Source organism: Phyllostomus discolor, chromosome X (genome assembly GCF_004126475.2).
Source record: "Phyllostomus discolor isolate MPI-MPIP mPhyDis1 chromosome X, mPhyDis1.pri.v3, whole genome shotgun sequence".
NCBI classification, from domain to species: domain Eukaryota; kingdom Metazoa; phylum Chordata; class Mammalia; order Chiroptera; family Phyllostomidae; genus Phyllostomus; species Phyllostomus discolor.
Window position 1 is genome coordinate 30,791,283 of NC_050198.1, and position 240,614 is coordinate 31,031,896.

Here is a 240,614-nt window from a genome sequence, read left to right on the forward strand (position 1 = left end):
AAGAACTGTATACCAAGAAATTTGAAAACGTAGGTGAAATGGACAAATTTCTAGAAAAATATAATCTTCCAAAACTCAATGAAGAAGAAGCAGACAGCCTGAACAGACCAATAACAGCAGATGAAATGGAAGCAGTAATCAAAAAACTCCCAACACACAAAAGCCCTGGAGCTGATGGTTTCACAGGAGAACTCTACAAAGCATTTAAGGAAGAGCTAACCTCTGTTCTTCACAGACTATTCCAAAAAATCCAAAAAGATAGGAGACTCCTAAACTCTTTTTATGAGGCCAACATCATCCTAATTCCAAAACCAGATAAAGACACAACAAAGTAAGAAAACTTCAGGCCAATATCACTGATGAACATTGATGCTAAAATCCTCAACAAAATACTGGCAAACCGCATCCAACAATACATTTAAAAGATCACACACCATGACCAAGTGGGATTCATTCCAGGGATGCAAGGATGGTACAATATTCACAAATCAGTAAATGTAATACATCACATAAACAAAAGCAAAGACAAAAACCACATGATCATATCAATACATGCAGAAAAAGCATTTGATAAGGTACAGTACCCATTTATGATAAAAACACTCAGCAAAGTGGGAATAGAGGGAGCATTCCTCAACATAATAAAGGCCATAGATGAGAGGCCTACAACCAACATCATACTCAATGGGCAAAAATTAAAATCTTTTCTACTGAGATCAGGAACAAGACAAGGCTGTCCACTTTCACCACTTCTATTCAATATAGTACTGGAAGTTTTAGCCACAGTGATCAGACAAGAAAAAGAAATGAAAGGCATCCAAATCGGAAAGGAGGAAACAAAACTGTCACTGTTTGCAGATGACATGATAGTGTACATAGAAAATCCTATAGACTCCACAAAAAAACTGCTTGACCTAATAAATGAATTTGGCAAAACAGCGGGATACAAAGTCAATGTCCGGAAATCAAAGGCATTTCTGTACACCAACAATGAAACAGCAGAAGCATATAACAAGGAAAAAATCCCATTTGAAATAGCAAAAAGAAAAATAAAATATCTAGGAATAAACCTAACCAAAGAGGTAAAAGACCTGTATTTAGAAAAGTACATAACACTCAGGAAAGAAATCAAGGAAGACACAAACAAATGGAAACATATACTGTGTTCATGGATTGGAAGAATTAATATCATCAAAATGTCCATACTTCCCAAAGCAATTTGCACATTCAATGCAATACCTATTAAAGTACCAATGGCATATTTCACAGGTATAGAACAAACACTTCAAAAATTTATATGGAATCATAAACGACCCTGAATAGCTGCTGCACTTTTGAGAAAGAAGAGTAAAGTAGGAGGGATCACAATACCTGACACTAAACTATACTACAAGGCCATTGTAATCAAAACAGCCTGGTACTAGCATAAAAACAGACACATAGACCAATGGAACAGAACAGAGAGCCCAGAAATAAACTCAAGTCTCTATGGTCAATTAATATTTGACAAAGGAGGCAGCAACATAAAATGGAGTAACAATAGCCTCTTCAACAAATGGTGTTGGGAGAACTGGACAGCCACATGCAAAAAAATGAAACTCGAGCACCAACTTACACCATATACAAAAATAAATTCAAAGTGGATAAAAGACTTAAATATAAAACGTGATACCATTAAAGTCCTAGAGGAGAATTTTGGTAGGAAAATCTCAGATATTTCACACAGAAACTTTTTTACTGACTTGTCCCCTAGAGCAAGGGACATAAAGGAAAGAATAAACAAATGGGACCTCATCAAAATTAAAAGCTTTTGCACAGCTAAAGAAAACAGTATCAAAATTGAAAGAGAACCAACTGTATGGGAAAACATATTTCCCAATGATACCTCAGACAAGGGTTTAATCTCCAAAATATATAAAGAACTTACATGACTCCACTCTAAGAAGACAAGGAACCCAATTAAAAAATGGGCAAAGGACTTGAACAGACACTTCTCCAAGGAGGACATACAGAAAATCCAAAGACACATGAAACAATGTTCAATATCGCTAGCTATCAGAGAGATGCAAATTAAAACCACAATGAGATACCACTTCACACCAGACAGAATGGCCATCATAAACAAAGCAACAAACAACAAGTGTTGGAGAGGTTGTGGAGAAAGGGGGTCCCTAGTGCACTGTTGGTTGGACTGCAGACTGGTACAACCACTATGGAAAGCAGTATGGAACTTCCTCAGAAAACTAAAAATGGATCTTCCTTTTGACCCAGCAATTCCACTGCTGGGACTCTATCCTGAGAATACTAAAACACCAATCCAAAAGAACCTATGCATCCCAATGTTCATAGCAGCACAATTTACAATAGCTAGATGCTGGAAGCAACCAAGATGCCCATCAGTAAATGAATGGATCAAAAAACTATGGTACATTTACACAATGGAATTCTATGCAGCAGAAAGAAAGAAGGAGCTCCTACCCTTTGCAACAGCATGGATGGAGCTGGAAAGCATTATGCTAAGCGAAACAAGCCAGGCAGTAAAAGACAAATACCATATGATCTCAGCTTTAACAGGAACCTAAACAACAAAACAAAGAAACAAGCAAAATATAACCAAAGACACTGAAATAGAGGATAGGCTGACAGTGACCACGGGGGAGAGAAGAGGGAATTTCAGGGGATATTGGGAAGGGTTTATGGGAACAAATTTAAAGGGCACATGGACAAAAACTAGGGGGAGGGTGGTAATGGAAGGGAAGTGGGGAGGGTTGGGAGGGTGGGCTGGATTGGGAGTAAAAGGGAGAAAACTGTACTTGAACAATGATTAATATAAAATTAAGAAAAAAGAATTTTACCAACAACAGTAAATAGTATACCCTATGCTAAAAGCAGTCAGAAGAATATACTGTGTTATTGAATAAACTGATTACACACAATTTTTGATGCTTTTGAAAATAATTGGGACTGGTCAATAAGAGGGTGAAAGAAAATTAGTAAGAACTACTTAAGCTAAAGTATGAGAAGACATGTTGGCTCAAAAATCTATTACAAGAAAAAGGCTACCTGCCTGTACAATTTTTTGACCTTCCAATTCTCTTCTTGAGTACATATGTAGTACTATAGACAGAATTAACTCCTGCTGTGGTAACCAGCCTTGAGATGATACCCTAAAGTTCTGCATCTTCCAGTATTCATTTCTTTGTTTAGTCCCCTCCCTTAGTGAATCAGGGCCAGCCCTGTGTGACTAATAGAATCCAGTAGAAGTGATGTTGTGTGACTTCTAAGACTACACCATAAAAATCCCTGCAGCTTCTCTCCTGGCCTCCTGGAACACTCATTTTTGAAGCCCTTAGCACAGTATGTGAAGTCCTACTACCCTAAGACCACCTTTATGGAGAGATCACATGGAGAGGTCCTGAGATTTCATATAGAATCATTTCTGGCCAATTTCCCAACCATTTGAGTCATCCCAGCTGAGGCTCTGGATACAGCATGGAACAGAGTTGTCCCCACTGAGCTCTGCCAAAATTGCTGATTCATGAGCAAAGTAAAGAATCATCATTTTAAACCATTAAGTTTCTTTTTTTATTGCTGTTCAATTACAGTGGTCTCGATATTTCCCCCCAATGCTCTCCCCTGTCCCGCCCACACTCCCTCCCTCAGTCAATCCCCATCCTCTTGTCCACTACCACCCGTCCTTTATACATGTTTCTTGACTTGACCCTTCCCCCTCCCCTCTGGTCACTGTCCATGTGTTCCTTGTAAGCCATTAAGCTTCAAGTGATTTGTTATGCAGCAATACATAATGGAAATGCTCCTCCTTTCTCTTTTTCTTCACTTATAAAGTGTTTCCTTAGGTGAGTGCAAGTGAGCAAGTATGTGTCAGGTCAACTCAAGAATAGGGATATTTTTCCATCTGTTGTTGCTGAGAAATTGACTTATTCATTCTGTGTAGACATACCTCTTCAGCATTTCCTTCTAAGAGGTAACTTTGTCACTTTTGTGGTCAAGAGACACAAGGGGATCCAATCCATCTCTGGGGTTTGTGGCCAGGTGCACACCCACAATGGAACTGTTTAATATACACGAATATATCTATCAAGCTGAACATAAGAGGCAGCTTTGTATAGAAAAAAAGTCACAAAAGTATCAGCAGCAAGAGAGGCATAGGCAGAAGGAGCAACCAATATCTGTCTGGACTCTGCAGAGTTAGAGTTGTCAACACACGTTCCCTTTTCAGGACCTTCTCCCCACCTGTGTTTGTAATACGGAACTCATCCCTGCAGCTAAAGGGGTGTACACTTGACCGATGGGCGGCCATTCTATTATTGATTAGCCAGGAATTTATCTGGTTATCTCCCTTGAAAATATGAGCTAGAATATAAAGAGATTGTAGCATGCACCTGGACAGACAGACCATAAGGAATCAGGGTAGCATGACTATTAGCCATGTATATGCCAATGAGTACATAAAGAGAGCTGATTGGCAGGAAAAAAAAAAGTGCTGGTGAGAATCAATTAGGGAGAAGGAAAGAGAAGGAAGGAAGGAAGGAAGGAAGGAAGGAAGGAAGGAAGGAAGGAAGGAAGGAAGGAAGGAAGGGGAAAAGAAAGCAAGAAGAAAAGAAAGAAAGAAAGAAAGGAAGGAGGGAAGGGAGAAGGGAGGAGGGAGGGAGGGGGGAGGAAATAACGAGCATGAGAGAGCTCTAGCACTAGCTCTGTTCATTGGCTTTCTACTTCCCAGTTTTTAATACTTAATTTAATTTAATTTTTCTTTGCTTTATTTTTGGTCAGGCAGGGGTGATGGTGGGATGGCATTTAACAGAAAAAGGACTTTATATTCACTTTTGTTTGAGGGTCCCTGGGGAGATCACTGTTAGAACCTCCCAGTCCTCCCCTGTACTACTACGTGTTGGTCACAATTTTATTATTCTATGAATATAAAATAGTATCTAAGGATATTAACCAAAACATCCTCACATAGACCTTTCATCTCACTTGGAAGGAGAAAAAGTATGCACCAGGTAAAGACCCTACTGCTAAGAACTGCAACTTAGATTTGCAGTAATTTCTAATACTTAAGAACATGCACTTTTCTTCCTGATTGTGCAAAAAAGGACAGGAAGTGAAAAAGGGAACATTCTTAATGCTCAAGTTAAGTCAGAGGTTCATATAAGATATACACTAGATGTGAATAAGTGTGGGAGAGTAAAATGATCATCAAACTGGCACCTGAACTGATTTGCATTTGATATCTGACCACGATGTCAAAATACTGTGTTCAGAGAGTTAAACCAACTCACCTTTTCTATTACATAAGCAATACATGTATATTATAGTAAATTCAGCCCAAGTATAACTAATATTAATAGTTAGTGTATATATTTCTATGTCCATACTACCCAAAGCAATCTATAGATTCAACATAATCCCTGTCAAAATACCAGTGACATATTTCACCAATATAGAACAAATATTTCAAAAACTTATATGGAACCATAAATGACCCCAAATAGCCTCAGAAAGTTTGAGAAAGAACAAAGTAGGAGGGATCACAATGCCTCATATCAAACTGCATTACAAGTCCACTGTAATCAAAACAGCCTGGTATTGGCATAAGAACAGACACAGACCAATGGAGCAGAATAAAGAGCCCAGCAATAAACCCATGTCAATGCGGTCAGTAACATTTGACAAAGGGGGCAGGAGCATAAAATGGAGTAAAAGTAGCCTCTTCAACAAATGGTGTTGGGAGATCTGGACAAGTACATGCAAAAAAAAAAAATGAAACTAAACCACCAACTTACACCACCCACAAAAATAAACTTAAGATTGGATAAAAGACTTAAATATAAGTCATGACACCATAAAAGTCCTAGAGGAAAACATAGGCAGGAAAATTTCAGATATCCCATGCAGCAATATTTTCACCAATACATCCCATAGGGCAAGGAATATAGAAGAAAGAATAGACAAGTGGGACTACATTAAACTAAAATGCTTCTTCACAGCTAAAGAAAGAATCAACAAAATGGAAAGGGAACCAACCATAGGGAAAATGTGTTTGCCAATGATACTTTGGACAAGGGTTTGATTTCCAAAATATGTGAATAACTCATGACTCCACACCAGGAAGACAAACAATCCAATTTAAAAATGAGCTAAGGACATGAACAGACCCTTCTTCAAGAACATACAAAGAGTCCACAGGCAAATGAAAGGATGCTCAGCATCACTAGCCATCAGAGAGATGCAAATTAAAACCACAATGAGATACCACTTTACACTGGTCAGAATGGCTATCATAAACAAATGAACAAACAAGTGCTGGAGAGGTTGTGGAGGGAAGGGACACCAGTATACTATTGGTGGGAATGCAGACTAGTGCAGCCACTGTGGAAAAGAGTATGGAATTTCCTCAAAAAACAAACATTGAAGTACCTTTTGATTCCACTGCTAGGATTATACCCCAAGAATCTTTAAACAGCAATTTAAAAGAACCTATGCACCCCAGTGTTCATAGCAGCGTTACATTAGGGATCCCTCCCTTACCTCCAGCTTAGAAACTGAGAACCAATGGCAAAAAAACTGTGTGAGGGACCCAAGACTCCCAACAGCTAGAGAGTCTCACTGAGTCTTAGGAGCGCTGGGCTGAGTTGGGGGCAGGGCAGGACGGCAGGGTAGGGCCAGAGCAGGCTGGGCCCAGCCTGCCCCCGGGTGGCTGGCGCAGGAGTCCAGCGTTGCTTAGCTATGTGCGTGGATCAACCTCTTGTGATAGGCCGCGAAGGGCTGCTCCTACGGCTTTGATTGGCTCACCCGGCTCAGGGCGGACGTATCTGGTGGCGGGTCGTCTGGGCGACTGAGGAAAAAAAAAAAGAAAAAAAAGGAAGGGGTGGTTGGCCTCCCGGGCAAACCCGGACTGCGGGCCGCTGGGCGGTTACGTGGGGCGGTGTCCCGAGAGCTGCGGAGCCCGGTCGCTAGTGGTTCACGCCACACTCCAAGAGGTTCCTGAGCCAGGCGTCTGGCAAAGAGAAACGGCCGGGACACCCACGAGCCAGGACCATGGGCTGCTGCTTCTCCAAGAGGCGGAATTCTGAGAAAGAGTCGCAGCCCGAGGGCGAGGAGGAGCGACGGAAGCAGTACAGCTGGGACCAGCGCGAGAAGGTAACCCGAGTCTTGTAGCCAATAGTCTCAGTTCCCCCAAGTCGCTCTGCCAGTGTGTCGCTTGTGGCCCAGGAGGGCTGAGGGGACAAACCCAACAGCTGCCCCTCTGGTTCGCCCTTCCCCTCCTGCTCTCTCCAGCTCTAGCCAACTCTCTCCCTCCTTTTCTGTCTCGCTGGCTCTCTCCCTCCCCCTCCTTTCCCTACTCTCCTTCCCCTTCTCCCTCTTTCCTTCTCTCTCCGTCTTCCTCTGTCCTTCCCCCCCTCCCGCTCGTATTTGAAGTTGGAGTGAATGACTTTTGGGGGAGCCAGGAAATAAAGCGCTAAAGAGGGCGCTAACGGGGACTGTGAAGCGCTAGAAGGGCCCTTACACATTGTCCGGTTCGATGCCCATGTTAAATCCCTGGTGGCTTTCCCTCCGCTCCACACTCAGTTTTAGTCCCAGGATGGACTTGACAGAAGGAAGGAGAGCCGGCAATGCCCTGAATCTTAAATCTGCTCATTTCTGCAGCTACTCGGAGCTGAGTTTTGTCCAGTCCTCCAGTTACACTTGGGACTGATTCTTATCTGTTTCATGGCTTATGTTCTTTCTGGGGCTGTTTTCTCTTTTGTCTGCTTGAGCCAGTAAATCTCTTTGGTACCTAATGGTATACTACACTGCTGAATTTTCTCACAGAAGTGGACTATTCGACGTACAGCTTTGCTTCCCCCTCTTCCAAAGGAATAATGAAAATCGAATGCGTTTTGGAATGTATATTAAGGCTGTATGGTGAAAATAACCAGCATATACCAGGCAGTGTTTACTATTGCTTTAAATGAATGAAAACGCTCTATTTTTTTTTTTACTTTTATATATAGCCAGAAACGAGAGCTTTGAAAATGTCCACTACTCTTGCACAAAACACATAGTCATAAATTTCATAATGCTTCCTCTTTCTACATAGTTCTCCGTTTATATTTAGTAAAATACTTTGATAGATTTATCAATTTTTTTCTTCCAAACAAAAAGATATTTTTAAAGGGGGAGTTATTAACTCCTTGGTTAATGTAATATATCTTTATCTATTAATGCTTTATAGTAGATTTCTTGTTAATGTTTTTATTTCATAGACCTGACTCTGTGATTTTTCAATCCCCAGAAGAATTATTCATGTGAACTCAGTGCTCCAATTTTGAGATTTAAGAAAGTGGATGCTTTTTGCAGACTTCTCAGTCCCATCTTTCTGCCTGTTTCTCAGATCATTCCCTACTTGTAGCAGTGTTTTATAATGTAGGAATGGAAAGTATGCCTTCTGTCATACAAGAAGACTATATCTCTTCTAAAATTATTCGATGGGCCCTTTTAAATTTTTTTAATTTTAGTTGTTGTTCAAGTACAGTCTTCTTTTACTCCCATCCCATCCCTTGGTGGGCCCATTTTTAAAAGACTCATTTAGTCAGCCTTAGTATTTTTAACAGTGATGTTTATGCTTCAACTGTATGCCATAGAGAAAGTTGTGTATTTACTTTTATTGTAGTTTTTTGTCTTGAAATCATAGGCCAAAATTAAAGTGCTTTTGTTTTTTATTTAGAGTAATCTTGGTTGCCCTCAGAGTCATTACTTCATAATAAATTGTTTTACAATTAACTTTCATTAACATGATGTTTGGGTTAGTTGGAATCTCACATGTTAATCTTGCTCCTATTAGATAAATGGGTATGTTCTGTGATTTTTATTTCATTTGCTCCTTGGCTAAGTAAATAAACTCACTGAAAAATAGAAGAGTGGACACCAACATCTAAGCTTTTCCCCTCAAATGAGCATAGTGTAAACCTTCATTTGTAGACATTATTTTGAACTTACAAGAAACATTCTTTGGGACCAGTACTAGGTACTTTAGTTGTAGAGATATATAAGAGATGTTACCGGGTATATAAAATAAGCTTATGCTTAGGGGTATGTGTATAATAAAAGTTAAAACCTTGATAAACTCAACTAATCAGAATTTTTGTAAATGAGCATTACATTCTGAAAACAGCCCATTTGGACCATTAGAAAAAGAGAATTACCACCTTACATTTCAAGACAATGGTGACACCACATTTCTCATCAGTGCTTTTTCTTTTGGGTATTTTTTTTTCTTTTGGAATTACTAGGAATTCACTCTAGGGTGCCTCATTTATGATAGCCTGCTAAATTTTATGTGATTTAGAGGGGTTTTTTTCTAGTTTCTTTCTTCACAAGGCCAATTTGGGCTAGTGTACAATTGTTCTGTATCAGTTTAATGATGCCTTTTAAAGTTAACATGGTCTTCCTTGCTCTCAGATTTTAACTGTATCTTAAAAGCAACAGAATGCAAATACAGCCCACAGAACATAAATGAGATTCGTTGCATGTATATTAGCAGAGTAGTTTGTATTAAAAGGCTTCTATAATGTGATTGTGGAGTATAGTATGTACAATTTTAAAGTTGTATCAGACAGTTACTATTCAGCTTGCAAGACTTTAGGTATAAAAACAAAATGCGTTGCCTGAAGTTTCCTCGTAACTTGAAAAAATCATGTTTAAATTTTTCCTTAGGTTGTGTAATCAGAGTATCCTTTTTGAGAGGCACCCTCTGGGTTTTGGGTTTTGAGTTGTGTAATTGGGTCAGTCTTCAGGGACCAGAGCTAGGAGAAACTATCTCAATTAGAAAGAATATTTGGAGACTAAACATTGTAATGGCAACTGATACTGTAATCCAAAGTGTAAGAAGTTCATTTTTCATTGCTGCTGACTTTGAAAAAGAAAAAAAAACCTTCCTGTACAATTATTACATTGACATGATGAAAAATATTTTTGGACTGTAAGATCTGTGTTTAAATCATTGGGAAAGAAATGCTTTTATCCTTGTTATCTGTATCTTGCCTCCCATAGCAAAGCAAATTATTCAATATGTGTATGTACTAAAATACCAAAGAAAAGTCAGAATAAGAATTTTCCCTGCCCTTGAAGAGCTGAGTAGCTTTTTTGAGTTGAAATATTTTAAGTACAAACAGAGGGAAGATGAGTGGAATGGTACAGAAAAGTAGTTTTCCTTTTCCAGGTAGTGATACCAACGCACCTCCTAGATGATAGAAATGATGGTGAGTATGAAAATTGTGATTTTGAGTATGGACAGCGTATCTTGTATCCATTAAATTGGTCTCATATTCAGTAGGAAAAATACTAAACAAAAGCCTTAGCAGAGAATCAAGTGACTGCATTTTATTCAGTGTCTGCTGTGGAACTTTGAATAAAGCAACCAATTTGTGCATTTCACGTTCCTCAGCTATAACATGGGACTGTGCTAAAGATTTCTCTACTGTCTAATAACCTAAAGGACTGTCCTGAGGAAGAGGGATTAGATAGTAATGGTCATCTCTGAGGACAGAACATGGATCAGAGTTTGGGAAGGACAGAATTGGTCTTAACATAAGGCAGATCATAATTCTCACAGTTGTTCATCAGTGCAAGTGTGGCTTTGTGAGGAACTGATCTCCATGTTAGTGGAAACATTCAGACTAGAAGTGTCTGCATTAAGTAGGAAGCTAGTTGCTGTTTTTAGGCCTTTAAGTATGTAAGGTACTCTGGTTATCCATTGCTGCATACCAAACCACCTCAGAACTTGATGGCTTAGAATAATGGCAAGTACTTATTTTTTTTCACAACTCTGCAGTTTGTGAAGGGCTTTGCAGGGTTGGCTCTCTGCTCTATGTGGCATTAGCTGAGATAGCGTGACTAGGGGCTGGAGGATCTGCTTTCAATATGGCTTAGTCACAAAACTGGCAGGCAAGTTGATGCTGGCTTTCAGCTGGGACCCCGGCCTGGGCTGAAGACCAGGGGCCTCTTCAGGTACCCCAGGCTTCCACACAGCATGATGGTTGGGTTTCAAGACCAAGTGTCCCAAAAGAAAATAGTGGAAGCTGCATGGCTTTGTCTTATTAGTCTCTTCAGTGATGTAGCATTACTTCTGACATTTTGTTGGCTGAGGTAGTCACAAATGTCCACCCATGTCCAACGGGAGGGGACTTCTTGATGGGAGGAATGTCAGATAATTTGCCAACATATTTTAAATCCTTTACTTAAAGTTGTTTTTAAAGGAAATAAGTATTTCTTTGTTTATTTATTTAAAAATTGCTTTATTGATACATATGTGTATATATATATATATATATATATAATTCATATGCCATACATTAAAGTTCACTCATTAAAGTGTACAATTCAATAGTTTTAATAAGTTCACAGGGTTATGTTAGCATCACAATGATCTAATTTTAGAACATTTTTATTCCCCACAAAAGAAATTTATACACACTCCCCCATTCTCCAGGCCCTGGACACCACCCTTTTACTTTCTATCTCTTTCCATTCCATTTTACTGCTGAGTAGTATTCCACTGTATAGATGGTACCACATTTGTTTATCCATTCACCAGTTGAAGGACATTTGGGTTGTTTCCAATTTTGGTAATTATAATTAAAGTTATCATAAACCTTTGCATACAGGTTTTTGAGTAAACCTGTTTTCATTTTACTGGGTGAATACCTAGAAGTGGGATTGCTGAGTCATACGGAACTTACATATTAAACTTTTTTTAATCTTTCTTTTTTTAATATATTTTATTGATTATACTATTACAGTTGTCCCATTTCCCCCCTTCTCTCCCCTCCACCCTGTACCCCCCTCCCACCCACATTTCCCCCTTTAGCTCATGTCCATGTGTCATACATATGAGTTCTTTAGTTTCTACATTTCCCGTTCTGGGTCTTGCCCTCCCCCTATCTATTTTCAACCTACATTATATGCTACTTATTCTCTATACCTTTTCCCCCTCTCTCCTCCTCCCACCCCCCTGCTGCTAACCCTCCATGTGCCCTCCATTTCTGTGGTTCTGTTCCTGTTCTAATTGTTTACTTAGTTTCTTTTGGTTTTGCTTTAGGTGTGGTTGTTAATATTTGTGAGTTTGCTGTCCTTTTACTATACATGTCTTTTCTTTATCTTCTTTTCTTAGATAAGTCCCTTTAGCATTTCATAAAATAAGGGCTTGGTGATGATGAACTCCTTTAACTTGACCTTATCTGAGAAGCACTTTATCTGCCCTTCCATTCTAAATGAGAGCTTTGCTGGATAGAGCAATCTGGGATGTAGGTCCTTGTCTTTCATGACTTGGAATATTTCTTTCCAGCCCCTTCTTGCCTGTAAGGTCTCTTTTGAGAAATCAGCTGACAGTCTGATGGGAACTCCTTTGTAGGTTACTGTCCCCTTACCTCTTGCTGCTTCTAGGATTCTCTCCTTCATTTTCATTTTTACCTTGGCTAATGTAATGATGATGTGCCTTGGTGTGTTTCTTCTTGGGTCCAACTTCTTTGGGGCTCTCTGAGCTTCTTGGATTTCTTGGAAGACTGTTCCCTTTGCCAGATTGGGGAAGTTCTCCTTTATTATTTGTTCAAATATGTGCTCAATCTGTTGCTTTTCCCCTTCCGATTCTGGTACCCCTATGATTCAGATATTGGAACGTTTAAAGGTGTCTTGGATGCTCTTAATCTTTTCTTCAATTTTTTGGATTCTTATTTCATCATGCTTTCCTGCTTGGTTGATTCTATCTTCCTCCTGGTCCACTGTATTGTTTTGAGACTCATATTCCTTCCTTTCACTATTGGCTCTCCTCCGCGTGTCTTCCTGCATCTGTTTTATGGTAATCTGCATTCTTTCATCTAAATTTCGTCCAAAATCCACCAGTTCTGTGAGCTTTCTGATCACCAGTGTTTTGAACTGCGCATCTGATAGATTGGCTAATTCTTGGTCGCTCAAAAGGATGAGTCCTGGGGGACTGATCTGCTCTGTTGAAAACATACTTTTTTTTCCCCTGTCTCTCCTTTTTTTTTTTTTTTCCGGTCTGGTTGCTCTTGTTACGGTGGGGGGCAGAGCCTTAGGTGCTCACCGGGGCTGGGCACCCCAGTCGCTAGATTGTGACGTTATATGTGGGGGCGGGGCAGGAGTGGGAGCGGGGCTGGAGAAAACAATGGCGGTAGTTCTGTTCCCCTGGACTCAGACCCTTGTCTGGGCTTCTGGGCTGCAAGTTCTGCCCTGGTCCACAATCGCTGCCCCTCTGGGTCTGCCAGCCGCAGCTTGTGTACTCAGGGATCACCGCTGCCTTCTTGCGCGCCCGATGGCTTTTGCGCCGATTTCGCGCCAAACCTTCCCCCGACCTCCGCGCTCCGCCGACCCGAGCCAGCCCCGCGCCCGCCCGGCTCGTCTTCTCCGACCAGTCCGGATGAACGTGTCTACTTCAACTTCTTGGCTGCCCGACTTCCATTCAGATAAATCCTCTGCCGGATCTGGGTGTTATTCTGATAGTAAATTATTGTTGTAAATTATTGGTTTTCTAATCTTGGTTGTACGAGGAGGAACCGTGCGTCCACCTATTCCTCCGTCTTGCCGGAAGACACATATTAAACTTTTATAAGAAACCGCCAAACTATTTTCCAAAGTGGCTGTGTCATTTTGCACTCCCACCAGTAATGTATGAGTGTCCCAGTTGCTCTTCATCCTCATCAGCACTTGGTACGATCAGTTTTTTAAAAAACTTTTAGCTATTCTAATAGGAGTATAATGGTTATTTCACTGTGGTTTCAATTTGCATTTCCTAATGACCAGTGATGTTGAGAATTTTTTCCATGTACTTACTTGCCATGTGTGTATTTCCTTTGGTGAAGTCTTTATTAAAATCTTTTCAGTATTTTTACTGGGTTATTTGTTCTCTTACTGAATTTTGAGAGTTCTTTATATCATAGGTACAAGTCCCTTGTCATATATGTTTTCCAAAAATTTTTTCCCAATTAAGACTTCTGTCTAAAAACAGTGTCTTTTGAAGAACATAAATTTTCAATTTTTATGAAAGTCCAATTTTCAATTTTTTACTTTTTGGATTGTGTTTTTGGTTTCCCATCTGGGAAACCTTTCCCTAAGGTTACAAATTTTTTTTTCTCCTGTTCTAGAAGATTTACACTTTTGGGTTTTATATATAGGTACTATGATCTATTTTTGAGGTAATTGTTATATATGGGGCAAGTTATGGGAGATTCTTTTTATTTTTTACATATTTATGTCTAAGTTGTTCCAGTATCACTTGTTGAAAAGACTGTCCTTTCCATATCGAATTGCCTTTGTACCTTTGTCAATATATATGTAAGTCAATTTTTGAACTCTCTATTCTGTTCCCTTGATTTATGCATCTAGTAAACAATGATTTCTGTTTGAATATGGTTGTGTACTTAGGAGCCAGACTGCCGAGGTCTGAGACTGAGCTCAAGCACTTACCCCATGACCTTGGGCAAGTTATTTAGCCTTTGAGGGCCTCATTTTCTCATCTGTAAAACAGAGACAATTATGGTACACAACCCTCATAGGGGTTTTTATGAGGACTGAGTGAATAAATATAAAGCATTTAGAATGGTAGCTGGTACCCACATAATGCTTCTTATATTCCTGAGTCTTATTTTGAACTTCTATCCAGAATGAATTTCCATTGAAATTAGCAAATCCCATTATTTCTTCTTTTAAAGGTTTTATTTATTTATTTTTAGACAATAGAAGGAATGGAGAAAGAGAGGGAGAGAAACAATCAACATGTGGTTGTCTCTTGTGGTCACCTACTGGGGACCTGGCCCACAACTCAGGCATGTGCCCTCACTGGGAATTGAACCGGCAACCCTTTGGTTTCCAGGCTGGCACTCAATCCACTGAGCAACACCAGGCAGTGCACAAATCCCATTATTTCATTGCAGATTATCATTATGGAAGATTAACTATAGGGACAAAAAAATTTAAAACACTTTATTTTTAGAGCGAGGGGGAGAGAGGAAGAGAGGGAGAGAAACATCAATACGCAAGATATACATTGATCTGTTGCCTCTCACACGCCCCCAACTGGGGACCTGACTGGCAACCCAGGCATGTGCCCTGACAGAGAATTGAACCAGTGACCTTTTGATTTGCAGGTCAGTGCTAAATCCACTGAGCCACATCAGCCAGGGCCTATGGGGATGGCTTTTAGTGAAAATTTTGCATCAGTGCTCAATAAAAGAATAAGATGTTCACTTTTGTTTTCTGTTAGGAAAATAATGTTAAACTTAGTTTAGTAGTTCTATCAGGTGAATTAAAACTCCCAAAACATTTCTTAGATTTTTCAAGGTATATTCACCACCTATTACAGATTGTAGTAAGAAATATAGCCTAAACTAAGCTCACTTCGTATGTGGCTCTTGTGAAAAAGGTTATTTAAAACAATATCTCACCTTTAACAGGAACCTAATCAACAAAACAAACAAGCAAAATGTAACCAAAGACACTGAAATAGAGAACAGGCTGACAGTGACCAGAGGGGAGAGGGGAGGGAATTTCAGGAGAAAAGGGGAAGGGTTTACAGGAACAAGTATAAATTACACATGGACAATAACGGAGGGGGGGGTGGAAACGGGAGAAGTGGTGAGGGCTGGAGGTGGGCTACAATGGGAGTAAAAGACAGAAAACTGTACTCGAACAACGATTAAAATTTTAAAAAAATAAAATAAAACATGACCTTTCCATCCATGATTGTGATTTTAGGCACTTTATTTGAGGACTAGTAATGTTTACAAAATTATTATGGCCCTAAGCTTCAGGTTATTATTTTTGTTTTAAAGAACTTTGAGGAATTGTTCAGAAAATACAACATAAATCCTAGGTTTCTTCTTTATATACCATATTGACAGTCCAGATAATTTTATACTACAGAATTCTTTAGGCATGGGATTAATTTCCCCACATGAACTATGAGAACTGAGGGGTCCAGAGAAAATACTTAAGAGAATAGTAAATGACAGTGAACTCCTCAGCATTGAAGATGTTGTGGACTGAATGTTTGTGCCCCCACCCCCAAACTCATCCGGTGTGTGGAGTTGAGGAAGTAATTAAGGTTAAATGAGGTCCTAAGGGTGGGGATCTGATAGGATTAGGGTCCTTATCAAAATAGATAATAGAGAACTTGCCCTGTACCCACCAAGGAAAAGCCATGTGAGGACATAGCAAGAAGGCAATCATCTTCAAGCCAGGAAGAGAGTCCTCACCAGAAACCAACCCTGGTGGTTGCTATGGCAAACAGTCTTGGGGGCTTGGGCTACTAAAACAAAATAAAATAGACTGGGTGGCTTAAACAACAGAAATGTATTTCTCACAGTTCTAGAGGCTAGGAAGTCTAGAATCAAGATGCCAGTAGATTGAATGTCTGGTGTCAAAGATTATATACACCCAGACATTAGTTAAAGTGGTGAAAACATTTTATTCAGTAACTACTGATAATGGGGGAAGGAGCTGAGCTTCGTTCCAATTTGGGGGACTTGACGGGAGAATGTAATGGGAGCAGGAGGGAAAGCAGAGGCTCAATAGAGCCAGAGAAGTGAAAATTACAAAGTTGGTCAGTGTAAATATGATTAGACCAGATGTGTTTGTTAACTGGTCTTTATCAAAGTTAGGATTCTATCCTCCCACAGAGCCTGGTAGGCAGAGGCCCTATCCTTCTAGATAATTATATTTCAAAAGAATGGCTCTCAGATCCTTGAAAAAGATATTTCTGAGTTGTAAGGGGTACAGATTCACAATTGTAAGCCCTGTTTAGGAGTCAGGAGCCTGTCTTCAGGTATTGGCTACAATAAGTAGTAAATTATCCTGGCAGGGTTGAGAGCTTACTTTTTACTTTTTTTAAATAAATATTGAAATTTTTTTTAAGATTTTATTTATTTATTTTTAGAGAGGGAAGGGAGGGAGAAAGAGAGAGAGAGAGAAAGATCAATGTGCGGTTGGCCTGCAACCCAGGCATGTGCCCTGACTGGGAATCGAACCTGCGATGCTTTGGTTTGAAACCCACGCTCAATCCACTGAGCTACGCCAGCCAGGGCAGGGTTGAGCTTTCTTAAGCAGGCATTTAATGGGAGTCTGGGGTCATCCTAAGGACATGGTTTTGTGCTGGTAGAAGCTATGCTACAGTTTGGTCAAGTCTCTTAGTGTAGGGCTTTGTATGGAGTTGCCATGTGCCAAGAGTTCTGCACTTCTCACAGGTAAAGGTCCACTTTCTGTAGTTAGTCACTTTCTTGCTGTGTGCCCACATGGCTTTTACTAGGTGCTTGCACAGAGAGAGAAGGGGAGAAGGAGGGAGAATCTTCTTTCTCCTCATGAGGCTCCCACCTTCATGACCCCATAGAAACCTAATGACCTCCAAAAGACCCCATGTGCAAATACTATCACATTGTGGGACTGGGACTTCAACATACACATTTTGAGAGGACACAGACATTCAGTCCATAACACAGCCCAAGCAGACTCAGTAATTTTAAAGTTAAGAATAAATTTTATTTCTGTATTTGCAACAACTCTTAACTACAACTACTAATATTGTACTAACTATAATATAATCAATATGGTTGAAATTTCTGTTAAATATTACAAATCTTATAATATTCAAAAATCATTTCCCATGCAAAGAAATAGCTAAGTTCCTTGACGTAACAGGTTTTAGCTGTTTTATTTTTTTACCCAAATTGGGTTTATTACCTACTTAATTTCCATAAATAGTCTTGTAAATGTTTGAACTTACCTGGGCCTTAGGCAAGGATGATTTGGCCAGAATCTTGAACCCCATATCAACTTCCCAGGAAAATCCGCACAAAACTTTACATAAACATTTTAAGGAGTTTCTGGTACAGTGAAGTAAACCATAAACTGAAGCTTAAATATTCCTCTAGCTCATTGAGTTTGAGGCCTTGGTGGAGACAAGCCAACTCCTGAACTCCTTTTCCCCACACCTATTGGCGGCACTTTTGAGCTTCTTGCCCCCACCGTAGGAGGTGGATTGGTGCCAAGAAAACAAGCAAAGAAGACCACAGAATGTTTTTACCCTCCTTGAGGTCTAAATCAGGGTTCACTCAAACCACTCTTGCATGTTCCCTTTTCTCACTTTAAGACCTGGACTAGATCAAGATCCCATTAGACTGCTCCATGTCCATCTTCCCATCCCCTTCCACTGGCTCTTCCAAGTAGAAGGCAACCTCACCTTCCTTTTGCTACAGGAATGGGAGAGAAGAGAATGTAAACAGGAGAGATCCGGGATTGACATTAAAAGGAATTCCTCTGCTGGGCTTTGTGTATAATTATCTTATCTTCCTACTAAGAAGTCAGCTAACTTGAACAGTGACCTAAGTGAATGTCACAAAGAATACCATGTTGTTCTTGATTAGTATCAGAGTCTCTCTTCTTTGGTGATGGAATGGAAAATGGCCTGTGGAGAAGTGGGTGATTATCAAACTCAGTTACCCTCCACTTTTGTTTATTCAAGAGACACCTGGAGACTACCTACCTCAGGTTACACTATGAGGTAATGAAGATTAAGTAATTAAAATGGATTCAACAAAGATGTGCGGAGTGCCTCTGTGGTATCAAGCACTGTTCTAAGTGTGTGTGTGTAGGGGGTGGTGGATAGGTAAACAAAACAGATAATCCCTTCACTCATGGAGTTTATGTTCTAATGGAGGGCAGGGGGAAGAGAAAAAAATATATAATTCACATGTGTGTTAAAAGGAAGCTAAGTGTTTTGGAGAAAAATAAAGATGGGTAAAAAGGTAGTATTGGAGGAGATGTTTCAGTTTTAAATAGATTGGTTACAGGATTCCAGCCCACAGCTTACATACAATGTAGTAGGGGACATGGACTGGTTTTTAATATAATGTAGATGCTTAGAAAAGGAGTGCAGGCTTCTGGTTGAGAGAACTGAAAAGCTTCACAGAAAAAGTTGAACACGTGGGCAGATAGAACTAGGAGAGAGCCTCCCGGACAAAGGAGAACCAGAGAGCATAGACATGTTACAGCAAGTGCTTCAGATCTACTGAATAAAATTCCCATAGGAGGGTGATAAGAGTTAGGACTAAAAGTAAGTTTATATCACATAGTGGTGACTTACAATGAAAGATTTTCCAATACTGAACCATTTTCACACAACCTGGGATAAATCAATTCAATTTGATTGAGGTACTTTCTCTTTTTATAGGGTTGGTTTAATTTGCACTTTTTTTTTACATCTATAAGCATGAGTGAAATGGACCTATGCTTTTCTTCTATTGTTATATCTTTGACTTTCTTAGTAGAGTCTTCCTGGACAGGCTAGTAGTTTGAGTTAGGACTGTTCCTTCTTTTTCTATTGACTTTAAGGAGAAGCCCATAAAACTGGGGTGAATAAAATGGAATCTGCTTATAAAACCATCAGGGCCTGGTGTTTTCTTTGTGGGAATACTTTGCCCACTGCTATATCTTTAGTAGTAGCTTTTTATTTCAGTTTTTAACTCCTTGACTTAGTTGTGGTAAGTTTTTTAAGAGATTTGTTCATTCCCTACACAAAATATTTTTAAACTTGTTGGTATATAGTTGTTGATATTATTTTCTTTTTAACTTCTACTTTATTTACAGTTATATTAACCTTTTCATTTGTAGTTTCTCTGTTTTTGTTCGTGAACATTTTTGCCAGAAGTTTGCCTACTTTTTAGTTTTTTCTTCCAAAAAGCCATTTTTGGCTTTTCTTATGTTTTCTGTCATATATTCTATTTCCAAATCATTAATCTCTGTGGTTATTTTCATATTTTTCCTTCCTCTTTTTATAGGTTGATTCTGTTTATTGTCAAATTTCTTAAGATGGACATTTAATTTATTAATTTTGAGAGTTTTTATTGTAGTTTTTTACAATTATAGAACTCCCTCAAAGTTCCATTTTTACTGCATCCCATACGTGGTGTTGAATATTTAATTCTAAATATTTCTAGATTTTTATTATAATTTCCTTAACCAATGAGTTATTTAGCAGTGTGTTTTTAATTTTTCAAATAGGCACAGATTTTTAAAAAGTATCTTTTGTTATTGAGCCCTGGCTGCTGTGGCTCAGTGGATTGAGTGCCGACCTGTGAACCGATTCGATTCACTGGTAATTGGTTCGATTCCCAGTCAAGGCTCATGGCTGGGTTGTAAGCCAGGTCCCCAGTTGGGGGCATGCAAGAGGCAACAGATTGATGTATCTCTTGCATTGATGTTTCTCTCCCCCTCTTCTCCCTGTTTTCCTTCTCTCTCTAAAAATAAATAAAATATTTTTAAAAATTTAAAAAGTATCTTTTATTAACTTCTAACTTAATTGAATGTTGGTTCCATATCATGGCCTGTAATTATCTATTATTTGTTGAGACTTCTTTATTATCTAGTACATGATTTAAAAAAAAATCTTTAATGTGTGCCTAAGAAAAATGTGAGTATACTACTTTTGGTTACAGAACTCAAGTTTATTCAAGTGTGGTACAGATCTTCTGTATTCTTGTTAATCTTATTTTTTTCAATCTACTTGACCAATAAATAATTGAGACAAGCAGAATTAGAAGACATGTCTTAGATTTTATTTCACCAGTTCTGAGGGTTTGGAGAGGTCCTGAATGACTGTCAAAGTTAGTACTGACCTGTTTTAGCTCTTCACCAGCACAGGGTTTCTATTCTGCCCTGAAGTTACTCTGAAGGAAGTCTGGACCAGAGGTCTGAATCCCAAGGGGTGTGGGGGATACACTATTGTCTCAAGATTTGGGAGGGGGAAAAGTAAGAACAAAAATTGCAGTGGTTCCTTTTCTATTTTATCCTACCACACACTGCCACAAGGGTTTCTCATAGTTTTCCCTTTTCTTACTTAGCCCCTTTGGGGTTGATCTTTGGCAATGGGGAGCCAGCAACTATCCCAGTTCAGTATCTTGGTAGATACCAAAATGGAACACTGTACTTTTATATACATGTATGTCACCTCTTAAATCCTAGAAATGGAATTGCTTGAACACCTCTTCCCACATTAAACCTGTGTTGCCTCTTATATTACTTTTTTTGTTTGTGTATAGCACTACCAATATCCAATCACACAAACCAGAACAGTATTTTTTCAAACCTGTGAGTAGGATAATAGAAAATAATAGGGGGTTTAATACAAAATAAGGGTAAGTAGTATTTTGTAAAACCTTTACAGTTCATTGGTATGTGTGCATGCATAAATACTTGTAAGTACACTGAGCTGTGATGAAGAATGTACTAATGTGGTTTGTAGTAAAAAAAAAATTGAAAAACAAAGTGATATTTTTAACCCATCTTTCTGCCTTACCTCCTGTAGCCATATATTATGAAAATCTGCTGATTCTACTTCCTCAGTATTTCTCAAATTTGTCCCATCTTGCTCTTCCCTAGTAACCATTGCTGTAGTTACAGCCCTTTCTGGATTACTGCAACAGCCTCTGAGATTCATGTTCCACATTTCCTTATTCTTACCCAATAAGGTTTCCAAAATGTAAATTTTGCTTATTTAAATCCTTCTGTGGTACTCTAATGCCCGTGGATAATTTCTAAGCTTTATAATATAGTCCCTGCCTCCTTCTCTAGCTTCATCTGCTTCAATTCCAGTATCACTGGTAACTCTAAACCCTTTTCAGTTTTCCTCACACTCTCTGAAGGATTTGGTTTTATTATTCTTTCTCATTTTCACCTGGTGTGAAGGGAGGATCCTTTATGCCAACTCCTTTTATTTACCTGGTGAACTGCAGCTTATTCATTCTCACTTTGTACAAGAAGTCTTACACCCTGCCCCACGTGTTATTCCTCTGTGCTTTCAGAATATTCTGGGCGTTTATCATTTATACAGTCAGGTAGGTTTCAAATAATCTGTTTAGGCTAGTGTATATTTCTTTTATGGAAAGAGCTGGTCATACTCATTTTAGTGCCTAAAACAATGTCTGGCTCATAGTAGGTGTTCAATGGTTGAATAAATAACTGAAGATATAGAAAATTAAAGTGCCTTTTTCAAGGACATGTGGCCCTTAGGTGACAAAATTGAGACTGGAAAATAAGTGACTCTTTTGTTGCCTCATGCTACAGACCAGTGCCCCTTCTATTACATATGTAAAACCAAGGAAGTACCATATTTATTGTGCAGTATTGAGGAAGTGACTTTAACCTAGTTTGCTGATAATTAAGATGATTAAATTATTTAATTTTTACATACTGTATCTATGGGAGTCTGTTTCTGGTACATGAATAGTTTTACATAAAATTTATATACCCACAAAGAGGTAAAACAGTGCAAGTAGATTCAGAAGTAACTTGGAAAAATCAAAATGGCCTTTTAGTGACTATATTTTGATAGGTCAGTTAAAATTTTAAAAAGTAATCTGACAGATTCTAGGCACAGTTTTAAAAATTATTTGAGCTTTAGTTTAGAATATCTAAGGATGAAAATGGTGAATTTTGAAAAATTGCATTGTAAGAATAGTTCAATAATACTTGTACATGTAAGTTCTGACATACTGTGATTCTTGTACCTTCAGGTTGTTCCATTTTCTGAAGCATATCATAGAAATCAGTTAGGGTTTTAAAAACTAAGACCCATTCATCAATTTATGGGTGTGTTTCCAATTTCAGAAATTTTTAAAGAAGTTTTAAAAGTGAAGCATCAGAAAAAGGGTCAGAGCTGAAGTATTTCTTAAAATCATCCAGTATTCTGTGTGTATGTGTGAGAATTTCCCCAATTATTAAAAAAAAAGTATTTTTACAGTTGGCATGTTGAAACAAGATCCAAACAATGGCCACATTGTTTGGTTGATATATCCTTGAGTCTTCCTTTATCTGTAACAGTTTCCTCTCCCGTTTTCCCCTCATGCCTTTTATTTATTGGGGAAAAAATTGTCCTATTCATATTTTAACTATATGGCAAAGTCAGTGAGAGTAGAAATGTATTATTTCAGCACTAAGAATTGTGCCTGACATTCAATGGATATTTGTTGAATAATGTTAATAGTACTCAAGATCTGTGTTTTGTCCCTGCAGGTTGATCCGAAAGACTACATGTTCAGTGGACTGAAAAGTGAAACAGTGGGTCGTTTACCTGGGACAGTGGCAGGACAACAATTTCTCATTCAAGACTGTGAAAACTGTAACATCTATATTTTTGATCATTCTGCTACCATTACTATTGATGACTGTACTAACTGCATCATTTTTCTGGGACCCGTGAAAGGCAGTGTGTTTTTCAGGAATTGCAGAGATTGCAAGTGTGCACTTGCCTGCCAACAGTTTCGTGTGCGGGATTGTAGAAAGCTGGAAGTCTTTTTGTGCTGTGCCACTCAGCCCATTATTGAGTCCTCCACAAATATCAAGTTTGGCTGTTTCCAATGGTACTACCCTGAATTAGCTTTCCAGTTCAAAGATGCAGGGCTAAGTATCTTCAATAATAACTGGAGTAATATCCATGATTTTACACCTGTGTCAGGAGAACTCAACTGGAGCCTTCTTCCAGAAAATGCTGTTGTTCACCACCATGTTCCTCTACCTACTACCAAAGAGCTCCAAGCTGTTCGCATTTCCACAGAAGCCAATAGAAGTATTGTTCCTGTAACCCAGGGTCAAAGACAGAAGAGCAGTGATGAATCATGTTTAGTGGTATTATTTGCTGGTGATTATACTATTGCAAATGCCATGAAACTAATTGATGAGGTAAGGAGAGACAGAGAAGAGAAACAGACATACACCTGAGTAGAAACACACCAGTTTTCAAGAGAACTTCCATTCTTTTCAAATTGGCTATTAAAAATACAGACAATTATTAAATTATAGTCCTTTGTCCCCTATAGATTATCTGTAAGCTGGTTGCTTAGGCTTCAAAATACTTTCCCAAAGAAATTTTTTAAAAATATAATTTGATTCAGTAAGTATTTATTAACCAGTTATGAGCAAGTTACTCCACTACCATGTTCCATTGATTATAGGATACACATTTGTTTTTGTACATTTTTGTTATCTGAAATACATCTTACAATTGATGGCAACTTAGAGGTATTTAAACTGGGGTTGGATATACATTGACAAAATTCTCCACCCTCAAAGAATTTCTGTCTTTATAATAAATGATTTCCATACAAGTTCACAAAAGTGTGGTGCTGCACTTAGAACCTTTTTATAATTATTTAGTAGGAAAATTTATTTGGAGTTTTAATTGGTTAGGGGGTAGGAAAGACATTTATGAATACAACTTTTGGACCCTGTTGTGACCATGAGAGCAACCTTCTCATTACCTTCCTCTTGTCCTTTGCCTTATTGCCATGAAGGGGAGATTGGTACAAAAGAAAGAGGTGGGAGCTGGGACAGCAGAGGCCATGGACTTATGAGCAGGGGCTTTTGGTGAGTTTGGTTAGCAGCTTACAGTTGAAAATAACTGGGGGTGTAGAGGTTAGGGGTTCCAGAAGCAGATGTTCCTGTATGGATGAGTACTCCAGTGGTGAGGCAGCAGTAGGATATCTGATTATCCATTAATCAGATGTTCTTCAGGAAGAGTTTGAATTTTAAGATAAAACTTCCAGAAATGGAGAAGTGAATGGAAAACTCAGGAAGTCTATTTTGAGTGGATTTTTAAAGTATTGTAACAGTTCTGTCAAGAGGAACAATTTTAGGCAGGGAGGAGGAACCTTGCTACCTCTCTGTAGCAAGGCTGTAGGTGGCACAGTCTGTAGTGTAGGAAACCGATGTCTGAATTCTACAAAGTATGTCTGATGTCTAGTTTTCAAAACAACAGAAGCCAAAGTATAATTTTAAGACTTTGGCATTTTCTTTGTTTTAATTATACCAAGGTGATGGAAACATGCTGTGAATCTGGTAAGATACAGAAAAAGTGTAGAAACAGCCTTTGAGCTACGTAAAAATATGTTAATCCAACACCTGAGGGAAAAATATTTTCATTATATTCTACAGTGATTTTTAAAAATCTATGAAACAGTTTTTAAAAGATAAAATTTTTCAGGTTAAACTCTTTCTTGGTAGGTAATGAGGGGTGGACATAAAGAATATATGGTATGTTTAAAGAAAAAAGCCATCAAAACAAGTACTTGTCCTCATGAGTCATCATATGCTCTTAACCTTTTAACCTTTGGTATCTAATGTGTACAATGACTGTTGTTTGCCCTTTAGAGCACTGTGACCAGGAAGAGGGAAGTTCTTTAGATGTCCTTCTGGAATACAAAATAATTTAAAACAAACACAAACCTAAAAATAATGGTAATAGCTAACATTTATATAGTATTTTATGTATACCAGGCACTGTCATAAGGGATTTAACTCAACTCAGAATAACCTATGAAATAGGTGTCATTGTTCCTCTTATTACATATAAGGGAAATAAGCCACAGAGAGGGTAAGTAACTTGCAAAAGGTCACTCAGCTGGTAAACATAAAGCCATGACTTAAATCCAGGCAGTGTGGCTTTGTAGGCTGCATCTTTTTTTGAAAGTTTTTTTTCTTTATTTTTTATTGTTTATGCTATTACAGTTGTCCCACTGTTTTCCCCTTTGTCTGCCTTCACCCAGCCCCTGCCCCCACCCTCTGGCCATAACCACTCTATTGTCTGTGTCTATGAATTATGCATATATATTATTTGACTAACCCCTTCACCTTCTTTCATCCAGTCCCCTCTCCCTCTTCCCTCTCACAGCTGTCAGTCTGTTCTGTGTGTCCATGCCTCTGTTCCTATTTTGTTTGTCAGTTTGTTTGGTTCACTAGATTCCACATATAAGTGAAATCATATGGTATTTGTCTTTCTCTGACTGGCTTATTTCACTTAGCATAATAACCTTGAGGTCTATCCATGCTGTTGCAAAAGGTAAGATTCCCTTCTTTTCTATGGCTGCGTAGTATTCCATTGTAAAAATGTACCACGGATTTTTTATCCATTCATCTATTGATGGGCACTTGGGCTATTTCCAGATCTTGTCTGTTGTAAATAGTGCTGCTATGAACATAGGGGTGCATATATTCTTTTGAATTGGTGTTTTGGTATTCTTAAGATATATTCCCAGAAGTGGGATTGCTGGGTCAAGAGGCAGTTCCATTTTTAATTTTTTGAGGAAACTCCTTACTGTTTTCCACAATGTAGGCTACATCCTAATCCTTAAGCCTGACACTGCTATGCTGCCTCAGTGTTAAAGTTGCTAAATGCCTTGTGGAACAGGAATGTGATAAAAAAAAGTGAATGGAGTTAAGACAGATACTATCATTCAGCCTAGAAGGAAAAACCCTGGGACTTTTTCGCTAGTTGTCCTACATAAATCTAAAATCATAAAATTAAGGTATGAAAAGAGATCAAAAAGAAGAAAATGCCAAGTACATGCAAAGAGGATATCAAAATATGCTGAAAACCAGTGACTTACATATTAAGAGAGGGACTGCATTAAAAAAAAAATGAAGCTCAAGATCCTAGGAAAATATATGTAGAAACTAGTTAATTCTGAGGGGGGGAAATAAAACTTGAGTCTTTCTTGTATTATAACACAAGTAGCTTAGACTATTGTTACACTGGAACTGTGATCGCTAACTCTGGTTTTATCACAGAATTTTGTTTCACTTATTTCTATAAATTAAACATATCCTAATGGTTTTTTAAGATAGGAAGTATAAAACTCAGGAGGGTAGAAAGTCCAGAAAATCTGGGTAAAAGCAAAAAGCACATTCTGTAGGTAGTTGAAAAATTATTGGGCTTTAGTTTTCTCACCTAAAAATCAGATTTCTAGCTGGCTCTTACTTAGATCACAGATATACACAGGATAAATTAGACTAAAAGCAGTAGTTTGAATTGTTTAGAACTATTGCATAATTCAAGTTGGGTATTACCATTATTTTCAAGTCTTTAAAAAGTAGAAGAGGAGTTCCAGCCAAGATGGAGGCATAGGTAGAAATGCTTTGCTTCCTTGCACAACCAAAAGAAGGATAACAACCAATCTAAAAAAAAATAAACCAGAAGTGCCAGAAGGTCAAACTGCATGAAACTCCAGCAACCAAGGAGTTAAACATTCACCTAGACCAGTAGGAGATGGGCAGCAAGGTGGAGAGGACGCTCGGCGAGGTGGCAGATTACGTGAGTAAGACAGGGCTGGCCAAATGGGAAACAAGACTCCAAGCTAGCTGTAAAATACTGTCAGGGTTACCACAGCATGAGAAACTCCCAGTCTCACACAAGAGATGGTTGGAAAGTGGATCTAGAGCAGAGCAAGCAAGCCATGTTGTTCCCTCTCTGACCTCATCCCCCCCAAAAAGCACCACAATGCAGCAAAGAGGGTTGCCTGGCCCTAGTGAATACCTAAAGCTCCACCACTTACAATGTGACAGGTACACCAAGACAAAGAAATATGGCCCAAATGAAAGAACAGATCAAAACTCCAAGGGAAAGAGCTAAGTGAAGAGGAGATAGCCAACCTATCTGGTGCAGAGTTCAAAACACTGGTAATCAGGATGCTCACAGAACTGATTGAGCTCAGCTGCAAAATGAAGGAAGAAATGAAGGCTACCCAAAGTAAAATAAAGCAAAATATACAGGGAACCAACAGTGAAGGGAAGGAAACCGGGACTCAAATCAAGAATTTGGAACAAAAGGAAGAAATAAACATCCAACCAGAACAGAATGAAGAAACAAGAATTCAAAAAAATGAGGAGAGGCTTAGGAAACTCTGGGGCAACTTTAAGCAACCTAATATCAGAATCATAGGGGTGCCAGAAGGAGAAGAACAAGAGCAATAAGTTGAAAATTTATTTGAGCAAATAATGAATGAAAACTTGCCCAATTTGGCGAAGGAAATAGACTTCCAGGCTACAAAAATGAGTGTGGCTGTACTCCAAATAAAACCTCACACCACAAAGCCCAGAGAGTACCAAAGAAACTGGACACAAACAGGAACACATCAAGGCACATCAACATTAAGTTACCCAAGATTAAAGATAAAGAGAGAATCTGAAAAGCAGCAAGAGGAAAGGAGAGAGTTACCTACAAAGGAGGGCCTATAAGACTATCAGCTGATTTCTCAAAAGAAACCTTATAGGCAAGAAGGGGCTGGAAAGAAGTATTTGAAGTCATGAAAGGAAAGGATTTACATCCAAGATGACTCTATCCAGCAAAGCTATCATTTAGAATGGAAGGGCAGAGAAAGTGCTTCCCAGGTAAGGTCAAGTTAAAGGAGTTCATCACCACCAGGCCCTTATTATATGAAATGTTAAAGGGACTTACCTAAGAAAAAGAAGATTCAAAACTGTGAACAGTAAAATGAAAACAAACTCACAACTATCAACACCTGAACCTAAAAAAAAAAAGAAAACAAAAAGCTAAGCAAGCACCTAGAACAGGAACCAGAATCAGAGGAATGGAGATCACATGGAGGGTTTTCAGTGGGGAGGGGGAAGAATGAGGGGAGGTACAGGGAATAAGAAGCATAATTGGTAAGCATAAAATAGATGGGGAGAAGTTAAGAATGGTATTGGAAATAGAAGTCAGAGAACTTATATGTACGACCCATGGACATGAACTAAGGGGGGGAATGCTGGAGGGTTGGGGGGTGCACGGCAGAGGGGGGATAAAGGAGAAAAAATGGGACAACTGTAGTAAATTACGCTTTAGAAAGAACAAATAATTTTCATGAAAAAGTCTCTTCAAATATTTATAGTAAAATAGCAAAATAAAGTTTCATAGTTCATTATTTATTACTGGATAACAGTATTTTTAATTAATCATCTTGCTTTCCTCAGTTTATGTGTCTGACTCTAAAGTGAGAGGTAAGGAGCAGTCTAGAAAATTAGAAACAGATGTAGGATTGTTTCTAATTTAAGTAACTTTGTAGTCATCTGGCAGTGATGAACATGTAATATCCTGCTACTTTTTAATTTATGTTTTTTTTTTCTGAGTTAGCTTTGAGGGCTGTGAAAAGGAATTTGAGTTTGAATTCAATTTGATGGAATAGTAAGGAATAATGTATTAATAGAATGAAATACTATCAACAAATTAAAACTGATTTTATAATAGAGTATCTAGAAAATGTTCACAGTGAAATAAACAGTTATGGTTAATCTTAGGAAATGAATTAAGAGAAGGGTATTCTTTTCTTTTTTGTAGTTTTATGGAGTTTACAATCAACATGTATTATTTCTGTAATGGGGGAAAGTAAACTGGAAGAGTAGACGGAAGTATACCTATATGACAGAGGCATCTTTGAGTGTTAGCATCTTGGTTAATATTTCTTCTATTTTTGTTTTTCAAATCTTTTGTATTGAGCATATATATTACTTTTATATTAAAAACAGTAGGCTTTGCTAAAAATTAAGTGTTTGAATGACTATTTTTAAAAACTAATAATTATAACAATATGTACTTGTAGTAAACTATAAAAGTAAAGAAGAGTAGAAATAAGTTTTAAAATCATATTGTACTGTACTTTGAATAGTCTTTTTAGGAATAATTTTTAATTTGTTTAGTATAATTAGATTAATTGGGTATTATTTTTATTGTATTTTATTGATTATGCTATTACACTTGTCCGAATTTTTCACCCTTTGCCCCCCTGCACTCAGCACCCCTACTCCCTTAGGCAATCCTCCCACAGTTGTTCATGTCCATGGGTCATGCATATAAGTTCTTTGGTTACTCCATTTCCTAAACTCTATTTTACATCCCTATGGCTATTCTATAACTACCTATTTGTACTTCTTAATCCCCTCACCTCTTCACCCATTCTCCCCCACCCCCTCCCATCTAGCAACAATCAAAACGCTCTATGTATCCATGATTCTGTCTCTGTTCTTAATTGCTTAGTTTGATTTTTAGATTCAAATTTGTTGATAGATATATATGTTTGTCATTTTATTGTTCATAGTTTGATCTTTTTCTTAAATAAGTCCCTTTAACATTTTATATAATAATAGTTTGGTGATGATGAACTCCTTTAGTTTTTTCTTGTCTGGAAAGCTCTTTATCTGTCCTTTGATTCTAAACAATAGCTTTTCTGGGCAGAGCAATCTTGACTATAGGTCCCTGCTTTTCATGACTTTGACTATTTCTTGCCTATCCCTTCTAGCCTGCAAAGTTTCTTTTGAGAAATCAGCCAACAGTCTTATGGGAACTCCCCTGTAGGAAACTAACTGGTTTTCTCTTGCTGCTTTTAAGATTCTCTCTTTATCTTTAACCATCAGCATATTAAATATGATGTGTCTTGGAGTGGGCCTCTTTGCATCCATCTTGTTTGGAATTCTTTGTGCTTCCAGGACTTGCATGTCTGTTTCCTTCACCAACTCAGGGAAGTTTTCTTTCACTACTTTTTCAACTAGATTTCCAATTTCTTGCTCTTTCTCTTTTCCTGGCACCCTTATGGTGTGAATGTTGGAACCCTCAAATTGTCCCACAGGCTGCTTATACTCTCCTCATTTTTTTTTGGATTCTTTTTTCTTCTTGTTCTGATGGATTGTTTTTTGCTTCCTTATGTTCCAAATCATTGAAGTGATTTTTGGCTTCCTCCATTCCATTGTTTTTTTTCTCTGTAAATTGTTTATTTCAATTAGCATATCCTTCATTTCTGACTGGGTCTTTTTTTGTGTGCTGCTGATGCCCTTGCTATGTTCGTTGAGCATCCTTAAACCAGTGTTTTGAACTCTGTATCTGACAGATTGTTTCTCTCTTTTTCATTTAGCACTTTTTTCTGGAGTTTTGATCTGTTCTTTCATTTGAGCCATGTTTCTTCATCTCCTCATCTTGGCAGCCTCCCTCTGTTTGTTTCTATGTATTAGGTATAGCTGCTTTGATTCCATGTCTTGGTAGCATGGCCTAATGTAGTAGGTCCTATAGGGTCCAATGGCACGGCCTCCCCTATCACCCAAGCTGGGTACTCAAGGTGTGCCCATCATGTGAGCTGAGTACACCCTCCTCTTGTAGTTGAGCCTTGGCTGCTGTTGGCAGATTAATGGGAAGGACTTACCCAGGCCAGTCAGCTGCAAGGACTGGCTGTGACTACTGACCACCAACTTCTGCCCTCCATAGAAGATGAGCTCTGCAGGTGCAGGGTGGTGGTGCTCCAGTGTGGCCTGTAGCTGTCCACTGGGTGCACTGGCCCTGGGATTTTCCAGGTGGTGCAAGCCAAGGTCAGCCCCCACCTGTGTTTTGCCCAGGTCACCCTGCCTGAGCTATAAAGCAATCTGAGATGGCTGATACTTGTACAGGGCTGGAGATTCCCAGGGGAAGCCAAGATGGGAATCTAAGCTGGCTGCTGATAGTGCCTGGCCTGGGGGCTCACTGAAGCCCACTGTTGCTTATTTGAGAGGGTTTAGAAGTTGTGAAGCAGGAGCCAGGATTAGCCATGGATATGGAAAAGCCAATTGGATGGGCCAAGAAGTTGGGTGGGGCAGAGTCTTTAGGGATCTCCAAGGTGGGTCAAACAGTATTAGCCAGGTTGATGGAGTCTCAGATATGAAACCAGCTTACTGGGTCTGTGGCAGACAAGTTTGGCAAAGGACAATGACCTCTGCTGTTTTTGATACCAGACATTTCAGTTTCTCCCTGTATACCATTGGTGCCTTTCAAGCTGCTACCCCAGTGCTGGATTTCAGAGGGAGTAAGCCTGAGTAGTGAGTCCATGTGTGGGTTCTTTAAGAGGAACTGCTGGGAACTCCAAGCAGTTTCTTCCAGACTCAGTCCCCATCAGTTTTTGCTGCCAGAAGTTATGGGACTTATCTTCTTGGTACTGGAACCCTGGGCTAGGTGTCCTGATATGGAGCTGGGATTCCTTGCTCCCGAGATATCCCTCCCAAATTTTTATTCACCACACATGGGTGTGGGACCAGCCCATTCCACATCTGCACCCCTCCTATCAGTCCAGATGAATGTGGTTTCTTTAATTCTGTAGTTGTCAGACTTTCATTCAACTTGATATCTGATGGTTGTAGCGATGGTTGTTGTATATTTTAGTTGTAATTTTGATGTGGTTGTGTGAAGAGGTGGGCCATGTCTGACTACTCCACTATATTGACCAGAGGTCAATTAATTGGGTTTTAATCACAACTCTTAATAATTGTGTGGCTTTGGGCAGGTTTCTTAACCACTCAAGGCCTCAGTTTTCTTATCAGTAAAATGAGAATAATAGTATCTACCTCATGAGCTGGTTAAGTGTATTTTACATCTAAAGTGCTTAAAAGTGCCTGGTGCAAAGTGAGTACTCCATAAATGTAATCTATAATTATTGTGCTGTACTCTATAAATTTGTATCATGCTTTTAAAAATTAATGGTGTTACATAACCTTTCCCCCATTTTACTATTTGTTATGTTGAATGAACTACGATATTTTATGTCAGAGTGCCATAATTTACTTAACAATTCTCCTCTCATTAGAAATTTTGTAGTATTACCAAAGTTTCCATTTGTTAGTTTCAGTCAAAAGATTTTTTAAATCTTTTTTTAAGATTTTATTTATTTATTTTTAGAGAGGGAAGGGGGGGGGAGAGAGAGAGAGAGAGAGAGAAACATCAATGTGTGGTTGCTGGGGGTTATGACCTGCAACCCAGGAATGTACCCTGGCTGGGAATCGAACCTGGGACACTTTGGTTCCCAGCCCGTGCTCAATCCACTGAGCTACGCCAACCAGGGCTAGTTTCAGTCAAAAGATTTTTAATTATATTTAAAAATTTGAGGGATCATTCACATTTGTATGACCCTTAATCTTATCAGTAGGCATTGTGGTATTAGTTCTTAACCAGAGGCATGCATCTGGAAGAAAAACTCTTGTATATATGAAAACTTGTTACAGCAAACACTCTGAATTAGAGTTATGACTAAAACAAAAATCAGCAAGCTGTGTCACATTTTATACAGAACAATACTAGGAAATATTGTTTTAATCTCAGAAGGCGATTTTAAAATCTAAGGAAGTTTTATTTTTCACAGATGATTCATGCAGGCTTTTTCCTGATTCAGACAAAGGAAGTGTCCATGAAACCTGAGGATGCTCAAAGAGTTTTTCAGGAAAAGGCACCTGAATTCCTCAATCTTCTGAACAAAGGTACCTTCTGAATGATTGGTATACTTTTGTGGTTATCCTTTTGACATGCTGATTTCACTTACTCTGGCTTTTAGCTTTTCTCTTACATTGCCTTTTCTTTTTTTTTAAGATTTTATTTATTTATTTTTAGAGAGAGGGGAAGGGAGGGAGAAAGAGAGGGAGAGAAACATCAATGTGTGGTTGCCTCTCTTATGCCCCCTACTGGGGACCTGGCCCGCAATCCAGGCATGTGCCCTGACTGGTAATCAAATTGACAATCTTTTGGTTCACAGGCTGGCTGGCGCTCAGTCCACTGAGCCACACCAGCCAGAGCTGCATTGCCTTTTCTTTCTCATTTGTTTTATGTTTTTTCCTATTATTATTCAGAACTGTCAAAGTTTCACATTTTAAAAAAGGCTATATAACTAATCAGAAATCAGAGATTGAGTTTTTTTCCTATTCTATTGTCTTAGTAGTTGAAAGTCACATTATGTGTTTTATTGTTTTTATTTTATTTTTGTTATATTATTGTACTATAGTGAATGATCATTTCATTCTCCCTACCCAGAATTACAAAGCACTTTATAAGGATTCTTTCTGCCTTCAGTGTGCTTTGATCATACTAGAATAGTAAGAAATATAAATAAAATGGTATACTATTTTATATATTTAATATGATTGATTAACTTCTCATTCATAATTAGGATTGTTTTTCCCAGCAGGCAAATGCTACCAGTAAATTTCAGATACTGGATATATGTCTGCAAACAGAGGAACTATAGTTACTGTGCCCTTCTGGAGGGTTCCTTTCTGCCTATATATATTGAAGGTGTGCTGATTCTATAGGACAGGGTGCTGTTTCTTCGTGAGTCAGGGACATTGTTTGCTTAAGACTCACAGGCTTTTCTTGACTGAGCTGAGCAAATATATATAGTAATATGTAGTGCTGATTGGGTATACCCCAGGAAGAAGTCACATCTGCATTTACATGTCCTTTATGTATAAATAAGTTATAATAAACTACAAAAACTTGTATGAAAATGTTGGAGGATTGTTAGGATAATTTTAATAACTAATGTTGGGTGTGACTCAGGCTTAAGTGTTAGCAGAATATTTCATATGCCTTTGTGGTTACTGTAGTAGTATCAAGAACTTTCTCCAAGCCAGAGTGTGAATCTGTCCCAAGTTACTTGTAAGAAATTAAGACCTGACTCCTTTGATGCAACCCTTTTTGACATGGCGACATTCTGATAGAACCTTGAAAATGAACCTTTAAAATCACAGTAGCTTTCAGAAATTTAATCAAGTATTACATGTAATAGGCTTCCTAAAATGTGAGTATTAGGGATGAAGTGAGCATATGTATAGGTCTAAATTAATTATTTATATGCTCATGTATAATGTTGGTAAAGTGGTTTCATGGAATTGCTCTAACCAAAATATAATGTCTGTGTTTAAGTAATACAACATTCCACATGGAAAAAGTACAATGTTCTGTTCCTGCAAAAAGTAGAACTAAAACCAGTGGGCAGATGTTATAGGGATTTCAGCAAATAAACATCATATGTACAGCTTTTAAATCCAGAGGTGCCCATAGGAAGTAGTCAGATACTAATGAAATCACGTCAAAAGGTCACAGAAGGCAGCTTGAAGGAGTTTCCACTGACCAAATTTGGGACAACTTGAGCATTAAAAGGAATAATGAAGGGAACTGATTTAACAACAGAAATACATGCATCCATAGTGGTTGTAAAAAGGGGGGAAAGAGGAATAAAGGAAAACTCTCCTGCTTTTTACAAAATACCGTGAGCTAATTGTAGAAGAAATGATAGATTTTAGAAATTACCATTTTCCAACTGCTGGTATAATGATTAATTCAGACAAAGATTATCAGTGGATTCTGACACTATTGGATAAAAGTTTATAAGAAATAGGATATTTATACATTTTAATTCAAAGCAGAAGTATACCTTTATAGCAGAGATTTGGTGTTCACATTAAGCCAGTGAACAAACTTACCATCACTGATGGTAGGGCAGCTTGACATTGTATTTTTCCTGATGTGATGCAGTAAAAATATAAAGCACTACCCATGAAGTATTCTCATCAAAAATATTTAACCTGAATCTTATCGAGCCAAGACTTAACTTGTAGTTTATAGGAAGGAAAGGAAACCTAGGGAAATGTTAAATGACACCATGAGGAAACAGTGAGACACATCCAAAGTAGAAGACATTCTACAAGACAACTGGCTGAGATTCTTCAGACAGTGTCCTGGGAAACAAAAATGATGGAGGACTTCTGTATTAAAAGAAACATAACAGCTAAATTCAAGGAATGAACTTTGATTGGTTCTTGGATTGGGGTGGGATGAGCTAGCTGTAAAGCTGTACGAGACATTTTTGGGATAACTGGGGAAATGTGAAGACGACATTATGGAATTATTGTCAGTACCCTTAAGTATGATGATGGTATTGTGGTTATGTAGGAGATGTATGCTGAAATGTCATGATATGTGCTGTTTTAAAATGCCTCAGCAAAACAAAAACGAAGTGTGTGTGTGCTCATTTGTACACATGATAAAGAAAATCAATTGCCCTGGCTGGTGTGACTCAATGGATTTAAGTGCTGGCCTATGAATCAAAGAATCGCTGGTTCGATTCCTATGCCTGGGTTGCAGGCCAGGTCTCTGGTAGGGGGCACATGAGGGGCAACCACACATTGATGTTTCTCTCCCTTTCTTTCTCCCTCCCACCCACTCTCTATAAATAAATAAAATCTTTAAAAAAAAGAAAAACAAGAAAATCAATATATAACCTTGTTTTATGTATGTCTATTTAAACACACCTTTTTAGTATATATTATTAATTCATTAATACTGGACTTAGAGCCAACAGCACTGTAACTCATGCCTGAATGAAGCTTACCTAACAGATATTTTCTCTGTAAGGAATATCACAGCCTTCCTAAACTCAGGAATATTATACAGCACTTGAGTACTACATTTGTGGGCCATTTAAAAAAATATTTTATTTATTTATTTTTAGACAGAGGGGAGAGAGGGAGAAAGAAGGGGGGAGAGAGACACTGATGTGTGAGAGAAACATCGACTGGTTGCCTCTCACACACCCCCAACTGGGGACCTGGCCCACAACCCAGGTATATGCCCTGGCAGGGAATGGAACCCATGACCTTTTGGTTCACAGGCTGATGATCAGTCACTGAGCCACACCAGCCATGGCCATTTGTGAGCCTCTTTAAAGAGTAAAATCACTACCAAAAAGTACAAAGTGTGGAAAATGTGGCACTAAATAGACTGTGAAAAGGACACTTGTTTAGAGGATGAATGCCAAAACAAGAATGCAGAGCATCACTTTGTTCAACTTCACCTGAGAACATGCATGTCAGACAACTCAAATTTTTTGCCACTCTGTGTGTGTCCATGAATGACCATGAAAAACTGCAAGTATTGATTTTGGGGTTACAAGTAAATTTTATAAAATAGGCAAATACACAAATCCGCAAATAATACGGATCAACTATATATGTATTTGATGTTAAAATTTTTCCTTTAAACATCCTGCAAATTTTGATATATGTTTTCATTTAACTCTGGGCTTAGTAAAATATGGCCTACTCTATGTTTTGTAAGTGAAGTTGTTGTTTTTTATACTTTATTTTTATTGTTGACACTATTACAGATATCCCCATTTCCTCCTTTTTGCCCACCTTCACCCAGTGCCCCCTGTCCTCTGGTTATCACTACTCTGTTGTCTGTGTCTATGACTTATGCATATATCTTTTTGGCTAATCCCTTCACCTTCTTTCATCCAGCCCCTCCTCCCTCTTCCCCTCTGACAGCTGCAAGTATGTTCCGTGTGTCCACGCCTGTGTTTCTATTTTGTTTGGTTTGGTTTGTTTGGTTCATTAGATTCTACATATAAGTGAGATCATATGGTATTTATCTTTCTCTTACTGGCTTATTTCACTTAGCATAGTAATCTCTAGGTCTATCCTTGCTGTTGCAAAAGGTAAGAGTTCCTTCTTTTCTATGGCTGTGTAGTATTCCATTGTGTAACATACCACAGCTTTTTTATTCACTCATCTTACTGATGGGCACTTGGGCTGTTTCCAGATCTTGGCTATTGTACATAACACTGTTGTGAACATAAGGGTGCATATATTCTTTTGAATTGGTGTTTTGGTATTCTTAAGATACATTCCCAGAAGTGGGATTGCTGGGTCAAGAGGCAGTTCCATTTTTAATTTTTTGAGGAAACTCCATACTGTTTTCCACAGTGGCTGCACCAGTCTGCATTCCCACCAACAGTGCACTAGGGTTCCCTTTTCTACACATTCTTGCCAGCACTTGTTGTTTGCTGATTTATTGATGGTAGCATTCTGACAGGTGTGAGGTTGTATTTGGAGTACAGCCACACTCATTTTTGTATCTATTGTTTTGCTGATTTCCTATCTGGCCCTATACAGAAAAAGTATGTTTTATGACCCCTATGTAGTTCATAGTATCTTTTAGTTTCCCTGGAGACTTTTCACTTGATCCATGGATTATTTAGAAGTATATTGTTTAATTTCCAAACATTTGGAGATTGTCCAGATGTGTTTCTGGAATATATTTGTAGATTAATGCTATTATGGTCTGAAAACACACATTGTGTAGTTTCTGTTTTCCTTATTTAAGGTTTCTTTTGTGGCACAGAATGTAGGGTATCTTGGTGAATATTTTATATGCATGTGAGAAGAAGAATGTATAATCTACTTTTGTTTGGTAGAATGTTCTATAAATGCCCACTAGGTCAATTTAGTTGATAGTGCTATTCAGGTCATCTATATTCTTACTGATTTCCTGCCTACTTGTTCTATGAATTAAAGAGAGAAGGGTGTCAAAGTCCCCAACTATAATAGTGGATTTGTCTATTTCTGTTTTCATATCTTATCAGCTTTTGGTTCGTGAATTTTGAAACTTTGTTGTTAGATGCATATACATTTAGGATTGGTATGTCTTCTTGAAGAGTCCTTTACAATTACATAATGTTCCTTTTTGTCTCTGATAATCTTGTTTGTTCTGAAATCTACCTTGATATATAGCTATTCCAGGTTTTCTTTGATTGTTGCTGTTTCATCATATATCTTTACCCCTTTTCTTTTAACTTTGCAAAGTCTATATATATACCTAAAGTGAATTTTTTGTAGACAGTGGACAGTTGGTTCTTGCTTTTAAATCCTATCTGACAATATCTTTTTTAAAGTATCTTTAATTGATTATGCTATTAGTTTTCCCAATTTTTCTCTCCCCTCTGCTCGGCAGCCCCCAAACCTCTAGCATCCCCTACCCTTAATTCATGTCCACGGGTTGTACATATAAGTTTTTTTTTTACTTCTCTGTTTCCTATACCATTCCTAACCTCTCCCCATCTATTTTATGCCTACCAATTATGCTTCTTCCTCCCTGTAGCTTCCCCCCCATTCTTCCTCTCTTCCTCCCCACTGAAAACCCTCTATGTGATCTCCATTCCTCTGATTCTGTTCCTGTTCTAGGTGCTTGCTTAGCTTTTTGTTTTCTTTTTTTTTTTTTTTTTTAGGTTCAGGTGTTGATAGTTGTGAGTTTGTTTTCATTTTACTGTTCATAGTTTTGAATCTTCTTTTTCTTAGGTAAGTCCCTTTAACATTTCATATAATAAGGGCTTGGTGGTGATGAACTCCTTTAACTTGACCTTACCTGGGAAGCACTTTCTCTGCCCTTCCATTCTAAATGATAGCTTTGCTGGATAGAGTCATCTTGGATGTAAATCCTTTCCTTTCATGACTTCAAATACTTCTTTCCAGCCCCTTCTTGCCTATAAGGTTTCTTTTGAGAAATCAGCTGATAGTCTTATAGGCCCTCCTTTGTAGGTAACTCTCTCCTTTCCTCTTGCTGCTTTTCAGATTCTCTCTTTATCTTTAATCTTGGGTAACTTAATGTTGATGTGCCTTGATGTGTTCCTGTTTGTGTCCAGTTTCTTTGGTACTCTCTGGGCTTTGTGGTGTGAGGTTTTATTTGGAGTACAGCCACACTCATTTTTGTAGCCTGGAAGTCTATTTCCTTCACCAAATTGGGCAAGTTTTCATTCATTATTTGCTCAAATAAATTTTCAACTTATTGCTCTTGTTCTTCTCCTTCTGGCACCCCTATGATTCTGATATTAGGTTGCTTAAAGTTGCCCCAGAGTTTCCTAAGCCTCTCCTCATTTTTTTGAATTCTTGTTTCTTCATTCTGTTCTGGTTGGATGTTTATTTCTTCCTTTTGTTCCAAATTCTTGATTTGAGTCCCGGTTTCCTTCCCTTCACTGTTGGTTCCCTGTATATTTTGCTTTATTTTACTTTGGGTAGCCTTCATTTCTTCCTTCATTTTGCAGCTGAGCTCAATCAGTTCTGTGAGCATCCTGATTACCAGTGTTTTGAACTCTGCACCAGATAGGTTGGCTATCTCCTCTTCACTTAGCTCTTTCCCTTGGAGTTTTGATCTGTTCTTTCATTTGGGCCATATTTCTTTGTCTTGGCACACCTGTTATGTTGTAAGGGGGTGGGGCCTTAGTTATTTGCCAGAGCGGGCAACCCATGTTGCTGAGTTGTGGCACTGTCTGTGGGAGAGGGGTCAGAGAGGGAATAATGTGTCTCTCTTGCTCTGTGCTAGCCCCTTTCCAAGGAGCTCTCTCCTGTGAGACTAGGAGCTTCTGCTGCTGTGGCAACCCCCACAGTATTTTACAGCTAGCTTTGAGTCTTTAGTTTCCCATTCAGCCAGCCCCGCCTCCCTTGTGCAGTCTACTGCCTTGCCAGGGGTCCTCTGTGCTCAGCTGCCAGTCTCCCCTCTCAGTCCCTCCTACCAGTCTGGGTGAGTGTTTCTTTAACTCCTTGGTTGTAGGAGGGCCATGAAGTTTTGGCACTTCTGGTTGTTTATTGTTTTTAGATTTGTTGTTATCCTTCTATTGGTTGTGCAAGGAAGCAAAGCATTTCTACCTGCACATCCATCTTGCTCAGAACTCCAATGTCTGTCTTTTAACTGGTGTGTTTAGACTATGGTAAAAGGGATTGGTGTAATTGGATCAACACCTACTCTCTTGCTACCTGTTTTCTGTTCCTTTTTTGTTGTTGTTGTTGTTTATTGTTACCTCTTTTTGTTTAACTGGTATTTTTTATTCCATTTTATCTGCTCCATTGAGTTACTGTTTATACCTCTTATTTAATGGTTGCCTTAGCTTTTATAGCATACGTATTTAAATCACTTTAGTCCACCTTATAGTAATATTAACCACTTCACCTATAATATATAAGGTCCTAATAATATTATATACTCAAATCTCAGCCCTGTGTCATTATTATATATTTTACTGTTGCATATGCTGTAAATATCTAACACACTGTTAATATTATTGCTTTAAACTGTTGGTTATTTTTAGAATAATTAAAAATTATAAAAATATAGATAATATTTTACTGGAGGCTGTGACTTTTATTGTCCTGGTTATTCTAAGTGGGAAGCAGAGAGACCATCTGGGAGGTTGTTGCTGTAATCTAATAGAGACGTGATAATGGCTTGCTCTAAGGTCATGTTAGGTTACACAGAAGAGTTTATTAGACAGGACATTCAGGAATCTTTTTGTTTACTTCAAGGTCTCACAGTCTTTTATGATAGTTCAAATATTTAGATTCAAAGCTACTGCAAACTAATAAGATGTTCACATTAAAACAATAAAAATATACCTAGTGATCCTTGTTGACCTCATAGTTCAGTTTGAAATAATCACAATAGTTGTAGTCATCATTATTAGATAGAAGAACAAATAGGACTGTTTACAAAGTGCATTGTCAGCATTGTATTTTTTAAAATTTAGGATTATTCATACATGTTAATCAAAACTGATGCACTGTTCTACCTTTTTTGTTGGTGTTTCTTTGTTGGCAAATTATTAGGTCACTTATCAGAAGTTCACAATATTCTATTCAAAAAATATCTACCTAGCCCTGGCTGGTGTAGCTCAGTGGATTGAGCGCCAGCTTGCAAACCAAAGGGTCGCTGGTTCAATTTCCAGTTAGGGCACATGCCTGGGTTGCAAGTCAGGTCCCCAGTTGGGGACGTGCAAGAGGCAACCACACATTAATGTTTTTCTCCCTCTATCCCTCCCTTCCCTTCTCTGGAAATAAATAAATAAAATCTTTAAAACATATATCAACCAAGTTACATACCTGGGTGATTCTACCAAAATTGGATTTCTTAATTTTAATTACATTGTCTTTCTAGAACACAAGAACTTTCAGTAATAAATGTCTGACTTTAAAAACTATATCTATTGCATATCTTTGCACTGATTCTGAATAAAAACATACCCTGTTCTACTTAATTCAAACGTTCCACTTACTGCAAAAGTAGAAACCCTACCAGTGTAATTTATTATCAAATTTTTCTTTCTAGTTTGGTGTTTATTAGGTTTAAAATACTTCCTAAGATTGAGCACGGGCTGTGAACAAGTGTCGTAGGTTCGATTCCCAATCAGGGTACATGCTTGAGTTGCAGGCCATGACCCCCAGCAACCACACATTGATGTTTTTTTCTCTCTCTCTCTTTCTCCCTCCCTTCCCTCTCTAAAAATAAATAAATAAAATCTTTAAAAAATACTTTTTAAACCTTTTGCAAATTTCCAAATGTATTATCTGTATTCAGAAGTACAGAGTACAATGACCCTATGTGTATCCATCCCCCAGTTTTATCAAGTTTCTGCCATACTTTAAAAATAATTTAATGTCTTGTTATTTCCCCCCTAAATATTACAGGATGCATCTTAAAAAAATTAATAAATAAAAACTATGTTTTCTTAGGTAACCACAATATATTATCACATCTATCATGATTAACAATTCTTTAATCTCATCTGATACCCAGTCCATATTCAAATTTCCCTAATTGTCTAAAAGCATTTTTTATATATTTCTGCAGTTAATTTGATCCAGATCTAAAATTTTCCTACTCACTGTGTATCATTGATTTGTATCTTATATCTCCCTTGACCAGAAAAAAGTCTGCCCCCGCTTTTTGTTTCACGCCTTTGTCTTGTAAAAGAAACCTGGTCAGTTGTCCTGTAGTAGGCATGGGTTTGTTTGTTTTTTCCCTTTTTATTGAATTTTTTGGGGTGACACTGTTAACAAAATTATACAGGTTTCAGCTGTGCAATTCCACAACACATCATCTGTACACTGTATTTTGTGTTCACCACCCCAAGTCAGGTCTTCCTCCATCACTATTTAGCCCCCCTCTGCCCTCCTCCACCTCCCTGTAATCCCCCTGCCTCTGGCAATCACCACACTGTTATCCATGTCCATGACTTTTTTCTTTTTCCTTTTGTTTTTAGGTCAATCTCTCCAACCCTCAACCCTCTACAGTTCTTGTAGACTAGAAGTTAGATCAAAGCCTTTACACTCACATTTAGGATTTTTTTGGCAAGAATATTTCATGAGTGGTACTGTTCCTATATCATTACATGAAAGGGCACATAACAATTGATTATTTCACTTTTCGTGATACTAAGATGGATTGTTAAGTTCAGATGGTTACAGTCTTCTTATTGAAGTTTCCTATTAGTCTTCCCTGTGGGATGCTAAAAGCATTGATTATTGTTGCTTGATCCAAATATTTTATTAGGAGTTGCAAAATGATCGTTTTCTAATTGTATCACTACCTCTGTATTTATTAATGGATGTTAACAGAACTTCTTGTATACCAGAACTGTTTGCTTAATTTGAAATATGCTTATATCAGAAAAGCAGAATAAATAAGGGCAAATAATTAAGCATCACTTTTCAGAGTAATGATTTGGTGCCCTACCAAGCTACAGTGGTGTCCAGTGAATTTTGTTTGTTTTTCTCTTTTCTAAATATCATTAGGAGCTCCTGGATTTTTATATATTTAGTATGTTTTAGTTAATTTTAATCATATTCCTTCTGCTCTCACTGTGTCTCATCTTTGGCCATTGGGAGCTCCTTCAAGCTGGCTCCTGTGTCCTTTTGATACAACCCCCTTCAGCCTTTGAAAGCCTCACTGCTTTTTGGCTCAGAAAGATATTCCAGGTTGATCTTACCTATTTCTTGTCTCAGATATAGAATCATCCATTTTTCTGAGGAAAGGTTCCCTAATTACCTTTTTCTTTACTCAACACCTGTCTTGATCTACACACTTGATGCTGAAAAACTCACTTTAATTTGTTCTCTATATTTAATTGTATAACTGAATTTTGATATATCCTCCCTTTTCTGTATTTGTTGCCTGTATTAAATCACAAACCCTCAGTTATTTTGGTGCCCAGTGTAGTGTGATCTTTTCTTTCATTGTTGTACCTTGCTATGTGGCACATGACTACATTCCTCTTAGTATTCCACTACTTACTACTTCATCATTCTCTGTGTTCTGTATTTATTTAGTGGGTTTATGTCTTTTTCCAAGAAATTTGTAATTTTATGGGGGTCAGGACTTCTCCATTATTATAGGATATACAAAGCAAAACTATTAAGAATATAGTGATAGCTGAATAAACATTAATGGAATTGAAGGGCTTATTGGGTTGGCCAAAATGTTCATTTAGTTTTTTCTGTGAAAAAAAGAGACACATTTTTCATTATCACCAATAACTTTCTTGATTTGGATATTCTGAGTATGTTGGCTATCTCCCGCTATTGGCTTCTAGTGGGTAGAGGCCAGGGGTGCTGCTAAACATCTTCTAATGCATAAGACAGCTCCACAGCAAAGAGTTATTTGGCCAAAATGTCAGTAATACCAAGAAACTTTGCAAACCACTTTTGACACATTTGCTTAGTCAGAGGACCTTCTCCACACACTATACAAATCTTTTGTTGCATTTCATTTGCACTTTTACCTTTCTTGAAATAATAAAGCATAATACACTAAAAATGTTACATATTTTCTTTCATCTTCAGTATTAAAATGGCTGCACAGAAATTCACCAATTTTGATAGTTTTTTAAATGTGTGCTGATATGACAGCTGTCACAATACAATATAACAAAATTATTTCAAATGAAGTTAAAGATGACCAAGCATTACAGCCATCATACAGAAAAACCTAAATGAACTTTTGGCCAACCCAATATTTTGCCTGGCTTACTTATGGCCATGTCTGCACACAATTTGACACTGGTAGTGCCAATGCTACATTTAGATCCAGAATTTAATGTGCAGGTGATTTAAAAGTATACAAATTAATGTATGGGAAAGGAAGCATAAATATTTTATTCAGAGACTGAAAAAAATAAACACTCGGTCACTGGATTTAGAATGTAGGGGTTTTTTGTTTGTTTGTTTTTGTTTTTTGCCCTGGTTGGTATTGCTCAGTGGATTGAGTGCCAGCCTGCAAACCAAAGGGTAACCATTGGGCCAGGTCCCTGGTGGGTGGCGCATGAGAGGCAACCACACCCTGATATTTCTCTCCCTCCCTTTCTCCCTCTTTTCCCCTCTGTCTAAACATAAATAAATATAATCTTTTTTTAAAAGAAGGTAGTTTTTTAAGGCACACTCAAGAAAAAAGATTTCACATGGTCATTACTTTGGGTGCGTGGCCTCAATTCCTACTTGGCTTTGCTTCATTATTGGTGGCTCAGAACTTGACTGGTAAGTAGGAAATTTGGAAGCAAAGCTGGCTGTCTAGCAAAACCTACTTATGTTGACTTGAATTGCTTTTTTATTTTTTCATTTTTGTCAACTATTTTTTGTACTGGTAAATGGGTGGGCTTTTATGGTTTTTATAGATGGATGAAAGCCAGACTATTTACAACTCTTAAAAATGTGATAGTCTTATAGTATTAACAGCACTGAAGTTACTCATCATGTAATGAGACTATCTGTTAATTTGTTTTATGATTAGAGTAGGAAGAAGTAGCTGATGTGTCCCATCTATCTACTTTCTTCTTCCTTTTCTCTTACCTCCAAAAAAATAAAGCTAGAGATTCTTAAAGGAAGAATAAAAAGATTAATTTTAGAATAGATTTGTATTCTTGATAAGCCAACACTTCTTCTGTTTCCTTATAGGTCCTATTATTGCCTTGGAATTTAATGGAGATGGTGTTGTAGAAGAATGTCAAATTGTTGTTAACAAGATATTTGGGGAGACCAAGGTACACGATTTCATTGACTATATTTTTTTAGGTTCTTCCTGAGCTGAGTTCAGCATGACTCAGCATTGCTGCTCTCCTGGTCACTGGTCCATACACCCCTTGAAGACCCCAGATACTAACCTGGCCCTGCATTCTACTGGTCAGGGGCCACCCTGCCTGGGCTACTTGGAGGGGCTCTACTGCAAAACAAGCCAACCTCTCCCCTGCCACTCCAACCTGCTGGCAGCCTCCATTAGGGCACTTACATAGGGTCAAGTTCCTGCCCCCCCCACCCCACAATAACACCCCAGTTCTCCTTGAAGGCTGAGTCCTGGTTTGAGCCAGCTGCATTTCCTGAATCCCAGCCTGGACCTGGCACACTTTAAAATGTACTTTGGTTGAAAACAGATATCCCATCCACAGGTCCCCAGAATCCAGGGCTTCTCTTTGTGACCTACAAGGAGCAGGTATCAGTCAAGGCAGGGATAGCTTCAGAGAGACTGCTTCAGAGCCAGAGTCAATTTCTAGCATCTCTGGCTACTTTCAAATCAGTATCCAGGAAATTCATCCTCAAAGAGATCCCAAAGCTCACCTCTTCCAATATCAGCTACCAGAAAAACAGTAGACCCCTGAAATAGCCACAAGGTATTTCAAGGGTCCCAGAGTCTTTGTCAAGGTTTTCTCCAAGACTTCTTACCTCTGAGAAAAAGCTCCTAGTAGACTTCTAGGAACATGCCTCTGCCCCACTCCAAGGGGTGAACCCCTAAGGGTCTGGGTCCTTTTAATCTTGCATATCAATTCAAGGGCCTAAAGATCTCCCCCAGGAAGTTTTCAGAAAAATAGGGACCTCCATTGTGAACATTAAGGCAACAGAAATGCCCCCACCTCTGAGCAAACCCCAGGGCTCCCCTCTAACCCATCTTCCAGAGACATCCCCAGGGTTCCAGAAAGATGTCATTGTTTTCCAAACTTACCAATGATCTAGGAACCCCTCATCTCCCAAAGCAAACCCCAGTAATCTAGAGGCCTGTGCACCTCAGAGGAACCCCCAGGGCTTCAGAAAAGTCCATGCTTTCAGAGACAACCTCAGAATCCAACCTATTCCTGAGACATCTCCAGGACCCCAGGATCATCAACTTCTAGGGCTCCCAGTATCCCCATTAATCTTCCACCTACTATAGAGACCTCTAGAATTCCTTGACTACCCAGGATCAGCCCTAGAACCTTTATCCTCTGAAACCCCCACCTCCTAATACTCCATTTCACAACAGCCTGGAACTACAGGCTAGACTTCGCTACCCCCTGTGGGGGTGGGGTCTGAGATCCACTATATTTCAGTCAAACCTTTTCATTTCCTTTCCCCTATAATCAAATAGTACTTTTTAGTCCTAGAGTTGCATGGAATTTTTAAAAAGATCATGATTTTTAGAACCTATGGTAAATAATTGGGAGTTAAGTTTTGGTTTTTCCTTGCCGAACTAAAATATTAATTGCTTAAAAATTTTCAAAATTAAGAATGTACTTATTAAAACATTCAATAATACTTGTTTCTAAAGTAAAAAGTCTCATCATGTGTATTCAAGGCCCTCCTTTTAAAAAAGTAGAGAATGAGATATTGAAACAATAGAGAATGATGTATTGAATGATATACTGATGGTTTGACTTAATGATTTTTCCACTTTAAGTGATAGGCATTCAGTAGGAACCATACTTCTGATATGCTGTAGCTTACTCTCTCATAAACTGGGCAGCTACAAGGAGCCACAGCTCTCAGTCAGGTCTGATATCACAAGGGTATAAACAACCACTCTTCTACAGTATATTCATTGTGTTAGGTGATTGTGCCCAGCTATAGGCGAATATAGGTGTTTTGAGCACATTTATGGTAGGCTAGGCTAAGCTATGATGTTCAGTAGGGTAGGTGTTATTAAATGCATTTTCAATGTATGATATTTTAAATTTATGATGGGTTTATTGGAACATAATCCCATTATAAGTCAAGGAGCATCTGTATTTCTAACATTATGTACTTCAGACAGATTCCCATTGCCTAGTGTTAATTTTTATTTGTTTCAGTAATGCTTCCTCAAAAATTGAACTTGTGCTTTATCTAAAAATCATCACGTACAGCTATTTTTTAGGTACATTGATGAGATTGCTATATTTAAGAATTTCAGACTTAATATAATGCAAACATATAAGAGGGTTAATCAGTATATATATAACTACTTATTTTTTGATAAATATATGAGAGGGAATTTTTGGTTTTATACTCTGATTTTGCTTGTGGTTCCTTGAATTTGCCTAATTTAAAATATTTTATCTTTTATCTCATTTTATCATCATGTAAGGGTGAGGCCAAATATAATCAGATTGAATAGAAAAGGAAACAGAGAAAGTGGTATATAATATGATCTGGTGTTTTTTAGATCTGAATAAATTAAGATTACCTAATCCAACTTTCTCATTTTACAGATGTAGAAATTGAGCCCAGAGAGGTTTATTAAATTTTTAGCATCATACAGCTAATTTATGATAAGGCTCAAATAGAACTCAGGTCTCCTCTATTTCCTGGCTGACATTTGTAAAAGCTAATTTTGAAGTGTTCTATTGAGTATTGCTTTATTGTTGTTCAGAAAATAGTTCATTTTAAATTAGTAATATGTCTTGAGAGCTTTAAAATAAGATAATCTCAAGATTTGCTTCTCAGCCTACTGAGACTGTTTCTAGAAAATAGAAGAAACTAAGAGTTCTTTAAATAAACTTCTTTATTCATTAGCTTTCATAATATTGACTGTTGTATATTGAAAAACTGTAAAATTCCAAGTATAATAAAAGTGAAGTATTATGAAAGCAAAGACTTTCTTTTCATCTTAAGTGCTTTTAAAGGAACTCCATTTACATTACAAAATCTATACATTAAATACTATAAATGATATACATGAATTTCTTTTAATAGCAAGCTTATGACTTTGTTTTGTGGTGAACATGGGCTTTGGAATTTGGGGATTACTAGTATTTATTTTTGTTTCTTTTATATTTAAAATAGACGTTTGTATCAGAAAACAGGGAGACAGCATCTAGAGATGTAGAAAACTTCTATAACTTTGCTGATATACAGATGGGAATCTGAAGTGCATCGTGGAACCGGGGACTTGGTATTAAGCCCTTTTCAATTTGTGTATTAGCAATGGCTTTTACTAAAGCTAAAATTGTTAAAGCTGATTCTTCAATATATTGTTGAATACTGCATCATTTACTTAAGGTTCAAAAATAGTTCATTTTAAATTAAGTATTTAATCAGCATAAAACTATTTAACCTACTTTGATAAGCTTGTAGTTTTGATTCTCTGCATATGATAGTTACTAGAAAACAGAAGTGGCTAGCAGTTTTTGATTTTAATCCTAATTAAACATTCTTTCAAATCTCTAATAATTTAAACTTTCCTCAGTGTTCGATGATATTTGTTTAAGAATGCATACCATTACTTATTTTCTAATTTAGAGGGATTTGTTACTAGCTGATCAATTAGAATGAACTTCTGTACGTTTTTTCATGTATACATATCTAGTTAAAGAATTGCTTCCTATTTGCATAATATGGAAAATGACATTTTGTACACAGACTTGACAGTACTTTGTAAATTGAATTTTTTAATTAATAGGTATTTGATAACTGATTTTGCAAGTAACTCTACTAACTGATGTTGGTATAGCTGTTTAAAGACTGCTTTTTGAGTAGTATGATTATTTGAGTAATTTCCCCCCTGTTTAGTTTTTTAATACAATTGCTAGATGACTCTTGTGCTTCCTGGTAAGAAAAGGCATATTCAGCAAAGGCATATGCATAAAAGCCCATTACCAGCAGTTTTCAAGAAGGTTATTATTTAAGTTTTATCAGCTCTTGTGGGATATTAGGAGAATCAGAGCAAAACCTTGTGATATTTAGGTTAAGAAGTACTTAGGAATGGTAAGTTATACAGATTAAAAAGCTAGATAAATTTGATTTTTATTAGATACACTACTCTTATCAAGTAATGTTCAAGCAAGACAAAATTATTTTATTGCTTTAAAACATTATTTTCCAAATCAACCTACCATAATAATTTACCAGGAGGCAGGGGACAGCTACTTGTTTAAAAGTCCAATTCTTGGACTCAATCTGCAGGTGTGCTAATTCAGTATCCAGGGAAAACTCTGTTTTAAGGGGTTTGTTATAATCTGAAGTAATCAGTTCAGAAGATTTTGAGAGGTTGATCTTGTGTAAAGTGACTGAACCCATTTACGTCACATATAATAGGAAATTAGCTTTTATAGATCTATTTTTTAAAAACTTCAATAATATTTTGATGAAACTAAGATGGAAAATAACCACTTGTAAAAATTCCTGTTATGATTATTGTTACTAAAAATGTATTTTCATGTTTAAACTGCTCTTTGGATATTTTCATATTAATTTATAACTACTACATTGAGTTGTGTGTTGATGTCCAGAAATAATACATTAAAAGACTTTTCACTTTAAATTAGTAATATTGACCACTTATCCTGTGCCTGGCTTTGTGCTTATCATTAGCATGAGTACTTTATATATACTACATAGTCAACCTCTCCTTTGAATCAAAACAATTTTATAAGATGCAAAGAAAAATTGGTAACAGGTTTAATATAATTTTTATCATAATTTACAAATGAGCTTTGCAAGTAGTGGTCAGAGGGCATTAATTTTTCCCATAGTTAACCTAATTTAAACATATTCCTTCTAGTTATGATTATATTATTAAACCCCTTTATTCACACTTAATCACAGTACTTTTTGTTTTTATGCAAAGCTATAAATTCGGCTCTTTTATTTTATCTATGGTATTTTGGCAAAAACTCAGGAATATAATATATAAGGGAGATGTTAATTTAATTTCAGTTTCCACTAAATTTAGTATCAAGCAAAGCCTCAAATTTTATAATCTTCAGTTAGATAAGAGCTTTTACCCAAACCAAATTTGTCTTTAATGATAGTCATTTGGCTTCTGAATGTTTGAAAAGATTTTTAAAAATAAGTAGTGCTATGGTTATTGTTTCTATAATTCTAAACATTGATAGGAATTATAGTATACTATATTTCATTTCTGAATAGCTTTTGAATTCATGAAAAATTAGTAATTTTGAAGTTATACATGTATAAGCATTATATTAGCTTATTTCTCTTGTGTTGATATGTTTTAGTACTGTTTTTGCTTCTGTATATTTATGTGCAGTTTTTGTATGTAATTTATCTAATGTTTATAAAATATGATTTGTAATAAATGTTAAAATGAAAATGGCTTAGCACTAATTTTTTAAGATAATTTCTATAACATACATGATCATGACACAAGTTTTTAATGCTAAAAGTAAAATGAAATGTTCTAATGTCTTAGGTTGATGAGAAGTGAGCTGAGTGTGTATGTGTACGTACACAAAGCACTGGAGAAATGCAAAGGAAGTAGAAAACCTGTTTGAATCTAGGGAGTTATGATTGAATACTTACTAAGATTAGACATCTTTCTCTTCCATATTTAAGAAAACAATAAATTGTTTGTGATATGCTTTTTTTTTAAAAGCATTATGTATTTATCACCCCAAGTCTTCCGTCACCATTTATCCCCCCTTTACACTCTGTCACCACCTCCTGTGATATACTTCCTTTCAGGTTTATACAAATGGACTTTATTTTCAAATTACTACCAAATTTACCAGGCTTTTATAACCAACTTCTCCCTCTCTTAGTTCATAAATCAGAAGTGTTGAAACTGCAGATTGGTTAGTTTTAAAATAACATTTATTATCATTATTTCTATGTCTAAAGCTTCTACATTTATTATCATTATTTTTATGTCTAAAGCTTCTACATATACATGTAGAGCGTTTTTGGGAAAAACTTTAGCACAAGACAATAGCTAAAAATATTTTGTATTTATTGGATAATTGTTGCTGTTCGGAGTTTAAAATTTGCTTTTCTCATTTAAAAGGGGTACATTTAACTCTGTTCTCTATAGGAAGAGAAGATATTGTGATTAGGGTGTGATTACTCATTCAAAGTCCATTCTAGAAAAGACTTTATCCTTTAAAAGTATAAGACTAAAAGTGCCAAACTTCATTTGAACTTTAGTAATGAAAACCTTTTTGTGTGTGTGAAAATGGAGTCATTCACTGTTGACTTGGGTTTTTTTTTTGTTTTGTTTTGTTTTGTTTTGTTTTGGTAAATACAGGCATACCTGGGGGATATTGCAGGTTTGGTTCCAGACCACTATAATAAAGCAAGTATCACAATAAAGTGAGTCATAACCTTTTTGCTGGCAGAGGATCTTGCCTTCATTTTGTAGAAAATGCAACACTTATGAAGCGCTGTAAAGCAAAGTGGAATAAATATCTGCCTGTAGAGTGTTGAGGGTGGTGGCAATTAGTCCTACTTAGGTGGGAATACAAGAAGCCATTATACAACTTCATCTCTCCTTTGACGTATTGGCTTTTAGTGGCAAACACCAGCAAGATGTTCAGAAATAGCAGTTTCTTCCTTTTCTAGTGTTTTGGTGTTTTCTGGTGAGAATGGGTTCCCACCTGTAAATAGAGGGTGAGGGAACTGGAGCACAGGTAGCAGAGAGTCCTGGCATTCTCATCTCTCCTCTTACCCTCCCTCTAGGGCCTGCCTTCCCCATTTCAGTTTAATCTGGTCCATTTGTAATGGGACTAATGAAAAGTCACTCACAAGTGGATGTGACAAGTAATTAACCGATATTTGTAAATTACCTTGAAGATGAAAAGTACTTTATGAATGTTAAGTATTATTGTGCCGAGTGAAGTAAGTACAGTGTTCTCTTGAAGTAATTCAACTGTGAAGCCATACACCACCTACAAATAGGCTACTGAATAGAAGGAAACAACTATAGGCTGTTAAGATTTGTGCTTTGTTTTCTTACTGATGTATTGTACTTTCATTTGTCAAATGTAGGCCAGCTTGTTAGGTTCAGTGATAAAACCTTTTATACTCTTCCACCCTAACTTCTAAACAATTTATATATTAAGTGATTTTAAAATTTATCTCAGAGTTTATCGACTTTTAGGACTTTGAAGGGTCTGGACCTTTTCAATCCTTTATTTTACAGATGTGAAAATTGAGGCTCAGAAAGTTAAGATGGACTGTCCAACTCACACCATAATCATTATACTATAATGTAGACCTCTTGACTTTACCCCCTTCCCCCCTGCCATCACCCTGAGAACAACACTCAGCTCATCCAGCTCCTCCTATATAAAGCCTTTTCTAACACTAAGGTAGAATGCTGCATTTCCTCCTTGGTGCTCACACAATACTTTGTAGATTTCCGAGTACCTGTAACCCTTTATTCCATTTCTTTATCCATGCTGCCCTTGTGACTTAAAGTGTTATCTGTGTACTGTGCATCACCTACATCTCATTAGAATCTCAGGCCTCACTCCAGATCTGTTAAATAATCTACAACTTAACAAGGTAGGGGATTCATATGCACATTAGAGTGTGAGAACCTCGATCATTAGTTCCTCAAGCACTATAATCAAAGCTTAGAAATCTTTTTATTCCTAGAGAGTGGCTTAGGGCCCAGTAATTTGATCTATATTTAATATATGTTTTTGGTTGAATGACATTCTCTAGTGCTTCTTTCCACTCTAGTCGATTTTTGTCTTTTCTGTAATTGTTTTCTTCATGTACTCTCCTTGATTGGTTTTGGAATAAAAAACATTCTACAGTGTTTATTCCCCCCCTCTCCTGTTTTGTGTTGAAATAGTAACAGCAGTCTCTGCCCACTGAAGGTTCTCCCAGGGAGCTTTAAGAATATCAATATTCACTGGAAAGAGAAAAGAGCATAGCAGTTTCTGACTTAAATTTTCTTCTGATGTGTTTTCATATTCAAGTGTGTTTTATTCAATTAGGAAACATTACATAAAGCCACAGTGGTGATTTGATGCTGGGGCTGAGTTAAAATTAAAGAGCAGTCAGCTGCTTATTTTGGGCTTGTGGGGAATGTTAGTCACTTAGTCATTCTCAGGTCTGTTATCCTCCCTCGTATTTATTTATTTTAAAAAATTTTATTGAATTTATTGGGATGACATTGGTTAATAAAATTATATAGGTTTTGTCACAGGTGGACACAGGTAACAGGTTCTTGGTGATCATGGACAAAGAATTGAACCAAACACACAGAGTGTATAACATAAAGAGAGAGAGCAGATTTGTTAAGCAATACTACACTCCACAGAACACGTGAGCGGGGCCAACTCCCAGCAGAGATTGACCTCAGGGCCTGAAGGGATTCTATTCTTATAGGGTGGATCTTTCTTGGTTAGTTTTGGTGGGCTTTTTTTTTTAATTTTTTTTTTATTTTTAATCATTGTTCAAGTACAGTTTTCTCCCCCCTACTCCCATTTGGTGGGCTTTTATTGCGAGTGTACAAGTAAAATTACTTTAAAGCTACTGTGCATGTGGTCTCCCATGATTTTCTTTGATTGGCCACTGGAGAAGGGGGTTGAACAATGTTAATTTATTATAATCCTATTATAATGAGGTAAGGGTCATGCAGCATCTTCTGTGGAAGTGTATTCATGACTCACCATGATCCATTGCTTTTCCAGAAAACAGGAACAACTGGTCTTAGAACAGGGTCTCTGTCCTGTATCAATGTCCTTTCTTAGCCCTGGGGCACCTCCGGAGTTTCCACCTTCCTATCTCCTGCCTCGGTTTCAGGAATACAGTTCTATAACACATCATCTGTACACTGTATTGTGTGTTCATCACCCAAGTCAAGTATCCTTCCACCACCGTGTACCCTCTTTACCCTCCTCCACCTCCTTCCATTCCCATTTCCATCTGATAATCAACACATCGTCCTCTGTGTCTATGAGATTGCCTTATTCCTTGTTTATCCTCCCTCTTTATCTCTTGACATCTTCCCACTTCTAGTGTTCAGGGGTGAGCTTGGCTGTCATCAATAAACATGTGCAGGATTGTCCAGGGAAGTGTTGCGTTGCTCCACATTTTGGGGGGAATGTGGTGACAATGGCTTTTATTTCTTTCCTGGAACAAAGACTTAATTGTAAATTTAACATATGAAAGAAAAGTAAAATCCTAAATGCACACTCTACCCTTTATTTATTTTAAATAGTTTTTCCTTCAGTTTCCTCGGTATAAATATATTGAGGTCTTCATATTAGACTTAATTGTAATTTCTTACTTAAAAGGTACTTCTTTGCCTTCTAAGTAGTAATAATGGTAGCACTAAACCAGAATTCAGGTGGCATATGATCACTCCCTTTCCATTATTGTTTAATGGTAACAACAGGAAAAAAAGACAAAAATGTGTATAAATACGGCACTTTGGTTTTAAAAATGAGACATTTCTGACTTGAATCCAGGCTCAGCTTCTTGAAATTAAAAAGATGCTGATCTCCTTAACATATCTTTATTCAACTATATAGTATTCCAAACCCTTTGGTGCTAATGTGTACTTGTAAAACAAACTAAATGACCAAAGGCTATGGCAATAGATTGGGCAGCATTTGAGGCCTATATTGTGTTCTTCATCTACCCTGTTCAATTTTAAATGAATGCATTTTTATGGGAATATGTTCCATTCCTCCCTCCAACTCTCAAAAGAGGTACTGTAAAACTCATTTGAAATGGCAGAAACCATTTAAGTGTAGTTGGGTTTGGGTTTTTTAATGCTGTTACATAGAGCAGCTACTTATACATCAGGCTCTGTGTTAAGCACTTTACATATACAATCTTACTTGGTCCTCTTAGCAACCCTAAGAGAGAAGCACTGCTGTCATCCCTATGTTATGATTGAGAAAATTTGAAGCTTACAGACTTTAGCTAATTTACTTATGTCCAAACAGATACTAAATGCAGAGTCTGGACCCCAGGCTAAGAGTGGTTTGACTCCAAGATCTATGCTCTTAACCACTACACTATACTGCTCAGCAATAATAATAATAATAATAATAATAATAATAATAATAGCAACAGTGTATTGATCCCCTGCTTTAATAGGCATTATGTTAAATACTTTGCATACTTTAAGCCAGGGGTGTCCAACCTGCAGTTCAGAATGGCTATGAATGTGGCCCAACACAAAATCACAAATTTACTTAAAACATTATGAGGCCTTTTTGTGATTTCATATTGCATCATATTTAATGTGTGGCCCAAGACAACTCTTCTTCCAGTGTGGTGCAGAGATGCCCAAAGGTTGGACACCCTTACAGCCATTTAACGTTCACATCAAATGTATGAAGATCGTATCATTGTTCCCATTTTACCAGATGAAGAAATTGAAACTTAAATCTAGTAACTCCTTTGTTTAGGGTCACATTGAAACCAGAAAAGTCGATGTTTGTGCTGCCTGTTACTACCAGAATCAATAAGTAGAGAAAATGATTGAATCTTTACAGGCACTTTATTCAGATGGCCAGTGATCTGAGAAGACGGTGGGTTATGTACCTTTAAGACCGTCTTACATCTCATCTCAAGCTGACCTTTTTATAAGGAGAAGAAGAGAATAGGTAAGGGTTTGGAATTCAGGAGAAAAGCAGGCAAGGGGTTTGGAATTCAGAGGAAAAGGTTAATCAGATAAAAGTTGCAGTACTGTGATTTTCATCTGCTAACCCGTGATTCTTCATCTGTCTCCTAGTCAGCAGATGTTCCCTCCCTGAAACACAATGGCTCAGATTCCATCTTGATCGCCTGTGGTCCTCACAGGGCACAAAGGTTGAACTACTTATGGTCTCCTGGAGTCAGGGTGGGTTCGGCCACAACATTCCAGTTCCTGAACAATAGCTTTCTACATGCATTGACCAGGCCTATGAACTATATAACTACAGCTAAAAATTTTGAACTCTTGAGTTCCCCCATCATTCCTCACTGTTAGTCTAAACTATCTTATTTCTGTGAGATTCGTTTCATATGGAGTACTCATTTTGCTGTTGAGCATATATCTTAGCAGTAGAAAGTCTCATAAGGGCTTTAGGAATACACTTAATTGCAGATCCACATAAGGGAACACATTGTGTATAACAACAAGCTATGATACTGAAAAAGATAAAAAGAATGAAAACAACAAGTGCCTCTAGGCATTTAATACTAGGTCATTAAAACTAGGCAGCCAGGAGCTTCCTCCTGCAAGACAAAAGTCAGAGATATTCAGACCTTTTTTTGCTAAATATACCCAAATATTTTCATCTTGTTTGAAAGGAGTAAGTTCTCCATAACATGGGGGTTGAACAAAAATAAAATAATGTATGTCATTATTTTCTAACAATGACTTTCAGATGTTACTTATGATTTGGTGGTCCATTGTTCTGGAGCTCTCTTTACTCTGGTGTGATGAATCCAAGGCTTTATTCCTACCAGTTTCACCATGGTGGAGGTGGTGAGGAGTATGTCCCAAGGTCCAGTCCACTTTCCTTCTTGTTGGCTTTCTGGGGATCCATCCTGTCTTCCAAGTCTCAAGGAGCACCTTATCTCCAGGCTCAAAGGAATGCAGCAAATCTGTGGGAGAGAGGTCTGTAATACTAGCAAGGCCCTTAATTACAGCTAAAATCTGACTTAAATGTTGTACACAGTTCTTTACCTTCCCTTGTTGATCTACATACATATCTCCCACCCCAATCATAGCCTGAAATGGTCACCTGCGCACAATTTCATAAAGACTCAGTTGAATCCCACCTCAAGGAACCACCCTTATCCTGAGCAGGGCAATAGGTAAAACTTGAACCCAAAGGAGATGAGTTTCTTGACAGTTTGGTTATATTTTTCTTCAATGTGTGATTCATCTCTACCTTCCCAGAAGCCTGAGGTCTCCATGCCATGTGGAGTCTCCACTTGATTCTTAAAGATTTACTAACTTTCTGTGTAATTTCTGAAACAAAAGCAGGTCCATTATCACTCTGGATGCTGCCGGGAAGACCAAAGCAAAGAATTATTTCCTTCAATAAGGCTTTCACTACCTCCGAGGGTTTCTCAGTTCTAGTGGGACAGGCTTCTACCCATCCACCAAAGGTGTCAACCAGGTCAACAGATATTGGGTTGGCCAAAGAGTCCGTATGGTCTTTTTCTGTAAAATAAAAGACATGTTTTTCATTTTCACCAATAACTTTATTGATTTGGGTATTTTGAGTATGTCAGCTACCTCCTGCTTGGTATAACGTTGATTGTTCTCAAAGTCTTGATTTGATTGCTATCAACTTCAACTGGTCTACCTGACCATGGAGCATTGTCCAGCAAGAAATTTCCAGCACGAAACTTTACAAACCACTTTTGACATGTTCAATCAGCCACAGCACCTTCTCCATATACTGCACAAATCTTTTTTTGTGTGTTCAGTTGTTTTTATCTTTCTTGAAATAATAAAACATAATATGCCAAAAATGTGTATTTTCTTTCATCTTCAATATTAAAATGGCTACACAAAAATTCACCAATTTTGATGCTTTTTTAAAATGCACAGATATGACAGTTGCTGCAATACAATCTAACAAAATTGTTTCAAATGAACTTAAAGAAAACTAAGTGCTACTAATGCCACTGTATGTAAAAAAACAAACAAACTTTTTGGCCAACCCAGTATTTCCATCCTCAGAACTTTGACATCTGGGTAAAGTCTGTTTGCCAGTCCTAAAATGGGAACTGTCCTTGATATTGTTTCCCTTCTTTCTTTTGATGGGGATCTATCTTGGGGTTGTTCTTCTGACACACAACACATCTTGTTATTATATTTTGTATGACTTTAGAAATTCCAGGACCTGTGAGCCACAGTTTAATATAGATGGTTAGTGAGTCCCTACCACAGTGTGCAGTCTCATGAAAATACTTCATGACTGGCTCTACTAAATGTTCAGGAAGCAGTAATTCCTTTCTCATGCTTTCACCATCTACTATCAGGATCTTCTTCATAAAAAATCCAGCTCTTACTTTCTCTCAGTCTGCAGTCAAATATTCAGGATTGAACTGTGACAAGTCTAGAACAGGTACCAAAGGCATTAAGACGTTCTTTTAGCAGCCTCTTTTGCTACTCAATCAGCCAGATTATTTCCTCTAGCCACTTCAGTGTCCTTTTTCTGATACCCCAGCCAGTGCATAACTGCCACCTCTAAGGTACCTGGACAGCTGTTAATAGTTTTACAATTTCTGCTGCATGTTTAACTTCCTTTTTATTGGAGGTTTATGGTTCTTTTTCCTTCCAGCTGGGACCATATGATTGCAAAATTAGGAAAACTTACCTCAAGTCAGTATATACATTCACTCTCTCTTTGTGTGACAATTCCAGTGCCCTCATCAATGCAATCAGTTCAGATTTATGAGCAGAGATTCCCAGCAGTAAGGTCTTGGTCTCTACTAGTCCTTTAAGAGCCACAACTGCATATCCAGCCTTTCTGTTTCCTTTGCATAGAGAGCCCAGTCTTCCTCTTCTAAAAGATGGTCCTGTAAATCAATTTTGCTAGAATACACAATTATTTCAGCACAGTCATGCATTAGTACAGCTGAGCCAAGCTCCAGAAGGGAGGCAGGATTTAACTTACAGTTTTCAGGGAGACATTAGGATTGTTGAGAGGACTTGCTTGGTACCTGCCCATTCTTCCAGCAATGAGCCACAAATTTCCTTTTTGCTCTAGCAGGCTCAGCACTTGGTGGGGTGCATAAATGGTGATAGGCTGTCCCAAGAAAAACTTTACAGCTTCCTGAAAAGCTTTCAGGTGGCTGCCACAGCTCTCAAGCAGACTGGCCACCCCTGGACAGTGTGATTTAGTTTCTCTGACAAGTATATGATGGGTTGCAGAATGTCACTAAGCATTTGGGTGAGGACTCCTAGGGCAACACCCTGCCTTTCCTGAACATACAATGAAAAGGGCTTTAGTAGATCTGGAAGCCCAAAGGCTGGTGTAGAAGGCAGTTGCAGAAGCCAGGTGTACCTTCAGGGACCCAAAAGCCTGAGTGCATTTCTTTGCCCATTCTGAAGGGCTATATTCTGGCCCTTTAAGAGCTTCATACCGTGGTTTAGCAATGAGCCCAAAGTTTGGAGTCCAAATGTGGCTGTAGCCCGCCATTCCCAGGAACCCTCCTATTTCATGGTATTGGGAACTTTCGTTTGAATTACGATTTCTTTTCTGTTTGCAATAAGATTCCTTTTGCCAAGTTCAAGCAGGAACTAAAGAAACCTTTGCTTGTTGGCAAATCTGGGCCTTCTGTACTGATACTTTAAGCCACAAGATGCCAGATGGTTCAAGGTAGCTATAGTATTAGTTAAACATTGATGAAATGACTTCCCGGTAATTAAGAGGTCATCTACATACAGGTCCAGCACAAATAATGTGCTTTTAAAAATATATTTTTTTATTTTTAAAAATTTTAAAAATATCATATTTAGTCATTCTTAGAGAAAGGAGAAGGAAGGGAGAAAGAGAGGGAGAACAACATCAATGTGTGGTTGCCTCACACACACCCTACTGGGGACCTGGCCCACAACCCAGGCATGTGCCCTGACTTGGAATTGAACCAGCAACCCTTTGGTTTGCAGGCTGACACTGAAACCACTGAGTCACCAGCCAGGGAAAATAACACCCTATTTATTACAAAATCAAGTTCCTCCTTCTAGTTTTAGGTCCTTAAAGTTCTGGCTCAGGATCTCCCTAAAAATTATGGAGGAGTTCTTGAACCCTTGTGGTAAGATTGTCCAGCAGTACTGATTCTTGACCCAAGATTCCGGGTCCCACCATTCAAAAGCAAACAATGGTTGAAAGTCTTGATCAACTGGAATGCAAAAAAAGGCATCTTTTAAGTCCAATACTGAATACCAGAGGCTATGCCCAGGTATACTGTTCATGAAATTATAAAGACTTGGGACATTGGGGTAAATGTCCTGTATAATGTCATTTATGGCCCTTAAATCCTGTACAAACTGATACTCATTTGAGTGAAGTACCTTAACAGGCAATATGGGTATACTGTATGGGGAGCAGGGCCAAATAAGTCCATATTCCTGAAACTTCTGAATTATTAGGTGTATTCTTTTTAGGGTCTCTTTCCACAAGGGATACTACCTCTTATTGGGAGTTCCCACCTCTGGTTTGAGGTTAATTTTAACAGGGGAGGCTTGCTTAGTCTTCTCTTGCTGTCCAGCAGCCCACACAATTGGGGTGTACCTGATTCTTAATTTCTTCTGGCTACGGTTGCTTTTCTTCCTCCAATGATTTCGTAAGGAACTGCCAAACATGCTCTGGAGGGACCTGTAGGTGGAGCTGTTGTTCTTCTGGAGAGAAAGTATTCTAATCACTAATTTTGGACAGCAGTTCCCCTCCTAGAAGAGGATTTGAACACTCAGGAATATATATAAAAAATTATGAGTTAAAACCATATGTCCCATAGCACATTCTAATGGCTTCAAGAAAAACTGGCTTTCAGAGCTTCCAGAAATTCCCGTTACAGTTACAGCCTGCCGCAAAGACTCAGAGCTCTACTGACCATGGAATATGTTGCTGTGGTATCAATCAAAAAGTCTACAGTTCCCCCCCACCACCAACTGTTAGTTTTACCCAAGGTTCCTAGGGGGTGACTTTAGTAAGTTGTTGTAATAAATGTTATTCATCGTCAGAGCTATTTCCCTTCCCCAGCATAACTCTTGAGTTCTCAGACTCTGACCCTCTTTTCTCTCACTTGGGACACTCATTTTTCCAGTGCCCCTCTCCTTTGCAATACACCCAATGATCGGTGACAGGTGTTTTAGATGGAGGTTGGGTGCCCCTTGCTCATGGATGTCATTGCTCTGAGGACAGTTCCAAGGAAATAGTGACAGCTTGGGCCATTTTCTATTCTAAATTTTTGAAAGCAATGTCTACTAAGGATTGGAAGGATTCATGCCCATTCTTCCCTCTAACTTCTGAAGTTTCTTTCTTATGGCAGGTGCACTTTGGGAGATAATGGTCATATTCACCATTCTAATATTTTCAGGGGCTTATGGATCCAAATCAGTATATTTTCTATAGGCCTGGCAGATTCTTTCAAGAAATTTAGAGGGATTCCCTGTGGGCTTTTATTGTACTGCCTCTATCATATTCACACTTTTCTTCAGTCCCTTAAAGATGCACCTCTCACATTGTTTTAAGAGAGGAAGGCCATTCTCATTAAGGTCCCTGTTGGGCTTGCTTAAAGGTATTGCCTTAGTAGGGTCAGAAGCCTCATCTGGATTTTCTTGGTACAGTCTTCAAGCTGCTTCATTTGCCTTATCCAATGCCAGCCTCTGCTCATCCCTAATAGGCAAAATATTCAGTAAGGCTTGTATGCCTACCCAAACTCCAGTATACCACTGCAAGGAGTGAGGCTGGCTTATAGCAATTTTGCTATGCTAAATAGGCCTGAGGCTCTCAAAGCTCACATTCTAGGCATGGCTCCTTTTTTGCTGTGATAAAGCCCCCTATGTAGGTGTGCTAGACAGAAGGACATACCATTTGTCTTGGTGCCTGGGAGCCTCTGCCCCTAGGACATGGCTGCTGCAAAGGGAAAGGTGAGCAAAACCACACTAACAAAATATGGAGACAACCTGTAAAAACCACTTACCTCTTTAAAGACTCCTCTGAAAATGCCATCCACTGTGACTGTGTTTCAACCTACTGCCCTGGAATCGTCCCAATCCAAATCAGCACTCCTTTTGAGGGGTGGATGTGAAGAAGACTAACCCTGAGTTCCTTTTACCTAAAGACCAGCATTACCATAGCAGGTAATGGTACAGCTTAGATTTAAACTGATGTCTATCTCTTAACCACTATTCCTGAGGGAGGAACATATCAAAATTCATTGTGCATATTTTTCAAAATATATATGCGATGTGTCCATAATGTATTTAGCCATGTAATAGAAAAATAGAGACATTTATTGAAGAAGATATGAGATACAAGAAACATTGTACATAGGACAATGATGCCTCAGTCCCCTTCGAGTAAGCACCTTGGGACCTCGCACAGTTCTCCCAGCCACTCTTCCACTGTTCAAAATCCTCTGCAAAATCCTTTGTTGGAATCGCCATCAGCTGCCCCACTGCATTTTCCTGAATCTCATGGACGGTCTTAAATCTCTTCCCTTTCAAACATGACTTTAGTTTTGGGAAAAGCCAGACGTTGTGGGCACCAAATTTGGGCTGTATAGAGGCTGAGTCACCTGAGCAATTTGATGTTTCGCAAAAAAAAACACAAAAAAACCCCTCTGCGTGAGAGGTGATGCATCAACAGGTGCATTGTCATGATAAAGCTACTCATCACCAGTTGCCCATAGCTGTAGGCTTCTGAATCATCCAAATAGTTTCTGCGGAGGAATGTTCAGACATAACACAAAATTTGATGCAGATTTGTTGCTTTACTCAGTCATTTTTAGTGCAACAGCCACACGGTACACATACTCAACAGCATCTACTGCCCCCACTGACTAGTACAGTGAAGTCATTGTCCACACATGTGCATTCCAGTCCACCCTCCTTGGCTGCCAGGTCACACTGATGTTGCCCAAACCATTCTCGGTATATCAACAATGGCTGGACTTTTTCTGGACAGACCTCATATACCCCTCCAGGCAGTCAGAAAGCCTAAACAAGGTAACTGTACAAAGCACTAAAGGTGGGGAGGGAAGATCACAGATGGGCAGAGAAATATTTAAATAGCATGAAGTAAAAACAAACAAAAAAATGATCTTTAATGTACTGATAAAGAGAAATGTTACTTTTTGGTTACAAAACCAAGGTCTAGAACACTGTCCCACTGTTATCTATGTATAAGAAAAGGGGAGATAATAAGCGTGTGTATGCATGCTTAATTTTGCATAAAGGACCACTGAAAGGACAAAAACCAATAAAAGATACCCATAGGAGACAAGAAGAAAGAGGGGGGTGGCACATCTTTTATTACTGTTTATGTGCATTATACCTCCTTTTTCCTAATAAGAATGCTATCAATGCCCTGGCTGGTGTGGCTCAATGGATTGAGTGCTGTCCTGAAAACCAAAGGGTCGCCAGTTCCATTCCCAGTCTAGGTCACATTGGGTTGCAGGCCAGGTCCCCAGTAAGGGGCGTGCGAGAGGCAACCACACATTTGTGTCTCTCTCCCTCTCTTCTCTCTCCCTCCCCCTCTCTAAAAATAAGTAAATAAAATCTTTTTTAAAAAGAATACTATCAGAGGCAATACCACTAACATTTCATAGGAGCATGTCTAAATCTTCTTGTCAGGATCCACTGGTTATTTTTTCTTTCTTTTTCTCACTTTTTTAAAAATTTTCTTAATCACACTTTTTTCCCTGTAGCACTTTTCTCTGATAATCACTCCTTTGTTCTTTAAAATTTCTCCCACCTTGGTTCCTGTGATAATGAATACAGTTATCCATGATCCATGAATTCACTGAGCACTGCTTGGGTCAGGCATGGCGCTAGAATCTCTTTCCTACTTCTTTGAGACTTAGTCTCTTTAGCTAGCTCATTACTTTCTTTTTCTGCTCTTCCTTTTCCATCTTCCACTTTAACTGTCATCATGGTACAAGGTTCAGTCTTGAGTTCTCTGCTTTATTCCTACGTTCTTTCCTTTAGGTATGAACTTTTTTCACAGCTTCAAATAGTACCACTAAGCACAGCCATTCATCTGACTGCCCTTCCTCAAGCTTCAACTCTACCAAATATGTTCACTTGAACAGTTAAAATAATTGTTCTCCTGGTCTCACCATGTATTAAACTGAACTCATCACATTCCACCTTTCCAGATGGCCCCCTGTTCTGGCATCCTCATTTACACTATGACATGCAATTATCTCAGTTATACCATTGACACTTCAGGGTCATCCTAGACTATTCTTTTTTTCACTTCCACTAGGCAGCACTTAACCAGCCCTGTTGTTGAAGTGTTTCTCTTTTCCATCCTCTCTTCTCATGCCCATCCCCACCAACCTAATGTGTGTCCTTGGTGCCATGGTTACCACATCAGCCTCTTCTTGGGAGCCCCTACTTAAGATCTCTGCTTGCTTCCTTCCATGTATCACATACACTGCAGGGCAAATGAGCTTAGTAAGTAGCTCAGAGCATACAGTCTTTGAGGGTGGTTTGGTTATTATTAGTCTCATATTATGAAACTTTCTATTTTAGAACTTGTAAATAATTTCACCCTCTCATAATCTAAATTGTCAGCTTTTTGAGTAATTGATAAGAACCTTTGTTTTGAAGACTGGGAGAACTTTCTTAAAGAAGAAAAACAACATCAAAAACTGAGCAGCAACTACATGCCAGGTATTTTCACAAAATTAACCTTGGTATATCCCACAGTGGCTATCACGGGAAGTTAAGTCAAGAGACACTTATTTGTTTGAAGAACTCAATTATCTGTTTTAGCAATCTTTTGAAGTCCTGACTATTGAATAGGGCATGGTCAATGAAAACTGCTCTTTGCTTACATTCCTCTCCATGCCTGGAATCCCTTTCCCCAAAGCTTCATATTTTGCCCTTCCTTCAGGAATGGTCCAAGTTGTATATCTTCCAGTAAGCCACTGACCCTCAATCATTTGGATTGGTCATGTCAGAGCTGCAAACAACAAGTGTGGATTTGAGAACCATCAGACCTGGGTCTGATTTACCTTCTGCTACATACAGCCTGTGTAAATCTCCACAAGCTATGTTATGTCTTCAGTTTTCTCATCTGTAAAATGAGAATTATGCCTGCTTTGCAAGTTATTTTGAGTATTCAGTGAAATAAAGTAGGTGAAACTACTCGCTTCAGTGTTAGTTCTTCTTCTTTAATCAAACAAAACCTTGAAATATTACTTTTCTTGTCTCTTGTATTTCCAAAATGGCACAAAACTCCCTGTGGAAAGACACCAAGACTTTTGTACCTGCTCTCTCTTTGTCTCAGGAAACAAAATACTGCCTAAAGCAAATAAAAGTCGATTGAATGAACACCAATATGAACAAGATTGGAGAGGCTCTAGTACTCTAATACCACTCAATCAGCAACTTTTATTGACTTCCTGTGACTATTGAACCTATGAGCTGAACACTTTAGGATAGGGGTAAGAGGGTAGAGGAAACTGTTAGCAGAGTATGAAGGAGGAGGATATGGAAGAGAGAAAGAGGAGGGGAGTGTGAGGGGAAAGAGAATAATAACAAGAAGGAAAATGAGAAGAACAAGAAGAAAAAAGAACGAGAACAATGCTGGGTCTCATGTAACAAAGTCTTGAGGCAGGAAGAAGGCAACACGGTAACTCCATAATGTCTCTAAGGTCCTAGGCTCTTTCCATCTCCCTGATCTGCCATCCTAAACATGTAGCTTTCTCTACACTGGTATTATGGCTCTCATAACTGTAAATATTATGACTGCATTCTTTGTAGAAACAATTGAGAGGTGAATGGCAAAGGAGCAGCTAAGTCCCTTATTGTCAGCAAAACAATAACTTTCCCAGCAGCCTCACTCAGTGGACTTCTACTTATATCTCATTTGCCAGAGTTGGATTATATGGCCATCCTACCTTCTAGGCTGGGGAGATAAGTATTATTATTAAGCACATTGTATCCCAGAAAAATTGAGGTTCTAACAGTAAAACTGATAACAACAGATATTAGGGAAGCAATTATCAGTATTTGCCACAAAAAGCTTACAATCTGTTTAGTTTAGAAATCATAACCGGATGGGAGGGAAAGAATTTAAGAACAAATGGAGCCCAAAAGTTTCTTCGGAGTGATAAAGAATGGAATAAGACCTTTTTTGCGTAAAGTCTCCCCAAAAAGTAAAAAAGTCTCAAGAAATTTGTGAAGCACACCAAGGACAAAATTGTTGCTATTGTGATTAAACAAATAACTGGTTCTTGTACCCAATGCTGCAGAATTTATACATGGGCTTGGATAGAGCCTAGAAGGCCTGGAACAGTTTTCTTAGGCTTCTGTCCCATAAGGTTGTGGTACTTCTAACTTCAGAAAGCTGAATACAGAGACTTTTGAGAACTCGCTTAGATGATGGTTCCCAAGAAAAAACACTCTCTCTTAAGCCAAACATGGTGCAGTTTACTTCTAATATGGAAAATGGTGGTTAGTTTCTAAAGCTGAGAATTCTCTGGACTCAGACATGTTCTTAATCCCTTTTGAAAGTTGAGATTTAGAAAAATTCAATCTAGAAAAAATAAAGTTCAGGGAAATTTAATTTTTTCTTAAGTGCATATTGATTCTGGATTTATATATAAAAGTAAAGGCAGTGAGAGTATCATTCAGGATTCCCCTAGAGAAATAGATTCATTAAGAGATACACACACACACACACACACAGGGTGGGCAAAAATAGGTTTACAGTTTTAATACAAATAATACAAGGATAAACTCTGTTTCAGGTAATCACCACTGTAAACCTACTTGTCCAACTCATATATATGAGTTTCATTGTAATGAATTGGCTTAGGTGAGTGTGGGGGCTGGCTAGACAAGTTCAAAATCTGAAATCTGTAGAGCAGAGAATCAGGAAAAGCAAGCTGGGATTCTTAGATATAAGTTGATGCTTCCATCCACAGGTGGAATTTCTTCTTCAGGGAAGCCTCAGCTGTGCTCTTAAGGTCTTCAACTGATTGAACTAGGCCCACCTAGATTATATAGGATACTCTTCCTTACCTAAAGTCAACTGATTATAGATTTGAATCACATGTACAAAACACCCCAACTTAAATTCATGTTTGATTGAATAACTGGGGACTATAACCATGATGACACATAAAACGAACCATTATAGCAATGGTTGGTGTTTTGTTTCTAATTTCTATAAGTGAACATTTTGTTCCTCGTGAAAATAAATCACAAGCTCAGACAGGTTTCAAGAGAGAGAGTTGATATTATCAAACTGTTCCTTCAGCATTAAAAATACTGGGTGGAGTAAAAGTAGGTTTACAGTTGAGAGTACATAAAACACAGAGCTTATTCTTGTGTTACCATCGATTAATCATTATATTATTTCCATACAGACAACTGTAACCTACTTTGTCTCTCTCCCTGTATTTGGTCTATGAATGTCATTAACCATCTGGTAAAAGGAAGGGAATCTTCATTGCTTTCAACACATCATTGGGTGTAAGCTATTGCCTGATTCCACTGAACTGTTTTCAGTTTATTGGTAAGAAAATTAGTTATCCAGCTTAATTTATTTTAAAAAAGGAAGTATTTCAAGAAACAAGTGTGTATTTCTTAATTTGTAAATCACTTCCTCATGGCACAAATGTTTAATGAGTACTGGGATATGTCAGTTGGCTATTTTCACTGTCCCTTGGGATAAAAATGGTGGATGCTTTTTTAAACATTGAAACCTACAAAAAAAGTAGAAAACTTTGTGTTTTAAGTGTACCTGCTATCTACTAATGATAAGAAAAACGTTTTATTCTCTCTGAGCCTCAGTTTGCTTACATATAAAATGGGAATAATGATTACTATCTTGAGGATTTGGTGAGAAAATATAAGTTAAATATTTGGAACACAGCACATGCTCCACAAATATTGATTTTCTGCCCCATTCCATGAATATAGATTTCACAAGTCTTATAAATTAAAAGTTCTCTCCACCATGTTCATGGATGGGAAGCATTAATATTATTAAAATGTCCATATTACCCAAAGCAAGCTATAGATTCAATGCAATTCCGATCAAAATTCCAAAGGTGTATTTTATGGAACTAGAATAATCTAAAAATTTATATGAAACCACAAAAGACCCTGAATATCCTCAGCAATCTTGATAAAGAAGAACAAAGTTGGAAGAATCACACTTCCTGATATCAATCTATACAACAAGGCCATAATAATCAAAACAGCATGGGACTGGCATAAAAAACAGAAACAGATATCAATGGAACAGAATAGAGCCCAGAAATAAACCCACACCTATATGTTCAATTAAAATTTGACAAAGAAGGCAAGAATATACAATGGGGTAAACACAGCTTATTCAGTCTTGGCTGGTGTGGCTCAGTAGATTGAGCACTGACCTGTGAACCAAAGGGTTGCTGGTTCGATTCCAGGTCAGGGCACATGCCTGGGTTGCAGGCTGGACCCCAAATTGGGGACCTGCAAGAGGCAACCAATCAATGTATCTCTCACGCATCAGTATTTCTCTTCCCCTCTTTCTCCCTCCCCTCCCCTCTCACTAAATAAATAAAATCTTTAAAAAAAGACAGTTTATTCAATAAATGGTGCTGGGAAAATTGGACAGATACATGCAAAAACTGAAACTAGACCACATTCTTACAACATATACAAGAATAAACTCAAAAAGTATTAAAGATTAAATGTAAGACTCAAAACTATAAAACTCCTAGAAGAGAAAACAAAGGCAGTAAAATCTCTGACATTTTCCTTAGCAATATTTTGGTCTAATACACAGGGTCCGGCATAAGTAATGCCGAGTGTGGTTGGAGGGTAATAATATGAGTGTAATAATTTATAGTTTTAATTTGAATATTTCAGCTAAAATGTCATATGGTGTGCTTGAGTGTGATATTGTTATGTTACATAATTACATGCTTATGATTTTGTAATAAAAGATTTCATAATAAAAAAGGGGCATTGTTTGTGCTGGACCCTGTATATCCTTGGGCAAGGGAAACAAAAGAAAAAAGAAACAAATTAACATCAAACTAAAAAGTTTTGCACAGCAAAGGACACCACCAACAAAGCAAAAAGAAAACCTACTGAATGGGAGAAGATATTTGCCAGTGATATATCTAATAAGCAGTTAATACCCAAAATTTACCAAAAAAAAAGAAGGAAGGAAGGAAGGAAAGAAAGAAAGAAAGAAAGAAAGAAAGAAAGAAAGAAAGAAAGAAAGAAAGAAAGAAAGAAAGAAAGAAAGAAAGAAACTCATACTACTAAACACCAAAAAAAAAAAATCCAGTTTAAAAATAGGCAGAGGACCTGAATAGACACTCCTATAAAGAAAACATACAGGGACTTCCAGCCAAGATGGAGACATAGGTGGGCACACTTTGCCTCCACGCACAGCCAAGATAGGGACAACAACAATTTAGAAACAGAATAACATCCAGAGCTGACGGAAAATTGATCTGAATGGAAGTCAGACAACCAACAAGTTGAAATAGACCCGTTCATCCAGACCGGTAGGAGGCGCGGAGAGCAGAGAGAATTGGGACCAGGCCCGTAAGGCATCTGGGAGCAAGTAAGGTATCTGGGGCACGCAAGACTGCAGGAGGTAGACCCTGAGGATGCAGGCGGCAACTGGCAGACCCCAGCCCAGGGGTGGCAACCAGCAGACCCAGTGAGGCAGCGATTGTAAAGCAAGGCAGTGCACACAACCCAGGATCTCAGCGCTGGGAAATAGAGCCTTGGGACACTGATTGAGGACACCTGTGGGAGTTGATGCAAACAGAGAAACACCCAGCCTCACAGCAGAGGTCCTTGGAGGGTCCTATGGCATGCACATGCCCACCTACACGGGAATTGGCACCAGAGCGGCCCAGTTTGCTCAGGGGAAGCAGCAGAAGGGACTGAGGTCCCTCGGAGAACAGAGCAAGCGCCATTGTTCCCTCTCGACCCCGCCTCCACATACAACATCACAACCCAGCAACTGGGGTACCCACCCCTGGTGAACACCTAAGGCTCCGCCCCTTACTGTAACAGACATGACCAAACCCCCCAAAAAAGAGAGACAGAGGTGGTTCAAACAGAAGAACAAATCAAAGCCTCAGAACCCATCCTTTTAAGTGACTGAGAGATAGCCAACCTATCAGACGCACAGTTCAAAACACTGGTGATCAGGAAGCTCACAGAATTGGTTGATTTTGGTTGCAAATTAGATGAACAAATGCAGGTTACCATAAAAGAGATGAAGGAAAATGCACAGGGAACCAATAATGATGGGAAGGAAACTGAGACTCAAAACAATAGAGTGGACCAGAAGGAAGAAAGAAACAACCAAACAGGAAAGAAGGGAGAAATAAGAATTCAAAAAAACAAGGAGAAGCTTAGGAACCTCCAGGACATCTTTAAATGTTCCAACATCTGAATTATAGGGGTACCAGAAGGGGAAGAGGTAGAGCAACAGATTGAACACGTATTTGAACAAATAATAAAGGAGAACTTCCCCATTCTGACAAAGGAAATGGACTTCCAGGAAGTACAGGAAGCTCAGAGAGTCCCAAAGAACTTGGACCCAAGAAGAAACACACCAAGGCACATTATAATTACATTAGCCAAGGTAAAAATGAAAATGAAGGAGAGAATCCTAGAAGCAGCAAGAGATAAGGGGACAGTAACCTACAAAGGAGTTCCCATCAGACTGTCAGCTGATTTCTCAAAAGAGACCTTACAGGCAAGAAGGGGCTGGACAGAAGTATTCCAAGTCATGAAAGGCAAGGACCTATATCCATGGTTCTCTATCCAGCAAAGCTTTCATTTAGAATGGAAGGGCAGATAAAGTGCTTCTCAGATAAGGTCAAGTTAAAGGAGTTCATCATCACCAAGCCCTTATTTTAGGAAATGTTAAAGGGACTTATCTAAGAAAAGAAGATAAAGAAAAAACATGTATAGTAAAAGGACAGCAAACTCACAATTATTAACAACCACACCAAAAACAAAACCAAAAGAAACTAAGCAAACAACTAGAACAGGAACAGAACCACAGAAATGGAGATCACATGGAGGGTTAGCAACAGGGGAGTGGGAGGAGGAGAGAGGGGGAAAAGGTACAGAGAATAAGTAGCATAGACTGTAGGTAGGAAATAGACAGGGGAAGGGTAAGAATAGTATGAGAAATGTAGAAGCTGAAGAACTTACAAGTAGGACACACGGCCATGAACAAAAGGGGGGAGTGGGTGGGAGAGGGTGTACAGGGTGCAGAGGAGTAAAGGGGGGAAATGGATCAACTGTAATAGCATAATCAATAAAGTATATTTTAAAAAAAGAAGACAGAACCCTAGTGCACTGTTGGTGAGAATGCAGATTGGTGCAGCTACTATGGAAAACAGTATGGAGTTTCCTCAAAAAATTAAAAAGGGAACTGCCTTATGCCCCAGCAATTCCACTTCTGGGTATTTATCCAAAGAAATCAAAAACATTAATTTGAAAGAGTATGTGCACCCCTATCTACAATAGCCAAGATATGGAAGCAACCCAAATGCTCATCAATAGACAAGTGGATAAAAAAACTGTGGTGTGTATATATATAATGGAATATTAATTGGCTTTAAAAAGAATGAAATTTTAACACTTGCAACAGCATGGATTGACCTAGAGGGTATTATGCTCAGTGAAATAAGTCAGAGAAAGACAAATACCATATCCTTCCATTTATATGTGAAATCTAAAGAACAAAATTAAAATACAAACAAAATGAAACAGACTCATAGACACAGAGAACAGACTGGTGGTTGCCAGAGGGGAGGGGGCTTCAGGGACTGGGTGAAAGAGGTGAAGGGACTAAGTACAGATTGACAGTAACAAAATAGTCATGGGGATGTAAAGTACAGCATTAGAAATATAGTCAATAACACTGTAATAACTATGTATGGTACCAGATGGGTACTAGAAATATCAGGGGGAATATTTTGTAAAGTATATGATTGTTTAACCACTATACTGTATACCTGAAACCAGTACAAAATAATGACTATAAACTGTAATTGAAAAATAATTTTTTAATTTAAAAAATAAATAAAAGTAACAAATAAATATTTTAAAAAGTGAAAAAACTAGAAATAAATTTTAAAACATTCTTTCCAATATATTTGCACATTGCCTCTATTTGATAGCATTATTTTGGAGGTCAATATGTAGCAAAGCATCAACTGAGTTTATCAGTTCCCATGACCTTATCACACTGACTATACTCCCTTACTGCAGTTTCCTTTGTATTTACTTATGTGCACTTTTACATGTTATCATTTCAACCATGAGTGCAGATAAAACTGCCACATGTCTACAATTGGTCTTTTGTTTTGAAAAATCAGAAAAATTTCCAAATTTCATGTGAAAATGTTCCTGTGAGTCAGTGAACAATGTTTGATATCACCAGATTTGACAAGTTTGAAATAATTCTGACTGAGGAAAAAGGGAGGTTATCTTAAATTCTCTTCACTATTAAACTTTCTCACGGCTTGGCAGGTGCACAGGTTCTTTTGCATCATTATTAATTATTAATTACACAAATAATACCATTTTATTTCCCCTGAAAAAAACTGGAGATAAATCTAAAATCCTGTTTGATCCCTATTCCCTATTGGTAACTACAATTATAAATTTTATCTGTATCCTTCCAGACCATTTATGGATTTAAATATACATTACAGTACAGACAGATGAACTATTTTACTTATCTATGGAAAATGGGGCCCATTATTTTTTATCATGTGAAATCTGGTGTGATGGGTAAGAGAGGGATTGGGAAGAAAAGATAAGAAAGAAGGGAATTCTTACCAAGACTGCTCACTTATTTCTCTGTATTTCTTTGGCCTGTTTTAACTTTGGCCACTTGAACCTTTTGCTGCCAAGTTACCCCACCGTTGTGTCTGCACAATAGCACAAGCAGTTCAAAGATCCTGCTTCCAGTTTCATCAATGGGTAGCTCAACAAAGACAGATACACAGTCCCCTATGCCTGCTGAAAGAATCCCCCCAAATCCAAGCATCATCAGTTCCATTTTACAAATAAACAAACACAAGAAAAAAGAAAGATATTAAAAGAATAGTTTTAGCTTTCAAATGCAAACTGAAGTCATGACTCCCGATGTCAAATTCTTTGTTTTACAACTAAACAAAAATCTCTTCATTAATAATTTCATTAATTTCTTTTTTATTGTTGATTTCTTTTAACACATGAGATGACTTCAAGTTCCAGACAATATGTCATAGACTCATTTCTCCTTGCTTGTCCCTGCCAACTAAAACAAAAATCCCTAGAAATAATACTGAAGTGCATCATAAAGAGATTCTGGTGGTAGAAAGCAGAATGTGGGTTTGCTGGGGCCCTCAGGACTTGAGGAAACAAAGCAGCAAGCTGCCTGGTTCTTCAATATCCCAGACTAGATGCTGGAGAAACCTGTAACCTAGAATCTCCAACCGGAGCAGACAAAAAACACCACCAAAGAAAAACCTGTTGTTCCTGGCCAATGGATCCGGGAGAGAGAGGAACCCAGTCCAGTAGGAAAGAAACCTTTTGACAACACTCACCCTACTGAAACCGTGAGTACTCATGACTTTGATTAACTTTAGTTTTAAAACCTACCTCTAGCCCTGGCTGGTGTGGCTCAGTGGATTGAAGGCTGGCTTGAGAAACAAAAAGTCACTGGTTTGATTTCCAGTCAGAGCACATGTCTGGGTTTCGCACCAGGCCTCCACAACCAATCGATGTTTCTCTCCTTCTTTCTCCCTCCCTTCTCCTCTCTCTAAAAATAGATAAATAAAATCTTTTAAAAAATAAAACAAAGCCCTAGAAATCATTCATCCTCTCTCTCTCTCCCTCTCCCTCTCTCTCTCTCTCTCCCTTCTTCCTAATAATTAGTAACCCCTAAGGCAGCAGAAGACAGTAGCTTGGACCTGACTAGTGATCACAAGGTCTGGATCTCTGGCAGACTAAAGATAACATCTTGACCTAAGTTACATTTCAGCTCCTGAGCCCTAAAGTCAATAATCCCCAGCTACTGTACCATGAAACCTGACAGAGAGACACCTGGAACAGACCTCAGAACCATTCTCAAGACCTGAAGAAATTATTTATTACCCTTACCTCGCCTCTGACCAATCAGCTCCTAGCATGAGCTCAACTCCTAACCCATGGTATCTTGTGATTTTGCCCTATATAATCTGTAACCTACACACCACACAGGAATCCAGGCTTTTGAATACTAGCTTCTTGTTCTCTTGGGTGGCACTATTCATAATAAAATAGTCAATATTTCTCCACCACAATTCTTGGTGTTTAGTGTTAGGCTCTACTAGATCTGGGTGGACAGACTCTTTCTATTTGATAACACTACACTTGCCAGTGGTGTCAGCAGAGACTTAAGTTTCCCATTCAGTTCCTCTCCCTCCTAGAGCACAAGCCAAGATTGAATGGGAGTTGCTCTCAATCAGGGGAGGAAGCATTTCCCTCCCCTTCTGTAGAGAGCTTGTGGGAGCCCAACCACACCAGGCAGCCAGTAGCATGGTCTGCCCCAGCTGGCAGAATCAGTGGATACCCAGCAGGGAATCCACACTGCTATGTCCCACCCAGCAGCAGCAGCAGCTACCCAGGGCTAGGACTTTTAGCTTCAGCAAACCTATCATCATTCAAACCCCACCTGGGGACATCAGATGCCCTAGAAGGCACAGGATCTCCTGACCCCCACCAAGTAGCATGTGTCTGGGAAGGCACTTTAGTCTCCTAACAGTGGTGGCAACTAAGAGCTCCTGGGGGAGTCTGGACATCTGCCACTCTCCTGCCACCCAGCATCAGCAGAGAATCCAGAGACGTTTCCCCTACCCAGTGTTGCCATGTCAGTGGAGACAGAGTGAGGAGTCTGGACTTTCACCATGATTTACCAGTGGCAGCCGGTGGCCCTTAGCATCCCAATTAGAGAGTGAAGGGAGGATCTCAAAGAGAGAGCTAGAGAAAGGGATTCTTTTTTTGCACAGTTTACTTTCAATTATGTTTTGTATTGGTTTCAGGTGTACAGCTTAGTGGTTAGCACACCGCTGTGTTCAATGCATCATTATTTACACTAGCCAAGATATGGAAGCAACCCAAATGCCCATCAATAGATGAATGGATAAAAAAGCTGTGGGGTGTGTGTGTGTCTATACATACACATTATGTGTGTGTATGTCTATACATACACATTATGTGTGTGTATGTCTATACATACACATTATGTGTGTGTATGTCTATACATACACATTATGTGTGTGTATGTCTATACATACACATACAATGAAACATTACTAAGCCATGAAAAGAATGAAATCTTACCATTTGCAACAACATGGATGGCCCTAGAAGATATTATGCTCTGGGAAATTCAGTCAGTCAAAGACAAATACCATATGATCTCACTTTCTGTGGAATCTAATAAAGAAACAAACAATTTAAACAGACTCATAGACACAGAGAGCAGACTGGTGGTTGCCAGAGGGGAGGGAATTGAGGGACTGAGAGAAAGAGGTGAAGGGATTAAGAAGTGCAAATTGGTAGTTACAAAATAGTCATGGGGATTTGAGTAGAGCATAGGGAATATAGTCAATAATACTGTAATAACTATGTATGGTGCCAGGGGGGTACTGGAAATATCCAGGGGAACACTTTGTAAAGTATACGAAAAGTGATTCTTTCAATCTGCATATGGTGCTAGCCAGTTGGTTGAGTACTGTCTCATACACCAAAAGGTTGGGGATTTGATTATACCAGTCAGGGTACATACCTAGGTTGTGGGTTCAATCCCCAGTTGGGATGCCTATGGGAGGCAACCAATCAATGTTTCTCTCTCACATCAATGTTTCCCCCCCCCCTTCCTCTTTCTCAAGTCAATAAACATATTTTTTAAAATTTTAAATAAATCTACATATGAAGTCTTGGGCAAGATGCCTGAATGACCCAAAGGTAAAACTGACTAAATCAACATGTGTGAAGGTATGAGAACTGATCTACAGGGTTGAATACCACCTAAGTTTACAAGGTGGCTTCAAATAGCACACAAACAAAGCAGAGCAGAATAGCACCACAAAGGTTCTAAATACAAAATTGTCATTACAACCACAGCCCACAAAAATAGGCCAGGACCTGTACACTAAACCTAAATAGCATAATTGTGTGTTAAAATAGAAAATTTAAGTAGGATCTATAGTCTCCTAACATCCAAAATATCTAGGAGACAATGGAAAAGTGCTCATCATCCCAGAGCTAGTAAAATCACAACTTGAATAAGAAAAGACAATTAACAGACATACCACTGAGATAAGTAGATGTTGGAATTGTCTTACAAGGACTTTAGAACAGCCATCGTTTAAAAAATGCTTCAGTGAACAATTATAAATTCTTTTGAAACAAATGGAGAAAAATCATGAAATTTCAGCAAATAGAAGTTACAAAAAAGAACCAATTAGAAATCACAGACATGAAAAATGCAATATCAATGTTAAACACTCAAAAGATGGGCTCAAAAGTATGAAAATAACAGAGGATAGAATGAGTGAACTTCAGGACAGAACAATAGAATTTCTTCAATATGAACAAAAGAAAATAGATGAGGGAAAATTTTCCCAGTGTCTCAGGGACCTGTTGGACAATAACAAAAGTGCTAATATCCATATCATTGAAGTCCCTAAAGGAGAGGAGAGAGTGGGACTGAAAATAAATTCCAAGAAATAATGGCTGAAAATGTCCCAAATTTGGCAAAATACATAAACCTACAGATTCAAGAAGTTCAATAAGACCCAAATAAGAAAACCCAAAAATATCCACACCAAGACACATTATAAATGACTTATAAAAACTAAAGAGAAAGAAAAAAATCTTGAAAGCAGCTACAAGGAAAAAATGCATTACCTAGAGAGAATCAGTGATTCAGATGACAGAGAATTTCTCATCTGAAAGCATAAAGGCTGGAGGGAAGTGGTACATTTTTCAAATGATGAAAGAAAAGAATTTCTAACTTTGAATTCCATGTTCCACAAAAATGTCCTTCAGGAATGAAGGGGAAATAAAGACATTCTCAAATGACAGAAAACTTACAAAATTTTCACTAGGAGACTTACCATTTATGAATTGCCAAAGGAAGTTCTCCAAACAGAATGGAAATGGTAATAGAAGGAAGCTTAGAGCATCAGAAAGGAAGGAAAACAATGAAATGTGTAAAAATAGGGATAAATATATCTTCATGAGTTTTTAAAATCGTGATGGCTTGATGAAGCAAAAAAATATCACACAATCTGATATTGGGTTCAAAGTATGTAGTGGAAATAGGTAATAAAATAATATTTTTAAATTGTTTAAATACATGAATTAAAATACAGAGAGTCATAGATAGCTTTAAAGAATAACCCAACTGTGTGCTGTCTATTAGAAACTCACTTCAAATATAACATAGGTAGGTAGAAAGTAAAAGGGTAGAAAAAGATATACTACTTGAACATTAATTTATAAAAGCAGGAATGGTTATATAATACAAGATATCAAAATTACCAGGGACAAAGAGGGACATTACATAATGATAAAAGGGTCAATTCACCACAAAAACATAGCAATTCAAAATGCGTATACACCAAATAACAGAGCTTCAAAATACATGAAGCAAAATCTGAGAATTTTAATAAAATTTGTATTTATTTATTTATTTATCTTTTAAAATTAATGTTTGAATACATTTGTCTCCATTTACCCACCACCATTTCCCCCCCTGCCCCACCCACTCCCACCTCCCACCCTCAGTCCTACCCCACTTTGGCTTTTTGTCCATGAGTCCTTTATACATGTTCATTGATGACCCTTTCCCTTCTTTCCCTGTTATTTCCCTGCCCCCACCCCATTACTATCACTTTATTCCATATTTCCATGTCTCTGGTTCTATTTTGCTTGCTTGTTTTGTTAACTAGGTTCCATTTATAAGTGAGGTCATATGGTATTTGTCTTTCACCGCCTAGCTTGCTTCACTTAGCATAATGCTCTCCAGTTCCATCCATACTGTAGCAAAGGGGAGGAGCTCCTTCTTTCTTTCTACTGAAAATTTTAATATTTTTTTAAAAGAATGCTGCCCTGGTTGGTATGGTTCAGTGGATTGAGTGCCAGCTAGCAAATCAAAGGGTCACAGGTTGGATTCCCAGTCAGGGCACAGGACTGGGTTGCAGGCTGGGTCCCCAGTAGAGGGTGCAAAAGAGGCAACCACACATTAATGTTTCTCTCCCTCTCTTTCTCCCTCCCTTCCCCTCTCTCTAAAAATAAATAAATAAAATCTTTAGATTTTATAAATCTAAAGATTTATTTAGATTTATAAATAAGATTTATTTAGATTTATAATCTTTTAGATTTTATAAATCTAAAGATTTATTTAGATTTATAAAATCTTTAGATTTTATTTATTTATTTTTTTAGAGAGGGGAAGGGAGGGAGGGAGAGACAGAGAGAGACAGAGAGAGGCATCAATGTGCGGTTGCTGGGAGTTATGGCCTGCAACCCAGGCATGTACCCTGGCTGGGAATCGAACCTGGGACACTTTGGTTCCCAGCCCACGCTCAATCCACTGAGCTATGCCAGCCAGGGCAAATAAATAAAATCTTAAAAAAGAAAAAAGAGAGAAGACACAAATCACTAATATCACAAAAGAAATAGGAATCTTACTACATACAGATCCTCCAGACACTGAATGGAAACTAAAGTTCTCAACCCACATTCTTTGGAAGAAAGATTCTATGTGAATGTCTGTCCATAGCAAATATATAGTCAATCCATGAACAAAGTGTTCATAAAATCTGTTACTATTTGGAAAATAAACTTGTAAATTATTAAATTTCTTTGATATTAGGGACCCCCCCGAAAAAGGACTACCATGTGATCCAGCAATCATACTTCTTGGGTATATATCCTAGGGAAACAACTTATCTCAAAGTGCTACCTGTACCCCCAGGTTCACTGTAGCATTATTCGCAATAGCCAATTTATGGGAGAAGATAGATAGATGATAGATGATAGATAGATAGATAGATAGATAAATAGATAAATAGATAGATAATAGATAGATCATTTAACCTTAAAAAAGAAGGAACTTGGTTGAACCTGAAAGGCATTATGCTAAGTGAAATAAGCCATGAAGACAAAGGTACATACTCTATGGTATCTCTTATATGTGGAATCTTAAGAAATAGAGTTGAATTAAAAGAAACAGAGTAGAATAGTTTTCCAGGAACTGGGAGGTAGGGGAAATAGAGAGGTTGGTAAAAGGGTACAGACTTTTAGCTATAAGATGAACAAGGTCTGAGGAGTTACTGTATATAACATGATGACTACAATTGGTAATACCATATTGTATAATTGAAATTTACTAAGAGTAGTCCTTAAATGTTCCCACCAAAGAGGGGGGGTATAAAAATATGTGGGATGATGCATGTGTGTAATAAAATGGAATACTATGAAAAACCCTATATGCATAAATGGACAAATTGCCTGAAAACCACAAACTACCAAAACTCAACCAATATGGAATTTATAATCTGAATAGATCAATAACAATTAAAGAAATTAGATTTGTAATTTAAAAGATCTGAAAAAGGAAAGCTCAGATCCATATAGTTTCATTGGAGAATTCAACCAAACATTTAAAGAATTAACACCAATTTTAAACACTGTCTTCCAGAATACCAACAGGAGGGAACACTTCTGTTCCCAAGTTTGATGATTCACTAGGAACTCAGTATACAGTCAGATTCATGGCTATGCTATATTACAGTAAGAGAATACAGAGCAAAATCAGCAAAGAGAAAAGGCACGTGGGTTGGAATCTAAAAAAAAAAAACAAAAAACAAATACAAGCTTGCAAGAGTCCTCTCCCAGTGGAGTCACACAGGATGTATTTAAGTTCTCCAGCAAAGAGTTATGACAACACATGTGAAATGTCTTCTATCAGGGAAGCTCATTAGAAACTCAGTTCCCAGGGCATTTATTGGGGGTTGGTCATGTAGGCACCCCTCCCTAACACCGAAATTCCAGACTTGCAGAAGGAAAGCAGATGTTCAATACAAACCATACTGTTTATACAAACAGTTTAGGCACAGTGATCCACTCTTATCAGTACTGTGAATGGTGGGAACTCACCCTAAATCCAAGTTTCCAGATGCCATCCAAGGGCCTGCTATGTTAACTCTTTTCTGCACAACTTTCCAACTCATTTTATGGAGCCAGCATTATGCTAAAACCAGACAAAGTATGAAAAAAAAACTCTAAAAATTCTCTCATGGATACTGACACCAAAATCTAACAAAATATTAGTGATATAGAATCCAGAAAGATATAAAAGAATTATACCACAGTCAAGTGGGACTTATTCCAACTATATTAGGTTAGTTCAAAAATCGATATTCATATACTCTGGTTTCTCTTCAGATTGTATAAATCTTTCACCTTTTACAAAAATCAATATTCAATCAGTATAATCTACTATAGCCACAGGCTAAAGGAGAAAACTCAGATGATTATGTCAACTGATGCAGAAAAAGCATTTGACAAAATTCGGCACTCATGATAAAAACTCTCAGAAACTAGAAATAGAAGAGTATGTTTTCAACTTGGTAGGTAAAGAGCATCTTTTTAAACACAGGAAATAGTTTTCTTAATGATGAAAGATGGAATGCTTCCCCCTAGAAAGGGAACAGGGAAGGATGTCCACTCACACCACTCTTATCTGACATACTGAAAGTTCTAGACTGAACAAAACGGAAAGAAAAGAAAAGGCATACAGATTGAAAAGAAAGAAATGAAACTGTCTATGTTTATAGATGATATGATTGTCTATGTAGAAAATTCCAAAGAATCTACAAAAAAAACTCCTAGAAATAATAATTGGGTTCAGGAAAGTCAAAGAATACCAGATCAACACACAAAAAATAATTGCATTTCTACGTACTAATAAGGAACAATGAATGAGGAAGCTGAAATATAAAACACAACACTATTTATGATCACTCCAAAGAAAATAAAATATGGTATACAGTTAATAAAACATACAGGATCTATATGCTGAAAATCCCAAAATGCTGATGAAAGAAAACAAAGAAGATCTAAATAAATGGACAGATACACATAGAGTGTTCATGGATTGGAACACTCAATATAGTAAAGATGTCAATTTTCCCTAAATTGATCTACAGGTTTAACACAATTCCTATAAAAATACCATCAAGGTTTTTGTAGATAGAGACAAGCTCATTACAAAATAATATGGAAAGGCAAATGACCCTGAATGGGTAAAAAACAATTTTAAAGAAGAGTGTAGTGGGAGGAATCACTCTACCCAATGTTAAGGCTTACTATATAGCTCTAATAATCAAGACTTTGGTATTCATAAAAGGATAGGCACATAGAGTAGAACAAAATAGAGAACCCAGAAATAGCCCCATACAAATAGCCCAACACAAATATGCCCAACTCATTTTGACAAAGGGGCAAAAGCAATAAGTGGAAGAAAGTCATTTTTAACAAATTAAGCCATCAGACATCCATAGAAAAAAATATGAACCTCGACCTTAAATTTACATTTTATACAAAAATTAATTTAAAATGAATCATGGATTTAAATGTAAAATATGAAACTTTTAGAAGGAAATATATGAGAAAATTTGTGGAACTCAGGGCTGGGTGACACCAAAAGGACACTATATAAGTGCAGACATTGATAAGTTGGAGTTCATCAAAATTGAAAATTTTGGTCTGCAAAATCTATTAAGAGGGTGAAAAAACGATCTACAGACTGAGAAAAACATTTGTAGACCATCTATCTGACAGAAAACTTATATCTAGAATATATTTTAAAATTCTCAAAGTTTAACAGTAAGAAGCAAATACAGTTAGAAAATGGGCAAAAGACATGAACTGACATTTCACCAAAAAAAAAGATACACAGAAAACAAGCACATGAAAAGACTTTCAACATCATTAGCTGTTAAGAAAATGCAATTTAAAACAGATACATCACTATACAACTATTAGAATGTCTACAATAAAAATATAGTGACGATACCAAATGCCAGCAAAAATGTGGAGAAACTGGATGTTTCTCATACATTGCTGGTGGGAATGTAAAATGACACAGATAGTCTGGAAAATTCTGGCAGTTTCTTATAACAGTAAATTTACACTTACTATCTAACTCAGAAATTGCACTCGTGGGCATTTGTCACAGAGAAATGAAAATGTATGTTTACACACAAAAAATTATACATAAATGTTCATAGCAGTCTTATTCTTAATAGGCAAAAGTTGGAAACAACCCCAATGTCCTTCAATGGATGAATAAACTGTAGTATATCCATACTATAGCAATATTACTAATCAGCAATAAAAAGGAATGAACTATTGATTGTGCTTCCATCATAACTTGGGTGGATCTCGAGAAAATTCTGCTGAGTGTAGAAAAGCCAATTTCAAAAAGTATGATTCCATTTACATAATATTCTTAAAGTAATAAAAATAACAGAGATGGAAAACATGTTAGGGTTTGCCAGGGGTTGGGTTAGAGTAGAAGGAGATGAAAGTAACTGTATTGGGTAGCAGAAAGAATCTTTGTGGTAAAGGAACAGTTAAATGTGGTGATTACCCAAATCTACACATGATGACATTGCACAGTACTATATATAAAGGCACAGAAACGAGTGCATGTAAAACTGGTGAAAACTGAATAAAGTCTGTGGATTGTACCAAAGTCAATATCTTGTTTATGTAAGGATACTACCTATGGGGGACTGAAAAGTATATGGGACTGCTCTGTAATATTTTTACAGAGCCTGTGATTCAATAATTATTTCAGAGTAAGAATAATAAAATGAGGTAAGTCTGAAGGATTATGAATATTTTAGAACTCACATATTTGCATATTAAAAGATAGAATTATATCTTTAATATGGAAAACATACAAAATATAAAAGAGCATACACTTGTGTTTAGCCTAGAAATGTAAATGAAAATGACAATATGAGTTCATGGTAATTGCACATGGTACATAGCCAAACCCTGATAGGTAAATGAAAAAGGGGTTTGTTTTTTTTTTTTGCTTAAGCAGCTGTATGAGTCAGGATTCTACCAGAGAAGCACACAAATAGGACATTATATCCATATCTATCTATATAATTTATTCATTCATTTATTGGAAGATATTGGCTTACACAATTGTGAGGCTGGCTAAACAAATACAAAATCTGTAGCACACACAGTCAGAAAGGATCATCTCTTTTACTTTAAGTCAATTGATCTGGAGCTTTAATTCTATCTTCACGGCAACACATAGATTAATGTTTGATTGCTGGGGGCTGTAGCCTAACCAAGTTGACACATCAAAAAGCCACATATCACAAATCATTTGTGCTTTCAACTAAGTGCATTCTGTTAATAGCCACCCTGGCTTTATCATTATAGGTAATCCAAGCACAAAACGATTTAAGTCAATAGTGGCTGACAAGTTTTCTACGTGAAGGTCCACTTATAGAACTTTGGAATTGTAAGGGGCCATGAAAAGCTTAGTTTGTATTTGAATACAGGCGAGGCACCTTCCCGAGACCCTCCCTGGCACTTGGCCTCAGATGCGCGGTGGAACCCACCTGGAGTACAGCGCCGCGAGTGCGGGAGCACAAAGTGGGCGGAGCCTTGAGGCGCGCGTGTGGTGGCGACGGCGCCCAGCCCGCCAGAAGAGCTCGCGGCTGGCGGACAGCGGGGAGCCAGTCCGGTAGGGCGAGCGCGGCCGCTGGTGGGAGTGGGGGGTGCGGGAGAGTGAGGAAGGAAGGGGAAGAGGCGGAGCGTGGGAGCGCACAGTGTCAGGAATACAATAGTGCTCCGCGCTGCTTCAGCCGCCGCTGCGCTGCTGCCGCCCAACTGCCTGCCCGGCGCTGAGGCCTGACGGGCCCGGCTAGCGAGGGCCGAGGGCGGGAGCTGAGGCGCAGGGGGCGGCCCCGGGGATCCGGCGGCTAGGCGGGGGGCGGGGGAGGGGAGGAGATTAGGGGGCAGGTGCGAGGGAGGGGAGAGAAGAAAGCGAGCAGTTCGTGGGGCGGTTACCACTCCTACCAGACTCGCTGGGCACTGCCGGACCCGAGCGTGGAGCCCGGAGGGAGCCGCGACTGGCTGCGCCAAGGTAGGCGCCACTAAAGCCGGACGCGGCGCAAGCGGGTTGAGGGGCGGTGCGCTGGGTGGGCACGGGAGGGGCGGTTTCGGGGAGCTGGAGCTGGCAGCGTGGGGCGCAGCGTCCCGGCCCCAGCCTCGAGGCACTCCGGCGCCCGGGGCTGAGAGCGTGTGCTCGCTGAGGTAAAGTGGCCGGCTGTGGCCGGCGCGGGGGTCGGGAGCGGGCGCGGGCGCTGGCGCCTGAGCTTCGCTGCAGCCACAGTCGGGCAGGCTTGGAGCGCCATAACTGTTGCAGCGGTTCCCTCCGGTTCCTCCTCCCGACGCCCCCTCGTTCCCTATCCTCTGCCTGATCTCCGGGCTCACGGGGTCAAACCCTCAGGAGGACCTGCTCTGCGGGCTGCCTGGGACCAGATGCTCTGGGAGCGGGGGCGCGCCCCAGCTATTTCTATGTTGGGAGGCAGGAAGAACAGAGTGCCGGGAGAGGGGGACGGGTGGTGCGGGGAGCAGCGAGGCACCCGGTGAGCCCGGGCGGTCCGCGGGCTTGCGAACTTTCCCTCCCCCTCACGTTATTGTTTGGGCGACGCCGATCTGGAACTGCGGTCGGTCACTGAGCGCCAGGCAGTCCTAGGGGTGGGAAAAGCGGGAGGGCTTTGCGAGTCTTCTGGGGAAATTTTCCCACCGCTGGGTTCAGCAAAGTTAACTTTTCTCCAGCAATCGAGTTGGCTTTATTCCCTCCGCCATGGGGCAATCGCTTAAAAGAAAAAAAAAAAAGATAGCTTGCCTTTAGTCTTATTCTCTCGCTTTTCAGAACCACTGCTTCGAAGAAATTGGGCTTTAAATTGCAGAGGGCAACCTGCGTTTCTTATTTGGAAGGAGGGAAGAGGGGCAGGATCCTAAGTTAGTGACCATAATGGTGGTATGTGAAGGCATGTTAAAAGTTGTTATCATTCTGTAGCTCTGGGACATATGTGGCTTCTAGGCATTTGGCAAGAAACTTGTTTGGCCACTTTTCTGACTTTCTAAGTTGCAAGGAAATCGATGGCCTCAGATGTGCACGAGATGTTTTTGATGTGAGTTCTGTTTAACTGTGAAGCTGAGGAGGAGGTGCCGGCGCCCCCCCCCCACCCCCACACTCCTTCCGCCGTCTGATTGTACAAGAAATCAGAACTGTGTTTCCAGTGGCCTGGAGGGAAAAACGACCTCATTCCCTGTATTCAGCCTGGTAAAGATAACTGCCTGCTTCTTTCTAACTCTAAAATAATTTAGGTAGAGACTGCACATCTTGGCTTACTTTAAGCAACCCAGAATCCATTTTTCCAGAGTAATTCTCTTAAATACCTTCCCTGCAGCCACTTCTTAGCTTGGGGGAGAGGGGTGTGTATGGGAAAGGAGTCAGTCGACCTGAACAAAGCATTGTGTTTTTATTTATTTTAATAATTTCATAATATCTGTAAATAATGAGAATGTGAATGTCAGCCTCTGTACCCTTTGAATACTGTGGTTCTCATGCTTTTAGCACATCATATAATTACTCTCCAGAGAAGTGGAAATAAATGTTTTATTTTTTTTTAGTTTATCCTAGGAGTATTCTACCTTCATAACATTTTTTTTACATTTAAAGTGAACTCTGAGCTTAAATAATTGAACTGCAAAAGGATGATACCTCTTTTCAAGGGGTGAAGGAATTACATGAGATCTTTGGTAAGTGCTTCTCAGTTAGTGTGAACTACCATCATTACCACCTTTTCTTTAAGCATGCTCTTCTCTGCACTTTTGTTTGCTAGAAAAGAGCTCTTAACCTAATATTGTTGTCTGGAAACAACAATTCTTTGTCCAGACAATACAGGTCTGGTTCTAGAACCCATACTTTCTGTCTACCTGTTTTCTGAGCCATATTGCTACTCCTTAGCCTCCTCAACTGTACAAGCCTATGAATCTTGGTTACAGGTAAGGGAAAGTGAAGAAAGGCCTCCCATTCCTTCCTGAAGTATTTGTAATCAACTGGGAGTGACTTGGAAGCAGCTTAGGGGTACCTGTGACCCACCATATGGCCTGTAGAGGAGGTTCTCAGGAATAGGACAGGTGATGGTACAGGGCTCTCAGACTTGAAACATATGTGTTAACAAAAGTTAAAGAACAAAGCATATTGAAGGCTTGTAGGTTGGAGATGATCCTTTGATAATGCTTGTCTTTTACCTTCCTGGTGTTCCAATAGCCATAGCAACCCATTTCTCCCCTAAGCTACACAAAGCCTTTCTTCTTTTTCCTACTACTTTGATGTCTGGCTGGAACTAGGCAAGTATCTGGGGGAAACTTGGGGAAGCAGGAGGCATCAGGAAGCAGGAGGTATTTCTGAAGACATGTCATTACAGAGGGTTCTTATAAGCCTTGATCAGGGACAGAGGTTGAACATTATCTTAGGACATAATGCACCTACCTCTTGTGGAGCTTACACAAAACAGGAGCTGAGGAAGGTAGACATCATATGTTGGCTTACATATGATCTTTATTTACTTACTTCTTATAGTTAGGGGGTGGGTGTTGGGTAACACCCATCTGGCACTCTCCTAAGATGGCTAACATGGGGACACTTGAGTGGTTTACAAGTTTCTGCCTATTGTGTTCCAGTTACAATGGCTGGCAAAGCTGAAGCATTTTGGTTTGTGGGGTGGTTAGAGGCTAGGATGAATGGGTAGAAGTAATGAACGAATAAAAGTGTGCTAGTAAGTGGTCATCACAGACCAAGTAACTACTCCTTTGAGTTTTCTGTTTTCTGGATTGTTTGTGACTCCCTATGGTTATTTTTGTCTCCTCCCTATAGGTTTCTCCACAGACAATAGCAGCAAAGCTCTTACCATCAGAACTGTCTCAGTGCTCTCTTAGGGGACAGCAAGAAGAAAGGGTCCTGGGGAGAATTTGCCTGACCCCATAGCTAAGTTTGGGAAAAGGAAAGTAAGAACTCAGAGGGCAGCCAACTAAAGTAGGGGGCTTAGTGTGGGGAAATAGTACTGGTGCTTTGACCAATAGGAGGTACCAAAGCATTTATTAATACACTTCAAGCAGTAAATAAGTTAATCTCTTGTCACAACCCAGAAACCATGGCTGAGCCCTGCTACCCAAGGAGCTCCTTGTCCCTTGATATCGGCTGATAGGCAAGGAAACTCAAGCCTAGAGTGTGGTTTTTGGGAATAGTTGGCAAGAGAATTTGGGACCAACAAGGCCAATACAGTAGGCCTTGTGTGTTAGAATCTCCTGTGAAATTGTTTTTTTTTTAATTTTAAAAACTTATTTTTCGATCATAATTATAAAAAGTTGCAAGAATAGTACAAAGAACTCCTATATTCCTTTTACCCAAGGTTGCCAGTTATTAACAGTTTGTTCCCATTTGCTTTATCATCTGTCCTTTCTGTTTCTTTTTATGAACAATTCAAGAGTAACCATTGAGAGACTGGTATTTGTCAAGGACATCCTGTCATGAAGAGTAGCTCACGTGCAGCCACGGGGTACAGTAGAATATCGATGGTGATATAGGACCCCAGAGATGGAGTGAAGTCTACATACAGCCATGAAACACACATTTGTAAATCACCTGGAATCTCTGGTGCTGGATATAGAAATCAGTATCAGTTGTAAAATGGTTAAGATAAATTCTTTTGTTATCATTTATGTCATTTGTTCCTAACTATGCCAAATTTAAATATTGTTATGAAAATACACTCTCTCACCCCCTCAACTTTGCAGCCATATATATTCTCCAACATTTTAAATTCAGTCGGCAAACATGTATTGCATGCCTCCTATTTGCTGTGAGCATAAAGAGGTGAAAGATATTCATCCCCTTAAGAGCTCAACATCCAGTGGAAAGGAAATAAGGAAAACTACCATCACAGTCAGGGAAAGAGTGTTCTACTGAAGGAGTTTACAGGGGATGATTGTAACTCCAGGCCCATTAAGGATCTGAAGAGTAGATACCTGGGAGTCGTTTGGGATATATGTGAATGTGAAGATCCATCTTGTCTGAGATTTGCTGCTCTTAGGTGACAAAGTTCATTAGTTAGGGAAGCTTTTGGTGTTAGTGCACCCAGCACAGGCTATGGATGGAATGAGGCCAATTTGGATTCTAGTCTAACACTTGATCTTGGCTTCAGTTTCTACATCTGCCAAACCACATCTCTGAGGTAATAATTAATTGAGATAACAATTGCTCTGTAAACATTCATTTCATCTTCCCCTCCAAAAATATAGTATGTGGGGAAATAGCATGAAAGGTATTAGGTAGTAAGGTGTAATGGGGGGTTCTATTTTTTCTACAAATAAATAATTATAAATTGTACTAAGTGCTATGATGGAGTTTGCTTTATATGAGATAACAGTGAATAGCAGTGATGACTTGTTGACCATTTCCTGTGTGCTGAGCACTGTGCTTAACTTAGGATATCTCTCTGAGGTGTGAGGCTCAAAGAGGAGAAGCAATGGTAACTTCCCCAGGTCACACAGCAAGTAAGAGACAGAACGCTTCTGTGAGGGAGACCAGCAAGGTGCCCTGGGCCCTGTAGGATGAGCAGGAATAAGCAAGGTACAAGTCAGAGAGAGTAGATTGCCAGTAAGAAGGAACATCAGGTGTTGTGAGGGCACTGAGGTGGGAGAGAGATGTGGAAAGGATCCTCAGAGGTTTGGCTAGGACCCGGAGAAAGAGAGATGAAGTAGGCTGGGGAAGATTTACAGAGCCTTATGGGACCTTATTAAGGAGCTTGTGTTTTATTCCAAGGGCAATGGGAAGCTGCTGGAAGGTGTTTTTCACTTTTTCTGAGGGGGCGGGGAGAGGGAGGAGGAGAGGGGGAGAAAGAGAGAGAGTTTTTAATCCAGAAAAGCATCTAGTGAGACCTAAACAAAAGTGGTTTAATAAAGTCATTTCCACTTCAGTGTCCCACTTTGTGATCTAATACAGGCAATGTTTCTAACCTGGGTATATAGATCTTAAACAGTTTTTACTTCCCATCATTAACATAGCTAAAAGGAGTTGCCGCATTGCTAGAAGCTAGTCCTGCAGACTGCTTCTAGAAGGAGGTTTAACTAGTCTCATATATCTGATACTTTTTAGGCTGCATTAAGGAACTCTTTCAGCTTTCACCAGGCCTTGTCAAATGGGGTAAAAATGTAGAATTGGGAGAAAAATTCCTGGAAACCTGAGTTGTTGTTCAGTGTTACAAATGGAACTGTTGAGTATAAGACTTTGATTTAAATATATCATGACAAAGATGGTTCAGTGACTAAATGGAAATTTTTTATGGTTTTTGTTTTTTTGGTATGTGCCATCTGTGATGGCAGACAGCACATTTGTGAGACTCTGGGAAGACTTAGGCATTTTTCAATACTTACATATTTATTTATTCTAATCCAGGTACTGGAGGTTTTTCTGTTTGAAGCTATTTCTTTTTTTTTAAGATTTTATTTATTTATTTTTAGGGAGGGAATGGGGGAGAGAGAGAGGGAGAGAGAGAGAAGAGAAGAGAAGAGAAGAGAAGAGAAGAGAAGAGAAGAGAAGAGAAGAGAAAACATCAATGTGCAGTTGCTGGGGGTTATGGCCTGCAACCCAGGAATGTACCCTAGCTGGGAATCGAACCTGGGACACTTTGGTTCCCAGCCCATGTTCAATCCACTGAGCTATGCCAGCCAGGGCTGAAGCTATTTCTTATATGCAAACTAAACTTCATGGGGAAAACCATTGTGCTGTTCCCTTTTCCATGTGTATCAGGTGACAAACATATTTACTTCGAAATAGCTTGTGTCAGTTAGGTTTGGGTGTGGGTGATCTGGTGGTTGGCAGACTGGTTGATCTAGGAGAACCTAAGCTAGGGTGGCTCATCTCCTCCAGCTGTCTAGTCTGGACTTCCTAACATGGTGGTCTCAAAGATACAAACAGCAGCAAGCAAGAGCAATCATCAGTGCCAAAGCAGTTCTCAAGTGTCTTCTTGTGTCACATCTGATATTGTTCTGTCAGCCAAAGCATAGGAGTGCCTTCATGGTCAAGCCCGGAGTCATAATGGGAGGGGACCATCCAAAGATATGCATATGAGGAGATATGAAAAATTTGGGGGGGCATTACTGTCGTAATGCATAATAATTATTAATGAATGTAACCTCTTTTCCTTTGATAAATCTAAATGTAGTGTGTTCTTAAGACTAAATAATGATTGTGTTACCTTCCTTCTATCTACTCTTTTAGTGAACGTGGAGCTGAATGATGGTTTTTCCATGAGGAAACCAAAGGGAGACAATGTGGCTCTGGACATAGATATTCTTGTAAGTGGCTTGATTGCTCACTGATCTTGTGTGGCTGTTATGAAAGGAGCCCCACCCCTGGGTTTCCTCAGCCTCCTGTTCAAACTTTTTATTCTTTCAATTTATTTTGTATTGGTTTCAGGTGTACAACTTAGTGGTTAGACAATCATATACTTTATATAGTGTTCCCCTCAATATTTCCAGTACCCCAATGGCACCATAGTTACTGCAATACTACAGGCTATATTCTCTATGCTTTTCTTATGTCCCCATGACTATTTTGTAACTACCAATTTGTGCTTCTTAATTCCTTCATGTTTTCACCCAGTCCCTGAACACTCCTCCCCTTTGGCAACCACCAGTTCACTTTGTGTCTGTGAGTCTGTTTCAGTTTTGTTTGTTCATTCATTTTGTTCTTTAGATTCCACATATAAGTTAAATCATGTGGTATTTGTCTCTGTCTGACTGTTCAAGCTTATGACAAAAATTGTAGTGTACTAGGCTATACTAGAGTTTGTAGTCAAGAAAAAGACAGTTGGGAATCCATCACTACCTGAAAAATGAGAGAAACTTTTGCACCCTTTCCTCATAACCTTTATTATATGATTTATAGTTTTTACCTAAGAGAAGAAATCCTTATGTGGGCATTGTAACAAGGACAAAGGATTCTCTGCAGATGTTTTACTTGCTCGACATTTAAAAATCTCCTTGTGATTGCAGGGAAGTATCCAATACTGTGCTGTGAAGTGAGTGGCCAGCAGCCAGCAATTTGGCCTTGTGATTGTGAAGATTTCAGAAGTAACACCTTTGATATAACTAAAATGGGCTTTATAACCAGCTTGTGGCCTGAAATGTATTGCATGAAAATGCAACCGGATCCTAGGAAGTATGTGTGGGAAACTTAAGAGTGTACATTCTAAGGCTCACATTGTACATCTTATAGAGTGTACATTACTCCAGAAAATTGCCTGGTGATAGAATCTCAGCTTCCCTTCTTTTCACCTAGGATAAAAGTTAAAAATGAAAAATCTCTGACATTTTCAAAGTCAGTGACTTGGAACTATATAAAAATTAAATCAAAATTATAAATGCACATGTCATTTGACCCAGCAAACACTTATAGGAATTCAACAAATATTTGTATGTTACTTGGAGTATTGATTGCTTATAATAGCAAAAGACCCATAATATCCAAAGTATCAATCGAGGCTTGATTGTACATTAGAATATTACACTGATATTGTATGATCTCCAAGATCTACAAAATGAAAAAAAGCAAGAAACAGAATGGTGTGTAGTATATGCTACCATTTGTGTAAAATAGATAGTGGGAGCAATAATACATGCAAGCACATTTTTGCATACATAGACATAAAATATTTCTGGAAGGATATTCAAGACACTGATAATTTGGAGTCATACATGGCTGGGGTAGAGGGATGGAGGGAGACTTTTCACTGCATATAATTTTTATATACTTTTTGAATTTTAAGCCATGTGCACATACTACCCTATTTTAAAAATTAAATACATTGATTTAAAGAGAGATAGTGTATGGTGATGGTGATGTGAACTTCCATGGACTCCCACCTAAGCTGACCTTGCCAGAGCTATCTCTATTTATATATATCTATACACACACACACACACACACACAGATTAAATATAAATATAAATATAAATATAGATATATCCTGTCAGTTTTGTTTCCTAGAAGTGCCTCAAAATAGTGTACTTCTGAATTTTTTACTATAGTCCTGCCTTTTCCAAAATGTCATGTGAGTGGACTCATACAATATGTACTTTTTTTGGTCTGGCTTCTTTTCAGTGATCCCCAACCTTTTTGGCACCGAGTTCTGTGGAAGAAAATTTTTCCACAGATGGGGTGGGTGGTGGGGTGGGAGACAAGAGGCAGAGCTCATAGTGCCACTGGTGTCCACAGGTGGGGAGGAGGGAGGTTGAGGACCCCTGTTTTACTTGACTCATTCATATTATATGAATTAATAGCCTGTTCCTTTTATCACTGACTAACATTCCATTGTATGGATGTAGCACCATTTGTTCAATTCACTGGTTGAAGGACAATTTGGCTGCTTCTAGTTCTTGGCAATTATGAATAAAGCTGCAGTTAACATTAGCATACAAGTTTTTGTGTAAATGTAAGTTTTCACTTCATTTGGGTAAGTACCTAGGAGTGAGATTGCTGAATTTTTATAAGAAACAGCCAAACTGTCTTCCAAATGCAGTTATACCATTTTGCATTCCCACCAGTCATGCATGTGAGCTGTATGTCAAGGTTCATTTTCCTGCAAATGCTAGTCCTGTAGCTCAAGAATCACTTGTTGAGAAGACTTTCTCCATTAAATTGTTTTTGCACCTGTGTCAAAAATATGACTGTGCTTGTGTGGGTCTATTCCTAGGCTCTCTGTTATGTTGCATTGATCTGTGTCTATCATTTTGCCATTATCACAAAGTCTTGATTAGTGTAGCTTTATAGTAAGTCTTGAAATCAGGTAATATGAGTGCTCTTACTTTTTTCTTTTTTTTTAAACTTCTTTTTTTTTTTTTAGAGAGGGAAGGGAGGGAGACAGAGAAAGAGAGAGAGAGAAACATCAATGTGCGGTTGCTGGGGGTCATGGCCTGTAACCTAGGCATGTACCCTGACTGGGAATCGAACCTGCGACACTTTGGTTCGCAGCCCGAGCTCAATCCACTGAGCTACACCAGCCAGGGCTAAACTTCTTTTTTTTTAAGATTTTTAAATTTATTTTTAGAGAGGGAAGGGAGGGAGGGGGAGAGAGAGACAGACAGACAGACAGACAGACATCAATGTGTGGTTGCTGGGGGTTATGTCCTGCAACCCAGGCATGTACTCTGGCTAGGAATCGAACCTAGGACACTTTGGTTCCCAGCCCGCGCTCAATCCATTGAGCTACGCCAGCCAGGGCACACTTTTTTTCTTTTTTAACAGAATTGTAGTGGTGAGAGAAAACATGCTTAACTTGTTCCAATCTTGGAAGGCATTCTCTCTCTCATCACTAAGTATGATCTAGGGACTTCCGGCAAGATGGAGGAATAGGTGGTCGCACCGTACCTCCCTCGTACAACCAAGATTAGAAAACCAATAATTTACAACAATAATTTACTATCAGAATAACACCCAGATCCGGCAGAGGATTTATCTGAATGGAAGTCGGGCAGCCAAGAAGTTGAAGTAGACGCGTTCATCCGGACTGGTAGGAGAAGACGAGCCGGCGGGCGCAGGGCTGGCTCGGGTCGGCGGCGCGCGGAGGTTGGGGGAAGGTTTGGCGCGAAATCGGCACAAAAGACATCGGGCGCGCAAGAAGGCAGCGGTGATCCCTGAGTACGCAAGCTGTGGCTGGCAGACCCAGAGGGGTAGCGATTGTGGACCAGGGCAGAGCTCGCAGCCAGAAACCCAGACAAGGGTCTGAGTCCAGGGGAACGGAACTACCGCCATTGTTTTCTCCCGTCCCGCTCCTGCTCCCGCCCCACCCCCACGTATAACGTCACAATCTAGTGACGGGTGCCCAGCCCCGGTGAGCACCTAAGGCTCCGCCCCCCCACCGTAACAAGAGCAACCAGGCCGGAAAAAAGAAAAAAAAAAAAAAAGGAGAGAAAGGGGGAAAAAACAAAAACAAAAACAACCATGTTTCCAACAGAGCAAATCAGTCCCCCAGGACTCATCCTTTTGAGCGACCAAGAATTAGCCAATCTATCAGATGCGCAGTTCAAAACACTGGTGATCAGAAAGCTCACGGAACTGGTGGATTTTGGACGAAATTTAGATGAAAGAATGCAGAGTACCATAAAACAAATGCAGGAAGACACACGGAGGAGAGCCAATAGTGAAAGGAAGGAATATGAGTCTCAAAACAATACAGTGGACCAGAAGGAAGATAGAATCAACCAAGCAGGAAAGCATGATGAAATAAGAATTCAAAAAATTGAGGAAAAGATTAAGAGCATCCAAGACACCTTTAAACGTTCCAATATCCGAATTATAGGGGTGCCAGAATCGGAAGGGGAAAAGCAACAGATTGAGCACATATTTGAACAAATAATAAAGGAGAACTTCCCCAATCTGGCAAAGGGAACAGTCTTCCAAGAAATCCAAGAAGCTCAGAGAGCCCCAAAGAAGTTGGACCCAAGAAGAAACACACCAAGGCACATCATAATTACATTAGCCAAGGTAAAAACGAAGGAGAGAATCCTAGAAGCAGCAAGAGGTAAGGGGACAGTCACCTACAAAGGAGTTCCCATCAGACTGTCAGCTGATTTCTCCAAACAGACCTTACAGGCAAGAAGGGGCTGGAAAGAAATATTCCAAGTCATGAAAGACAAGGACCTACATCCCAGATTGCTCTATCCAGCAAAGCTCTCATTTAGAATGGAAGGGCAGATAAAGTGCTTCTCAGATAAGGTCAAGTTAAAGGAGTTCATCATCACCAAGCCCTTATTTTATGAAATGCTAAAGGGACTTATCTAAGAAAAGAAGATAAAGAAAAGACATGTATAGTAAAAGGACAGCAAACTCACAAATATCAACAACCACACCTAAAGCAAAACCAAAAGAAACTAAGTAAACAATTAGAACAGGAACAGAACCACAGAAATGGAGGGCACATGGAGGGTTAGCAGCAGGGGGGTGGGAGGAGGAGAGAGGGGGAAAAGGTATAGAGAATAAGTAGCATAGAATGTAGGTTGAAATTAGATAGGGGGAGGGCAAGAATAGTACGGGAAATGTAGAAACTAAAGAACTCATAAATATGACACATGGACATGAACTATAGGGGGAAATGTGGGTGGGAGGGGGTACAGGGGGGAGGGGAGAGAAGGGGGGAAATGGGACAACTGTAATAGCATAATCAATAAAATAAAAAAAATAAAAAAGTATGATCTAAGCTGTAGGTTTTTAAAAAGATATACTCTTTTGTGCTGAAAAGAGTAAACAGTAGACGTGAGGCTGTTTGCTGTCTTTAGGAGGCCTGCTTGCAAGATTGGCCCTTGGTTAATGTCTGGGAAATTGGCTTTTCAAACATTTTGAAAATAAAATATTCTACCATAATTTATTCTTTTTCTAATGCTCATTTCTTTATGCTAATCCAAGTTTTCACCTTAATCATAATGTTTCTACCTAAAGAATTTTCCTTTAACATTTTTTTTATTGCCAGCTCTGCTGGCAGTAAATTTTTTTGTTTTGTTTTGTTTGTCTGAGAAAGCCTTCATTTTTTTTCTTCACTTTTGAAGGATATTTTCATGGGATATGGAATTGAGTTGACAATTGTTTTCCCTCTTTCAACATATAACTCCACCGTTGCTTTGTTTATGTGGTTTTTGATAAGTTTGCTGTAATTCTTACCCATGTTCCTCTGTAGTTAACATGTCTCTTTTCCTATGGATGCCTTCAAAGTCTGTCTTTGCCTTGGTGTGGCTCTTTTATTTCTTTTCTGTTTATCCTGGTTGGTGTTCTTTTCTGTTTATCCTGGTTGGTGTATCTATGGTTTGTTGTCTATCAAGAATTTTGGAAATGTACTCAGCCATTATTTCTTCAAATAATTCTTGTGCCCCATTTCCCCCCTTCTCCTTCTGGGATTCTAATTGCAAGTATGCTAGGCTGTTTGATATTGAACCCGTTTTCGTATGCAATGTTCTGTTTTTTTCACTCTTTCATCTCTTTTTGTTTTAATTTAATTTTTAAAAAGATTTTATTTATTTATTTTTAGAGAGAGGGGAAAGGAGGGAGAAAAAGAGGGGTGAAACATCAATGTGTGATTGCCTCTCTTACACACCCTGTACTGGGGGACCTGGCCTGCAACCCAGGCATATGCCCTGACTGGGAATCAAACCGGCAACGCTTTGGTTCACAGGCTTGCACTCAGTCCACTGAACCACACCAGCCAGGGTGTGTTTTAATATTGTTGACCTGATCAATAAACTTGACCTTCATTCTCACTGATTCTTTCTTTGGCTATGTCAATTTGCTGTTTAGCATTTTTTTCCCTGTGTTTCTTTTTTTACTTCTAGCATTTCCCGCTGATTCCTTCTTATAGTTTTTATTTCTCTGAAATTGTTCATTTGTTTTGCATTTATCTCCTTTTTCCACTAGAGTCTTTACATATTAATCATAATTTTAATTTTCATTTCTGATAGCCCCAACATCTGTGTCATACTGAGTCTGGATCTGATGATTGCTTTGTCACTTGGAATATTACCTCGCCTTTCATTATGCCTCATAAATATGTTGAAAACTGAATGTGGGCAGGAAATACTGAGGTAAATAATTGATATTTTTGGAGAAGAACACAGGTTTCCTTTCCACTAGGCCTTTAGTGTGGGTACTTGAGTTAACCTAGGCAGGGGGAGTTGGGTTATATTTGATGTTTGTTTTTGCAATGGGCATCAGAGATTTCTGATTCCTCTAGTGATACCTTTTTATGCCTCCTACTTGGCTTTGGGTTTTTCCTTTGTGCTGTTTCCCAAGAGTTGTCCCTTACAGCCCTCCCAGTTGTATTCCACTGTTACTAACCATGTAGCTGATATGCCAGGTGGTGGTTGGTGGGGGGGGTAAGGAGTTCTCTGATGATTTGATTAAGCCTAAAACTTAGGCAGGTACTGGAACCTGGGTCTTGAGTGTGTCCTTTACAAGATCTCCTGCCCCTCCTCCAGGAGTGAGCTCCTTTTCCTTTTTTGCCTGTTCCTTTTCTCCTGCTGCAGTGAAGACACCAGTGTCTTTAAGCCATGGGTTTTAAGCCCTTCCCCCTTCAGTTTAAGGCTTTTGTTCTGTACTGGAGATAAAGGAAAGGGGCCTGGGTAAATTTCACAATGGGTGCTGTTTTTCTCAGCCAACCAGCATAATGATGAAAAGCTTTCTCTGGGATTTTTCCCAACCTCCCTGTAAAAATCTAGTGGGGTTCCTGTAGGAAAAATTTGTAAAAAGATGAAAATACCTGCCCTCACCCATGTGTAGCCCAGGAGTTTTGTACTTTTATGACATCCTATACTTTGGCTTTCAATAATTTATCAGAATTTCTAGTTTAATCTTCCTACCAGTTTATTTGCTCAGACGATGTGTGCAGGCACCTGGCTCTTCAGATATGGAGATGGTGGTTTGCCCTGTAACCTTGCTTCTCAGATAGGTCAAAGAGTTTTTCTAGCTTTTTTTCTTGGAAGGGTGGGAATGGGCTTCCCAGTGCTTCACATATCAGAGCTGAAACCTGAGTCCTAATATAAATTCTAATCTACATGAATGTCTAATGCAATGCAAAACACATAAAACTCAGTACAGGTTGGTTTTCTCCTTATTTTTTTTCTCACCCTTTTGAATATTATAGTTTTATGGCCAGAGAGGCAGGGATAATTGATTCTGGTTTGGGTCCTGCCTATTTTAGGCTTTAAAATCTTGCCTGGCTGGTGTAGCTCAGTGGATTGAGTGTGGGCTCAGTGGTGAACCAAAAGGTCGCCAGTTTGATTCCCAGTCAAGGCACATGCCTGGGTTGTGGGCCAGGTCTCCAGTGGGGGCTATGTGAGAGGCAACCACACATTGATATTTCTCACCCTCTCTTTCTCCCTCCCTTCCTCTCTCTCTAAAAATAAATACATAAATATAATCTTTTTTAAAATATTTTATTTTTTAATTTATTTTTAGAGAGGGAAGGGAGGGAGATAGAGAGAGAGGGAGAAACATCAATGTGCGGTTGCAGGGGGTCATGGCCTGCAACCCAGGCATGTACCCTGGCTGGGAATCAAACCTGCGACACTTTGGTTTGCAGCCTGCGCTCAATCCACTGAGCTATGCCAGCCAGGGCATCTTTTTAAAAAATCTTGTACACCACTGGCGGTATGTTATGTTTGCCTTGCTCACTCCCAACATTTTATGTATGCCTTTGTAATTACTGAGCACATTGTTAGCACTCAGTAATAATTTGCCTTATTCAAAATTAGAATATGATTTAGACTTTCTAGATTATAGGTTTTGTTAGTAGCCACGTGTTTGTCACTTCTATTCCTCACATTTCCAGATGCGATTCAGTTTAGCAAATACTCGTTGAGTGCCCATTGTACTATGTGTGAGGCACTAGGTATTGAGTAGAATACAAGCTTGACCTCATAATGGAATAACCAAGGGGTTCCCAAAGACAATGGAAGCCCTGTGGATGGAAGGATATTGCAACTTGGGAAATATCTTCATTTCAACCTAGAAGGATTTTTTTAATTATTTTTTATTTTTATTTATTTTGTTTTTTTATTTTAATCATTGTTCAAATAGTTTTCTCCTTTTTACTCCCAATCCAGTCCCCCCTCCCACCTCTCCCCACTTCCCTCCCATTACCACCCTCCCCCTAGTTTATGACCATGTATCCTTTAAGTTTGTTCCTGTGAACCCTTCCCACTGTCCCCTTAAATTCCCTCTACTCTCTTCTGTGGGCACTGTCAGCCTGGCCTCTATGTCAGTGTCTTTGGTTATATTTTGCTTGTTTCTTTGTTTTGTTATTTAGGTTCCTGTTAAAGCTGAGATCATATGGTATTTGTCTTTCACTGCCTGGCTTGTTTCGCTTAGCATAATGTTTTCCAGCTCCATCCACGCTGTTGCAAAGGGTAGGAGCTCCTTCTTTCTTTCTGCTGCATAGAATTCCACTGTGTAAATGTACCATAGTTTTTTGATCCATTCATTTACTGATGGGCATCTTGGTTGCTTCCAGCATTTAGCTATTGTAAATTGTGCTGCTATGAACATTGGGATGCATAGGTTCTTTTGGATTGGTGTTTTAGTTTTCTTAGGATAGAGTCCCAGCAGTGGAATTGCAGGGTCAAAAGGCAGATCCATTTTTAGTTTTCTGAGGATGTTCCATACTGCTTTCCATAGTGGTTGTACCAGTCTGCAGTCCCACCAGCAGTGCACTAGGGTCCCCTTTTCTCCACAACCTCTCAAACAATTGTTGTTTGTTGCTTTGTTTATGATGGCCATTCTGTCTGGTGTGAAGTGGTATCTCATTGTGGTTTTAATTTGCATCTCTCTGATAGCTAGCGATATTGAACATTGTTTCATGTGTCCTTGGATTTTCTGTATGTCCTCCTTGGAGAAGTGTCTGTTCAAGTCCTTTGCCCACTTTTTAATTGGATTCCTTGTCTTCTTAGAGTGCAGTCTTGTAAGTTCTTTATATATTTTGGAGATTAAACCCTTGTCTGAGGTATCATTGGCAAATATGTTCTCCCATACAGTTGATTCTCTTTTAATTTTGATACTGTTTTCTTTAGCTGTGCAGAAGCTTTTAATTTTGATGAGGTCCCATTTGTTTATTCTTTTCTTTATGTCCCTTGCTCTAAGGGACAAGTCAGTAAAAAAGTTTCTTCGTGAAATATCTGAGATTTAAATTATTTTTTAAATTATATTTTTAATTATACTGGAGATACATGAATGTGTTCTAGTAAAAATTGAAAAGTTGTAGAAAAGAACCATGGTTGTCTGTATCATTCTTATGAAATCCTTGTTCCATCACATTCTTAATCCCAGGATTAATTCTGATTTCTTATTTTTATTATGCAAATTGCTATATCAAATATCATGCTATCTAATAGTTTGCAAAAATACTTTTGTTTTTCAGAGGATAAGCACCCAAATTCATTTAACTTTTAAGGGTTATTTATTTGTGTATTTATTTTCTCATTAAACTTTTGTTTTAATGGGTCTCAAAAGTCTGTGATAGATTTTTGATCAAGTTGTTTCTATTAAAGTGTACTGGTTTGATGCCCTGACCAGTGTGGCTCAGTTGGTTGGGTGTGGTCCTATAAAGCAAAATGTCACCAGTTCAATTGGGGGCACATGCCTAGGTTGTGGGCTTGGTACCTGGTCAGGGTGCATGTGAGAGGCAATTGATCAATGTTTCTCTCTCACATCGATGTTCCTCTCCCACTTTCTCCCTCCCTTCCCCTCTCTCTTAAAAAAAAACTATTTTAAAAAAGTACTAGTTTTAAAAACTAATAACTTAAAAACTGTCACGCACACACACAAAAAAAACAAATGGTCTAAAAACATTCTCTTTTCCTTTCAAAGGCTTTATATGGCATGATAACCATTAACCAGTCTTGTTACTGTTAAACTTAAATGGCCAATTGAGAGAAACAGCTCTGAGACCATTCTTCCACCACTGATTAAGACTAGGGTGGTGATATTGGGAGTAATATTTATTTAGCCTTCTGAGTCGCTGGGCAGGATTGATGACTTTGCCAGCTCCAGCTGCCTTCTTGTCCACTGCTTTGATGTCACCCACAGCAAATGTCTATATCATATCACAAATAGCAAAACAGCCCAGAGGAGGATAGTCAGAGAAACTCTCAACATGCATGGGCTTGCCAGGAACCATATTAATGATGGCAGCATCGCCAGATTTCAGAAACTTCAGGCTCTCTTCCAACTTTTTCCCAAAATGACAGTGTCGTCCTCTTTACCTCAGAAAATTTGCAAGCAATGTGAGCTAGATGACAGTCCAACACAGGTACATATCGGCACTCATTTGGCCTCCATGGTTCAGGATAATCACCTGAGCCGGGAAGCCAGCTGCTTCTATTGGTGGGCCATTATTGCTGTCACCAACCACATTGCCATGACAACCATTTTTTGATAGACACATTCTTGACATTAAAGCCCACATTGTCTCCAGGAAGAGCTTCATTCAAAACCTCATGGTGCATTTCAACAGCCTTCAGTTATAACACTAACTGGAGCAAAGGTGACCACCATGCAGGGTTTGAGAACACCAATCCCCACTTAACCCACAAAGACAGTACCAATACCACCAATTTTGCAGAAGTCCTGGAAGGGCAGATGCAGGGCTTGTCAGTTAGAGGAGTTGGTGACAGGATGCAATCCAGAGCTTCAAGCATGTGGTTCCACTGACATTACCATCCTTATGGGTGACTATTAATCTCTTGAACCTAAGCATGTTAGCACATGGCCCCAGCCTGTTGTCAACATTCCAACCAGAAACTGGCACAAATGCTGCTCTGTCAAGGTTGTAGCCAATTTTCTTAATGTAGGTGCTGACTTTCTTAATGATTTCCTCATATCTCTTGTGGCTGTAGGGTGGTTCAGTGGTGTGTAAGCTAGAAGGGCATGCTCACAGGTCTCATTCTTGAAGATACCCACTTCAGATTCAGCAACACCAGCAGCAACAATCAGGACAGCACAGTCAGCTTGAGATATGCCTATAATCATGGTTTTGATAAAGTTTCTGTGTCCTGGGGCACCGGTGATTGTCACATAATACTTGCTGGTCTCTATTTCCCACAGGGAGATACCAGTGGTGATACCACGCTCACATTCACCTTTCAGTCTATTGAAGACTCAGGCATATTTGAAGGAGCACTTTCCCAGTTCAGGAGCCTCCTTCTCAATTTTTTTAGTGATTCTTTTGTCAATCCCACCAGTAGTGGTAGACTTGGCTGAATCTACATGTCCAATGACGATGTTGATGAGTTTTTTCCTTTCCCATTTTGACTTAGATTTAGTGGTGGTTTTCACAACACCTGTGTTCTGGCAGCAAGCTCATTGTGGAAAAAGGTAAGGAGTGTTTTTTTAAAGAGAACTGTTGGCCCTGGCTGATGTGGCTCAGTTGGAGTATCGTCTCATAGCCAGAAGGTTCTTTCTCCCATTGATGTTTCTCTCTCTCCCTTCTCTCTCTCTAAAAGCAATAAAAAAAAATGTCCTTGAGTGAGGATAAAAAAGAGATAACTATCATCATTGAGTTTGGGTATATAGCCTGATAATGGCTTTTGCTTCACATTATAGTGAAAATTATAATTTTTAAATCTGAAAACTTGTTAGTAGTAGGTAGAACTATAAAAGTCTACTATAACTGGAAAATACAGAAATTGATACTGAAAAGAAGATGAAATATTGCCTCTTTTTAAAAATTATTATACAGTAAAATTGACTATTGGAGGATGTATATAGTTTTGTGGATTTTGACACATTTATCGGTCAGTGTAACCATCACCACAGTTGCAGTACAAAACACTTCTATCACCCCAATAAAACTCCTCTGTGCTACCTCTAGTCACATTCTCCGCCCCCCCCCCACAAAACCTTGGCAGTCACTGATCTGTGCTCCATAAGTATAGTTTTGTCACTTTGTGGATGTCACATAAATGGAGTCAGACTGTATAATCTTTTGAGTCTTGCTTTTTTTTCACTCAGCATAATGGTTTTGAGATTCATCCAAGTAGTATATATCAATAGTTTGTACCCTTTTTATTGTTGAGTTGTATTCCACTGTATAAACATACCACATTTGGGTTGTTATCAGTTTTTGTTAATTATAAATAGAACTGCTATAAAAATTTACATGATAGTATACATAAATTTGCATCCCTAGAGTAAAAACCTGAGAGTGAGATTGCTAGAATTATATACTAGCATTTATGGTAAGACTAGTTAGCTGGAGTTTGAATGCTAGAATGGACAGAGTGGCAAAGACCCAAGTTGCTTGCATCCTACTTCTGCTTCTTACTTGCCATGCAACCCTGGTGAGTTTAACCTCTTTGGCCTCAGTTTCCTCATTTGTAGAATGAAGATAATAATACTAACCACTGGGATTGTTGTGTCAAGTTAATATATTAAGGATATATTATATCCTTAATATAATATATTAAGGATGAAATGCTGGGCAATCTGTAGAATACCAAATATACTATTATTATCTCATGTTTAACAGAACCCTTTTCTTGTCAGAAACATTTGCCCTTGATTAATTAAAATAAAGAAATTAAGTGATCCATAATATGGTGTGTTTGGTAGGCAAGCCTTCAAAGCATGCTATACATGGGGGAAATCTCTGTTGTCCTCAGGTGAAAAAGTTTAGGGACATAGATGTATGGGAGTCCTATATAACATCTAAAGGATGGATCAGGTTTCCAATTTTGATGGTTTTACTTGCCATCCCAATGTTAAAGAATCATGCTCACCAAAAGTTAATATATTGCTATCTTGTATAAACAAACTGCAAAAAGTAGCTCAGAATTAACTAACACTCATTGAGTGCTTGCTCCATACCAGGCAGCAGGCTTGGCACTCCTCAAATGTGGTAGCCCGAGTACCTTACCCCAAAGAAAGTAATTTGGATATCACTCAATATTATTTTTATACTTTTAAAAAGGTAACTGTTGAGGACACTTGATGAGGCATGATTTTTTGGAGCTCCCATGATGTGAACCATCTACAATTTCTCAGATCCTACAATATCTTACTTAAAACACATCTTTTTACAGGAAACTTTCCCTAGTATTGAGGAGAGAATTGCAAAAGTTTGGTATGACCATTCAAATCTCTCCCTAGAGTACTGTGTCATTAGAAAATGCAATGAAGGCCCCTTGCTTGCATAACTGCTGTATAGTATGGTCTACCTCAGTCTGAGCAATTATCAAGGGATGTGTTTTCCCCTGGAGAATGTCTCCTTATCCTATGAGGTATGCACAAAGGGCTAACTATTCACTTACTAGACAATGGATGAAACACAGTATGTGGAAAGAGGAACTTAAATGTCCGTTACTTCAATTGTTTTGTAATGTTTTCACGTGACACAATCCATCAACTGAGGACAATTCTTCACCTGGGATTCCAGGGGAAACTGGGTGGAACAAGAAGTCTTGAGCACACAATCTGGTATGTCATCTCTGAACTGTTTCCTTACTGTCTCATCTCCCCCCAGTACCACCAACATTCCAACACTCAGGTTTACCTGGAGCCTTTCCTCACAATTGGAACATCCTTCTTGTTCTGCTAATCCTACTGGAATCAATTCTTGCAAATCCTTGCAAATTCTAGCTCAGTAAGAGTCTCCTCTCCTCCCAAACCTCCACTCATTTGGATGCCATTCCCTACTCCATATGCCCTCGTTAAGTCCTGTCTTTTCCAGTCAACTTTGGCACCTACTGCTATACTTCCTCACTCTGTGACCTATTTTGTATACACATGGCCTGAAGGTTTACAACTAGACTGCCACTCCCTGATTAATAGGGAACTCTCAAATTGTTTACATCCTGTCTCCCACAAATACCTGAAAGAATTGCTGCCTGATGTTTAATTAACTACACATAAATTCTGATTTTGTGTTTAAAAATAACATGATATGTTCTAATGGCCAGATAAGTCCTATGGAAAGTCATAGTTTGGAAAAGAAATATGCATTTTGCATACTATCAAAAGAAAACTGATATTTTGCCATGCTGCTGCTGTGAAGTGTGGCTATGCAGTCTGCCTGAGCAGAACGTGGCATCACAGTGTAGATTACAGTCAAAGCTGCAGGCAGATTTTCCCTGGCTCCATCATGGTTTCTAGCATTCCCCCTTAGTCCTTGCCCATTTAAATGTTAAAGAGCACTAGGAATTTTTTCTTTTCAAATACAGACAAACTTTGACTATAAACAGTTGTATCCTACATGTCTCATGAAATTCCCATCTTATACAGGAGGGGTATGTGTGTGCATGTGCATGTGTGTGAGAGAGAGAGAGAGAGAGGGAGGGAGGAACCGAAATTGAGCTCTGTGTAGGATAACCAATTTAAATGCAGAATAAACATTTTTTGTACTTCTAAATAAACCTGTCTGTAAAAGCTCCAATTATGTCCTTTAGAAGAATCCATGTAGTCACTTGCCTTTAGGGAAACTATCTCTAGACTGCTATCTTGCAGTGATCTGTGTGCCACTACAGGTCAGGTCCAGCTCAACTTCATTTCAGACTGTTGTCCATAATGACACAGGCTCTAAAGGCCTCTTCTGTATACCATCTCCACTCCTGCCACTAGGCCACCAATGACCCTTATGCACTCACTATTCAGTAATTGGTATCTGTACTCCTGAGAGCCTAGCAGTTAATGTCCCCTACACCCAATCATAACCTTTCTCACCATTTTTACCTTTTACTTCTTAAATCTTCTTTTCTATCCACTCCACACAAGTGTGCATTTACTGCAGTTTAAATGTAATAAGCCATCCTGCTGCTCTGTCTGTACTTCCTCTGCCTGAAGTTCTCCACATTCCCCTGGGTTGTTGCATCCTGCACATTCACCAGGACTCACTCCTGAAAAGTTTTTTTTTTTTTTCACCTCAATGGTTCATTCCATCTGTGAAGGCCCACAGGTCTAAATAAGCTCAACACTCATTTTTTCCCAAATAGGATGGTGTGATAGAGTGCTTGATGGCCACAAAGTCCTTTCATCTCTGTACGTACAATATATCCCTTTAACAGTGTGACGTTGCAGCTCTTCCTGTCAAGAGGTAGAGTCTCTTTCTCTATTCCTTTAATTTGGGCTGTACTTATAACTTGCTTTGGCCAATAAAATGCATCATGAGTAATTCTGGGTGACTTCTGAACCTAGGTCTCAAGAAGTCTTGTAGCTTTCTTGTTCCCTGGGAACTCTGAAGCACCCATGGGAAGAAGCCCCAGCTAGCCTGCTGGAGGAAGAGAGATGATGTGGAGAGAGAGGCCAGTCAATAGCCAATCATCAGACATGTGAATGAGGCCATCTTAAAATATTCAGCCTCAGTCACATTCCCAGCTGACTTTGTAAACACATGAAGGACTGTAGGAAAGACTAGCAGAAGAACTGCTGAGCTCATTGTAGCTCAAATTGATGACCCACAGAATTATGAGCAAATAAAATGACTGCTACTTATAAATAAATATGTATTGGTTAATTGACATTTTAAAAGCAGTTATGCTTGGAACTGTTCCGTATCTTGTTTGTGGTGGTAATTATATTCATACACATCCATCAGAATTTGAATTGTACATTAAAAGGTAAATGTACTGTGTATACATTTTTAAATTAAGGTATGATTTGGGGCAATTTTGCTAAAATCCATTTATTTGATAAATGGCTAAAAGTATAGGTAGCATGTTACTGTAAGAAAAGAAATTTGACTCTTTAAAAACAAATTTGCACATAATTGGCATTCAGTAATGTTAATTTCCTTCCTCTGTAATCACCTGTTAAGGCTGCTGAAGAAAGCATTTATACTCTAGGACAGGGGTGTCAAACTCATTTTCACCCAGGGTCACATCAGCCTCACAGTTGCCTTCAAAGGGCTGAAATAATTTTAGGACTGTATAAATGTAACTACTCCTTAACTGTTAAGGAGTTGAAATTACATTCAGCCCTTTAAAGGCAACCATGAGGCTGATGTGGCCCCCAGTGAAAATGAGTTTGACACCCCTGCCCTAGGAGATGGCTGGATCTCAGATGACTTCTAAGATGCTATGATTGGTGTGAAAGATAAATGACTGTTTTAGAATGCTTGTGTAAAGTAAAATATATAAATGCTACCACGCTATTCTAAAGACTGGCCCCCTAGAACCTTCATTTTACTTCCAAGGACTTAGACTTAGGCATAAATAAGCCATTAACCCTCTTATTAATAGAAATTATTTAAAACTTTAATGCAAAAGGATGATCGAAGGTCCTTTCATTGTCATTGACTGGGAGGCCCACCCAAGGGTTATTTAGTTCCCTAGGGGAATGAGTCTTTGCTTGGCTCAGTATTTACTAATGATTAGGGTCCAGACTTATTTATTTGTTTGTTTATTTATATTGTTGACACTATTACAGCTGTCCCCATTTTCTCCCCCTTGCCCACTTCCACCCATTTCCTGCCCTCACCCTGCCCCCTGGCCATCACCACTTTGTTGTCTGTGTCTGTGAGTTATGCATGTATGTTCTTTGGCTACTTCCTTCACCTTGTTTCATCCCGTCACCCACTACTACCTCCCCTCTGACAACTGCTTGTTCCATGTATCTATGCCTCTGTTTCTGTTTTGTTCATTAGTTTATTTTGTTCATTAGATTCCACATATAAGCGAGATCATACACTATTTCTCTTTCTCTGGCTGGCTTATTTCACTTAGCATAATAATCTCCAGATCAATCCATGCCGTTGCAAAAGGTAAGGTTTCCTTCTTTTCTACCGCCACATAGTATGCCATTGTGTAAATATGGAAAAAAAAACAGATTTTTTATCCACTGATCTATTGATGGGCACATGGGCTATTTCCAGATCTTGGCTATTGTACATAACACTGCTATGAACATAGGGGTGCATATATTCTTTTGAACTGGTGTTTCAGGATCCTTAGACTATATTCCCAGAGTAGGGTCCAGACTTCTTGAAGTGACATGTTAAGTTACATGTCTTTGGTAAAGTTGTAAAAATTTCTGTTTGGTAGAAGAAGTAATTCCAGAGATTTAGATTAACTATCCTACAGGGTATTAACCACTTTTCTATCTAATTTAACTATCCTAGCATTTTTACTTTTAGTTCCTATATATACCGAATCTCTCAAATATTCTTTGAAGCAGCTTTACATCCTGCTGCTTCCCTCACTGATAAATTGGTCTTTGCCATTTGTTCTTTTGGTATTTGTGAGTCATGTTTTTATTTTGAAAATTGTATATTGATACCCCACACACCCTACAACATTGCCTGTGGATTATGCCCCATCCTACACAAAGTCCTTGAAATCCACTACTAATTTCTGGTTTTAATGTTGTATCAGCACCTTGAAATACCTTTGTGACCATACTGGTACTTGAAGAGGTCTTCACAGGAAAAAAAACTGGATACCTCTTCAGGTGGGTAAGTGCTCAAGAATCCTACAGAAAGACTTCCTAGAACTACTCTCACAAAATGAGAAATTGATGTTCCTTCTATCATGTTACTGTTCTTTCTATAAGAATAACATTAAAAACCTTTGTTTTAGGGGATCAAGAGCAGACAGACTCATACTGGGCCCTTCTTTTCTGTCAGACACTATTTCTATAATCCACTTTTGCTAGTAATGGCCATAAAATAACTATATTGGAGCAATAAAAATGGATAAACTACCAACTGCCTCAAAAATCTAATAGCTTTGACAAATATACTGCAGCTCATTGTAATACAGCCTCCTTTCCCCTAATATGTTTTATTTTAACACTTGCCTTTTTACATTAGTGAACAGCATAATCAAATCAACAAATTCAGCAAATGGGCAATGTGTTTCAGGCCCTAGGCATTGTTCAGCCCTAACCCCTTACCCAGTAGTACCCCAAGCAGGCTCCTTTGGAACTCAATATTTGTCCTTCATTTGCAGTTGTCCAGAATGAAAATGGAGAATAGAGTCCAAATGTGGGGTCACAGTCTGCCCTGTCAGCACTCAAAGAATTTAAAATGGAGTCAAGCAAGAGTGAATCTTTTTTACATCCCAAGAAATAGGAAGGACAGGTTAAAACTTGGTTCACTAACAACTGGTATTTATAAGTATTCTGAATCAGCTTGACAACTTTATTGAAAGAAGCATAAGACAAGTATCTTGCAATGAAAACTCAAACTCAGAAATAATCTAGGTATGGTGCCCATTCATAAAAAAAAAGTGCCAACTGCCCATGCAGTATAGGGGATCCTCTGCAGAGAAAGTCTGAACTAAAATTCTAAAACACCAGAGAGGAGCGAGTAGAGTGGGTTGAGGATATAGAACAGAAGTAGAGGGACATTTTTCAACCAACATTTTTCCTAGTAATTATTAAAACAAAATTCTTTAATATTTCACTATAAAGTGTTTTTGGAAAAATAATCAATTGGGCCAGCTTCTGCCCTGAGATGTAGGGAGCTGAAAGGAGCATTACTTCCACCTTTACAATTTTAATAATGCCAGGCTGACTTCACATTCATGACTTTAATAAAAAGTATTTTTTTCTTAAAAAAAACAAGTATTTTTTTAAATTTATTTATGTTTAGACAGAGGAGAGGAGAGGGAAACATCAATGTGTTGTTGCCTCTTGCACGCCCCCTACTGGGGACCTAGCCTGCAACCCAGGCATGCGCCCTGACTGGGAACTGAACCTGCAACCATTTGGTTCACAGGCCAGTGCTCAATCAGCTGAGCCACACCAGCTATGGGGGGAGGGGAAGAAAGTACTTTGCCTCAAGTATTTGTTGAGAGGCATATTTGTTTAAGTATTTTACTCATTCTTAAATTTGGTAGTTTTCTTACAATTGAGTTTTGAGTTTTAAAATGTATTCTGGATAAAAATCCTTCGTTGGTTATGTGATTTATCAATAAATATTTTCTCTGTGGCTTGGCTTTTTGTTCTCTTAACAGTCTCTTGTTTTTCTGTTTCATTCACCAAGCAAGATTTTAATTTTGGTGAAATCGAACATCATTTTTTAAAGGATTCATTTCTAAAAAGTCTTTTTATTAACTGTAGGTCATGAAGATTTTCTCCTATCTTCTAAAAGTTTCATAGTTACAGTTTTACATTTAGGTCTATGCCCATTTTGAGTTCATCTTTGTATATGATATGAGCTTTACATGCAGATCTTTTTCTTTTCCTTTTGCTTATGGATGTCTAATTGTTCCAGCACCATTTATCCAAAAGACTGTCCTTCCACTTTTACATTGTTTTTGCACCCTTGTCAAAAATCAGTTGCCTATGTTTATGTGGATCAATATATCTGGACTATCTTGTTCCATTGGTCTGTTTTCATCACTTCACCAATGCCACTGTCTTGATTATGGTAGCTTTATAATAAGCCATAAATTAGTGTGATTTCTCCAACTTTATTTTTCTTTTTAAAATTTGTTTTAGCTATTCTAGATCTTCTGCTGTTCTTTATAAATTTTAGAATCAGCTTGTCTATATTTACAAAACCTGGGATTTTTATTGGAATTAGATTAAATCTAATGATGAATTTCATCAATTTAGGGATAATTGACATCTGTAATATGCTGAACCTTCCACCACCATATGATTATAGTATAGCTCTCCAATTATTTAGATTTTCTTTGACTTCTTCCAGTGTTTTGTAGTTTTTAGCATATAGATCTGCACATTTTGATAGATTTACACCTAAGCATTTCATTTCTTTTGCATTATTATAAATGATACTGTTTTTAAAAATTCAGTTTCCAATGGTTTATTGCTACCATATAGAAATATGATTTGGGGGTGTTTTTTTTTAGATTTTATTTTTTAATTTTTAGGGAAAGGAGAAGGAAGAGAGAAAGAGAGAGAAACATCAATGTGTGGCTGCCCCTCACATGCCCCCCCACTGGGGACCTGGCCTGCAACCCAGGCTTGTGACCTGACTAGGAATTGAACCTACGACCTTTTGCTTCTTGGTCCAATGCCCAGTCCATTGAGCCACACCAACGAGGGCTGATTGGTTTTTATATTGACCTTATATCTTCCTCCCTTGCTAAGCTAACAGTAAACAGGGCTTTTATTTTAAAAAATTGATTCCCCAATATATTCTAATCAAATAATCATGTTGTTGAGAAGTAGGAAGAATTTAATTTCTTTCTTTCAATCTATATGCCTTTTTATGTCCCTTATTGCACAGGCTGAGACTTCTAGTGTTGTATGATGTTTAATGGGAGTGGTGAGAAAGGACACTTTTTTCTTGTTTCACCTTTGTCTTTCATCTCTAAGTTATTTTTATCAAATAAGTTCCCTTCTATTCCTAGTTTGTTGTTAAGAATTTCTGTCATGAAAACATGCTGAATTTTGGCAAATGCTTTTGTTGTCATCAGCTGATATGATCATGTTTTTTTTCTTTTTTAAACTTAATACGCTTGATTGATTTTGAACATCGAACCTGCCTTGCATTCCTGGGATAAACCTGACTTGGTTCTGAGATTTTATATATACTGTTAGATTTGCTAATATTTTGTTGGGAATGTTTGCTTCTGTATTCATGAGAGATATTGGTCTATAGTTTTCTTTTTGTACTGCATTTGTCTGAGTTTGGAATTGGGGCTTGGTAAAATGAATTGGGAAGGATTCACTCTTCTGTTTTCTGGAAGAAATCTTATGGGATTGGTGTCAAAGACTTTTTAGCTGTGAATTTCATTTCTTTGATAGATATGGCATTATTCAGGTTATTTTCCAATGAGTTTTGATAGTTTGTGGTTTTTGAGCAATATCTCCATTTTCTTTAAGGTGTCTGATTTATGTGTGTAGAGTTACTCATAGTTATCATCTTATTATCCTTTTGGTATCTGAGGAGTGTATAGTGATAATCCCCTTTCATTCCTGCCTGATATCAGTAATTTGAGCATTCTTTTTTTCCTTCTCAGTCATGCTAGAGGTTTATCAATTTTATTGATGTTTTCAAAGAACCAGTTTTGTTTTCATTGATTTTTTTCTTGTTTTTCTGTTTCTCTGTTGTTTTTCAGCTTCATTGATTTCTGCTCTATTTATTTCCTTTTTCTGTTTGCTTTGGATATATTTTGCTCTTCCGTTTTCAGGCCCCTAAAGCGGAGTGTAGATTATTTATTTGAGACATTGTTTCCCCAAAAGAGTATGTAATGCTGTAAATTTCCCTCTAAGCACTGCTTCAGGTGCAGCCCACAAGTCGAGTTGTGCTGTATTTATTTTTCATTAATTCAGAATATTTTCTAATTTCTATTAGAAGTTTGTCTTTGATTCATGGATTATTTAGATGTATGTTATCTAAAATCCAAGTGTTTGGAGCTTTTCCTCTTATCTCTCTGCTTTGATTTCTATTTTCATTCCTTTATGGTCAGGAAATATGTTCTTTATGATTTCGGTACTTTTATATTTGAGGTTTGTTTTTGATCCAGGATATGGTCTGTCTTGCTCCTCTCAGGTATAGCGTTCTATCTATGTCAGCTAATTCCACTAAGTTGATAATGGTGTTCAGTTCTTATATATTCTTGCTGATTTTCTGTCTAGTGTTGAAGCCTCCGACTATAATTGTGGATTTTTCTATGTCTAATTTTAGGTCTGACAGTATTTGCGTCACAGATTTTGAAGCATTGTTGTTAGGTATTTACACATTTAGAATTGTTAAGTCTTTGGGGTGAGCTAATAACCTTTTTAGCGTTGTGTCATGACCCCTATATCCCACTTTGTCCTTGTAATTTTCTTTGCTCTAAATTCTTTCTTTTAATCAGTGTATCTCATATTTGTTTTTATCCTTTCATTTTTTACCTCTATCTATATAATATTTGAAGTTATTTTCTTACAGACTGTAGTTGGGTCATGTTTTCAAAATCTGTTCTGATAGACCACTAGACTTAATATAATTATTGATGTGCTCAGTTTAGGCCTACCATTTTATTATTTCTTTCTGTTACTTCTGTTATTATTCCCTCTTTTATCCACTTTCCTGCCTTCTTTTGGGTTAGTTGAACTTTCTTTAATGATCCATTTTGATTCATCTACTGTGATTTATTTTTAGTTTGTCACTGCATATTTTTGTGGTTGCTGTAGCTACTATAATATACATGTTTAGCATTGCACAGTCTACTTAAAATCAATACTTTGCCACTTCAAGAGGAATGCAGAAACCTTTCCACCCTATAGATCCCTTTACCCTCCCCTCTTTTTGTTATAGTTGGCTTACATATTACATGTACACCTATTCTAAATCCCTACACACATCGTTATCATTTTTGTTGTTAGCTGCCAAATATAAAGAACTCAGGAGAACGCTAGTATATTATTTTTACCCAAATATTTAGCATTTATGTTGCTGTTCCTCCATTCTTAATGTTATAAATTTCCTTCTGCTATAATTTCCCAACAATCTGAAGAACTTCCTGTAGCAATTCTTTTAGAGCAGGTTGTTGGCTGTAAATTCTCATTCCCAAAGGATATTTTTGCCAGATACAGAATTATGTGTTGATAGTTTTTTTCCTTCACACTTCCAATATGTTGTTCCATTGCCTTCTGACCTCCTTGGTTTCCAATGAAAAATCCACTGTAATTTAAATTGTTGTGTCCCTGTAAGGTAATGTATTGTTTTTCTGTGGCTGCTTTCAAGATATTTTTCTTTGTCATGATGTTCAACACTTTGATTTGGATATGTGTGGACATGGATTTCTTTGGGTTTATCCTGTTTGGGGTTTTTCTTTGCTCAAGCTATGCAAAGTATCATAAGTAGGCTTTAGATTTCAGAATAGACTGATAGAATAATGACAAAAGACTTTTGAAAGTGTCTTTGCTTCATGGCGACCTGCACACAGTAGAAATAGAAATGTTTGCCATATATCCCAGGCAGAATTTAACGGTAGTAAAATTATAGTTGTAACTCCTGCTCCCTTTCAGTGATGTGGAAGATTACTGCAAATGGACTAGAATGGAGGAAATTGAACCCCAGAGAGAATGAGTGTTTTGCAGTTTCATACACCTATTAAGTTGCAGGTCTGTAAGTTAGTTTTCAAGTTCTGTTTCCACTATAATGTGTTGCTGTGCACTTACAGAATTTGCCCCTCCCCCAAGCTAAAACATTAACATAAGTTTATGGTAAGATGCTGATTTGAAATTTCTACTTTTTTATCAGGAAAAGTCTGAAATTTTCATTCTTTCAGGGAGGCATCAATTCTTGGTTTGAGCAAGAATTGGTATACCACCTGTTTTTGTACAGCCCACAAGCTAAGAATGGATTTTTTTGGTTTTTAAATGGTTGAAAAAATCAAAAGAAGAATAATATATTTCATGACATGTGAAAATTATATGAAATTCAAATTTAAGTGTTCATAAGTGAAATTTTATTGGAACACAACCATGTCCATTTGTTTACATATTATCTATGTTTTCTTTTATGCTGCCATGACAGAGTTGAATAGTTAACACAGACACTGGCATGCAAAGCAAAACATTTAGTGTCTGGCCCTTTACAGAAAAAGTTTGCTAACTCCTTTAGAATAACATTCAGTGAATTGAGTTAGAATGTCAGTGATCTGAACTGTGTAAAAAGGGTAGCTAGAATTCAAACTTTACAGTACTAGTCTATTAACATGTTTAAATATTTTCAATTCTGCAGCAATATTCCACATTATCTCTACTTCTAAAATTATCCCTTCAGGAAATCTTGCTATTTGTGACAACATGGATGAACCTGGAAGGTATTATGCTAGGTTAAATAAGCCAAACAGAGAAAGACAAATAAATACTGCATGGTATCACTAATATGTTGAATCTTAAAAAAAAAAGGCAAACTCATAGAAACAGTGTAGAATGCTGGTTATCAGGGACTAGGAATGAGGAAATAGGGAGAGGTTGGTAAAAGAGTATGAACTTTTAATTATTAGATGAATAAGTTTTGGGGATATAACCATAGTGACTATAGTTAGCAATACTGTATTGTATACTTAAAAGTTGCTAAGAGAAGACATCTTAAATGTTCTCACCACACGAAGAAAAAGGATGTCAGGTGACGGATGTGTTAATTCAGTGGTGGGAATCCTTTCATAATGTATATATATATCAAATCTTTACATTGTATACTTTAAATATATTACATTTTTATTTGTCAGTTATACCTCAATAAAGCTGATGAAAAATTAAATGAATAAATAAAGGGCAATAAATAAATAAAATTTGCCCTTTGGTTCAGGAGAAATTGAATGGATAAAAAGTCAGAACTGTTACCTAGTTATTTGATAAAGATTGTCAATAGGAGGTACTTGACACCCAAGTGTGAGGGGCTTAGTGAACTTTACCTGGCTAGAAGGGATAAAGGCCCTTATTTAAATTTTGTTTTCCTGCTTCTGAGTTGGCTTTTTACAGGTCTAATTACCTAATTGACTTTCTATCAATAGGCTTCTATTGTGAGGCTGTTTCTCTGTGACTAGTGAGAGGAAATAGCTGGTCATTTTTAAATAAGGAAAGCCTAACTCTTCCAGGAACTGAGCCTGCCATTGCCCTCATCCCTATCCATGTAGTGGGCCTTTCATCAGGTCTTAGGAACCTTCCTTGCCTGTTGGCATCAGAAATCCTCCATCTCAAGGACCAAATGAGCCACATCTGTACTATTTATGCATTTAAGGATGTCTTCAGCCCTCAGTTAATTTCTCCTACTCATTGAAATTTAAGCTTCTTAAGTGGGTTGCCAATCAGAGTTTCTAGAAACAGCCAATTTTAAATGCACAATATACATTAATCTTTAGGGTAAAAAATTACTCTCTTGCTTTGGAAACTCCCTTATGGGTCAGGAAGACAAATCTCTTTGTACTATGCATACATATGCATATTCTGTATATGTGTGATTATATATATATATATTACCATCATGAAATATAGCTGTCCTAAATGCTCTGGGCCATACCATCCTGGATTAGAAACCAGGGTCTTGATGATAACAGTCACTCATAGACTTCTGCTAGTTCTATTATGGTTCCACGGTAGTCTTCAAACATACCCACTTTACCTAGGAAGTATCTGCTATGTTTTCCGGAATAGGTACTTGAGAGCTCTAAGTGTCATCTTCCTCCTCTCCTCTTTCCTCTTAGCACCTTTGGTGACCTTGGAAACAGGGTCCTTGCTAGGCTGTTAGTGCTTTTAGCCCTTGGAGGCTTCTCTTCTGTGTTTGCAAAGCTCCCAATGCTGCTAATACCACTGACATGCCTCATTCTACCCATGGGGGTGACCCTCTCAACCCATTCCCAGTTAAGGGTGCTGGCATCTGTGTTAAGTCTCTTGACTCTCTTGGGGTCAAGTCTCTTGACCCTTCTGCTGTAGCTGGAGCTCCTGAGGCTGTGGGGGTTGCATGCTAGCTTGCTTAGGTTTCTGTGGAAAGCTCTTCTCTTACTGGGATTCTGAACCAAGACCCTGAAAGCTGAGCCTTTAGGTAAACCTGCGTAACACACTTCACAGCATTTTTTGGATCATATGTTGGAGTATTGACCCTAGATCCAGTTGATCAGTTACTATCTTCTCTTGGGACCCCCTTCTTTACTAGGATATTCCTAGAAACATAGGTTACTCCTGAGAGGTGAGAAAATCACCTGCTCAAGTGGGTCCCCTCTGTAGGTTTAATGTGTTTGTACAGTCAGTCACCATGTAATGTCCTTTTGACTAACAATGGACTACATATAGGACAGTGGTTCCATAAGATTATAATGAAGCTGAAAATTTCCTATCACCTAGTAACATCATAGCCATCTTAATGTAGTAGTGCAGTGCATTACTCACATGCCTATGGTGACGCTGGTGTAAACAGACTTGCACTGCCAGTCATACAAAAGTATACCACATACAGTAATGTACAATACATAATACTTAATAATGATAAAATATGACTGTTACTGGTTTATATACTTACTATACTGTTTTCTATCATTATTTTAGAGTGTACTTTTTCTGCTTATAAAAAAGTTTGCTGTAAAACAGTATGCTGTGTTATACTAGCAGCAGCCTCATACATTTTTGTGTACTACTGTGTCTCTTGATCACATCATTTTCTCTTGTGATTGATTTAATCTTGCGTTTCATACAGTAACATGTTGTACAGGCTTGTAGCCTGGGAGTAATAGGCTATACCATATAGCCTAGGTAGTAGGCTATATAATCTAGGTTTTTGAGGCTATATAATCAAGGTTTGTGTAAGTACACTCTATGATATTCAAACAACCATGGATCATATTATGGCACATTTCTCAGAACACAGCCCAGTCATTAAGGGCACATGTTTATATTGCTAATATATGCCCTAACGTGCATATATTCCTGTTCCTCTGTCTACTTGATGAGATTTTAAAGCTGGTCAGCTGCTATAGGAAGCCCAGAGCTTAATTTCTGCCTTTACTAGGCCACGTGCATTTCCTCTGCAATGTAGTCATTAATTTGGTCTTCTCTCTGCCCAAATATTCTGTCATGTACCACCTGTGCCTACTTTAGGCCTAAGTAGTTGACTTACCTGTCCAGTGTTGCTACTTCATAGAAGTTGACCTTTATTCTTCCCAAACCCTTATCTACTTTTTAAAAATTGGTTTTAGAGAGAGGGAGAAACATCAGTTTGTTGTTCCACTGATTTATGCATTCATTGGTTGCTTCTTGTATGTGCCCTGACTGGGCATCAACCATAACCTTGGTATATTGGGATGACACTAACCAACTGAACTACCTGGCCAGGGCCAAACCTTTATCTGCTTTTGTATCCTATTCCAAATATTGTTATATTCCTTCTTGTTGTTTTTTGAGGTAGGTAGGAGCTTAGATTATGGACTCAAGAATTTCTTATGTAAGTATTTAGAGCTATAAAATCACCCTGGCTGGTGTGGCTCACTGGATTAAGCACCAGCTTGCAAACCAAAGGGTCGCCACTTCGATTTTCAGTCAGTGCAGGTACCTAGGTTGCAGACCAGGTCCCCAGCGGGGGGCATGAAAGGCAACCGCACATTGATGTTTTTCTCCTTCTTTCTCCCTCCCTTCCCCCTGTCTAAAAATAAATTAATTAATTAATTCTTTTAGAAAAGTTGTTCACAGCACTGCTTTAACCTGTCATCCATAAATTTTGATATGTTGTATGTATTTTCATTTTCATTCAGTTCAATGTTGTTTTTTAATTTCCCTTGAGACATCTTCTTTGACCCATGGCTTATTTAAAAGTATGTTATTTAGTTTCCAAATGTTGGGAAATTTTCCTTATTTTTCTGCTATTGACTTCTGCTTTGTTTCCATTGTGATCAGAGAATGCATATTCTGTATGATTTCAATCATTTTAAATTTGTTTAAGCTTGTTTTATGGCTGGTGTATCCTGGTATATTTTCAGTGGATGCTTGAAAAGAATGTAGTCTGCTCTTGTTAGATGCAGTGTTCTACAAGTGTTGACTAAGTCTTATCCATTGATTATATTGAGTTTTTTATATCTTTGCTGATTTTCTCTCTGTTGGCTCTATCAGTTGCTGAGAGAAGAAGGTTGAAGTCTCCAATTGCGGATTTTGTCTATTTCTCCTTTTAGTTCAGTCAGTTTTTGCTTCACATATTTTGCCGCACTGGTTTGTTGTGGGGGACGTATTTGTTTTTGGTGTCTACACATTTACTATTGCTATATCTTGGTATACTGACCCTTCTATCATTATTTAATGTTTATTTCTATCCATGGTAATTTTCTTTTTATTGATACTAATATAACCATGCCTGCTTTCTCTTTTTAAAATGTTTGTTTATGTTTAGAGATGGGAAAGGGAGGGAGAAAGAGATGGAGAGAAACATTGATGTGAGAGAGAAAACATCAATTGGTTGCCTCTCATACTTGCCCCGAACCTGCAACCTAGGCATGTGCTCTGACCAGAAATCGAACTAATGACCTTTTGCTTGTGAATGATGCCCAACCAACTGAGCCACACTGGTCAGGGTTACTCCTGTCTTGTTTTAAGTAATGTTTGTACCATACTTCTTTCTCCATTATGTTTTACTTTCAAACTACTTACATCTTTATATTTGAAGTGAGTTGTGGTAAACAGTATAGATGGATCATATTTTTTAACCCATTTTGCCAATCTGTCTTTTAATTGGTTCATTTAGATATTTACATTTTCTGGTCCTTCAAATATCAATAAAATATCTTTCCATACAATATATTTTCTAGATTTGTGTCAGGCTTCTTAATCAGTGACTCTTTAAATACATGATATAATGGAAAGCATCTAGATAAAAAATCAAATGCTCTCGTGCCTAGGCCTTCTTTTCTCTTTTAGCAGTTCTGTATCATTGGGCAAATGATACCACTTAGTTCCATTAAAAAAGGCTCACTGAGCTCTTTTTGGACACCAAGTACTGGACTAGGTACCAGAGACATCAAGATAGAACATGACCACTCATTGCCTTCCAGGAATTTAGAATACATTTGGGGGCATGTACAAGTAATCAAATAATTACAGGGGGTACATATTATGGTAGAGGTTAGTAGGGGCATTTTACCTAGCTTGGGAGTGGGAGGGAAGTTTAAGTAAGGCTTCCAACAGGAGGTGATGGTTTAGCATAATTGAAAAAAATTAAATTTTTAGCCCTGGCTAGCACAGTTCAGTGGATTGAGCGCAGACTGTGAACTCAAGGGTCACAGGTTTGATTCCCAGTCTGGGCACATGCCTAGGTTGCAGGCCAGGTCCCCAGTGGGGGCCACTTGAGAGGCAACCACACATTGATGTTTCTCTCTGTTTCTCTCTCCCTTCCCCTCTCTAAAAAAATAAATAAATAAAATCTCTTAAAAAAGAAAATGAATAAATTTTCAGTAGAGGTCATAAAGATTAGAAAGGAAAAAAAAAAAAAACAACAAGAGATGGCTGAGCAGAATTTTACATGACCATTAGAGGTTAACCAGGTTAAAGAGAACACAGAAAGAAAATTTTTGAACACTTCTAAATTTTTGTTTCCTTGTGTGAAAAAGAGATTGGCAGTCCAATCAAGAAAAATATCCAGCCTCCCCCCCAGAAACATATGATTAATATTGTACAATCTAGATATTTTCAGGCCTTGGTATCTTATGGGTATGTTTATACCCATATTTCATGGTTCCACATTTCACTGGCTCCTGCTGGACTTTCAGCTTCCAGTAAAGTATTCGTGGTTAGGTCTATAAGTCGTCATGGGGTATCTCAAATGTTTTTATAAGTCAATGTCAATTATAGTCACCCTTCTCCTATGCAAATTATTTATACAATAGATGCTTAGGATAGGCAGTAGGGAAGGGGATAGGCTTCAGGAGACTGTTAAATTTATACTTGATTTTTGTCACATTTGTAATTCCTGTATTTACACTAATGGTGTCTTTTGCCTAAGTTTTATAGTATTTGTTTCCATCTTCCTCAAACCATGTTTGTATTCAATAATAAGGGTTATATAATTTTATAAAGTTTTTTAACCAACTTAATCATTCTTATTAACTTCTCATTTATTTTTTATTGTATTACTTTTTTCATTACCGTTTTGTCCTGTTATACCCCCCTCGCCCCCCACAATCACCACGTTGTTGTCCATGTCCATGAGTCCTTTTTCCTTTTTGCTTAATCCTTCTACCCCCTACCCTCCCCCTCTTAGCTGACATCCTGCCCTCTATGAGTCTGTCTCTATTTTGCTTGTTAGTTAAGTTTGTTCATTAGACTGCACATGTGAGTGAAATCATATGATATTTATATGTCACTTAGTATAATGTTCTCCAGGTCCATCCATACTGTCGCAAAGGTTAAAACTTTCTTTTTTTTTTTTTTTGCGGCCAAGTAGTATTCCATTATGTAAATGTCCCATAGTTGTTTTATCCACTCATCTACTGATGGACACATGGGCCACTTCCATATCTTGGTAATTGCAAATAACACTGCACTGAACATGGGGTCCTTATATTCTTTTGAATTAGTGTTTTGGGTTCCTTCAGATATATTCACAGAAGTGGGATCACTGGGTCACAAGGCAGATCTGTGTTTAATTTTTTGAGGTAATTATATTGCTTTCCACAGTGGCTGCAAAAATCTGTATTTTCACCAACAATGCAAAAGGGTTCCCCTTTCTCCACATACTCACAAGCACTTGTTTTTTGATTTCTTCATGACAGCTATTCTGTCAAGTGTGAGATAACTTATTGTGGTTTAATTTGCACTTCTCTGATGATTAGTTATGTTGAGCAACTTTTCATATATCTATTGTCCATCTGTATGTCCAGTTTAGAGAAGTATCCAAGTCTTTTGCCTGTATTTAATTGGGTTGTTTGTTTTTTTTTGGTTTTGAGTTCTGTAAGTTCTATATCAATTTTGGATATTAATCCCTTATTAGATGTATCAGCGAATATGTTCTGCCACTCTGCAGGCCATCTTTTTATTTTGTTGATGTTTTCCTTTGCTGTGCAAAAGATTTTAGTTCGATGATGTCCCATTTGTTTATTGTTTCTCTTGTTTCCCTTGCCTTGGGAGATAATATCTGATAAAATATTGCTATGACCAATGTCCGAGATTTTGCTGCCTATGTTTTCTTCTAGGATTTTTATGATTTCAGGTCTAACATGTAAGAAGTCATTGATCCATTTTGAATTTATTCTTGCATGTGGTATAAGAAGGTAGTCTAGTATCATTTTTCTGCACATATCTGTCCAATTTTCCCAAGAGCATTTATTGAATAAACTATTTTCAGCCCATTGTATGAGTATGTGCTTGCTTCCGCTGTTGAATATTAATTGACTATAAAGGTGTGGGTTTATGTCTGGGCTGTCTATTCTGTTCCATTGATCTGTGTGTCTGTCAGTACCATGCTGTTTTGATTATTATGGCCTTATAGTTTGATATCACTTAGCGTGATTGCTCCAACTTTGTTCTTCTCAGGATTACTTGCTATGCAGGGCCTTTTGTGGTTCCATATACATTTTTTAAATATTTGTTTTATTTTTTGAAATACATCATTGGAATATTGATAGGAATTGCATTGAATCTGTAGATTGCTTGGGTAATATGAACATTTAAATGATACTATTTCTTCCTGTGCATGAGCACAGGATGTGCTTCCACTTATTTGTATCTTCTTCAGTTTCTTTCCTCAGAATCTTATAATTTTTCAAGTACAGGTCTTTTACATCTTTTGTTAGGTTTATTCTTAGGTATTTTATTCTTTTTGAAGCAATTGTGAATGGTATTGTTTTCTTAATTTCCTTTTCTGTTGGTTCATTATTGGCAAATAAAAATGCAACTGATTTCTGCTGAATTCATTTATCAGTTCTAGTAGCTTCTTGGTAGAATCTTTGGAGTTCTCTATATGGAGTATCATGTCATCTGCAAATAAAGACAGTTTTTCTTTTTCCTTTCCAGTGTGGATGCCTTTTATTTCTTCTTGCCTGATTGCTGTGGCTAGGACTTCCAGTACTATGTTGGATAAGAGAGGTGAAAGTGGACATCCCTGTCTTGTTCCCAATTTTAGAGGAACACTCGTAGTTTTTGCCCATTCAGTATGATGCTCATAATGGGTTTGTCATAGATGACCTTTATTATGTTTAGATATGTTCTCTCTATTCCCACTCTGCTGAGAGTTTTATCATAAATGGGTGCTGAATTTTATCAAAAGCTTTTTCTGCATCTGTTGATATGATTGTGTGGTTTTTATTTTTCATTTTGTTTATGTGGCAGATCACACTGTTGATTTGCTAATGTTGTGCCAACCTTGCATTCCCCGAATAAATCTCACTTGATCATGGTGTATGATCTTTTTGATGCATTTCTGTATTGTTTGCTAATATTTTATTGAGGATTTTAGCATCTCTGGTCATTGAGTATATTGGCCTATGTTTTTGTTTTTTTCTAGTGTCTCTATTTGGTTTTGGAATTAGGATAATGATAGCCTTGTGAAATGAGCTTGGGAGCATTGCCTCTTCTTGAATTTTATGAAATAGTTTGAGAAGGAGAGGTATTAGTTATTCTTAGAATGTTTGCTAAAATTCACCTGTGAAGCCATCCATTCCAGGGCTTTTGTTTGTTGGGAGTTTTTTAATTACTGCTTCAATTTCAGTAGGTATAACCTGTCTATTCAGACTGATTCTTCCTGATTTAGTTTTGGAAGATTGTATGTTTCTAGGAATTATTTTAATATTTTTAAGATTTTATTTATTTATTTTTAGAGAAAGGGGAAGGGAGGGAGAAAGAGAGGGAGAGAAATATCAGCGTGTGGTTGCTTCTCACGTGCTCCCCACTGGGGACCTGGCCCACAACCAAGGCATGTGCCCTGACTGGGAATTGAACCAGTGACCCTTTGCTTCACAGTCCAGTGCTCAATCCACTGAGCCATACAAGCCAGGGCATGTTTCTAGGAATTTATCCATTTTTCCAGGTCGCCCATTTTGTTGGCATATAGTTGTTCATAATATTTTCTTATACTTCTTTATATTTCTTTGATGTCAGTTCTTACTTCTCTTTCTTTTCTGATTTTATGTATTTGGGTCCTCCCTCTCTCTTTTTTTCTTTTTTGGATGAGTTTGTGAAGATTTCTCAATCTCATTTCTTTACAAAGAACCAGCTCTTGGATTCCTTGATCTTTTGTATCTTTTTTTTTGGGGGGGGGGGCTTTGTTTTGTTTATTTCTGTTCTGATCCTTATTATTTCTTTCCTTTACTTTGGGCTCGTTTGTTGTTCTTTTTGAAGTTCCTTTAAGTGTACAATACACTGTTTGACGTTTTTTGTTGTTTTTTTTTTTTTTTTTTGACATGGCCTGTAATACTATGAACTTGCCACTTAAGAGTGCTTTTCCAATGTTCCACAGACTTTGGATTGTTGCATCCTCATTTTCATTTGTTTCAAGGGATATTTTGATTTCTTCCTTGATCTCATCGCTGACCCATTCATTGTTTAATAACATGTTATTTATCTTCCATGTCTTTGTGTGTTTTCCAGTATTCTTCTTGTGATTGATTTCCAGTTTAATAGCCTGGTCAGAGAAGATCTTGCTTGATAGGATTTCAATCTTCCTAAATTTACTGAGACTTGCTTTCTGTCCTAACATGTGGTCTATGCTACAAAATGTTCCATGTGCACTGAAAAGTATGCATATTCAGCTGCTTTGGGGTGAGATGCTCTGAAGATACCAATTAAATCTTTTTTATTCTAATGTGTAATTTAAGGCTGCTATCTCCTTATTGATTTTCTATCTGGAAGATCTATCCATTGAAGTCGACTGGTTGTTAAAATTCATGACTATGACTGTATTTCTGTCCGTCTCTCCCTTTATGTTCGTCAGAATTTTCTTTACATATTTAGGTGCTCCAATGTTGGGTGTGTAAAGGTTTGTTACAGTTATATCCTCTTGTTGGATTATTGTTCCCTTTATTGTTATTTAGAGTCCTTCTTTGTCTCTTACTACAGCCTTGGTTTTAAAGTCTATTTTGTTAGATATAAGTATTGCTACCCCGGCTTTTTATTCCTTTCCATTTGCATAAAATATCTTTTTCTGTCCTTTTACTTTTATTCTGTGTGTATCTTTCAATCTGAGGTGGGTCTCTTGGAGGCAGCATATATATATGGGTCTTGTTTTCTTATCCATTTAGCTACCCTGTGACTTTTGGTTGGAGCATTTAAGCCATTTACATTTAAAGTGATTATTGATAGATACATATTCAGTGCCCTTTTATTGTTAGATTGTTTTCCTCTGTTTTTTTTTTTTCCTTTCTATTTTCTTCTTTTTCTTCTTTTTCTTCTCTTGGTGGTGGTTCTTCTCCTTCCTTCCTTCCTTCCTTCCTTCCTTCCTTCCTCCCTCCCTCCCTCCCTCCCTCCCTCCCTCTCTCCTTCCCTCCCTCTCTCCTTCCCTCCCTCCCTCTCTCCTTCCCTCTTCCTTTTCCTCCTCCCCCTCCTCTTCTCCTTCTTCTCCTCCTCCTTCTTCCTTTCTTCTCCTTCCTCTTCTTTCTTCTTTAGACCTTCTTCCTCTTCTTTCTTCTTTCATTCTTCTTTCTTCTTCTCCTTCTTCTTCCTTCTCTCTTCTTCTTCTCCCTTTCACATTTGCTGCAATACTGGTTTGGTGTTAACAAACTCCCTTAGTTTTCCTTGTCTTGGAACCTCCTTATTTCTCCTTCGACTTTAAATGATAACCTTGCTGGGTAGAGTAGCCTTGGTTGTAGGTCCTTGATTTTCATTACCTTGAATATTTCATGCCACTCCCTTGTGGCCTGAAATGTTTCTGTTGAGAAATCAGATGACAGTCTAATGGAAGCTGTCTTGTAGGTAACTGAGTGCTTTTCTCTTGCAAACATGAAGATTATTCTAGTTCTTCTTTTGGAGAATTATCTTGTTCTTTCATTTGGGGCCTGTTTCTTTGTCTTCCCATTTTGGCTGCTTCTTTGTGTTTGTTTCTATCTATTAAGTAGATCTGCAAATACTCTGGTGTAGGCCTATGTCAAACTGCCTGTGACTGGCCCTGGGCAACCTGTTTGGAGCTATCAGTGATCCACAGTGTATGGTTCCCTCTGCTGGACCTGTTTCATTTTTTTAATTTCTTTTTAGAAAGAGGAAGGGAGGGAGAAAGAGAGGGAGAGAAACATCACTCTGTGGTTGCCTCTTGTATGCCCTCTACTGGGAATCTGGCCTGCAACCCAGGCATGTACCATGACTGGGAATTGATCCGGCTACCCATTGGTTTGCTGGCCAGCACTCAATCCACTGAGCATACCAACCAGGTGTGGACCTGTTTCTGTGCATAAAGAACCAGGCTGTGCACCAGGGCCAGTTTTAACCAGCACTGGGCTCAGGAGAGGGTCAACTAAAGTCTCAGAGTTATCCAGAGCTCCACCTCTGTCTGCAGGCTTTCTGTTTGACTTAAAGAGTGAAAGTCTTCCAGCTGTACTCCTCAGCAGCAGGGCTTAAGTACCATAGGGTAAGGCTAAATAACTCCTGTGGGCAGGAGAGCTTCCCTCAGGCTGATGCCTCTTGGAAAGGAGTGCTCTGCCTGAGAAAAAATGGCCTTGGCAGTATGCAGAATGATTCAGCACAGCGATCCTGGTGACTGACCATTTAGTTCTCTTCCCACAGCTACCAGCCCCAGACAGTCCTCACGTGTGTGTAGTCCACTCTGACCTCCCTCTGCTGGCACTCAGGGTAAGTGGCTGCAAACGAGATTTTGTGCATTGGCCCTTTACAAAGCTCTCTGCATCTCCAGCCATCTCCTTGGTGAATAGAAAACCCACTGCTTTCCACAGCTGTATGTTACCTGGATTTCTTTCACAGTCTGATGGTATAGGCTAGGGAGCCCAGTTTGGGGTTTAGACCTCACAGTTTGCAGGGAGAACCTTCCAGCCACTGAAATATCCTTCCAGAACTTTCAGGTGCCACCCATGGGAGCCCAGCCAGCTCTCTCATGCCTCCCCCTCATTCTCTGCCAGTCTCAATATGGTTAAGTGGCTTCTTCTATGTGCCTGTGATTATAAGGCTTTTCTCCAGCTAGTATTCAGTTGGTTATTTAGGATGATTTCTCTACAGTTTAGTTGTAAACTCCAGATTGGTCCTGGGAGGAGGTTAGTGTAGGTTCTAATGACTACTCCACCATCTTGGGTCTTCTACCACCTTAATCATTCTTACTACATTTTTGAGAATTACTTTGCCATTGTCTATACTTTTTCTAATAATTGAATGAATACATGATGGTACAGAATACAGGAGCTACTGGGTAACCTCCTCCAGGAGGTTAATGGTCTTTACCAGTAGGTATGCTTTTTAGAAGAGTGCCTGGCTTGGTAAAACATGGAAGATGGTAAAGAACTGGAAAGCAAGACTTCAAAATAGCAGGTAAATGATTTATAATAGTTAATTCTGCAAAAGAGAAGATTAATAGGGTACCCCTTCATTACATGGGCCATTTAAAACTAAATTTGGTATTGGCCAGTTACAGTTATGAGTACTAAAAATAAGGTGAGGACTTTATTGCTATGAGGGGTTTAGGAAAAGAAGGAAGTAATTCTACCAACTGTTGAAATGGGTCCCAAAGGGATATAGAATTCCCTAGCTAAGCCTGAGGGGGAAAAAGTGTCATCATCTCCCTTTTGGGGGTTCAGGTAAATGTAGGAGAACTTAAGTGGCAGTGGGCAGGATTAGGGAGGAGACATTCTTGCAGTATCATTCAGCCCTCCCATGAAAGTAGTATGATGTAGTAGGGAAATGTGGCTTTGTGAATTAGTCCATCAGTTCAAATCCTAGCTCCCTGATCTCTTCACTGAGACTCTTTTGTAAAAATGGATAACATCATGTCATAGGTTTGAGTAAAAGAATTAAAGTATGTGAAGTATCTATGATAGGAAAGGGTGCCCCATGAGTATGGTCTCCCATATCCCTCTTTACAGTTTGTCCCTAGCTTGAATCCCCAATTCACTGCTTATCAATCTCTCATACCACTCCATAGTCTAAATCATACAGAATTATGTACAGGTGTGTTTTTTTTGTCTGTTCATTTTATTTTGTTTTAAGTGAGTTATTTCTTCCCATGCTGTCATGTGTGTAATGCCCTCACTTTAGTCCAGGGCTAACCTTTCACTTGGTGGATTCGGAAACCCAGTCATGTTCATACCAAGGATAAAACCCTACTCAAAGATCAACCCCTACTTAAAGATGGACTTCAAGACACATTGTTCTTCAAATCTAATTTGTATAAGCTAAGACGGAAATTTTTGATATATAGTGAAAAGTCACTTGATTGCATTTTCATGTGAGTTAGCCACCTCACACCAGATTGCAAGAGCCACTTTCAAACTCCATGGCAATGATAGCATCTTAATTCCTTAAAGCTGACCATGAAAGAGTATCTACAACACAGAAATGCAAACTACAAATAAGAGCCCCCCTCATTGAGAGCCTGATGTTGAACAGTGATCAGCATACCACTAATGATACAATCTTTTTGTCTCTGGGTGAGTTGCATGGGAGGTCAAGGAATCTTCACAAGATTATATCATGTGTGTAGACTTGGACAAGGGCCTTCAGTGATGTGATTCTCATGTTTCATGTTAGCATGAGAGCTCCTTTTGGTCCTCTTGGTCCTTTTCTGAAACTGTGTTATTCCTGTCCTTCAGCTAATGTTCTAAATTGTAATAATATCCCAATCCTATTTCCCTGGAATGAGGTCAAACACTTTTTTTCAACTGTGCTACTCCCTGATGTTACACACACACACACACACACACACACACACACACACACGAGGTCTACCTGGGAAAAGTCCATCCACTGTTAATATAACGAGAGCAGTTTATGTGGCATTGATGTAACCTGGCAGCCAAGGAGGGTGGACTGGATACACATGTGTGAACAATGATGACTTCACTGTACTAGTCAGTAGGGGTGATAGATGCCATTGAGTGAGCATGTGTACTGTGTGGGCATCACATTCAAAATGACCGAGTGAGTAGAGCAACAAATCTGCATCAGATTTTGCTTTAAGCTTGAACATTCCTCTGTGGAAACTATTCAGATGATTCAGAAGGCCACAGCTATGGGCACCTGGTGATTGGCAGCTTCATCAAAAGAACATGCCGACTCATGCATCATGTCTTATGCAAAGTTTTTTTGCAAAACATCAAATCACGCAGGTGACTCAACCCCGCTGCAGCCTAGATTTTGTGTTCTCTGCAACTTCTGGCTTTTCCCAAAACTAAAATCACCTTTGAAAGGAAAGAGATTGCAGACCATCAATGAGATTCAGGAAAATAGAACGGGACAGCTGATGGCAATTGGAAGAACTGTGTGAGGTCCCAAGGTGCCTACTTTGAAGGGGACTGAGGTGTTATTATCCTGTGTACAATGTCTATCCAGTTATCTTCTTCAATAACTGTCTCTATTTTTCATATTACATGGCTGGATACCTTCTGAACAGACCTCATATATAACAGCAATTAATAAATGATAATAAAAGAATAAATTCTATGTATCATGTACTCACAACTGTCAACTTACTTTTGATCCACCCTGTGTTCTTGTGTCTGGCTTGCTTGTGTCTGTTTTGGCTTATTTTTGTGTCTTATTCTTGTGTCTGTTTTGGCTTATTTTGCTCAACATGTTTCTCAGATTCATCCATGATGATGTATATATCAGTAGTCCATCCTCTTTTATTGCTGAGTTATCTCATTGTATGAATGTACCAAAATTCGTTTACCTGATCTCCTGTTGAGGGACATTTTGAGGGTTTGGGGAAGTCTTATTGTGGTTTTAATTTATATTTGTCTGGTAACTAATATTAATGAACATCTCTTCATAATTTATTGCCATTTGAATACCTTCTTCTGAAAAGCCTGTTCAAGACTATTGCCATTTATTTGTAAGAAATAAACATACAAGTCAAGGAAGCACAGAGAATCCCAAACAAGATGAACTGAAAGAGGCCCACACCAAGACACATCATAATTAAAATGCCAGAGTTTAAAGACAGAGAGAATCTTACAAGCCTCAGAAGAAAAGCAGTTAGTTACCAACAAGGGAGCTCCCATAGACTGTCAGCTGATTTCTCAAAAGAAAGTTTGCAGGCCAGAAGGATTGGCACAGAATATTCAAAGTAATGAAAAGCAAAGACCTGCAATCAAGATTATTCTATCCAGCAAGGCTATCATTTAAAATTGAAGGACAGATAAAGACCTTCCCAGAGAAGAAAAAGCTGAAGGAGTCCATCGTCATCTAACTGGTATAACAAAAATGTTAAAAGTCTCTTTAAGAAGACAAAAAATGCAAATAATAAAATGGTAATAACTACATACCTATCAATAATTACTTTAAATGTAAATGAATTAAATGCTCTAATCGAAAGGCACAGGGTGGCTGAATAGATAACAAAACAAGAGCCATACATATGCTACCTACAAGAGACCTACTTCAGGTTAAAAAACACACAAACTGAAAGCAAAGAGATAGAAAAAGACATTTCATGCAAATGGAGATGAAAAAAGCTGGTATAGCAGTACTTATCAGACCAAATAGACATTAAAACAAAGGTTATAACCAAAGGTGAAGGGCCCAGCAATTTCATGTCTGGGTATATATCCAGAGGAATCCAAACCACTAATTTGAAAAGACATATGCTTCCCTATGCTCATTACAGCATTATTTACAATAACCAAAATATGGATGCAACCTAAGTGTCCAACAACAGACAGATGGGTAAAGAAGTACATACATTCAATGGAATATTACTCAGCCATGAAAAGAATGAAATCTTGCCTTTTGTGAAAACATGGATGGACCTAGAGGGTATTATGGTAAATAAAATAAGCCAGACAGAGAAAGACAACTGCCATATGATTTCATTTATATGTGGAATCTGAAAAAAAAATAGTAAACAAACAAATAAAAACACATGGATACAGAGAAAAAATCCAGTTAGGAGGGGGTGTGGAGGAATGGGTGAAACAAAGGGAAGTGATTAAGATGTACAGATTGCCAGTTATAAAAGCAGCCATGGGAATATAAAGTATAGCATGGGAATATAGTCAATAATGTTGTAATAACTAGGTGTGGTGTCAGATGGGTACTAGACTTATCAGGGTGATCACTTTGTAAATTACATAAATGTCTAGTCACTATGTTGTATACTTGAAACTAATATTGTATGTCAGTGGTAATTGAAAAATAAAACTTTTTTAAAAAACACTTTGCCCATTTTTATATTGAGTTGCTTTTCTTATTATTAGTGCATTTAATTATATTTTACTGATTATGCTGTTACAGTTATTCCAATTGTTTCCCCTTAGTTCTCCTCCACCCAGCACCCCCCACACACACTTGCTCAGGCAATCCCCATACCATTATTCATGTCCATGGCTCATGCATTTAAGACAATACCTTTGCTGGGTAGAGCAATCTTAGCTATAGGTCCCTGCTTTTCACAACTTTGAATATTTCTTGCCAATCTTTTCTAGCCTGCAAAGTTTTTCTTGAGAAGTCAGCTGACAGTCTTATGGGAACTCTGCTATAGGTAACTAACTTCTTTTCTCTTGCTGCTTATAAGTTTCTCTCTTTCTTTATCTTTAACTTTTGGCATCATAATTGGGATGTGTCTTAGAGTGGGCCTCTTTGCATCCATCTTGTTTGGGACTCTGTGCTTCTTGAACTTACATGTCTGTTTCCTTCACCAAAGTTTTCTTTCATTGTTTTTTCAAATATATTTCCAATTTCTTGCTCAATTTCTTCTCTTTGTGGCACCTCTATGATGTGAGTGTTGGAATACTTGTCCTAGAGGCTCCTTACTTATACTATCCTTGGAGTTTTTTAAATTCTTCTCTCTTCTTACTGTTCTCATTGGTTGTTTTGCTTCCTTATGTTCCAAATCATTGATTTGATTGTCAGCTTCATCCACTCTATTGTTATTTCCCTGTAAATTGTTCTTTATTTCAATTAGTATATCCTTTGTTTCTGACTGGATGGTTTTTGTGCTGTTGAGGTCCTCACTAAGTTCCTTGAGCATCCTTATAACCAGTGTTTTGAACTCAGCATCTGATAGCTTGCTTATCTCCATTTTGTTAGGTTCTTTTTTCTGGAGTTTTGACCTGTTCTTTCATATGGGCCATGTTTCTTTGTCTCCTCATTTTGGCAGCCTCCCTGTGTTTATTTCTATATATTAGGTAGAGCTGCTATGACTCCATGTCTTGGTAGTGTGGCCTAATGTAGTAGGTGTCCTATGGGGTCGAGTGGTACAGCCTCCCCTATCATTCTAGCTGAGCACATGAGGTACACCCTTCATGTGGGCTGAGTATGCCTTCCTCTTGTAGTTGAACCTTGATTGCTGTTGGCAGGTTAGTGGGAGGGTTTTACCCAGGTCAGTCAGCTGCAAGGACTGGCTGTGACCATTGACCACCAACCTCAGCCCTCTTTGGAGGATCAGTTGTGCCAGGGAAGAGTGGTAGTGCTACAGTATTGTCTGTAGCTGTCCACTGGGTATGCTGGCCCTGGGGTTTCCTAAGTGGTGCAGGGCAAGGTCTGCCCTACCTGTATTCTGCCCAGGATCACCCTGCATGAGCTACACAGAACAATCTTCAGATGGCTGCTATTTGTGCTGGGCTTCTAGGTTCCCAGGTGAAGCCAAGCTGTGAACCTAGGCTGGCTGCTGGTAGTGCTGTGCCTTGGACCACTTAGCAAGAGGTATAGTGTGGGGAGGGGGCATCTGGGGACCACTGAAGCCCACTGTTGCTTGTTTGAGAGGATTTAAGAAGTTGTGAAGCATGAGCCAAGACCATCCATTCATGTGGAAAAGCCACTGTTAACAGCTTGAGTGGACCCATAAGTTGGGTGGGGCAGAGCCTTAGGAGATCTCCAGGGCAGGACAAACAGTATTAGCCAGGTTGGTGAAGTTTCTGGTATGGTACCCACCTGCTGGCTCTGTGGCTCTGTGGGAGAAGGGTTTTAGAAAAGAAACAATGGCCTCTGCTTACCTTTCTGTCTTGGACAAAGCTGTCCCCCAGCTGTCACCTTGATGCCAGACACTCCATTTTCTCCCCATATGCCAGTGGTGGTGCCCTTCAAGCTGCTACCCTGATGCTGGAGTTCAGAGGGAGTGAGTCTGAATAAGTTCATGTGTGTGTTCTTTAAGAGGGACTGCTTGGGACTCCAGAAGTTTCTTCCACTGACTCAATCCCTGCTGGTTTTTGCAGGAAGAATTTATGGGAACTTACATATCTTCTTGTTACTGGAACCCTGGGTTGGGTGTTCTGGCATGGAGCTAGGACTTCTCATTCCTGAGCTATCCCTCCTGAATTTTCATCTACTACACGTGTGTGCAACCAGCCCATTCCATCTCTCCACATCTCCGTCCCTCCTACCAGTCTGGCTGGATGTGGTTTCTTTAATTCTGTAGTTGGACTTCCTTTCAGCTTGATTTCTAATGATTCTGAGTGATGGTTGTTCTATAGTTTAGTTTTAATTTTGATGTGGTTGTGCAAGAAGGCGAGCTGTGTTTACCTACTCCTCCATCTTGTTATTAGTGTTCTTTGTATAGCCAGGATATAAGTCCTTTCTTGTCTGAGAGTCCATTTTCACTCTTCAGAGTATGCTTCACACACAAAAAACAGTTCAGAAATGTTAATAGACGCTTTATTTTTAATAATCAATGTTGGAAACAGCCCAAATGTTCTTCAGTGGATGAATGGTCAAGCAAACTGTGGTACATCCATGTAATGGAATAAAAGGAATGAACTACTGATACATGGAACAATTTGGATGGCTCTCAGGAGCATTTCTGCTGAATGAAAAAGAACCAGTCTCAAAACTTTATATATTTATGATTTCAGTTATATAATATTATTAGTGTGACAAATTTATTGAGGTATAATTTACATACCACAAAATTCACATATTTAAATACACAATTCACTGCTTTTTAGTAAATTTACCAAGTTAATATAACCCTCTCCATAATTGAGTTTTAAAGTATTTCCATCTCTCCATTAAAATTCTTTGTGCCCATTTGCCATCATCACTCCATCCCTTCCCACTCCACCCTAGCCCTTGGCAACCACTAAACTATTTTGTGTCTCTATAGATTTGTATTTTGTGGACATTTCATATAAATAAAATCATACACTATATGGTCTTCTATGTCTTGCTTCTTTCATGTAGCATAATGTTTTTGAGGTCCATCTGTGGTTGTATCATGAGTCAATAATTCATTCTTTTTAATTATTGATAGTGAGTTATACCTACATACCACATTATGCTAATCTGTTTGCTGTGGATGGACATTTGGGGTGTTTTTCGTTTTCATAAATAATGCTGTGAGCATTCAAGTACATGTCCTTTTGTAAACATATGTTTTCATTTCTCTTGGGTAGATTCCTAGAAGCACAATTGCTAGGTTGTATGGTAAATTTATGCTTAACTTTTTAAAGAAACTGTCCGTCTGTTTTCTAAGATGGCTGAACCATTTTTTTAAAGATTTTATTTATTTTTAGAGAGATAGGAAGGGAGGGAGAAAGAGAAGGACAGAAACATCAATGTGTGGTTGCCTCTCACATAGCTCCCACTGGGGACATGGCCCACAACCCAGGCATGTTCCCTGACTAGGAATCAAACTGGCAACACTTTGGTTCACAGCCTGTGCTAAATCCACTGAACTACACTAGCCAGGGCTGGCTGAAACATTTTTATACTCCCACCAGCAATTCCTGGACAATGTGCCATGTGTACTTGAAAAGTATGTGTGTGTTGCTCATCTTGTCAGAAATGCTTTATAAATGCCAGGTAGGTCCACTTTGGCTTGGTGCTGTGTAAGTTTTCTATATTATTGTTGCTTTTCTTTCTAGATGTTCCATCTATTATCAAGAGTGGGATGCGGAACTCTTTGTTAGTGTTTCTTTGTCTTTAGTTTTCAACAGTTTGATTATGATGTGCATGAATGTGGTTTTCTTTGTATTTGTTGTGTTCGGTGTTTTCAGCTTCTTGATGATTTTCACCTGTTTTTCTTCAAATATTTATTAGTATGACACTTTTTCTTATCTGTATTGCATTCCAGTTACACAAATATTAGATCCTTTATAGTTATCCTGCAGGTCCCGGAGGCTTCGTTCTTTGTATCCCCAAGTGTTTTTTCTTTTTATTATTTAGTTGGGCTAGTTTGTTTATCTCTTTTCAAGTTTACTGCCTCCTCCATTGTACTATGGCATTCTTTGTGTGAACTTTTAATTTTGGGTATTTTATTATTCAGTTCTAAAGTTTCAATTTGATTATCTTTCATATATTCTCTTTACTTTGCCAATACTTTCTATTTTAACTTTAAGAGTATTCAAGTTTGGTGATTACTTTTTTTAAAGTATATTTTATTGACTATGCTATTACAGTTATCCCATTTTTTCTCCCCTTTATTCCCCTCCACCCTGCACTACCCCTCCCACCAGCATTCATCCCCCCCTTAAATCATGTCCATGGGTCGTACATATAACTTCTTTGCCTTCTCCAATTCCTAAACTATTCTTAACTTCCCCCTATTTTGTACTTACAGCTTATGCTTCTTATTCCCTGTACATTTTCCCCCATTCTCCCTCCTGCCACTCCCCACTGATAACCTTCTATGTGATCTCCTTTTCTGTGTTTCTGTTCCTGTTCTAGTTGTTTTCTTAGTTTGTTTTTGTTTTTGATTTTGTGTTTTAGATTCAGTTGTTGATAGTTATGAGTTTGTTGTCACTTTACTGTTCGTATTTTTTAACATCTTTTTCTTAGATAAGTCCCTTTAACATTTTATGTAATAAGGTCTTGGTGATGATGAACTCCTTTGACTTGACCTTATCTGGGAAATACTTTATCTGCCATTCCATTCTAAATGATAACATTACTGGATAGAGTAATCTTGGATGTAGGTCCTTGCCTTTCATGACTTCCAATACTTCTTGCCAGCCCCTTCTTGCTTGCAAGGTTTCTATTGAGAAATCAGCTGCTAGTCTTATGGGAACTCCTTTGTAGGGAACTGTCTCCTTTTCTCTTGCTGCTTTTAAGATTCTCTCCTTCTCTTTCATCTTGGGTAATGTAATTATGATGTGCCTTGGTGTGTACTTTCTTGGGTCCAACCTCTTTGGGACTCTCTGAGCTTCCTGGACTTCCTGGAAGTCTATTGCCTTTGCCAGATTGGGGAAGTTCTCCTTCATTATGTTTTCAAATAAGTTTTCAATTTCTTGCTCTTCCTCTTCTCCTTCTGGCACCCCTATGATTGGGATGTTGGAATGTTTAAAGTTGTTCTGGAGGTTCCTAAGCCTCTCACTTTTTTGAATTCTTGTTTCTTTATTCTTTTCTGATTGCATGTTTATTTCTTCTTTCTGCTCCAAATCATTGATTTGAGTCCCAGTTTCCTCCCCTTCACTGTTGGATCCCTGTACATTTTTCTTTATTTCATTTTAGAGAGCCTTCACTTTTTCCTCTATTTTGTGACCATACTCACCCAAGTCTGTGAGCATCCTGATTATCAATGTTTTGAACTCTGCATATGATAGGTTGGCTATCTGTTTGTTACTTAGTTCTGTTTTTGGAGTTTTGATCTGTTCTTTCATTTGGGCCATGTTTCTTTGTCTCTGAGAACCTGCTACTAGCCTTAGGTATTTGCCAGATTTGGGCAACCCAAGTTGCTATATTGTGGTGCTGTCTGTGGGGGAGGGGTCAGAGGGAACAATGCTGCTTACTTAGCTCTCATAGAGTTTTCAGTCACTTCTCCCACCATTCTCACACAAAATGGGCCCTTCTGGTGCTGATTCCTGGTTGGGTGGGTTTGCGTACGTTTTAGGACCCTGTGCATGTCTCCAACTAACTCTACTCCGAAGCTGGAACTTTCTTCTGCCACTGCAACCCCCACAGATTTTTACAGCCAGAGGTTTTGAGGCTTTCTTTTCCCATGCTGGATCCCTGAGTTGTGCAATCTGTCTTGCTCCCCAGTTGTTCTCCTGGTTCATCTGCACTCACATATGGAACCACTCAGGTCTGCTAGCCATTGCGTTGCCATTCATCCTCTCCATCCCTCCTACCAGTCTGAATGAATATTTCCTCAACAACTTGGTTTTTGGATTTCCATACAGTTCAGTTTTTGGCAGTTTATTTTTTGTTTTTAAATTTGTTGTTGTCCTTCTTTTGGTTGTGCAAGGAGGCAAAGTATATCTACCTATGCCTCCATCTTGGCCAGAAGTGTTGGTGATTACTCTTTTAAGCATTTTTATAATAGCCACTTTAACACATTTGTTAGATAATTTCAACATTTGTGTTATCTCATTGTTGGCATCTGTTGATTGTCTTCTCCCATGTGAGTTGGTGTTTTTGTGCTTCTTTGTATACTGAGTAATTTTGGGTTTTATCCTGGACATTTTGAATATTTGTGTTATTAGACTCTGAATCTTGTGTAAATTTAATGGAGAAGTTATATTTGTTTTAGCAGTCAGTTGACCTGGTTAGGCTCGGACTGCAAATTCCAACTCTCTTTCTGTGGGCTATAGTTCCAATGTCAGTTCAGTATTCATTACTTTTGCAGTGCTTTTTGGATCTGCCCCATGTATGACACCCACTGGTCAGTATGGGACCTGAGTGTTAGTCTGTTAGCTTAGTCCTCAAAGTCTTTGACATGCTTATTAGGATCAAATCCATACATGCACAGGAGGAAGGTGATCCAAGTTGTTCATAAGCAGCTTTATAGGTTTGCTTTCCTGAGCTCTTCCCTTTTTGTTATTTTCATGATACTTTCTGGTTTCCTAGAGCTTTCCTTTTCAGTCTTACAGTCAAAAACAATTCACTTTCACAGTACACTACCTCTGGAGCACATGGGGCAGGCAAAGAGAGAAAGTAAGGAAAAATATACAGTGGGGTTTGGATTTGCCCTTTTGGAGCTATAGCTCTGCCTAATAGAATGAAAGTTCCTCTCCCTGGAGAGTTAGTCTCCCTCTGCCAGTCAATTTTATTGCTGCTGCTACAGCCTCTATCATAGGATTTTCTGGGCATAAGAAAGGGGAGAAAAATGAGAGAAAAACCCAGGGGATTCCCCCCACCCCTTCTCTTTGAGTTTTAGTAGTTCCTGTTTCCAAAAACAGCATCTTCAGCCAGAACATGTGCTCTAACCACAGTGCTTTCAGGTTTTGTTGTGTTGAGTTCAGGCCAGAAAATACAAGAGGAAAAAACGTAGTAAAGTCATCACCAGTTAGCTATATTTGGCATTTTGGTATTCTTCCCTGACCCACCTGCTGATATATACTTTAAACATTTTTCTAATAGCTGCTCATTCATCTTGTACAGATTTTGTAGTTGCATTCAGTGGACAGAAAGGTTAGTATGTGTATTGCCTCTTACCTGGACCAGAACTCTTAAGTACCTAGAACCAGAAGTGTTAACTAATATTTTAAGTGATGTTTTGGATTCTCCCCCTACCTAAAGTTTTTATATCTCAGAAATAATAGTTTCAGAGATGCAGTGTTCGTTGTTAAGTGGACATAAGTTTTTAAGGGTAAGCATAGGAGCTACACTATTGGCAGAATATATAATGACCTCCTGAAAAACAAAGACACTTTTCTTAAGGCATGGGTGGTAATCCCATCCAGAAGCACAGTTCTTTGTCCTTATGCAGCATACTGTTGACCTTGTTATTTTCCTTGGCCCTGTCTCTTGCTCTCTCTGTGTCACATTCTCTTAACTTCTGTCCTGCTGTTTTCCAATAACCTTTGCCCTCCAGGACTTTGTCCTCCTCCCTTCTCTTTTTGTTTGTGGTTTCCTCCACCTTTGTCCTTCCTAACATTGCAGTCTTGCATTTTATCACCAGACTCTGTCTTCCAAGGATAAATACACTGCCCTGTGACATCTTAGGATTTACATGCTTGCATTTGGAGGATGGAGAAGCTAGACTGGAGAAGTTGGGGGTGAGTAATCAGCTTCTGCTCTTAGATTAGGGCCAGACCTGAGTCTCTACAAGTCATTGTGGTGGTCTAGCTGGTTGTTTTTCCAGGATATTAGGGCTTTTTCTGTCATACAGCATTTCTGGTGATTGTGGGGCCAGACCAGATGAAGCTCCAGCATAGCTAGGAATATAGGTCTAGAAAGAAAGTAGCATTCAAGCCACACTAACCTCATTAACTTGGGAGTATATCAGAGCCTTCTAAGCTGTTTTTTGGTTTCATTATATTTGGTTTTGTTTGTTAATCATGAAATTTAATAGGAAGAAACTACTAAATAACAGTTACTTTTTGCAGGTATTTCCTATCATTAGTTACATGGTACAGAATCACTGCTGGAAGGAAGTCCTAAATGGGCAAAAACACGTGGACAGAGCACATGTTTTTATGTTGCAGCATGTTTTTACTCTTTTTTATGGTGGAAACATACATTCCTTAAAAATCACAGTGGGTTTCCCAGGTGTCTGTTCAGATCCATGAGGTTCCAGGCACATAAAGACTGCTTAACTCATAATTGTCTGGACATATAGCTATGTACAGATAAATACCTGTTGGTACAAAAGATATGGTACCTTTGGAAAGAAAGTCCTCAGGTACAGTATGTTGTCTCTTAACTACCACTGAAATCCATTATTTTCTTGGCTGGCAGCAGGACAGCAACAGGGAGCTGCCTGAGTTCTGACCCCACAGTTTTTATGTCAGACTGGCCCTCCTCACACAAGGACAGGTTAATGATACTTGTTTTCCACTGCTAAGACTTTTTTTTTCTTCTGGCAGTAGCCAGAATGACTTGTTAAAAAGAAAACACACTCATTATTCTCACTCTTTCATTTTAAAAAGTAATCTTCATTTCAGTGGGATGCTTCTGTGGAGATCTCTTTAGCTATGAGAGCAATTTGACTTTGGTATTGGGAGAATAACAAGTCACAGAAATAGTGATTAAATAGGCAACAGTTCTACAAATAATACTGATTTAATTATGTGCACACGTTCGACCAAAGCTTGAGAATTAGAGCTAACTTTATTCAAGGTCAGTATAATGCTTGTAAACCCCTGGCTTTAATAATTTTGAGGCCCAATTAAATGAATTATTCCTTATTGATTGTGAAATATTCCCAGGTAACACCATTAAAGGCTGTGTCAAATTCAGATTGTTGCATATTTTTAAAAACTTGTCTTGGGATAATTGTTGCATTTTCCAGAACCTGTGAGCTCTAAACTGAGAGGCTCTGATCCAAGGTTGATGGAACCTGAGAATTGAACCCTGGAAATCACAAAATCTACATATTTTCCCTGTGCAGAAATCTTCTTCACAATATTTTGTCAGACAGGCAGTTGTCTGACTCTTGACCACTTTTCCCCCCAAATAATTTTTTTTCATCCACACATTTTTGAGGCTGCTCACTCATCTTTTCATCATAGGTCACTCCTTATTCCCAAGCCAATATCTGGCCTTCCTGGAATTCTCACCACTGTTCCCAGCTCCCCCGTCCACAGCCACACAGAGTAATTCTCCTTTGTCCAAAATAGTTAAAGCCATCTACTTTCCTACTTTTCATTCCCCATTCTCCCATCTGTTGTCTTCTCAAGCTAAGAAATTCCTGGTTCTTTAAACAGCTTATTTCAATGATTTTAATAGAAAAATTCAAAGAGTAATGTAATGAACACTCAGATTCTTCCCTAGCCAGGATTATCAACAATTAAGAATTTGTCATATTTTTCTTAAAGGAATTAAAACATTACAGAAATGGTTATTTCCCCTCTTGATCACCTCTTGTGGTGTCATCTTCCTCCCTCCTCAATTTCATGCTTATGTGGATATATATAAACAACATACAGATTTGTTTTCAATCTGTGTTTTAACATATATAAATGGTGGCATTATGAATGTGTATACATATTTTGTACACACAGCAAAATGTCTTAGATCTTTTCATGTTTTATATTAATCTTTCCATACTATAATATTGTATTAGTCATTATATCAATATATAACTAATATTGTTGGCTGTTTGCTATCTGGGTATATGGTTGGATTGTACCTAGTCCCTTCCCCTTTTGAAGTTAGGTATGGCCATGTGACTTGCTTTGTTCACTGAAATGTCAACAAAAGTAATAGTTGTACTTCCAAATGGAATTTTTAAGAGCCAGCCTGAGGTTTACCCCATTTTGTTCCTCTGGCAAATAGAGATGGGATCTCTGTCAGCCTGGATATCAAAATAAGTACACTGGGCTTTTGTACCAACTCACTTTAAACATGTAACATAAGGAATAAATAGACTTTGATTGTTAAGCCACTGAAATTTTAGGTTCCTTTTGTTACTTTGGCAAACTTAGCCCATTCTGATTGATAAGTAGACCTATATTATTGTTTTCACTGCTGCAAAGTATCCCAGAGTGTAAATAGACCTTATTCTGCCTAGCCATTCTCCTATTTACAAGAGCCTAAGTACTTCACAAATTTTGATTGAAGAAAAGATTTTTATTATGCATGGGCTTGGATTTATGGCAGGCCCATCCCCCTGGGTCTCTCATAGTGCCCCATGCCAGAGCACTGTGACTCGGTACCATTGCCTGGCCTCTGCTTGTGGGCTGCAGGCACTGAAGCAGGCTGAACAGTGGGGAAAAAAAGATTTTTATTTATTTATTTTTAGAGAGGGGGAGGGAGGAAGAAAGAGAAGGAGCTAAACATCAATGTGTTGTTGCCTCTTGTGTGCCCCGTACTTGGGGACCTGGCCTACAACCCAGGCATGTGCCCTGACTGGGAATTGAACCAGCAGTCCTTTGGTTCACAGGCCTGTGCTCAATTCACTGAGCTACACCAGCCAGGGCCAAATTTTGATTTTATAAACAGTTCTATTTTGGTAATTGTGTGAATTTGTGAGAATTTCTCCAAAATATATATCTAGGAATAGGATTGCTAGGTCACAGGGTATGGTTGTTTTCAGTTTTGTAGGATTCTGTCTTTACTATCCAAAGTTGCTATACCAAATTTCATTCTTACCCTTTCAACTGTCATTTGTGTGGCATGATTCCCCAACCTTTTTCTAATCTGGGTTCCCTCCCTGGGTTCCCTTTTGTTGGTCATTGTTTCTCAGTACTCAGGTTGGAACTTGGTTTTGTCCAGTTGTCCAATTGAGGTAAATATGTTTCCAAATTCAGCCCAAGTCACTCTATCACCCTGTGGTATTTGTTGGCATCAAAAACTCAACTTCTCTCATCCTTTATTTAGGAAATGGTTTTAAAAATTGCAGGGGCTTTACATATGTTCTAGCTAAATTTAACTCTGTTTTTGCTTATCATATTAGCTTTTGAACTCTCCCCTTTTCTCTGATGAATGTTACTCCTAGGTAATAACCCTAAGTTTTGATCAGCACAGGGCCAAGGGCATAGCTCTGTGCCCCATCACAATATACCTTTCAGGTTTATCTTCCTGAAGCCTGATTCTTCATCTTATCAACTGGAAAATCCTTAAAGCCTTTGTCACCTGCCTCCACATATACTGTACCAGTAAAGAATTATCTCAATAAGTGATTCAAGTGACTGTAACAGAAAGGAATCTGGGGTAAGTTGGGTGTGATTTTGGAGAGCCTGTGCTGGCTGCTAGTGACTATTTTTTCTTTTTCAAGTGCTTATCCAATCAATGCTTTATTAATCTGGTCTAGAATTTAGTTTGGAGAGCCAAACTCTTCATTTGTAATTATTTTAATCTATGTGTTTGAAAATAAGGGAGATTTTTGCCTTTCTCCAGTCTGTTGGGAGGTCTGGTTCCTAAGAGTTTTCATAGATGAGATGTAGTGATTCTGCTCTTATAGATGCAGATAGCCTTTTAGCCCTGAGGAGGGGAACAAGGTGGTTTCTAGAATTATGACCCGCCATAATGCCTGTGCTGTCCTCCCAGCCAGGGTATCTTTTCTCCCTGCACCAGACCAAACCTGTTCATGGTTCCAGAAACTGTAAGGACTCCCTAGGCCAGTAGCTTAGGTCTTTACAAGTTCAGCTTGCTAATGGTCTTTCTGTTGTTCTTTGGGACCAACTACATGTCTAATTCCAGTTACTATTTTTGTATTTGGATTCTTAGTTACCTGTGTCAGGGCCCCAATTCTAATTAATCTGAAAAAATAAAAAGAAAGTATACTGGTAAATTAATATCCCAAGGACTGCTACCTTTAGGAATAGCTACATCCTCACACACACTGCAGCCCTAAATCTCCTTCTCTCATCTTTGCTTTCGTTCAAGTTAGTTTTGCTCTCAGGCAGGATATCTGCAGCAGATGCAGTGCCTCTTTTTCAGTAATTCTGTCAAAATCCTTGGTTGACTAGCCTAGGTCATGTGCCTTAGACCCAGATGTGTGTATGTGTTGGGGAGGCAGAGATTGCCCTCATCCAGACCACATGGACTGAGAGTGAGCCCTCATTCATTCTTCTCTTAATGCATTTACTGAGTGCTTACTATGTGACAGGTACCATGTTAGGCTCAGGGGTTATCACATGAACAACACAGGCACAGCTGTTGCCTTCTTAAAAATGTGTATGAAAAATGGACTTTAATATGCTCACAGTAATAAAGGAAAAGTTACTGATGCTAGAAAGTAAATGACAGGGGTTCTGAGCTACTCTGGGGAAGGTGTGGGAAGGCTGCCCTGAGGAGGTGTTGTTTGAATTGAAATCTGACATGAGTAGGAGTTAGCTATGTGAAGTAGGAAGAGTGATGATGAGCAATCAAGAGTGGAGATGGAGGTGGAATAATATTGTAAATATTGTACAGAGGCTTAGAGGTAGAAAGGAATATATTCCAGGCACTGAAAAAAAGACCAGGATGGTTGGATCACAGAGACTGAAATGGCATAGAGGCACAGGTGGGGCTGGAGAAGTAGATGCCAACCTACTTTACTAGCAAGGCCACGTGCCTGTGAAAGGTTTAGGAGCCATACAGGAATCAAAGTGATTAATAGCCCTGGTCCATGTGGGTAACTCACTTCCTGAGATATAGTTTAGTCTAGTTAATTATGTTGCCAAGATCACCACTCAGTTGGGATTTAAATATAGGCATCACAATATCTGTCTCATGTTCAGACCTGGCTCAGGCATTGCCTCTCTCCCAAGAAGCAGTCTTCATGGCCCCTTTCTCCTACCACTGGGAGAAGGTGGGTGTTTCTTCATTCCTGCTCCCTTACTACCCTACTCAGAACTCTCATGATTTTGTTTATCCCATCCAGATCTGAGCAGGACTAGTTGGTGCCCAGCCAGCCTAATGATTGGTATCTGTGCAAAAAAGTGTTAGCATAGCAAGCCTGACTATGTTTTTTTGTTGTTGTTTTTTTATTCATTTGTGTATTTATTTACTGATCAAGTATTTTTTTATTTTAATTGTTGTTCAAGTACAGTTTTCTGCCTTTTACCCCCATCCCAGCCCATCCCCCAGCCCTCCCCACCTCCCTCCCTTTTCCACTCCACCCCCTTGTTATTGTCCAAGTGTCCTTTACACTTGTTCCTCCAAACCCTTTCCCTTTTCCCCTGAAATTCCCTCCCCTCTCCCCTCTGGTCACTGTCAAGCAGGCCTGACTTTGAAAGGCCTGCTTACAAGGTTGCCCCTTGGCTGGCATCTGGGAAATTCATTTTCAAGAGGGTTCCCACCATTCCCAGAACTGATAATGGTGGGTCATTGTGCCTGAACTGTTTATACAAACAATATGCTTTCTACTAAACACCTGCTTTTCTTCTTGGAATCTAGAATTTTGGTATTTGCCAATCAGAGGGTACCTGTATGACCAGAATCCAATAAAAAATAGTGGGCACTGAGTCTCTAATGAGTTTCCCTAGGAGACCACATTTCGCATGTGTTGTCACAACTCGTTGCTAGGTAAATTAAGTGCATCATGTGTAACTCCACTGGGAGAGGTCTTTTGGAAGCTTGTGCCTGGTCTCCCTGTATTTCATCCCATGTTCCTTTTCCCTTTGCTGATTTTGATTTGTATCTTTTTACTATAATAAATCATAGCCATGAATATGAGTATATGCTGAGTTCTGTGAGTTCTAGTGAATCACAGAACTTGGAGTGGTCTTGGGGACCTCTGTCACAGCACCCTTGCGTAACCATTGTTAAATATTTGTTCAACACTTACTCAAAGGAAAGCATGAACCTGGTGAGGAACCAGGGCAGAGAAAGAGACTTTGGTGGTACACTGACCCTCCTCTACTTTTGAGTAGTCAGCTTTTGCCCTAAACTGTACTCTGTACTCTACTAAAATACAGTCCTACAGGGACCCACAAGGGAATCTGTGAGCACTGGGAAGCAATGGAAGGGTTTTACACTAAGGAGTATCACAATCAGAAAAAAACTTTAAAAAATTGTGGGGAGACTTTGCTTTACCAGATTCAAATTTACTACAAAGCCATGATAATAAAAATAGTATGGTGGGACAACTGTAATAGCATAATCAGTAAAATATATTTTTTTAAAAATAGTGTGGTAACAGACTAATAATTTGATCTAACTCCCAGGTTTTCCGAACTCCAGCCCAGGTTCCTTCATGAAATCTTTATTATTGAGTTCTTCCATGGGTCCAGTAAGAGTGAATATGTGAGACTCAGTTCCTTTTTAGCGTTACCTCTGATACAAGTTATGCAAAAGCATGCATCACTTATACTATCTGCAGTAGAATCCTCACAGTTATTTCTACATGGTTGTAATGTTGTCGACTGTCAAAGTAGGAATGTGGGGTTCTGAATTCAGAACCCAGGAAAAACAGTAAATACACAGAAAACTTTTTACCAGTTTCTTATGGATTGCTCGTATTTCAAATCACTGCATATTAATAGCTTAAGGGTAATTTTTGTACTTTTAGTTTTTATAGTTTTTCATTTTGTAAAAATGAAATATTCCTACTTCTACAATCTGCCATCAGTTTGTCTTTCTTTGTATGTCAAGATTGATGTTTCCTAAGGGAAAACTTAATTAAACCCTTCAATAGTCTTCTTGAGGAAAAGAAAAAAATCGATTATTTAAAATACACTGGACAAAAGGTCTTATTTACAAAACCTTTGAAAGAGAAAATTATCCATATTGAGGCAAGAGAGGTGGGATGATAGAGTTTTGCTGTCACCGTTTTTGCATTTCTAACAGTGAACTTGAAAGCACAGGATCTCCTGACCATTGAAGCTGAAATTATGTATTCAGTGTTTCTCATGAAATAACATTTACCATAAAAAAGATTACATTTATACTTGTCTTGGATAATTCTTAAAATTTTATGCAGAAAATTCTAAATATTTTAATGCAGAAAACTTACCAATTCAAGACCCATATGAGCACACAAAAGCATTACATTGATTACATGTCTGTATATTGGCTGATTCCTGAAATGGTGTCTCAGATGGATTAAAATTGAGCCTCTGTTCTAAGCACGTGGTGTTGACTATGGCCTGGGAGTGTGCCAGTTAATCGCAGCACCTGTGTCTCCTCTTTGGGTCTTGTTGAGGCTGCACAGGAAGACAGAGGGAAACTGCCTTACCACTCCAGCCACAGATGCAGGATTAGAAATCCTGTCTATGAGATTTCTCCTGTGTGGACCAACAAGAGACCTAGAGATGATAGTCTAGCCAGTTGGCTGCAACTCTGGGGCAGGAAAAACAGAGGAAGTAAGAATAAAATCAAGCCCCGCCCCCCACCAAAACCAAGCCCATGCTGATCATAATGTTCATCAGACACCTCTTTGTCAAGAGCCTCTTCTTGTATTAAACAACATTCAGGAATCCTAGGTGTGATGGCCTATTTGCAGTGTGCAAATGGAACATGGGCAGAGGGTGCTCAGATCTGACCTAGAAATTTGAGATGTAGGTGGAGAGATCTAATACCCCCCACTGGGAGACTCACAGGACAATTACCTTGAGTCTAGTGAGTGGAATACAACTCCTAAAGGAAACTAGGTGTTTTGAACTAAGAAATAATGTATGTAGGGGTAAGGCTTTGTGTCTTTCTTTATTTTAAGTCTTCAAAAGCATATAGGAATTAAGGTTTTCCAGAGTGTGTGAGGGCTTTGGAAACAAAGGGAAAGAAGCAAAGGATTTTGTTTACCAGCAAAATCCTGCAGTATTAGGTTGAACCATATGAAATTGCTGCTGCTCAAATATTTTGACCTGCAACAATGGCAATTTCATATGGTTTAACCTAATGTGAACTAATTTTACCATACACATGCTTTGAAAATATTCTGTTTACTATTGTATTGAGCTAAACTTCATCAGCAGGTGAAGGATATCTTTAGTTCTTAGGAAGTATTTTTTTAAAGATTTTATTTATTTTAGACAGAGGGGAAGGGAGGGAGAGAAAATCAATGTGTGGTTACCTCTGGCACACCCCCTACTGGAGACCTGACCTGGCCCACAACCCAGGCATGTGCCCTAACTGGGAATTAATCTCGTGACCCTTTGGTTCGTAGGCCACCACTCAATCCACTGAGTCATACTAGCCAGAGCAAAAGTCTTTATTCTTTATAATAATTTATTATATGTATACATCACTTACCATACTGGTGTGTTTTTAGCAGCTCTATTGAGATACACAAAAACCACACATACTCAATGTATATATTTTTTTTCAGTTTGGACATATGGATATACCTGTGAAACCATCACCACAATCAAGGTTATAGATATATCTATTACCTCCAAAAGTTTCCTATGCCTCTTTTTTGTGGTAAGAACACCTAACATGAGCTCTACCCTCTTACATTTTTAAGTGCACACTACAGTATCATTAATAGGCAGTATGTTGTACAACAGATTTCTAGAATGTATTCATCTTGTATAACTAAAATTTTATATACTTATTGAATGAAAATTCCCTATTTTCTTCTTTCCAGCCCCTGGCAACCACCATTCTTCTCTATGCTTCTATGAGTTTGACTATTTTAGATACTTCATATAAGTGGAATTATGCAGTATTTGTCCTTGAGATAATCCTGGAGGACATTATGCAGCATAATGTCCTCCAGGATTACAGTTTTTAGGTCTGAGTAACATTCCATTGTATATGTATACCACATTTTATTTATTCATCCATTTGTCAATGCACATTTGAGTTTCCATATCTTTTTTATTGTATTTTTCCATCACTATTTAATACCCTTATATCCCCCTCCCCCTGTAATCACCACAGTGTTGTCCGTGTCCATGAGTCCTTTTTCCTTTTTGCTCAGTCCCTCTACCCCCTAACCTCCCCCCACCCCACCTTAGCTGCCATCCTCAAGATCCTAACTTCAGTTCTTTTGGCGGGGTGTGTGTGTGTAAAATTGCCAACAGATATATACAAAGGTGTTCAACATCACTAATCATCAGGGAAATGCAAACCAAAACCACAATGAAATACCACCTCATGCCTGTTAGGATGGCTGTTATATGTGTAAAATAAAAAAAAAGGTAAGTGTTGGTGAGAATGTGGAGAAATTAGTAATCTTGTACACTGTTGGTAGAAATGTAAAATGATATGGCCACCGTAGAAAACAGTATGGAGATTCTCAAAAAAAATTCAAAACAAAATTACCATATGATCCAGCAATCTCACTTCTAAGTATGTATCTAAAAGTAGTATTTGTTTTTAACTTGGACATTCTTGAGAGAGAATTCCAATGAAATCCAAACCCTAAGCCCTGCTATCTTACATACAATCGCATTGTGCCCTGGCCAGGTTGCTCAGTTGGTTGGAGCATTGTCACAAAAGGTTGTGGGTTTGATCCCTGGTCAGAGTACATGCCTAGGTTGCAGATTTGATCCCTGGTTGGGTTGTGTACAGAAGAAGGCAACCAACTGATGTTTCTCTCTCCCATCGATGTTTCTCTCTCCCTTCCTCTCTCTAAAATAATTTACACACACACACAAAAACTTCCTTGGGTGAGGATTAAAAAAGGTAAAAAATAAATACAATGACATCTGTGCCATTGTGATCTATGGTCTGATTAGACGAGTTACTTGGAATTTTTAGTTTATTCCAGCTCAGTACCTGATTCACTAGATTTTCTTTCCTTTTTTTATTGTTGTTCAAGTACAGTTGTCTCCATTTTCCCCCTACCACTCCCCCCAACCCCGGATATCCCCACCTCCCACCCTCAATCCTACCCCCCTTTGGTTTTATCCATGTGTCCTTTATACGTGTTCCTGAAAGCCCCTCTCCCCTTTCCCCACTTTCTCCCCTCCCAACTCCCCTCTGGTTACTGTCAGTTTGTTCTTAATTTCACTGTCTTTTGTTATATTGTGCTTGCTTGTTTGTTTTGTTGATTAGGTTCCACTTATAGGTGAGATCATATGGTATTTGTTTTCTTAGGGAGTCTTTAGGTATGGCTACAAATTAGTTGCTGTTCCAGCATTTCATAACTTCATCCTCAAAATGCATTTTAGAAACTAGCTACTTATTTCCTTGCTCAGAATGTTTTTGGAGCTCTCATATTTGAAATTACCTTCAGAACTATTTTATAAGCCACTGGAGGAATTGATTATTCACTTCATCATTCATTCAATAAGTATTTGAGTCATGTACAGTTTGGGGCACTGTATTGGGTACAGAGACAGATGACATGGGCATAAAGGGCACTCAAGGGGAGGAGTGTGAACAGATGCATGCATGCAAGAAAGTCAGTAGGAAACAATGAGGGACTCAGCTTCCCTAGAGAAGAGACTATGCAAGGGGACTAAGACTGAAAATGTGAGCTGTGGATACTAGGTCTACGAGTTTAGAATTTGTGCTGTCAACAGTAGGGAGCCATTGAAGGATTTTGTGCTTTTAGAGTTTTAACCTGCCAGCTAATGACAGTAGACTAGGAATTATAAATCAGCTTTGTAATTTATTTTCCCAGCTTATTACTGATTAAAACTGGTTTTACACATCTCAACTGCATTCACTTGAATGGACTTTTAGTAACATTTGATTGTTTCCAAAAATTAAATTGACTCTCAAAGGAAAAAATGGCTTCCATTGACCATATCAAAGAAATATGATATGCCAAGGTAACAGGAAAAATTCAAACAAAAAATGTTGAGTATTTTGAGAAATTACATTGTTCAAAAACATTTCCTACCTCAGCATGTCTCTTTGAAATCATAATTAGATTTGTGAATTCTAGGGTGTGTGTGTGTGTGTGTTTTAATTACTTCATAGTTACATGTATGTAATTAATCTTTTGAGTTGGTATCTGATCTGTATTTACTGGAGTATACTGAAGGGTAACAATGGTATAAATAAAGAGGTTGGGGGTTATAACTAAATGAATAGGGATTCTAATAGCAATGTTAAATTCCATTCAGGTGAGGTTTCAGGGGTGTGGGATGTGTTATTCTAACATTCTAATTAACTAGCTAACCTCTGATTAACAGGTGCCACTCACCTCTCCTCTAAGGAGGTACCTACAGCTGCCTTGGCATCAGGTAGGATGAGAAACTTGGAGAGTGACATTAGCTATCTGTATGGCTGCTATTACAGTTTTCCTCTTTGAAATCAGGTATTTGACTCCCTCTGTGACCTTGCCATTAAGTAGAGTGTTCTCTCAGTGGAGCCCAGCAGTACTGCCTGCTTTGGAGAATTATTCAGTCTCTAAAGTGATTCAGTGTAGTAGGACTGAAGTGTGTGATGAAATTTCCATTCTGTAGTTAAAAACTGACTTCTAAATTCTATCAGCTAATTATTGCCATATATTTTAGCCACTTCAAAAGTTATTGTCTCAACAGCATGGATGGAGCTGGAAAGCATTATGCTAAGCGAAACAAGCCAGGCAGTGAAAGACAAATACCACATGATATCACCTTTAACAGGAATCTAAACAACAAAACAAAACAAAACAAAAAACTAGCAAAATAGAACCAAAGACACTGAAATAGGGGATAGTCTGACAGTAACCAGAGGGGAGAGAAGAGGGAATTTCAGGGGGGAATGGGTAGGGTTTACAGGAACAAATTCGGAGGACACATGGACAAAAACTAGGGGTGGGGGGTAATGGGGGGGGAAGGGCGGAGGGTTGGGTAGGTGGGCTGGAATGGGAGTAGGGGGGAGAAAACTGTACTTGAAACAATGATTAAAATTAAAAAAAATTTTAAAAAGTTATTGTCTCAAAATAATAATTATTTATTGGTTATTCTGCAAGTCTACCATTTGGGCTAGGTTCAGCTGAGTGGTTCTGCTCTTCTTAGCTGGTCTTCCTTATTGCCTATGACCAACTACAGGTCAGCAGAGAGCTCTGCTTTTGAAGTTGACTGGCTATCAGCTGGGGCAGTGGTAAGGATAAGGAGCACTGGGCTATACATCTCATACCCTGCAGCAGACTAGTCCAGGCTTTTTTTCATGGTAGCTTAGCAGGTTTCTAAGACTGAGTAGAAGTAGCAAGGCCCCTTGAGTCCTAGGCTCAGAAATGTGTGAATATACCATCACCTCTGCTACATTCTGTTGCCCTAAGCAAGTCACAAAGCCAGTCCAGATCTATGGAGTGGGAAGGGGCTTCAACATCACCTTGAAAGGGCATAAAGAAAGGGTGAAGAATTAGGGTCAGTTTTACTATCTATTATACAGACATAGATTACTCTTCTTAAAGGCTTTGGTTACTCCTTTAACATTTAAAAACGCATGCGTTCTGTAGGTTCAGAGTCAAAGACTGCTCAGAAACAAATAGGAAAGTACTAAAATTGTTCATAAATCGGGGCCTTGATGGCATTCCTTTTGTGAAGCTGAATTTCTTTAGAATTGGTATACTCTGATATCAGCTAGTAACTCCAGATCCTTGCTACTAAATGATGTGAAGCATATAAATGGAAATTTAAAATGTAGCTGTAGATTCTTTTACACTATTTTCATCAGGAGGTAGGGTGCATGTCTCCTTCCAGTTAAATCTGGGTGGGCTTGTGACTATATCAACCAATGCAATAGAAACATGACTTCTGAGGCTAAGTCCTAAAAGGCAGTGCAACTTCTGCATTGCTCATTAGAACATTCATGCTAGAGCCCCTGGGCTGCTATGTAAGAAGTCTGACTATGCTGAGGCCACCTGGGCTAAAGAGGCCTCATGTGGGCCTTCCAGAGATGGTCTCTGCTAAGCCAGGTCATCCCTGTCAAAGGTGCCAGATAAATGAAGAAGCCTCCAGATAATTCCAGCTGTTCTTTCCAGCTGAGGTCCCAGATATCTGGGAGTAAAAAACAACCAATCCTTGACATGCTTTATCTGAATTCCTGTCCAAAAGAATCTGTGAGATGATAAAAAATGGTGGTTGCTTTATGCCACTATGTTTTACAGTGGTTTGTTATATGACAGTTGATATCTGGAACAGCTTAAATTAATACACATGGCTATATTCTAATAAAACTATAGACAAATAAGAATTTTATGTAATTTTACATGTGAGAAAAATATTATTCTTTTGATTTGTTTCAACTACTTACAAATGTAAAAGCCATTCTTAACTCATGAGCTATACCAAAAACAAGCAGTGAGCTACATTTGGCCTAGGGGCCATAGTTTATTGACCTCTGATCTAAAAGATTGTATAGTACTTGTAAAATTTAAACCTAAAGGCTTCTAAGTCAAGATGGCTCTAATTTCATACTTTAAACTTATGTCTCCTTTCTAAACAAAGTGATAATTGATAAAATTAAAAATTAGACATATCTGTGATCAAGAAAAACAAATCTCTGAACCAGAAACAGATCAAACAGTAAGTGGAGAATTTTAGTCATGGGCCTCTAGTTACTGTTGTGCTGGGATCTACAGCCAGAAAAAGGTAGGAATGGCTGGGAATTATATTTCTGTAGATAATGAGGATCAAAACACTCAGTAAATAGAGGAGATGAGCCCTGGCAGCATGAAGTCAAGGATTGCCCATGAACAGAGACAGAAGAAGATATTACTCCTATTCAGAATGGCAAGCAGGAGAGCAGACAGAGAGATTTAGGGCCAGAGACAAAGGTATTATTGACTTACTGTCTGAATCTAAACTTTTCTCCCTATTGATGGGATGGGACTGAGAATCCTGGGAGGAAGCAGCTCTCAATAGAGAGGGTGAATGAAAAGAAAAGGAAATTAATTTTCTCCAAGGTTATCCTGCAGACAAAAATTTCAAAGTGATGACAGTTGTCCAAATTAACAACCAGAAAATTAATGCGCCTCCAATGAGAATCATTTTACAATGTTCTTAAAGCTTAAAGATTTCAAACAGTAAGAGTAACATCCATTACAATTTTTAAAAAAAAATCTAGAGCATATCTGTTAGTAACTCATATTTGTGGGCGCAAGAGACCACACACTGATGTTTCTCTCTCTCTCTTCTCCCTCATTTCCCATATCTCTAAAAATAAATAAAATCTTTAAAAACAAAAAGAGGTTTTTCCAGATTTTATGACTGCATAGAGGAGAGTGCCAACTGAGTAGTAGAAGGGAGGAGGAACCAGTGGAGAAGAGAAGATAATGGCCTTGGTGTTGATCATCCTCCAAGTTAATGTATCTGGTTGACTGGGGGTGGGGGAGGTGGATATTTTTCTTTTATTTTCTCTCCCCTATCTTTCCCCCCTCACTTTCTATGTCCCTCTATTCTGGGGGCCATAAACCTGTGTAGTGTAGTAAGGCACTTTGAAGAAATACCATCACTTATAAGATGGTTAGAGGAAGAAAAAGATACTAGAGAGCAAAACAGGAAATCCAGAAAAAGCCTTTGGAAACCCAGGCAGTTGTTTGAAAAGGGATAGTGGGAGGGAGTGATAAGCATATCATGTGTAGCATAGAGGTATTTAGAGATGAGAGTTGGGAAATATGCACAAACTGGTGACTTTTTCCATAATTCTGGTGTGGTAGAAGCCAGTTGAGGAGCGACTGAGAACAAGAAAAGGAAGATAGACTATAGACTATTTCTTTTTTAATATATATTTTTAAAGATTTTGTTTGTTTGTTTATAGAGAAGGAGAAAGAGAGGGGGAGGAATATCAGTGTGTGGTTGCCCCTCACATGTCCCCAACTGGGGACCTGGCCTGCAACCCAGGCATGTGCCCTGACTGGGAATCAAACCACTGACCCTTTGGTTATCAGGCCCGTACTCAATCTGCTGAGCTACACCAGCCAGGGCTAGAGACTATTTCTTGAGTTTAGAAGAGAAGGGAAAGAAACAGATTAGGTATTAAATATAGAATAAGAATGTGGAGTCAAGAAATAGTTTGTGAATAAAGGTAGGGAGAGATTTGAACATGTTAATAGATACAAATCTAGTATACAGGCAGAATTAGGAAGTTAAAAGGCAGATTTTTTTTCTGTTCATAGAAAATTATTTGTTCAAACCCAAAACACTGATTCAAAAGAATATATGCACACCTATGTTTATTACAACATTATTTGCAGTGGCCAAGATAGGGAAGCAACCCAAGTGCCCATCAACAGATGAGTCAGTAAGCAAGCTATGGTACATATATACAATGGAATATTACTCAGCCATAAAATGAAATTTTACCATTTACAACAACCTGGATGGGTCTAGAGGATATTATGCTAAGTGAAATAGGGCAGAGAAAGACAAATACTATATTATTTCACTTACATGTGTAATCTAAAGAACAATATAAATGAGCAAACAAAACAGAAATAGATTCATAGATACAGAGAACAGACTGATGGTTGCCAGAGGGGAACAGGGTTGGGGGGCTGGGTGAAAAAGGTGAAGGGTTTGAGAAGTACAGATATGTAGTTACAATATAGTCGTGGGGATATAAAATACAGCATAGGCCACATAGTCAATAATACTGTATTAACTATGTATGGTGCCACTTGGGTACTGGAAATATCAGGGGGAACACTTTGTAAAGTATATGATTGTCTAACGAATATGCCATAAACCTGAAACTAATGCAAAATAATATTCAAAGTAAACTGCAATTGAAAAAATGTAAATTGTAAAAAAGAATTAGAGGGAAAAATACATGTCAATAAAAAAGGAAGAAAGAAAAATGAAGATAGCACAAAAAGTATTTTTGAAAAAGAAAAATAAAGTTATTTCTACGTTTAGAGCTGTCTAAAAATTGGAATGGAATGCCATGTTAGATAATGAGCTCCCTATCACTGTCAAGTGGAGTTTAGCTGTTTTCTGGTCAGTTGTGTAGAAAGGTGTATTGGTGAGTGTCTTTGAGTGTTTTAGTTTCTGTTCAGTTCTCAACAGTTTGCCCACTGTTGTTTTAAGCATTATAAATGAATGTTATTCTGTGGAACTGATCTGCCTTGCCTGGCAGCTCTCTGTAGTTTCATCAAATCAGTGGGCCAAGTTAATTTATGTGTTTGATTTTGAAAGCTGAATTTAAACTGTAGGTTCTCAAATAAGAAAATACTGAGGCTTAGTGTCCAGGAAATGTTCATCACTGTAACAATCAACCATGATCTGGGTTCACAGGTATTTTTGACAAGGTAGTCACTTTCCACACAAAGCAACAACAAGTACTTCAGATTTTAGAGAGTTTTATTTTTATCTGTCCATCATTTTTGTAAAACACTGTTTCTTGGAATAATTAAAATAGCACTAAGATGATAGGAGAAATGGATTGAGAAGAAAAATGTTTTCTTTATTCTGATTCATATTCCCATAGGGATGCTTTTAGTTTACATAGAAGTTTGGTCTCAGGCCAAGAGAAGATAATTAGTTTCCATCTATGCTCTCTAGTCCTCATCTTAGATCTTCCAGTGATCCCTTCGATTAGCATTTAAAACAATTCAGGGGTAACCTTTTGTTGTTTTGTCTCAAATGACTACTTGTCTGTATCCAAGTCTGGCTTCCCTGGGTCACTGACGCATGAACAGTACAAGTGACTGAACTCAACTAATTCTGAGAAAGCCACATTTTAGTCAGTACTTTCCAACTTTCTTACCCTAATTTCTTTTACAGAACTGACAAGTGGCATAACTAATTAGTTTTATTCCTACTCAAGTTATACATTTTAAATTCTCTCTGTTAACCTTTTGAAAATGCTAATAAATAGTAAAATAGCTAAAATTGAGACAGGGAAAATGCAAGTATATTGGAAAAACAGCTACCCACTCAAAGAAAAAGCAGAAGCACCAGGTATCACAATACTTACCTTTTAAGGAAAAATAGATACATCCTTGTGACCAACTGACTTTCCTTCTGATGGCCCACAGGTGGGGGGGTGGGTCAGCCTCCCAATTACCCCCCAGACCTGTAAGTTTTACCTATTTCTTAGCCTATTTGTTTCCTTAATCTGGGATAGTGCAGTAAGTGAACATCTCACAAGTCTACAAGTTGATCTTTTTCTTTTCTCAATTTAATACTTTCCAGATATGTTAGGAACATGAATTTAATGTTCTTTTTTATCATATGCTTTTTAAGTTAATTGTTTTAAGATAATTTTTTTATTTTGAAATAGATTTTAGAGAGGAATTACAAAAATAGAGCAGACTTCCTGTTCCAGACAAGATGTAGTAGACAAATTTCTGATGTAATAAAAGTAAATGGGTGGGAAAAGGTATACCATGCAAATGTCAAAAGAAAGCTGAGTGGCTATACTAATGTGAGATAAATTAGACATCAGAGCAAAGAAAATTATGCAGAAGACAAAATAATCTCAAATGTATATGCACCAAATAACAGCTTCAGAGTACCTAAGGTAAAACTCAACATAACTGAGTTGAGAGATAGACAAGCCCACAATTTATCTTTGGGGACTTTAATGCCCCTCTTTCAGTAATTGATAGAAGCAGTAAACAGAAAATTGGCAAGGATATAGAAGAAGTACCACCACTAGTCAACTGATCTAATTGACATATAGAATGCTCCACTCAACATCATATTATATTACTTTTCAAGTACACATGTAACATTAACAAAGGTAGACCATATCCCAGGCCATAAAAAGAAACCTCAACAAATACAAAAGAATTGAAAGCATACAGTGTATATTCTCTGATCATAATGAAATAAAAAACAGACTGCAGGAAAGTCTCCAAACACTTGGAAACTGAATAACATACTTTTCATTAGTCCATGGATCAAGGAGGAAGCCTTAAGGGAAATAAAAAAGAAATATGTTGACCTGAATGAAAATGAAAATACAGCTCATCAAAACTTGCAGGATGTAGCTAAATCAGTGCTGAGTAGAAAATTTATAGCACTAAATGATTATATGAGGAATAAATGAAAGGTCTCAAATGAATAATCTAAGCTTTTACCTCAAGAAAATAGAAAAAAGAGTAAAACTCAGGGCCAGCTGGAAGAAGGAAATAATAAAGAGAAGTTAATGTAACTGAAAACAAAAACAATAGAGAAAAACAGTAAATTCAAAAGCTGGTTCTTTGAAAAGAGAGATTCTAACTTAATTAGTAATGGGTGTAGTTTGGGCGTTGGGATTTTCACAAGTTTCTAGATGATTCCAATGTGTAATAGTGATTGAGAACCACCATTCTCTGCTGGAGTAGCTAGATACATTTTTGAGGGTTTAACCTGTAGTGGCCTAGCCCTCTTCATTTTTCCCTATGAAAATTTGTAGCTATTTCATTTTCTCTCTTTTTGTTGTCCTCAAAGTCAGTACTATTTCCCTTTGTGTGTTAGCTTTCATGTCTGACTCTTTGTTTGCCATAGGCATTGCTCTGACTAGAGGTGAGCCTTTAACAGCAATCCCCCTCCACTTTACATCCACACCACCTTGATTGATTTTGGAATTAACTCTGAAACTCCCCTCTATTGGTTTGCAACACATCATTGGTTACCAGTTTTAGGCTGTGATCACCCAAGCCATAGAGACAACGTGTCTAGTACACCTGGTCCTGTGACCCTGGCTCTGTGGGAGGGAGCCAAAGGGAGGACTTGATTTCTCAGTTCTGGTGGCCAGTGCAGTGCCTGCTCTCTCTTTGTTAGCACAGTATTAACAGTTGGTGTGCAGTGGATTTGAACTTGCTCAGTAAGTTTGGGATTGTTTCTGTTTGTTTGACCTTATATGTCAGGCTTACATGCCTGTTATTGTTCCTAAAACCGGGGGTGAGGTTATTTTTTTCTCCTAATAAACTGATGATCATTTTAAATCATGTGAGTAAATATTTCACTGTGGAAGCAACTCATAGCAACAGATAAATTTGTTTCTATTGTAGAAAGAATTATATGTTTTATAGTAAAAACTATTCCTGTTGATTTACTTTCTTCTTAAGAGGTCTTATTTGCAAATGGTATTTTATCTTAAAAAGCCTTTATGTTTTGTACATGTCTCTTTTTATTCTTAACACACCAAGCCTATTTATATATCTGGATAGTTGAAATTGTTGACTATACATACATAAACTAAAAAGAATATGTACTGCCAATTTTTACACTTTTTTTAATTTGAATATGTGTATTTTTATGTTTTTCAATTACAGTTTCCTTTTAATATTACTTTGTATTAGTTTCAGATGTACATTTCACAAAGTGTTCCCCCTGATATTTTCAGTACACACCTAGCACCATGCATAGTTATTACAATATTATTGACTATATACCTAGACTGTACTTTTACATCCCAGTGACTATTCTGTAACTACCAATCAGTACTTATTAATCCCTTCACCTCTTTCAGCCAGTCTCCCAATCCTCCTCCCCTCTGGCAACCCCCCAGTCTGCTCTCTATGTCTATGAGTCTGAATTTTGTTCATTTATTTTGTTCTTTAGATTCCACATGTAAGTTAAATCATATGGCACTTGTGTTTCTCTGACTGACTTATTTCACTTATGTACTGCTAATTTTTAAAAAGTTATTGGAACTGGGGTCTTTTTCCTTAAAAGGCATAGAACAGATTTTAGTTTAGAAGGGGCTAAAATCTGTCAAGATAACATCTTGAATAGGCTACCCAGACTGAAACCTTATAGTGGGGTCTGTATGAGCCAAACAGTGGGCCCAGAGACTGGAAAAGGAAGGGGTGGTGTTAGGAGAGTGGTAATTCATTTGTATGCTCTTCTTTTTTCATTGTAAAAAAGGTTTCTTACAGTTTAGACCAGAGGTTTATAAGCTATGGCCTGTGAACCAAATCTAACCTGCCACCTGTTTGTTTATGACCTTCAAACTAAGAATGGTTTTACATTTTTAAATGGTAAATGAAGAGTAATATTTTGTGATATGTAAAAATTACATAAAATTCAAATTTCATTTTAATAAAGTTTTATTGGAACAGGGCCATGCTAATTCATTTGTTTATGCACTATTTATGGCTGTTTTCATGCTACAACAGCAGATTTGAATCATTGCAACAGAGATTGTATGGCTCTCAAAGCCAAAAATATTTGCTATCTGGTCTTCTACAGAAAAGTTTACCAAACCCTGATTTAAATTCACTTCCCAGCCTGGTCTTCTCATATAAGGTAACTTCTCCTCAAAGGGTTTGAAATTCCCAAATAATTTGTTAATAAGTCTGTATATTAAAGGGGATAAACCTACTTCCTGGCAACAGGCATAACTGTGGTTGACATAGAAATACTTGTCTGAGTGGCAGGAACCTACCTAAGTAAATTCTTCTTTTCTTCTTTTTTCTTAAATGCTCCTTAAGGGCTTTTAGAGAAGAGTTGACCTCCATACTCATTTTGTCACAGGGAGCTGATGACTCATATAATGTGTTTTAATTTTAAAAAACTTTAAAATGACTGAGGTGAAGGTATTCTTTTAGAAAGTACAGAAAAGTGTATCTACTCCAACTTCTGGTATCTCTTCTTTTTTAAAAACAAATATTGGTTGGGAGTGAAGAAAGGCAGTAAAATGTGTATGTTTTCTTTTTCTTCTGATTATTTTTTGTTTACTCAGTCTCTAGGTAAATATTTATGACTTTAGTCACTGAGCTACTGAAATATGGTAGTGATGAAAGATATCCAAGGCCAACAGGCTTGAAGGGAAGTTTTGTTTCTATAATATTAAAGCAGTGATAGATTGAATTGTTTTGTAGAGAGAGGTGAATTCTGAATTAAAGCATAGGCAGTGGGCTGAAATGGTCTCAGTGTGGAAAGGGTTAGTATTGTTCACCCCAAAGCAGAGGTATTAGTTAAAGAAACTTTTATAGTATTCATGATTTCTGAGAGTTTTGTGGGGTTGTTTTTTTTGTTTGTTTGTTTGTTTGTTGTGTTTTTTTTGTCCATATGGTGAGAATTGACCTTTAAGGATATAAGAAGTGGCTTATATCTCTGGTCTGACAACATCTGTCTCAGTGGCTCTGAAGGATATTTTCCTGAAAGCCTAAGGGAGCTGGACTTTAAGATACTTACTTAAGGATTACTTCTAAATACCTTCATGGATTTATCCTCCCTGATTTTATCTTAGTCCTTCAAAAACCTGTTTACATTTTCATTCTGTTCCACTTCTTAAGCTGATGAGTTCTCTAAGGTCCCTAGGCATTGCTCAAAGTCCTGCTTTCTTTTTGATAAAATTGCCTTTAGGTTTCAGGAAGTGCTTCTTTGTTACTTTAACACTGATTGGATGACTAAACTCAAGTTAGTCATTTCTGTACTCTTGATTCTTATCAGTTTCTGCTTCATTCTTTTAGAACAAGATTTCTCAACCTTGGCAGTAATAACATTTTGGGCCACATAAGTCTGTGTGTAGTAGGTACTGTCTTGTGCCTTGTAGGATGTTTATCAGCCTCCCTGGCCTCTACCCCTTAGATGCCAGTAACAGGCCCCTTTCCAGTCATAAGAATGAAAAATGACTCCAGATAGTGCCACATGTCTCCTGGGGTTGCCTTTAGTTGAGAACCACTGTTTTAGATTTTTGTCTTTTTCTAACTGCAAATTTTGTGCTTTTTTGGACTATCCTTATAAATATGAAGTCTTCTCTATCCAACTGATTGTACTGCACTTCTCTGGGTTTTTTTTTCAGCTCTCATGAATGCCCATCTTGAATGACAGTGACATCTACTCTTACAGTTTCACATTTTGGTGTCAACTGCATCATTTGTGGGTGCTTAGGGGAACAGATACCTCAAAACCTTAAGAAGTATTTTTTCTAATTGTAAATGCCCTATATGTATACTGTAAAAATGTGGAGGATGGAAAAAAATTGGAGAATGTTTTCATCACCCATACATCTATCACTTCAGTGTTAGTAATGTAACTGATGTTAAATTGATTTATGGCCTTCATCAATTTTCTATATATTTTATTTCATAGATGTAATCACACTATAAAGTCAGTTTTATACTGTTTTTCCACTTAACATTTTAACATAAATGTTTCCCTGTATACCACATTTAAATGATTGAATGAAATACTATAATATTAATATATACTTTAATCCTCTTTTGTTTGATAGCTAGGTTTCATTTATTATTTTTATTATGAGTTCTAATGGACATTTTTATTACTAAATCATTTTCTAAGTTTTGGATTTATTTTCAAAGATGAATGTTGGAAGTAGAATTCTTGGGCCAAACAATATAAATGTGTTTAAAATAGAGCCTTAAATTATTTGTAAGCTTCTGCATGGCCCCATAGAGAACAGTGAATAGGGGCTCTTGCACTGACCATGCATTTCAGAAGTATGTCTCATGTGCATATAGAAGGAAAGGAAAGGGCCATGTTGGAATTAATCACTCTTCCTTGCCTGCCTGGTCTTCTGTGGGAATATTAATGGAGAGTCAAGTAGCCACCAAAGCACAGATTTAGATTGCACTTCCAAATAATCTCATTAGGTTGACTTCCAGACAGGACTCCTTTAAATGAGAGTTTCAGCCAGAGAAGGTACTCAATTTATACATTTGTATTTTTCCTGGCTTACAGTCACTGTTAAAATTAATCAGCCTGCTGTTAATCATTTCGGTTGAGATTATAGTAGGAATAAGATATGAAAACTGCCATCAAATTTACTGTTCCCAAGAGAGCAAGGTGAGGGCTGATGCACATTTCATTTCTGCCAAAACAAAGAAGTACTCATTGTGGGAGGTAAGGAAGAAAACAATACCTTTATAAAGTCTGTACCCTGAATAGAGAACTAGAAAATAAACAGCTGAATAATATTGTATATCCAGATGTAAGGCATCAAGGCACATCATGAAGTTACCCCAAGTTTACACTGTACTTATTTATGATTTTACCTAAAAATTTTATTCTAAAGTACTTTTTGAAATGTACCACTTACTGAAGATTCACATATTGTGTTAAGTAAGGGTGCCTAGTAGGAGAACTTCAGGCAGTATTTGAAGGTACATGATATATTGAGGAAGTGCTCTCTGGAGAAACCTATAAGGAAGTGAGTACAAGAGGGTAGGGAAGAGGAAGGAGCTAAAGTAAGGATATGGTCTTAGGAAAGTTTAACCTTAGCCTGTTTGGTTTGGGTGGGAGGTATAGAACAATTATTGGCTTCTGGCTGCCCCTGGGAAGGAGGCAGGGAGAATATAATCTCCCTGGCAGGACTCCAGCTCTTAGGGATAGGGAGAGCTGTGAGCCATTAGCATCCAACAGGTAGTAGCTGGGAGATGAATGTGCAACCCAGATAAATGAGACTTAGGTGGGGCACCAATGCATCTATTACTCTTTTTGTCACTTACTCTATGCAGGACACTGTGCTAAGACCTGGAGGTAAGAGATGAATGTGACATAGTCCCTGCTTTCAAGAAGTTTGTGGTCTAGTGACATGGCTGACCACGTCAAGAATATTTACAGTGAAAGTCAGGTGCTTTTTACATGGACAGAGACTTCGGTAGAAAGCAAAAGAGTAAATGAATGTGTAAGAGGGGTATCTAGGAGCTTCACTGAGGAGACCCCACAAATTGGTAAGACCAGGTTGGGCAGAAATACTGTCCAGAATAAACAGGGAGGGAACCATAGATGGGGAAGAACTCTGTGCCAAGGCCAGCAAGTATAAAACAAGATGATGTATTCATGGAATCACATAGGGCAGACCATGTGCAGGAAGCAGGGGAGTAGCAGCTGATGAAGCATGACAGATTGCAGCTGGAATAATGTGTTCCTGGAAGGTCATGCAGGGGAAGCTGGGCTTAGAAGAGGCAACATTCCTGCTGTCATCCCTCCAGTCTGCCTCAGGGCTCAAGGTCAACTTGGAGTGCCCATTCCTGATATACCTGCCAGCTCTGCCCTCTGGTGTACCATGTGGCTCTAAGTGTGCCACTGAAACATTTCTGAGCCCCAATTTCCTCATCTGTAAAATGGCTGGTGATGATGACATTTATAGGACTGTTGTAGTGATCAGAAATAATAAAGACAGTCTGAAGATTTACCATCATACAATCATTCTGCTGGTATTTACTGTTCTTTGTCATTTTCCTACAGTAAATAAAACAGCAGTGCTGTCACAGAAATAGACAGATCAATGGACTGTAACAGCCCAAACTGAGAAATTTCCTTGCTTTGTTTTCTTTCCTAAAAATCATTAGCAACCCAGTTGCTTATTTTCCAGGGCTGGTATTACTGGTATTATATGTGTTTCCTAAGCTCTTTATTGATGATAATACAATATTTCTTGTTGCCATGTATAATAAAAAATGATTGTTACTATAATAGTTTTAAAAACACCAAATTTCACAGATTCTTCAAAATCTACACTAAAGATGAAAATACAATATTATAGAAAATGGAGGTACTTTTAGCCACAGTTCATAAGACCAGAACTTCAGATAAGAAGGAGTACCTACCTATTCACCAGGAGTCTTGGGTCTCCTAAAACTTTTTTTTTTTTAATCCTCACCTGGGGACTTTTTTTTCCATCACTTTTTTTAGAGAGGGGGTTGGAGAGAGAAACATCAATTGGTTGCCTCCCATACACACCTGGACCAGGGATCATGCACACTCTCACCCAGGATCATATGCACCTGGACCAGGGAATGAACCTACAACCTAGGGATGTGCCCTAAATGGGAATCAAACCCTCAACCTTTGGGTTACAAGGCCATGCTCTAACCAACTGAGCCACACTGTCCAGGGCAGGGTCTCTTGAAACTTTTCAGAGAATTGAGGAGAGAGGGTCCATACTCAGTTCACTTTCTAAACTGAAAGTTTTTAGAAGATAAAAGTATTTCCTCTGTGGCATTTGCTGCCTTTGATCCCAGTATGTTATTCATATGGAGGTTATATTCAGTAGGCACAGAATTTTTCTGTTGCTGCTCTTCTTAAACTTTGCTATTAAATTACTCATTGGTAAAATGTTACAATAATTTAAAAAGTTTTTAAGCTTTGTTGAGGTATAATTTACAATAATATAAAATTCATTCTGCACACACAGTTTAGTGGGTTTAAATATATTTACAGGGTTTTGCACCCATCACTACTATCCAATTATAGGACATTTATCACCCCAAAAGAAGTTTTGTGCCCATTTGCATTCAGTTTGTATTTCTACTCCCAACCATAGGCAACCACTAATCTACTTTCTGTCTCTATAGATATGCCTACTCTGGACATTGCATATAAATGGAATCATCAAAAAGTGATCTTGTGTTTATGACTTCTTTCACTAAGCATATTTTTGCTAAGTTTTTTACGTGTTTTATATTTGTTTTGCATGTTGTAATATATATCAGTACTTTGTTCCTTTTTATTGCTGAGAAGTAGTCCATGGTATAGATAACCACAGATGGTTTAGCCATTCACCTGTTGAAAGGCTTTTGTGGTGTTTTCAGTTTTTGGCTGTTATGAATAAAGCTGCTATAAACATTTATATATAGGTTTTTGTATGAACATAAATTTTCATTTCATTGGGATAAATGCCCAGGAGTACAATTGTAGTTGCATGTTTAATTTTTAAAGAAATAGTCAAATAGTTTTCTACAATAGCTATACCATTTTATATTTCCACCGGCTATGTATGAGTGATATAGTTTCTTCACATCTCCATCATTGAATTTTCACTATTATTTCAGGCATTATGGTTTTATTTTGCATTTTCCCAATGGCAAATGATATCAAACATTTTTTTCATGTACTTATTTGCCTTGGTGTTGCTTTTTGATGAAACATCTGTTCAAGTCTTTTTCCTACTTTTCCTACTTTTAATTGAATCATCTGCTTCCTTACTGTTGAGTTTTGTAGTTCTTTACATGTTCTGGATACATATCTGTTGCTGTATATGTGATTTGTAAATGCAGGGTGGGGCAAAATAGGTTTATACTTGTTAATATGTAAATATAATAATTAATAAATAATGTGAGAATAAACTGTTCTGTGTACTCACTATTGTAACCCTACTTTTGCCCAACCTGTATTTTGTCTCATTCTGTAGGATTTCTTGAAACTTTTTAAAAATATTCTATTATTGACACTATCACAGATATACCCTATCCTCCTCCTTTTTTCCTCTTAAGTATGGTATTTATTTATTTATTTTTATTGTTGTTCAAGTACAGTTGTCTGCATTTTCTCCCCACCCCTTCTCTCCATCCCAGCCATCCCCACCTTCCTCCCCTGATCCCACCCCACCTTGGTTTTGTCCATGTGTCCTTTATAGATGTTCCTGAAAACCCTTCCCCCTTTCCCCCCATTATTCCCCTCCCACCTCCCCTCTGGTTGCTGTCAAATTGTTCTTAATTTCAATGTCTCTGGTTATATTTTGCTTGCTTGCTTGTTTTGTTGATTAGGTTCCACTTAAAGGTAAGATCATATGGTATTTGTCTTTCACTGCCTGGCTTATTTCACTTAGCATAATGTTCTCCAGTTCCATCTGTGGTGTTGTAAAGGGTAGGAGCTCCTTCTTTCCTTCTGCTTCATAGTATTCCATCGTGTAAATCTACCATAGTTTTTTGACCCGTTCATTTACTGATGGGTGCTTAGGTTGCTTCTAGCACTTGGCTATTGTAAATTATACTGCTATGAACATTGGGGTACATAGGTTCTTTTGGATTGGTGTTTCAGGGTTCTTAGGATATAATCCTAGCAGTGGAATTGGTGGGTCAAAAGGCAGATCCATTTTTAGTTCTCTGAGGAAATTCCATATTGTTTTCCACAGTGACTGCACCAGTCTGCGTTCCTACCAACAGTGCACTAGAGTTACCTTTTCTCCACATCCTCTCTAACACATGTTGTCTGTTGATTTGTTGATGATAGCCATTTGCACTGGTGTGAAGTGGTATCTCATTGTGGTTTTAACTTACATCTCTCTGATGGCTAGTGATGCTGAGCATCTTTTCAAATATCTCTGGGCCCTGTGTATGTCCTCCTTGGTGAATTGTCTGTTCAGCTTTTTTGCCCATGTTTTAATTGGGTTGTTTGTCTTCCTGGAGTGGAGTTGTGTGAGTTCTTTATGTATTTTGGAGATCAAACCCTTGTCTGAGGTATCATTGGCAAATATGTTTTCCCATACAGTTGGTTCTCTTTTCATTTTATTGCTGTTTTCTTTATCCATGCAAAAGCTTTTTATTTTGATTAGATCCCATTTGTTTATTCCTTCCTTTATGTCCCTTGTTGTACGGGACATATGGGTGAAAATATTGGGGTGTGAAATATCTGAGATTTTCTTGCCTACGTTTTCCTCTAGGACATTTATGGTGTCACAATCTACATTTAAGTCTTTTATCCACCTTGAATTTATTTTTGTGTATGGTGTAAGTTGGTGATCAAGTTTCATTTTTTTACATGTACCTGTCCAGATCTCCCAACACCATTTGTTGAGGAGGCTATTTTTATTCCATTTTATGTTTCTGCCCCCTTTGTCAAATATTAAATTGACCATAGAGACTTGGGTTTATTTCTGGGCTCTCTAATCTGTTCCATTGGTCTCTATGTCTGTTCTTATGCCAGTACCAGTCTGTTTTGATTACAGTGGCCTTGTAATACAGTTTGATATCAGGTATTGTGATCCATCCTACTTTGTTCTTCTTTCTCAAAATTTCTGCAACTATTTGGGGTTGTTTACAGTTCCATATACATTTTTGAAATGTTTGTCCTCTATCTGTGAAACATGTCATTGGTACTTTAATAGGAATTGTGTTGAATCTATAAATTGCTTTGGGTAGTATGGACGTTTTGATGATGTTAATTCTTCCAATCCATGAACAAATGCTTCCATTTGTTTGTCTTCCTTAATTTCTTTCTTCAGTGTTGTGTAGTTTTCTGAGTACAGGTCTTTTACCTCTTGGTTAGCTTTATTCCTAGGTAATTTATTATTCTTGTTGCTATATCATGTGGGATTTTTTTTTCTGATTTCTGTTTCTGATATTTCATTTTTGGTATACAAAAATGCCTTCGATGTCTGAATATTGACTTTATATCCCATTGTTTTGCCAAATTCACTTATTAGGTTGAATAGTTTTTTGGTGGAGTCTATAGGATTTTCTATGTACAATATCATGTCATCTGCAAACAATGACAGTTTTGCTTCCACCTTTTCAATTTGGGTGCCTTTTATTTCTTTTTCTTGTCTGATTGCTGTGGCTAGGACTTCCAATACTATGTTGAATAGGAGTGGTGAAAGTGGGCATCCTTGTCTTATTCCTGATCTTAGTGGGGAAGCTTTTAGTTTTTACCCTTTGAGTATGATGTTGTCTGTAGGTCTTTCGTATATGGCCTTTATTATGTTGAGGAATGCTGCCTCTGTTCCCACTTTGATGAGTGTTTTTATCATAAATGGGTGCTGTACCTTATCAAATGTTTTTCCACATGTATTGATATGATCATGTGGTTTTTGTCTTTCCTTTTGTTCATGTGATGTATTACATTTATTGATTTGTGAATATTGTACCATCCTTTTGTCCCATCCTCCTCCTTTACTCTTTTCCATCCAGCCACCCCACCCTGGCTTTCACTACAAAAAAAAATCTTCTTAACAGAACCTTTTGCAGAGCATGTTTTTCATTTTGATGAAGGTGATTTTTTTCTCTGACAGATCATGCTTTTTGTATCAAGTTTAAGAAATCTTTGCTTAGCCATAGATCCTGAAGGTTTTTCCTTTGTTTTTTAACAGTATTACAGGCTTACATTTAAGTCCATGATCCATTTTGTATTAACTTATAAGGTATGAAACTTGGGTTGAAGTTCATTTTTTTTTTTTACTATTGCTCCAGTACCATTTGCTGAAAAGGATATCTTTCCTCCATTGAAGTACTTTTCTACCATTGTCAAAAATCTGTTGGGCATATTTGTGTAGGACTATATTCACTTTTAATAATTCAAAAATATACTGTGTTGTGGCAGAGAGAATAATGGGCCTCCAAATATGTCTATACCCTAGTATCTGGAACCTGTGAATATGTTAGATTACATGGCAAAGGAGAATTAGGGTTTTTAATCAGCTGACTTGAAAATAGAGTCTACAGCCATCCACCTTGTATGCACCCGATCTCATCTAAAATAGGGATATTATCCTGGATTATCCAGGTGAGTATGATGTAATCCCAAGGGTCCTTAAAAGTTGAAGAGGGGAAGCAGAAGGATCAGATAATGAGATGTGATGATAGAAGCAGGGTCAGACAGATACAGTGTTGCCACCTTTGAAGGTTGAGGATGATGGTCAGGATCCAAGGAATGTGAGTAGCCTCTACAAAATGGACAGGTAAGGAAATGAATCCTCTTCTTAGATTTATCCCAGTAATACCTATATCAGAATTCTGACCCACTGTAATGTAACATAATAAATTTGTTTGGTTTTAAGCCCCTGAGTTTGTTACCACACCAATGGTAATAAATAGATATTTTAGAAAAGTTCCCATTGATAATAGGATTTTAGATATTTGGGCACACCATGTGACTGGAAAGTTTACATATATGAAATATTCAAATAATACCAGACAGACAAAGTTCTACTCTATGTAGATTTGTGCATTCAACAGGAAATAATTAGGAAATACATATTATTTTTATTTTTGCAGACCGGGTCCCCAGTTGGAAGCATGCAAGTGGCAACTGATCAGTGTTTCTCCCTCACCTTGATGTTTCTCTCCCTGTCTTTCTCCCTCCCTTCCCCTCTCTAAAAATAAATAAATAAAATATTTAAAAAATAAAAAATAAATTACACATACTTTTTGATAAGAAATCTTTTGTTATTGTTCTTTTGTTTGCATTTCAGAAATGTAAATGTCTTAAGTTTTGCACCAGGGAGCCAAATGTAGCCCCAAAAATTTATATGATAGGAAGTTAACATTTTATTTAAAGAAATATACTTCATTTTGCAATATATACAAGTACTGAATTATTATGTTGTATACCTGAAACTAATACAGTGTCATACGTCAATTATATCTCAGTTTTTCCTGTTTCAATCCTTTTTTATTAAATTTATTGTGGCAACAACGGTTAATAAAATTATATTGGTTTCAAGTGTACAGTTCTGTATATTGCATTGTGTGTTTACTACCCAGTGTCAAATCTCCTTCTGTCACCATATATTTAACCCCTTTACTCCCCCGATATATGATTGACTTCAACAGTAGGACAAATAGACCTTTGGTTAGTATTTTTGATACTTGTGCTAATCCTGTTAGTTTTTTAGATATATTTTATTGATTATGCTATTACAGACATCCCATTGTCCCCCTTTATTCCCCTCTGCCAAGTACCCCATTCCCACCAACATTCCCCCACCCTTAGTTCATATCCATGGGTCAACATATAAGTTCTTTATTCTTAACCTCCCCCTGTCTTTTTTGTACCTACCATTTATGCTTCGTATTACCTGTACATTTTCCCCCATTCTCCCTCCTCCCCCTCCCCACTGATAACCCTCCATGTGATTTCCATTTCTGTGATTCTGTTCCTGTTCTAGTTGTTTGTTTAGTTTGCTTTTGTTTTTGTTTTTAGATTCTATTGTTGATAGTTGTGAGTTTGTTGTCATTTTATTGTTCATATTTTTTATCATCATCTTTTTCTTAGATAAGTCCCTTTAACATTTCATATAATAAGGACTCGGTGATGTTGAACTCCTTTAACTTGGCCTTATCTGGGAAGCACTTTATCTGCCCTCCATTCTAAATGAAAGCTTTGCTGGATAGAGTAATCTTGGATGTAGGTCTTTGCCTTTCATGACTTCCAATACTTCTTGCCAGCCCTTTCTTGCTTGTAGGGTTTCTTTTGAGAAATCAGCTGATAGTCTTAAGGGAACTCCTTTGTAGGTAACTGTCTCCTTTTCTCTTACTACTTTTAAGATTCTCTCCTTCTCTTTCATCTTAGCTAATGTAATTATGATGTGCCTTGGTGTGTGCTTCCTTGGGTCCAACTTCTTTGGGACTCTGAGCTTCCTGAACTTCCTGGAAGTCTATTTCTTTTGCCAGATTAGGGAAGTTCTCCTTCATTATGTTTTCAAATAAGTTTTCAATTTCTTGCTCTTTCTCTTCTTCTGGCACCCCTATGATTGGGATGTTGGAATGTTTAAAGTTTCTTGGAGGTTCCTAAGCCTTTCCTCATTTTTTGAATTCTTGTTTTTCATTCTGTTCTGGTTGACTGTTTATTTCTTCCTTCTGTTCCAAATCATTGATTTGAATCCCAGTTTCCTTCCCTTCACTCTTAGTTCCCTGTATATTTTTGTTTATTTCACTTTTCATAGCCTTCATTTTTTCATCTAATTTGTGACCAATTCAACCAATTCTGTGAGCATCCTTATTACCAGTGTTTTGAACTCTCCATGTGATAGTTTGACTATCTCTTCATTGCTTAGTTGTATTTTTTCTGGAGCTTTGATCTGTTCCTTCATTTCAGCCTTTTTTTTTTTTTTGTCTCAGCATGCCTGTTACATAGGAAGGGATGGAACCTTAGATGTTCCCCAGGGTGGAACAACCCAAGTTGCTGCATTGTGGCTCTATCAGGAAGGGGTCTGAGAGGGAATAATGCCATTTGCTTGGCTCTCTGCTGGCTCTCAGTCACTTCCTCCACTACCCACAAACAAATTGGGCCCTTTTGGTGCTGATTCCCTGGGGGGTTGGGGCGTTGTGTACATACTAGGTCCCTGTGGGTCTCTCCATCAAACTCTCCTGTAAGGCTGGGAATTTCTCCTGCTGCCATAACCCCCAAAGGTTTTTTCAGTCTGAGATTTTGAGGGTATATTTCTCTGCTCAGGAACCCTAGTTGTGCAGTCTGTCTCACTCCCCATTTGTTCCTCCCAGTTTATCTGCACGCAAATGTGGGGTCTCCTGGTCTACCAGCCATCACTGGTCCTCCAGCTGCTGCATTGCTGTGAGTCCTCTCTGCTGGAGCTGCTGGTCTCTGCCCCTCTTCCGGTCTGGATGAATGTTTTCTCTTTAACTCCTTGGTTGTTGGACTTCCATACAGTTCGATTTTCTGGCAGTTCTGGTTGTTTTTTGTTTTAAATTTTCTTGTCGTCCTTTTGGTTGTGCAAGGAGGCACAGTGTATCTACCTATGCCTCCATCTTGGTCAGAAGTCTCCTGTAAGTTTTTAAAATAGCTTTATTGTGATATAATGTACATACCATACATTTTACCCTTTGAAAGCATACAAGTCCATGTTTCTTAATATATTCACTATGTGCAAACATTACTACAGAGCACTTTGAATATCTTATCTCATTGCTTCCTGACTTCCATTGTTTCTAATGAGAAGATAGCTATTAATCTTATTGGGGTTCCATTTTAAATAAGGAGTCATTTTTCCCTTGCTTCTTTCAAGATTTTCTCCTTGTCTGGCTTTCAGCAATTTTACCATAATGTATCTGTGGATCTCTTTGCAGGTGGTGGTGGTACTATAAACTACTTGGAGTTTGTCAATCTTCCTGGATGTGAAAATTAATGTTTTTCAGTGAATTTGGGAATCTTTCAGCCATTTTTTTCCTGCTTTTTTTTTCTCCTTTCCTTTTGGTGCTCCCATTACATATATGTTGGAGCACTTAATGGTGCCCCACATTTCTGTGAAGCTTTGTTTATCTTTCTTCATCTTTTCCCTCTCTGTTTTTTTTTTGCTTCCGTAGTTTATATTGATCTATTTCAAGTTCACTAATTCTTTCTTCTGCCAGGTCAAATCTACTGTTGAACCCCTCTAGTAAAGTTTTTATTTTAGTTATTGTACTTTTCAATGCCAAAGTTACCATTTGGTTCTTTTTAATACTTTCTCTTTATGGATATTCTTACCTCCCTTTCCTTTTTTTTTTTTTTTTTTTTTTTTTTTTTGGAGAGAGAGAGAAATATCAGTTGCTTATTCCATTTTTAATGCATTCATTGGTTGATTTCTTGTATATGCCCTGACCAAGAATCAAACCCACAACCTTGGCGTATAGGGATGGCACTCTAGGCAACTGAACTACTTGGCTAGGGTCTCCTTTGCCTCTTTAACCATGGTTTTCTTTAGTTCTGTAACATATTTACATGGCTAACTTGAAATCTTTGCCCATTAAATCTGACATCTGGTTGTTCTCATAAGCAGTTTCTGTCACTTGCTTTTTGGGTAGCATATAGGTCATACTTCCCTATTTGCATATCTCATATTTTTTGTTGGAAACTGGACATTTTAGGTAATATAATGCAGTAACTCTGGGTATAGGCATCCCCACCTCAGGCTCTTTATTGTTATTTCCTTCTTTAACATAGTGACTGTCTGGATTATTTTATTGAAGTCTATTTACTCCCTGCTTTTGCCCTGCAGTGTGAAGTCTTGATGTTGCTTCTTAGGGGTTCAGCCTTTGGTATGCCCACAGTCACCCTGGGATGATAGTGGTTTTGTCAAGTTTCCACAAATTGCTGGCTGATTGCTCTGTTGTTTTTAATAATGCACTAGGGGCATAAATTGCTCCACAGACTGATCCTATCACATTAGGGCTCCTTTGAAGGGATAGTTCCTAAGATTGGTATTTGAGATTTCTGAACCCAGAATGATTTCTCCCAGCTGTCTGTTTCCCTGATTCTCTTTAGCATGTGAGCCAGCCTAGGCATGAATAACTTTTCCACACTGTGTTGCAAATGGAATCATTTCCACTGAGGAAAGATTTGGAGTCTTCTATTCTATAACCTACTTATCCCACTAGGCTAAATCTCTGAGCCACGGCTTTAGTACAGGGGATGGGGACATTGATGTGCTTCTCTCTGAGTAGAGTCTCCATCTCTCCTAGGTTTACCTCTGCTGTTGTAGAACTCCCATTCTAAGTGCTGGGGCCAGAGTATTTGGAGCCTCAGTGTTCTTGGTGGCACCACACCCAAGGCATAGCCTCTATCCCAGGAGTGGGGGCCGCTGGGTAGAAGAAGGGAGCCCTCACCTCTCAGCCACACTTTTCTGGAACTTAGCCTCAGCAACAGGTAGCTGTGGACAGGATGAGAAATGCTGTTTCCTGACCCTCTCAGGGGGAAAGCCTTGCAGCTGGGAGCTGACATTTGTGGGTTACAGGGAGTGAATCTAGGCCCAACTACTATAGACTCTTACTTTGTTTACTGAGTTTTAGTAGAGTTCCTTTAATAAATGCTTCTTTGTATGTTATAAGCCCTTCAGACCATTCTCAGAGATTTTAAATGAATAGTTTTTATTTCTTTTTAAAATAATTTTCAACAAATTCACTGGGGAGTGGGTCCATATAGCTCTTCACATTATCATGGCAGGAATGGAACTCTGTTAGCTTTTTAAGATGCAGTTCTGTTTCTGTTACTCCTAATTGCTCACAGTGGCCTTGTACTTGGAATTCTATCTCTTCAGTAGATAATGAGTGGCTTGAAGGCAGTAGCCATGACCTTTATCCCCTGTGGAATCATGATTGTTTATAGTAGCATTTTGTATACTATGGCACATAACAGAATGTCAGTTACTGACTGTACCACTGTCTTTTCTAGCTTATACTTTGAGCACTTCCTTTGTGAGTTGAGGTATCTGTCTTCCTTTTTTCCTTCACTCTCGTGCTGGAGTGTTCCCAGAAAGGTGGGGCCTTTTTTTTTTCATCAGTCATTGGCTACACGCACACAAGGAAGGACACTTGAACCATTTGAAGTTTTAGTCAAAAGTGTTAACGTATTTTGACAATATAGGATCTTTCTATAACATCCCTTGCAGTGTATATATAGATGTAATTTTAAATTTGGCTAGTTGTTCTGGGGATGGAGACAGAGATAAAGTGAGAAATGCAGGTAGAAAAGCAGTGTGGTTGTGCTCTGCAAGGTGGGACATGCCTCACTTGTTCTTTCTTCAGCCAACCATGTCTCATGCCTTTCAACCTTGGCCCTTGACAGCTCTGTCTTTGCTACTGCTTTTTCCTTTCCTGCTCCTCTCTGGCTGATGAGGTCCCCGTGGCTGCCCTCTTTGTTTGGGTGGACATTGGTCATGTAGCCACATCTGAAGCTCTAGCCATTCCTGTACTATTCATCCTCTCCTGTGTGGACTTCCTCCTAAGGCTAATATGTAGCCTTACCCTGTCTATGACAAACTGTATTGGAGAATTTGGTGGTAGTTTTTGCCTATCACTCTAGATCATTTGAGAATATTCTTGACAGAAATAATTTGATTTGTGTGATTGGCTTGCTGTTGCTTCTTGGGATCTGTAGGAAAGTATTGACTATCCTCTGGGATGGGTGTGTGTGTGTGTGTGTGTGTGATGACTGTTTCATTCAGTGTTGTTCTCTTTCCCAGGATGCTCCACAATGAAACGCCATAGAACTCTCAGCAGCAGTGACAGTTCAGATGAGAGTGAGTAGAACCAGCCAACAGCTGGTAACCTCTGTATCCGTACTCCTTGAAGATTTCTTCTTTGACTTGATGACAACCTATTTCATCCTTCCTTCCATGGTTAAAAATAATGTTTTCAGGAAAGAAAGCTTGGGGTGCCATTTTTTCTTATTTAAATTTCATTAGAAACTAATAAGTTAGGTGGGAGAATTGGTTTTATATGGCATATAGCAGTTGTTTTTCACTTACCTAAACAACATATACCAAATCTAATAATGATTTAACAGTGCTTTTCTAGAAAGGAGTTAAAGTATATGAGCATAAACTGTAAGCCCTACAATTCTAATTGTAGCTCAGGTACTTAATATTTCGCTGGATGAGTCGTCATTTGTAAAAGGCAACAGTCTTATTAACAGTATTTGGGGAAGTGCTAAAGGATGTATACAGATTACTTGTTGAACATTTTTAGTTTTTCCGTTGCTTTTGCAGATACTTTTCCTCCAGATGGTACATGAATCACATTATTCCAAAATGTTATGAGGTATGATTACATCAAATCAGATCCCCTCAGCATTAGCTTTGTTGAAGCTTTTGCACACTAAAAATCCACCTATATATGTTTTTAAACTCCATTATGAGGCTTTCTTGGTTGTAACTTAACTTTCTTCAGTGTTGTGTATGAGATCACTGTGTTCTTCTCCATATCTTTCATATTCTCTTGGATGGCATTTAGTTATATGACATTTAGTTATAATAGTAGGTTAATAAGTCTCAGTATTTTTTTCTAATTATCTTTTGCAGGTCCTTCTACTTCTCTTACTTGTGGCTCAATGTATAGGAACAAGTCAAAAATTCCAAATGAACACAAGAAATCTGCTGAGGTGAGATCAGATATTCTAATTTTTAGACTTTAAAAAATAGGCCTTCTGCCTACATACCTACAATATTCAGATCTTGGAAATGCAAGGAGTGACTCCGTGTGCCAATGCATAGGCTTGCTTTCTGATGAGTTTTTGTTTTGTTTTTCAAGGAAGATTCCATTTTCTTTTCCCTTTGGGAAAACAGTAATCTTCACACTGTGATTTCATTTTGGTGATTATTCTTAAATGCCTGGCTTTAGATTATAAAGCTTCTCCTTAGCCAAAAAGTCCAAGGGAGCCAGACTTGGGGAATTGGGGAGGACCCAAAGATCTGGCCTATGATCGTTAAAAGCTAAGTTGGTACATGGGAGGCAGTGCAGGAAGGGGTAGATGAGGAAGTTGTGGATGGAGAAGGGAAGGATCAGGTTAGGAGATCTGGGCATGGTGGGGTCTTCCTAGCCTTCAGAGCACTGACAGCCCAAGAAGAATGTGTCACTCCTGGTGAGGCTGGCCATTATTTCTTCAACTATTTTTTCAGCTCCATCTTCTTTCTCCTCCTTTTCTTAGGACTTAAATTTCATGAATGTTAGCTCTTTTGTTATTTTCCCACAGGTCCCTCAGACTGTTCAGTGGTGTGTGTGTGTGTGTGTGTGTGTGTGTGTGTGTCCTTTCGTTGATCAGATTGGGGAATTTTTCTTGTTCCCTTATTTATTATTCTGTTAATTCCATTCTTCTATTGAGCCTACCCCTTGAGTTTATTTCAGCTATTATATTATTCCATTTCAAGTTTTTCATTTCATTATTCTTTATACCCTCTATATCTTTGCTGAAACTTTCAATTTACTCATTTCAAAAATAGTGTTCGTAATTTCTTGTTGAAACATTTTTATAATGGGTGCTTTAAAATCCTTGCCAGATAATTCTAACATCTGTGTTATCTTGGTGTTAGTGTCTATTGTCTCTTCTCATTCCCAGTTCTTAGTATGATGAGTGATTTTCTATTGTATCCTAGACATTTTTTGGTATTATGTTATCAGACACTAAGTCTTATTTAAATCTTTTTATCAGGCCTCTGTAATAACCAGGCCAGTGGGGGAAGAGGGGCACTGACTCTTTACCACCAGTTGCAGAATTCTTAGGTTTCCTGTCCTAGTTCTGTTGCCTCTCCAGGAGGATAGTTTTGTTATCTCCCCGGGAAGGGGGAGGGGTTACTTATTACATTCCTTACTACTTGTTGCAGTGGAAATACTCACTTTGTTACCTCCCTGATAGCAGGGGGAGTGTTGGCGGTAAGGGATACCACATTACAAATGGGCTATAGCAGGGATGTCAAACTCATTTGCACCGGGGGCCACATCAGCCTTGCAGTTGCCTTCAAAGGGCCAAATGTAATTTTAGAACTGTATAAATGTAACTACTCCTTAACTAGTGGCAAGGAGCTCTACATTTGACCCCTTGAAGGCAACCACGAGCCTGATGTGGCCCCTGGTGGAAATGAGTTTGACAGCCCTGGGCTATAGTGACAGCCTAGACTCTCTGTCCAGTCCCTGCTGGTACTGTATTGAACAGGAGGGATACCTTGTTGTTACTGAGTGGAAGTGGATGTCAAGGCCTCTCAGGTGATATCCACTGACACTACAACAATCACTCTTTTTAAACATTTTAAACATCTTTTTTGAAATACAATTCCCACACCGTATAATTTATCCATTTAAAGTATATCATTCAGTGGGTTTTAGTATATTCAGAGTTGAATAACCATTACCACAGTCTAAATGTAGAACCTTTTCATTACCCCAAAAAGAAATCCCCTTACCCCCTTAGCCATTATTCCCCAGTCCTCCTACTCCCAGCCCCTGCCAACCACTAATCTAATTTCTGTCTCTATGGATTTGCCTATTCTGGATATTCATATTAAAGGAATCACAATATACAGCCTTTTGTGTCTGGCTTCTTTCACTTAGCATAATATTTTCAAGATTCATTCATGTTTTAGCACTTATCAATACCTCATCTTTTATGACTGAATAATATTCCAGTGTATGGAAATATCACATTTTGTTTATCCATTCATTAGTTATGAACAATTGGGTTACCTCCATTTTTATAGTATTATAAATAATGCTGCTTTGAATTCATAGCAACAGCTATGAACATTTATGTACAGAATTTTATGTGGTCATGTTTTCAGTCATCTTGAGTAGACCTACACCTAGGTATGGGATATGGTAACTTTATTTAACCATTTGAGGGAATGCCAGGTTTTTTTCCAAGAAGGCCTCATCAGTTTACACTCCCACCAGCAGTATATGAGGGTGTTTGGAATTTGTTATTGCTGTGAGCACCAGAGACTTTGAATTCTTCCAGTGACCTTGGCTTAGAGTCTTCCCTTTGTGCTTGTCCTCAGAAAGATTGTCTTTTGCAGCTCTTCTGGCTGTAAACCACTCTTACTATATCATTGGAGGCTTTAGCATTGTAGTGGTATAGGGCATGGAGGAAGGACAGTATTCTCTAATATTCTGATTATGTCTTAGTCTGTGGGTGGCATAGTGGTCCTGAGTCAGGAGGAGGGGATGGGGAAGAGGGTAGGGCTTTTTTGCTCCTGCCCCATTTTCCCCTGTCTACCTGCAGCAGATATTTTCTGGTGTTCTCAATCTATGTCCTTGAAGTTCTTCTTCCTGTAGATTGTCTTTTTTCCCCCTTAGATAACACAGGGAGGCTGAAACTGGGTACTCTTCCTTTTCCCCTAGCACTAACAAAATTATGCCAGTGCACTCATTTGATATCCTTCCCCTGAAGATGAAGCCTTTTGTTCACTAAAGGAGGAAGAACATTGAACACCAGGGGCCCAGATAGCACCACTGGGTGGTCTTTTCTCCAGGTTTTCTCCATCTTCTCTGTGAGAGCTGAGTTGGATGGCTAGAGAAGAAGCTTACAAGAAGGTGGGAACCCCCTATGAGTACACCCCTCAGGAACTTCATACTCTCATAGTAGTTCCCACTTGGCCCCAGCAAGTCATCAAAATTTCTAGTTTAATGTTTCTTCTGTGGCTTCTGCCCCAGGTAAGCAAATGCTCCTGTCCTATGTCTCCCTGCAGGCATGCCTGTCTCTCTTTGGGTTGGCCATTTGAATTATGACTCATTTCTCTAAAGGGTTCATGAAAAAATTGTTAATTTGCTGCCTGTCCTGCCTTTTTCTTCTTGTAAGGATGGGAGTTTCTTCTTTCTGACCCTCTACAGGTCCAAAATGAAACCTTACCATTTTACTGGGAGTTAGTCACTGAAATGCAATATAAATGATCATTTTTTGCTGGGCCTTAATTGGCTGCACTAATAGATACATATTGTCTTTGATGTTTAGTGCTCTGTGTGAGATTCCTCTACATGCCTCTTCCTGATTTATCTTCTAGAGAAGAGTTTCCTAGGGGTCTGTGAATCCTGTGTAAGGTTCAGGAACTTCTGAAAATTGTATGCAGACTTTTAAGGATACATTTTATCTGTATTTTTTTGAACCAGTGGACTTCATCTGATTCTTAGAAAGGCCCATGCTCTTAAAGATGTTTTTAAAAAGCCATTTGCCCTTTAAAAAGCACATAGTGCTAGATGAGCAATTTGAATTTATTAAACAGTCTCTCATTCTTTCTCAGAAGCCAGGATCTGACTGGTCTATAAAACACACCAACCTATCTTAAAGGATTGAATGCATATATCATCTGTAGGCCCGGAGTCTCATTTTTATGCCTAAGACTTTCATACCAACAGAGTGAAAGCTCAATATATCTTAACTCAGCAGAGAAAACTGTAATACCCTCAGATAGAGCCTGTTTACATCACTTTTATCTGCATTTCTAACAAGCTTGATTATTTTTGTTTTCTGGCCCACAGTAGATAAAAAGCACTAAGCTTGCAAATGCACACTTATTGCGCAAAAAAGGACATTGAAGGATAGGAGAAAAACTTGCAAAGCAAGCCTCATGTATCATCTATTGTGTGAAAACTGCCCAGATCTTCAAGTCATACTCAATTGCTGCTGCTTCTCCATTATCAGGCTACATACACCTCTATTTGGTATGGGGTAAGAGGAATAATCAAACCTACCTAAGCAGCCCCAAAGTATATTGCTTTATAGCAATTGATGTTCCAGTTAATGGCAGCCTATAGCCATAAAAAATGTCCCATTTATTTTTTATAAGAAACTTAAGAATTATTTTTAAACTATTGGAAAATTATTTCCATGAAAAATATTTGCATGATTTTTAAAGTTTTAAACTTAGAAATTATATAAGCTTTGCTTCTTTGGAGAAATCAAGGTGTGACAGAATGTCTTGACAATACTGGGTACCTTTCTTATCATATAAGAACAAGCTTCTATTCTTTTCTAGGTTCTCTCTGCTCTAAGTAGATGATTCTTCTAGATAACCTGAAAATCTCATCTTGCCTTAGGATTGTATAATTCTAAGAAAACCACTTACAGTTAACTCTCTTTAGTTAAATATAGATACCGTGTTTGCAGCTGTTTTTTTGTGCTTTGGGGATGACACATCTGTTTGTGGTGAGTTAGGTATAGTTTCAGATTTAAGTGACTATGAATCAAAACTGAGCGATCTCTTTCTGCTTCATTCACATGAACCAGACAGTGTTCCCCTTTGTGTCATACAGGAAGTAAATGTTTGGCTTTTCCTCTTAAAAATGTCACAGAAATGTTCAGACTAGCTATGCTTTAAGAAACTGCCCACTGAGAGAGAAAGATGTTAATGAGAGCAGTAAAAGCCAGAGCTGTCCATGAAGGCCATTTTCATTTTGTGGCTCTAACAGGTTAAGCATTGATATTCTAATTGAATTCATAGTGAGGCCTCCTTTGTTTCTGTAAGCATCTGAGAGGCCAAGATGTGCATGCACTGTTGGACTTGGCATAGCTTCTGGGCTGTATGTTAGCCTGTGAATCCCCTCTTTGACCATAAATGAGCAGATCTCTGGTAAGTATAAAGTCTTTTTGTTTCAGGAACTTTTGGGGAAACTACCAGTGCATATAAAATAGGCACACAATTAAGAGTATGTAAAACTTCTGAACTTCATTACCTAGGTCAGTGTCAATATCCAGATCCATCATTCATAATCTTTAATTTAGTAAAAAAAAAAGGCCATGTTTTAGTTTGTGAAGTTTCTGCATTACTTCATGGCCTGTAAAATGTTGGTTAAAGTTCTTGATGGAGCTCTTACTTGGAAACCCTGTCTTCGGGAGCCAAGCCGCACACATGTTAGTGAGCCATAAACTCACATCTTCTTTACTCCATCAACATTTACTTTATGGACTAGACAGGAGAACTCAGCTAAACATTTTTTTCTGCTTTTAGTTGTAAAGCTGAGACTATGATGATGATAAAGTTAACTGCAGTTAGAATTTATTTAGCACTTACCACGAGCCCAGTACCATGCTAAGCCACTTATGTAAATTCACACATTTAATCCTTAACAACAACCCCTCTGAGGTCATTGTGATCATTATCCCCATTTTATAGATGAATAAACAGAATTTAGATAACTTGGCCCAAACTATTAATTGGTGAAACCATTAGACAAATCAAGGTAGTCTGTCCCGGACCTATTTTTCATTCTTTAATAAAGATTTTTAATTTCATCTTTAGCTATATTAAAACATCTGCCTGGTTCATGCATCAAACAGTGGAACAAAATACATTCAGGGAGATCAGCTTTTGTTTCTCTCTCTTCCCTATTTTCCTTCTCCCCAAAATTACCTGTTTTTTTAAAAAAAGTTTAAAGTTTATCCTTTTCTAGTTTCTTTATGAAAATAATACACAAATATGTGTGTATGTGTGTGCCACTGTATGTATATAAAACTCGCATCTCTACCCAGGATACGCTATAGCTATTTTATTTGTCTATATTTATTTTATAAACCTAAAAAAAATGTCTTTTTTTATCAGAAGCAAATTCATGAGACCAGTCTGGTAAATACAGAGTGTGACAAAAGTAGGTTTACAGTTGTGAGTATGCAAAACACAGAGTTTGTTCTTATGTATTATTATTTATGAATTGTTATATTATTTTCCATATGAGCAACTGTAAATCTACTTTTCCCCACCCTGTATATTTCATATTGCTTTGCAGATACGTGCCTGAGTACTGAACTTGCATTCCTATCCCCTGTTTAACATTTTATGTTCTGCATCATGCTTGAGATATTTGCCTTCTGTAGCAAGATAAGGCAGACGCCTGCATTCTGCCTTGAGTAAAAGTGCTTCTCTAGAAACATTAGATCTGATGCTATTTAATCTGGCTAGCTTTTAAAATTGAAATCAGGCTTATTATATAAATCTGCTTTTTTCTCTAAAATCAGAAGGGAAGATTATAATAATCATTGTATTTAGTCTTCATTTGCTTAAGAAAAATAGATTTCAGTTGATTGGTGTTCTTACAGTCCAAGGTTTCTCAGACTTCACAGAATTGCCTGTTCTGAAGGTTTAGTATTTCTGGAGCCATGGACAGGGGCCAGATTTCATTGGTTTCTGCTTTTATATCTTTTTTATCTAGAGTCTTCAAGTTACTTCTCTGTTTGGTAATTTTGCGTATTAGTTTCCTAGGACTACTGTAACAAATTACCACAAACTGGGGGACTTAAAACAAGAAGAAATTATTTTTCACAGTACTGGAGGCCAGAAGTCCAAAGTCAGCCAGGCCGCACTCCTTCCAGAGATTTTAGGAGAAATTCTGGTTTTTTGCCTCTTCCAGGTTCTGGTAACTCAGCATTTATTGACTTATAGATAGATCAGTGAGTCACTCCAGTCTCTGCTCCATGATCACACAGCGTCCTACTCTTCTGCCTCAACTCTTTCTCTGCCTTTCTCTTGTAAAGATACCTGTCATTGGATTTTGGGCCCACCCAGATATTCTGGGATGATCTCTCCATCTCAGAAATCCTTAAATTATTTACATCTGTAAAGATCCATTTACAGGTTCCATAAATTAGAATGTAGACATATCTTTTGGGGGGCCACCATTCAACCCACTACAATATATTTCCAGGTTATTTAGGAAACTATACAGGACAGATTTTTATAAGCAGTTATATTAAATATGAAGACATGGCTTATGCTGTGTGATTAGATTCTGTGGCATTATTAACCCCAAAGCATGATTTTGCAATCAATTTATATTATGAAGTATACCACATAGAAAATAATGAAATATTTTAGGAGGTTGAAAAACACTTGGCTTTGGTATTATTTACAGGTCTAAGGTAGGCTTTCCCATACTGTCTTTCCCAAAGACAACAGTTTAGTACAATTGTAAATTGCCACAGCCACTTAACCACTGGCTCATTAAAAGCACTCAAGTAATTCATAGAAATGAATCACAGTGTTCAGCAAAATGGCAATTCCGTTTCTTGGACTGGCCACCCAGAACACTGAGCTCTGTGTAAAACATGTTAAGTGGATATGTCTATGATCCTCTCTTACTCCATTATACAAAGTATTACAGTGGATAAGTAAATGAGGGGGAGAAAGGACAGATCTTTATTACAGAGGAATTCAAATTAATAAATGCAGGGCTGATATCTACCAGTGGTTACTAAAATTAGTCCATGATAGTCTGAGAAGAAATGGGATGTTTTTATAATCTCAAAGTATCTCCTCTAAGCTATTTATTAATTACAATGGGAAATATAGTAACCTAACAGTGGGAAAAAAACAGCAAGACCCTATATTAACCAAATGATCAAGTTTAACATCACCACTAATAAGACATTGGTAACATGTATTCCTGATATAATGGAATGAGATAGTCATGGCATCATTTCTGTGTATTCTTGCCAAAAAAATTAGTAACATTAATCATGAGAAAATATCACACAAACCCCACTTGTAGGACATTCTTTCAAATGTATGACCAGTATTCTTCAGAAGTATCAAGGTCTGGAAAGACTGAGAAACTGTCACAAATTAGAGGATACTGAGGACACATGACAACTAACTGTGATGTGGGATCCTGGATTTAATTCTGGAACAAAAGGATATTAGGAGGGAAATTAGTAAAATTTGAATAAGGTCTGAAGATTAATTATTAGTATTGTAGTAATGTTAATTTTTTGGCTTAGGTAATTGTACACTGGTTATGTATGATGGTGACATGAGAAGAAACTATATGAAGGGTGTATGGGAGCTCAGTACTATTTTTGTAACTTTGAGTAAGTCATCAAAAATAAGATAATAGCTAAATAAACAATTATAAGTTATCAGAGGATACTTATTGCTTAATTTGAAGAGTTAAGGATTATTTGTTTTATACAAACTGTCTAAGAGTAACCTGTATTGTTTATTTAAATTCAAGGAGCCCAAGAAAATAATTCAAAAGGACCCCTTTACTCTTTATGAAATACAGAATAAGCTGATTTCTTTGTCGATACTTCAAACCCCTTCCAAATAGGAGTTAATCTGGCCATTTAAGAAGTTAGAAATGTCTCTCTTGTTGAAGTATAGAGTGAGTGGGGATGGTCTTTTTAAAATAACATTAAATGGTTTTAGTTCCTTCATGATGTATGCAATGTCTTCCTAGGTATACCGGAAGGACCTCATCAGTGCCATGAAACTTTCAGATTCTCACCACATTAATCCTGACAGCTATTATCTCTTTACGGATACATGGAAAGAAGAATGGGAAAAGGGAGTTCAGGTACCAGCCAGTCCAGACACTCTTCCACAGCCTTCCCTCAGGTATTTGCATGCTTGCACTTTTGACTTAGGGAATGAATGTTCTTACGGTTATCTGTGTGCTGCTTGGGGAGAGACTTTGAGTGGTTAACTTTACATTTATAATGCAAAATCACATACCATGTTCAGTTCACTGAGACCAGTGGCAGAGTATACCAGCTAGGATAGATTAGTAGTTAAAGTCAAGCTCATTTATTTAGGGATAAAATATATGCCCACTTACAGGATAAAACTGTTTGAGGTCCAGTCTGAAACATGATAAGATTTTGGAGACCAGGATTTCTATGTCTGACTCAACAATAGTAGCATTTATTAGCCTTTGAAGAGAAACAGAGCATTAATTATATAACCTCACAATAATTGTGTTAATACATAACCCCATGAAAAGTCATTTCATTATAACAGGGAACTTATAGTAATAGCATCTATAAATAGTAAACCAAAATATTTAGAGTTCGTAAAATGCATAAACACAAATAAAAGGGAATAACTGTTATAATTGGGTTGACTATAAGCACATAGCCTTCATTTGCAAAGACTTGAGAAGAAAGATTAAGTAGAAGAGGATTTTGGTTTTGTGGGAAGGGGAGAGGATTTTTCTGCCAGAGGAAATAGTAAGTTTTAACTTCTCAAGAGTAATGACTGATTTTGGAAGCCATTTTGTCTTACTGGTCTTTGTGTTCCTGGTGCGTTACACAAAGGCTGACGTGAAATAAAATGCTTGGTATAAGTTTGAGTGAGTGAGTGAGTGAAGGACACAAGGGAGGGAAGGGAAGGGAAGGGAAGGGAAGGGATAGCAACAGATAAAGGGGTTGGTGGGACCTCTTGGTTACTATGAGAAAGTATACATCTCATTGTGCATCTGTGTATTTCTAGTGTAGATTAGGTTCTTAAAGGGCAGAGATCACATCCTTGAATTCTCTATCAGGAGAATCCTGACTAGCACCAGGTTCATAGGTCATAGTCATTTTCCAGAAGAAATACTTGTTGAATTACACTTCTAAGATCCAGAGTCTCATAGTTTTTTGGATATACAAGGTCTGTCCAGAAAAATTCCAGCCATTGTTAATATAATGAGAATGGTTTATGTGACAGTGATTTAAGCTGGCAGCCAAGGCAAATAACCTGGAATGGGAATGTGTGAACAATGACGACTTCGCTATACTAGGCACTGGGGGCAGTAGATGCCATTGAGTGAGCATGTGTACTGTGTGGCCATTGCATTCAAAATGACTAAGTAAGTAGAGCAGCGAATGTGCCTCAAATTTTGTGTTAAGCTTGAACATTACCTCCATGAAAACTATTTGGATGATTCAGAAGGCCGCAGCTACAGGCAACTGGTGATAGGCAGCCTCATCACAATAACACACCTACTCATGCACCATGTCTCATGCAGAGCTTTTCAGTGAAACATCAAATCACCCAGGTGATTCATCCCCCTACAGCCAAGATGTGGTGCCCTGTGACTTCTGGCTTTTCCCAAAACTAAAATCACCTTTGAAAGTGAACAGATTTCAGAATGTCGATGAGATTCAGGCAAATAGGATGGGACTGCTGATGTTGATTCCAACAAAGGATTTTGCAGAGTATTTTGAACAGTGAAAGAGATGCTGGGATAATTGTGTGAGGTCTCAAGGGTACTTACTTTGAAGGGGACTGAGGCATCATTGTCCTATGTACAATGTTTCCTGTATCTTCTTCAAAAATGTCTCTTTTTCATATCACATGGCTGGATACTTTCTGGACCCCAGCCTAGTAGAAGTACCACTGGATCATATGATAACTATATCCTTAACATTCTGAAGAACTGTCAAACTGTTTTACACAGCATCTGCAATGTTTTACATTCCTGCCAGCCATGTATGAGGGTTCTACTTTCTTCATGTCCTCATCAACACTTGTTATTGTCTATCTTCTATTAATGCCATCCTATGAGTATTAAGTGTATCTCAGTGCAGTTTTTATTTTAATTTACCTGATAGCTAATGATATTGAGCATCAATTCTTCATATGCGTGTTAGTCACTTGCATATTCTTTTTGGAAGAGAGGTTTTATAATTTATTACAAAAAGAAGAATCATATATATGGTCCAAAAATACAAGATTGTTCTTTTTTTCTCTTTCTGTGAAACGCTACTGTTCAAACAACCAAAGTGAATCATCTTAGTTCATTTTTTCATGTTCCATCACATTTACTTTGGAAGGGATGCCCTTGGCTGCTGAAAATCTGACCCTTTAGTGAACAAGGAGACAAAGTCCCCAGATCATCAGTTCCAGAATGTCTCCCCCTTTTGAGAGAGAAGGGGGGAAGGGGGGAGGGAGGGGGAGGGAAGGAGAGAAGGAAGAAGGGAGAGATAAACATCAATCAATTCCCTCTCATACATGCCTCAACCAGGGATCAAACCCACAACTTAGGTATGTGCCACCCAGGGTGCAGTCAGGGTGACTGGGAATTGAACCCTCAATCTTTTGGTATACAGGATGACACTCCAACCAACTGAACCAAGAAGCCAGGGCCAGAATGTCCCATTTTTATATAGTGCATCCCTGCATACTTATATGCAGGGTGGGACAAAAATAAGTTTACATTTGTTCATATGGAAAATAATAATATAAGAATAAACTTTCACATACTCACAACTGGAAAGTTATTTATGCTCTACCCTGTGTACCTTTGGACAAATTATTCAGATCTTTTTCCCATTTTAAAATGTGAGCTATTTGTCTTTTTATTGTTGAGTTATAAATTTTCTTTACATATTCTAGATACAAGTTTCTTATTTGCAATTATTTTCTTCCATTCTAATTGGTTCTCTTTTCACTTTCTTGGTGGTGTCCTTTGAGGCACAAGTTTTTAATTTTGATGTTCAGTTTATCTATTTTTTTCTTTGATTACTTATCTTTTTGGTGCCAGATATAAGAAATCATTGTCTATCCCAGGCCAGTATTGCTTAGCTGGTTGGAACTTTGTCCTGTAACAAAAAAGTTGCTGGTTTGATTCCTGGTCAGAGCACATACCCAGGTTGTGGGTTCAGTCTCCAGTCAGGGTGCATAGAAGAAGGCAACTAGTCGGTGTTTCTCTCTCACATCAATACTTCTCTCTCTCCCCCCCACCTTCTCCCTCACTCTCTCTCTCTTCCTCTTTCCCTTCTTCTCTCTCTAAAAGCAATGAAAAAATGTCCTCAGAGGATTAACAAATGTAATTTTAAAAAAAGAGAAAGAATGTTATAGTTGTATCTCTTACATTTGGATCTTTGATCCATTTGAGTTAATTTTTGTATATGGTATTAGGGGTGCAACTTCATTCTTTTGCATGTGGATATCAGGTACCCCATCTTCATTTGTTGAGCAGCTTACTTTTTGAAAGTTGATAGACACTGTATACCCAACCCCACTTACTGCTTGGTTCCATGAGTCCCTTATAAACCAGGCTGCTATGGAAGAAAACGTAGTTCTTGAATCAAGAAATCCTAGTTCTTTTTTTTTTTAAATCTCTTCTTTCTACCTAGGTAACTTTTTTAAGTTTTTCTGATTTCGAACTGAGGTGCTAATTTCTCTACCTTTATGTTTCACTCTGTCCAAATATGTCACTTTTTCCCCACACTATAAGAAAAAAAAAAACCACCATTTATATTCCTTTTTATTGGTTAAATTTTTTACCTTTTTTGTTGGGGGGTTTATTGTTGTTCAGGTACAATTTTCTGCTTTTTCCCCCCACCCCAACCCAACCCCCTAGTGCTCCCCACCTCCCTCCCATTTCCACACCCTCTGTTATTGTCCATGTGTCCTTTATAATTGCTCCTGCCCTTTGCAACAGCATGGATGGAACTGGAAAGCATTATGCTAAGCGAAATAAGTGGGGGTTTTTTGTATGTCTTTGTTCTTGTTTTTATAGATTACAAGTCTCCTAGAAATTAAGAAGCTGTCTGGTAACTGTTTGGTGATTTATACTATTGAGAGAATATTTAAAAAGTGTTTTTTTTTAAGAAATTAAAAGATAGAAATTTAAAAATTAAATGCTTTGGGGCATTTGGAATCTTTCTCCCTGGCATATGTCATCAGTTTGGCTCAAATGAACTTTTATCTTTAAAAAAATAAAATAAAAAAATAAAAAAGGATAGCTTGCCCTGACTGGTGTGGTTCAGTGCATGGGACATCATCCTGCAAACTGAAAGGTCACTGGCTCAATTCCAGGTCAGGGCACATGCCTGGGTTGCTGACCAGGTTCCCAGTTGGCATGCAAGAGGCAGTCAGTCGATGTTTCTCTTGCACATGGATGTTTCTCTCCCTCCCTCTCCCTCTATCTAAAAATAAACAAATAAAATTTTTAAAAAGATAGCTTTACTCTCAAAGCCACAAATTAAATTGTTTTCTTCTAACATAACTGCCAGATCTAAACAAATGTAAATGTTTTATAGTAAACCTTTGCAATGATTGTTTTTAGATTTAAAACCAATATCTTCAGTGATCATGTGTTACTATTATATAAAGAAGAAATGTTAGTTAATAATTATTCAGTTAGCTTTGAGTGGTGTGACTCAGTGGGTTGAGTGTTGTCCTGCAAACCAAAAGGTCACCGGCTCGATTCCAGGTCAGGATACATGCCTGGGTTGCTGGCCAGGTCCCTGGTTGGGGGTGTGCGAGAGGCACCTGATCAATGTTTCACTCACACATTGATGTTTATCTCCCTTTCTTTTTCCCTCTGTTCCCCTCTCTCTAAAAATAAATGAAGTCTTTTTAAAAATCATGATTCAATTTTAAAATTCTTCCTGCCTTCCAAATTTTAAAAAAAGTATGAATCGGTATGCATTGAAAGCATGAAGACATTTCTTAATTCTGTGCTAAAGGTTATTAAAAACCTTTCTGTATTAAAACAGAATGTTATCACAGTTTACAATAGCATGTGAAAACTGTCAGAATGTAAAAACAAAAATCTTTTTAATCCATTATTTTGGGTTGGCTCCTCTATGCCAGTTTGTTAAAATCAAAACCTAATTGGTTAGTTATTTTCTACTGATGGAAATCTCAGTTCACTGGAGTAAGTATTCTAAGTATAAATCTGTTAGAGAAATTTAAGAATGAATCTAATGTAATACAGTAGTTAAAATATATGTAAAAGTATTGGGAAACAACTATTTACCATTATGTGTTAGTCAAAGTAGGCCAACTGCTATAACAAGCATCCCCAGTGGTCTCAGCATCTTAACACAATGAAGATTTTATTTCTTGCGTATGTCTCTACCCAATTTGGGTTTGGGATGTGGGTCACCACTACCCCCATATAGTCATTCAGGGACTTGAGCTTTTGTTATGAGTGGCTCCTCTATCTGCTAGGTACTTTTCCATTCCCTTTTCTACCCCTAAACTTCTAAATCCAGTCTTCAGGAAAAGAAAAGACAGTGTGGAGGGTTAGCAGGTAGATTTTGGGAAGGAGGGGTCTAAACTTTGAAGTGACTTACCCACCCATATGCCATAAGCCAGAACTCACTTCTCATGGCCTGCAAAGGAGGCTGAAGAATGCAATCTTGCTGTGTGCCTAGATGAAAAAGGAAACGGGGTTTGGTACACACATAGCATTTCTCTGCTACTCTTTGATAGTGAAATTACAAACTCAAAGCTATGTGAGCATAGGAACTTTATTGATTTTACCTACCACTGTCAAAGTGCTGGTAGTTGATGCTATGATCTCCACTCCCCACATTCCCATATTGTCTTAGGACCTCTTCATGTGGTCTCTGAGCTGGTTAGTCTGACTTGTTACATGGCAGCTTTGGGCTCCAAGAGTGAGCCCATTAATCTGTCAACTAGAAAAACTTAAATATTACTTAATCCACGAGATTGTCAAAATACTTGAGAATATTGTTTCCTAATTGGCTTGCAGAAGTAATTTTGGACATATGTAAATTAATTGACCTTATCCTTGGGTGCTAGAGTTACTCCGTTGGTGCTATAATAACTGAAAAGGGAGTGGGAAAGATGCAGTATAGCAGGTGGAGCAAATCCTTTTGGAATCTTTGTCCTGTCTTTCAGACTACGTTTTTTTAATTCTGTTCTGGTGTTCTTTCTTCAGTTCTCTTGTCCAATAGTATAGTGTAGTGTATGTGTGTGGTGACTGAGATGATAGAGTACAGCGAATTACAGAGCCACCTTGCCCTGTAAGTTACAGCTACTTAGGTAAGTCTTTCACACCACAAGGGGTTTTTTGAAAATAAGTTTCAGCAAATAAAAATGATGTTGACTCCATTACATGCTTTTAGGTAGGCTGATTTTGATGCTAGTCAGTAACAAAGAAGCTTCAGATAGATTTTTTTTAGGTTTTCATTTGTTTATTTAAATTAGTTTCTATTACAGTAAGATTCCAATGCAAGGAAGACAGTGCTTTATGTTTGGTTGAAAGGAAGTATGCATTATAAGTTCTGTGACACACAAGTAGCTAATGATGCATTTACCAAGTATGTATTTGTATATTTTTTAAATTATAGATGAATTATTGCCTTATAGTAAAAAGAAAAATAATCAGAATACAAAACATCAGCCATATATATGCTTATACACACGTGTATATATAAATGGAATATTCTTGACTTTTTTCAGTTAACAATATGTCATCATATACTTCTGAGTCATTAATGATATGAAAGAGGAATGATTGGATTTTTCAGACAAGCCACTGTTTCTCCTTGGGATGTAAAAGTGGAACTGACTGGGCTATGGACAGCAGTGCTTTCTTCACTAAACTCCAGATTCAAATATATAACCACCAGTTCAACATTTCCACGTGGATATGCAGTAGACATCTCAGACTTAAAATGCTCCCAACTGAAGGGCTGATCTTCCCCAAACTAGTTCCACCTATAGTTTTCCACATTTAACTTTTGGTAGATCTGTTCTTTCTGTTGTAACTCTTTTTGCAGTCTTTCACGTCAAAATTCTTAGAGTCATCTTTGATTCTTCATTGCCGAATACCCCATCTTAAACATTAAAAGATATCCTCTTGGTTTCACTTCCAAAAGATAATTTGTGTTTTGTATAGTAAGTCAAAGGAAGAACAGCCCCTAGTGATAAATGGAGCACCTATTTTTCCCCACCCTGTATAGTTGATAAACAGAAGTTTTGTACTCTCTTCTTTATGGTTAATGGCTTTTTGTCTTATTTAAAGTATCTTTGTCTATCCGAAGGGTATAAAGATATTCCTCTTTGTTTTCTTCTAGAAACTTAATAAACATACTAATTTAATTTAAAAACATTTATAATCTATCTTGTTCCACATAGAATGTGAGGCAATTGAGATGAATAGTTATCAAATATTCTCCCTTTCAGAAAAAGATGAATCTTGAAATAATTAGATATTCTATAATTATCTCATATGCCATGCACCTAAAAAGCACAGCATATTTAGTCTCATAGTCTCTGGATAATTCATATACATGTCTTGTTTTTTCATTTGGGTTCACTTCAGTTGGAAGCAAGCCTCTGACAGCAGTTCGCAAAGTTTTAGCTTCAGTTAATATTTTAGGGTTCTGCTTTTTCCTCAAGTATTTGTAGCCTTTGGCTTTAAAAACTCCATATGGTAGAAAAATTAACATGTACAAATGCATATTGGTACTAACTTTATTCAGCATATATAAGTGGAATCATATGCTTTTAAAAGCATATGGTTAGGAGGAAATATTTACTCTATAAACATATTTACAGAGCAGATTTGGTCTATGTACAAGAGAGGACCCAAAAAATCAGAACTAACTTCTGGACAGTGGACCTCTTATAGTACAGGCTTGCCCTGCTAGCTGAGTGTTCTAGAAACCCACCTGTATCAGTGTACCAGCTGGCATTGTTGTGAGAGGCTGCATTCAGCTTCAGTGAATTTTTCGAAGCTTCAACATGTTTGCTCATTTCATGATGGGTGGTTTACAAGTGCACCAGCCCACACTGCACTGAGTGTTCAGCAGTTTTTGACCAAAAATGGCATGACCCCCCCCAAGCCCCATCCTCTATATTCACCCAGTGTCTCCCCAAGCAATTCCTTTTGTTTCCCTTGATGAAAATCCTAAAAGGGAAACGTTTTGCCAGTGTGAAAGAGATGAAACAAAAAATACCAGAAGCACTAAAAGCATCAGAATTGGTGAGTTAAAAAACTGTTCTGAGCAGTGGAAAAAAAGTCTTAGTAGGTGTATTGCATCAAATGGCAAGTACTTGGAAGGTGACTGAAGTTTAAACATGTAAGAATAAATACATAATTTTTATAAATAAATTCTGGTTTTGGGGGCCCCCTCATATTTATATGTATTCATATGAATGTATTTATGTCTATGAATACTTCTACTTGTATAGCAGCTCTAGAGTAGCAATTTTCAACATGTTTCACCTCATGATACACATAAACCAATTACTAATATTCTCTGGGCATACCAAAAAAATATATTTTTTGCTGATCTGACAAAAAATGTTTTTATTCATTCACACCAGGTGGCTATGGTTGTGTTGGCCATTGTAATTTTTTTATTTGACAGTCTCAGAAAAAGAGGTTCATGTCCCTGACTAGTCAGGTACTACATGTTTTAAAACTTTTTGTGGCACACCAGTGTGCTGCAGCACACTGACTGAAAAATCACTGCTCTATAGTAAAGAAATCGGCTTTAGAAGCCTTCCAGAGAAACAATTTTCATTATTTTATGATGAGCTATGTATTTTTTTCTCTCTCTTTTTTAGATGGCCCACCCTGTTCTTTAAAATTGCCAGGGAATGATAATCCTCTTGGTTATATTTTCTGATGCATAATGCAGTGCCTAAAACATCAGTTGTAGAATAGGTCATTGGTGTGAGAAACTTCTATTTCTTCCCTTGCTTGATTTCCTTGCCTTGGGCTCTTAAGTGTCTAAAAGGGTAAGGGGAAATGCTGGTTTTCTCTGGCCTACTGGGGAAGTTTATGGAAGAACAGGAATCTTTCTTCTCATCATGTAGCCCTGGCCCAGACTTACCATTGCTATCATTTATGATTGGGAAATGCCTTAAGTTTGTGTAAGTCCGTGGACTCTTGGCTTTCACTCATCTACATAAATAGTGAAGACAATAAGAAATAACAACAATGACATTATTTTTATTCAACTTACTGGGGTGACATTGGTTAATAAAATTATATATGTTTCACGTGTACAGTTCTATAATGCATCACCTGGAGGGCATTATGCTAAGTGAAATAAGCCAGTCAGAGAAAGACAACTACCATATGATTTCACTCATATGTGGAATCTAATGAACAAAATACAAACAGACTCATAGACACAAAGAACAGACTGACAACTGCCCAAAGGGAAGGGGTTGCAGGACTAGGTGAAAAGGGTAAAGGGATTAAGCACAAAACAAAACAAAAAAATCCTCATCAGCAGTCAGTATTCAGAGAACATAACAAAACTGAATTTGTTGTCATATTTCCCAGTTCGCAGAGCATGAGATTTCCACAAGGTAGAAAGAGCATTCAACTCCATTGTATGGCCTGAGTATCATTGGGCCCATTCAGTCAATACCTATAATATGTCATCTGTTAATTGTTATTTAGTGTTTTTCTTTTGCTTTTCTAGGATTGTAGCTGAGAAGGTAAAGGAAGTTCTATTTGCCCGGCCCCGGAAGTATATCCAGTCCTCTGTCCCAGAGACCACAGAGCCTGGCTATGTCAACATTAAGGAGCAGGCGGCATCTGTGTGCCGCTATGACCTAGATGACATGGACATCTTCTGGCTCCAGGAACTCAATGAAGACCTTGCAGAAATGGGTAAGTTGTTTTCTCACAAGTAAGTTGTTCCTTGACTTGACATGTGATTTTTTTTCTTTTAAGTCATCCAACCATTGAACTTGCTTTCATCTTGTGGCTTCCTTTCTTTTCTGATCTTTTTGTTTATTTTTTCTTTGATTTTATTTTAATAAGGCATATATTGAAATGTATAAATATATTGAAATAGAGCAGTAACATTTAAATTGAACTTTTTCTTCCCTTGTTCATGGTGAATAGCACAGATCAGGGATGGCCTGTAGGTTTCACAAGGCTGTTTCCCAATTCTGAATGTGAGTGATTATGGCTGATTGGATTTCTGGTTGAGAAGAATTCTGAAACTGGTTCCTCACTCAGCCCTAAAAGCACTGTTGGCTTTCATTAGTGAACAGAGCCAAGGGTAGTGGCACCTCTACCATCTCATTCTAATGGAGAGAAGGTCAACTTTAGTATTAGACAGCACTACAACTGACAGGTTGGTGTGACCAGGACACCTTATACAGAACTTATAATTTTGCTGCTCAGAATAAGAATGGCATGCTAGAGCAAAAAATTCCAAAAGCAGTTATTAGCTAGCTCCATTGAATTCCAGAGTTATCATGCAATTCTCAAAAATAAAATAAAATGAAGCAAAAGCAAGCAAACAACTTTTGAGTAAGCATGGAAACAATTTTTAAAGAGAATGTGTGCTGTACAATACCATAAAATCCTAGGCTGAAAGGAAACTCACTTTATAATATTTATATAAAACTCTTTTTGACCTGTATTCAATCTGAGCAGTGTTTAGGTCCAAGTGGTCCTATGGAACAGTGGGTGGTTTTTAATATGAGATACAGTGAAGGATACATTTGATTTCATTTTTGTTTGAATCAAATTTGTTCATTGTTAGTATAACAAGAACCAGTGTTGTACTTTTCTCCCCTCCTCCCTCCCTCCCTCCCTCTTTCTTTCTCTCTTTCTCTCTCTCTTTCTTTCTTTCTTTCTTTCTTTCTTTCTTTCTTATTTCTAAGGTTGGTATCTAAATGCATGTGAACAAAAAATTAAAATTGTATTAAATTCGGTTTGGCATAATGGTAGTACTTATTCTGCCAGTAACCAATACTTACTCCTTGCTTCTTGAAACTTTTTGTTTTATGTCTCCTCTTGCTCTGCCATCTAAGAGGAAGGGGGGGTAAATTTAGGGTGGTAACCACAAAGATAGGAGAATAAAAGACTGGCAAAGAGGGGAAATCAGTGTGGGGGCATAATCAAGTAGATTGATGGCTCAACATGTGGTGTTTGTGAACCATATAACATCCATATACATTACAGCCATTACATTGCTGCCTTCGACATGACATCATCTTATAACTAGGTCCCTTTGGTATTTTGCAGCTAATTCCCTTTGGATGAGCTTTTTAAATAAACTTTTTTTTATTTAGAAATAGTTTCAGATTTACAGAAAAGTTGCACATTTAATACAGTAACCATATACCCTTCACACAGTTTCAGTTTCCCCTAACATTAACATCTTACTTTACCATGGTACATTTGTCAAAGCTAAGAAACCAACACCAGGTACATTACTATTAACAAAATTCCAGGCTTTGTTGGGATTCCATCAGAGTTTTGTTTGTTCTTGTTTTTTTTACTAATGGTCTTTTTCTGTTCCAGGATTCCATCCAGGATACCACACTGCATTTAGGCATGGATGAGTTTTAAAAGAGGATTGCCTTATCTCAAGCATTCCTTTAGGATGAATGATACTGTAGTGAGGTTTCTAAGAGCTTAAAATAAACTTTTAAAAACAACAGTAAATTAAACACATTTTTTTACTCGGATTAAGGAACTTTAAAAATTGAGCACTTGCTACATACCAGGCACTAAGCAATGTGTAAATATTACCTCATCTCAGCCTCACAAGACATCAGTGAGTTTGGTATTATCCTATTTTACAGATAAGAAAACTAAGCCCTAAAGAGGATAAATAACTTGTCAAAGTTTACATGACCAATATGAGGTCAAGCTGGAATTTGAATTCAACTGCTTTTATAATCAGACACTAATATTCCTTCATTCCAGAAAAAAAATGTGTAGTTTGTTAAGTGGAAAAATGAAACATACTGCCTGGGTAGTTTTTTTTTTATTATTTATAAATAGCTATAACATTAAAAAGGTAGTTTATGTGGAATTTTATATTACTTGGGTAAATTTGTTTTGGATTATTTTGAGAATTACTTCTGAATTTACAAGCTGTTTGAAAAAATATATATGTATATGATCCTTTCAAGCAGAAAAATATTTCATTTTTATCAGTATCTACCATATGAATCTTTATGTTGGGTTATTAAATATGGAAGACTAAGAAAAATTAAAAGTACAAAAGGAAAAGGAATCAAGAGGCAAAAAAAGTAACTTCAGAATTTGCAGTTAGACCTATGTAAAAGCTGATAAGTTTATTTCATGTTGGAGTTTGACACTGAAAAATACTATTGGATTTTTTTAAAAGTCAAGTTTGTAAAGCAAAATATTTCGTATGTATAATTACATATATATTACCTAGTATTTTCTTTTATGACTTGATACCTTTTTGTATGAAAATGTCCTTGTATAACCATTAGATGTGCTCATTGGGACTAATTTGCTAGGACTGTATTATTATTTGTATCCACATAGTTAAATGTTATTCTAATTATTTTATTATACTGTAAGTTGAAGTGTTCAAAATTACAAACTTCACTAAAAGTCCTCCCTCAGTGGAAATAAGAGAAAACACAGAGAGATTTAGGAGGTGACTAGCTAGGATTTAGACAGAAAACTTAAAGGGTCAGTAATATATCTTACAAGAAATATGGTGAAATATATTTTTACTTCATGTGTGAAACACTAACTTGTGTTGCTACATAAATATTAGAATAACTCTAGTAACTGATTCTTTGAAATCTCTTCACCCCTGCACTGGGCTCACAGTAGGTAATTTGGGAATGACAGCTGACTGACGAGTTGATTGATTGTTTGTATTTCTGTGCAGGTTGTGAGCCAGTTGATGAGAATCTTATGGAAAAGACAGTAGAAGTCCTGGAACGCCAATGCCATGAAAATATGAACCATGCGATTGAGACAGAGGAAGGGCTAGGCATAGAGTATGATGAAGATGTGATCTGTGATGTGTGTCGGTCTCCAGACAGTGAAGAAGGGAATGATATGGTATTCTGTGATAAGTGTAACATCTGTGTGCATCAGGTTAGTGAGAGTGGAGACTGTCACCTCCCCACATTCAGCCTTGCTGAAGCTCAATGATGATTTCCAGCACCTATAGTAGGGTAGCTCCTTGCATTTAAGGGGGAAAATAAAGATTTGGCCTGGCTGTTCTTCAGTATTCCTTTAGAAACAATACTTACGGTTCGATTCCCAGTCAGGGTACATGCCTGGATTGCAGGTCATGACCCCCAGCAACCACACATTGATGTTTCTCTCTTTTCTCCCTCCCCTCTCTAAAAATAAATAAATAAAATCCTTTAAATTTTTTTTTTTAATTAAAAAAAAAAAGAAACAATACTTAACGATCACCAAGGTGACTTACAAAATTTACCCAAGGGGGCTAAACCCAGGTCTTTATTGTCACTTCATCCCCAGATCATTGAAATCGTCTTGTTAGATACTTTACAATTCCCTGGGGAGTCTTCTTGCTGCCTGCTTGGGAGTCTCTCCTCTGCCTCAAGTCCATACTATATCACCAGGTTACACCCATGGTCAGTAACCTTGGTGAGTTTACACTTCCTATAGCTGGAAATCCACACTTTTTATCCTAGCACCCAGAGTCCTCCCCCATCTCCCAAATATGGCACTCCCAGGAAGCTAGGTCCACCCCACTTTTAAAGATCATAGGATCTTAGAACTGTGAAGTCTGTCCCACTCCTCAAATTCACAGATAATACCAGAAGGAGGAAGTGACTTTACCCAAGCTCTTATACCCAATTATTTGTCATTCTTTCTACCACACTGCCTTTTTAATTAATGATGATGATATCAGCATTCTATTCAGTTTTTCCTTTTCTTCACCCATAAGTCCTGTGCTGCAGTGAAATAAGGTGACTCAAGGGAGCACCATATTCTTGTCACTGTGCTGTCTCCATGTTTTGGCCACCCTGCCTCACAATTTAAAGTGCCTTCTCCCACTTTCAGCTGTCAAAAAAATCCATATATCTTCCAAGATCTAGTTCAAATCTGTTCTTGAACTCCCTTACCCTAAGCGATTTTTCACTCTTCTGAACTTGTGTGATTCATTAATTTATCTAGCAAATAGGTATGCAGCACCATCCATGTACCAGGACTGTGCTGCATACTGAAGACACAATGAGTGATGAAGAGGTGGACGTGGTCTTTGCCTCCAGGGAGACCAGAGTCTGGTGTAGGGACTATAAAGAAACTGCCTATTTAGTATAGTATGCCAACAGTTTTTGTACGTAGAAGTCTGTGCTGCTGTGGAAGTGTGTGGGAAGGATGGGTGTCAGCACTTCAAAATGGTGGCATCCAAGCTGAATCTTAATGGCCAAAAGGAAATGCCAGATAAAACAGCAGCACATGTTCAGGCAGAGAAGAGATGTCTTCAGATGAGTTAGTGAGAGTGGGCAAAGCATGTTTGAGGCAGCTGTGAGCAGTTCAGAACTGTGTAGTGTGGTGGATGGATCAGGAAAGGCATGGAGAGTGAGGGTAGATAGGGATACAAGGGACACGTGTGAAGGGCCTTCTCTCACAAACTAAACAACTTCAGTTTTGTCCTGTCAACCCTGAAGGATAGGATTTGTGTTTTAGATGATTCTGGCTACAAAGTGACTGAAATGATTATATAACAGGCAATAGAAGTCAGGGCTGAAGAGTCTATTTTAATTACCTGGGTCACCTAACCTAACCTTCTGTGTTAGAAGGTACTCAAAATTATTCTGTGGCCAATTGTGTCTTTTTCTTCATTTTACTTGTGTTTTTAAAGACTGAATTTCGAAAATTTATCTTCACTTTACCAGTTACTATTATTTATATTACACCCTAAGATAGAAAATCTTTACCATAAACGTATGAACTTAAGTATGTTACCATACCAGTCCACAGTACCTTCTCTGTGATACCAAAATTTTAAAGCTCTGAAAAACTGCAAATTTTTGTTTAAGTTTGGCACCAAAACAGATTTGGTGGCAATAGTAGAAGTCACCCCATATGAGGCTATTTATAGTCTTTATCCCATTTTGTGTAGTCATATTTTTTAAAAGAAATGTTACAGTATTTGATTATATGGTACTGCCCCTGGTCCTGTTGGGGAGTTAGGTTATATACCATGTATGTACTATATTACTTTCCTAAGATATGAACAATCCTGAATTTCCTGATTTTCTCACCCTAGGGTTTTCAGATAAATGATTGTGGATCTATAGTGTGCTTGAAGGGAATAATGTAAAAGTCATCTGTATATAGTTTTTATATTTGTGCTTCACAGTTGGGACAAAACATTAAGGAATTATTTTCAGGTTCTTTGACTAACAAAATGAAATGTGGCATAATAATTCTCAAGGGTATTTTATTGTTTTGAAAACATATCCAGTAATGACTATAAATGATGCCCTTTCATCACACAGAAAAAGGTGAAAGTAACACCTCACCAGGCGTTACAGAATGTAAGCTGGTATGTATTAATGCTGGATGCTGTGCCATGTAAAGTTTCATATAAAAAGGATTCTTCCAAAGTGAAGATACTCACTTGAGCTCTCAAGAGCTACTTATGTTAGAGCGCCCTCTGTTGATTGAAAAGTGACTTAAAATGATTTGGAAGATTTACTTGACTCCTTAACAGAATCAAGAACATGTTGATATTTATATATAATAATCATAATTTTTCTTCTTTACTGCCACCATATTATATCATATGTTTGTTCTCCTATACCTATAACATACTTATGGTCAGTACTGTGGAAGATAAGTTTACATCAATAGACTTCAGATTTTAACAGTGAACTTAAAACTTTTTCATTAAAAAATATGAAAATTTAAATCATTCCGAGTCCTTTTACATGTTCCATTGTCTGATTCTTACTCCAGGTATTCAACACTCAAACCGATACCTAAATCAATTTGACTGAAAGTATATGTTCATCGTTTTTATACCTATCATGTATATAATGTTTGGCACCGAGTTTATGACCCTGAAATTATATGCAAAACATATGCTCATGCAAGCATGCAATTTTCTCAGGAGAGTCCACAGCCTTCATCATTTGTGGTCTAGAAAAAGTTGAGAACCACTGCTATTAAATAAAAGCTTCTGTGATCTTATGACCATGAGTAAGTTGATACAAGACTTAGTAAGTGATTTTCTACCCCAGGAAATAAAGGGTATTCCTAGAACCAGCCATTGGTTTTTCTTCTGCTGGTCTGTAAGAGGCTCTGCATAAGGAAGGGAACTTGCTTTTATTTCCTAACAATCTTTCTGGACCTCAGAGGGGGGAAATAGCTTTGAAAGTTAAGAACCCTATAAAACAATGCCCTGCTGTGGTGAGAGTAGCCTGGTTGGAGTCCAACTTCAGTTCTTGAGCTAAATTAAGCTTTGCATAGAGAACATTCCAGATAAAGTGATGATAAAGGACCTACCTCCAGTGACCTTAAAATATCATTGAGGATATGAAACATAACAGCTAAAGTAGACAAGACTACATGATGCAGACTCTGTACCTGGTGAGGAAAACTATGCTGAGTAGAGGGCAGGGATAAGAAGTGGAGCAGACACTAGGAGTTACAGTGACCCTGAGAAGTGAAGTGAATAGCAGCAGGCTTTAGATCAAGGGCCAACAAATGTTTTCTTTGAAGGGGCAGATAGTAAATATTTTAGACTTTGAGGGCCACATGCAGTCCCTGTTACATATTTTTTAACATTTCTTTAAAAATATGAAAACTGTTCTCAGCTTGGTGGCCTTACAAAATAGGCCTCGAGTAGTTTGCCAACTCTGGTTTAAATGGGGATAGTGGTAAGAACAGAAGGAATCTCTAGAGGGGTTGTTGCTGTGCAATGGTATGAAAGCATTATTTTTGTAAGAATATGGCAGATAAATACAGGAAGGATTTAAGGTGTGAAGAGGGAGGAAGAGAATTGAGAAATAAATCAACCTAGGCATGGTGTGATGAGGACTTGGATGGAGCAATTGTGATGGGGATAGAAAGGAAGGTCAGAATCCAGAGTTCACTCTGTAGCGAGGCCTAGCAAGACCCAGGGACAGTAGATGAAGGAAAGTGGATAATATGAGTCTAGGAATTTGGATCTGGAAGCTAGGAAGCATGGTGATGATATGGATAAGAGAGAGTTTGTAAAAGGGGCCAATTTGGTGGGGGGGTGACATGATGGTAACTGTTGTAACTTGAATCTGACCTGTGGGTGAACCTTCTGGGTCAGGCAGATTTTGAAGCTGCCGTGGTGAATCATTCAGTAGTGGTGGGTGTGCCAGACAACATGGGAAGCCAGGTGACCCTCAGGTCTGGTCTCTAATGGTGAGAGTAGAGCAGTTAGTGGGGAACTATGGGCAAAATTAGAAGTAGTGAAAGGGAAATCTAGAATTTCCAAACTAATCTCCCTCCTCTCCCCAGTAATTCATCTATTTATTAGTCCAACTTCATTCCATAAAGGATTTAAAGCAGCTTCCAGAACTCATTATGGAGTATTGTGATTAGTCTAATATTATATTCAATTCAGGATTCTTTTTCTTCAACCCAAGCAAGTAATTGCAACAATTTGCTGAGTGTTTATGCACTAGTCACTGTTATGTTCTTTAAACATCAGCTCATTTGCTCCTCAGAAGTTTCATTCTATTTATTTTTAATACTTTTTTCTTGATCACAGCATTGCTTGACATGTAGTTGTTCAATAAGTATATGAAAAACTAATTATAATAGTCATTAACAAAACTTTAGAAAATGGAGGCAAAAAAAAAGCCATGAAATTCCCAAACTCAGATAACAGTTGGGCTAGCTTTTGCATATATTGCCATCTAGCCTTATTCTATTGTCCTTAAAGTCAGTTCTCATTCACAAGACATGCTGATCTTAGAACACATGCTAGAAGTTGCTTTTTTTCCCTGAGAGTTTAAAAATTACTAAATTCTGGATATGAGCTTATTTGAATTTATTTGCCTCTTTTTCCTAAAAATGGAGGGCACTTTTGATTGTATTGGAGAGCAGACATAGACCCTGGTAAGAAGATGCTAAACCATTCTCCCCTCTCCTCCTGTCTCCAGGCCTGCTATGGCATCCTCAAGGTCCCAGAAGGCAGCTGGCTGTGTCGCTCCTGTGTTGTAGGCATTCATCCGCAATGTGTGTTATGTCCAAAGAAAGGTGGAGCCATGAAGTCCACCAAGGCAGGGACTAAATGGGCTCATGTCAGCTGTGCCCTGTGGATTCCAGAGGTAAGAACTCATCTAGGCCTGTGATGTCATTTGCTCCAGAGTGCATCTGTTTTCCACAACATTCAGACTGACTCAGGCTTCATGGAGATGTTTCGTGCCTGCCTGTGCTTCCAAGGTGATAATGCTTCCACTTGAGCTACCTCATATCCTTGGATGCGGGTGAGCATGTAAGCCCATGATAATTAATTTATAGGTGGTACTATCAGTTGTATTGGATAAATATGTATGAGGAGAGAGGCACAAAAGGCAAGGGTATGAACAACAGATTTTTTAAGGTAAAACTTACCTTAAAATACCAGACCTTAAGTGTAGGGTTTTATGAATTTTTACATGTGTGCATCTGTAACCATAACCGAGACAAAGATATGGAACACCCCAGAAGGATCCCTCATACCCACTTTCCAGGCCCTCTCTGGCTCCCTATTACCCAAAAGTGATTTCTATTACTATATTAATTTTGTCTGTTTTCAAACTTCATATAAATAGAATCATACTCTATGCTGTTTTTTCTGTCTGGCTAATACTCTGTGTTGTAGTATGTATCAACATTCATTCCTTCCTATTACTGAGTACTATTCCATTATATGGTTATACCATGATTTTTTTTATCTATTCTCCTTTGATGGACATTTGTGTTGTTTCCAGTTTTAAGCTACCACAAATAAAGTGAGCAAGAGCTCTCACAATGGTGATGGGTACCATTTGATTTTTGAATTTTTTTTTCAGAGCTTGGACTCAACATCTGTTTAAGGTCTTTATTCAAACTCCATGCCTCTTTATTTAATCTTGTTTTTCAGTTTCTGATATTTCCTGATGGGTTACATGCACACAAAGTCAATTAAAAGGGGCTTCTAGACATAACTTATGGGTGCTCTTTTTTTAACCTGTTTGAACATCCTACTCACATCCTCTTTTTCAAACCCTTATACAAGCCAACAAATTTGTCAGGCAGTTTAACTGTAGGACAAGATAGACTGCAGAATTCAGTTCATGGGGGAGCTAATGATACTATATCAATGATTCATTCTCCTTGAAAACTTCCCTGGCTTTATTCTTTTTTAAGTATATTTTATTGATCATGCCATTATAGTCATTCCATTTTTTCCCTTCCCTTTATCCCCCTCCACCCAGAACCCCTATTCCCTCCAGGCTTCCCCACCTTACTTCATGTCCATGGGTTGTACATATAAGTTCTTTGGCTTCTCCATTTCCTGTTCTTAACCTTCCCCTTTCTATTTTGTACCTACCATTTATGCTTCTTATTCCCTGTACGTTTCCCCCATTCTCCCCCTCCCTGCTGTAACTATCCATGTGATCTCCATTTCTGTGATTCTGTTCTTATTCTAGTAGTTTGCTTAGTTTGTTTTTTATTTATTTATTTATTTTAGATTCAGTTGCTGATAGTTGTTTGTTGTCATTTTAATGTTTGTAGTTTTGATCATCTTTTTCTTTTTTTAATGAAAAATTATGTCTTTGTTGTGATCCCATGGTCCAAATAACAGGTTTTTCTAGTCATAGCTATATACAACTATTATATGTTTTCCCACTCAATTAAACTTTTCTTACAGAAACAGAAAGTTTTATTTCATTAAAACAGTCATCATCTTTTTCTTAGGTAAGTCCCTTTAACATTTCATATAGTAAGGGCTTAGTGATGATGAACTCCTTCAACTTCACCTTGTCTGGGAAGTACTTTATCTGCCCTTCCATTCTTTTTTTTTTCTTTTTTTGATATATTTTATTGATTATGCTATTACAGTTGTCCCATTTCCTCCCTTCACTCCCCTCCCCCGTACACCCCTCCCACCCACATTCCTTCCCTTTAGTTCATGTCCATGTGTCATATGTTCTTTAGCTTCTACGTTGCCCATACTATTCTTGCCCTTCCCCTGTCTAATTTCTCCCTACCATCTATGCTACTTATTCTGTATACCTTTTCCCCCTCTCTCCTCCTCCCACTCCCCTCCATGTTGCTATCCCTCCATGTGATCTCCATTTCTGTGGGTCTGTTCCTGTTCTATTTGTTTGCTTAGTTTGCTTTTGGGGGTTTTTTTTTAGGTGTGGTTGGTAATAACTGTGAGTTTGCTGTCTTTTTACTGTTCATATTCTTTATCTTCTTTTTCTTAAGTAAGTCCCTTTAACATTTCATATAATAAGGGCTTGGTGATGATGAACTCCTTTAACTTGAACTTATCTGAGAAGTGCTTTATCTGCCCTTCCATTCTAAATGAAAGCTTTGCTGGATACAGCAATCTTGGATGTAGGTCCTTGCCTTTCATGACTTTGAATATTTCTTTCCAGCCCCTTCTTGCTTGTAAGGTCTCTTTTGAGAAATCAGCTGACAGTCTGATGGGAACTCCTTTGTAGGTGACTGTCCCCTTATCTCTTCCTGCTTCTGGAATTCTATCCTTCATTTTAATCTTGGGTAATGTAATTATGATGTGCCCTTGTGTGTGCTTTCTTGATTCAAACTTCTTTGGGACTCTCTGGACTTCCTGGACTTCGTGGAAGTCTATTTCCTTTGCCAGATTGGGGAAGTCCTGCTTTATTATTATTTGTTCAGATAACTTTTCCACTTGTTGCTCTTCCTCTTCTCCTTCTGGTACCCCTATAACTTGGATGTTGGAACATTTAAAGATGTCCTGGAGGTTCCTAAGCCTCTCCTCATTTTTTTTTTGAATTCTTGTTTCTTCATTCTTTTCTGGTTGGATGTTTCTTTCTCCCTTCTGGTCCACTCCATTGATTTGAGTCCCAGTTTCCTTTCCATCACTATTGGTTCCCTGTGCATTTTCCTTCATTTCACTTAGCATAGCCTTTGTTTTTTCATCTAATGTGTGACCAAATTCAACCAATTCTGTGAGCATCCTGATCACCAGTGCTTTGAACTGCATCTGATAGGTTGGCTATCTCTTGGTCGCTTAAAAGTATTGACTCTGGAGCTTTGATTTGTTCTTCCATTTGAGCCCTTTTTTTGGGAGGGAGGGTCTGGTTGTCCCTGTTATGTCTGAGGGGCAGAGCCTTAGATGTTCACCAGGGCAGGGCAACCCAGTCACTGCGTTGTGACGTTATATGTGGGGGCGGGGTCAGAGAGGGAACAATGGCGCTTGCTCCTCTCTCTGTCAGATTTCAGCCCCCCTCTGCTGCTTCCCACAAGCAAATTGGTCCCCTCTGGTGCTGGTTTGGTGGGCTTGTGTACATTCTAGGACCCCGTGGGTCTCTCCAACAAACTCTCCTGTGAGGCTGGGAGTCTGTCCCGGCACCTCAACCTCCACAAGTGTTTTCAATCAGTGCTTTTAGGCTTTATTTCCTGGTGCTGGGGCCCTGGGTTGCATGGTCTGTCTCACTACCTGTTTTCACCCAGTTTATCTGCTTGTGAATGTGTGACTGCAGACAGCCAGCTGCCTTGCGCACCTCACTGGGTCTTCTCATTGCCTCCCCGTGCCCGGGGTCTGCCATCAGGGTCTGCTAGCTACCACCCGTGCCCTGCACACCCTGGTCTGCCAGCCACCACTTTTTCCTGCTGCGACCCCTCTTTTCGGGCTGCCGACTCCTCCCCCTTACCGGTCTGGATGAATGGTTGTTGGGACTTTTGTACAGTTCAATTTTCTGTCCTGGCTGTTTCTTTGTTTCTAAATTTTTGTTGTCCTTAATTTTGGTTGTGCAAGGAGGCATAGCATGTCCACCTATGCTTCCATGTTGGCCGGAAGTCCCCTGCCCTTCCATTCTAAATGATAGCTTTGCTGGATAGAGTCATCTTGGATGTAGGTCCTTGCTTTTCATGACTTTGAATATTTCTTTCCAGCCCCTTCTTGCCTGCAAGGTTTCTTTTGAGAAATCAGCTGCAGTCTGATGGGAACTCCTTTGTAGGTAACTATCTCCTTTTCTCTTGCTGCTTTTAAGATTCTCTCCCTATCTTTAGTCTTTGGCAATTTCATTATGATGTGTCTTGGTGTGTTCCTTTTTGGATCCATCTTCTTTGGATTGTCTGAGCTTCCTGGACTTATATGTCTATTTCCTTCACCAGATTGGGGAAGTTTTCTTTCATTTTTTTTTCAAGTAAGTCTTCAGTTTCTTGCTCTTCTCCTTCAGGTACCCCTGTGATTTGGATGTTGGAATGTTTAAAGTTGCCCCAGAGGTTCCTAAGCCTTTCCTCATTTTTTTTTTGAGTTATGTTCTGGTTGAATGTTTATTTCTTCCTTTTGTTCTAAATCATTGATTTGAGTCCCAGCTTCCTTCCCTTCACTGTTGGTTCCCTGTATGTTTGTCTTTATTTCACTTTGTATGGCCTTTACTTCTTCCTTTATTTTGTGGCCATACTCCATCATTTCTGTGAGCATCCTGATTACCAGTGTTTTGAACTCTACATCTGATAGGTTGTCTATCTCATCACTTAGTTTTGTTTTGTTTTGTTTTCTGGAGCTTTAATATGTTCTTTCATTTGGGCCATGTTTCTGTGTCTCAGAGGAACTGTTACATTATAAGGGGCGGAGCCTTAGGTATTTGCCAGGGTGGGGCAACCCACTTTACTGCATTGTGGCTATATGTAGGGGTGGGCTCAGAGAGGGAACAGTGCCATTTGCTCAGTTCTTGCTCTGCTTTCAGTCACTTCCCCCACTTGCCATAAGTAATTGCACCCTTCTAGGTGCTTCCTTGGTGCTGATTCCCAGGTAGGTGGGCTTGTGTACATTCTAGGACCCTGTGGGTCCCTTCAATAGACTCTTCCATGAGATGAACAGTTTCTCCTGCTGCTGCAACTCCCACAGGTTTTTACAGCAGGTTGTGAGGCTTTATTTTGCCCTTGCTGGAAGGAACCCTGGGTTATGCCATCTGTCTTGCTCTGGAGTTGTTCCTCCCAGCTTATCTGCACACAAATGTGGGACTTCCCAGTCCCCCAGCCACTGCCTCACTACAGATCCTCTCCGCCCCTCCTACCAGTCTGGATGAATGTTTCTTCTTTAACTCCTTGGTTGTCAGACTTCTATACAGTTCGATTTTTTGGCTGTTCTCTTTGTTTTTTGGTTTAAATTGTTATCCTTCTTTTGGTTGTGCTAGGAAGTGGAGTGTATCTACCTACACCTCCATCTGGGCCAGAAGTCCCCCTGGCTTTATTCTTATTAATGTAGTTCCAGGGGGAGGTTACCCAAAAATTGAGCTCACAGAGTTAAACTGAAAGTTGTAGGTACATACTGTAGTATTCTTACAGAATAAAGTTATTTTCAAAAATATTTGATTAGTGGTTTTTTTTTCCTTACTAAGAATATCCAGTTTATAGACATATGAAATGAACTCTCGGGTTCCTGTCTGAGAGTGACTATTTTCCAGCAGCAAATCCCCCAGCTAGTGGAGCTGGCACTCTTGGTATATAAAAGTCAGGAAGAGTTCTTTAAAAGTAAAAGACGCCTTCTCACCTGTTGACATTCTCTTTGGTTACTGGTACCTGATTTCCAGTACCTTTTGGGTTATTCAAGATCTTTGATCTTTCTACTGTTTCTTGATGTGGTCAGAACTTGTACTGGTTTAATAGTCTTTCACTTTTTAAAGTTGTGTCTCTCTTAGGTACTATTACATATTTGAACTTTTGAAAAAAAAAAGAGGAGGAAAGAGAAAACACTTTTTACCAGAGTTTTATACCTCACCTCTTATTTTCATATGGAAAAAATTTTTCATCTTTTTAAAAACATCCTTTTCCTTTCAGCACTCCCCCAAAGACCAATTCCACTTTGAAGCTACTTTGACTGAGAGAGTAAAGTAAGATGATGATAGATATGTGTTTTTAAAGACTTTATTATCCTTATCCTTTCTATTTATGTGCTGCAATCTCTTTATTATACAAATTGCTGCTATTTTGCAACAATACCATGCTTCTTTGTAAACCAAACTTAAAGGTTTGTCGCTGCCTTTGTTTTTTATTCTTAGTTAATTAAACAAACAAAACAGGCATATGGCACCATCTCTAACATGATAAGTGCTAGGTTATATGAATTTTAATTCCCTTCCTTAATAGCTTTCTTTGTTTCTTAAGTAAAGTACAGATATCCTTGATTCATTAAGGTAATCATGTTTAGTCTTAACCCCTACCCTTTCATCCTGTATATGAATCATTTACATTACTCGAAATGATTGAGGATCTGAGCAATAGCTAGAGATGAGTTTTAGTTATTCTTGGTTCCATAGTAACCTTAAGAGACATGGCTCACCTCATTGTGTTGATGTTCTGAGCTTCGTGTAACTTCATTTATGGTTTATGAAAGGTACTTCAGGAATGCCTTGGTGCCTCTGCTTTATGGTGGTATTTTATTTGTAGGTCAGCATTGGTTGTCCTGAGAGGATGGAGCCAATCACAAAGATCTCTCACATCCCGCCCAGTCGGTGGGCCTTAGTCTGCTACCTGTGCAAAGTGAAGACAGGGGCTTGCATTCAGGTAAGTTGCCATGAGAAGTCGTAGAGTGGGCTAACTCCAAATTGGCTGGACTTGACCTCCCAGGGAGAGCATCCTGTTAACTGAAAGGTTACTCAGGAAGTCTCCCACTTACACCCAGGGCTCTGCCATTATACAGACCATTTCTGGAAACTTTTTTGTGGGAATGGAATGTTGTATCTGAACTCTTCAGCTTATTATTTTTGGTTTCCATAGGGGTAGCTAATTTCCATCCTTTGCTGTCAGATTTGATGAATTGAGTTCTGAAGCTAAATGACACCATACTGGGTGAGAACAAGCCATTATTCTAAAACAACCAGACCTGTGTTCTTGTTTAGCTCACCCATTGACTATGGATAGACTCCACTCCCCTGTTGCTGGATGAAGTGCAGCTCATTTTGGTAGGGAACTATGCCTCTGAATGGATAATTTCTGGTGGGTAGATTTGAAAGCTTTTCTCATAGGCACACTTATTGCATATGGTAGTTAGTACCGGTAAAGTTTTCTGAGACATCTAGGACATAGGAATTCAGCTGCTTAAAGTAAAAGTAGTAGTTGGTGCACATAATAGCAGCATTTGGGGGGGGTAGATAGATGGGACTGGGAGAGGCCAGTTATCTCCAGCAGAAGCAGAAGGATTGACCCTTCCACTCTGCAGACCTCCTGCATAGAAGCCACAGGCTGATTGGAGTTAGATTTGCCTGTTGACCTTCTTTCGCAGAAAAGGAGCCATATGATATCATAACTTACAGGTAGTGGCTCTAGGTTAGGGGTGTCAAACTCATTTTCACCGGGGACCCTATCAGCCCTGTGGTTGCCTTCAAAGGGCCGAATGTAATTTCAGGACTGTATAAATGTAACTACTCCTTAACCATGGGCAAGGAGCTCATCGCTGCCGCTGGGTAGAAACAAGGTGCCAGGCCAGATAAAACAAGAAGGAGGGCGGGATTTGGTCCACAGGCCTTATGTTTGCCACCTGTGCTCTAGGTGTTTCATGAGGTTCCTTGCTATGTGGCTCATCTTATAGATTTCTTGCTCCACATCTGTGATCAGCCACTCCTGCAAGTAATGCTGGTTCTTTTACTGGGAAATGGTATTTAACAACCACAGTCTGGACCCCAAAGGGCCTTTTAATTTTTAAAATTCATTTTTACATCTGACACAATTAGATATTTCATCTTGCTTTTTTTAACTTCCTCCTACTGATTTCATTTATTTTTAACTACAGCACTTTAGTGATTATAAAGGAAAACTATTCCCACAGGGTTTGCTACCTTAACATATTGCCTGTTTATATTTTTCTAAGTTCTCTCCTGGTTGCTCTCCATATATTAGCCTCTTGAGGGCCAAGGTTGGTCATCATTCTTCTGTGAATTTCCCCTAGCATAATGAAGAGTGCCTGCCCATTGTCAGTACTCAATTAGTGTTATTGAATAAATGTATTCTATCATAGATTAGTTTATAATATGCATTCTTCACACTAAGAAATATTCTCTATGTTTTCATGATTATTTAGTCATTTTGTAATAGCACATTGAATTTATATTCATTGATTCACTTATTTTTCTTATTGCAATATCTGCATTTTCCCGTTATTTTTGCTGCTTTAAAGGATTGTTTTGTTTTGGTTTTTTTTACAACAATTTAGTAACTGGCAGCATGGCTTTGACCTTAGCAGACCTGAGTTTGCATTACAGCCCCACATTACTGCATTCTACCTTCTTAAAGTTATTTATCTGTGAGTTTTATCTTTCCTAGTAGACTGTAAGCTCAGACTATTTCATCCTTAGATCCCCCACACCCATGACATGGCAAACAGACAATAAATATTAGATTAATGGATGGATGAAACATTCTGGAGTAGGTTTTTCATTCTCAGGGTAATGGTTCTTATTTTTATTATACTTAGAGTTTAAATTCTGCATTTATTAAAGATCTTACCAAATTAAGATTCTTAAAATTTTTATTATAAGGAATTAAATTTATTCAACAAATATTTGATCGCCTAATTGTATACCAGACACTCACTGTTCTGGGCACTTTAGATTTATAAATGAACCAGCACCATGGAACTTACACTTTAGTTGGGAGAAATAGATAATATACAACAGATATTAAACAGCACATTAGAAGGTGGTAAGTGCTATGGAAAGGAAATATATGGAGTATCATAAGCAAAGGAGGAGTGTAGGACAGTAAGCATGCATTGCAAGTTTAAATGGAGTGGTCAGAGTAAGACTTGTTGTAGAGGTAACATTTGAGCAGAGACTTGAGGGTAAGAGAAAATTATGCATATATTTAAGCTAAAAATGTTCCAGCTAGAGGGATCAGCCAGAACAAAGCCCCTGAGGTAGGAGTGTGTCTAACCTGTTTGAGTAATAGGGGAAAAGCCAATGAGACTGGAATGGAGTGTGTGGAAAGAGGTCAGAGAGATTACATGAGGATTTGATTGGTTGGGGCAGGAGTTAGCAATTTTTTTCTATAAATGGCCAGATAGTAAATATTGCAAGTTACACAGTCTCTGTCATGACTACTGTATTTTTCAGACTATAACATGCACCCCTCTTTTCCTCCCAAATAGGGGGTGTGTCTTATAGTCCAAAAATGCGGTATTCAACTCTGCCACAAAGGCCACCATAAACAATACTTAACCAAATAAACATGGCTATGTTCCAATAAAATTTCATCTGTGGATTCTAAATTTTAATCTTATTTTCATGTATCATGAAATAATATTTCTTTTTATTTTTTCCCTCTAACTATCTTTAACTCCCAATCTTAGCTCATGGCCACACCAAAACAGGCAGCTAGCTGCATTTGGTCTCTGGGCCATAGTTTGCCAGCCCCTGCTGTAGGGCTTTCCAGGGCCCATATAAGATCTTTTGATTTTACTCTGAGTTTAACCCAGGGATGCAGGAGTGGGGGATGGGAATTGACAGGTTTTGAGCAGGCAAGTGACATGATTTGATTTATGTTGCTAAGGGATTATTATGTGGAATGATTGGATGTCTAAGATTTGCTTCAAAATAATCTTGAGGACAGGGTAGTATGGGGGTTAAAAATAAAACAAGGTTGATCATAACACTAATAATTATTGAAGCTGGATGATGGTTATATGGAATTTATTATAATATTCTCTGTGCTATTATATAGGTTTTTTAATTTCCATAGTAAAAGATTAAAGCAAAAATGGGCACTGTGGCTGCTGTCTTTAGAATATACTGTGAGAAAAGAAGGTTAGAAACAGGAATAGCAATTAGGAGACTTTAATAGTTTAAAATAATCCTTGAGAGATGTTGGTGACTTGGACCAGAGTGATAGCCCTTAAGGTGGTGAAAAGTGGTTGGATTGTGTATGAATGTTGAAGGTAAAGCCAACAGGAGTGACTATGAGGTGTGAGAGAAAGATAAGAATTGGGGGTGCCTCCAGGTTTTTTGGCCCAAACAGTAGGAAGGGTAAGTTTGCCATAAATCTGCAGGTTTAGAACAGATTTTTTGAAAAAGATGATGAGTGCAGTTTTAGACATTTAAGTTTGAGGTGTCTATCACATATCCTAATAGAAATATTGAACTGGCAGTTGTCTATGTGAGTTTGGAGTTTGAGGAGACATTTAGGACTGAAGACATATGTAGGAGTCATTGGCATATAGATAGCTTTCACCCCAACCCAGGGAGTGAGTGTTGATAGAACAGCAACAAGCACTGAGCCTTGAAGCATTCCAGTATTAAGAAGAAAAATAGAGAGGGAAGAACTAGCAGAAGAACTGGGGAGAGCTGCCATGGAGAAAAGAGGAAAACCAAGAGTCTGTAGTAACCTAGAAATTAAAGGAAGAAAGCATTTCTAGGAGAAAGAAAATTTCAGTGGTATAAAAATGATGCTGAAGTAAGAAGAGGACTGACTGTAAATTGACTCCTGAATTTAGCAATGTGATTATTGGTAATCTGGATGAGTAGTTTGTGGGGAATGGTGATAGCAAAAGCTACATTGCCATGGGTCAGGACAAAGAAATGGAGTAGGAACAGTCTAACAAAGTGAGGGAAAGAGGTCTTTTCTTTAAGATGGAAAAAATAACGAATATGTATGCATACTTGTTAACACAGAACAGTGATTTTCAACTTTTTTTCATCTCATGGCACACATAAACCAACTACTAAAATTTTGCAGCACACCAAAAAATATATCTTTTGCCAATCTGACAAGAAATAGATATTAATTTTGATTCATTGACACCAGACAGCTATTGTTGTTTTGGCTATTGTCACTTTTTATTTGACAATCTAGAGGAAAAGAGGTCAGTGCCCCTGACTAAATAGTCAGGTGTTGCATGTTTTAAAAAATACTTCTTGCACACCAGTTGAAAATCACTGATATAGAACGTAACAGTTGTGCATGCAAGGAAGTGTTCAAGTTAAGAGGAAGAACTACTGAAATTAGGTTTTTCAGTAGGTGAGAAATGGTTGGGGAAAGTGTGCAGTACAGGGGTAGCTTTAGGCAAAAGCAGAGAGTTCTTCCCAGGTAACAAGCTTGAAGGCAGAGTGTGTAGGTACAGTATTAGATAGATGTGCTGGTGGGAATCTGCAGAAGTGCTCGTGATTGTTTTAATTTCCTCAGTGAAAATAGGTGAAGTGACATCTCTCAGACCTCAAAAACCCTTAGGGATGAGAGATCAGAAGCACTAGTGGCTGCTGTTGGTGCTAGAGTTTAAGTACACAATGGCTGAAGTAGGTTTGTATGTAGGCTGGCTCGAGCCATTTATGACATGGTTTCAGTGACCAAGTTTTGAGAAAATTGCTCGGATACACCTATTTGTCTGTTTATAGATTATTGGGAATTAAGGACAAAAACTTCTGAGGACATATGCACCAGGCCCTTGGTGTTCAAGACAGGTAGCATCTGTTTTTGAGGAAGACACAGTATTTTCTTTCTTTTTTGAGTGGGGGTGGGGGGTGACAAAATATTTCTTTAAAAGGTGAGAAGCACCTTAATTCCTAAATCAGTCTCTGGTGTTCTTTTTCAAGATTTTTATTCCAACCTGTCTGATTCAATTCTCATCTCACAGAAATTTCCCTTACATGTTTTCCCTCTAACGAAAGTATTTTTAAAAGTTTCTTTTCTACAGTTTCTGAAGGATACGTAGAAAATTATCCCTTTACCCCCTTTAAAAGTAAATGAACCACACAGTGAGCTGCCACTTCATACTCACTAGGGTGGTGATACTCAAGAAGTCAAACAATAACAATTATTGGCAAGAATGTGGAGAATTAGCCCCAGCTGGTGTGGCTCAGTGGATTGAGTGTCAGCCTGCGAACCAAAGGGTTGCCAGTTCGATTCCCAGTCAGGGCACATGCCTGGGTTGTGGGCCAGGTCCCCAGTAGGGGGCATATGAGAGGTAGCCACACATTGATGTTTCTCTCCCTCTTTCCCTCCCTTCCCATCTTTCTCAAAATAAATGAATAAAATACTTGTAAAGAAAAAGAATGTGGAGAATTAGGACCTTCATGCATTGCTGTTAATAATGTAAAAAGTGTCCTGACTGGTGTGGCTCAGTTAGTTGGGCATTGTTCCATGAGATGAAAGGTCACCAGTTTGATTCCCAGTTAGAGCACATTCCTGGGTTGCAGGTTCAGTCCCTAGTCAGGGCATGTGTGAGAGGCAACCAATCGGTGTTTCTCCCTCACATCGATGTTTCTCTCCCTCTCTTCTTCCTTCCCTTGCCCTCTCTCTAAAAATAAATAAATAAAATCTTTTTTAAAAGAATGTAAAATGTACACCTGCTGTGGAGGAGTCGGGAAGTTCCTTAAAAGGTTAGACATAGAGTTACCCTATGGCCTAACAGTTCTACTTATAAGTATATACCTGCAGTTCAAGGTTCCAAAACTACCCTCAGGTTCAGTAATTTACTAGAACTCAGAAAAGCCATTACACTCATGATTACAGTCTATTAGAGTGAAAGGATACAAATTAAAATCAAAGGGAAGGTGTATATAGGGCTGGGTCCTGGAGAGATCAGGCATGGACCTTCCCATTCTTCTCGCCAAGTAAAATCTTGTGGACAGTGCTTGTTTCTCCTAGCAATGATGTGTGATAGTACACACAGAGTTTTGCCAACCAGGGAAGCTCACTCTTGCTGTTTAGAGATTAGGAATTGGTCAAATAGACATGGCTGACCACCCACACAGTCTCTCCAGAGATCAGGCTGATATCACAAGGCCCAATGCCTCCACCATAAATCATGTTGTTAGCTTAGATTATCTGACGGGGCTCAAAGCCCCTAGGTAAACAAAGACACTCTTATCAGGCAGGACACTCCAAGGACTTAGACATTACCTCTCAGGAGCTAGGGGCAAAGGATCAAATCTTTCTCAAGCAAGGTTAATTCTTTACTGCATGTTACCAAAGAGAAATGAAAAAGTATGCTCACACAAAAACTTGTGCATAAATGCTCATAACATTATTTCAAGATAACCAAAAAAGTGAAAACATCCTGAATGACCATCAACTTATGGATTAAAAAACATATGTGATATATCCCTACAATATAATATTATTTGGTCAGAGTTTTAAAAGAATGAATGAAACTATGATACATGCTATAACATGGATGGATCTTGAAAACATGCTAAGTGAAAGAAGCCAGATAGGGCTACATATTGTATGAGTCTACTTATAAGAAATTCCCAGAAGAGACTTACCTATAAAGACTCAAAGTAGGTAAGTGGTTGTGCATTGCTGGGGCTGGGAATAGGGGGTGACTGCATATAGGCACAAGATTTATTTGGGGGGGTATTGAAAATGTGAAATTACATAGTGGTGATGTTTATACAAGTCTGTAAATATACTGCAAACCATTAAAATGTATACTTAAAACTGGTGAGTTTTATGGTATGTAAATTATATCTCAATAAAGCTGGGGTTTTTTCTCTCACCCAAGGACATTTTTCCATTGCTTTTAGAGAGACAGGAAGGGAAAGAGAGAAACATCGATGCGAAAGAGAAGCATCGATTGGTTTCCTCCTGTATGCACCCATACTGGGGATTATACACACCCAGACTGGGGATCATATGCACCCAGACCAGCATTGAACCTGCAACATAGGTATGTGCCCTGACCAGGAATCAAACCTGCTACCTTTCAATTATGGGACGATGCTCCAACCAACTGAGCCACACTGGGTTGGTTGCAAGCTGTTTGTTGCAAGCTGGTTGCCACATTGGGCCAGGGTAAGCTGTTTTTAGTTAATGGGCATAATATTTCTCCCATTACTCTAAATAGTTACAGTAGAAAGAAATGAGATGCATACAGAGGCATTTTGTTTAATAGGATGTACCAAATACATGTTTTGGGGGGAAAGTTAAATAGGATTTTGATTGGCACCAAAACTTGGTTGTCATTTCTCATTTACTACCAAAATATTTAGACTTCTAGCTACATAAATATCATAGAATTGAAATCCCCAATTCTATGAAAATAGAATGTATTTCATGGCAGCTTCTTATATATTCCATTTTTACTCTAAGAATCCAGCTCTTATTTGTATATTATATTTTATTTTATTTTGAATAATTTATATTTATGTCTCTACAGTCTATAAATTTGGCCTGAGAGAGATGATCTGTTTTCAGCTTCCCATTAATAATAGTTTTATGTCACACATTCACCCCCTTGAATAAAAAACAATCTTTTTGCTTTCTCTTCCTATATTTTATCAGTTATTAAACGGCAAAAGAACATTTTGCCCAATGCTTTTAATCTTTAGCAATAGAATGCCTTTTGCTCCTTGTTTTTTAAATGACTAGCTAGTTTCTTAGCCAAGTGATGAGAAAAGGTACCCAGAAAAAAAGTACATTTTGGGCTTTTATCATCCTCATTTTCATGAGGCTTTTCAAATATGTGGAAGTTTTTTTTTTTTAAAGATTTTATTTATTTTATTTTTAGAGAGGGAAAGGAGGGAGGGAGAGGGAGGGAGAGAGAGAGAGAGACATCAATGTGCGGTTGCTGGGGGTTATGGCCTGCAACCCAGGAATGTACCCTGGCTGGGAATCGAACCTGGGACACTTTGGTTCCCAGCCTGCACTCAATCCACCGAGCTACGCCAGCCAGGGCTAAATATGTGGAAGTTTTAAGGATACAGATTTCAATGTAATGTAACAGACTTTTCTGACAGAGCTGTTCCACACTGGGGTGGGTTGTCTTGGAAATGAAGTTAAGTGGCTAAGATTACCACTTAATTGAAAAGTGGGTAGATGGAGGCATAGGTGGATACACCGTATCTCCATGCACAACCAAGATTGGAACAACAATTTAGAGGCAGAATATAACCCAGAACTGACAGAAAATTTATCTGAATGGAAGTTGGACAGCCAAGAAGTTGGAATAGGAGGGGTGGAGACAAGCAGCCAGGTGTGGGTTGTGGCGCAGAGAACAGGGAGAATTGGGAAGATAAGGCAACCGGGAGGGAGCGTGTAAGGCATCTGGGGCATGCAAGATCACAGCGGGTAGACCCTGAGTATGCAAATGGCAGCTGGCAGACCCAGTGAGACAGCGATTGTGGAGCAGGGCAGAGCGCACAACCCAGGATCCCAGGGAAGGGATTGAGGTCCCACGGAGAACGGAGCTACCACCATTGTTCCCTCTCAACCCCACCATTGTTCCCTCTCAATCCCACCCTCACACACAACATCACAATCTAGCAACTGGGGTGCCCACTCCTGGTGAACACCTAAGGCTCCGCCCCTCACCTTAACAGGAGCGACCAGACCAAAAAAAAAAAAAAAAAGAGAGAGAAAGGGAGAGAGAGATGGCTCAAACAGAAGAACAGATCAGTGCCCCAGGACTCATCCTTTTGAGCAACCAAGAGATAGCCAACCTATCAGATGCACAGTTCAAAACACTGGTGATCAGGAAGCTCACAGAATTGGTTGATTTTGGTCGCAAATTAGATGAACAAATGCAGGTTATCATAAAAGAGATGAAGGAAGATGCACAGGGAACCAATAGTGATGGGAAGGAAACTGGGACTCAAAACAATAGAGTGGACCAGAAGGAAGAAAAAAACAACCAAACAGGAAAGAATGGAGAAATAAGAATTCAAAAAAAAAATGAGGAGAAGCTTAGGAACCTCCAGGACATCTTTAAACATTCCAACATCCGAATTATAGGAGTATCAGAAAGGGAAGAGGAAAAGCAACAGATTGAACACGTATTTGAACAAATAATAAAGGAGAACTTCCCCATTCTGGTAAAGGAAATAGACTTCCAGGAAATCCAGGAAGCTCAGAGAGCCCCAAAGAAGTTGGACCCAAGAAGAAACACACCAAGGCACATCATAATTACATTAGCCAAGGTAAAAATGAAAATGAAGGAGAGAATCCTAGAAGCAGCAAGAGATAAGGGGACAGTAACCTACAAAGGAGTTCCCGTCAGACTGTCAGCTGATTTCTCAAAAGAGACCTTACAGGCAAGAAGGGGCTGGAAAGAAGTATTCCAAGTCATGAAAGACAAGGCCCTATATCCCAGATTACTCTATCCAGCAAAGCTTTCATTTAAAATGGAAGGGCAGATAAAGTGCTTCTCAGATAAGGTCAAGTTAAAGGAGTTCATCATCACCAAGCCCTTATTTTAGGAAATGTTAAAGGGACTTAGAAAAGAAGATAAAGAAAAAACATGTATAGTAAAAGGACAGCAAACTCACAATTATTAACAACCACACCTAAAGCAAAACCAAAAGAAACTAAGCAAACAACTAGAACAGGAACAGAACCACAGAAATGGAGATCACATGGAGGGTTGGCAACAGGGGAGTGGGAGGAGGAGAGAGGGGGAAAAGGTACAGAGAATGAGTAGCATAGATTGTAGGTTGAAAATAGATAGGGGGAGGGTAAGAATAGTATGGTAAATGTAGAAGCTAAAGAACTTATAAGTATGACACATGGACATGACTAAAGGGGGGATATGGGTGGGAGAGGGTGTACAGGGTGGAGGGGAGTGAAGGGGGGGGAATGGGACAACTGTAATAGCATAATCAATAAAATATATTAAAAAAGAAAAGTGGAAGGAGTTTGGAGAGGCAGCAGGGAGGTGGAAAATGAGGCACTCTAGAGAGAGTACAAGCAATAATATATGTGATGCTGGATGAGATGATCTTAGAATTATATTCCATCCCTGGGACTCTTTATTCTATGAAATTAGTTTAAATGGAACCTGTCCCAATAAAGATTTGATGGTTGCCAGTATTCACTTAGGTGTTGAATTTCTCAGTCTACTGAAACAGAGGAGTGCAGCAATCATGACCCAGATTCTCCGTGCTGTCTCTGCCTATGAATCCTCAGTGTGTGTTACACAGTGTCACTTAACAAATATGTTGCATCTGGGAATGGCAAAATACAAACTTCATTTCAGATTGTCTAACCATATTGTCCAATAGAACTTTCTGCAGTGATGGAAATCGGTGCTTTCCAGTATGATTGGAATGTGACTAACATGACCAAGGAATTGAATTTTTAGTTCTGTGTGATTTTAATTAATTTTAATTTAAATAGCTACTTTTGGCTAGTTGGCTACCATGTTGGACAGTACAGTGCTGCAAGAACAATTTCAGGAAGTTAGTTTACTTAGATATTGGAGCACCTGTGGCCTTTTTAGAACTAGTAGATGCTCTGGCAATAATAATTGACTTTGGGTTGTTTATTTTTCTTTCATTTGTTCTGAAGCATTTCTCGAATACCTGCTTGTCCAGTAATTGATGGCAATGTATGATGAATGACATGGGTTCTGTCCTTAAGAACTATGGCTGGGGATTTGACATTTATTATACTATAGGTACAATGTGAAAAGTACCATTATAGAAGTATACAATGAGGTAATGTGGGAGACACAGAGTAGGCACAGCATGAATCTTTAGAGGGGCCAAAGAAGACTTCTCAGACAGACTTAATGCTTGAGCTGAAATTAAAGAGGAGTTTGAAATTTTTTGGTTTTCAGTTTTTTGCCTCTGTTTTTGCTGTTTTCTATAGTAGCAGATTTCCTAGTTTACTTATAAAGCCTCTGTTGTGACCAATTTAGGACCAACTTTCTCCCTATCTTTCCTTTGCTTCCTATGAGCTCTCATTTTAGGCTCAGGGATATAGGGCTTCCCCTTTCTACCCAGCCCTGTTTCTTTAACACATCTTTTCCTCCTGCAGTGCTCGGTGAAAAGCTGCACCATTGCCTTCCATGTCACCTGTGCCTTTGAGCACAGCCTAGAGATGAAGACCATCCTTGATGAAGGGGATGAAGTAAAGTTTAAGTCATTCTGCCTCAAGCACTGCCAAAACAGGCAGAAACTCGGGGAGGCTGAGTACTCCCTACACCGGTCTGCAGAGCAGAGCCAGGCCAAAAGTGAGAAGACCAGCCTGCGGGCACAGAAGCTTCGGGAGCTAGAAGAGGAGTTCTATACCCTGGTCAGTGTGGAAGATGTGGCCATAGAGCTCGGGCTGCCCAAACTAACTGTGGACTTTATCTATAACTACTGGAAACTGAAGCGGAAAAGTAACTTCAATAAGCCATTATTTCCTCCAAAGGAGGATGAAGAAAAAGGCCTGGTGCAGCCAAAAGTAGAAAGTATTCATACTCGCATGAGAATGTTTATGCATCTACGGCAAGACCTAGAGCGGGTAAGGTGAACAGCTGTGACTACTGTGTAGGTTTCAGTCTGCATAGAAATGGAGGTCCCACTTCCAGTTTTTTGTTTTTTGTTTTTTAAGGTCAGCTCATTTACAGTGTGGGTTTCTGTGCCCGTATATTCTGATTTCATTGTGACCCCAGACATTAGACTCTAAATTTTAGTAGGTGCATTCAGGGAATTGAAGAGGTCCCACTTATATCCTCTATGAACTTAAATCTGAAATAAATTCTCATGTGGTCTACTTTTTATTCACTATTGAGCCTAAATTGGCTCAGTTATATTTTACTGACACACTTGTGAAGACTATAGGCTGAAGAATGAATTTTGTTCAGGAAAGCACTAGATCAGAGTTTCTCAAACTCAGCATTACTGACATTGTGCTGAATAGTTCTTTGTTGCAGGAGCCTCTCCTTTGTTTTAGAAGACATTGTAACATGTTTAGTAGCATCCCTGCTCTCTGCCCACTAGATGGTAGTAGCAACCCTGCCCCCCATGCCCAGTTGTGACAACCAAAAAACGTTTCCAGATTACCAAATGACCCCTGGGGGTCAAAGTTGTCCTTAGCTGAGAGCCTCTGTGCCAGATAATTTTATTTAAATATATATAATCCACTGTCTACTAAATTGGTACTACAGGGGTTCAACCATGTTAGACTCTGTTTACCCTAGAGAATTTTATAATCAAGTATAATTGTAGACATGGCTTGATTTTTTTCTCTGCTACCAGAATTTGGAAGGAAACTAATAGAGTTGGCTCACTTTTAAATTTTAACTCACATACATAGCACTTACTATGCAGAAGGACTGTTCTTAGCATTTTATAAATATTAATTCACTTAATCATAACGCGCCTATGAAGAAAGTGTTATCATTATCCCTACTTACAGATTAATAAATCAGGGTGCAGAAAGGTTGAGTAATTTCTACAGGTAGGAGCATGAGAGAATCAGGATTCCACCCTTGTAACTGCGGAGACTTGGCTGAGCTGAAAGAGTGAGCAAAAAGCCACTTCCAGTCTCCCAGCAGACTTTCATCCTGCTGTGCCAGCACTCATTAGAAAATTATACTGGATCCAGCATTACCATCATTTTACTCCAGGATCTAAAATGAAGGCTGAAATGTTAAATCATCATTCAGTCTTCCCAGCCTGGTTATGCAGATAAATATCAAGCCCAGGACACCACTGGGAGAGTGAGTAGGCTTCAGGAGGTAGTTTTGGAGCATTTTGCTTGTGCTGCTGATTGACATGGGGACCATGATCCCATGACTGGCCATGCTGTGTGAATTCCTGTAGAGTGGATTATCATGCAGTTTTGGGGTTCCATCTTTTTCTTACCACCCACCCCCACCCACCTGACTTTAGTTGTCTAAATTTTAGCTAAACAATTTTAATTGTCAGATTCATATAACATGACAAAAACTTCTTTGCTGGGGGTTGGGCTTTCAGGTCCGAAATCTGTGCTACATGATAAGCAGGCGAGAGAAGCTGAAGCTGTCCCAGAACAAACTACAGGAGCAAATCTTTGGTTTGCAAGTCAAGATTCTTAACCAGGAAATGGCTGAAGGTATTCTAGAAAATATATAGATTCTGGTTATGTGCTATTTTATGTGTTTAAATTTTATGTCAATTGTTTCGCTTAAAATCTTTTAAATTTTTTTTTCCAGTGTCTCATTTGCTCTAGACCAAACCTGATGTAACATGGCCTATTTAAACTATCGACCTATGAGACAAGAAATCCCAGGGTGGGGTGGGGGAGTTGCAGATCTAGGGCAGGTGATCTAGGCCCCAGACAAGTATTATGGGCCATTAGTTGGAGCCATGAAATTATTCAGTAATCATCAGACTCATTTAGAAATCAAGATGACAGTATCTATAATCTTAGTTTCCAGAAAATATCTCATTCCAGAGTTAGTCATCATAACAGTAGTCTGTTAGAACAAATCCTTAGCCAGAGGTTAGGAGATCTGGGTTCTTAGCTCTTTTATTCATTCACTAATACAGGGGTGGCAAAAGTAGGTTAATAAGTAATACAATAATCAATAAATAATAATACAAGAAGAAACTCTTTTGTGTATTCATAGCTATAAACCTACTTTTGCCCACCATATATTTGTTGAGCATTTACTATAGACTAAGAACTGAGCCAGAAGATAATCAGTGAGACAGAGCCCCTGCCTACAGAAATGCTGCCCATTAGTGAGAGAGACAGGTGAGCATAATTACAATGCCCTAAACATGGGGATCTTGGCTAGAATGATGAGTCATGTTCAGTAACATTTGTGATGTCCCTGTGCCTCACTTAATACAGAAGTTGGTGGCAGAGCTTAGGCAACCAAAGGTCACTGAGCAGGGTGTGCAGAATCCAGCTCCTGCCAAGGGCCAGCCGTAGAGCAAGAGAGACACCCAGAAATGAGGTATCAGGTAGGCATCAAAGGCTCTAGGGTATTTTTTAGTATTATGGGTCACAGGAGAATGGTGTAGCAGGAGGCAGCAGGGCTGCTTAGCCAAAAAAGTACCATGACAGGCAAGACAAGAACCAAAAAATAGCAGGGAGGAGCCCCAGCATGCTATCAGCCCCTAGACCACATGGCTTCTGATTGGGGAGGGGCAGCCCCATAACTGCTTGGGGTGTCAGCAGGTGGCAGCCTCTGGAAGAGAAGGGGCTGTGAGCATTCAACATGAACCCTTAAGGAACAAATTCTGCCCACCGAGGCACCTAATAGCTGCCCTCTCTATATGTCATTTTTGTGAGGCTACATTAAGATGGTAATAGGCAAACTTCAAGACCATATGCAAGGAGGAGTTGTTTGGTAGTGCTCCATTAATTTCAGAGTACTCAAAATCATAGAAAGAGGAACCTGTTCTAAATATGACTGTGGAGTGACATAGCCAGGTAACTGATTGCCAATACTCCCCAGGCTAAGCTTACTGCAGGGCATTGGCAGGAATTGCATGATTCCTTTCTGCCAGCCTTGCCATTACAAAACTTGCCTCGTACCTCCCTGAAGGTCATTCATGGTGAGGAAGTCTTTTTAGGTTGAGGACATAATAATAATAGAAACCACCCACTACCACTTCTATTAATGCTAGGATAAAACCCATACTCAACTCTTCACTCACCAAAGCCTGTGGTATGTCCCTGAGGGTTTGTGTTTGATTTGCTTCAGGACAGCCAGGAGAGAGTAGAGAGTAGGTTCTGAAATATCTACATTTAAGGCACATCCTAAGTGCTATACAGTACCCACAGACATGCACACACATAGAGACACAAATAGGAAGACTCTGTGTGTCATTGCTAGTGATATTCTTTTCAGAAATGGGGATGTAAGAGGCAGTACACTAATCTTTGTGATCATTTTACAAATCAGGAGGACAGAGGTGAAAAAGTTGGAAGTCACACAACAAACACTAATTCAGCTCACTCCAGCTGTTGTATACTATGATATACATACATATGAAAGACAGGTTCTTGTTAGACATTTGGAAGAGTGGGTATGCAGACTCACTCTGCCATAAGCACATATGCTGTTATTTAAATCATTTGTTAAAATGAATCTTTCTTTTTGATATCAGAACCTCCTTTGTCAAGTGGACCAGATAACTCATCTCAACCACCACCAAGAATTACCTTAAAGTTAAAAATGCCCAGATTAGCCCTGGAAGACTGCGGAAACAGTTCCACAGAGTCTGATCATGGACCCTTTTCTCCTGGCAGCAACTCCCCTGCTCCCAATACAGGGAGCATGCAAGTGCCTCAGGAATCATTAGAAATGAGAATGAAATCCTATCCAAGGTATCCATTAGAGAGTAAGAATAACTGTTTGCTGGCAGGTCTGGGCCTATCTAGGAGTGAACCAAAGGATCTTAGTCCTGCTCGAACAACTCCATCACCAGAGTTCTATCAAGGGCAGTCACTGGGAAAACCTCCGGTCCTTCAGGCCACCATGCATGGACAGTCCTTAATTGGGAATGGGAAAAGTCAGCCTCTCTCCAAGTTTGTCAAATCCAATGGCCTGGAGGGCAGCTGGTCTGGGGATATCAACCCAATAGACAGCTCGAGTGAGATATTATGTGGCCAGGAGTCCATGCTCACCTCCCACTTGGCCAGTCAGGGTAGCTTTAGAAAACCTACCATGGAACACTTCAGCAGGTCTTTTAAGGAGTCTACCAACAGGTGGGGGAGGACCACAGAGGGCCTCCAGTGCTATGGGAAGCAAACCAAGAATGTTAACCCCAGGGAGCAGCTCTGGGGCAAGCAGCTTGTCAGGCGTTCTGCAGGGAAAGCTCCATATCAGGAAAATGATGGGTATTGCCCAGATTTGGAGCTGAGTGATTCAGAAGCAGAAAGTGAGGGGAATAAAGAGAAAGTCAGGGTAAGGAGAGAGAGCTCAGACAGGGAAAATCCTGCTCATGACTCTAGACGGGATTGCCACGGTAAAAGCAAGACATATCCCCTCTCCCACAGTTCAATGCAAAGGTGATTAACAACTTCCAAGAATATTGCAAGAATAAATGCAATATTTGCCTTTGCCTCATATATTGTGGAAAACCTCACACACCAGAAGGATCCTGGCATATGTTGGGGAGGAATCTTGGTGAAAAGAATAAAATGTTTCCACAGTAAATTGGCTTGCAATTTCTGAACCAGTTTCAAGCCTAGTTTTCACAAGCACATTACAAGAATTGCAGATTGTCCAAAAGTTTGTTTTGTGTTTTTGTTTTGTTTTGTTTTGTTTGTTTGTTTGTTTGTTTTTGCCAGATACTATTGAGCACAGCTGGGCCCAGAGTAGTTGTTCAGTAAATACTTGAGGGCAGCTTTCCAGTTATATTAACACAATGGTGTGCATATGTATTAAGAATCCCTGCATTATTAATGGATTTGCAAGAGACCATGACTATCAGACACTAAAACTACTTATCTTTTGAACCTACAGCATGTGACTCCTAGAGCTCCATCTGTAGGAAGTTTCTGACTCCACTGGTATCTGGAAACCCTCCTCAGGGAAAGACCAGGGATCAACATCTCAGATACTGTCAAACTCACTACCCTCATTGTTTGTTCTGCACAAGGTTGAGTTCCTTTCAGAGGATCTTAATTTACCAATTCAATACTACTAACGCTTCTAAGTGTCCAGTGCCTGTTCCTAGACTTGTTTGTTGGGGACCCAATTGTAACTATTTCACCCAGCTAACAAGCATAAAAGGCTAACTTGTGGATAGTGTTTACAAAAGTACTACTTCCAAGGAAAATGCTCTGATTCTCTCAGTTGTGGACATTTGTGAAGGATCCCAGAGCCTTTCCCAAAGTAAGACCATTTCTGGGGGATTTTTACCAAGTCAGGGTTTTTGTGTTATTGTTTTCAAATAAGTTTGACTTAAATAAGTTTGGCTGACAGTTTTTGTATACCTGCTTTGATGTTTATAAAAATTTTACTGAGGTATAATTAAAATATAATAGAATGCACAGAGGTTAAGTATTCTTACCTGCTTTAATTTTGAAACAGATTTATATTGTCAAACAGGATTTGAAAGCATGTGTTTAACACATGGATATAATTTAGCTTTGTACCAACTTTGAATCTGAAGCAATTTTCCAAACAAAAAGGCTGGAGCCATTTTTCAGAAGTTGCTTATACACTGTTCCCAAACTATCAGCCTTGATTAATTTCTGGGAGGAAGAGAATGATTACATTTGGGGGTGGGATAAACATGTCTGCTTCCCATTTAAAGAAAGGAAAAATATTACAGCTTTTAAAATGTGAAGCCAACTATAATTCCTGCTCTCTTTTCTTCTTAGCCTTAAGTTAATATTCTCTTTTTTCTAGTTTGGGAAAGTATAGTGGTAATTTTCAGGCAAAAGGGGCCATTTTAGAGTCTTAAAGTTGCTTACTGGTAAAACAGTCCAGCTGCAGTAGATGCCAGTTGCTCCTCTATATGGGAAACTCAACAGTTTCCTCTCCCCTTTTGTTCTTATAGCTTTGTTAATGGATCTCTTTGCTTTTGTTTTTGCCTCCTGTTGTGAAAATTTCTGTATTTTGCCTATCCTTTGGCCACACCTTCAACATGTTTCCTTTATGCCTGTGTACTGGTATGAACATGCTCTAGCATGTGTGGGAGGTGGCCTGTATTTTGTCTGAATGGAAAAAGCTATGACTTATCCAGAGGAGAAATAGAATTTCTCCTATTTATGCACTAGGTTTCTGTGCTTTTTTTTGTAGTTCTCCTGGGATAGATATTAATTTGACACTTTCAGGGCAATTAAATGATAATAGAGCTATGTTATAAACTCCTTCTGTTACAGACCAGTACAGCAGCCTATGTCCCATAATGGCTTTCAATTATGAGTGAATGGGAAGAAAAGCAAACATTGAAAATGTGCTTCAGCCAAAATTCCATATGTAATACCATTGGAAGAGTATTGACTAAAATAATTTCAGTCAGGGAAATATAGTTGTAATATTTTTACAGGATTTTCCTAGGCAAATGAAGCAGCCTTCAGTTGTATAAATTTCAATTGCCCCAAAATGTATTTGCTACATTTTGCTGTTGTTTGAAGTATTACCTCTTAACCGTCTTTGTTAATTTTTTCATTTTGTCTTATATAGCCCAGTTTTCCAAGACAAATTCAGTCTTTTTTTCATATGTCATCTTTTTACCAATACTTTTTCATTAAATTATAAAAACTGCTAACTACTGTCATTGTGGTAATTTTTTATTTTGGCATATGGGTTTTAGAAAATCTTACATATGTGCTTTTTATATTTAAAAAAATCTTATTCATGCCCTGGCCAGTGTGGTTTACTGTGTTGGAGCATCATCCCATAAACCAAAAGGTCGTGGGTTCAATTCTGATCAGTGCACATACCTAGGTTGTGGGTTTGGTCTCCAGTTGGGGAGCATGCAAGAGGCAACCAGTTGATGTTTCTCTGTTATGTAGATGTCTCTTTCCCTCTTGCTCTCCCTCCCCTCCTCTCTAAAATCAATGAGCATGTCCTCGGTGAGGATGAAAGAAGAAGAAAAAAATCTTATTCATTAAACAAAACAGATGGTGGAAGGGAAGGAAGGAGGAGGAGGAATTGAATATTTAGAAGCACAAATTCATGATTAATGTCAATACCAGGGACCAAAGACAATTCTGAGGACTTGAACTCTACCAGAAATCATAGGTTCATTGGGCCAATAAGACAAAACCTTAGGATCATCATTTTAAAAATCACCAGGGAAATGGATCCTATCTACAATCACAAAGTTCAGGAGGCTTAAGTTAGGCAAATACACATCTTTACAGTATTCATTCTATTTGGAGTCATGTGAGTATAAATATATAATGTTATAGGGGTCATATAGTATTATGGGGGGGACTTTGAGGACATTATAAACATTTTCATTATGTTTGAGAAATGTACTTACTAAAGATCATTTGATAAATCGGTAGTGAAAATAGTAAAAATATAAGGTGGTTTCTTTCCCCCTTCCTCCTGCACTCCCTCTCCCTCCCATTTATGTACAACTTTTGAGTCAATAAATCATTAAGTAAAATGCCAGACAACTGATACTACAAATATACCTTATTAGAGCCAGCTACAGCTTTGGTTTTATACTATGTCTGTATTTCCAATGGGAGATGAACCTTTACCTTTGCTTTGAAGAAACTTTTAAACTCAGAGGATGTACAATCCTGGGGTTTTTCCCCTCCAGGACTTTATAGTGCTGAGCATTGTTTTTGTTTTTACTTTTTTGTTTCATTTTTTAAATTTTTGTTTTTTTATTGATGTTCAAGTACAATTGTCTCCATTTTCTCCCCACCACTCCCCCCTACCCATCCCCACCTCCCACCCACAACCCTACCCTCTTTGGTTTTGTCCATGTGTCCTTTATGTATGTTATGGTACATTTACACAATGGAATACTACACAGCAGAAAGAAAGAGTTCCTACCCTTCGAGGCAGCATGGGTGGATCTGGAGAGCATTATGCTAAGTGAAATAAGCCAGGTGGTGAAAAAAAAATACCATATGAGTTCAGCATTGTTTTTTAAAAAGGAAGAACAGGACAAATAGAGTCACTTTTGCTACGCTACATCACCAAACCAAAAGTTAAGGACTAACCTAATTGCATTTTCAACCCCTCCAAGATTGTAATTCCCTGGTCAGCAGTAGGTAGGTAATCTGTCTGATAAGACCCCCTGCCTTCCCCTAAGAGGAGGTGTTGTAGCCTGAAACAGTCCACTTTTTAAACTTCTTAGTCCCATCCTCCTCCTGCCTATAAAAACCTTCCATTTTGTACAACTCATCTGAGTGCCCTTTAGTTGATAGATGGGATACTGCCCAATTCATGAGTTGCTTAATAAAGCCAATTAGATTTTCCAGTTTTGTTCTTTAACAGCATGATTGCTGACTCCTAAGAATCAAGAAAAAATACATGATGGGAGTAAAACCTTATTTACCACTGAATAACTTTCATGCAATATTTTCCCCAAAATCTCTTATAACAAATATTTATTAGATTTTCACGTTAATTCAGCTATTTTAAACTTTTATGGAAAGAGACTTGTGTTTTTTAAAAACAATTTTAGTTAATAAATAAAGGCCTGTCCTGAGGCTGTCACTCTTACACAGGGAACTCTGTAAGGCTCGATTCAGCACTATTAAAGGCAGCTTCTGTGAGTTCAGTTAATTTTACTTAATAGATTGGAACAAATTGCATGACCTGAAGTCAAGAGGACAATTGTCTTTGAAATCAGCCCTAGGCTGGTGTCCCCTGCTCTCTCCAGCCACTGATGAGTTGAATACATTAACCATCTTGATAAATTCCCAGAGTGTCCATCATTTCTCATCTTGTTAAGGAGAATTTGGGTGTGAGCATTCTAGCCTTAAGGCATAGACACCCAAGGTTTAATTTCCTTCCCTTCCCCTCACAACTCCTACCCAATCTTATTTCGCTCATTTTTACTGAATGTTGGAAACCATTTGCAGAAACACCTTTTGGTCAACTTTACTTTCTAAAGTGTTGCTGCAATGTAATGAAGCTGCTTCTATAAATCACACATGGAAATGGGTCTCATTTTATAAAAATTTCTCACAAGATGAAAACAATTTCATGCTAAGAATTGCCAACATTTGGAAAATTGTAATCTCACTGAATTAATCACCTCAGCCTCTCAAAGAAAGATACTTCAGAACTAGACTTCCAGCAAGATGGAGGCATAGGTGGATACACCGTACCACCATGCACAACCAAGATTAGAACAACAACAATTTAGAGGCAGAATAACACCCAGAAATGACAGAGAATTTATCTGAATGGAAGTCGGACAGCCAAGAAATTGAAGTAGACCCTCCAGACTGGTAGGAGGGGTGGAGAGGGGCAGCCGGGCAAGGGTCATGGCAGCACGGAGAAAAAGGAGAACTGGGTGCATAAGGCAATCGGGAGGGAGCGCGTAAGGCATCTGGGGTGCACAAGATCGCAGCGGGTGTACCCTGAGTACACAAGCGGCAGCTGGTGGACCCAGTGGGGCGGCGATTGTGGACCAAGGCAGAACACGCAACCCAGGATCCCAGAGAAGGGACTGAGGTCCCAGGAGAACGGAGCTACTACCATTGTTCCCTCTGGACCCCACCCCCGCCCCCACATATAACGTCACAATCTAGCAACTGGGGTGCCCAGGCCTGGTGAACACCTAAGGCTCCGCCCCTCACCTTAACAGGAGCGACCAGACCAAAAAAAAAAAAAAAAAAAAGAGAGAGAGAAAGGGAGAGAGAGATGGCTCAAACAGAAGAACAGATCAGTGCCCCAGGACTCATCCTTTTGAGCAACCAAGAGATAGCCAACCTATCAGATGCACAGTTCAAAACACTGGTGATCAGGAAGCTCACAGAATTGGTTGATTTTGGTCGCAAATTAGATGAACAAATGCAGGTTATCATAAAAGAGATGAAGGAAGATGCACAGGGAACCAATAGTGATGGGAAGGAAACTGGGACTCAAAACAATAGAGTGGACCAGAAGGAAGAAAAAAACAACCAAACAGGAAAGAATGGAGAAATAAGAATTCAAAAAAAAAATGAGGAGAAGCTTAGGAACCTCCAGGACATCTTTAAACATTCCAACATCCGAATTATAGGAGTATCAGAAAGGGAAGAGGAAAAGCAACAGATTGAACACGTATTTGAACAAATAATAAAGGAGAACTTCCCCATTCTGGTAAAGGAAATAGACTTCCAGGAAATCCAGGAAGCTCAGAGAGCCCCAAAGAAGTTGGACCCAAGAAGAAACACACCAAGGCACATCATAATTACATTAGCCAAGGTAAAAATGAAAATGAAGGAGAGAATCCTAGAAGCAGCAAGAGATAAGGGGACAGTAACCTACAAAGGAGTTCCCGTCAGACTGTCAGCTGATTTCTCAAAAGAGACCTTACAGGCAAGAAGGGGCTGGAAAGAAGTATTCCAAGTCATGAAAGACAAGGCCCTATATCCCAGATTACTCTATCCAGCAAAGCTTTCATTTAAAATGGAAGGGCAGATAAAGTGCTTCTCAGATAAGGTCAAGTTAAAGGAGTTCATCATCACCAAGCCCTTATTTTAGGAAATGTTAAAGGGACTTAGAAAAGAAGATAAAGAAAAAACATGTATAGTAAAAGGACAGCAAACTCACAATTATTAACAACCACACCTAAAGCAAAACCAAAAGAAACTAAGCAAACAACTAGAACAGGAACAGAACCACAGAAATGGAGATCACATGGAGGGTTGGCAACAGGGGAGTGGGAGGAGGAGAGAGGGGGAAAAGGTACAGAGAATGAGTAGCATAGATTGTAGGTTGAAAATAGATAGGGGGAGGGTAAGAATAGTATGGTAAATGTAGAAGCTAAAGAACTTATAAGTATGACACATGGACATGACTAAAGGGGGGGATATGGGTGGGAGAGGGTGTACAGGGTGGAGGGGAGTGAAGGGGGGGGAATGGGACAACTGTAATAGCATAATCAATAAAATATATTAAATAAATAAATAAAAGAAAGATACTTCAGGTTGGGCACTTATATTTTGAATCTTTCAACTGCTTAGGGAAGCACACATTACATACTTTTCAGATAAGCCTTGCACATGTACTGGGGTTCTGGTAACAGACTTTCCTTCTTTTCATTCTGATTTTCTTCTTCACTTTTCCAAGATAGGATCTCTGGTTAATTATGTCCCCCTCCCTCCAACTCTGCAAACAGGTGGCCATAGGGGTAAAACCAATGATTGTGTTCACAAGGCTGTTTTTGGCTGTGTGCAGTACTGTGACCACTCAGCAGCCTTCTCAGTCATATTTGCCCACAGAGCTAACAATAAACAGTATCAAATGGGCTGTCTGTATCTTTGTATCAGAATTTATGTCAATGTCCTTGCCCCCCCCCCCCCAGTCCTTGAAGATGGACTGGGAACTATACTAGCAAAGGCAGGTGTTCAAGGCCCCACACCTAGTACAGGCAGCATCAGGACTATAAACAGCTTGCTTGACTCCTGTGCCCCAAGCCTTCTCTAAATGTTCCTACTCAGCTTCTTTGTGAAGAAAGGAACCAGAGTTGGTGTTTAATCATCTGAGTTATGTACCACTTGATGTTTTCCATCCTGGACAGAGATGACTGGACCCGAATTAGTCATCTGACACAAGAGCAGTTTGGAGGCTCACATTCAAAGAACAAGAAAACACAAATATGGACAGAACAGGCCTCACAATGAAACTAGGACATGGTGGACTTCTATTCTACATAGCTAGTCTAACCTGCAACTGAGTATAGTAAGCTAAGTAATCCTATGCCCACCCTACAAAAAGATGTGTGCATCCTAATCATGGGAATCTACGAATGTGTTACCTTGTGTGGTAAAATGGACTTTGCGGATGAAATTACAGTTAAGAAACTGAGATGGGGTACTGTTGGCTGTGTTTCAAAAAACTATAGTACATTTACACAGTGGAATTCTATGCAGCAGAAAAAAAGGAGCTACTTCCCTTTGTGACAGCATGGATGGAACTGGAAAGCATTATGCCTAAGCGAAATAAGCTAGGTGGTAAAAGACAAAGACCATATGATCTCACCTTTAACAGGAATCTAACCAACAAAACAAACAAGAAAATACAACCAAAGACACTGAAATAGAGAACAGGCTGACAGTGACCAGAGGGAAGAGGGGAGGGAATTTCAGGGGAAGGGGGGAACGGTTTGAAGGAACTAGTATAAAGGACACATAGACAATAACAAGGGGGGTGGAGACAGGAGGGAGGTGGGAAGGGCTGGGGGGTGGGCTGAGATGGGGATAAAGGGCAGAAAACTGTACTTGAACAACAATTAAACTTTTTTTAAAAAAATAAAGCTGTTCACATTAAAAAATACTGAGATGGGGAGATTAGCCTTGATTATCCAGGTGGGCCCAACCAATACTATCACTGGTTTACTTAGGCAGGAGGACCAGTGTCACTAATAGTGGAAGGTGCAACAAAGCAAGAGGTTGGAGTGATGCTAAGAAGGGCATGAACCAAGGAATGCAGGTGGCTTCTAGAAACTGAAAAAGTCAAGAAACCTAATTTTCTAAAGTCTCCAGAAGGAACCCAGCCCCACTTACACCATGATTTCACACTTCTGACTTCCAGAACTATAAAAGAATAAATTTGTTGTTTTAGGCCACTATAAATTTATGGTAATTTATTACAGGAGAAACAAGAAACTAATATACTAGGCACAGAGCAAGTGTCCCTTGCCCTTTAAGAGGAACATTCCTCCTTCCCAAAGGGCCCACCTGGGCTGCCACTGACCACTAGGATGGTCCTGTGCTTTCTGCCTTAGTTGAAACACTTTCTTAACATAGAAAATAAGTTTTTTTTTTCAATCAATTAAATCCTCCCTTGTAGAAATTAGTTTTCTATTTCCTGACCTTCATATTTTTTCCAAGGTGCCTTTCATACTTCTCAGGTAGCCTTGGGTAATCCTCCATGGGCCTGCTTGATCCACTATGGCTGGATCTGGCACTGCCTGAGGAGTTGCCATAGTGTTGGATATCCCCGTTGTCTGACAGAACTGTCCTAGGGAAGTAGAAATAATTCTCAGAGCCCTAGCTGATGTGGCTCAGTGGGCTGAGCACTGAGCACCAAAAAGTTGCAGGTTCCATTCCCAGTCAGGGCACATGCCTGGGTTGCAGGCCAGGTCCCACATAGGGGCACACAACAGGCAACCACACATTGATGTTTCTCTTCCTCTCTTTCTCCCTCTCTTCCCTTCTATCTAAAATAAATAAATAAAATCTTTAAAAAAATAATTCTCAGAGTGTTAACTCCATTGGGGAAAGGTAATAGAAGGCAGGTGGAGCTCACAGTGAGGAATGATGCTGTAATTATCAGAGCCTCCTAAAAGGAAGTGGGTAGCTTGGACTTAGTTCTTGAAGATCCTGGCACCAGAGCAGAGCTTGGGTATTAAAGAATGTAATTTTTTGCTTCCTATAAGAAACCTACTTTTATTTTTTTAAATGCAATTTCCATTTTATTTTTTTCCAGAGGAGTTTTCTTCAGTCTTTAGGGATTTAGCTCCTTACATGAGCTGTGGTGGAGGTCGTTGAGCAGCACCCACAGATCTGAATCCAGGTGGAGGTCCTTCTGTGCTTCACAAGAATGATTCTTGACTACCTTGCTGTGAATGGCACAACTCACACAGTAATGTAGTTTCACAGACAGCTTGGGAAGCATACAGTGAGCAAAGACACTTACTTCACAAATGTCCCTGACAGCTTTGGCCTTTACTTTGTGTCAGATGACGAACTTCTTAATGGCCTTGTCCTTGGGCACTTATTGGGCACAGTTGGTGCAGCGAATAGGCTGCACATGGTCTCCACCTTTTTAGGCATGACCGTCATTCCTTCTTTTCTTGGTCATCTTGAAAGTGAGGACCAGAGAAAGGAAGAAACCTACTTTTAAATATAAAAACAAACTAAGTTAAAAGGAAGACGATGGAAAAAGATACTATGCTAACACTGAACAAAAGAAAGCTGGAGTGGCCATATTAATATACAAGGGCAGATTCATCAAGAGGACACAAAAGTCCTAAAGGTTTATGCATCTAATAACATCAAAATACATTAAGGAATAACTGATAGAACTGCAAGGAGAGATGGACAAATCTACAGTAATAGTTTATGTCTATAAGTAACAGAACAAGTACACAGAAAATCAGTAAGGACATAGAAGATTTGAGCTACATTATCAACCACCTAAATTTTCATTTTTTATTGTTCTTCAATTAGAGTTGTCCCCCTCTTCCCCCCATTACTCTCCTCTGCCCTGCCCAGCACCCCTCCCACATTCAGTCCTCCCCACTGCTGTTCTTGTCCATGGGTCCTTTATACATGTTCCTTGACTTCACCCTTCCTCTTCTTTCCCCCATTATCCCCATCCGTCCTCCCCTCTGGTCACTGTCAGTTCTTTATTCCCATGTGTCTGGTTCTACTTTGCTCACTTGTTTGTTTTGTTGATTAGGTTCCACATTATTCGTGAGATCATATGGTATTTGTCTTTCACTGCCTTGTTTATTTCACTTAGCATAATGCTCTCCAGTTCCATCCATGCTGTCTCTAAGGGTAGGAATTCCTTCTTTCTTTCTGCTGCATAATATTCCATTGTGTAAATGTACCAGCGTTTTTTGATCCATTCATTTCTGATGGGCACTTAACGCTGTTTTCAACACTTGGCTATTGTAAATAACACTGCTAAGAACATTGGGGTGCATAGGTTCTTTTGAATTGGTGTTTCAGGATTCTTAGGATATAATCCCAGCAGTGGAATTGCTGGGTCAAAAGGCAGTTCTACTTTTAGTTTTCTGAGGAAATTCCATATTGTTTTCCACAGGGGCTGCACCAGTCTGCATTCTCACCAACAGTGCATGAGGGTTCCCTTTTCTCCACATCCTCTCTAACACTTGTTTGCTGATTTGTTTATGATGGCCAATCTGACTGGTGTGAGGTGGTATCTCATTGTAGTTTTAATTTGTATCTCTCCAATGGTTAGTGATGCTGAGCATCCTTTCATATGACTTTGGGCCCTCTGTATGTCCTTGTGGAGAAGTGTCTGTTCAGGTCCTTTGCCCATGTTTTAATTGGGTTGTTTGTCTTCCTGGAGTGGAGTTGTGTGAGTTCATTATGTATTTTGGAGATCAAATCCTTGTCCAAGGTATCACTGGCAAGTATATTTTCCCATATGGTTGGTTCCATTTCCATTTTGCTAATGTTTTCTTTAGCTATGCAGAAGCTTTTTAATTTGATATAGTCCCATTTGTTTATTCTTTCCTTTATATCCCTTGCTCTATGGGACATATTGGTGAAAATATTGTTGTGTGGAATATCTGCGATTTTCCTGCCTATGTTCTCTTCCAGGACTTTTATGATGTCATGACTTATATTCAACTTTTTTACCCATCATGAGTTTATTTTTGTGTGTGGTATAAGTTGGTGATCAACTTTCATTTTTTTGCATGTAGCTGTCCAGCTCTCCCAACACCATTTGTTGAACAGGCTATTTTTACTCCATTTTATGCTTACACCCCCTTTGTCAAATATTAATTGACCATAGGGACATGGGTTTATTTCTTGGCGCTCTATTTTGTTCCATTGATCTATGTTTCTGTTCTTATGCCAGTAGCAGACTGTTTGGATTACAATGGCCTTGTAATATAGTTTGATATCAGGTATTGTGATCCCTCCTACTTTTTCTTTCTCAAAATTGCTGAGGCTTTTGGGGGTCATTTATGGTTTCATATAAATTCTTGAAATATTTGTTCTGTATCTGTGAAAGATGTCATTGGTATTTTAATAGGAATTGCATTGACTCTAGATTGCCTTGGGTAGTATGGACATTTTGATGATGTTAATTCTTCCAATCCATGAACATGGTATATGCTTCCATTTATTTGTGTCTTCCTTGATTTCTTTCTTCAGTGTTCTCTAGTTTTCTGAGTATAGGTCTTTAACCTTCTTGGTTAGGCTTATTCCTAGATATTTTATTTTTTCTTGTTGCTATAGTAAATAGGACTTTTTCCCCTAATTTCTGTTTCTGAAGTTTCATTGTTGAGGTACAAAAATGCCTCTGATTTCTGAATATTGACTTTGTATTCCTCTATTTTGCCAAATTCACTTATTAGATCGAGTAGCTTTTTGGAGGAGTCCATAGGGTTTTATATGTATACTATTATGTCATCTGCAAACAATGACAGTTTTACACTTCCTCCTTTCCAATTTGGAGTCCTTTTCTTTCTTTTTTTTATATGATCACTGTGGCTAGGACTGCCAATATTATGTTGAATAGAAGTGGTGAAAGCGGGCACCCTTGTCTTGTTCCTGATCTTAGTGAGAAAGCATTTAGTTTTTCCCTATTAAGTATGATGTTCGCTGTAGGTTTCTCATATGTGGCCTTTATTATGTTGAGATATGCTCCCTCTACTCCCACTTTTCTGAGTATTTTTATCATAAATGAATGATGTACTTTATCAAATGCTTTTTCGGCCTCTTGATATGATCATATGATTTTTGTTTTTCCTTTTGTTTATGTGATATATTCCATTTACTGATTTGCAAATATTGTACCATCCTTGTATCCCTGGGATGAATCCCACTTGATCATGATGTATGATCTTTTCGATGTATTACTGGATGCAGTTTGCCAATATTTTGTTGAGGATTTTAGCATCTATGTTCATCTGTGATATTGACCTGTAGTTTTCTTTCTTGGTTGTGTCTTTATCTGGTTTTGGGATTAGGGTGATGCTGGCCTCATAAAAAGAGTTTGGGAGTCTTCCTTCTACTTGGGTTGTTTGGAATAGTTTAAGAAGGATAGAGGTTAGCTCTTCCTTAAATGCTTTGTAATATTCTGTGAAACCATCAGGTCCAGGGCTTATTATGTGTGCCAGGAATTTTTTGATTACTGCTTCAATGTCACTAGCTGTAGTGCTTTCTTCAGGCTTTCTGCTTCTTATGTTTTGGAAGATTATAAGTTTCTAGAAATTTTTCCATTTCACCCAGGTTTTCAAATTTCTTGGCATATGTTTGTTTGTTTGTAGGAATTTCTTACATTCCTTTGTATTTCTGTGGTATCAGTTATAATTTCTTCTCTTTTGTTTCTGATTTTATTTATTGGAGTCTTCTTTTTTTCCTTGATGAGTCTAGTTACAGGCCTGTCAATTTTGTTTTATCTTTTCAAAGAACCAGCCCCTGGATTTATTGATCCTTTGAATTGTTCTTTTAGTCTCTATGTCATTCAATTCTGCTCTGATCTTGATTATTTCCTTCCTTCTATTCCCTCTAGGCTTTGGTTGTTGTTACTGTAGTTCTTGTAGATGTAGCGTTAGGTTGTTTATTTGAAATGTTTATATCTTTTTTAGGTAAGCCTGTATTGCTATAAACTTCCCTCTCAGGACTGCCTTTGCTGTGCCCCATAGGTTTTAAGCTATTGTGTGTTCATTTTCATTTGTTTCCAGAAACTTAATGATTTCTTCCTTGATCTCATTATTAACCCATTCATTGTTTAATAACATGCTATTTAGTCTCCATGAATTTGAATATTTTTGGGTTTTCCTTGAGGTTGGTTTCTAGTTTCAAGCCTTTGTGGTCCAAGAAAATGCTTGATACGATTTGAACTTTCTTGAATTTGTTGAGGCTTGTTTTGTGTCCTCTCATATGATCTGTCTTTGAAAATGTTCCATGTGCATTTGAAAAGAAAGTGTGTTTTGCCTCTTTGGGATGAAAGGTCATATATATATATATATATATATATATATATATATAATCAGTTAAGTCCATTTGATCTAATGTGTCATTCAGTTCCACAATATGCTTGTTGATATTTTGTTTGGAAGATCTATCCATTGTTGACAGAGGGATGTTAAAATCCCCTACTGTAAGTGTGTTGCTGTCTATATCTTTCTTGAAGTCCAAGATTGTCCTTATATATTTGGGTGCTTCTATGTTGGGTGCATATGTTTTCAATGTTTATATCTTCTTGATGGATTCTTCCCTTGAGTAGTATGAAGTGTCCTTCTGTGCCTCTTTTTATGGCCTTTGTTTTGAAATCTATTTTGTCTGATATTGGTATTGTTACCCTGGCTTTTATTTCCTGTCCATTTGTTTGGAATATTTTTTTCCAACCCTTCCCTTTCAGTCTGTGTAGGTATTTTTTTCTGAGGTGTGTCTCTTGTAGGCAGCATATGTGTGGGTCATGTATTTTTTATCCATTCAACTACCCTATGTCTCTTGATTGGAGCATTCAATCCATTTACATTTAAGGTTATTATTGATAGGTACTTATTCATTGACATTTTTCTCCTTTCCACCTGTGTTCCTCTGTCTCTCACTCTTTTTCTTCATCATGTTAAAGCAGTCCCTTTAGCATGTCTTGCAATGCTGGTTTGATGAGGTATATTCTTCTAGCATTCTTTTGTGTGGAAAACTCTTTATTTCACATTCCACTTTAATTGAGAACCTTGCTGGATAGAGTAGTCTCAGTTGCAGGCCTTTGTTTTTCATTACTTGGAATATTTCTTGCCATTCCCTTCTGGCTTGTAGTGTTTCTGTTGAGAAGGCAGCTGCTAGCCTTATCGGAGCTTCCTTGTATGTTACTTCCTGTTTCTCCCTCACTGCCTTTAAGATTATCTTTTTGTCTTTGAATTTTGCGATTTTAATTATGATGTGTCTTGGAATGGGCCTCTTTGGGTTCATCTTGATTGGGACCCTCTGTGCTTCCTGGACTTGTGTGACTTCTCTCATCAAGTTAAGGAATTTTTCCATCATTTCTTTTTCAAATAGGTTTTCTATCCCATGTTCCTCTTCTCCTCCTGGTATCCCTGTTACATGGATATTATTACATTTCATGTGGTCCTGCAGCTCCCTTAACCCCTCTTTGTTCTTTTTTGAGTCTTTTTTTTCTTTTCTTGCTCTTAGAATTTTTTTCTACCTTATCCTCCAGCTCACTGATTCAATCCTCAGCTTTATCTAGTCTGTTTTTTATTCCTTCTGCTATCTTCTTCAATTCAGAAATTGTATTCTTCACTTCCTCTTGGCTCTTATTGATAGTTTCTTTGTCCTTTTTCATGCTGATGTGGTTCACAGTAAATTCCTTGTAGCTTCCCTGTAGTTCTTTGTAATTCTCACTAAGCTCATTGAGATTCTTTATAACCATTGTTTTGAACTTAATGTCTGATAGTTTAATGAAATATTTGCCTCTATTTCATTTAGCACTCTTTATGGGGATTCCTCCTTTCAATGGGGGGGGGGTGGTTTCCTTGTCTCCACATTTTAGGGGAGACTCTTCTTGTTTGCTGCTGCTGCTTAAATTGATCTGCTTTGACTCCCTGTCTTTGTGACCTTCTATGGTAGAAGACCTGTGTGATTCAGTGATGCAGTCTCCTTGATCTCCTGAGCTTGATGCTCTTGGGATGCCCTTTACGCCATTTATATTGGTTCTCTGGGTGTACTTGGGTTTCAGTTGTTTGGGGGTCGTTCTTTGGTGGGTCCTTCCCTCCAGCTGGCTGACTGAGGGTCACTCCACCCAGTGCATCTAGTATGCTGTTGTATAGGTTCTGCAAGAGCAAAATCACAAAGCCCAGGAAACAAACCCACAAAAATAACTCCCACCCACAATCCCACTGTCAACAGCAAATTAACCAGTATTAATAAGGGTATAAAGAGAGCAAGACTGTTACAAGAAATGAGGGCAAATATCAGACTACCTGCTGAAAGAAAAATGATTTTGTGAGGGTAGAGGGAGGAGCACTAATAAGAATAGGGAATTGGAGCAATGTGAAGAGAGAAAGTAAAATCCATATCATAAAAATGGGAAGGAAGAAGGCAGGATGAAGTAACAGAAGGGAGGAGTATAGTATTAGGTTTAACCAGAAATGTAAAAAAAAAAATAAAGATGAGAGAAACAAAAAGGAAAAAAAGTAAATAATAAAATAGGAACCAAGTTGGAGAAAAAGATCCACTGCAGCACTATCAACAAGAAATGAATTAAAATTAATATAGGCGGGATGGAGGTAAAAGGGGAAAAGGAAAAGCTTAAGAGATGTCTGGAGGAAAGGGAAGTGATTTTGAGATGATAGAAGGAGAGGGAATACTAAAAGTGAGGAACAAAAACCAGGCTAAGACAGGGAAAAATTAAAATTTGAGATGAAAAGGATAAAAAAGGGCATGATGAAAGAGAAAAAGAAACAGGTGAAGACAGGGAAAAACTACAATTTGAGACAAAAAAAAAAAAAAAAGAACAGGCTGGATGAAGACAGAATGGGGTAAGAGAGGAGAACAGTAAAATTTGAGATTTGAAATACAAAAATAGTCCCTGGCTGGTGTGGCTCAGTGGATTGAGTACCAGGCTGTGAACCAAAAGGTTGCCAGTTTGATTCCCAGTTGGGGCACATGCCTGGGTTGTGAGCCAGGTCCCCAGTTTGGAGTGTGTGAGAGACAACCACATATGGATGTTTCTCTCCCTCTCTTTCTCCCACCCTTCCCCTCTCTAGAAATTTTTAGAGAGGGGGGAAGGGAGGGAAGAAGAGAGGGAGAGAAACATCCATGTGTGGCTGCCTCCCATGTGTCTCCCCCTGGGGACCTGGCTTGCAGCCCAGGCATGTGCCCCAAACAGGAATCAAACTGGCAACCCTCTGGTTCACAGGCTGGTGCTCAATCCACTGAGCCACACCAGCCAGGGCTAAAATCTTTTTAAAAATACAAAAATAGTGAAGTTCTAGAGACAAAATTGAAAAAATGCAACAACTACCCTATCCAAAAGTAATGAGCAAAAATTGGTAAAAGTGGAGAGAGAATTTGGTGTTTAAGAGCAGGAAAAAGAATGTGAGATGACCATTGACAAGAAAATTGGTTTTGAGAGGCTGTACAGGGGAGAAATAGTAAGAGTACAGATGGAAACAAGTTGTAGTGAGAGAGAGCAAAATTTAAAATGAAAATAAGAGGAAAGAAGAAGGTAAAATGGGGTAAGAGGGAAAAGCAAAATATGAGAATTGAAATAAACTATTATATAAAATCTAGTGACAATATACACAAACTTGAAGGACAGAAATCAATATGTAAAAATCTATGCAGGAAAGAAAATATCAAAAGTCATTGAAAGACTGCAGTGGAATTCGGCTCACTGTTTCTCCTTTTTGGATCTACCTCTGGTAGTGTCAGATGGTGACCCTGCCTAGCCTTAGACAGCCTGTTCGAGACTGCCAAGGATCTACCATCTGTGGTGGACTTCTTCAGTTGTTAATCTAGTC

The 240,614-nt window shown here is 38.4% G+C and overlaps 2 protein-coding genes, 2 long non-coding RNA genes, 1 other non-coding gene and 2 pseudogenes across 11 annotated transcripts; 3 read left to right on the forward strand and 4 right to left on the reverse strand.

Annotated features, from left to right (window-relative positions):
* Nucleotides 1-6,875: 6,875 nt before the first annotated feature.
* On the forward strand, nucleotides 6,876-50,815 carry RP2 (RP2 activator of ARL3 GTPase). The gene is made up of 5 exons (XM_028523085.2): nucleotides 6,876-7,161; nucleotides 23,077-23,742; nucleotides 32,982-33,096; nucleotides 45,163-45,248; nucleotides 48,277-50,815. Exons 1-5 carry the CDS (start codon nucleotides 7,060-7,062, stop codon nucleotides 48,358-48,360), a joined length of 1,053 nt encoding a protein of 350 aa, XP_028378886.1. The 5' UTR covers nucleotides 6,876-7,059; the 3' UTR covers nucleotides 48,361-50,815.
* A 3,003-nt stretch (nucleotides 50,816-53,818) lies between these two features.
* LOC118498541 lies at nucleotides 53,819-83,672 on the reverse strand. Of its 2 annotated transcripts, none has more exons than XR_004901026.1 (3): nucleotides 83,560-83,672; nucleotides 55,906-56,802; nucleotides 53,819-54,315 (listed from the first exon to the last, which is right to left on the reverse strand). It is a non-coding gene; the product is annotated as an uncharacterized LOC118498541 (long non-coding RNA). The 2 variants fall into 2 exon arrangements; XR_004901025.1 differs by lacking the exon at nucleotides 83,560-83,672 and adding an exon at nucleotides 58,518-59,568 and having other exon boundaries at nucleotides 55,906-56,787.
* JADE3 (jade family PHD finger 3) lies at nucleotides 83,625-225,687 on the forward strand. Of its 6 annotated transcripts, XM_028522339.2 has the most exons (13): nucleotides 83,988-84,086; nucleotides 149,348-149,398; nucleotides 173,436-173,492; nucleotides 174,273-174,352; nucleotides 182,905-183,062; nucleotides 192,638-192,828; nucleotides 195,836-196,047; nucleotides 201,078-201,245; nucleotides 207,550-207,666; nucleotides 218,845-219,315; nucleotides 220,773-220,890; nucleotides 222,900-223,119; nucleotides 224,261-225,687. In XM_028522339.2, the coding sequence occupies exons 3-13, from the start codon at nucleotides 173,447-173,449 to the stop codon at nucleotides 224,265-224,267; spliced, it is 1,788 nt and encodes a 595-aa protein (XP_028378140.1). In that variant the 5' UTR covers nucleotides 83,988-84,086; nucleotides 149,348-149,398; nucleotides 173,436-173,446; the 3' UTR covers nucleotides 224,268-225,687. The 6 variants fall into 6 exon arrangements, with proteins under 6 accessions (XP_035872637.1, XP_028378137.1, XP_028378140.1 ...); XM_028522337.2 differs by having other exon boundaries at nucleotides 222,900-225,687; XM_036016743.1 differs by lacking the exon at nucleotides 149,348-149,398 and adding an exon at nucleotides 85,695-85,774 and having other exon boundaries at nucleotides 84,000-84,086; nucleotides 222,900-225,687.
* On the reverse strand, nucleotides 100,349-101,865 carry LOC114505694 (annotated as a pseudogene).
* Nucleotides 125,027-146,064, reverse strand: LOC118498542. Its single transcript, XR_004901027.1, has 3 exons — nucleotides 143,812-146,064; nucleotides 135,775-135,778; nucleotides 125,027-125,037 (listed from the first exon to the last, which is right to left on the reverse strand). It is a non-coding gene; the product is annotated as an uncharacterized LOC118498542 (long non-coding RNA).
* Nucleotides 140,470-140,601, forward strand: LOC114505858. Its single transcript, XR_003685317.1, has one exon. It is a non-coding gene; the product is annotated as a small nucleolar RNA SNORA42/SNORA80 family (small nucleolar RNA).
* A 7,207-nt stretch (nucleotides 225,688-232,894) lies between the features above and the next one.
* LOC114505283 lies at nucleotides 232,895-233,236 on the reverse strand (annotated as a pseudogene).
* Between the last annotated feature and the right edge of the window lie 7,378 nt (nucleotides 233,237-240,614).

Coding starts and splice junctions, on each gene's coding strand:
- RP2 (XM_028523085.2), top strand. CDS start 7,060: ATGGGCTGCTGCTTCTCCAAGAGGCGGAATTCTGAGAAAGAGTCGCAG. Junction 23,743..32,981: donor CCATGAAACTAATTGATGAG/GTAAGGAGAGAC, acceptor TATTTTTCACAG/ATGATTCATGCAGGCTTTTT. Junction 33,097..45,162: donor CCTCAATCTTCTGAACAAAG/GTACCTTCTGAA, acceptor GTTTCCTTATAG/GTCCTATTATTGCCTTGGAA.
- JADE3 (XM_036016744.1), top strand. CDS start 173,447: ATGAAACGCCATAGAACTCTCAGCAGCAGTGACAGTTCAGATGAGA. Junction 219,316..220,772: donor TACGGCAAGACCTAGAGCGG/GTAAGGTGAACA, acceptor TTGGGCTTTCAG/GTCCGAAATCTGTGCTACAT. Junction 220,891..222,899: donor TAACCAGGAAATGGCTGAAG/GTATTCTAGAAA, acceptor TTTTGATATCAG/AACCTCCTTTGTCAAGTGGA.